Genomic DNA, 288,358 nt, shown 5'->3' with positions numbered 1-288,358 from the left:
CCTCATCGTGGTGGAGTGTTGGTCTAACAATCCATAAGGAATAGCTACTGATGTAACACAAGACATCAGCACAGGCGTACCTTTAAACAAATTAAGCACAACATGATTAACTTCTGGGAAACAGATTAGAATTGAAACATATCAACATCAGCGCTGTTTATCCCTCCTTATCACGTCCGACAACCGCAAATTGGAACGGTTTTAGGTTGAAACCCAAAGATTGCAGGTCCGTGGCAATGACGTTCTTTCCAAATACTACAAGCAGAAAGCCAGAAACCTGGGACTGATCCTGACTGATAGACGCAGTTGGATAGTCGGTAACATTAATTTAATTTAAGCTTCAGATTAGCGCCGGTGTTTACATTGGTGCGTGTGATGAAATGATGAGAGGTGCTTGTACTCGCTATATGCGCTTAAGAAAGAACATTTTAAAGCGTTTTGGATGGTTTCCATGAGAAACACAGAAGAGCGGGCTGTACAAATCTGAAGGTCACGTCAGGATCTTCGACAAGAAATATATTTTTGTAGCAAAATTAAATTAAACATTACAACAGCGGATTTTGGCTGGAGAGGTACTGGCGGGGAGACAAGACTGTTCCCGTCTCTCAAAAAACTCATGTAAAACCGCTCAGAGTTATAACATTATTGATCTACTAAGAGACAACAAACATAAGGATGGGATTCCAAGATCCCGCAGCGTACTGCTGTAACTGAGAACGATTGCGAGAGCGGTTATCACACTTAGCTCAACGCTGGCTAACACAATGCAGCTAGGTTACGACCCTGGAAGGGGCATATGGTCCAGCATGTCTTAAAGGAGTTTTTAGAGTTAATTTTATATAGTTGTGGCCCCCCTCCCCATACCAAAAACTACATAAAATATACTCACTGTGGTGTCAGATCGCTGCGGCGCCCAGAAGATTCAGTGACGTTTCGTTAACCTGGCAGGTTCATGTACCACGTTTCCCTGAAAATAAGCTCTACCCTGATTTTTCATGGTGAGGCTTAAAACATAAGCCCTACCCCCAAAATAAGGCCTAGTCTAATTACATTTAAAAAAATTACAACTGGCAGCTGGGGTTTGTGTCCTCCCACCGGTCTCCGGCGTGCTTGCTTGCAGTCCTCAGCGGCCAACAGACTATTGCTTTCGGGTTCTGGGAGTCATAAATCCTGCCTCCAGGATACTATGGCGCCAATTGCTTGATCGAGCACTGCACAGATTGGCTGGCAGCACTCGAGAACCAATGCGATGGCTGGGATTAGTTTTTCAGGCGCTGCTCAGCCAATCAATGAAGCACTCGATGAACCAATCACAGCCCTCACGTTGTGGAGGCGGGATTTATGAATTGGCTGAGCGGCGTTCGTCCCTGCATCTCTGGTGGCGATAGTAAGGTCTGCTACGGAGTGAGGAAAAGCCGCTGCCAGAGCTGCAGAGATTGCCGAGACGAACGTCACTCAGCTAATTCAAAAATCTCACCTCCACAACACGATGGCTGTTGATTGGCTGAGCAACACCTTAAGAACCAATCAACAGCCATCATATTGTTTCAATCAGAGCCATCGCTTCCAGAAGGTGGGATTTATGAACCCAGAAGCAGGAAGCGATCTTCTGTTGGTGGTTGAGGACTGCAAGCAAGCATGCCAAAGTTCCGGAGACCTGTGGGAGTACATAGACCGTGGCTGCCAAGTATAAGACAACCCCCAAAAAGAAGACCTAGTGCCTCTTTCGGGGGCAAAAAATTAATAAGACATGGTCTTATTTTCAGGGGAAACCGTAGAAGCCCGAGTCAGCTTTAAGGGACATCAGTCACGTCCCTATTGGGTCTGCCAACAGCTACAGCAGTCACATGGGTAGATAACAAACGTGACCGCTGCAACACTTGTTAGACAGAAGACGGGAGAAGCGGGAGCACATAGTCGTAGCAGGTGAGTATTGGGTTTGCCTTTTCTGTATTCTGCACCCCACAGTTACCTTTGAAAATCCCTTTATGCGTACTTTTCCACACAACAGAAAACAGTGTGGATTATCCACAACCAAAAATGACAAAATCCGCGCCATTGGTGCTTTTTTGATGTGGATCCGCAGCAGATTTTCCCTTAAGCCTCTCTGCATATGGCGTAAAGGCTGCAGAATTTCCAACCCAAATATCACAGCATCTACTATGTGGAACGGAAATCAGCCCCTCTCTGAAAGTCTACGAGGGCAGTTGATGGGGGGAGAAAAACCAGCAACCTTATCAAAAACTTGTGTAGTTCAACTGCCCCTTGTATATACAGCCTTCTAGACACCGATATACAGGAAAACCCCCATACCAAAAACTACATAAAATATACTCACTGTGGTGTCAGATCGCTGCGGCGCCCAGAAGATTCAGTGACGTTTCGTTAACCTGGCAGGTTCATGTACCATGTTTCCCTGAAAATAAGCTCTACCCTGATTTTTCATGGTGAGGCTTAAAACATAAGCCCTACCCCCAAAATAAGGCCTAGTCTAATTACATTTTAAAAAATTACAACTGGCAGCTGGGGTTTGTGTCCTCCCACCGGTCTCCGGCGTGCTTGCTTGCAGTCCTCAGCGGCCAACAGACTATTGCTTTCGGGTTCTGGGAGTCATAAATCCTGCCTCCAGGATACTATGGCGCCAATTGCTTGATCGAGCACTGCACAGATTGGCTGGCAGCACTCGAGAACCAATGCGATGGCTGGGATTAGTTTTTCAGGCGCTGCTCAGCCAATCAATGAAGCACTCGATGAACCAATCACAGCCCTCACGTTGTGGAGGCGGGATTTATGAATTGGCTGAGCGGCGTTCGTTCCTGCATCTCTGGTGGCGATAGTAAGGTCTGCTACGGAGTGAGGAAAAGCCGCTGCCAGAGCTGCAGAGATTGCCGAGACGAACGTCACTCAGCTAATTCAAAAATCTCACCTCCACAACACGATGGCTGTTGATTGGTTCTTAAGGTGTTGCTCAGCCAATCAACAGCCATCATATTGTTTCAATCAGAGCCATCGCTTCCAGAAGGTGGGATTTATGAACCCAGAAGCAGGAAGCGATCTTCTGTTGGTGGTTGAGGACTGCAAGCAAGCATGCCAAAGTTCCGGAGACCTGTGGGAGTACATAGACCGTGGCTGCCAAGTATAAGACAACCCCCAAAAAGAAGACCTAGTGCCTCTTTCGGGGGCAAAAAATTAATAAGACATGGTCTTATTTTCAGGGGAAACCGTAGAAGCCCGAGTCAGCTTTAAGGGACATCAGTCACGTCCCTATTGGGTCTGCCAACAGCTACAGCAGTCACATGGGTAGATAACAAACGTGACCGCTGCAACACTTGTTAGACAGAAGACGGGAGAAGCGGGAGCACATAGTCGTAGCAGGTGAGTATTGGGTTTGCCTTTTCTGTATTCTGCACCCCACAGTTACCTTTGAAAATCCCTTTATGCGTACTTTTCCACACAACAGAAAACAGTGTGGATTATCCACAACCAAAAATGACAAAATCCGCGCCATTGGTGCTTTTTTGATGTGGATCCGCAGCAGATTTTCCCTTAAGCCTCTCTGCATATGGCGTAAAGGCTGCAGAATTTCCAACCCAAATATCACAGCATCTACTATGTGGAACGGAAATCAGCCCCTCTCTGAAAGTCTACGAGGGCAGTTGATGGGGGGAGAAAAACCAGCAACCTTATCAAAAACTTGTGTAGTTCAACTGCCCCTTGTATATACAGCCTTCTAGACACCGATATACAGGAAAACCTAAGAGCATGTTACTTGCTGTAACATAACACACATCTGCAGCTGCAACTTATTACAGTAATGACTTCAGAACAATTTGCATACTCCTGGAAAAAACTCCTGCTCGCAACATTGAAGACTCTGGAAAACGTTCACTTCAATAGAATTTCCAGTAAGAAGAGATTCAGCAATCTGATGCTCAACAGCAGAAGCCAACGGGTCACTTGAGGCAAAAAATAAAAAAATGTGGTGGTTTGACATTTTCCAATAAAATTATAAGGGTACTTTCGGAAACACATTTGCATAACTCAGTTGTGGGTTTTTTAAACATCATCCCAACATATAAAACTCTGAACCTTGTAAATGGTGACAAAAAGTCCAAAAACAGCAGAGTCCTAAGTGCTAAAATGACCAAACTAAAACCACAAAGTAGCGAAAGTAGCATCTGCAAACGGGAAAAGTCAAAAAGTTATTTAGAATATAAGACCCCGTTCAAACTAGTGCAATGACTGCAGTGCTGCAGCGAGCGGCTCCCGGTTGCTCCCACATTCTCCCTTTGTACAAGTGTTTAGAGATCTCCCCACCGTCTCAGATTCCCAAGCGGTGTGTTAGTTCAGCGTTATGTTGTAAGGTCTGTTAAAAGAGTTAGACATTGAGTTATAGCGTCACTTTCCAATAGGTGGCACTAGGAAGCAAGTTTTCTTTCCCCTAGATAACTCATTTGCATACCATTTTTCCCACAGAGCACTTCATGGAATATAAGACTCCCGACAACAACTTGGCAGTCTCCACAAGGAGAAACATCACCCCCCTAGTTTATGTCAAATATGCTCCACAATTTAAAGTAGGTGTTATCATAAAAGTGAAGAGGGCCATGCTGGTAAAAAAAACTATTTTCCATCCCTGCACTGGCTTGACGGTCACATTTTGGCTGTCTTCTGTGTATACTGCAATCACTTACATGCAGTGGTGCCTCATTTCTGATACTTACAAGGCGTCATCTTGATGCCGAGATTCCTCCCCCACCTTCTCTTCCTCTGTCATGGTAATCTTATTATGCATCAGCACATTATTACATGTACAGCTAGAGATAGTACCATCTCTGCATGCAGGGAGGACAGATCACTACTCGGTATACTCACCTAAATAAGCTGCAGCGCATAAGTATACAGTATGGGCATGGACACACAATACTCACCTGTATTCAGGCCTCGGGAAACAGCTCAGTGGCTCAGCTAGAGCTTCTGGGATCATGGTGCCCCACAATGTAAGTGCTGATGGCAGGAGTTCAGAAGGCAACGCTGCAGCCTTTAATTGGCACCCGACTTTAGCCGGATGTACACACTGCAAGCCGGAGCAGCTCAGCAGTTTCCTAGGGGGGCTGAACACAAGTGGATATTGTCTCTGCCTAGCCGTTTAAAAAATAAAATGGTTTTCAAGATCTCTGCTGGCTGTCAACTAGTAGGAACACCTTATTTGTGTACTCTTAGGGTGCGTTCACACAGTTTTTGTTCGTCACCTATTTTCTTGCAGATCTGCAGCAGATTTTACCCTTTAAATTGAATTAAAAAATCTGCAGCAAAACCACCATGTGTGAACGTACCCCGGGAGATAAAAATCTGTCTTGGTCACATGATGAACACCCAGATGCTCAGCTTGTTATTACATGTCCTAACATTTCTGTACCCAAGTGTCCATCACAGGATCACAATGGCTTCCTGGAAGTAAACAATGAGGGTATCTACTGATTGACAGCAAGCAGAGATCTTGGAAACGCTCAATGGAAGATTTCATTGTACATAGAATACATTTTATTTTGACGGCCCTAACAGTAACATATCAAGATCAGAGAGCAGGTTGCAGCAGTAAACCCATCATGTTATTGTGGGGTCTTCCCTACTGTTCAAAGCATGACTACTGGACTATTTGCTCATGTTTTGCGGCCATATAGTTTCTGCTGTGCTACCACCGAAGTGCATCTCAAGAAATAGCTTTGAATCGCTATATGGGCCGGTGATGCACATAAACCAACAGTAGCCTTTATTGTATACACAAGTCCATGTAAGCAACGCATTTCATACCCATATTTGGACTTGTGTATACAATAAAACGTAGGGTTTATATACAGGGTTATTCAAAAAGGGAGCAGATTTGGGGATTTAACTACAAAAGACAGGTACACCATCCACACATCACTAAAAAGAGGAAGGTTTAATGATAAACCAGCAAGTACCATTATCCGCCACGCAGCGCTGCTTCTTGAGGTTTACAACTTCGAGGAAAATGGCGACATGACAGGAGAGAGAGAGTGTGAATCCATTGATCAAGTACAACATGAATTCTTGTGTCCCAAAAATACAGCCGCCTCGTCACAAGCTCATTTGTCGTACGATCCATTGTACCTATGTTGTATGCGTAATACCCCACGCACTTCAGGGACCATAAAACTGTAAATGAGACGCCAAGCGCTGCGATGTGGCAGAAAATGAAACTAAAATAAAATTAAACAAAACAAAACAAAACAAAACAAAAAAAAAGAACCTTCCTCCTTTCAGCGATGTGTGGATTGTGTGCCTGTCTTTTGTAGCTTGTTTGTAATTAAACCCCCAACGCTGCACCTTATTCTATAAAACCCTGTATATCGCATGCCCGCTTCTTGTGTCCAGCGCCCGGATGGCCAAGCTATTAAGTATTCACTCCATGGAAGACCCGGCCCCAGATTGGTGTTGACCGACAAGACTGGATCTTGAATGTCCTGCTGCCAACCGTGTGATGCACACAGATACGCGATTCGCGGTGTGCCACCCACTAGAAGCACGTAAATATGTAATGACACTGCGTTTGCCGTACATGGCTGTAGTATGCGCATGCAATACATGACAAGATCTAGCACGCTGAGATTTTTCTTGTGCGTGTACTTCGCACACAAGTGGCAACATGGCCACCTATGGCAGTTTCACTCGCGTGGAATATGCTGTAAGGTCGCGTGAGCCCGGCATTAATTGCACAACACAGCATTAACATACCAATTCCATTGCTTTTATAACATTAAACATGGACTGCCAGGTTACAATGAACTTTTATAGTTTTGACCCCTTTGGTTGTAATGTTAACAACAAGCAGGTACTTTCCTTCCTCTACCCCAGCGATCCAGCGCAGCAATTCCCTCAGATAGCAGCGGCAGTCAGGTGTCCACTGCTTACCAATCAGACGTTGCAGGGTCACAATCCATTCTTCTGGCATTAGCACTCACACCCGGGCGCCATAATGCCAGGAGTTTGGAACGGTGACGCCAAGGCCTCTGATTCGCTGACAGTAAATTGCCTGATTTCCACCATCATAGTCCAGGACTATCGTGGTGCTGCAGTGCTGGATCACTGGACTGGAGGCAGCAAGTACCTGCCATTGGGTTAAATTAACAATTGGCTGCGGGCTTCGGCTTGTAAAGAAACACTACATTAATGAAAACGGATATATTTTTTATTTGAAGTGATAGACAAAAACAGTGCATTTCACGCACACTATTGAAGATATATTTTTTCTTTTTTTTTTTTTATATAAATTAGACCCCGCTACCCACATGTATTATAAGAAAATTACAAGAACTTTGGGATTTGTCATATCTGAGTCACAGATGGAAGCACATGGTTACAGCAGACTTGTTAGTATCAGCAGTTCACAAAACTACAGTCTTACACCACATGAGATTCAACACAAGGAATCAGCAGGCACTTGACAAGGAGACAAAAAAAAAAAAAAAACAGTGCAGGAAGAAAAAAAAAATGGTCTCCAGGAAACTTCACGAAATAAGCCATTATATCTTCTTGACTACAGGCACAGTGAGAGTAAAGTTCACAAAAAAACTTAAAAAAAAATAAAAAAAAGTAATAAATGGGGTAAAATCCATTCCAAATGCCATCGCAAGAGCACTTCTTCCCCCTAAGAGTGGCACTGAAAGTAAATGTGCAATACATGATGGGGACAAGGAATGGTGGCAGGAGGTCAGGATCGAGTTAACTCACAGTGGTCCAGCTTTCTTTGCTTGCAGACAGGCGTTTATTGCATTGCAGCAAAGGTTTAGACATGAAAATACCTTTTTGCAGATTCTTAAAAAAAAAAAAAAATCCGTTAAAACACCAAATCTTATATCTCGCACTAAGGTGCCTGTGCCGGCTATGGCACAAGAGCTAATATTACTTTGCAAGTAAAACCGCTATAAGGGCAAAAGAAAGGCACTCCATGCCCAATGTGGCATGCTCTCATTTAGTGACCGGTGTCACACAGCTCCAGAGAACGGGCAACAGTCAATCCTCTCTCGCTTTGGCTGCAGTAGAAGAAAGTTCCTGATTTTTGGGAATGTGCTGCAACATCTTACTTCGCTGGTGGAACAAAACCTAAAATCATTCCTTACCACTGGTTGGAAAGTAAACGGTAGGTCAGGACGACGAGGAGGTTGTGCATTAGAAGACGTGAAAACTAGAAAAACGGTGAAGCTGTACGTTTTCCGGATGTCATTTCGGACATCTTTGTACTGGCCTCAGACATCGGTGACTGGTAAGCTGGCATCATCTAGGTCCACCATCCCCGGTTCGAACAGATTGGTGGACGTGGGCACCGAAGGAGTCATTTTGCTAGCCTGGTTTCCTGCAGAGACAGCCGGGATCTTGGGGCGTCCTGACTGGTTCTTGGTAATGGTGTTAGAGTCATCCCTGTTCCGATAAGGAGGCCCGGGGTCAGAGTGCTGAACTCGGGCGGCCGCGTGAGGGAGACTGAAGGAGCGAAGAGAGGAGTTGAGCTCGGAGTATGAGGAGGGAGTCTCCTGTAAATGAAATGGAGTAGGCGATGAGATAGTAACAGTGAGATTGCGTACATTTTTGTAACCATCTTCAGCAAAACAGCCAAGAGTGAGTGAAAGTGAGTCGGAAACTGCAAAAAGCATGGTAGGCGAGGACACGAGCCAGAGTATTCTCTCCTGTGTTTAGGATAAGAGATGGCACCACTTAAAAGAAGTATTTTCTGCAAAGCTGTCTGAACCCACCATTTTTGGCAGAACTGGACAATCTTCGCATATTTATGATGGCCTCCCGACTCACCCTGGACAGATGATGGCAGGGAAAGAAGGATCCGACATGTGAATTTCAATGCCTGATGCGTTTGTCGTCCCCCCCCTCCCCCAGCAAGCTGGGTACTCATTTTACCGACCTTGAAAGGATGGAAGGCTGAGTCGACCTTAAGCCGGCTACCTGAACCACGTGGTGGCTGAACTCGCAACCTTCAGGTTGTGAGCGAGAGCTTAGCACTGCATTTTTGCTGCCTTAGCACTCTGCGCCACACGAGGCTGAAGATAAGCCATCGGTCACAGCACCTTTCTCCACTGTCCCCATGTAAGACACACAAATGCTTAGCTGAACCAAGTGTTTATGCATATGGTAGATTCATTAACCCTTTCCAATCCACTGTCTGACGTCTTCCTATATTCTGATTGAAGCTTGCACAGCTCCAATGTCAGAAGACATCTGACAGGGTATTCTTACCGTCTATTGCCAGCCACTCCGTTGTTGGAGCCTCTCTGGTGCACACACACTGGCTTTAGCCAGCAGATGGAAGCCTTTTAGGAAACCCTGAATCCAAAATTGGATTGGAAAGGGTTAAACCAACAGCTATTGAAAGTGTGTGGACATCTTAAGACGCCTAATTGTTCCGCAAACCCTTACTTACCACTTCAAGGCAGGTGGAAGCAAAACTGCAATAGGCATTAAGGTTATGAGTAACACAAAGCAGACAGTTCAAAATGAGACTTTCACTCGGTATTGTCACAGAATGAGGCATGCTAGGTCGCCGTCTCCACATGTAGCATGCAAGTAGAATACAATACAGTGCGGTATGGTACAAGGCACACTGTGGGGGCTGATGCGTTTAGTGGATGGCAGTTATGCGGATGTGAGGTGGGTTACATGGTAAGAGGCAGCAATTAGTATTGTGGGCATGCACTGCTGCCCATGTACCTCGGAATACAGGGATTTGAAAGACGTCTGACCTGTCGCATCTGCGGGGAGACAGGGCAGGGTGGGAATTAAAAACACCTTAAAGAGAGTAGAAGGAGGAAGATAAGAGGAAGAGGAGACGAAAGAGAAACTGAAAGATACAAATTAGAGATAGTTGTGAAAAGGTAAGAAAGGTAACTACAAAAAGAATTAACTTACTAGACGCAATTATTGCATTTCTGAAAATGAAAACAGGGTTTACAGAGGTGGGATTATCCTGTGCAAACGGCTATAGTTTTTAAGCTAGTCAACTTAAAGTCCTCACCAACATAAGTGACAATTTTCTGAGTAGTCTTAAAGGGTAGGTGTAACATTGCAACCAATTTTTTTGTTCCAATACACGAATGAGAAAACTGAACAATTTTGCAGTAGGTTTTGGTTAAAATGTCTTTGGATTCTACAGCTCGGAGCTACGCATCACCATGGTAACAGACTACAAATGAATCCTGTGTAGTCTGATCCTACAGTCACATTTCTTTGCATTGGTCAGACTTTTTTTTTTTAATAGAACCTACTAAATATACAATAGAAAAACATAGGGAACAAATGGCAGGTAGTATTGACTGCAGGATCAGACTACACAGCAGTCATACGTTTTAATAGACGGAGAACAAAAAAAAATGCTTTTATAACCTTCCTTCATTTCAGAAGGCTACCCTTGTCCGTAGGTCATCATTTGGGATTTCCCTCTATGTGTGGGCAACTGCTGAAAAGAACTGCTCCCGCACTGGCAGGATAACCATGACTTGCATAAATGCCTCTTTATTTAAAGGGGTTTTCTAGACTCCACTACTCATGCTAGTTGATTGGTAGGGATTAGAGATGAGCGAGTATACTCGTTTCGAGTAATTACTCGATCGAGCACCGCGATTTTCGAGTACTTCTGTACTCGGGTAAAAAGATTCGGGGGGGGGGGGGGGGGGGGCGCCAGGGGGCGGGGAGAGGCGTGGCGGAGCAGCGGGGAACAGGGGGGAGCCCTCTCTCCCCCCCAACTCCCCGCTGCAACCCCCCACTCACCCACGGCGCCCCCCGAGTCTTTTCAAACGAGTACGGAAGTACTCGAAAATCGCGGCGCTCGGGCGAAAAAGGGGCGTGGCCGAGTAGGCTCGCTTATCTCTAGTAGGGATACATCACTTAAAAAAAAAAAAAGGACAATCAGGGGTGCTGTAGTAAATAAGGAAAGGGTAAAGGTTGTTGTTAGTCGTTCACAACCCTCGGCAACCCTAAAGTTGAGCTCCCTCCATGTTTTTCGGTTTTGCACTGCTTCTTTCAGTTGTGGGATATCCATGCCAGTATCCGCTCTTACAGTATCAGCCATTGTGTTCTTTGGCACCAGGTCTGCCACTGATCTGTTTAAGCATTATAGACATTTCTAGCGACTCTGCTCGCATTACATGGCCAAAATCCGTGAGTCTGGCCATCTTCCCCTCCAGTAATAGATCGGGTCTTATACGATTCAGCACTTCTGTTTGTTACTCTCGCCGTCCAGGGCATACACAGCAGCTTTCACCCGCACCACAGCTCCAATGCATCAATTCTATCAGCTTTTTTCGCAGTCCAGCCTTCACATTCATACATGGCTATAGGGAAACCGGTGGTTTGCACCATTCTGCGTTTAGTTGCGATGCAGGTATAACTACTTTTCCAGATGTAGTCTTCATCCCAATGCTATCCTACGATTTATCTCTCTGGCAGAGATTCTCCAGCCTGGTCAATTTTTGAGCCAAGGAAGAGGACGTCTCACATATTCTATGACCTCATTGTCAGTTTAGATTTGAATTTGGCCATTTTTTGCAGTTGTCATAATTCTAGTCTTCTTTAGATTCAGGTGAAGGCCCATTTTTTCACTTTCCGTTTTAATCTTCCAGATCAGCTGCTTCAGACCTGCTTCTGTTTCTGCAAACAGAGTTGCCTCATCTGCATAACGGAGATTGTTGATGTTTCTTCCACCTATTTCCACCACGATTTCCAATTCGTCTAGGTCCATTTTCCGCATGATCAATTCTGCATACAGTATAAACAAGGCTGAGAGGGTTAATGCCACCACACAACTCACATAAGAGGAGGCATTACGTCCTTCTAAAATGCCCCTCATCCAGGTTTACAATAATGTAGTTAATATTAGATAGGACAATCATTTATCGGATCCACAAGGTATACCAAATGTATCATATCAAGTGCTCCTGATTGTTGTGTGCGAATTACTGCTCTTGATGGATACTCCTGTATTGTGGACCTGCATAGGGGCAGTTGGGAGGACCTACAGCCCCCTTACATGCGAGTTATATCTGGTGGCATTAACCCTTTATTTATCCTTACTTATCACAATACCTTTGAGCGCCGGTACATGAGTTTTCTTTTTGCATTTCTTGCACTGGTTCACAGGGTTGTAGCAGAAGTTGAATGATGTCCAACTATGACAAGGGTTTACTAGGACTTGTTTTTTATACTGGCCAGGATTCTGGTAGTAAATGTGATCCCTATTTGTGGTACCACTGGTCACACCAGGTGAGTGCTACTCACTTTTGGCGTTTAACATTTTTCTACTGGTAATGTGTCGTTCACTTGGCTTGCTCCTGTCATTACTGAGATATTTTAGAAAGGGCTTCCCTTAATCAGTGCTTCCTTCACATCCAACATCGCTACAGACTGCAACCAAAAAAAAAAAAAAAAAAGATGCAATCTTGATAGATTGGAAGCCATTCTGTTTTTAAAACCCCATTGAAATAATGGTGACAAGGGTGGGGTGGGGGGGGGGGGGGGGGGATTTTTTTTTAAAGTTTTTTTTTTCAGTTTCTCTCCTCCAAACATGGAACAAAGAGACGGAAACCCAGAACTGACCCAAACACAGGTGTGAAAGCAGTCTAACACCATGTTCCATGCTATAAAGTAGCTACTAAAACTACTAAACCCAAAAGCTCATGACTTCTTATGCCAAAAATGAAGACAACTGTTGGTTTCTAAATACATAGCATTGTTCCACAAGACGACCGCACAAACCACTGTGCCAGGAATTCTTGGAAACTAATGAATAACTTTGCCCTCGGCTGCTCAACTCCACCTACTGAACTTTCGTTCCCAGAAGGCAAAAAAAAACCCTCTTACAACTACAGCATCTGACACAGCATTGTGGGCATCTGTAGGTTACCATCTGGCCAACCACAAGATAACCACCGGATTAGACCTCACACCCATGGGCACATCATATGCTTGAGAAGATCAGCCATGGGATTTTATCAGGATAGTGAGAACCATACTGAGTGACCTGCAATAAGCTGCAAAGGACAATTCAGTACACAGAACAGAAATATATAAGAAAGGAAGGTGGGAACTGAGCCAGAAGTAATGGTGTGCTCTGCAGCCCTATCTGTGCATTATTGCAAGAGGATGGAACCTACGGAGGCTGCGGATCTGGCTGGACCACGTTGTGCTACAATGGCACCAGATATGGCTCGGATCCAGCTGTGCATCTCTTCAGGACTGTCTGCCTGTGGGAAATAAGAGAAAAGACAATAAAAGTTAAAATCTATGCAATGATAAATACGCACGTGTATTCAAAGAGTTCATAGAGGGAGCGGACTCCCTCTGTGTCTCCGGCCAGCTCTCGCGATAACATCGCGAGAGCCCGGCCTGTCACCATGGTAACAGGATGCCAGACACTGGCGTCCTGTATTGCCTATGCCTGAGATCGCTGTATAAGAGATAAGGCATGGCAGAGCAGTAGCTCTGCCATGCCTTATGACAGCGATCATCAGGGCAGTGGTTAAAGTCCCTCAGAGGGACTAAAATAGTGTAAAAAAAACAAAGATTAAAAAAATGAATTAAAAAAATGTAGAGTAAAAAAACCATTTCTTATGTTTTCTCAGATTAGCATAAAAAAAAAGGTAAAAAAAATAAATAAAACCCCACATATTTGGTATTGTCGCGTCCGTAACGACGCGTACAATAAGCTGCACATGCTTTTGACTATGCACGGAAAAAAAACGCTAAAAAACTGAGGCAAAATGCTAGTTTTTAGGATTTTGCCTCACTAAAAACGCAATAAAAGTGATCAAAAAAGCCATATGTACCCCAAAATGGTACCAGTAAAAACTACAGCTCGTCTCGCAAAAAAAAAGCCCTCATAGAGCGCCATACATCGAAAAATAAAAAAGTTACAGGACTTTGAATGCAGCGATTTAGAATAGAAAAAAAGATTTCCAAAAAAAAGGGTTTTTATTGCAGAAAAGTGGGAAAACCTAAAAAAAAATGCAAGAATTTTGGTATCGTTGTAACCGTACCGGTCCGCAGAAAAAATTGAATGTCTCAATTATGCTGCATGATTAACGCTGTAAAAAAGAAATAAAAAAATCTATGGCAGAATTGATGCGTTTTCTCTCCCTGCTATCATAAAAAAAAAAAATAAAAGTTTTACAATATAGTCTATATACCCAAAAGTGGCACCGATAAAAACTACAGTTCGCCACGCAAAAAACAAGCCCTTATACGGCCGCGTCGACGGAAAAATAAAAAGGTTATGACTTTTGATAAACGGAAAAGAAAATCCGCCAAAAATTTTTGCGTCCTTAAGCCCAAAATAGGCCACGTCATGAAGGGGTTAATTTTCTGCTCCTAGCATCAAAGGGGAACGGACCATCCACTACTCAAAAGATTGAGACACAGACTAGTCTTGAGTGAGCTTGCTTCTACTACACAATCTCTGAAAAAGGAGGGCGAGTTGTGCTCATTTGTGAGAGAGCAGCTGATCAGTGCTGGGATCACCCCTCCCGCAGACAGAAATCTGGATGTAGAAGAGTCTGCAGACCAAGTATGGGGTTTTCTAGTTCCTACAAGTTATTGCCTATCCATGGGGATAACTAGCTGTTCGGTGGGGGTCCGATCATTGGGCCCCCCACTGATCATGAGAAGGGGGTCCTGGTCAGCCCCCAAATGAAGCATAGGTCGGGCTGGTGCACTGCGCTCCATTCACTAAGAGTGCTAAAGATTCTCAGGACGGAACAGAAAAATTGAACACTTATGCGAACATACAATACCCTTTAATTCTACGCCACAAAGCTAAACACTTGCAGTCACCACTAGAGGGGGCATAGGAGCTTAAAAAGAAAAATGGGTCTCATCCATGGCAATCACTTTGAACACTCCTAGGTTTACATCAGAATACATTGAATAAAATCTTGTATGACCGATATTGACCATGGTTCTTGTCACAAAAGGCACATAAAATCTGGAACTAGAATCACTTTCTTTAATCAGAAACCTCTTCAAAATAGGTGTAGTTTTTGACATGTTATCAACAGAAACCATTTACCTGCACGTAGAACGTCCGGGAAGTCGTTACTATTTCAAATAAATTGTCCCTCATCATTATGTCACTGCGGAGAAAGAAAAAAAACTTTGTTATCCCACATGTTGTCACTGAGTGTGGTGTAGCTGGTCAGACTCATAGATACTGTACTGGCTTATGAAGAAATTCCAAACTAGTGGTGGAAGAGTAGAGCGGATTTCTTCATACAGGAAGTGATGTACAACAGCCAGAATGACTTGAAAGGATAGAAGAACTCTTCACGTTTTTAATGATGCAAGATGTGGGCGTCGTTTGTGACGCATGTCAAGTCAGTAGTTTAGTTCTGCCCAAACATGGCCCGGCATATCCTCCGTTATCAATTTCACTGCAGAGGAGATGCGTTATTTTAGGTAGTAGTCAAGTATCACAACGGCGCCCACAAACGGCAGCGTTTTTCCCGCACGCGGATCCGTGCCCCATAGGGATGCATTGGACACCCGCAGGTAGTTAAATACCTGCGGGTGTCATTTTTCCCTTCAGGCGCGGATCCGTGTGCGGGAAAAAAAACGCAACATGCTCCATTTTAGTGCGGGTCTCCCGCAGGCTTCTATTGAAGCCCGTCGAAGCCGTCCGGATCCGTGGACACCCGTACCAGAATTAAAACTAACCTGTCCAGACGCTGCGAATCTTCCCTCCGTCGTGGCCGGATCTTCTTTCTTCGGCCCGGTGGATGTGCCCGGCGCATGCGCGCAGCACGCTGCCGGCATGCTGAGCACATCCGCCGAGCCGAAGAAAGAAGATCCAGCCGCGCCGGAGGGAAGATACGCAGCGTCCGGGCAGGTGAGTTTATTCTTATTTTTAGCCTCATGTCCCCGGGAAAGGAGGGACCCGCTGCGGGATTCTGCATGGAGAATCCGCGCCGGCCCTGATTTTCCCCGTGGGCACGAGGCCTTAAAACTTGGGCTTTTCTAACTTTTTGTGTCATTCTGGCTGTATATCAATTAATGTATAAAGACATCAGCTTTACTTTTGCGCCATTCTTTTGAAATCACCCTATGGGTACTATAGCTAATATATGGAGTGGGCGTGCATCATTCCTGAAAGCTGTGACTTGGGGCTCATGTGGCCCACCTCCATGACTTGAGTCAATTAGCATAAAAAAAAAAAAAGTTTCTGCTGAAATGAATATGTCCAGGTTCTGCTATATGTGGTAGGCAGCACTAGAATGGCAGCCTATTAATGCAAGTCGTGACGACAAAATAAAAAAAACATGAAGTTTAATACCGGTTTTGCATACAGGGTTCCATAACCCAGTCTACTATACGGCTCTCTTGTCGTCATTGCGGCCCTCATCCTCTTCTGGCCGCACTCACAGGGATAAATGATGTCCATTCTTACCTTTGTTTGCACTCCTGCACCTTCTGCACCTCTCTCAGCTGTATCATACGAAGTGGATCTCTATCCTACAGGAAAACACATGGAATAAGTTATGAACACCTAACTTAGATGAAAGTTCAACAAATGGAAAAATACTTCTGCCCAGTGCAAATGAAAGCCAAACGATGGTATTATTCCTACCATATCAGACTTAAAATATCCTATTGTGTTCTCATCTAGAATAAAGAATCTTCTCTTCCAGGTCTTCATCTGCAAGAGAGAAGGAAGGTAATGGAAGCTATTTTATATCTTCTGCTTCAAGCACATTGGTATTTTCCCATCATAGACATTACAGGGATTGCCAAAGATCAAACTGGTTCATGTGGAAAGAATCAAATGGCTTATACTTGCCTCTTCCCACTAGTCTCCCACCTGCAGCACTGGGCTTTCTTGTTGACTTACTTACAGGCTGCAGCAGCCTGTTCCTGGGATGCCACAGGCTGCTGCAGCCTGTAAACACCACATCAGTGAGTAGACTGGGCTGCAGGTGGAAGACGAGCGGGGAGAGGCAAGTATAAGCCATTCCTTTCACACAGGGGACTCATTTTCACAAAGAAGTTTTTTTCTTAGCCAACCCCTTTTTATTGCATATCATAGGGACCCCAATAGTCTTGAGAACTTGGGTGTCCTTATATCAGCATAATTCCCAAAGTCTCTGATCTATATCTGTATAATCTTAAAAGGATATTCTAACAAAAATTTTCAGTTATCTGACCCCCACTGAGTACAAATGTAGTCTCCTAATATCAGTGGTACTTCGCTTCAGTGTAACGGTACAGTTCAACGAGCCATGATCCTGTAGTGTGGGGGTACTAGTCCTACTACTGTAGTAGATCAAGTAGATCCCTAATGTTCTTTGCCTCTTACCACAGCTCCTTGCTTGACGCAGTATCCGGCTTTTATAACACCACTTTCTGAGGGCCGGAAAGGGGACGAGAGGTGACTCTGGGTGCGTTTCAAGTTCCCCTTATCGCCAGTGTTGGCACTTTCACTTATATCTTGCTACATATGGAGAATAAAAACAAAGTTGCAATGACTTTACAAAAACATATCAATACAGATGATATCTGGAGGGAGAAAAGCATTAAAAAAAGGACCAAGGCAAGGTTGATAGTTTAGGATTAAATGGAGTAGAAGTGGCGTTCAGCTTCAGGTCTCTAGTAGGCAATATCCAAGGCAAAGTTACACTTCAGGATTAAAGGTTTTGGCATTTACTGCTCAGCCCCATTATTCGTAAAAGGGATGAGCTGAAATATCAGTCAAAGTACAGACAAGAGTCATGTCATTTCTAGAGGGGGTTGGGGGGGGCATAGACTTTTTTTTAGAAAATTGTGGACAGCCCCTTTAAATGGGTATCATTTTTCTAAATATACAAGGTGGGCCAAAAATGTATACACACTTCAATTTGTATTTTAAAAAAGGCCATAGCTACCCACTATTGAACTATTGTGACAATATGTAGTATTATGTTGCCTCTAAAGACGTCAGTAGTCATACGATTAATTGCTAACGCCACTAGGTGTCAGTCAGGAAAGTCAAATTAAATAGCAAAGACTATGCTTCACAATTCTTGTGAACAATGTGAAATGTAACCAGAAGTGCATGGTTGTTAACCCTTTCTAATCCAATTTGTATCCTGGTTTTCCTAGGGGGCTTACTCTTTTTCTGCCATTATACAACAGCGCTATATGCTGGCTAAAGCCAGTACTGCATGAAGTGACACATTGAACAGGCTCAGACAGCAGAGAGGCTGGCAATATACAGTAAGAGAACCCCGACGGACGCCTTCCAACATCAGAGCTGTACAGCCTTAAATCATAATGTCTTTAGATGTCACAGTGGATTGGAAAGCGTTAATAGTGACTACTTTTAGCACCTAAGGTGATTGCGGAAAATAAAAATAAAATATATATAATTTTTTCCCCCCTTTTTGGAGTGTGTATGCAGTTTTGGACCACCAGACCACCCCGTTACCCCATGTGAAACTTTACACATGAGACTGGTCAGGGTCAAAAAGCAGTAAAGGGAGACTATGGCCGTGTTCATACATGGAGGATTTGCAGCACAGATTTCTATGGGTAAAATCGAAGTTACTAAATCCACGCCTTCTGTCGCATTGCATTTTGCTGCAGATTATTTGCAAATTTTTCACATGGAAAGTCAGCGGCAGAAATCTGCTCTTCAAATCTGCAACTACTGTTATGGATTTCCTGCCGATTGTGGTACAGATTTCGGCCTCTACGTTGGAATCTATGGTGGAAATCCACAGGTTTTCTACATCATTAGCATCACTGCTAGAATAGACATGCTGTGCATTTAATTTCTGCACTGCGGGTCAATGTCTACACTTAGAGATGAGCGAGTATACTCGCTAAAGGCAATTGCCCGAGCAAGCATTGCCTTTATCGAGTACCTGCCCGCTCGAGACGAAAGGTTCGGGTGCCGGCGCGGGGGAGCGGTGAGTAGCGGCAGTCAGCAGGAGGGAGCGGGGGGCAGAGAGGGAGAGAGAGACCTCCCCTCCGTTCCGCCCCGCTCTCCCCCGCAGCTCCCTGCCTGCCGCTGGCACCCAAACTTTTTGTCTCGAGCGGGCAGGTACTCGCTAAGGGCAATGCTGGCTCGAGCAATTGCCTTTAGCGAGTATACTCGCTCATCTCTATCTACACTGATTTGGCGCAAACTTTTTTTTTTTTTTTTTGCAGCAAGTGGACAAGATTTTGCATCTCTCATCCACATTGATACTCTTGTAAATTCTGCAGATTTTCTGTGCAAAAAAATCCGTCAATCCTGCCCGGTGTGAACATGGCCTTAAGTTGCCAATACAGCTTTAACAGCTGTCAGCTGAATACTCGATTGCCAACGGCTATTTTCTCTATTATCTCCAACTTCCCAACCGAGTCTTTTACATGGGGATAATGGACATAGCCATAGCCAGACATCTATAACGGCAGCTTAATTCTAGGGGAAACTAAAGGATCAGGTCTTGAAATTCTATGTGACTGATCCTTTTACCCTCCGACATAATCCATCAGCGAAAGTCTAGAAGCCCCCATACACAGCCGACACTTCTCTGGTTCCACTGAAATCGGTGGCTTCAGACAATTTTTGTCTAATATGCATGGGGGCATTTAAACCCATCTAAGAGAAAAATGACGGCACCCCCTGAAGAACAGATCTACCATCTGCAATAATACGTTCTACCGCTGTAGTAAATATTTAACAGATAGGTACCTGTGTTGGGGTGATAATGGGGACACCACCGACTATTTCAGTCTTGTACGAGATCTGCTTCCTGCTGCCTGAATATTCCAGCTGGTGGTGCACGCTGTCAGCGGGACACGGGTGGTCACTAGGTTTTGGTACCTACGGAGGAGTCCGAAAGGTTACCATTTGTCAGCATTACTACACAGAGAGAACAAGCTGACAAGAGTGTCTTTGGAGCAACCAGTCTCTTTGACCCACATAAAACCTCACAGTATTTAGTACATTATATGGTGTTTAAGTAACGGACATGTCAAAAGTTTTCAAAGTGCAGAGGGGTCTCAAAAGTTTTGATTAGTGGGGGCCTCACTGCCAGGATCCCCACTGATTGCTGAAACAAGGGGGCAGCAGCACTGACCCGAGAAGAACTCTTCACGTCTTTGCTGCTTGTTGGGTCCTCTTGGCAACTGAAGACGAATGTCTAGAGGTCTACAGAAGGTATCTATAGAGCTCTATGGATCTGTTTTCAGCTGACGAAAGGAGCCAGCAAACAACGAAGACAGCCAAAAAGGGTACAGTGCTTGGGTGAGCGCTGCAGCCCCCTCGTTTCAGCGCTCAGCAGTGGTCTCAGTAACGGGACCGCCAATAATCAAAATTTGACATATCGTTCCAACAAGTAAAAAGGTTTTAAAAGTGAAGTTCCTCTTCGTTATATGCATTTAGACATCATAACACTAAAACGATGCCCCGTATAAAGCTCAGCTACTACTATAGCACCGAGCTGTTATAGTATAAGAATGACAAGATCCTGCAAGGTATCTGACTTTAATTAATAGCAAGGACTAGGCTAAGACGAGTCTCTACAACTCAGCCAAGTTCTCACAAGAAAAAGTTTACTTTGCAGCCAATCACATTGGTTTGGGAGGAAAGATGGTTTCTGGCAGGAAACCGAACCTCCCACGTCTTTGTGCTTTTAATAGGCACCGCTACATGTCTTGAGATAGCACTTAAAATACAAAAACCCTTCTCAACATTGAAAAGGAAGCCACCCACAGCAGAATACTGCAGAAACCCTGCCATAGGTCGTTTCTAGTGTAAAGTCAGGCAGTTTTTTTTTTTTCTCATTTTTTTAATACCCACATAATCAGTCAAGGATATAGATTGTAGAGTGGAAAATTCTGCATATAATATGACCGTGGCATCTTGAAACATACAATATTCTAGGCTTATTAATTACATAATGATCTTGTTGATCATTTATTGTACACTATCCCGTCCATTAGATTTTATTACGTCCCTGCAAACGCCTTTATATATTGATCAATGAAGTCCACTTGCTGACTGAATTGTGCAGTTTGATTAAAGCGACCCTCCTGGCCTGGAGAAACAAAGATGGCCACACCAGCTTCTGGCTATCTGATGCACAATGTACATTTCTATGTAACGCTAGTAAAGGCCCTTTTACACACAATGATTAATCGCTCAAAAGCCATCTTTTAAATGATAATAGTATGTAAATGTGTGCCCATCATGCACTTTTCGTCAATCGCTTAGCTTAAAATCCTTTGAGAGTGATAAGACGGAACGCACGTTGAGTTCTCTACAGGCAGCGCTGATAACATTCTTTCAGCAGCTGTCCCGCTGGAGAACAGTGGTGTATTTAGAGAACAGAGCACCCGCTGTTCTCCAAATACATGCAAATAGAGCTATTGGATACTAATGGGCCGATTAGCCCATTAGCAGCTAATGCAAAATGATGGCTCAAAACTGTCAGTCTCTGATGACTTTTGAGCGATCATTTGTGCGTGTAAATGCACCTTATGACACTGCACCTTCTTTGAATAATCAGTGCTGCCCACATGAGCGGTTCTGCCAGTCACAGCAGCATGTAGGGTCTTAACTAGAGAGCAGCGAGCATACTCGATAAGGCAAACTACTCGAGCGAGTAGTGCCTTATTCGAGTACCTGCCCGCTCATCTCTACAGATTCGGGTGCCAGCGCGGGTGAGAGGTGAGTTGCGGCAGTGAGCAGGGGGGAGCGAGTAGAGAGAGCTAGATCTCCCCTTTATTCCTCCCCGCTCTCCCCTGCCCCCTCCCGGCACCCGAATCTTTAGAGATGAGCGGGCAGGTACTCGAATAAGGCACTACTCAATCGAGTAGTTTGCCTTATCAAGTATGCTCGCTCATCTCTAGTCTTAACTACTAATGCACACTAGTACACAGTGTGCATCAGGTAGTCAGAATCATTCGGCTGCAGAGACTCTCCATTAACAGAGCAGGTAAGTGGAATCCCCAGCACAAGTGTGAAAGCACCTCCAGTGATCATGTACCCCAGCGGATCTGCTGTGGATGACCTATCCCAGGCATAGGCACAAATGGACAACCACTTTAATAAAATTCAAGCTTCATCAGTTGAGAGAATGTGCCACAATATAAAAAGGATGCTCACTGTTATTTTGGTAGCTTTGTTGAGGACGTTCACCCATTCCACCAGGTCTTGCTGATCGTTGGCTTGGAGGAAATATTTTCTCATGCCGGCATTTATTACTGCAAAATAAATACAAAACAGACAAGTTTTCACACGGGGACAAGACATACGTATAAGAGGCACCATCAGCAAATTACAGGTGCTGTTGAAGACTGGCTATATCCTCTGAAAGAGGCCCCTCCGGTACCATTTCAAGATTCTACAGATGGCATTAGGTGATCAGGTGAACTTGAAAAGCAACAATCTTTTTCCCATAGAGGAAACTACTGATTACCTGTCCTTAGGATAGGTCATCAATAGTTGATTTGCTTGGGACCCCAACTGATCAGCGCCACAAATACACAGAGGTCGAAGCTGAAGCAGCAGAACTCTCGGCGCCAACCTCTGTGTAGTGATTGGCGCTTCTAACTGCAGGCACAGCTAGCATTGATTTCAATGAGAGCTCTACAGAACAGAAAGAAAATTGTGGATTGAAAGTGGATGCAAGCTATTTCTACAGGTTTCGCAACTTTTGTAGATTACTTTCAAACCGTATGATTCTATGTAGCCAGTGCTACAACAGATTGCATTACAACACCCTCCAGGGAAGGATTTAGAACAGCTGTGCTCTTCAGGACTGGGCACATTGCTATCATAATTGTCTCCTCTTGTTAATTACTTTTTTCTTGCAGACAGACGATTACAAACCCAAGAAGTGTAGGTCTGACCTACACAGAAATGGCCACGAAAGCCAAGGTGGTTGTCTTATACCATCAAGAAGTACTTGGAAACTGTAGAAAACTGACAAGAAGAGGTCTGGCAGACCACAGGCCATTACAAAATCAGATGACAAGTTTTTGAGAGTCAACAGTTTGTGTGATCAGTGTCTCACGGCGCAAGATTGTTAAGCACAGCTTAATGCAGCAAAACTGCTGAAGAGTGGAAGCTTGACATCTTTGGTACATCACAAAGAGTTGTTGTACATTATCAAGTATATGAAAGGATGGTTCCTGAGTGTGTGTGATATCAACTGTCAAACATGGAGGAGGAAGCGTGATGGCCTGGGGCTTTTATTACCGGATCCAGAGTTGGTGCTACCGTAGCATTTCGACAATACCCTCAGGTGTACGCCTAGTTGGTCATGGGTTCACATTACAGCAAGACAAATGATCCAAAAAAATACTTCTAGGTTACTCAAGAAGCAGCCAGTAGGCTTCAGAGAACAGAATGGCCTGCACAGTCTCCAGACTTAAACCCCCATTGAGCTTGTTTGCGATGAACTGGACAGAGGAGTAAAAGCAAAGGAACCCACAAGTGCAGCACATTTGTGGGAATTTCTGCAACAATGTACACACACACGCTTACATTGCAACTTTCTAACAGCTTGAAGGTGACCTTTAATAAATATTAAAATACTGATGTCTGCAGGTAATGGGCAGAATATGAACAAAGAAAGTGGTTCAGGTCATTAAAGAAAAAAAAAAAAAAAAAAAAAAGATACTTCCATTGGCTCGGAGATTATATTCTGTATTATAGACAGGTGTATTTTTTACATAATTTAAATTGCAGAAGCCGAGAGTGTCAAACCTTTGCTGGACTGCAGCACACAGACGGCCAAGATTTACCCAAGATATATGTCAGAGGCAAGAAGCAGCTTTAATCGGGATCTTAAACGGAGGGCCTTAACTAACTGATCATACAGGAGAAAGCGTGGAACAAAATCATTATCCATAAGACACAAGACAAACAAATGCTAAACATCATGCAAGAGAACCTACAGAAGTGAGAAGTCATCTACTTATGGGGCACACAGTGACAAGTTATCCTACATATATCTTACTGATCGATATTTAGCAAGAAGGAATGGAGGCAGAGAAAACTTTGGGATCGGTCTATGGGACTATTTTGCCAGCTGACAGATTCCATAATACCACTATTATGGATTTATTGGTCATATATTCTAAAAGTTAGACAAAAGTTAACTAGTATTGTTACATTTGAAGGGGGAACAACAGAGAGACATTACAATGCTGAGTCACACAAAAAAAAAAAATACAAAAAAAAAAAAAGGCATCCTTATTTTGTGCCTTTACTAAAAACAGACATGTCAGCAGAATTGCCAAGTTGTCTTTAACCCAGCAACCCATTCTTCACACACAAGGAAGTGAGAAGCACTTGAAGAATGAAGATGAGAAACAGCGGATTAGAAATGAGCCGACCAGGCGTGGGAGGATAGAATGTGTTTCTGACTAAATTAACCAGCAATTACAGCAAAGCAGCAAAAAGTCTATGAGTCAGATTTCATTTGCCGCTTTCAAAAGGCCGCTTTTAAATGAGAACCATTGCTAAATATAAAAGCCTCCCGACGTCCTCCTCTGCCCTCTGTTGTACAAGACCGTTCAGAAATGTAAAGCAGTTTCCTGCACACATTACTCAATGCTTACTTCTACTAGAGAGCCATTATAAGAAAACATGAACAAGGCTTCCATGCCCAAAGGGTTCATCAAGGCAGGGCTGCCGGCAGCATCCTCATATGAAGGACAGAGGTGCCCAAAACACACATTGAACTAAAGTTGATGAAAACAGGGAGGTTTCAAACCCAACAGTAGTTCTTTGGGTGAAATTTACCAATACTATTAGCAGACCGTCATCTGGGAAGAAGTCGGAAAAGTTGGAAATTTGTGTCCGATAGTTGAATGAACTTTCATCATTTGTCCAGTTTTAGGGCCTCCATACAAATTAGTTTAGTCATCCAAACCCACCAATGATGGCGGGACTGGATGACTGTATGGGGACAGCTCAACCTATCCCTCAAAAAGGATAAGCGATGTTGAATTTCAGTGCTTTTTGGCGATTTTGTTCTCCAGGAATGAAGGCACCACCAAACTTGTCTGGCTGCGGCTTATATCCCAAAACACAAGTTTTCAGAAGAGCATTCATGTATATGGGGGAGCCAATGGAAACAGATGAACAATAGTTTGCCAGACAGTTGTTAAAGGTGTATGGTGGCCTTTATAGAACATGTATGACCAGTTTAGACAACTATAACTGGCCAATAAGAACTAAAATATGTATGGTTATGTTGGCAAAATGATCATTCACCAGTCTATTATGCAATCATCAACCAACTTCTATCTAAAGTGTATGGTTACCTTTAGGGGCCACCGATCTGTTCAGCAAGGCAAACATGGCTAATGATGATATGTCCCTGTTCTATTCACTCCTGTCTGGAGGAAGGGATGAGGTAACCCCTCATTGTGGAACAAAATGTCTACCAAAGAACAACTTCTATAGACCTTTACAGAATGCCACTACTTGTGTGCTGCGATATCATATCCCGGCACAGGACTGTGGCATGACCAGGTCCCAGAGTAGAGCTGGAATCCAAGTGGTCAAACCCTCCCACCGATCAATCAGTTTTCAACCAGTAAATGGCTGAGAACTGACGGGGGTACCCCACCTGGTAACTGAAATACCCCTTAAAGTAAGGCAGAGTTCTATAGATGATTTATGTGGCATGATCTCAGTCAATTGGTAGTAGGTGCAAGAATCATGAACACAGATGTACCTAGACCTTCTAGACAATAATGAAACTCTGGAAAGGGTCAGCAATACTTTCAACAAGACAACGCTGTTTTACACTGGTTTGAGGATATACATGTTCTAAGACTGGTCAGGCCTGCAGAGAGTCTCGACCTATTGAATATCTTTGGGACGCTATGTAACGTTGGGTCAAGAAGTATTAAAAAGAACTCGCCAGATGTTTGCAGGATGAATGGAGGGAAACACCAGCTGAAGTATATGAGACATTAGTAGAGAGAGTATGCCCCAGGGAGTATCCAATGTCATTAGGACCAAAAAGGAGGCTCCACTAGGTATTAATATACAGAAATAAATACTCATTTTAATTTTTGCCTAGGTGTTTAATTACTTTTGGCAGGACGGTGTATCTGGTATGCATGGACAGTATATGGAATGGTAAGAGACCGTTCCATATACTGTACATGCATGGAGGACCCACTAATGCAAAACCGCTGCAGTATTACATATACAAGGTTTCAAAAAGGTAGCAGACACAAAGTAACGCTCACCAGAGCAACGGCATCCGGTTCACACATTTAATAAGGGCTACACTTGACTTTGTCACAATTTCATTAACAGACGGTAAAGTTTCAGCAGTGAAGAGAAGGAGCGAGATAGCAAGGAAGCGGCTCAGGAAGAGGGGAGAATGAGGCGCATCTACACAGGAAGCTACAACCTAAAATAGCCCATCTCAGGAGGGTCTGCATCTACAAACTACAAGCAGCAGTCAGGATGCGGCTCGTCCAACGGCCGATCAATGTACATTATGCGTCTAAGAAAATAAAGCTTTCTGCTGAGTGACTTGTTTTAAAGGGCACCGCAGCTCCAAAAATAGGCCATTTCACCAAGACCGGCCAGCTCAGGTTTTCCAACCATCGTCCTTCATTCTGCTAAGCAATTCCGAATATAAGCGGAATCAGATGCACTCTTCTTATTAAGCAGAAGGAAAGACTTTCCTACTATATTCCAAGTATATACTCCATTAAGAAGTTATTTCCTTACTATAAGGACTTTTGAAAGTATAAAATAACACAACCAGAATACAAGTTACCCCATCACAGAAATGCGGGCCTCTGTGTACAAAGCTGTCATGTGCCATATATAAGGATGCGCCTCTAGAAGCAATTATTTGGCGTGTTCTTTAGGCCTCCTTCACACGGGGGTCACCATCACTGCAAGAAAATCGTAGCCCTAGCTGCAGAAAAAAAAAAAGAAGCACTATCATCTCCAGCGCGGGTCTCCTTTTCACCTCTGCACTTTTCAGTCTTCTGCCAGCCCTTCCCGGATTGGAGGATCACAATCCCCACCTCCAGGAAGGTCTGGCTGTGATTGGTTAACGAGCCCTGGCTCAGCCAATTATTGCCGACGCTCGATGAACCAATCACAGCCATTCATTCATTGAATGGCTGCAATTGGTTCAACGAGCACTGGTTCTGAATGGCAGAGCCAAAGAGCTCGTCAACCAATCACTGCCAGCCCTTCCTGGAGGTGGGGATTGTGATCCTCCAACCCAGGAAGTATTGGCAGAAGACTTCAAGCAAGTGTCGGGGAGCTTCAGGGAAAACTGGCCCCAGAGCTGACAGCGCCTCTTAGGTGATGTATTTTTTCTGCCGCTAGGGCTTAGTTTAGGGCTTTGACAGTAGGATTTTCTACTGTCAAAGTAGCATCGCTTGCACGAAAATCGCGTTTTCAAGTGGTGCAACACAGAGGAAGACTCCACAGGGAGACACGGGCTACAAAACCTTGCAAGTCACGTGCATATTGCGAAACCCGCAAGGTTTATGACTCGTAATGTTGCATGCTACAAAACCTTTCAAATGTGAAGAAACCCATAGCCTTCACACACATGCGATTTGCGGCGTTGTTGCAACTTTGTCGCCTGTGTGAAGGAGGCCTTAAAGCATACGGATGCTGAATACAGCCAATGCAGAGCAGGCGAGGTCCACACAATCCCAGTTTTAGGGCTTATATACATAAAGTCAAGATTTATAACCCTAACTATTCCGCAAAAGATATGTTTAAAGGAGTCCATAAACCTGATAACCGCCATTTCTCCTGACCCCCCCCCCCATACACATGCAAGCCTGGTTCAGTGAGAACGTGCTTTCAATAGCTAGAGGGGAGTAAGTCACTGCCAGATATCTCAGTGACTTAGCTTCCATGAGATCCAACATGCCTGATGTGTTCCCCCAAATCTGCGTTGGAGACCTGGGCGACCCCTCTATGCATTACACAGTCAGACAGTCTTGGCAGGCTCATCTGACGTTATTCTACCTGTGCATGGCCACATTAACAGACATGACCAACTTGTATGCCTTTGAGATGCATGGGCAGGAAAGCCAAAATAAACGAGCCATCTCGGCCCTGTTAGGACACAGTACAGTATATTAACAATAGTCTATGAAATATATAGAAAGGTCCCCCTTTAGCCCAACATCAAATAATACATCACGTAATACACTGTAGTGGAAGTTTATTAGGACCGGCATTTCAAATACCAGTCTAACTTCTGTAGGCGTACATTTCCGGTATAATTTACACCTGTTTCTGGTGTAAATTATACAGAAATTTCTCAATCCGGGTTGGCTCCAGCCCTCCTGACACATGCCCCCCAGCACAGATTGGCACGCAGATCCTTTTACATAGGTCAATTATTGATCCCTAATATTCATTGGCTGATCGGCTTGTTTATTCAAGCATTAAAATGCTAATTGATTGGCGCACATCTCTGCGTGTAAAAGCAGAGACATGCAGCCGATTAGTGACAGCTGTATAGGGGACGATCAATCATGTTAATTATAGGTTGTCCCCATAGAGAATAAAATCTGCCTGTGTACACGGAGGGAACGAGCGCTGACCGACATGTTCGTTGTCAGTCAGTGGTCGTTAGCAAGGCATTACATATTATATCTGCCCGTGTAAAAGGACCAGAACTTGTTAGGGCATCATTTATCTGCTCTATCATCATGGTTCTTCCAATCTAATCACAGATACCATTTAAATGGTCTTGCAATCAGTAACTCCGTAAGACAAGCCCCTCTCCTTAAATCCAGCCCCTCTCACGATGGAGGATTACATGAATGAAGACTGATAACTTACCAAAGCAAAACTCCGCCTTTGGCCGAAGTTTGGTGGCATCGCTCACCTATGTATAAGAAAAGTGGATAAGAGACTATTAGAAATTAACGGGATCGAGGATTTATGTTCCTCTTGAGAAAAAACACTTACCTTGGAAATGTAGGTGAGCTTAAGCAATCCCACAGAAGGGGAACCCGCCGGGAGGTTCTGAAAATATAAAAACGAAGCATATTACACAGAAAAGTCATAAAAAGCTTCAGAAAAATGGGAAATTATACACAGAAAACCACAACGGTCTTAACATATAGTTGATGCTGACGAGTAGTTAATGAGTAATGAGCTCTAATGTGGTGAGGATGTGACTGGGGCGGACATGTCAAGGCTAATGTAAAGCTGCCATGTAATAAATCACATAGTCTGCCCTATAAACAGAGCTCACCGAGTACACAGCTCACCTGCGGATTGTCCATGTACCATAGCAGACTGTTCTGGCTGGTGTCCAAGATGAAATATCTCCGAAGAAACTTGCCGCTGTTTTCATGTTCCTCAATATCCAGGAAGCCACAGATGCGATTCTGGCGATCCACGTAAGGCATGTCTGGATTGGAACATTACCCTGTGGAAGAGGGGGCACAGCAATGGTTAAGTCATTTATATTGTAACACGTGGGCATAATAAAATACATCGGCCACACTGATTAATACAATGGAGAACCAATGGATAAAAAGTTATTCGACTCCCTGGGAAGACCGACTACAAGTTATACCTTAAAGAAGCTGAAAGCAACTCTAACTGGATGAGTTTTCTGTTTGTCGCCCGCCAAGCAACTATTAGCACCATGAAGTCTGTATGGAACCCCTATGGTCAAAGTGACAGCTGTGCTTTTCAGGGACCCCATACCCAGCTTCATAGAACCCCTGGTTGGAAGAGACAGGCAGAGGTTCCATGACGCTACAAAGTATCACAGGTGGATACATGTCATGTCCATAGACAGCTTGAAGAGTTGCAACCATGTCTTCTTTTAAATTGTGTAGTCAGAAAGTTTCCCAAGTTTGATGTGAAGGGTATAATGGAGTAGTCGTCCGCTCAGACCGAATTCCAGGCAGGAAGTACCGTGACTGAGCAAACAGACCGATCGTAGTTACAACCGGCGCAAATATTTACAGAGCCGATAAGCTTTGAAGACTTTTCTATATAAGCCTTGTGATGTGAAATAGGCTTTTATACAAGAGAACAAGAAGTATTATAGAGGTGATACCTTTATTGGCTAATGAGAGAACGGAGATCTGCAAGCCTTTACAAGACATTGGACATTTTTCTTCACTTGCATGCTTTTGGGGCTCACAATCATTTTTGTGTTCCGCAGCTTCTACTTATGGCTGTATGGACACCGCAGTCTATAAGGCCTCATGTCCACGGCTAAAATAACATTTAAAATCCGGAGCGTTTCTCCTGCACGCGTGATCCGCTCCCTATAGGGATGCATTGGACACCCGCAGGTAATTAAATACCTGCGAATGTCATTTTCCCTTGAGGATTGCGTGTGCGGGAAAACACCTGCACAATGCTCCATTTTAGTGCGGGTCTCCCGCAGGCTGCTATTGAAGCCTATGGAAGCCGTCCGGATCCGCGGCACACCTGCAGTTGAATTTCTGCTCTCCGGCACGGGAGCGCATGAGACCAGGAGTTAAAAAAAAGAAAATTGGAGTGAACGCTGCCGGCGTGCCGAGCACATCCGCCTGGCCGAAGAAAGAAGATCCGGCCGCGACGGAGGGAAGATCCGCAGCGTCCGGACAGGTGAGTAATTCTTCTTTTTAGGCCTCATGTCCGGGGGAAAGGAGGGACCCGCTGCGGGATTCTGCATGAAGAATCCGCGGCGGGCCTGATTTTCCCCGTGGATATGAGGCCTAAGTCCTATTACATGGGCTGATAGATCGTTCAGATTCTCACGACCCAGGGAGAAGCTGAGTGATTATCGTTGGGAATGCATGCAGAGACCGACTGGATGAGAGCTGTTCCGCTTCTGCATGCTGAAAACTGAACGACTAACCGATCAGTGTAAACGGCAGTCGTTCAGCACAGAAGGGCTGCCTGCTTACAGCAAATGGAGGCGGGTAGAGGGAGAGCACTGGCCAGCCACCCTGCCTCCATGCCGGCCGCACTCCGAGTGATGCTAGCGATACTCGCCCCCATGTACCAGCACAGCAGCGAGCATCACTGGGACAAGTGTCTGCATTGTTTGCCCGACAGTTCATCCCGTGTGAAAGGGTTCTTAAGACTCACTTACACACAACGATTAGATCACTCAAAATTTGTTCAAACGGGCGAAAGGGAGCGATAATTTTTACATGTAAACACATGGCCATCGTGCACTATTCGTTAGCTTGTCGTTTATCGCCAAGTTTCAGCCTGCATAAAAATGGTACCTAGTTTGTTTGCTCCTGCTTGGTTTAACCCCTTCCCGCTCCAAGGCGTAAGTTTACGTCCTGGGAGCGGGGTCCTTCCTGCAACAGGGTGTAAACTTATGTCCTGGGGATAGCGCGGGATCGTGTCCTGGGGATAGCGCGGGATCGTGTCCTGGGGATAGCGCGGGATCGTGTCCTGGGGATAGCGCGGGATCGTGTCCTGGGGATAGCGCGGGATCGTGTCCTGGGGATAGCGCGCAGCGGGAGTTGGCTGTCAGTCACAAAATGCAAATTTTTAAGCATTTTGCCTCACTAAAAACGCAATAAAAGTGATCAAAAAAGCCGTATGTACCCCAAAATGGTACTAATAAAAACTACAGCTTGTCTCACAAAAAAATAAGCCCTCAGAGCTCTGTACATCAAAAAATAAAAGAGCTACAGGACTTTGAATGCAGCAATTTAGAAAAAAAAAAAAAAATTTATTAATTTTGGTATCGTTGTAATCGTATCGACCCGCAGAAAAAAATGGATTGTCTTATTTATGCTGCATGAGCAACACTGTAAAAAAAATTTAAAAAAAAATCTATAGCAGAATTGATGTTTTCTCTGTTATAAAAAAAAAAAAGTTTTAGAATATAGTCTATGTACCCAAAAGTGGCACCGATAAAAACTACAGTTCGCCACGCAAAAATCAAGCTCTTATTTGGCCGCGTCAACGGAAAAATAAAAATCATGACTTTTGATAAATGAAGAAAATCCACCAAAAATCCTTGCGTCCTTAAGCGCAAAATAGACCATGTCATTAAGGGGTTAAATGTCATTTGTTCAGTCTTTTGAAAAGACTGAACAACTTGAGGGGAGGGGCGATTGTTTGCCTTGCAAAACACAGCAAGTACTTGTTTACTCATGCTGGGAGAATAAAATGGCTCATCTTCACACCAATTAAAAACCTGCCAGCAAGACTTTCCCCTCACAAACACACATGCGCCTGAGCAGACTACATATACAGGGTTTACTTAGCTAACCAAAATGACAGAAAGAGGTTTTTAAAGGCTCAGAATTTCTATGCAAATAAGTTAATTGATTCAGTCGTTCACACTATTATCATCGTACATAAATGGGGCTTTAGTTTTTTCTTGCACATGCTTAGCAGCTAAATCATGAGCACAAAGAAACTTTGCTGAGTTTGTAAATTACATTCTAAGGCCGGCTGCACAGGGGCATATTTGCACTGCAGCATCTGGAGCAGGCGACTGCCTCTGGACTTCGCAGCAAATACCACCCACAGCATGCCATTCCGTGCAGACGGCTTCCATTAAAGTTAATGGAAGTCGTCCAAACTGCGGCCCTTCCGCAATTGACATTGCAGAAAGGTCACAGATTCCGCGTCACCACTAGGCAACGACATTTTTGTAATTAAAGTCTATTGTAAAAATGTCATTCCAAAATACATGCACTTAAAGGGGTTGTCTCACGCCGAAACGTTTTTTTTTTTTTATTCAATAGGCCCCCCGTTCGGCGCGAGACAAACCCAAGGGATGGGTTAAAAAAAAAAAAAAAAAAAAAGGTTCTTACCCGAATCCCCGCGCTGCGGCGACTTCTTTCTTCCTTTACCAAGATGGCCGCTGGGATCTTCACCCACGATGTACCGCGGGTCTTCTTCCATGGTGCACCGTGGGCTCTGTGCGGTCCATTGCCGATTCCAGCCTCCTGATTGGCTGGAATCGGCACACGTGACGGGGCGGAGCTACGAGGACCAGCTCTCCGGCACGAGCGGCCCCATTCACCAGGGAGAAGACCGGACTGCGCAAGCGTGTCTAAAAACGCCAGTAGACAGCGAATTTAGACGGATCCATGGCGACAGGGACGCTAGCAACAGAGCAGGTAAGTGAATAACTTCTATATGGCTCATAATTAATGCACGATGTATATTACAAAGTGCATTAATATGGCCATACAGAAGTGCTGAACCCCACTTGATTTCACGAGACAACCCCTTTAAGTGAACAACAGAAAAAAAGAAAAGTCCACCAAAAAGGAGTCTCTAGCCTTTAAGAAGGACTGAGAAAAAAAAAATTGCTGGGAATTGAGAAGAGCTTCCCAGTACTTACCACAAACACTGAATGTAACCCCTTGGATTTATGGCTAATTACACGGACACGTCACATCCATCAGCCTGAGACCAGACGTAAAAGTCACCCGATAGCTGTCCCACCAACTATCACTCCTGCGCTCTGAGGGGGCTTTTACACGACCATGAAAAATGTGCGAATATGAACCCTCTTCTTGCCCCATGTGGGGAAAAAAAAAAAAATCGCGCCATGTCCTATCTTTGGGCGTTCCCTCGGAATGCATTGGCCGTTGTTTTCAATGGGACAGGAAAGCACAGTGTGTGATGTGCACGTGTGGCTGAAAGCCGTACCAGGGGATCACAAGAAACCCCACATCCACCAATGCGTCGCACGAGTACAACGTCGGGCTGAGTTTCACGGCCCGATATCACGCTCACCCGTGTGTAGGAAGCCTAATACAGGAGTGATAGTCGCTCAGAGAATGGAGGCAGACCCACGGGACTCCAACAAGTGAGCGATTATCGCTCAGCGTGAAGTCGTCAGCTGCTTGTACCCAGGATGACCGTCACCCGAATTCACTGCTCCAACTATTTGATCAATAGTCCGCTCCATGTAAAAAGTACCTTCAGTCCCCACCTTTCCCACTACCATCCTTCACACACAGCTTTATATCAATGAAGTATAGGAATTGTCTTGATGTAACATCGGTTAAAGGTCGTGCATTTCTCTTGATTTATCATCCGCCATCATCACCTGATGAAGGGGTCTTTGCTCTCCAAAAGCGTGCAAGTATTTTTCTGGTTAGCCAATAAGAAGGTACCCACTCTAGAATACATAGATTTTTCTGGCTAATATGGCACCACTCACTCTTTGCTGAACATAAAGACTTAGCATCGGTAAAACGTGGTGTTAAAGGAGTTTCAAGAGACTATCATATGGATTATCAGATTGGTAGGTTATCAGCTCCACTGATTAGCGGATTCAAGAAGCTGTAAGCACCAAGTCCTTTTGTTTGTCAGGCATGCGTCATTAAAGGCCCATTTACATGCAAACGATTGAAAGATTGAGAGTTTTAGCAATCATTTTGCATAAAGTGTTAATGGACACTAATGTCCATTAACACTTTATCAAATTCATTTGTGTGTAAGAGGGCCTCTGGGATCGGTTTGCAGAGTCGAGCATTTGGTCTGAGCTCTGCACACAGCTCCTTTATTCTCGGACGGACTGTCGGCAGAATACACTGTAATCTCCGACTGCCGTGGAGAACACAGCGTGCGATCCCTGTTATCTTCTCTCTGGCTGAACGATGGATTTAAACAAGTAACTAGTAGCATTCACACACAACGATGATCGCTCAGATGCCATCGTTTGAATGAATTTTGAGCGATCATCGTTGCATGTAAACGGGCCTTAAGTTTACACAATCACTCATTTTTATGACAAGCTCTAAACAAAATTATGGAAGACGAGGCGAATCTGACACATGGCCAACAGTTCATAGAAGTCAGCTGAAGGAAAGTCCAATTAAAAAACAAGAAGAAAATTCAGTCATTTGGGAGTATCATCACATGACCTAAGAGGCCAAATGCTCTGCTGCAGAACTATAGTCAATGGAGACCATGAAAAAGAGCAAAAGTTGAAATGTATTTATATCACAAACTGTGTAAAACCACACGGCGCGGCTGACATAAGCCCGGGTTATATCCTCCCTTCCTGAGCCACAACCCTCAACACCTGCTGGACAGCATGATGGATAGTAATTCAGTATTCTGAAGAGAACAATCGCCCATTTTCCAAGTCTTCCCGCTGCCACTTCCTGCACTAGACAGATTCTCCCTCCTCGGACCACTAACACGTCCCGAGTACGGGATGTTTGGCTAGGCCTACACAGCAAAGTACGGAGTAGTGTCATAGGAGGAGGCGTACTAACAAGGAGCCAATAACCAAGTGTGAACCTTCTGGCACCAGAACGGGGCGAGTGCCGCCCCCATTTGTGCGCTCCGTCAGGATCTACAAAGCAGAAGTCTCCGTAATTCTGCTCCACTGATGTAATATTTCTACCTTTCATTATATAGCACATACATATTCCATAGCGCTGTACACAGATAGCCATCACTTACATTGGGTTCTGTCCCCATGGGGGCTTACAGTCTACATTCATCTAATAGTATGTTTTTGGTGCATGGGGGAAAACCAGAGTACCCGGAGGAAACCCATGCAAATATGGGAAGAACATACAAGCTCTATACTATGTTGTCTATACTATTGAAAATTTGTCCATTCTCTGGTGCGAATTGTTCAAGAAAGTGGTATTGTGCGATTTGAACCGTATTTATGATGTTTGACAGTTTTTTCATTGTGCCCCCCCCCAAAAAAAGAAGGCATAGCCTGACACTGTACGCAAAGAAAAAAGAAACTAAAGAAAATTGTACCAAATTTTGGTGCAAAATCTGAAACTAAGGCAACTACAGTGTTTCCCCGAAGATAAGACACTGTCTTATATTTATTTTTGCCACAAAAGAGGCACAGTGGCCGGCGGCATCCGAGTCCCTCGCGCTGGTCTCCGGCACTGCGGCAGTCTGCCGTGTCCTCAGCATTGACGCAGCACTCTTTGTTGATGGGGCTTTGAATACCCCACCTCCAGCGAGCAAGTGCTGTGATTGGATCACGAGCGCCGCTGGCCCAGCCAGTCAGAGCGGGCACTCGATGAACCAATCACAGCCATTCGGTGATGTCATTCACTGAATGGCTGTGAGTGATCGAATGCCGACTCTGTTTGGCTGATCCAGCGGCACTTGTGATCCAATCATAGCATTTGCTTGTTGGAGGCGGAGCACTCAAAGCACAGTCTCCAAAAAGAGCGCTGTGTCAACGCAGAGGACACGGCAGTCTGCTGCAGCTCCGGGGTCCAGCGCGAGGGACTTGGACACCGCCGGCTAGGTAAGGATTGCTGGGTATTTTCTCATGTAGGTTTAGCTAGGGCTTATTTTCGGGGAAACGCGGTAGTAGGAATCTATAATGCTCAGAGTTTGGCTCAGGAGACCTGTGGTCAGGCTTGGATGTTTGTCTGTCATCGGTCTAATCTGGGTGAGTATTCTGCTTTTGGGAAGCCGCGCCTCGTCCTAGACTAACCCTATAACAAAGATGGTCGCCTATAAACATTAAAAATCGCTCCCCCATCAGTGACACGTCCAGGTGGATACAACAGCTCGCAGTGACTCGGACTCTATGCTTAGTCTGTAGGCAGGGCCCAGGATAAAATTTTGTTAACGCTACATTTGATTATACCAAGCAAAGAAATTACGCAATAACACACAATTAAGCAATAAAATTCCTGCCATGCTTATAAACCATCCTAGGCAAACACAAACCCGGACACGGCCCGCTGTCTAATGCCTAGTAAATAGTCTTCTATTCCATGGCCTTAAGGTACCTTTACACGGAGCAACTCCTTCAGAAAAGTTGTTGGAGCGTATGAGCGACAGTCATTGGTTTGCCTTCACGCAGAGCGATGATTGGTCGTTAGCACTTGGCTCAGATATTGTTCATAGAGGGATCTCCATGCAAGTTTGTTCCCAAATCCGTGAAATATGAACAATTGTGACTTTACATCAGACGACTTTTAATCAATGAGAAATCACAAAGCAAACCGACACCTCGAAATACTGATCTACTTAGTTAGAATATTATACGGGATTTCATGCTGACATCCTTGATTCGGATATATAAATGTAAGATGGAAGGAGGAGGAGATCTGTGGTATTAGTGTATCTTGACGCCACCAGGAAGTCCTGGTAGAGACAAGAATGAGTTTCCGGAGACGCCCCCTGCACCTCGTTGGCTTAAAAAAAAAATTAAAGTGGGTTGGCTTCAGGTCCTGGCAGGCCATTATCACACTGCTGCCACGGCTCCCAGGCCCTTAACTGAGCTGCAAGCTGCTGTACTTTCCCTCCCCGCTGCTGTGCTCCCCTCTACTTCCAATATCTTGTAATTAAACATTGTGCTGCTGCTAAGGCGCTTTTACACGCAAAGATAATCTTTTAAATGACTGAAAGAATTAGCGATCTTTTTGCATAAAGTGGTAAAAGCCTTTAACAGTTTATCATCTTCATTTGCGTGTAAAAGAGCCTCCAGAAGCTGTTTGCAGAGCCCAGCGTGTGATTATTCATGCCGAAATCCAAGAGGTCCAGATAAGTAGCAGCAACCCGCACTTTTATCTGTCACTCTGGATTCTCATCGTCTAATGCACCAACCTGCCGCCGCGTTTACATGCATCACTTCAGCAGTACTGACTGTTCCCTACAACTTCCAGCAGGCATAGAGCTTGTCTACAGGCCAGCATCATAGCTCTGCCCCCAGCCGACAGGTCCTACAACAAGTTGGAAGCTATGGACGGGAGGAAATGACAAGTGCGGACAAGATGTCAGAGGAAGTAGAGATTTCTTTTTTTTTTTATTTCAGGCAGAGGGCTACCTGACAAAAATGAAAGTATCTAGACCGGGTACTGTGCTGCTATTACAGAAAGACTTATTGTGATGATGCGCCAGCAATGAGATGGGACAGGAGCCGAGTCAGCAGTATTACTGGTGTATGGTACCAGAAGAAGACAAAGATGTTTTGGTAGCATTTTACCAATAGTAAAATAAGATATTAGGGACTGCAAGTCCCTACTGGGGGGGGACAAAAAAAAAAAAGAGCGGACCTCGTGATGCTATATCAATAATCAGATCAGATAAATCCCCAAAAAGGCAGCCTGCATTGAGGGGTACCGGGACAAACAAGTATAACAACTTGTGAAGAAGGGTCATCTTATTGCTGCTGTACGGACAAAAAGGGGAAGCTATGACAAAAAAGAAGAACGCTTAAAAAAGGGGATTTCAAAAAGTTGCGCGTTGTAGTTCTTCTTCCCGCCCCGCGGTGTTACCCGAGTCCACATGGGAGCGTAGGGATGACTACACTGAACATTTACCATTCCTTAGCAATCAGAGTGGCCAAGTAGTATTGTGCAGGAGTCGGGATGAAGTCACAGCGCTCCCACACCCTGGTGTGTCATGGGAAGATGCTAATTAGTCCCTTCAGATGGAATGAGGAAAAACGGCTTAGAATTAAAAACTGTGGTTTATTATAGAGGACGACAGCTGGGAAGAGCTTTTAGTTTAACCACAATTAATGTATGCTTTAACACAACACATGTGGATGGCTTGGGAACTTTTGGATGGGTATTGGTATGGAAAACCCACCAGATGTCCTCAGCGCAGTGTGAATGTACCCACGGCCAGGCTGGGGAGGTATTACTATGGCTTTACATGCAGATTACATAACTGAAGGTCAGACCCACAGCCCTCCAGCAGGAGACGAACAGCCCGAAGGGGAAGATGTCCATTTTTGCATCATGGCCCAACATCTGAGAAGATTTTTTTTCTCACTACACTGCCTGTACGGGGTTAAAGATGTCATGTAAAAAGTCTGGATGGATTTACACTAGCATTTAGTCTTAATTTTGGCTTTTAGTCTCTCGGTTCCATTTTTGGAGCAGAAAGACGGAATTAAAGAAAAGAAAGAAAAAGGGGAACCGTTTTGACCCTCATTGATTTCAATGGGGTTTTTAAAAACAGAAAGCTTTCAATTTTTACAAACCTCATTGAAATCAATGGTGGCAGGAACGGATCTGTTTAAAGCCCTCTCTCCGCTCCAAAAAGTGAAGAAAGACGAAGTGGAGATTAAACTAATTCCACCCTTACAAAAACCTCTGCATTTATGAAGACCCCGTTTAACAACCTGTACAAAGGATAGGTAATACGTCTAGCACCAATCCTGTGGATAAGTGAAAAGCGTTATGGGAAAACCCCTTTAAAAAAGGGGATGTCCCAAGATGTAAACTTATCCCCAGGACCCCCAGCAATCCCATGAACAGAGGTTCGGAGCACCCGGTAATGAAGGCAGCGGCACGGGCACACTGCTGCTCCATGCACTTGGACTTGGCTATCTCTGATGGTCCTACTGAAATGAATGGAGTAGCAGTACACTTCATTGTAGGATGCTCTGGACCCCGTTTCTCAGGATCATTGAGAGAACCGACACCCCCACTAACCCGCAGGTTATTCCCTATCCTATAGACAGGGGATAACTTATTATCATGGGACAACCCCTTTAAAGAGAATATACCAAGATAGATTTACCTATCCACATGATGGGTGACAGAAGTATGATCAGCAGAGGGGTTCTCACCACTGAACCCCAACTTATCCCAAGACTGGGGGTCTCATGTCTATTTCATCTCCTCACTGTATCCCTGCTGGGGCCAGGTAGCCGGCTCAAGGTTGACTCAGCGGGTACTGTTGTACCTTGTTGACACCGAAAGTGGTGGACCTACCCCAGGGTTAGGCTTCTTGACAGCCAGGTCACACCCCACTTCCTGATTGGCTGTTAGCAGCGGGACCGGGGAGACTGACAGCAAGGGATGAAGAGCATCAGAGCAGCAGGGGAGAAGGCACAGCAGCAACTCCGGACAGTGACATGGGGAGTGAATGGAGTGGTGGTGGTGCATGTACGATGCTGCTCCATTTCAGTAGGGCTAATGAACACGACCATTCCATCTACTCTTCCCTGATCTGGTGCAGCAAGTCTACAATTGGGAAGGGAACCCTATTCTAAGGATTGGTAGGGTCTCAGTGGTATCACCTATCCTATGGATAAAGTGACAACTAACTTAGGATAACCGCTTTACAGATTTCTGGAGAGGTGTGTGCACCAAAAATTCAGTTCAATACAGTGTGTGAATACACCAATACCCAAGTAATGTGGATCAGGAACGCCATCTTTTCTCCTTAGGGAGAGCACATAGAAGGTGAGTGAGGAGACTTATAAGGCCATCCATGCTCCTCTGGGTAATATACAAATAAGGGAAATGGAACAATACCTCTGCAGAGCCACCTATCGGAAGGCAGCTTTCCTGCAAGTCAATGTTAGACTCTTTATACAAGCCTTGTAACAGTGACTGGGAATTGAAAGCCAAGCCAGAATCCTAGACAGACAGCTGTTTCGGGGTGTTTGCCCCTCATCAGTGTGCAGTAGGGTTCTGGCGAGAGGCTGTGATGTACGTCAGAAACATTACACATGCAGGAAATAAATGATAAAAGCTGAAAAAAACCCTCAATTTCCCCAACACTACTTCTTATAAAACTATAGTTTTGTTCACTCTCAACTTCCCCTTATTATATTGATATACATCTTCTAGAGACCGAACATTCACGCCTGCAGGATAAAGGCCCAATATACTGGGGGCCGAGCGAGCAGATGTAAAAGGGCCACAGTACCAAGAAAAGAACCAAAATCAATTAGTCTCTTTCTGCAGCTAAATGTGCAACAAACATTAGGGTCATTGTTCGGAGCGCAGGAAACAATGGCAGGACGCACAGAGTTCTCCCCTCATTCTCAGTCTTTCCTCCAGCACGGCTACATGTAATTACCCCTTGGAGACCAGGGCTTAAGACCGGCAGTCCACGCTGGAGGAACTGTGGGCGCAGCGAGGAACTGGATGGCTTTATGGAAAACAGGCACATACTCACTTCCCCTCATTCTCCAGCCATTCCATTGGGAACAAAGCCGGTCTTGACGAGCCCTATGAATATTCATAACATATAAAATCTAAGCTGAAAGAGATTGTAAAGCTTAAATCTTGATCCCGAGTACAGTACTGGAGAAAGGAGACAATGGTTCATTCATTACAGTCAGCGCCGGACGGCCGACATCTAAACTTTCCATTTTATACCATCATTTGGTTTCATTCAATTCCAAAAGTTCTGCTAGATTTTCATACAAGAGTCATTACTGGAATAAGATGTTAAAGGGGGCTTGACATTTCTCAGAACGCCTTACTGGAAGCAATTGGAAGTTATAACAGACCGTAATGGTTCTACCATGTGGGCATAGATGCTGCGGATTTTGTACTCTGGAATGGTGAGGGTCTCCAAGGGCAGACTGACTTCCCAGTATGTTTGACTTCCCCAATGTGTTGCCCGAATACATATACAGGAGCTGGAGTTAGGGGATGACTACAGCATATACTAAATCCTTTTTGGAACTGCAAATATTTGCTAGAAATTGGAATATAAAAAGTTTGCTGCCAATTCTGAAATTGTTGTACTGTCACTTTAAGACGTGGCAAACTACAATGGCACGGGCAGCTGTATATGTGGCTGATGCATGTATGAGAGTGCCTTAAAGGGGCTGCATGCGGCATTTATTAATATAGTCCCTTGTACCCTGCCCAAAACTATGTGAAAAATCAACACAAAGTGGCGCTGGAGCACCACTCTGGTACCATCGCATCCCCTGGTCTTCTGGCTTCCTCGTAAACCTGTCACAAGGGCTTCTAAGTCCTCGGTAGGTTTAATTGACGTCACTAATGGCATCCCTGTCAGGCCTCCGATTGGCTATAGCAGTCATTTTACCGACCTTGGAAAGATGGAAGGCTGAGTCAACCTTGAGCCGGCTACCTGAACCAAGCAGGGATTGAACCTGCAACCTTCAGGTCGTGAGCGAGAGCTTAGGAGTGTATTTTTGCTGTGTTAAGGCAGCAGGAGTCAGTTATGACTCGGTGCCTGCACCAGGGGACTTTACCTTTACCCAACGCTCCAAAAAGTGACATTGCTGTGGGCCATGTGTGTGCTGATCCAGTTGGCATTGGGGTTTGACCACTAAAGGGTGCCGAGCAATGGACCTGTGAGACAGACCAAGTTCTACCAGAAGAATTTGCTTGGGGACTATGGGAGAGCCAAGCCACCAAACTGATTTGTATACACCGCTGCCGCCAACCAGAGAACGCCAGTACTGCGGCGCCGCCAAGAAAAAACTTTTGCAGTAGTGATGTTAAAGTTACTTCAGTAACTAACTGTTCAAGCATCACTGTGGGCCTAGATGTCCGCACTAGATGTCACCCCTCTCTGCGAGGCATCACGGACGACTAATAGGATTTCATGAAGCTAAGAACGCTGACAGATGCTGTGAGAAGGCAAACGCTGCCGGTCTCTGAACCATTTGACCAGTCCGCCTCAGAATCTGACATACCGCGACGATCGCTGCGGTTCCTTCATTCTGCCGATTGGCGACGATCCTGGAGATCGAATCCCCAACGATACCATAAAGTAAAAACCCAATAAAAGTCATTTGTTCTTTTATTCTCCCCGAATTTGTAACAAGTGTCCCCAGTATGAGCTGCAGATAGGAGAACAGGGACAATATACAGAGAAGTGATGGCTTACACACCGACCATCGGGATGAAATAGGAGCCGAACCTCGATGGAGAAACAAGCGCTACAAAGCAGCGGCCACCTGTCTCTTCACGATGTAACACGTACGGTCACGCCCGACCCCGCCGCCACATACTGTACTCTGCATTTCCCCTATAGAAAGGTCTGCAATCATTGCCCTATACCTTGTGCCCACCTACAACCCTCCTTATGATCCACATAGAAGTTTCAGTTCCACTTTCCTCTACCTTCTGCTTTGTCAATAACTATTTTATAAGACACTCCATTTAAAGGGATTGTCCTACTACCGGACAACATTCCCCCTATACCAACTGTGCTAAAATAAAATCAGCTGTACTCTCCCGTCCTCCGCTGTGGTGATCCGGTATTGCAGCCCCACCATCTTTCCGGTGTTTGTTGATGAAAATAGTGGAACTGGATATCACATGACCACTGCAGCCAATCAGAGACTGCTGTATTACTGCTAACCTATCAACTACTAACCTATCCTGAAGGTAACCTCTTTAAAGGGGTATTCCAAAAATTGTCGAGAACTGGGCAAAAAAAAATAAGTTTGCTTTACCGGTTCAAGCACGGAGATCTTATCGGAGAGCTGAATGTACATCCCTCTATGTATATGGGCAACCTAAGAAAGTCAGCGGCCCCTACTTTAAATTGCTTTCCAGTCAACTAATTGCCGTCTACAATTATCTTTTATTTTGCACTCCCATTCTATTTATGACCTAAGATTCATCTGGTGATGTGACTTTACCAGTCACCTATGTCGCATATAAACCAACAAGTCAACTGGAGAAGATAAAGTAAGTTCTGAAGACCAAAAACAAACCTGATCACAAATGAGAAGGACAAGAAGACCATTAAAGGACTCTAAAGGTCCACTTAGACAATGATTATCGCTCAAAATCCGTATTTTCATCGATAATCGTTGTTTATAACTGCACTTACATCGTGCAGTTTTCGTTATCCCGTCGCTCATCGTCATCTTTCAGCATACTGAGATACAATGATGAGCCTCATCAGGGATTCACAGCGGGATACAGCTAATACTATTGTCTGAGCTGTATCCCATCCCTGATAACAGGCTGAGTATGAAGAACTGAGCGGTCCAGATGTGTTCTCCATACCCCACTCAGAGCGCACCGGCTGTATAACAGCCGAGCGCTCCATGCAGAGAACAGCTAGATGCACAAGACAAGTGGGGACACCCCGCTTGTCTTCTGCACCCTCCGCTCGGAGCGCTCTGCTGTATATCAGACGGGCACTCGCAGCGGGAAACAGCTGGATGCAGAAGACAAGCAGGGACACCCCACTTGTCTTCTGCATCATCCGCTCGCAGCGCAAGGTGATCACTCAACGTTTGAGCGATCATCTTGCGCTGTAAACGACACAACGATTATCGCTAAAAGACATCTTTTGAGAGATAATCGTTGTGTCTAAATGGGCCTATAATACCCTGGCTGGCTGCAGTCCCGGCTCGCTGTATCACTCCTCCTGTAGGTGCTGCTAACAAGTGGGTGTAAACCAGTTCTACGACATGAAAGCCGTCTATAAGCGAGCGCACTAGCTCACTGATCTTTGTGCATGCCCATTCATGACTTTTCTGCCTCCGCTAGCAAGGACTTCACAAAATAGCAAGCACAACTTCCACCATGGTAATGCCTAGGTGGTGAGCGGCCCATCTGTGTACAATACACTTGGCAGGTGACCCGAGTGTTCACGTCTTTTTGGTCTACCTGCCGGAAAATCTTAGCACTTGGATCCGTCTTTTATCGTCTGAAGGGTCACACTTATGTGTTTTTTTCCTCACGGTGAAATCTTGTTAAAAAGTTTTCAGAAGTTTCCCGGAGTGTCATCTTTACTGCCTTTGTGAAGATCCGCGCGAGTCACCACCACTGAAATTAAAAAGGCGTGATCTAGGACTCTGGGTATACTTGCATGAGTGTCTGTTCGTACGCATTTCATACGTATTTTTCACATGTGTAAAACACACAGTACACGGCAAACACGCATTTACATGCCTATTTGCTGCATATACTCCATCCCCATAGCTTATACTGCTGCGTAATACACGCCCATATAGGACAGCCCGCATTTTTTTGTTGTTTTTTCTTTAATTGCTCGTCTAAGGGCAGGCTCACACCAGCGTAATTTCATTGCGTATTGCACGCGCACATAATACGTGGCGAATTGAGTCAATGAAAATACATTCATTTTGAAAAAAGTGACACAATGAAAGTCTCGAAGATATTAGTATTACCTGCAGAAAAAAATACACCTGTGTGTGAGCTGTAAAAAAAGCAAGAGACCTTCAAAAAAAATTTTTTCAGCTTCATTTCAGTGATCAGTTGGGGTCTCGGCACCAGAATGCCCGCAAGACAAAAACACAGCTACTATTCTTAGGATAGGTCATCAATGCTCACCGTCTGTGCGGACAGAAACAGAAGATGGCAAAGGGTTGCCAGTAGGAGCTTGGCTAGCATTACCAACCCAGCTTGCAGCTCTGTCCGCACGGCCAGTGGGTGCGATGACAGCCAATCAGCAGAGGTCCCAAGAGGTGGACCCCTGGCAATAAACTACTATCTATCGTGAGGTTAGATCATCAGTATCTAAAGGGGTTGTACCACATTTGCAAGTGATCTCCTATCCGTAAAATAGTGAGGGTCTCACCATGAGACCACCACCAATCTCATGAATGGGACTCCTGTACCCCTCTTTCCCATCATTGCAGGGGCCCCGCAGTGACATCACTGTGAATAGAGCTGGCCAAGCATATGTGGTCAGCGCTCCTTTCATTTCAATGGGGCTGACGGAAATAGCTGAGCGGCACCGGCTCGGGTATCACTGCAGTTCCATTTATTATTTTTTAAGGAAGGCCCTAAAGGGGTCGTCCAGTTGTATCATCACCTATCCAAGAAATAAGCTATCAATAGTAGATCAGCAGGATTCTGCCACCCGAATCAACTGTTTGCCAGGTCTACAGAGCTGATTTATGCAGGAAGCAGACAGCTCCGTTCTCTCTGCAGTGGCCAAGCTTGGTATTACAAGCCATTCACTTAAATAGGAACTTTGCCTGTAATACCGAGCCTGGCCACTGCAGAGTAAAGAACTGTCTGCTTCCTGCAAAATCAGCTTAGTACATCAGTACACTGGCCCAGGAAACAGATTAACAGCAGGGGTCCATGGTGATAAGACTCCCGCTGATCTGCTATTGTTGACCCGTCATGAAGAGTGGCCATCAATAGTTTACAACTGGACAAACCAAGACAGTCGCACTGCTTCTCTGACTACCTCATGTACACTCTGTATTAGTATGTATCATGAGTCCAAGACTATGGTGGCACATCTGTGGCACACGTACCAGAGGGGGAACTTAGAGCCCTCTATTTGGGCATGCAGGCCATTGTCTGGTCACCATTAAAGCGATTACCAGCTGGGGTGCCGCGGCTCCCCGGCTGATAATCACTCAGCGGCACAGCTACAGGTGCACAAACTGATGTCAGTGTGGGCACCTGGGATCCTCCTTCACTGACCCGACCGCACCGCCTTGGTTCCGCAGGAGGAAAGGAGAAGTCCGGGTGCACACACTTCCACTTGCAGCAGCGCTTCGAAATCCAGGAGGCAGCAATAATATGGGTTTGAGGGGAGCGCTATTAGTACTGGGGCTGATTTAGGGGACACATACTGAGGCCAGTGTGTGTGTGTGTGTGTGTGGGGGGGGGGGGGGGGGGGGGGGGGGGGCACTATTGCTACTGAAACTACTCTGCACATGGCAGCATACTTCAATGAGCAATTAAAGGAAAAGGTTAAAAAGGAAAGGGTTAATAAGGCTTAAAATTGAATACTCACCTATCCCAGCGCTCCCTGTCCAGTGATGCAACTCCAATGCCCATTGCACAGAACTCAGAAGCAGCGGTGGGCGGTCAAATGCCATACACTGTGCATGTGCCCGCTCAGCCATCCACAGGCTTCAGCGGCCATAGAAGAAAAAACGCTGAAGGCTGAGAGAGGTTACATTAACAATGAATGACAGGTAACTGCCTGCCGCTGCTTCGGGGTTCCATACGGCAGCACTGGGCAGGGAGCCGCCGGGATAGGAGAGTATTCAATTTTAGTTCATTTTAGGCAGTTTAATTAAAAAAAATAAAAGGAATTTCTGGGACATAAAAAAAAAAAAAAAAAGAGAAAAAGTGATAAAGAGACGGCCATCATTCTATTGGATGCACGGATTCTTCTACACGGGGATGCTCTTCCTCATGGAGCTCAGCATCATCCCACAAGGGATATTACAGTCCCGGTACTGAGGGGTTTTCAGGTTTAGGCCAATAAAGTGCGATTACTGAATTATAAAAAGTTTTGCAACTTTCCATTAAACTTTATGCTTCAGTTCCTCACTGTAAGAGCTCTGCTTGCTTCTGTGAACACATATATCCCGTTTACATCCAGACGCTGAAAACCCGTAGAGAGTCCGCTACAAGTGTCCGACCAGGGGAATCCGCTACGAAGCGAACCCACGGGGCACCGGAGGATACATTCTGCATCACTGACGCATCAGGAGAGACTTGTGCTGCCGGGTTCATCTGACACTCTGGTCACAATAGTTTTCCTGCTGCCAGAACGAAACAGAACGAAGCGCCGGACACGGCCCATGACAGAATAAAGGTTCCCGCCGGACCCCGTTGACTATAATGGGATCCATCTGGCTTACATCCTGCCCTCCGGTATTTTCTCGGACATAATAGTGCGCCTCTGACACCCGTGACTGAGACCTTACAAGTGAGAAGTAAAGGATTTGCGCACATGTAGCAGAGGGGCGCAACATTGACTTCAACAGAAGCCGTCCGTGCGGGAACCGCAGTAAAATGGAGCATCCTGCGACTTTTCATCCGCGAGCGGTAAACCGCAATTGGTCTCCACCCACGTGCATAAAAGATCATTTTTCCATAGTGTGCTATGGAGGGTTATTGCTGCGGAACCTGGAGCGGAGCGCCTGCTCGGGATTCCACAGCCAGAATCCGCCCGTGGGAATTCCCTGCGCCGTCACTTAGTGATGACACAGTATCCGAAGTCCCGCGGTAAAATATAGCATGCTGCGATTTTACTTCCACTTGTGGAATCCACAATTCGTACCAATGTCAAGGAAAATCCGAAACGGCATACCTTTCAATCCCTGCATACTACCACGGATCATCTGCGCGGATGGCGATCACGGAATCCATAATTACTATTCGGTCACAAAAGACCGGTCTAAGATAATGGCACACAATACACGCCTTGTCCATTCACTGACAGCAAGCAGTGACCTTTAAAACTGCAAATGGGTTCAGAAAAAAACAGCACCGAACTCCCATTAACTTCGAGGGCAGTTACAGAAATGGCGTACGGCTGCCATTGATTTCACTTGTTTTTCTCTCAGTCTCCTGGCAGTACATAAACACGTTCCGTTTTTGTTTTTTTTTTAACACGCTCCCATACTTTCATGTACAAACCAGAACGGGGCATACTGCGATTTTTTTTTTTTGCAGACCCGCTGCGTAAAAAAAAAAAAAAAAAAAGACAAAACGCACGCCAAAGTCTTATTATGTAGTTGCGGGGCTTTTCGTTATACAATTAGTTACGGTAAACTGCAAAACCGGCAGCAGCGCAAAAGTGTTAACACAGATACAGCAAGGTGGTCATTGCAGCCCCACAGACACAGGTAGTCAGGAGTTCTGCGCTGCCTCTATACCACTCTAGCTCGCTCTTCTGCACTGTGTCTCACCTGCAGCGGACTACAACTCCCAGCATTCCTGCGAGTTGTAGTCACGTGACAGGTTGCAGAGCGCCCGGCTGTACCCCCTCCGCTCCCGGCTTCTCACCTGTACAGAGCCGTCTCATAGCTGTGCGGCCGGAGGTTCCCGGGCGGCGGCGGCACTCGGACTGCTTGCACTACTAGTGAACTCCGGACATCACTCTCAGCCGCTCCCTCCTTGCGCCTTCCAAGCCTCGCACTGACACTTTAAAGATGGCCGCTGCTGACAAGCCGCCGACCAATCAGAAGCTAAAGAATGCGTGACGTCGACGGCGTCTCCACGCCCCCTCGCCTCTCCCGTACAGAGCTGGGCATGACGTCACCAGCAGACGTCACACCTCTCCTGATAGGGTCCATTTATAGGAAGTGACGTGATAATTGTGTCCAGCCATCTAGGGCTGCAGCTGATGATATAATACAGAGGCTTTATCGTTACATTTTACCTCAGGGTTCCTTCACACTAGTTGTTTTACTACTTTTTTCGGTATTTTTAAACATGTATTCAAAAAAAGTAATAATTTTTCATAGGCTTTTACATAATTATCATTTTTTTCCCCCATTTTGTGCCATTTTTAACATGCATTTTATAGCGATGTGGCTTTCTGAGGCCCTACTTATAGCACCGAGGCCGTATGTGCACAAGCAGGTTTCACACGCCAAGTTCTGTCCGATAGCGATGTGGGCGGAACTAGCACGTAAAAATAGCGCATTTATTTCAATGCGTTTATTTACATGGAAGAAGGTTCTCTGACCAATACTCCTAGATAGAGACGCCGCTGCAGCGCCTATTTTTGGCCAATTCTGTCCAAGAATCGCCCATTGGCTCCTATGGGAAGAAAAAAAAAAGTCGCCTCACATTCAAATGTAAATGCGAGTTTCTTGCGATTTTTCTACTTACTATTTAAACAACAAGCGATTTTGATGCGCATAAAAATCAAATCTGCCGCAGTACCGTGCTTTTTTTTCTTCCAAACACGCAATGCAATCGCGCAAAAGGGTACAAGCACCATACGGATATCACAATCACCTATGATAGGCCTCATGTCCACGGCACGCATGGGAATCCCGCACAGAATCCGCCTGAGGCCGGCAACCCTGCGTACCTGTCCGTGTCTTCTTTCTTCTGTACCGCGGATGTGTGCGGACGTACGAGCCGCCATGATGGCGCACATGCGCTGTACAGATTTTTTTTTTTTAACCCGTGGAATCTGCGTCCGTCCGCAATGTCAATCGCGGATGGGTTGCGGGTCAGATGGCTTCTGTTGACTGCGATTTTTCACCTGCGAGAAACCACAATTGTTTTCCGCTCGTGTGCATGAAGAATCGTTTTTCCATACCATGGAGGGTTATTGCTGCGGAATCCGCAGGCGGGGGTTGTACCAGAATTTCAAGAACAGGTTTGCCCTGTCCTCCTTATTGCACTGAGACTGAGCGAAGCGCGCCTTTCATTTTTAGTGGGGCTACTGAGATACCCAAGAGGCACCCACTCGGGTAGTCATGTCAGCTCCATTGAAATGAATAGAGCGCTGACTGCGCAGCAAGCGACTTCATTCAGAGTGACGTGACTGCGGGGGGAAGAAGCGACCCCAGAAGTGACAGAGTAGCAGAACACTGGAGTCCCGTTCTTGAGATTAGTAGGGGTCTTGGCCATGAAACCTTCATTGATGAGCAGATCAGCAAGTTATACCCTATCCTGTGGACCCCTTTAATGGTGTGAGAGTGTACATGCGGGACCGCCGCTCTAATCATTCAGGGAGTTTCAAGAGCCTGAATCTTAATAGTGGTGGGTGTCTGGCATCAGTCAGATGGCTATCCCCTATCCTGTAGACACGGTATAACCTCATTTCGTCAGATAACCCTTTTAGAAAAAAGTTAATGTATGCTACTCTCTACTGATAGTCTGAGTCTTCCATCGGAGATACTGTAGGTATACATAGAGGTACAGTGGCATACAGCACCCATGGGACCCCATGCCTTTACATGGAAAAGTATAGTGTACCATGCCATTCCATCCAGTAAAAATCTGTTAAATCACATCTGCAATCCATGAATAGCTAAGCACTATCTGTAATTGGCTGAGCGCTCAGCCAATAGCTAAGCACTAGCTGCTATAGGCTCAGCCCTCAGTCAATCAGCACAGCCCTCTCAGGCAGAGAGGTGAGTAAATTTTCTTTTAATTTTTTTTACCACTTATTGATGATTTTCAGGGAAGGGCTTATATTTCAAGCCCTTCCCCGATAATCATACTGCGGGGCTTGCAAGAAAGCACTGCTTTCAATGGGATCGGCAGCAGTGCCGATCCCATTGAAAGCAATGGGATATCATCCTGCACTTCTGCCACAGCTGTGAAACTGTTGGGATGAAGGGATGAAGGAAACTCCTGCCACGGCTGTCACGGCTGTCACAGCTGTGGCAGAAGTCCACGGCATTCTCCATATCTTTTCAATGGGGCTAGCGCTGCTGCCGCTGGCCCCATTGAAAAGACTGGCGATATCCCAGCGTGATGCCAGTTTTTTTCTTGCACTGTGCTGCGAGACTTTTCATTTACTCTCGCAGCGCAGTGGAGAAAAAAACGCAAGTAGTCTGGTCTTGCAGATTTGTGAGTGCAGCTCTGGAATATTATTAAAGTAACCCAGCGCAAAATTTCTCCAGGGAACGATGTGTGAGAGATTTATTACCTGGTGTCATCCTTTCACCTGGTGTAGCTGCCGATCTGGTTGTTCATAGAGCCTCTCTTCATTTTTCCAAGATGGCCACATGGTCATGACAATTCTTAGACTACCTAACGCACACTGTACATTGGCACTCCATTCGTAGTCTAATGGCTCATTTAGATATGATGATTGCTCAAAATTCGCTCAAAGGCCGTCTTTTGAGCGATAATTATTATGTGTAACTGCAACTCACATTGTGCAGTTTTCGTTAAGCTGTCGTCAATCGCTAATCTTTCAGCATGCTGAAAGACAACAATGAGCCTTATCAGGGATTCACAGCGGGATACAGCTGATACTATTGTTTCAGCTGTATCCTGCTCCCTGATGACAGGCTGGGTATGAAGTACAGAGTGGTCCAGCTGTGTTCTTCATACTCTACACGGAGCGCACAGCTGTATACCAGCTGAGCGCTCCGTGAACAGCCAGGGTATGAAGAACACAGCGGTCCAGCTCTGTCCTCCATACCCCACTTGGAGCGCTCAGCTGTATAACAGCCGGGCACTCTAAGCAGAGAACAGCTGAATGCAGAAGACAAGCGGCCTCGCTTTTATTCTGCATCCCCACTCGGAGCGCCCGGCTGTATAACAGCCGGGCGCTCTGAGCACAGAACAGCTGGATGCAGAAGACAAGCGGCCCTGCTTGTCTTCTGCATACCCCGCTTGGAGCGCAAGGTGATCGCTCAACATTTGAGCGATCACCTCGCGCTATAAAGGCACACAACGATTATCGCTCAAAGGTCGCTGAGACATCTTTTGAGCGATAATCGTTGGGTGTAAATTAGCCTTTAGACATTACATTCTACTCTGATTGACCAGTTTTGCTCATGTGACCAGACCTGACAAATCTGAAAGAAGCATGCACTGACTACCAATGCACAGTACGCATCATGCACTGACAGTAGTGCTGTGGCCATGTTGAAAGAATGAAGAGGGACTCCAGGAACAAGCAGAATGACAGCAGAACTGGGGAAAAGGCTGACTTTAAGGACTCGTTCACACTACACCTGTTTGTGCTTTAAAGGTGAACAAACACATTAAATGTGCAGGAAATAGCAGAGGGAACTCTAGATCTCTGCTTGCTGTCATTCAATAGGATACTTGATTACTTACTTCCAAAGGATTCAAATCTGTCCTAGTAGTTATGTGATGAACTCAGGGTAAACAAATTGTTACCGTACGGTTGCCAGAGTTATGTCTTCTCACAAGTTGTGTACCTGTGTGTCTATCACATTATCCACTGAAGGGTTAGCAATAAAGTATCGTATGGAATGACAGCAAGCAGAGATTTTGAAAAATGTCAGGCACTGATTCAGAAAGGATCCTGTGCCGGGTGAAAAATTTGTAACATGACCCAACCTGCCATATGCCGTGGGCTTCATGAGTGGGAGGACTGCACTTAATTTAGCTATGCCCCAGTACTAAACCCTCCTACAAACTGGAAACATTTTGTGAAGCCGTAATGTAACACATTTATTTGTATAAATGTAACGTAATAACAATACTTTTTTTTTTTTTTTTAAACTAGAGATGAGCAAGCACCAAAATGCTCGGGTGCTCGTTACTTGGGACGAACTTTTCGCGATGCTCGAGGGTTTGTTTCGAGTAACGAACCCCATTGAAGTCAATGGGCGACCCGAGCATTTTTGTATATCGCCGATGCTCGCTAAGGTTTTCATTTGTGAAAATCTGGGCAATTCAACAAAGTGATGGGAACGACACAGCAACGGATAGGGCAGACGAGGGGCTACATGTTGGGCTGCATCTCAAGTTCCCAGGTCCCACTATTAAGCCACAATAACGGCAAGAGTGCCCCCCCCCCCACTGTCAGCATAAAGATCGTTCTCCTCTGCCATAGCTGTAACAGCTGTGGCAGAGAAGAACGATGTTTGCCCATTGAATTCAATGGAGCCGGCAATACAGCAGGTTCCACTGAAAGCAATGGGCTGCCGGCGATCGCGGGATGAATTGTCGGGAAGGGCTTAAATATATAAGCCCTTCCCTGCAATTCATCCAGAAATGTGTTACAATAAAAATATATACCGGCGTATAAGGCGACGGGGCGTATAAGACGATCCCCCAACTGTTACCTTATACGCCGGGAATACAGCGGAGCAAAGAATAAAAATCATTACTCACTTCACCGGGCGTTCTGCGGTGCTGCTGCAGGCTGTCGCTCCCTCCTGGTCCCCGGCAGAGCATTGCTTTCTGGACGCAGTGGTTGAAATCCCCGCCTCCAGAAACACACGTGCCTTCAGCCAATCACAGCCATTCAATGACATCATTGTCATTGGCTGTGATTGGCTGAAGGCACGTGTGTTTCTGGAGGCGGGGATTTAAAGCCCTTCGTAGAGAAAGCAATGCTCTGCCGGGGACCAGGAGGGAGCGACAGCCTGCAGCAGCACCGCAGAATGCCCGGTGAAGTGAGTAATGATTTTTATTCTTTGCTCCGCTGTATTCCCGGCATATAAGATGACAGTTGGGGGGTCGTCTTATACGCCGGTATATATTTTTATTGTAACACATTTCTGGATGAATTGCAGGGAAGGGCTTATATATTTAAGCCCTTCCCGACAATTCATCCCGCGATCGCCGGCAGCCCATTGCTTTCAGTGGAACCTGCTGTATTGCTGGCTCCATTGAATTCAATGGGGAAACATCGTTCTTCTCTGCCACAGCTGTTACAGCTGTGGCAGAGAAGAATGATTTGTCTTCTATATGTTCTCAATGGGGTCGGCGCTGCTGCCGCCGGCCCCATTGAGCGCATATAGAGAAGAGAACAGAAATCGCAGATCGCACATAGGTGCGATCTGCGATTTCTATGGCCTAAGAAGGACCGTTGGGGTTCTTGAAGCCTAAAATCACTCCTAACACTCTCCCTATAGCAGCTCCGGCATCAACAACACTTTCCATGAACTATGTCAGAATGCATCTGAGGCGAGCCGCGGGAGGGGCAGATTTTAATACTCGGGTGACACCTAATCTCGCCAGCCACTCACTGCAGGGGGGTGGTATAGGGCTGGAACGTCGCAGGGGGAAGTTGTAATGCCTTCCCTGTCTTTCTATTGGCCAGAAAAGCGCGCAAATTTCTCAGGGAAGAAAATGAAAGTAACCCGAACATCACGTGGTGCTCGTTACGAGTAACGAGCATCTCGAACACCCTAATACTCGAATGAGTATCAAGCTCGGACGAGTATGCTCGCTCATCTCTATTTAAAACATATCACTTTTAGAAAAGTTCTAGTTTTGAATATAATTACACATCAAGCCCATCAACAATACCCAGTATACAAATACTGGGACCAAGATCGACAATATATATATTTTTTAACTATCTCTAGTAGCCCATTCCAAAACTCACACCATTTTACCCAATCCCAGACTGTATGCATTAAATCTGCACCATCCATGTAACATTTTGGACAGTCTGAGTTTAATCTAATACCCATATTAAACAACTTTAATGGAGTGCGATAAACTCTATGCACTAAATACAATTGTGATACTCGTTGACTTTCAGATAGACATATCATACGTAACACTGCGGCCCATTTAATATGGCCTAAATCTTTTCCCCATTTTTCTTTCACCTTTAGTGGGAATTGCTGTAAATAGTAATAAAGATCACAGTTCAAGCCCTCCATAGGGAACCATGGGCGTGAATTTCGACATGCGGAATTGTTTTCCAGATTCTGCATGGGAATAACAAATCGCAGCATGCTCCATTTTAGTGCAGCTCCCACACGGACGGCTTCCATTAAAGTCAATGGAAGCTGTCCGATCAGCGGCCCGTCCGTAATTGACATTGCAAACAGGCTATGGATTCCACGGGAAAGCAGGAGTTAAAAAATAAATACTGCGCATTTGCGTCAGCACGCCGGCCGGCGCTTCTGCACACATCCGGAGTGCAAACCCAGACAGGTACGCAGGGTGGACAGCTGCAGGCAGGGTTGGATTCCGCTGCGGGCTCCCGCATGCAGAATCCGCCCCTCCCGTGGACATGAGCTCTAAAACATACACATATAAAGATTAGGAAGACACTGGATGTATTCACATACGGACAATAAAAACCTGTTGTGTAAACAGTGATGAAACCTGTCAGATATAAATGTTATCTGTCAAAAGTCAACCGCATTCTGTGTGTAAAGTATCCACAAACCTGCTGGATTGCTTCCATGTAAATAGTCACAAAGAATTGCTACGACTATCTGCTGGTAAAAACACCGGACATCTATAGATAAGATTCTGATTCCCTCCCCGCTATTACGTTTTCTACAAATGTTATATCCTGGCAGTTACTGAAATAACATTGAAACGTACCTAAGTTTTTAGGTAATTTCAGAATAAGCTTGTGTGTGTCTACCTGAGTAGTTTCATCCTACCAGCTCAGAGAAAACTGAGAATTGGAGATAAGGCCTGCAGAGGGGGAAAACTAGTGATAAATGCAGAACACAAGTCATGGCCATCTATCACTAGTTTTCCCCTCTGCAGGCCTCATCTCCAATTCTCAGTTTTCTCTGAGCTGGTAGGAAGAAACTACTATGGCTGCTATAATTTTCCCATACATTGGACATACAGAAAACCGCTCACCTACCCAGTTTCCCCGAAAATAATACCTACCCCTATCCTGAGTTTTCAGGATTTTCGGGGAGGCTTGAAACATAAGCCATATCCCAAAAACAAGCCCTAGTTATATTAACATACATAGTAACATAGTTCGTAAGGCCGAATGAAGACAATGCCCATCTAGTCCAGCCTGTTTATCCTCCTGTGTTGTTGTTGATCCAGAGGAAGGCAAAAAACCCCAAGAGCAGAAGCCAATTAGCCCTTTTGGGGAAAAAATTCCTTCCCGACTCCCTAATGGCAATCAGACTAATCCCTGGATCAACCTCTAATAGTTCCTACCTGCCTGTATACCCGGATTAACAATTAACCTAAGATTTATAACCTATAATATCCTTCCTCTCCAGAAAGACATCAAGTCCCCTTTTGAACTCTTCTATGGATTTTGCCATCACCACTTCCTCAGGCAGAGAGTTCCACAGTCTAACTGCTCTTACAGTAAAGAACCCTTTTCTATGTTGGTGATTTCAGTAGCTGGACACAATAAACACTATTAGCTACATATCTCAAAATGACAAATCTGTTTTTGCACTGGTCCTTTTCTCCTGTATCTCTGCATACAGATGTAGCAAAATTTAACCCAATGCTGATGACTGGCTGCAACAAATTATTTTATCTTAAATACAACAAAAGCCATTGAAAAGCTATTGAAAGGGCAAGAAAAAGTTCTGTGCCACAGTTTATTTAACACAGGTGTCAAATTACACTTTGCTACAGCTGTAGCTACACAGATTTGCTACTATTTGCTGAGTGACAATATACATAAGTGCTGTTATGACGACCATTTAAAAGAGGGGTGAGCAGTGCACGCTCCCCTCTTGTTTCATCTGCTAAGCCACACCGGCGAACAGCTCAACAACCTTGTTAAGTTTAACTCCCCTCTGATTTGTGAGGCAGCCAAGAAGGAGAGAGAAACTGTGATGCGCTGCTAGCCTTATGCAAAGACTCCACCTATGGCCAGTGACACCACCGGGGTGGGAAGGGATGAGACAGGCTCCCTGAGCGGGGTGAGGCTCTGCCCCCTTATTGTCATAGGCAGTGACACAGCTGGAGGAAAGATAGTATCCAAGAGATGGTTTTGAGATGGTAGGAGGAGGCGAAGGCGTATATGTGCAGTTTGAAGGAAGGGGCAAAGTCAAATGTAACACTGACACAGAGGACTTATGGAACTAGTGACAGTATGGAGCCATTGATAGTGATTGATAGATCTGGTGGGAGTGTAGAGTGAGGTGAGGGAAAGATATTATAGCTCCGTACAGCTAGGAACTGTGGTAATACGGTCGTGTGCATGAGGCCTAATGGGGGGAAGGCTCAGGGTTTTTTTGCGAAAAATTCTGCGCTTAGGGGCAGAATGTGGGGGCTGTAGTGAAGTAAAGTGGCATGAAGAAAAGTGAGATGCGGAGAGAGGAAGAGATAGGGGCTCACATGGAGAAAAAGGAGTGAGTAATTCCACGGCCATGGTGTCTATGCAGACCGTCACTGTTCGATTCAGGGAGTAACAGCTGAAAAAGGAATTGCCTAAACAGAGGCAGAGCGAGACAGGCCGATATGAAAAAAATACTGATTTGTTCGCAACGCCCACCCCGTTATACTTTACTCTCCCCACTAAGAAGGGGAGACTTGCTGATATGCAACCACCTGTAAGAAACGCTGCTGTAAGAAAATATGCTGCTGTCCTGAACACAGTGCTGCCAACTCCTCTAAGGGTCCTGTGAAATGTAGAACCTGTTCAGCCATCGCCCGGTGCCATTTCGTGATCTTGGGTACAAAAATACATGAATCTTGCAGTCACTGTAATGGGTCCTGTTCAAGCCCCTTACACTATTTAGACAATATCTAACGTTAGCATTACACTGGTGTCCTTTTGTGTATTGCAGTGGGAACCCTATTCAGCAGACATGAATGCAATTAGGAGTAAATCTAAACCAAATGCATACTAAGCGTAATCCTGTCTCAGGAAGAAAAGATGACTAGGAGCAAATTTACTAACAGCGGGCATATAGTGTGACTTTCAGATCGGTGACAGTGATAGAAGGAATGTCAAATTGGGAAGCGCATTAACCAGGTTCCAGTTCAGAAAATCCACTTTATTAGGGAATTCTGAGCTGATAATGAATATCTTTCTCTCTGGATGCCCTGTCCTGTCTTGTATTGCACAAACAACCCATTAAAGCGACCCAACAGTTACACTAGAACATTGTGTCCCGAGACTCTGGAGAAGTTGGGGGTATATTACCTGCAGTTATTCTCTACTTCTCCTCCAATCCACCAGTTTCGGGCCCTGTTTTTGGCCATCCAATATGGCTGCGGCAATCATCGAACTAAGTAATACACACTATGCTCTACTCTGACTGGCCAGTGCTGATCACATGAGCAGCTCTGGCCAATCAGAGAACAAGTATAGTCTATTAGTAGCCTAACTCTACCAATGCACCGTATGGAGTAGACAGTCTGAATACTAAATTTGCCATCCTGGATGATGTGGACAGAATCAATGGCGGGTGTGGAAATATGCAGTTTATCGTACAATTTAGTTAGTGACAGACATGAATCAAAATATTGTCATTAAGACCGGACTCACATGAGCATATCTCGTAGCATGCTGCCCCTGAGAGACACGTGCATGGCACGAGCAAATTTGAGGAACTTTATAATCAGGAGTGCATTGCCCTCTGACACATAAAAAGGAACTTATTCCTGCATGATCTGCTCACATGTATGGACCACAGACAAGATACAAATCCCCAACACACAGCAAGACTATAACATCCCGACGACATTCACATGTTCCACGTCCAATATTGTGTACCTGATCCTATGCAGGGAATGTCCTGTTGGGGGGCTTTGTGTTGGGAAAACAGGACAAAAACTGAAAGCCAGGATGAGATCTCATCGCCACATGATTAAAGAACAAAAGACTGAATTACCTGTGGCCAAGAGCTTTTCTAGTTACGGACACAACATAGAACATATGAAAGTTATCATACTGAAAGGCAACTTGAAGTCGCAGCATCACAGAAGGATTTGGGAATACAAACTTGTGATCATTTCCGATACGCTCAAGAATGGAATGAATCTCGGAGGTAGCTTTTTGCATTGGTGGAGAATATGAGAAATCTGGAGCAGAGATAACACGCTGGCCTGGTGACCCCCTAACACCAATTTACAGACCATAAAACTGTCACATCCTTATCAGTGATGAAGAGGTTTAAGAAGCAGCACAACTTCAAAGTGATATTTCTTCAAAGCTTTAAAAAAAGCATGCTTTATTGGGTATTCCACATGTTAAAAAGCGTGACGTTTCAACCATCGTAGCGGTCTCTGTCAAGCTAAAAATAGACAGAGAATATGTGCTAAACGGTACACCAATCACAATCAATATCTATAACACACCTCCACCACTGTCCACAACGATTGGCTTCATTAAAGAGACATCAGGTGCAGCATCTTCTTACAATCATGCCATCATCCATCGTCATCAGCGGTGTCCCTGCGGCACAGATGACGCGGGTCCGTCACTCTCATGGTGTTTCCGGCATTCCCGCGCATGTGAGCTGTACCTGCCTCGGACCTGGATCATTACCAGACGACCAGGCCTGCCGATAAAGGCGGTGCCGTGGTCATCATGGACACTGGGAAATACAATACAGAGATCGTCTCAGAACTCAATGATGTTGCTATGTACAAACGACTGGCCAGTGATCCAACTCCGGGATACCATAGCGACCTTACATCTTTTTTGGATAAGGCATGCCTCTCTGGCCTTATAGATCTAAAATTGAAGACCTTTTTGAACCCTAAATTTCCTATAATCCTGATTTTGTATTCCCTCCACAAGATACATAAGGGCCCCATTAATTTAGGTTATTTAAACGACTCCTGATAACGTGTCACTACATCGAAACAGAAACGCGTTCAGTCCTTACTTTGAGGGCGCCCACCCACTGGCGTTTTTTTTTCCTGCGAAATTCGCTGCATTTTTTTCTCTGCAGGGGTCTATGGGACTTGTAATGTTAAAATCGCGATCGCGCAAAATCGCAATTTACCGCAAAATCGCGATTTTGCGCGATCGCGATTTTAACATTACAAGTCCCATAGACCCCTGCAGAGAAAAAAAATGCTGCGAATTTCGCAGGGAAAAAAAACGCCAGTGGGTGGGCGCCCTCATACTCGAGTCTTTTTCAGAATATCTGAGTTCAAGAAAACAAAATCCTTTCTTTTTTCTTTGTGTCTAGAACTGAAAGTGGAGTATCTGTCATAATAGCTGGCCTACATGTGAGTGCACGGCTGTATAGCCTCACATTGCAACTATATATTGATTATTTTGTTTCGATTGCCTTGGTTTTAATAATATTAATAAAAGTTACATTTTAGGAAATTTATTCTTTCTTTTTATTTTGGTCCAATTCTGAGATTCTATTAGTTCTTACTGCTTTAAAATAATGGGTGTATTACCAAGTGGGTTTACGCCATGAATAAGAGCTGCGTAGTTTGAAACGCGTTGGTAGGGCACATGAACCTATGGTCTGTTGGCCAACTTGATGGTTTTATCAAAATTCTTCTATAGACATGGATTTTATTTCTTGACCTGGAATTTCTTTTCTTGCATTGCAACACCCCACAGTGGTACGCTGGACACTTGACTAAAGTGTAGAGCTGGGAGGGTTAAGTGTTGGCTTGTCACAGCGGCACTTAACAGGCTCTGGTCCCAGAGGGATGACATGTAGCCAAGGCCAGGGCAGGACTGCAGGCCACCTTTGACACCCCTAGGAGAGGGCATACCAATAAACGGGATGATGGGGGTAGTAGTTGTCACAGTGACACCACTGATCCCCCACACTGACATGCTGCACAGCGGAGAATAAACACCGAGACTTGTGTATCATACCTCGGGTCCCCAGGAACGGTCAGGGTCCGGTATAACTTTTCTTAGAAATAACTTCGGCAAACAATTATTCACAGACAATGCAGGTACAATTCTATTGAGTGAAAGTAGACTAGAGCTCAGAGGTCAGGGAGGATACTCAGGATGAAACCAGTTCTACAGTCCACGTTATCTGTATCGCACTGCTCCTGGACTGCGAGCACTCGGGAGGAGGAAGAGGTGTAGGAGTCACTCCGCAGATTCTCTGGCAGGCAATTATTGACTTAAAGGATTAACAATAACATTTGAGTAGCGTACCTCTATGCGGTGATCCTGACTCTGGACGGCCACATAGGCCAAACTTGAAATGGGAATTAGTACCTGTACGATGAGTCTCTATATACAGAATTACTTGTGAATGCTCTCTCATAGACTTGGGACTCACTCCACTCACATCTAGACTCCAATCGCTACGGGATATCTCTCCTTCTCCTCCATTTTCACCTACATGGAAGCTGAAGGTGCTTCCATGTGGCTCTGTGTTAGCACTCTCTCAGAAGACAAGATGGAACTTCCTGAAGATGGACCCTTTCCCGCACTCAAACATTCCTATTTATACCCTCACTCATACCACATGACATGACAGACTGATACATGTACATGCAGACAATGATTTTATTACTTTTAACCTCTCAAGCGCCGTAGCTATGCAACACACACACTGGATATGACAGGACAAGCTTTGCAAAGCACATCTACACAGGACAAAACATGTATGACATTTATGGAGGGGACGAGGATGGTGTTCTGAGCCACTACACCATCGCTATTGTTGAATCTAGTTACTATAGTAAGTATGTGTTTTGCTTTAGCGCTGGCATACACACAACATCCACCAACATTTTTATAGCCGGTAGGCTGTAACCAGGAACAATAGTCAATGAACTGTTATTAGTGCAGGTGTCATGAAGAAGTGACTCATGTGTTCTCGCCTGGGGATTTGTACTGTCTCTGAAAGAAGGAAGTGATCAGGTATATTACCGAACTTATCATTCTTCAGCTCCATGGAGTAGAGGTAAATATGGCCCTGAGGTATAATGCTGCTGACAACCTGAGCTTATACAGAAAGCACAGTTGAAAAACATTACATTCACATAGTAATTATACAATGACGGAATAGTTTTTGTATGCTCTAAACTAAGCACAACTCAAATGAACCAGGATAGATGCTGCAAAACACTCAAGGTGCTTTTAGACAGAACGACTATAGGTCAAACGAGCGAAAGTGAGCAATAATTGTTCACTTTTCATTTGTTGTTCACTCGTTCAAGTAATAATCGGCTTATGTAAAAGGACCCTAACCCAAGTGACAGTGTTGACTATCTATACTCCTGTACATATCTGCTCTGCAACCTATTTTAGTGCAGAAGGGCTGGTAACATCAATGGACGATGAGGCCACAAGCCCTTCTGTGACTAGTGCCTGAGCAAGGGAGTTTAGTAAGGGCGGTCAAGACTGGAGTCCGGAGGTTCTCACCCTACTAAAGGGGTTGTGTCATCTTGCACCACTCCTCCACCACAGCGTTATGTAATACTATGCGTGACTTCACTTGGGGGTTCCATGACAGCTGCAGAAAACAACGCTGTGAGGGAATCCCCAAACTGAGTCATTCACTCACACCTTGTTGGTGTCCGTTTTATTTGGAGTACAGAATAGTGTAGTCACCTATAGGCATATGAGCAAAGCTTGAGCTCTTGGTACAACTTTTCATGGAATTTGTCTGCGTGGATATTTCTGTGTCACAAAGTTATTCCTGTGTCTTGAATTCCACATCTGTTAAAATCTGCACGTCTTTACTTCAAAACTACAAGATTCGATTCCGCAATAGAAAAGCTTTCTGCTGCGGAATTAAGGATGCCTAGCGGAATTGTTCTTTGTGATGGTACAGCATATGGTCAACTGCGACAAGATCCAGGGAATATATAAGAGGTACGTTGCACATGCTTCAAGGAGAGAGTAGGAAGTGGTGACATGTAAGGAGAAGCTCCTGTCCAATTTTGTAGATCGTAGGCCAGGGGCGTAACTATAGAGGATGCAGGGGATGCGGTTGCACCCGGGCCCAGGAGCCTTGGGGGGCCCATTAGGCCTCTCTTCTCCATATAGGGAGCCCACTATTATGAATAAAGCATTATAGTTGAGGGCCCCGTTCCAGATTTTGCGTTGGGGCCCAGGAGCTTCAAATTACGCCCCTGTCGTAGGCTATTCCTGCTACTCAAGTTTGGACTGATTGGAAGGATTTATCGCAATGGATCCTGTCCTACTGGGTTTTGCCTGCACACAGAAGACCAACAACAGAAGTGTCCCACAGAACCTGTGCTGCGTCACCTGTCTGCTTGGCATTGAAAGACAGCTGTGTGAATAAAAGTTCTGTTTGTATCTACATCTTGGTTGGTATTACACCGCACCATCCTGCAAGGAAAACATATCATGCAACATTTTAATTACATTTTTGTCAGTGCACTCTCCGGCCACGTCTCTCCTAAACACCAGTTCACACTGTGCGGTTCCCACCACACCAACCTGCAAAACATTTACAATATTACATTTATCAGTCTCTTTAATTCCATACTGCATTCTTTCAGGAGTCCCTGGAACGATCTCAACATTCCACGGACGTAACTTGCAGCATTGCAGTTTCTCTGGACAAACTGACAAACTCCTTTGAACACTGTTCACATTCTCAGTTCCTGTGACTCCAGCCATACTCCAGTGGGGTTTGACTGGCCACTTTGCCTCTGGACATTCGTACTTACAGTAGTCCATTTGTAGACAACCCCAACATGGCTCCTTCTATTCGTCGCCTTCCATAGCAAAAAAGCTCACTGACTTGGGTTGGGCAGCTGTCCTCCGGTGCACAATCCAATCTGTTGCCTTCGGCAATCACAGTTTCTGGCCTCCTGGCTCTTTATCAACCACAGACTTTGTTCACCATTCCCTGCCCGCATGCTCCACCAATTGTGGTAACCTGGGGGTTACTTACTCCTGGGGATCACCAGCTTCTCCTGTAAGATGGTTCGCACCACTCTCAGACAGACTCAGGACTATTGGATTACTTCAACACTCTGGCTTTGCCAGCTTTATTGCACACATAGGAAAGGATTGCAGGCATCAGCATACGGGAACATAACCAATCTGTCTGGGTTTCCAACCCATAGTTTTTTGACGCTATATCCTACTAGTGCGTCTAGGGGGCATCCTCCACTATCAGAGTAGCTATTGACATGCCGGGTCAGCCTCTTCCCCTGGCTTTTCAGCTGTATGGGCGCCTGTTCTCAGTGCAAAAGCAGACCATGCCGGCTCCTATGACTAGTGCTGAAAATTTCTGGTGTAGCTTTCATTAAAATTAGTGGCAGCTGCCTGTGCAATTACCAGTGCATGCCACTACACAGGGGTTGGAGCTATATGCTTCTGCTTTGTGCACTACGTTTTGCATGCCACTACACAGAGGTTGGCGCTATCTGCTTCTGCTTTGTACACTATGTTTTTGCGCTGTCAGTGGGTGTCTGAACAACTGATCGTCCGGGGTCTTGAGTGGTGGACCCCACTGATCAACTATTGATCTATCCTGAGGATTGGTCATCAATAGAAATAGCTCTGAAAAGCGCTATTTTCTGCACCTGTGAAGGAACCCTCTGACTTAATCACACAGCGTACTAAAAAACGCTATGTGAGCATTCCCTAAGACACTATCATTTGAACAATGGGAGACAGGGCTCTGATCGCAAGAGCTTACAATCTATGAGGAAATGGGATGACACAAGAGGTAAAAGTATTTGTTCTGTACAACGGTCCAGCCATCTTTTACTAAACAGGCCAGTATACATACATCTGTATGACCGTTCACCAGCCGCTATCTGTGTATGTACAGCTATGAAGCGCCTGGAGTGAAGGAAGGGTCAGGTTCTCAGCTAGAATGTAGAAGAAGGTAAAAGGAGAAGAGTTAGAACTGGGAGATCTCTGCCACCTTCCTGGCCCTCCTGTACTTTATAAACCCAATACTCTTAGCTGGTAACTGTCAACTATCCCAAAATCCCACTTCTGTAATACCAATGACCACACTGCTCTGCACAAGACCACAGTGATCTAACATGGTTACTGTATGTTGGGCAGTATGGCCGGTCACTGAACTAATTAGGATGTTGCCAGCAAGCTTGGTGTTTGCAGACAGTCACTGTTCATTACAGACTGGAATACTGCAGTCATTAATCCAATCCAGGTAAAGCTGTATTGTGTATGTGCTCAGGGTGCACTTATTTTTGTCATATATTAATTGCACTATGAAGCAATTCAAGCACAATATTCTCAGAAAACAATAATTAACTTTGCTGGATCATACGGAAAATATGTATTCTAGGTACTTGCAACCAATAGGGGTGGTAGTTTTCTACTCTATGGAGAGGAAAAAGTTACTTTTCTTTTAATTGACTCTACAGCTGCTCACAGAGTACTGGATTTTCACAGTATAAAGTCAGAAGCTCAATTGTGATATTTCTCGCGGAGCATAAGGAATCTTCTTGTTTTATACCTTTAACCCCCAGAAGGAGGTGTGCACATTTCCAGTTGGATTCCCAGGCTGCGGAGTAGACACTGATTAGCAGCGAGTACGCTGCTAGGAACGCCTGGACCAGAAGCAGGCAAGAAAGAAGTTAGGGGTCATCATCAGGAAGCGAGCAGGGTGCAAGAAGACAAAGGATGATGTACAGCATTCAGAACATGAGGCATAGGTCAAAACCAGGAGGTCCACTGGCATAACTATAGAGGATGCAGGGGATGTGGTTGCACCCGGGCCCAGGAGCCTTAGGGGGCTATAAGACCTCTCTTCTCCATGTAGGGAGCCCAGTACTATGAATGAAGAATTATAGTTGGGGGCCTTTTTACCGGTTTTGCATTGGAGCCCAGGAGCTTCAAGTTACGCCTCTGAGGAGGTCGGACTACAAGTAACAGGTGAAAAATCCAAGATGGCAAAGGCCAAAGGCAAGACTAAAATCAGAGTCAGGATTAAATACAATTTTATATACAAAATACAACATAAGGTATTTTAAGGGGTATTTTAAGCTTTTTTAACTGATGACCTATCTCTTGGATAAATAATGCAATATTTTGGTAGGTTGGATTTTTATTTTGATACCAGTTATGTTTTAGTATTTTTTAGTTTTGATTTTCTTATTATACATGCAGGAAAAGTTGTTTTTTTTAGCTTTTAGTATCCTTTATTTTTTACAATAAAGAAAAAACTCTTTTTCCACACATTTTGACTTCTTTTTCAGTCCCCACAGGGGACTTGAATTTGCAAGTGTTTGATCACTTATGCCATATACTGTAATACTCCAGTATTGCAGCATATGGCATTTCTGCCAGCATTCTATAGGCAGAAATACAAGGCAGCCTTGGGGGCTCTCAGAAGGTCCTGGGCTGCCATGACAATCGAATGGCACCTTGCAATCTCATCATGAGGAAGCCGTTTGGCACCCCCAAATATTAATCAGAGCATTTAAATGCCACTTTCAGAATTATCAGCAGCATTTGCAAGGTTAACAGCTGCAATCAGTGTGAGCGTTGATCGTGGCTGTTGCAGATGGGTGTCAGCTGTCAATGACAGCTAGTATATGCCTTGTGGAGAGTGGGATCAATCCCGCTCTATTCCAAATCCACACCCAGAGGACGCACATGTACATCCTTTAGGGTGAAAGAGTTACATTTGATGAAAGTGAAGTACCTTAATTAGAGAAGAGTGAGCATACTCGATAAGGAAAACTACTCGAGCAAGTAGTGCCTTATTCGAGTACCTGCCCGCTCATCTCTAAACATTCGGCTGCGGCGGTGAGCAGGGGGGAGGGGGGAAGAGCGGGAGAGAGAGATCTCCCCTCCGTTCCTCCCCGCTGCTCCCTGTCCCCTGCCGGCACCCGAATCTTTAGAGACGAGCGGGCAGGTACTCGAATAAGGCACTACTTGCTCAAGTAGTTTGCCTTATCGAGTATGCTCACTCATCTCTAACCTTAATGTACAAGCAGTGGTGTCAGGCCAGAATCCTCCTTGAAGTATGTGGAAACCTTTGAGGCATTTTTTCCCACTAAAATGCATGTATTTTGGGCTTATATTCTTTTTTACACCAGAGTTTAATTAAAATTTTGCACCCCTTGTCTTCTGCAGCTTCTACATATTACTGTATATAGACAATGCAGTCTGAAGCCCCATTTAGATGGGACGAATGTCGGGCAAACAATGCCGATACTAGTCCCCGCCCATAGTAGCTCCGGTGCTACTGCACAGGAGCTAGTATAGCTGGCTCACAGCGGGGAGGCAGGAGGAGATTTCGCGTCTCGTGCTCCCCTGCCTCTCTTCATTGACTTAAAGGGGTTGTCTCGCGGCAGCAAGTGGGGTTATACACTTCTGTATGGCCATATTAATGCACTTTGTAATATACATCGTGCATTAAATATGAGCCATACAGAAGTTATTCACTTACCTGCTCCGTTGCTAGCGTCCCCGTTGCCATGGTTCCGTCTAACTTCGGTGTCTTCTTGCTTTTTTAGACGCGCTTGCGCAGATGCATCTTCTCCCTTCGGCTGGTCTTGGAAGCATCGGCGTTTTGGCTCCGCCCCCTTGTACGCATCATCGCGTAGCTCCGCCCCATGACGTGTGCCGGTTCCAGCCTCCCGATTGGCTGGAATCGGCACGTGATGGGGGCGGAGCTACGCGATGATTATGCGTACAAGGGGGCGGAGCCAAAACGCTGATGCTTCCAAGACCAGCCGAAGGGAGAAGATGCATCTGCGCAAGCGCGTCTAAAAAAGCAAGAAGACACCGAAGTTAGACGGAACCATGGCAACGGGGACGCTAGCAACGGAGCAGGTAAGTGAATAACTTCTGTATGGCTCATATTTAATGCACGATGTATATTACAAAGTGCATTAATATGGCCATACAGAAGTGTATAGACCCACTTGCTTTCGCGAGACAACCCCTTTAACATAGCGGACGTTCAATACTGAAAGGCTGCTATTTACACTAAGCGATCAGCAACCTGCTCATCGTCCAGCGCCATATGCTTCATAGACGATAAATGCTCGTTCAGTGTAAATAGCACCCAGTCAGTACTGAACAGCCGCTGTGTTAGGTGAATGGAGAGGGGTGGGGCAGCGCGAGGAGAGAAATCTCCTGCAGCCTCCCCACCTCCCTGCTGGCCTCTCTGTGAGCGAGCCAGCGATACTAGCTCTCGTGCAACAGCATGGGAGCGAGGACACACAGGGATGAGTGTTGGGCATCGTTTGCCCGACATTTGTCCCGTCTAAATGGACCCTAAGTCTCAATAGAAGATCTGTTAGTGAGGTTGGACTAACAGTTTAGTTTCCCTTTGCTCTCTCCTTTATGTTCATATCAGCTAATTTATGACCACAACAAACTTTTTTTCTTATTAAGAGGGCCAACAGAGGGGACAGTATGAATAAGAGTGGTCTCAGGGGGTCAGTATAACTAAGAAGGACTACAGAGGGGACAGTATGACTAAGAGGGACTACAGCGGGGACAGTATGACTAAGAGGGACTACAGAGGGGACAGTATGAATAAGAGTGGTCTCAGGGGGTCAGTATAACTAAGAAGGGCTACAGAGGGGACAGTCTGACTAAGAAGGACTACAGAGGGGACAGTATAACTAAGAAGGACTACAGAGGGGACAGTATGACTAAGAGGGACTACAGAGGGGACAGTATGAATAAGAGTGGTCTCAGGGGGTCAGTATAACTAAGAAGGGCTACAGAGGGGACAGTCTGACTAAGAGGGACTACAGAGGGGACAGTATGAATAAGAGTGGTCTCAGGGGGTCAGTATAACTAAGAAGGACTACAGAGGGGACAGTATGACTAAGAGGGACTACAGAGGGGACAGTATGAATAAGAGTGGTCTCAGGGGGTCAGTATAACTAAGAAGGACTACAGAGGGGACAGTCTGACTAAGAGGGACTACAGAGGGGTCAGTATAACTAAGAAGGACTACAGAGGGGACAGTATGAATAAAAGTGGTCTCAGGGGGTCAGTATAACTAAGAAGGACTACAGAGGGGACAGTATGACTAAGAGGGACTACAGAGGGGACAGTATAACTAAGAGTGGTCTTAGAGGGGGCAGTATAGCCAAGAGGGGCCACAGAGGGAGCATTAGTACTTTGTGGGACCATTGAAGTGTAACAATTTACTATGGAAGTTAACTGACAGGAGCATTAGAGATAGTGACAAAATGGAAGAACAGTCTTCAAGGCGTTCTCAGCCCAGAGAGAGGAAAAACAAAAACAGACATCACCAATCAGAGAAGATGTCACCTGTGATCACTGGAGGTACCTCCTTCATTAGCCACGTAAAAACGCCCGGACGGTGAAAAAAGGGCATAAGCGGCCAAATATGCTGACCAATATTTTCACACGGATGGAAAATATTCGTCTTGCCTTATCTTTCAGCTCTGATTAGCCGGCAGCTCCCATAGGCTTCTATGGGATCTGCCGGCAAAGGGAGAGGGAGTTTAGCAGTGGCTAAAATATGTCAGCTAAGTCTATTGAGCCAGTTGAAAGATTTCTCCTGGCTGAAGGCATTCTGGGCTGCGGTGTATACATGCCGCACCCGGACATGTGAACGGACAAGAAAACACGAGATTTAGCTGTGACTTTGTCACGGCCTTCTTTCATTCATGCAATGTTTGTCCACAATGCGAGTGGACGAAAATCGCAACGCTCGTGTAAAAGAGGCTGTGAGGGGACAGAAAGGCAAGGCTTAATGTAAAAAGGAACATGGCCTAATGTTAAAAGACTGCTCAGAGTTGACCCTCTTTTCCTTGTTCGAGATTTGGGAGGTCTGATACTGCATAGTCTACTATTATTGGTACTTCCAGATGATACAAATCTACTTTTGACACTTTTTGTCATCACCACTCAAAAGATAAAGCCCATTCCCATGTAAGATACAGTAACAGTGCAGTACTGCCCTCTAGTGCCATGCAACTGCAATGACAGGTAATGCACTTTATTATAACATCTATATTCTCCTTTTATTTTGAACTCTTTAATAGACAAGAGGCAATGTCTTCTATGGCTTCTTTTTGCTTCTGCAGATTACATGTATTATAAGAATTGGAACAATTTCATTAAAATCAAACCAGGAAAATTTTTTTGTGTTTAACTGCAAAAGTGAAATAATTTAGAAAACCCATTTTGTAAAGTTAATTGCGGGGATGTCCTACGTTTAGAATCCTCATTTCTTGGGTAATGTGGAAAGCAGTCACAAAAGAGCATCTCTCGTTCTGGAGGACCCGTCCTCTTCTGCATTACTTTCCCTTGTGGTGGCGCTGCAGAGAAATTGAAACACTGCCGGGTATCAAAGACTGCAGATGATAACTAGGGTCCCAGCAAGGGGACAGTTTGACATCATCTCATTGTCAAGGGATCTTTCTAAAAAGTAGGGAATTGGCATGGTTATGGCTATACAGTCTATTCCTATGGACTTTTGGAGATGAATCACAAACCGTAATTGTTTACCCCCTGTCTTACTAGAAAGACCAAATCTCAGTTCTCTACATACATAAAACTGATCATAGTGAAATACATCATTGATCAACCACTGTCAATTCAATATATGCCTGGTCTCTCCAACTAAGTACAAAATCCCACTTAAGCAATGGAGTTAGGTGAAGACCTGGCTGAGAAATCCATCTTCAACTAGCTTATGTAACTGCACAACCGAAGAGTGAGCTCCAGCTGTGCCTGCACTGTGTTCTCTAGTGCAGGCACAGCTGTTCCGTAGAACAGTTTATTAATAAATATGTGCTTTAGATTTTAATTATTTCAAGACTAATTGGTCCTCCTGTGCCCCAAGACATGTTGCTCAATGCTGGTGTTATTACTCTCCTGTCTCAGCGGCTCTGTTTCGGACGCTGTGAAGAAGAAGCTGTTTTGTGATGCAGGCAGCTTCTCCTCTTCACAGTGTCCATTCCCTGCCAGACCCAATGAACTGTGAGGATATCAGTGCATCAGGCTGTGACATACTGTACTGTACACCTAAGACCCTGACAGTGCATCTGGTCCAGCAGGGCATGGTCACTGTGAAGAAGAGAAGTCGTCTGCAGCAGAGAATGGCTTCTCCTTACACAGCGCCTGTGGTCAAAGCAGCAGGAGCAGGACACTAATAAAACCAGTGGTGGGGAAACATCTTGGGGCACAAGAGAACCAAGTAGACATTTATTAACACATTGTTATATTGTCCAGAATAGGCTAATAAAACCTATTGCAAAAATGCTTATAATCGCCTTTTCTATACATTAAAAAAAAAGTGCAGCTACTTTTTAAATGTTGCTATTTGTTTAGTCATTAGAGTGGCATTTCCCAACCTTTTCAGGCTCGAAGCATCTCTGGTAAAGAAATTTTTTGCATGGGGCACCCTTTCAAAAAAATTTAAAAACATACAAAAAAACCCCCCCCTCTAAAAACATCTCTCTCACAGCACACCAGGATGCTGCAGCACCGAGGTTGGGAATCACTTGCCTCAGAGTGATGAGAAAGGACAGTGTGGGGAAAATAGACATATGCTTACACTTACAGTACATCTGGGATGACGCACGACCCTCCCACAGTGTACAGATGTGACTCATTTACTCCATTGAAGATGCAGAATCAGGAGGAAACCGCTTGCCTCTTCAGTGTTTCACATTTGATGGCCAATATAAACTTAGAGAATGATTTAATGCATTTTAAAAAAAAATCAAGAGTGCAGGAAAAACTTATTGTGAGTTTGGAGTATGTGAAGCTGGAAATAACGATGGACTCATCTAAACCCGGTTCTCAGAGTCACTTCCCATTGATATTTCCTGTAAACTATCATGGACATAACTTCAGTTCTGGCTGTAATATGCTTTTTACATGGAAGTTGTCAATGCATTTTTACTATAGTCCTATATATTTCATTACTAGAGATGAGCGAGCACCAAAATGCTCGGGTGCTCGTTACTCGAGACGAATTTTTCGCGATGCTCGAGGGTTCGTTTCGAGTAACGAACCCCATTGAAGTCAATGGGCGACTGGAGCATTTTTGTATATCGCCGATGCTCGCTAAGGTTTTCATTTGTGAAAATCGGGGCAATTCAAGAAAGTGATGGGAACGACACAGAAACGGATAGGGCAGGCGAGGGGCTACATGTTGGGCTGCATATGAAGTTCACAGGTCCCACTATTAAGCCACAATAGCAGCAAGAGTGGGCCCCCCCCCTCCCCCAACAACTTTAACATCTGAAAAGCCCTCATTAGCAATGGATACCTTAGCTAAGCACCACATTACCTCCAACAAAGCACAATCACTGCCTGCATGACACTCCGCTGCCACTTCTCCTGGGTTACATGCTGCCAAATCCCCCCCCCCCCACGACCCAGTGTCCACAGCGCACACCAAACTATCCCTGCCCAGCCTTCAGCTGCCCTGATGCCACGCCACCCTCATGTCTATTTATAAGTGCGTCTGCCACAGGAAAAGCAGGCACATACTGCAAAGGGTTGGCACGGCTAGGCAGCGACACTGCAGAGGGATGGCACGGCTAGGCAGCGACGCTCTTTAAAAGGGGCGGGGCGATAGCCCACAATGCTGTACAGAAGCAATGAGAAATCCAATCCTGTGCCACCTCCATCTGGAGCTGCACACGTGGGCATAGCAATGGGGAACCTATGTGCCACACACGATTCATTCTGTCAAGGTGTCTGCATGCGCCAGTCAGACCGCGGTTTTTTATATATAGTCACAGGCAGGTACAACTCCGCAATGGGAATTCCGTGTGCACCCACAGCATGGGTGGCTCCCTGGAACCCACCGGCGGTACATAAAAATATCCCATTGCATTGCCCATCACAGCTGAGGTAGTAATGTCATGTTTAATGCAGGTGGGCTTCGGCCCACACTGCATGCCCCAGTCAGACTGGGGTTCTTTAGAAGTGGAAGCAGATGCATTTACAACTCCCTGTGGACCCACAGCATGGGTGGGTGCCAGGAAGCCACCGGCGGTACATAAATATATCCCATTGCATTGCCCAACACGGCTGAGGTAGTAATGTCATGTTTAATGCAGGTGGGCTTCGGCCCACACTGCATGCCCCAGTCAGACTGGGGTTCTTTAGAAGTGGAAACAGATGCATTTACAACTCCCTGTGGACCCACAGCATGGGTGGCTCCCTGGAACCCACCGGCGGTACATAAATATATCCCATTGCATTGCCCAACACGGCTGAGGTAGTAATGTCATGTTTAATGCAGGTGGGCTTCGGCCCACACTGCATGCCCCAGTCAGACTGGGGTTCTTTAGAAGTGGAAACAGATGCATTTACAACTCCCTGTGGACCCACAGCATGGGTGGCTCCCTGGAACCCACCGGCGGTACATAAAAATATCCCATTGCATTGCCCAACACAGCGGATGTAACGTCAGCTGTAATGCAGGTGGGCTAAAAATTTATTTGATTACACTGTAGGCGAGGGCCCACAAAAATTGCTGTATCAACAGTACTAATGTACATCCGAAAAATTGGCCATGGCCAACCAAGAGGGCAGGTGAAACCCATTAATCGCTTTGGTTAATGTGGCTTAATTGGTAACTAGGCCAGGAGGCAGCCCAGTTAAAATAAAAATTGGTGGAGGTGAAAGTTTCAACGCTTTAATGAGCATTGAAACGTATAAAAATTGTTTAGAAAAATTATATGACTGAGCCTTGTGGGCCTAAGAAAAATTGCCCGTTCAGCGTGATTATGTGAGGTTTCAGGAGGAGGAGCAGGAGGAGGAGGAGGAATATTATACACAGATTGATGAAGCGAAAAGGTCCCCGTTTTTGATGGGGATACAGAACGATGCTTCCATCCACGGGTGCAGCCTACCTATTGCTTAGGTATCGCTGCTGTCCGCTGGTGGAGAAGAGAAGTCTGGGGAAATCCAGGCTTTGTTCATCTTGATGAGTGTTAGCCTGTCGGCACTGTCGGTTGGCAGGCGGGTACGCTTATCTGTGATGATTCCCCCAGCCGCACTAAACACCCTCTCTGACAAGACGCTAGCCGCAGGACAAGCAAGCACCTCCAGGGCATACAGCGCGAGTTCAGGCCACGTGTCCAGCTTCGACACCCAGTAGTTGTAGGGGGCAGAGGCGTCACGGAGGACGGTCGTACGATCGGCTACGTACTCCCTCACCATCCTTTTACAGTGCTCCCGCCGACTCAGCCGTGACTGGGGAGCGGTGACACAGTCTTGCTGGGGAGCCATAAAGCTGTCAAGGGCCTTAAAGAGTGTTGGCCTGCCTGAGCTGTACATGCTGCCTGATCTCCGCACCTCCCCTGCTACCGGGCCCTCGGAACTGCGCCTTCGGCCACTAGTGCTGTCGTATGGGAATTTTACCATCAGTTTGTCCGCCAGGGTCCTGTGGTATAGCAACACTCTCGAACCCCTTTCCTCTTCGGGTATGAGAGTGGAAAGGTTCTCCTTATACCGTGGGTCGAGCAGTGTGTACACCCAGTAATCCGTAGTGGCCAGAATGCGTGTAACGCGAGGGTCACGAGAAAGGCATCCTAACATGAAGTCAGCCATGTGTGCCAGGGTACCTGTACGCAACACATGGCTGTCCTCACTAGGAAGATCACTTTCAGGATCCTCCTCCTCCTCCTCCTCAGGCCATACACGCTGAAAGGATGACAGGCCAGCAGCATGTGTACCCTCACCAGTGGGCCAAGCTGTGTCTTCCCCCTCCTCCTCATCTTCCTCCTCCTCCTCACCGCGCTGAGATATAGACAGGAGGGTGCTCTGACTATCCAGCGACATACTGTCTTCTCCCGGCTCTGTTTCCGAGTGCAAAGCGTCTGCCTTTATGGTTTGCAGGAAACTTCTCAAGAGGCATAAAAGAGGAATGGTAACACTAATGATTGCAGCATCGCCGCTCACCACCTGGGTAGACTCCTCAAAGTTTCGAAGGACCTGGCAGATTTCTGCCAACCAGGCCCACTCTTCTGAAAATAATTGAGTAGGCTGACTCCCACTGCGCCGCCCATGTTGGAGTTGGTATTCCACTATAGCTCTACGCTGCTCATAGAGCCTGGCCAACATGTGGAGCGTAGAGTTCCACCGTGTGGGCACGTCGCACAGCAGTCGGTGCACTGGCAGATTAAACCGATGTTCCAGGGTGCGCAGGGTGGCAGCGTCCGTGTGGGACTTGCGGAAATGTGCGCAGAGCCGGCGCACCTTTCCGAGCAGGTCTGACAAACGTGGGTAGCTTTTCAGAAAGCGCTGAACCACCAAATTAAAGACGTGGGCCAGGCATGGCACATGCGTGAGGCTGCCGAGCTGCAGAGCCGCCACCAGGTTACGGCCGTTGTCACACACGACCATGCCCGGTTGGAGGCTCAGCGGTGCAAGCCAGTCTGTTCTGTCAGACCCTGCAGCAGTTCGTGGGCCGTGTGCCTCCTATCTCCTAAGCTGAGTAGTTTCAGCACGGCCTGCTGACGCTTGCCCACGGCTGTGCTGCCACGACGCGCGACACCGACTGCTGGCGTCGTGCTGCTGCTGACACATCTTGATTGCGAGACAGAGGTTGCGTTGGAGGAGGAGGAGGAGGAGGAGGAGGGTGCTTTAGTGGAGGAAGCATATACCGCCGCAGATACCACCACTGAGCTGGGGCCCGCTATTCTGGGGGTGGGAAGGACGTGAGCGGTCCCAGGCTCTGACTCTGTCCCAGTCTCCACTAAATTCACCCAATGTGCCGTCAGGGAGATATAGTGGCCCTGCCCGCCTGTGCTTGTCCACGTGTCCGTTGTTAAGTGGACCTTGGCAGTAACCGCATTGGTGAGGGCACGTACAATGTTGCGGGAGACGTGGTCGTGCAGGGCTGGGACGGCACATCGGGAAAAATAGTGGCGACTTGGAACTGAGTATCTCGGGGCCGCCGCCGCCATCATACTTTTGAAGGACTCAGTTTCCACAACCCTATACGGCAGCATCTCCAGGCTAATAAATTTGGCTACGTGCACGTTTAACGCTTGAGCGTGCGGGTGCGTGGCGGCGTACTTGCGCTTGCGCTCAAACACTTGCGCTAGCGACGGCTGGACGTTGCGCTGAGAGACATTGGTGGATGGGGCCGAGGACAGCGGAGGTGAGGGTGTGGGTGCAGGCCAGGAGACGGTAGTGCCTGTGTCCTCAGAGCGGGGTTGGATCTCAGTGGCAGGTTGGGGCACAGGGGGAGAGGCAGCGGTGCAAACCGGAGGCGGTGAACGGCCTTCGTCCCACCTTGTGGGGTGCTTGGCCATCATATGTCTGCGCATGCTGGTGGTGGTGAGGCTGGTGGTGGTGGCTCCCCGGCTGATCTTGGCGCGACACTGTTCGTCGGTCGTCTGCACTCTCAGTGAAAAACTGCCAGACCCTTGAGCACCTCGGCCTCTGCAGGGTGGCATGGCGCGAGGGGGCGCTTTGGGAAACAGTTGGTGGATTATTCGGTCTGGCCCTGCCTCTACCCCTGGACACCGCACTGCCTCTTGCAACCTGCCCTGCTGCTGCCCTTGCCTCCCCCTCTGAAGACCTGTCCTCAGTAGGCGTAGCAAACCAGGTGGGGTCAGTCACCTCATCATCCTGCTGCTCTTCCTCAGAATCCTCGGTGCGCTCCTCCCTCGGACTTAATGCTCTTACTACTACCTCACTGATAGACAACTGTGTCTCATCGTCATCGGCCTCCTCACCCACTGAAAGGTCTTGAGACAGTTGCCGGAAGTCCCCAGCCTCATCCCCCGGACCCCGGGAACTTTTCAATGGTTGGGCATCAGTGACGATAAACTCCTCTGGTGGGAGAGGAACCACTGCTGCCCAATCTGAGCGTGGGCCCGAGAACAGTTCCTGGGAGTCTGCCCGCTCCTCAGAATGTCTCATTTTCATGGAGTGAGGAGGCTGGGAGGGAGGAGGAGCAGCAGCCAGAGGATTCTGAGTTGCAGCAGTGGACGGCGCAGAACTCTGGGTGGACGATAGGTTGCTGGAAGCACTTTCTGCCATCCACGACAGGACCTGCTCACACTGCTCATTTTCTAATAAAGGTCTACCGCGTGGACCCATTAAATGTGCTATGAATGTGGGGACGCCAGAAACGTGCCTCTCTCCTAATCCCGCAGCAGTCGGCTGCGATACACCTGGATCAGGAGCTCGGCCTGTGCCCACACCCGGACTAGGGCCTCCGCGTCCTCGGCCGCGCCCATGTCCTCTAGGCCTACCCCTCAGCATGCTGTATTACCAGGAATGCAGAAACACAACACTGTAATTAAATGTGCCGCTTATTGACCTGTGGTTGGAGGCTGAGTTCGCTTACGGAACGACCGGAAATAATTTGGTGCAAGCCTGCTGTAACACTTAGCTGCCTGCGTATTTATTTTGAGAAATAGTACCCCCAGCAGACACGGACCCAGAACACTGAGCAGAGTGACAGGCAGGCCAAATAGATTTTTTTTAAATCTTTTTTTCAAAAGGACCACTGCGTATATTCAATCTAATATGTCTTCTGGCCCTGCCTACACAATTCTGTCCCTGGAGTATTACTGCAGGGCGCAATGCTCTGCACGGCCGATATACCAAAAAAAAAAAAAAGTGCAACACTGCTAAAAGCAGCCTCCACACAACTGCACACGGTTAGATGTGGCCCTAAGAAGGACCGTTGGGGTTCTTGAAGCCTACACTAACTCCTAACACTCTCCCTGCCTAACCACCACTTCTGTCCCTGTAGTATTACTGCAGGGCGCAATGCTCTGCACGGCCGATATAGCAAAAAAAAAAAAATGTGCAACACTGCTAACAGCAGCCTTCACACTACTGCACACGGTTAGATGTGGCCCTAAGAAGGACCGTTGGGGTTCTTGAAGCCTACACTAACTCCTAACGCTCTCCCTACAGCAGCTCCAGCACGATAGCACTTTCCCTCAGCTAAGTCACAACGCATCTGAGGCGAGCCGCGGGAGGGGCCGATTTTTATACTCCGGTGACACCTGATCTCCCCAGCCACTCACTGCAGGGGGGTGGTACAGGGCTTGAACGTCGCAGGGGGAAGTTGTAATGCCTTCCCTGTCTTTCAAGTGGCCAGAAAAGCGCGCTAACGTCTCAGAGAGGAAAGTGAAAGTAACTCAAACATCCCGTGGTACTCGTTACGAGTAACGAGCATCTCGAACACGCTAATACTGAATGAGTATCAAGCTCGGACAAGTACGTTCGCTCATCTCTATTCATTACGTATCACAAAGAACAGTCTATGTTTACTGTACTGTTATTGTGTGTGTTAATGATGTCTCTTTAAGGGGTGATGAACAGAGTATGTGCAGGTAGTTCGCGACCAGAAGAAGCGGACAGAAGGAAAGGAGAGCCATCTTTTGGCACAGTAATTGAGGCGCTAGTTGGTCAGGAGAACAGGCATGTACTGAGTTGCTCAGGACAGAAGGAGGCCACAGCTCGAATGTTGTCTCTGTGGACTACCAGTCCATGTTGACTATGATTCCATTAGAGACTGATGAAGCGCAAGAGAGGTGTGAATAAAGTTGCCGCCAAACTTCTGCTTTCGAGCCACTTGCTGGCTCCAGCGCCAGAACATGTGCCTGTTGTGCTACCAGTTGGAATAAAAATTACAGTTATTCAGCATACAAAGAAAGGGTGCGACTACTACCTTAAACTGGACTGCTACTTACCATCCGTGTTGATGGGCTCAGTTCCAGATGGGTGGCTTGACACAAAGTCTGGGCACCCGTTCAATATCCCAGGTCCACAAAGCCACCATCGAGAGGTGCTTGTGAGGAGTCAGTACCACATGCAGGTACAGGGAGGGTCAAGGCAATGCAACCCCTAACAGCATCAATACTATACGTAATTCAGGTGAGGGATTTGCTTGTCCTTGGCCCTACTAAGTGATAGGGAAATATACAGAGTATAGAGCTCTAAATACAGCAGATTTGCACTGTGGTCTTATTCTGGCCTTTTTTTTTTACTATGAACTGATCACAGGGAGAAGAAGTAACAGGATAATTTAGCCTTCCGATACACTTAAGTAATGGGCTATATATGTGTCATATTGTGGTCAGCAACCTCTTCAATATTCTAGAATTGAAAATAGTTACAATCGCTCCTTTCAAGAGACAGGAAGGGAAGATGTGGAAAATTTTGAAGAACTGTTTTTATTAGCTCCAACGTTTTCGAGAGTGGGCCATAAAGTTTCTTTTAACTGTGTGTGCCCCTCAGATGCCATTGGTACCTGCCACAAATGTGCTTCAGAGTGGCTGCTACCAATATCAACCCAAAATCACAATTATGAAGATGTCATCATAAGTGGTTGCCAAAGATTCCCCCAAAGTGCTTCAGATGCCCGAGCAGTGTGTGCAATGGATGATCACCAACAAAGTCTGTAAGCAGGAGTGGGAATTTCCCCTGTGTGCCTAAAGCAAGGGTTTTATAATGCACAGATAGGTTCCCGCAGTCCCTGATGCCATCTCTATCCCAAGACAGCAACACGCACGCACCTGACCATCCATATGATGTAAAAAGAAAGGGATTATTCAGACCAGGCCACCTCCTTCCATTGCTCCATGGTCCAGTTCTGATATTCATGTGCCCATTGTAGTTGCATTCAGCAATGGACAGAGGTTAGCATGTCCACTCTGACCGGTCGGCGGCTAAACAGCTTATATGAAACATGCTTTGATGCTCATTGTGCTGCGTCATCTTTCTATCATACCCAACATTAATTCTTTCAGTTATTTGTGCTAGAGTAGCTCTTCTGTGGGATAAGAACAGATGGGCAAGCCTTCGCTCCTCATGAACATCAATGAGCCTTGGGCACCTATGACCTTGTTGTCACTTCATCAGTGTCCTTTATTGGACCATTTTTGATAGGTACTAACTACTGCTTGAGATGAGCGAGCATACTCGCTAAGGACAAATACTTGCGCGAGTATCGTCCTTTTCGAGTACCTGCCCACTCGTGAGAAAAGATTCAGGTGCCGGCTGGGGTGAGCGGTGTGTTGCAGGAGTGAGCAGGAGGGAGCGGGGGGGAGAGAGAGAGAGATCTCCCCCCTGTTCTTTTCTCACGAGCGGGTAGGTACTCGAAAAGGACAATACTCGCTCGATTATTTGTCCTTAGCGAGTATGCTCGCTCATCTCTAACTACTACGTATCCACAGCATGCCACAAGATCTACCATTTTGGAGATTTACTGACCCAATCGTCTAGCCATTGCAATTTCTTCCTTGTCAAAGTTGGTCAAACCTTTTACTTTCCATTTTTTTCAACACATTGACTTCAAGAGCTGGTTGCTTGCTACATTGCCACTAGAGATGAGAGAGCATGCTCGGATAAGTCAGTTACTCGAGCGAGCCTCGCTCTTCTCAAGTAACTGCATTCTTGCTCGAGCATGCTTGGGGGGGGGGGGCGGCGGGGGGTAGCGGGGGAGAGAGTGAAATCTCACTCCGCCGCCCCCCCCCCCCCCCCGGAGGATGCTTGGACAAGAATGCAGTTACTCGAGAAGAGTGAGGCTCGCTCAAATAACTGACTTATCCGAGCGTGCTCGCTCATCCCTAATTGCCACCCTTGAGAAATATCCAATGTTAGTTACTTCATCTGCCAGTAGTTTAATATTATAGCTGACCTGTGTAGATTGGATTGCAACGGATGCTATCACAAGACCTCCAGGGAACACTCTGACAGCTAGAAAAAGTGGCAGCCACTATGCATTTTTGTGGCGCCAGAGTAGAAAGGAGTCATCCATACCAGGTAAACCGCCCATAGTCCTATAATTATATGATGATGTTTATTGCAATACTTACAACACTTTATAATAGTATACATCATGTTTTCAGAAGGCAAGGCTTTGCTTGTATGCAGAATTCCTAAAAATGCAACTCAAATGACATATTAGAATCAATGTGGCAATCAGTCTAAGCAAGGGAGATAGTTGGACTAACTCGCACTATTTTGATTACTTTGATACAATTTGCGCCATTTTTATTTTGCCGCATATAATGATGCATTTTATGAGATTTATTAACAAATCCCCCCAAATGTCTTGGTTCCATCTATTTTGATACATATACTACTGCCTACTGTTCTACTGCCACATTAATTCCACCAATGAGTTGTAAAGTCAGTGCTTGGGTTCTTTCCAAAAGACTCGAGTTATGGAAGAATATAGATATTCATGGTATATGCTGGAGAAACAAATGGATATTTACACAGTTGTGTCACATTATTATGACCACCTCCTACTTTCGACGTTGGCAGTGCGTTGTCCATGAAGGAAGTGACATGTCGTGGGCTGGGTGGGTATATAAGGTGTGCGATAGGCTGTCTGCTCACATATCATTCATTGTTGTCATGGGTAAAAGGGCTGATTTATCAGAATTGGGCCAGTTTCACACAGCCGAGAGAACTCCCGTGAGATTTGTGTGTTGCGAGACTCCCATATCTTGCCTAAATATGAACCCCATTCTTTTGAATGGAGTCATATACTTAAGCGCTGCGGAATAAGTTGGCGCTATACAAATAAAGATTATTATTATATACTTGAGTCATATACATGAAGTCATATACAATCGTTGCTTGTCCTATCTTTTCACGTTCCTTGGAACACATCTCCCATTGTTTGCAATGGGACAGTAAAACACATTACACACTGTGCAAGGATGGACCAATACTCTACAGTGGAGCAGATCACCATGAAAATGAACCAGGGGGCTACCATTACTAGAAGAACACAAACTGGTGGTGGCAGCGTTATAGTCTGAGGAATTTTTTTGTGGCACTCTCTGGGCTATTCATCCATGTGGAAGGCACTCTGAACCAATTTGGTTATGAGTCCATCTTGGCAGATCCCATCCACCCATACATACTGTTTGTCTTCCCAGGGGCAGACAGAATCTTACAGTAAGAAAATGTGACATATCACAAAAGGCCAACAGTGATTGGAAGAGCGTGACCAAGACCTCCAAGTACTTTCCTGACCCCCTAATTCCCCAGACTTGAACGCAATTGAGCATCTGTAGGATCACCTTGGTCATCGTGTTTGCTCTATGGATCCTCCCCCACGCACCCTCCAACAACTTCTGGATGCACTGCAGTCAGCATGGCTCCAGATACCTGAGACAACCTATCGGCACCTTACTGAGTCACTCCTAGCGGCTGTCTAGCACATGGCGGTTACTCCGGATATTAGCTGGTGGTCATAATAATCTGACTTCAGTCTTCTCTATATAAATGAGTGTCAATATTGAAGATTACCATTCACCATGTCTCACTTAGATGTCCGACGGTCAGTTTCAGCACTTGGCAAATTGAGTAGATGCAGAGCCCACTGTGCTAGAATTCCTCTTTTACCTCCACGAGGTAAGGTGCAAGTACAGACTAGGTATAATGAAGAGCTAATGAGAGGCTGTCAGGAAACTGTTACGTGTAATGTGCTATATTACAGCATTGTGTAGCATTAGAAAGTGAGTTAAAGGGGTATTCCAGAGACTGGACATTTTTTTAAGTTGTCACCCATCCACTTGATAGATAAAAACTGATAGATTGGTGGCATCCCACTGCTGGGCCACTATCCATCCCAAGAACTAGGGTTTTGCTTCCCTGCAGTGAGGTGGAGATTGAATGGAGTGGCATTCGTGCATGTGCAGTGCTGCCCTATTCATTTTCAATGGAACTGCTGGAGATAGCCAAGTACAAAGCAGTCAGCTATGTCTGTCAGTCCCATTGAAATGAATAGAGCGGCAACTGTGCATTCAATGATGTCCCTGCAGGTGGGAGAAGCTACCTGAAACTAAGGAGGAATGGGACCCCCTATTCTTGAGATCAGTGTGGGTTCCATAAGTTGGACCCCCACTAATCTATCTGCTTTCACCCGCCCACTGAATGGGTTCAAACATAAAAAAATGTCCTAGCCCTGGAATACTCCTTTAAGAGATGTTGCTTGGTACTGTATGTTTTAATTATGCATCTATATTTGAGTTAAACAGGCCATGCAAATTTTAGTTATCATGAGTGATCCAAATAATCATTAAGGCCTCATGTCCACGGGGAAAATCAGGCCCGCTACGGATTGTCCATGGAGAATCCGTAGCGGGTCCCTCCTGCCCTGCGGACATGAGGGCTGAAAATAAGAATTAACTTACCCGCAGCGGACCGGGCAGATCTTCTCTTCTTCACGGCCGGATCTTCTTTCTTCGGCCGGCGGATGTGCTCGCCACGCCGGTGGCGTGCCGCGCGCATGCGCCGGGCACATCCGCCGGGTCGAAGAAAGAAGATCCGGCCGGGAAGAAGAGAAGATCTGCACAGTCCGCTGCGGGTAAATTAATTCTTATTTTAGGTCTCCCGCGGATCCGGACGGCTGGCATAGGCTTCAATAGAAGCCTGCGGGAGCTGTCCCCGTGGGAGACCCACACCTAAATGTCCATTTTTTTTCATGCTCCTTATTTTTTTTTATTCACTTTTATTGACCATCCGCGGGTATTTATCTACCCGCGGGTGGTCAATGCATCCCTATGGGGTGCGGATACGCGTGCGGGAGAAGAGTAAAAATCCGCTGCGGATTTTAATTCTTCTTTTCCCCGTGGACATGAGGCCTTAGAGTATGGGTGATAGATTTAGAAACATATGGCTGCGTACCTCCAGAAACAGTGCTACACCTGTCCACAGGTTGTGTGCAGTAATGCAGCTCAACAGTGTTCACTTCAATGGCGCTAAACTGCAATACTAGACCCAACCCATGGACAGATAATCCTGTACAACCTCTTTAAACACTTACTTATCACCCAACATGGGCACAGGTGGCCCTAATGCAAAATCTGTATTACGGCCCCACTAACTATCACTCATCATTTGTAGTATTAGTTATATCATATAGGGCAAATGGATCTTTTGAGTCCTTTCAAGCTCCATGACCCAAGTATGACTGCCCCTTATAGTTATGGCCCGGTTGAAATGATCATTGATCTATAGTTAGCTATGTTAAAAATGGACTTATCTACCACTTAACTATGTTGGCAGGGAGAAACGTTTGTTGGTATCCTCCCAAAATTGATTTCCTATAAAGTGTTGAGCGAACCGAATCAGTAGAACCCTGTTTTGGGTCGAACTTTGCTAAAAGTTCAGTTCGACATGACCCTGAATCAAGCTTTTAGCAATGTTTGATCTGAAACAGGGTTGTTCTGGTTCAGTACATTCAACACTAGCCCTTCTGGTTCGTCTCAAACTAATTGGAAATTAATCGAACTTTTTTCAAAGGTTCGGTGAACTGGCTGAACCGAACTTTACAAAAGTTCGCTCATGACTAAAGGCCCATTTAGACGCAACGATTAATGCTCAAAATTTGCTCAAAAGCCATCTTTTGAGCGATAATTGTTCTGCTTAAGTGAGCTGCCATCGTGCACTGTTCGTACACTATTCGTTCATTGCTCATTTCTAGCAAGCTAGAAATGAGCGATGAGCCTCATCAGTGCTGCACACTGATTTATTCAGCAGATGGCACGAATAGCATTCTTTCAGCTGGTATCCTGCTGGGACTTCCCAGCGGGATAACAGCTGAAAGCTCAGAGAACAAAGGAGCTGTATACAGAAAACAGCGCTCCAGCTGTCTTCTGCATACCTTGCTCGGAGCGCTGAGCTGTATAGCAGCTGAGTGCTCTGAGAACATAGCAGCTGTATACAGAAGACAGAGCTCAAGCTGTCTTCGGTATACCCCACTCGGAGCGCTCAGCTGTATACCAGCTGAACGCTCAGAGAACGCAGCAGCTGTATACAGAAGACAGCGCTCCGTCTTCTGCATACACCGCTCGGAGCGCTCAGCTGTATACCAGCTGAGCGCTCCGAGAACACAGCAGCTGTATACAGAAGACAGCACTCCAGCTGTCTTCTGTATACAGCGGAAGCCTTCATTTACACAGCAATAAGCTCTTAAGTAGCTAATTAGCTACTTAAGAGTTTATGCAAAGTGAACACTCAAAACTGTCACTCAAACTGCCGTTTGAGCAAATTTTGAGCGATCATCTTGCCGTGTAAATGCACGCAACTATTATCGCTCAAAAGATTGCTTTTTAACTAATTTTGAGCGAAAATCGTTGTGTCTAAATGGGCCTTAATCTTGTACAATGTAATAGTGAAATATGGTTTACTGATTTACTAAGAATTATAGAATATAATGTGAGGCGAAGGCATGGCCATAGTCCTAATGGATATTCGTCTTTGATCTACAGCAAGTTTCCTCAGCTTTGCTCCTCAGATATTTGTTCTTCAGTATAAATGTATCCTCCATACCTTATAACTGAGCCATTTGTAAAGAAATGAGTGATTCAAAATGTTTACAATCAGCTAATGATCAGGATGCAGAAGCCAAATGTAAGAGCCACCAGAATACGAAAGTAGCTGGCACTCATATGGAAGCTTGATCCCTGACTGACGCTGTTGCAATTGTTGGAGAAGCAGCAGCGGACGCTAACACCAGAGGCTTTTGCTCCATCACGTAAAGCCCGATCACAGAATGACTTGAATGAGCAGGACTTCATTACTCCATCTGGATATAAACAAAAGACAGGATAAAAGTTATCGACTATAATAAGATTAAGACTTTAGGGATTAGCAGTTGCCAAATAAAGACTAGTGGTTAAGCTGGCCATAGACATTGGATGAATGTTGGCCAAAAGTGTGGATTTCGGCAGGACTGGCTGACCATCTAATGTGTATGAAAGCGTCCCAACTCTTTCCCAGTGGAGGATGGAAGGGAATAGAAGGGTTGGACATGATGAATTTCGACATGATCAATCTTTTTGTTCTTAGGGACAGGGGCGTAACTATAGAGGGTGCAGGGGATGCGGTTGCACCCGGGCCCAGGAGCCTTAGGGGGCCCATAAGGCCTCTCTCCTCCATATAGGGAGCCCAGTACTGGGGCCCTTTAACAGGTTTTGCATTGGGGCCCAGAAGCTTCAAATTATATCTCTGTGCAGCATGGTTTAGGTATGGATACGGGTACAGATACAGATAGAGGGGAGGCCCCAGCTCACCTCTTGCATTAGGGCCCCTGGGTCTTTACTTACGCCCCTGCTTAGGGACATACTGTAAACTGGTGTCAGGGGATTGGGAAGAGCACCTGTTGGCTGAATGAGAGCTATCTAAAGTATATGGCCAGCTTTAAGCTCCATAGAAACTGTATTTCAGATAGATAGATAGATAGATAGATAGATAGATAGATAGATAGATAGATAGATAGATAGATAGATAGATAGATAGATAGATAGATAGATATCTCCACACATTGGTTGTATACTTACTTGACTGTCCACGGATTATGGCACAAGCATCAGAGTCTCGTGGGCACTGCTGAGAACCTTGCTTATTGCAGTCCTCATCATTGGATCCAACACAGGAAAGACATTGTAAAGCATTACCTAAAAGAAAAACATTCATTTATATGTAAAAGAATTAAATAAATTGAGCAATCAACACTATTGTAATTCTCGAGGTCCACAGCCATCAAAGGACATTGCGTACCAACACACTCCTGAGCAATGTCTGGAGTACAGGGGCAATGTCTTAAATAGGGGCTGAAGGGAAGGACACTTGTTCAGACACAATATTATCTCACCTGATCTCCGCTTGCAGTATATACTTGACTACTTTGGTGTAGCAGCAAAGTCCCTGGTAGTTTACTAGGTAGCTTGGACAATCCCCAGAATTTAAGTGCTCACATAAAGATAAGCAGTGGACCCCCATAAAGCTATACAGTAGTGCTCACAAGGTGCCAAACATTGCCCCATAAAGTACCATACAGTGTCCCTCATAGTTTCAAATCAGGTTAAGCAGTAATCATGTTTTTTTGCCAACATAGCACCCAAATTAGTGCCATAGAGTGCCAAACGTTATCCAGAGAGTATTATAATGTGCCAACATGTTCCCATATAGTGCCCACATACTGTCAAACAGAATTTGCCACTTTGACAACATAGAGCCAGTTTCCAAGTAGTATCAAGCTATGACCAAAGAGAGAAAGTAACCAGCTGTTGAAAACCATCCTTGCAAGTGGACCTTCCGATCAAATTCAGATTGATAGGTATAGAAAGGCAGTCAGGGCCACAGCTAAAGGCTCATGGGCCTGGATGAAAAAGTTTATCTTGGGGCCTCCCAGCTTCTCTTTACCCCTTAATGTGTAACTTGAAGCTTCTGGACTCCAATGCAAAACCTGTAACAGGGCCCCCAACTGTAATGCTTTATTCATAGTACTGGGCTCCCTATATGGAGAGGAGAGGACTTATGGGCCCCCCAAGGCTCCTGGGCCCGGGTGCAACCGTATCCCCTGCACCCTCTATAGTTACGCCAGTGGAAGGGCTTATTTGTTTGCAATCAATAGGAGAGAAGACAACAGGACATGTTTTAGACTAGTATGTGATCCTTCCTCAGGTAGGTCGTCCCATATAATCATTACCCCACAAGACATCACCTTTTCTTCTTTAAAGGGGTTGTCCCGCGAAACAAAGTGGGGGTATACACTTCTGTATGGCCATATTAATGCACTTTGTAATGTACATTGTGCATTAATTATGAGCCATACAGAAGTTATTCACTTACCTGTTCCGTTGCTGGCGTCCTCGTCTCCATGGTGCCGTCTAATTTTCAGCGTCTAATCGCCGGATTAGACGCGCTTGCGCAGTCCGGTCTTCTTCTTTTCTGAATGGGGCCGCTCGTGCCGGAGAGCGGCTCCTCGTAGCTCCGCCCCGTCACGTGCCGATTCCAGCCAATCAGGAGGCTGGAATCGGCAATGGACCGCACAGAAGACCTGCGGTCCACCGAGAGTGAAGATCCCGGCGGCCATCTTCACAAGGTAAGTCAGAAGTCGCCGGAGCGCGGGGATTCGAGAAAGTACTGGACGGTTTGTTTTTTTTATGCCTGCATCGGGTTTGTCTCGCGCCGAACGGGGAGGCTATTGAAAAAAAAAAAAACCCGTTTCGGCGCGGGACAACCCCTTTAAGTATTGAGGTCCTATAGGATCTTTCATTGCTTCCAGGGTCTGACAGAATAGTGAGGCACAGACACAACCTAATTCTTGATATCTAGTACCAAGCAACCCATGTAAAAATGAGAAGTGAAAAGGAGAACTTGAGGGAAGAGTATAACTTGTCTTCAGAACTTTTTGGATTATTTTACAAATAGCTTTAGTTCTTTTTTTATAACACACCCTATTTGTACTATGATATAATAGTGGACATGAACTGTGTAGTTGGAGGGTTATTCTACAAATTGCCCTTTTCGTGAGTCCAAGGTTTTTATTTTATATATCAAATGGTTAAGTATTTACCATGGGGTTAGGTAACCATATATAACTTCTATAACTACACAAAGGCCTAGTAGGTAAGATGTACGCTGCTACCCTAAAAGCAACAAACACTTCTTTATGTAGTGATCTGATCTTCCATCCAATAACCAAATCGTCGTTATTGGCAGCACATCTGTTGTACAAACGAGGCATGTACTGCCAACTGCGATTGAACAATACCTCTGCAGTGTCACCTATTGGAAGGCAGCATTCCTGCAAGTCAATGTTAGGCTCTTTAAGACAAGTCTTGTAACAATGACTGAGAATTGTAAGCCAAAGCCAGATTAACCATACACATTGGCTTTGGCTTACAATTCCAAGTCATTGTTACAAGGCTTGTATAAAGAGTCTAACATTGATTTGCAGGAATGCTGCCTTCCAATAGGCGGCGCTGCATGAGTATTCTTCCATCTTCCCATGTGCATATTTCACAGAGGAGCATGGCTTGCCTTGTAAGTCTTCTCACATACCTTTTGGGTGCCTCCTTAAGGAGAAACGATATCCTTCCTGACCAACAGCGAAGAAACTGTATGGGATACCAATGATTGTATAATGATCATTCACTGCTCATACTGTCTCAATTGGCCTGTGTGAAAGCCAGTTAAACAAGCGCCAATTCGGTTAATCAGCCTTACGTCATTAGAATAATTAACGTGATGAGGTTTCCAATACAGTTAGGGCTCATGCCCATTGCCGTATATGTACAACACTACGTGTACGGCACTGCGCATGCCCACGAATCACACACACTCCCCCTCTTTGTTCAGGTCCGGTATATGTATGGAAGCACTGCCCATATATGCAATGTATAGTGTAAGGACAGTGTATCATGTGCAGCCCATACAAGTGTATAGGGTTAACGCTACGTACGTACGCAGAGAAATAGCGCATGCTACGATTTATTTCTCTTGCGTATCAATACGCACTGTCCACACACCGATGTGCATGGAACAAAGAAAGTCTATTGACTTTCATTAACTTCATTCACCACGCATCACGGTCGTGTAAATGAGCCCTTACTGGTGGATTTTCTTGAAACATCAGCAGGCGCTCTATGGTGACTTAGAGACCAAGGGGCCCATATATTATTCTTGAATGGAGGCCGTCTGTCTCTGCCTGCATCTCATTTACCACCTCTTGAGTATATGCTAGCATTTAATATTGCCATATATGCCTGTACAATTCTATCTCCATTACACATAGCAGTGCATGTACCTTGCAGCTGTAGAGGCAGAACCACAAACTTTTGGAGTCTCTAATTGAAGACTGTAAACTGTTTATGTTCCACTTGAAAAAGTTTCTAATGGAGACGACGGTACCCTGACAAGTACGTACAAACGTATTTCGTAAAGCCCTTTAGAAAATTTAATATAGTAAGGGAAGTCAGAGGTAAGTCTTAGGGCAGGGAGCTTTGTTAGCAGGACAACAACATGGCAGAGGACTCTTGTCTGTGAATGAGCAGATGGACCGATAGTACTGGAAGCAACCACTTGAAATCAATGGGTTCTGTTCCACGCTCAAAAATGTGCTACAATACGCTCATCTGAAGGAGCCATAAGTTAAATTGCCCATGGGAAGCAGTTTGCAGCATCAGGATCAGCTGGTCAGATAAAGTACTATGATTGTCCATGTTTGACAGTTCAGGAGCGTATTAGGCCAGGCTCACACAAGCATAATTTAATTGCGTATATACAAGTGCATAATACGCAGTGAACGGAGTCAATAAAAGTACATTGTTTTTCATTGATCCATTCACACCTGCGTATATATATTGCGTATAATATGCGCGTAAAAAAAAGAACGCAGCATATTCTATTTACCATGTGTTACGTGGGATGGAGCCCTATTATTATCTACAGGTGCGTACTAAAACGTTGTACCTACACAATTACATTGCACATGTACAGCGCTTTTTACACATGTTGCAAAGAAACATGACTTAAAAGTTGAAAAAAACCCAAAAACAGGAAGCTAGTGCAGGACGGCGAGCGTGATACTCTATGTCATGCGCAGGCATAGCGATCACAAACATGGTGATACGCAGCTCCACGCTCTGGTAAAACGTTGCGTTTTATACATAGTGCTTAACCATACAGTCGTGTCAGCCTGGCTTTATACTGTGCTTATAGCTGGTTGAGATCCCTATACAATCGCCTCTCCTTAATCTATGAATACTTTTGTTTTTTTTTGTTTTTTTTTACCTATATGCATGGATTTTTGTCCGAAAAGCATTTACACAATGGGATTTTATTTAAAAAATTGTACCACTCGGCTTCTGCAGCTTCTACATATCACAGCATATGGTGAGCTGCAGAACGCTGTTCGCTAGCAAATCTGTCAGTGAGGCCATCTGACAGCTCAGCCTCAAGCCCCTCTGTCTGCTCTCCTTCCCAGGAGTGTTTGCCCTCAAAATGCTTGCCGTAGCGCAACTTATTTGCACGTGAATGAGGTTGAATGATGTTAAAAATTCGGGGCAAAATAACTCAAAATAAGCCCTCTTTTTTTTCCATCAGATAAACGGAAACCAGGTGGAACTGACGCAAAATGAGTCTCACTGAAATCAAAGGGGGTCTTACTGGATCTATTTTTTCTGCTCTGAGGACTTAACAGGAAAACACATAACTTTGATATGAGCCCAACCTACGCTGATTTATGACCAACAATGGCGTAAATACCAGAGCCACAAGGTGTGGGTAGTTTGGTTACACCTTCCATCCTTCACGGAGAAGACAGATACTTGGAACTACTATGGATGGTGGATTTATTAGCATTGGTCTAAGTAGTATCACTTCAAAAAAATAACTCCTTTAAAACCATAAAAGGCACAATTGACCAAATTCACAAGGAATGATCATCATATAAATTACCCCTCTATAGATCGTCATTTATTCACAGGATACTAAAACCCATCATTTTACCTAAATTTTGGTGCATCAGATACCCGTTACATAATTTCACTCTTCCTATCCAATGAAAGTGATTGAAAACTCCTATTTATCCGCTGTGTTCAGCAGCTAGTTGTACAAATCCTGCAATGTGCAGCAGTGGACACAAGCTGTCCCTACACTGTCCACTAATATACCCTACCTAGCTGTGGGGACGACCGTCCTGAAAAGGACGTCACCACTCTAAGGTGGCTGTCGCCTACAATGTGCCTCTATCGCCCCATGAATACAGCATAAATCCCAACTCATTACTAACATTTTACTAATCATGGGGTAATCAGGGAACTTAAGAAAAGAGAGGCATCTAAACGATACTAGCCTCATTACGGGCTTCCACATAAGGACAATTCGAACCCCAACTCTATAGAAGTAGAGTATCTTCATGATAGGGCTTGTAACTACTGTATAGGAGCGACTGCTAATCCTCTACAGTACGTATCATGTAATGGGATTATACTGTGGACTAGGAGGACAGCAAGGCACATTTGATTTCTTCTTGGGAAAAAAAGTGGTTAAGATCTAAAAAGTAAGCTGAGTGTAGGCGGCCGACAAAGCATTTAGCATTTTTCAGTAAGTTGAACTACAACTTCAAAGCCACCACTTACCTTCCTGTATCCTGAGAAGAGACAGGAGCAGTAGGGTGTGCACCAGCCGCATGGTAGCTGTCCCCGTGCCTGCCCTTCCTACAGACTGCTGAAGAAGGCCTCTGCGAGGATTATCGTCTTCTGTAAATCTCTTGATGAAAAGGGTCGTACACATCGGCAGAAACATCTCATTTCAATTAAAAGCTCCTGTCATCCACATTATCTCTCCTGCAGACTGCCATCTTACCATCCTAAGCCTCCTATCCCTGGTTTATTCCGGCCTCCAGACTTCTGAAGATAATTAACCCCTTTAGGCCCATATCACACAGCACAGTGTTTTAGGAGACGTTTTAAGGAAAGCTCTACACAGTAGGCTTCTTGGACACATGGCAGGAGTGGCATGGCACCAACATGAGGCAACCATCATTCCCTGCAGAAGTTAACGGACTTTGGGTGTTTTTTTCTCTAGATGACCTCATGCTCATCAATAGATGATTGTCAGGGTCCAACGCTTGGGATCACTACTGATCAGCTGACTTCTGGGGATGCTGTCAATATGGTCAGCGCTGAAAGCAGATGGAGCTGTCAACATTACAGCAGCCCGGTTTGGTACTGAAGGCACAGCTACCATTGAATTCAATGCCTGCAATACCAACCCAGGCTACTGCAGTATGGACAGCACCGTCTGCTCCCTGTGCTGTCCGTGCTGACAGCAGCAGCGGGAATCAGCTGATTGGCATGGATCCCAAGCAGCTGAACCTCGAAAATCATCTATTGATGATCTATCATGAGGATAGGTTGAAAGCTACTTCTACTTACCGTAAAGGTTCTGCGCATTGCTGCTAACGGGGCCTTCTCTGAATATGATAGTCACATGACTTTCATTCACTGAAGGTCCTTTAGTAAGGGACTGGCTGCATAGTTATGTCACGCTAGCTGCCCTATACTTTACCGCTAGCAGTTGGTCACAGTCTATAGTCATGTCACAGTCAAGAAATCCTCTACTGAGCTGCATGTGGCCCGTATGTTGTGCAGAGAGTAAGAACAGCTTGTAGTGTCTCAGACTACCAATGTATGGTACTACCAATGCCCAGTATGCATCAGGCATTAAACTCAAATAAGAAGAAGATCCGCAGCAGACCAGGAGATGATGTTAAAACACGATCCTTTATTCCAGTTGCATAAAAGCAGGAGTTACAAGCAGCTAGTGTCCCTGAACTAAAGAGAGGTGGTGATAGATCAATGCTATTGAAACGAAAAGAGTTAATGTGGATTTACACGCTTGATACCATGCAGCCGAAAGGGTTAAACCATGAGTACTGTTATTTACCGTACATTTGAGCTTTTTTTTAACACGTTTTTTATTGCGGCTGCTTGTAACTCCTGCTTTTATGCAACTGGAATAAAGGATCGTGTTTTAACATCATCTCCTGGTCTGCTGCGGATCTTCCTATTTGAGTTTGGTGCTTTATAAAGGTTGGTCCACCTTTACCTGATCGGCTGTGCAGAAATCTCTTCCCCAGTGTTTGGGTGGTGAAAACGGTGCTGCGGGACTCCTTTCTTTCTTGTATGCATCAGGCATTGAGAGAATCAGTATGGCCATCAGGATGTGTCTGAGACCAGAGGGTTGCTTTAACCCAGGATATAAATGAACATTCTGGCTGGGAAGGGATTCCCAAGAATGGATGTAAACCTATGTCCTATGAATGGTGTGGGCTCAGAAGCAGACACAGCTCCCATTGATTTCAATGGGGACTGTGCCTACAATACCATCCTGTGCTTCTGCAATATTGGCAATGCTATCTACTTTAAGTGTTATTTGCGTTGACAATGGGCCTGGCGAGCAGCTGATCGGTGGGGATCCAAACAGCTAAATCCCACCAATCAACTATTGATGACCTATCCTGAGGCTAGATCATCTATAGTATAAAGTCCCAGAAAACCCCTATAAGGAAGGGCACATCTGTACTTCACATCAAGAATAATTAAAGTCTCCAAATATCACTAAAGAGTGCTTAGATAATGACGTCCTACCGCACTGGACCCAGATTGAGCATGAGATAAGGACATTACTTTGTGACGCCCCTTGAGGAGCAAGACTGATGCAAAATCTCTATACAGTCCTAGTAGTAATACCCACTTCCATGGCACTGCAGCTAAAGTGAGTAATAACATGTGACAACTTGCATCATATATCATTTGGATAAACCATTTAATTGCCAGCAGCACGCAACGTCTGCACCTTTGGCAAATACCGAAGCTGTCAGCATCAGCCCAACTGTTAAATAGACAAATCATTCTCCTGTGATATAACCAAAAACAGAACAACAAGGACATTGTAGCACGTAGGAAGGATAAGATTGCTTCTCCAGTGTTTGCATAATACAGATTTATTTACAGCGCTCTGTCCATGCGATTAGGAGTCTCAGGACTGTTTGCTCGTTATTTTCTTACAACCATCTTAAATAAAGTCCAGCAAGGAAGGTACCCCCCAAAAATTGTGTATGAAACGTCTTCAACATGCTGTAGTCTTGCCCGGCAGGACCTGAATACGAGCTTGCAGCTCTTGTTTTCGAATTGGAAGAAAATCCATATAAAACGTGACAAAACGCATGAAGATTCTTGGCCAGTGTTCTGCCTCCCTGATACAGGAAGGCCGTGCGGGAGGGAAGCATGCGGCATCCGCTTCCTGCGCCTCGGCTGCCTCCTCTCCACATCTCAGGTACAAACGAAAAGACTGGATCTCCCTTTTTCATATCATTCCACTTGCGCTCTGCAAGGAAACTAAGCATCCCATCGTAGGAAAAGAAGCAGATTAACTCTTCCCCATCTTAGCAATCAGTTCGTCGCAGATCTTGGTGAGCTCTTCTATTTCTTTATTCTGCAAAGGAAGAGAGAAGTGAATGAGAAGCAAGCAGAGGAGACAAAGAAAGGAGGGGTGTAAGAGGTGCGCACAAACCTTTTGTTCCAAAGTTCTCTCCAAGGCATCTATTCGGAGTTGTTCCTTCCTCAGACTGGCTTGGTAGGCTACTTGTTCCTGCTGAGACTTGCTGCGTACCTGGGCGATATCTGAATTGGCCCTGTAAGACGAAACAAAAAGGCTATTCCATATCAAAAAGACATTTCTTAATCTAGTTTAGTCTGATGCCTTTACTGCTCCCAAATAAGGGAGATGGAACAATACCTCTTCAGCGCCACCTATTGGAAGACAGCATTCCCGCAAGTCAATGTTAGACTCTTTATACAAGCCTTGTAGCAATGACTGGGAATTGACAGCCAAGCCAGAATCCATACACAGACAGCTGTTTCAGGCTATTTGTTCCTCATCTGTATGCAATAGGTTTCTGGCTTGGCTAGCGGGAGGCCTGTGATTGCTCCCTTCACTCTCAAAGGGCAATGTCGGACTTGATTGACAGTCTGATGTCATCTATTGACATTGGGGACGCCTCACTTGGCATATTGACAGCACTGGAAGCCAGATCTAAAAAGAGCTCGTCTGGTTGAAGGGAGTGTTAACAAAATATGGGGATAGAGTCAGCGCTGCTGCTTCAGAGCCATGCAGCCAGCCCGCTGATTCTATCCTATGACAGGTTCCCTTTTAGGCTAGGGTCACACAGGGCGGATTTGCAGCGGTTTTGCCGCAGCAGATCCGCCCGCGGCAAAACCGCCCACGGCCGCTAATCCCGGGATTAGCCAGCCATGTGGATGAGATTTCTCAGAAATCTCGTCCACACGGGACGGCTAATCCGCTGCGGTAAATCCGGTTGAAACTGCGGCTGCGGGGGCCGCAGCCGCGGTTTCAAAAGAAGCAGCATGTCCATTCTTTTTTCCATTCCGCTGCGGCCGCGCTCTCCTCTATGGGAGCGCCGGCCGCAGCGAAAGAGCGAGCGGCCGGGCCGCTTCAAAGCCGCCGCGGCTTAAACCGCGGCGGTTCTCCCGGCGGAAATCTCGCGGTTTTTGCTGCGGCCAAACGGCGAGATTTCCGACGAAAATCCGCCCCGTGTGACCCTAGCCTAAGGGTGCGTTCACACGTTACTGATTTGCTGCAGATCTTTTAATGGATTTAGGGGAAGATCTGTATCTGCGCCAATAAGGGCCCTAAATTGTGGGAAACCACAAATAAAAAATTGCATGGGCTGTTTGGGATCTAAACATTTTTGTTTGCAAATGTAGGAAAGGTTTTAAAATGTCAAAATACGTTATACACACTAGTTTGATTCCCCACTGCTCGAGTCCAGCCAGCAAGACCAGAGCAGCGGGGGATGGAACGGATGAGTATGGCTTCCATTGTTGTTTTAGAACATTTCCATTCCTTTTTTTCTATATAAAATAATAGTATATTGTATAGTGCCAACTTATTCCGCAACGCTTTCGAGTAATTTATTTATTACCCCCCACCAAGCTGATTTTACCAATCACGGAAGGATGAGTCAACCTTGAGCCGGCTACCTGAACCATGCAGGGATTGAACTTGCAACCTTCCGGTCTTGAGCAAGAGTTTAGGACTGCATTTCTGCTGCCTTAGCACTCTGCAGAACAACCCCTTTTAACTGCCCTACAAATAACTTCTGATGTCTGACGGACTTAGTATTACCTATCCAGCTTCTCCTCTGCATGAATCTTCAGAGCATGGTACCGCTGTTCTTCCTTCTTGACTCGGGCCAAATATTCTTGAGCGCATTTCTTAAGCACGTCTTCATTCTGTAAAAGGTTACTCATACATCACCATATCCTTCCTTGTAAAGCTGTAGCAAATCCAGGAGCGAGGATCTCTGTGGCCGGAAAGCTTTTTAAAGTCCACTCACCTTTCTGAAACCTTCCAACACATCCTTCATCTTCTCGTATCTTCGGAAGAGATCAGCCAGGGATTTCTCTACTGAATTGAGGTCGGAAAGAGCCTGTTCCTTCTCTAAGATCAGCTGCTGCACCGTGTGATTGGAAACGGACTTCTCTCTCTGCTCATCCTCTGTCCCAAAAAAAGAAATGATGATGGTCAGTGTCTGGTATTAAATTCACTTTAAAGGGAACCTGCCATGACTTTTGAGCCCCATAAACTACATTAGGAGGCTCAAAAGGTCAGGAAACGGAGGGGGGGGGGGGGGTATGGGTAATGATTTGATCCTCATCAGGGTCCGGTCCTGCGCTTTGTCCCCACAAAGTTTACATGCACGCAAAACTTGGCTCTTTGCTCGCTCTGTGTGCATGCTCTCCTATAGAAGTCTATGGGACAGTGTGCACACAGAGCAGGCTGAGAAGAGTCTCACTATGGCCGCAGATGAACTTTGCGGGGACAAAACGCAGGAATGGGGTCTCCAGTAAGGATCAAACGTCGCTACCTGGACTCCTGCTCCCTGACAGCTTCCCTTTAATTCTTTCTTATATATCGGTAGCAAAACAGACACAACTTTACACAAAGTCCACTAATCATACAACTAATACCACTAGTGTCACATGACTCATTATCGCATATTCTGACCCGCTGCAGGCATTTTACCCAATAACTTATAAGGGTCTACAAGTGTAAGAGCCTTCTAGGCGAGTGCGATATTGGTCCAAGAAACTCGGACCGATACTGCGCTTGTATAATTGCAATTCTAGATGGCAGCACGATGTTTCTGTCTCCCCCGCGGGGAATCCCTTCAGACGCGAATGGGGTGAAAGGATTCTCCACAGGGATGAAGGTATTCCCTGCCGCTGCTGTCACAGAGGATCGTGGGGAAATACTCATTAAGGAATATTTCAAAAGCTAATGATATCCCAGGATTAGAACTGAAAAACACTCATCTATATTAGGGGGAGCATTTACATGTAGAGTCAAATTTCGCCGTGGTAAGTGATGGCGTATCGCAGTTGGGACCCCACCAATAATCAGGAAGCATCCGTCAGGGTGGATTGCCAACTACCATTATGTTATGCTATAGCCTAGTGATCAGCTATAGCATTATATGATGGGGTACACCCTTGGAGGGGGTCTACAACGGGGCCGATTTGCAGCGGAATTTTCATGCAGACCCTCTGCATGGAAATTCTGCTGCATTTACAATAGCAGCCAAGCGGATGAGATTTTGAAAATCTCGTCCACAAGCTGCGGAAATAATCCGCCCAAAACCCGTGCGAAAATGGACATGCGACGCGGAATTCAATTCTACCGCATGTCAATTTTATCGCCGTCTCCGCTTTTTCTATGTTATTGTCCAGGAACATATTGCAGGACGGACATCATCCATTACTGACTGACACAACAGGACATACAGCGCACATTCATCTCTTACCTGGACTGCCTTATGTTTGCAAGCAAAAAACAAAATAAAAGCAGAAAGCAGGAGGTAAAAAATAAAATAATGCAAAGCAAATTAGATCACTTAGAAGGGGTATTAGGGCCAGAGCGGAGGGGAAAGGGAAATATGAGGGGGGGGGGGGGTAGAACTAAATATAGGGAATGATAAACCAGAATCAAGGACATAACTATAGGGGTATCAGCGGAATATTGGCCCTAGTGTCTGGCCCAACCAATCACAGCGTCGCTTTCATCTTACCTCAGCAGGATAAGAAATGAAAGCTGTGCTGTGATTGGTTGCCATTTCTTATACTGCTGAGGTAAGATGAAAGCTGCAATGTGATTAGTTGCTATGGGCGATAGGGACAGATTTTCTACAGCTGTCATTAGAGTGTGGTGACGGCCTACGTTTCCATGGCCACCCTGTAGTATGGCACACTGAGCCCCTATGGGATGACATACCAAGAACAATAGGGCCGCTTTCAGACACGTGCAGTTTTAGCCCATATTGAGCTAATGTAAATGTATCTATCTAATCACATGGTGTTTTAAAAAACACAGCATGACCTATTTTTGTGTTTTTGCCCACATGAAGGGGCTTGGACCGGAATTTAAAAATTATTCCCTATCCACAGGAATAACAAGCTGATCGGTGGGGGTCTTACCACTGAGACCCCGGCCTATCTCAAGAACGTGGGGTTCCGTGATCCCCTGTCCTCCTCACTGCAGGGTTACTGCACCCCCCATAGTGAGAATGAAGACTGAATGAAATGCTGGTTGGGTAAATGCACCATTCACTTTCAATGGGACTGCTGAGATACCCGAGGGGCACCCGCACAGCTATTTCCGTCAGCCCCATTGAAATGAATTTAGAGCTGACCGCACATGTGTGGCCAATGCTCCATTCAGATTAATGTAACTGCAGGGGCAGAAGTGACCCCCGCAGTGATAGGACAGCAGCGGGTCCTGTTCTCAAGATCGGCGGCGGTCTTTGCAGTGAGACCCCCACGATCAGCAAATTTTTCATTATCCTGTGGATAGGGAATAACTTCAAATTCTGGTACAACCCCTTTAAGGATCGTATTACGGACGTGTTACAATATGCTCATGGCCTAAGAGCAATGGACTTCATGGGACATTATCAGCACCGAAGTGAAGTCCTGATAATACAGCAATTAATCCTTACTGCCTCCTATCGATTATACCATACAAAGGGTACGGGAGCGATGTACGGTATGATACGTATAATTTATAAAGGGGTGTCTGGTTTACAAACACTCCTCAAATACCCTACTAGGCCAAGAGAAGAGGGGACCTCCATCTATTAACCAGCCGAGGACACTTATATAAAGTATTTCTTGCTCTGGAGGACCTCAAACAGTTATTGATTTAAATGGGGACTGTGTAATGCCTCATTTCTCCTGCGGAGGCGCTGCAGGGAAATGCAATACTTGCTTTCAATTCCCTCGCAGATTACAGTTGATCATTGGAGCAGCAAGAAACCCTGTGAGGGTCCCACAACCGAACCAACAAAAATGTTTGCAGACAAGCCCATCAATCTCTTTGCTATATTTCTAGCTATCGGTGCACGGAGATATCTAGAACACCTACAAGGCCCCATTCACATCTGTGAGGAAGACTCCATTCCAGAACAAAAAACCCCAGGTAAAATACTGCAGCATCTCGTCCGGGAAAATGCTGGTCAGAATACCGTAAGCCGGACGGATCCTATAACAGGGGGTCCATTTAGCACCACTTGGGTCTGGTATTCTTGTTGTTTGGCTCAGAGGACAGGGCAGAATAATGGAAACAGACCAGCACAGATGTGAATGGAGCTTTATATTGCTGAAGGTTAAAATGCGCCAAAGTTATAATAGATAAATGAGTAATTCCATGGAATCTCTAGTTCATGGCACAACAGTTATCACATAGGGTACATACCGATCATCTGTGCGATTGTCTTCTCATATTCTGCTACGATTTTCCTACAAAAAGCAAGTAAAATGTTAATGGACATAGAAGCAGCACATATTATAAGTCAATAAGGGCGTGTTCACACGGCGGGCTTGTGGCAGCAATGTTATGCAATTGAAAATCAGTTCCATTCGCCTCAATGGGCTTTTATTGGTGGCAAGCACGTGGAATACTGCAAGCTCCAGGGCAACGAATTGGATAATAACAGAAATGTCGGCACTAAATCCATAACATTTGTGTAAAGTCTAAATGGGATTTCAATTAATACACAGGTTGGCATCATACGAGCCTCAGCCTCAGTATATCTGTACGGTATATGTGCACGCGTGTATATTGTGCCTGTGTGTATTACATACACCATATGTATGTGATTATAATTACTGGGATAATGGTAAGATGCTTAAGCATGCAACGATTATCTTATCTAAAAGGACCCTTAGGGCTCTTTCCCACGAGTGTAGGCGTTTTTATGTGCGCCTGCCGGCGCCATGAATGTGTGTGTACAGGCGCACAAATTTAACGTTTGTGCGCCCGTTCAGACGGCACGGGCCCGGCACATATACGCTAAGGCCGCAATGCCGTTGCCAACCGCTTACCGGCTCACCTCCTCTCTCCTTCCTTCCGGCTGTTTGCGATGGAAGTGGGCGGGGTGGGGCGGAGCTAAGCACTCACCCAATGTCCTCAGCCAGCAATGTGAGGGGGTGGAGCAGGGAGGGGCTTAGCTCCACCCCACCCCTTCCCATTGCAAACAGCCAAAGGGGAGGAGAGAAGGTGGAGGGAGTTTAGCAGTCACACTGCTAAACTCCCTCCCACCTACCTTCTCCGGCCGCTGTCATTCACTCCCATAGGAGCCCATGCAGCGGCCGACATATTCCGGGCACAAAGATAGTTCCAGGACTATCTTTGCTGCCCAGCGCTATATTCACCGGCTGGGCACTTTTACGCCGTGGGAACACACCTGTGTGATCTGATGCATTGGAATCCAATGCATCAAATGGTAGCGTATATTGGCCAGCCGTAAAAACAGCATCCGATATACGCTTGTGTGAATAAGCCCTTAGTCTGCAATGTCTTTATACAATGATATGCAGAAGCTGCAGAAGGCAAACAATGCAAATTTTTTATTAAACCCTATTGCAAGGGAGAATATCGATCCACATGAAAAAAGTCAATGTGCAAGTCCTCCCAGATCCATAATGGCACCATGTGATGTCCATAGATTAGCATGAACAGCAGATGGCCCAAAACACACTACTGTGCGGGAGGCCTTAAGAAATATATAGAAATGGGTTTCTAATTAAATATTTTTTAAATTGCATCTTAAATTTTAGTAAACTCCGTCTCTTCTGTTTAACGTGAAAGCAGAAAATAAAATCTATCTAACGAAACTGACTATTCTCCGTGTTTCATCATGGAGACACCTGTCTGCAGTGCAGGTAAGTTGGCGGCTGTAATGATCCCACTACCATATGGAGCCGGTTTAGGGCTTAGGATTTGTAAGGCCATCTGAGGTATAAAAAACAGGATTATTGAATTCACCAAGACGATGGGCTGCTCTGCTCATGTCAGCTCAGGCTCACAGACCCAATAATACTAAAACCTACATCCCAGACTTATGTGACAGTTGTCTACCTGAGCCGAGGAGCAAGCATTGTTATAAACAAGCCCATCAGCATGTGCATTTGTTTGTTCGTCGGCTGATTGCTGGTCCCATAAGGGACCTTTGATACAGAATGGAGTATTACGCAACAGCATGGTGGTGAAAATAACTGAATCCTACTGGCAATTCAGCATCAAAGTCTGCAGTTAGCAGTGCAAATTTTGCTGCAGATTTCAGGGATGGTATATTCTGTCCCGTGTGAATGGTCCCTGACATGGCCTGACTGTTGAACTTTGGAATATACAGGGGGTGGACAAAAATATGGAAACACCACACAAAATGCATGTGATTTTAAATATTAGCACTGAGCTGCCCCTTTCACTCCTGCTTGGCTGAGAGCTTTCTCAACAAATTTGTGTTTACTTCACCTCTTGCCCTGCTCTGGGTGGTTTTGGGAGCCGGCTCGTAACTCCAGACTGACGCTGCAATGTACGCCCGTGGTCTATATAAAAGAAGCCAAAAAAAGCAGCTTGTATCTCCAAACTGCAGATAGTTTTACCTCATCTCCACCACTTCACAGCGGCTCTCTTCATACTTCTTCTTCCACTCCAGGGTCTCCCGTTCTTTGGCAGCAATCTAATTGATAAAAAGAACACTTTAATAGTAGAAGTAGAACTTGGTAGTAAATACCGAAGTAGGTACCAAATAAAATTAATTTAGGCATGAAGGAGGCTTCAGGGCTGTGGAAATTTACAGAGTCCACATTTGGGATGAAAATTAGCTGTCTGAGGGCTCACACCCACTGGCGATACGATATCCTTGCGGTGTGAGAGTGAGTGAAAACGCATGATAATGAAACCAATGATTTCATTCTCATTAGCAATGTTTTCACTGTAACCTCGCATCGCAAAGAAGAATCTGCGATATCTCATTGGCTGAGCACTCAGCTGTCATTCAATGATGGGCACTGCCTTTGATTGGTCACAGCGCTCAGCCAATCAGAGGCATTGCTTTCTGGAGGCGGGGATTTTTCAATCCCCCAGGCAGGTATGGGGGAAAAATGTTACAAAAGTAACAAGTAATCTTTTTTTTTTTACTTATATTTACAGCTAGCCATGATTTTTAGGAAAGGGCTTATATTTCAAGCCCTTCCGAGAATCATTGTCACGGTGGTAGCCTTCATTTCATTGCCTTAAATGGGGCTGCAGCAGCGCCAGCACCATTGAAAGCAATGGGATAGCATCGTGGACCTCTGCCACAGCTGTGACAGGGCATTCCTTCATCCCCGCGGTCCCTGCGGGGATGAAGGAGTCCCCTGCCATAGCTGTCACAGCTGTGTCAGGGGAGAGCAATGTACTCCCTATGTTTTCAATGGGCCTAGCGTTGCTGCCGCCAGCCCCCTTGAAAGCAATGGGCAATATTGCAGATTCTTCTTTGCGATGTAAGGTTCCAGTGAAAACATTGCTATCATGCCTTTTTACTCACTTTCGCATCGCAAGGATATTGTATCGCCAGTGGGTGTTCATCATAATAGGGATAAATAAATAGATAGATAGATAGATAGATAGATAGATATAAGATAGATAGATAGATAGATAGATAGATAGATAGATACATAGATGATAGAGAGAAAGAGATACGAGATAGATAGATAGATAGATAGATAGATAGATACATAGATAGATGATAGAGAGAAAGAGATACGAGATAGATATATAGATAGATATGAGATAATGATAGATAGAGAGAGAGAGATAGATATTAGATAGATAGATATTAGATAGATAGATATGAGATAGATAGATATGAGATAGATAGATAGGATTCATTCTGATGAACAGGCAGTTCACAGTCCAGCAAATTCATATCTACATGACACTCTCCTTTGACCTCTTCTGTTGGTCAGTTGTATATCCACAGTATCCCCTCTCACTAGATAATTTTACTTGATTACACCATTCACCGCATACACTCAACATTGCTGCATGAGAAAACGTCACAGGTTGGTAGTGTATGTAAATCCTGGCCCTGGCTAGTTTAGCACCGATGACCAGACCTCATGTAAAGTCGCTTAGATCAGCACTTTCATGGGCCTAATTTTCATACAGGGAAGCACTAGTCGAGAAAGGGCTGGCGTCTGTAATAATGTGGCCATTCAGTATGTGTATGTATAGGAACATATATATATATATATATACACACACACATACACACACACACACACTATATATATATATATATATATATATATATATATAGGCTGTCTAAACATTTAAGCACATTACAGTTAGAAATTAATTAAAGCAGATTATCACTAATATTGCAATCATAGTAGGCCCCCTTTAAATGCCTATCGGTCTATAGCCATACATGAAGTGCTGCAGTATGAGAAAATCCAGTGATGCAGCTCTGACACCTAGTGGCTCAAGGCTGCAGTTACAATTTAAACTTAAAATGCAATCTGCATTTATACTACTGTGTAAACGTTTTAGGCAGGTATGGGGGAAAAATGTTACAAAAGTAAGAATTTTTTTCAAAAATAGAAGGCATCTGATTGGCTCCAAATGTATTCTGCCGCAGGACAACAACCCCGAACACACAACAAATGTCATTAAGAACTATCTTCAGCATAAAGAAGAACAGGGAGTCCTGGAAGTGATGCTATTGCCCCACAGAGCCCTGATCTCAACATCATCCAGTCTGTCTGGGATTACATGAAGAGACAGAAGGATTTAAGCAAGCTACATCCAAAAAGAGATCTGATGAGAAATACAACGCTAATTACCTCTTCCCTTGCAAGCTGAAGTGCGGCGTCAAAGTCAGGTTGCTTGTAGGTATGCAAGAGGCTACTTCCAGCTGTCTCCATAGCCACCGAGCGGGAGTATAATGATTTATGTGAAAGGCCAAGGTCAGCCGAATCCAAAACGTCAGACTGTAGATAGGAAGAACAGGTCGTTACAATCCATTCGCAACGCTATTTCTTCGTACTCCCCATCATTACGTGCAAGAGAACGCAAGAAGATGACAAACTGGTTAGATAGCGGCACAGGCACAGCAGAAAACAAAAACCTATCTCCCTTTACTATTACCGGAGATTCCTGAAAACTAGTCTAAGGTAAAGGACAAACTTGTATGTCCCCCAGGTAGATAACTGTATTTCTGCAAGTAGTGGATTACCCAGAAGTCCCTCTGCCAGCAGCGTTTAGTTAATGAACAACCTGGAGCAGTTTCTGGACAGTGCAAACAATCATACTTTAACTACTCGCTACCTCCCGATCTCTCATATATTAAAAAGTTCACAGCAAACACGGCATGCTGGGAGTTGTAGTTTGTAGTTTCACAACAGCTGCAGAGCCACAGGCTAAAGATTAAAGGGCTTTTCCATGGAGAATACTATTAATGACTTACCCTCGGAATAGGTCATCAATAGTTGATCGGCTGGGGTCTAATTAGCTGATTGTGCGTGGCTCTCATTGATATCAATGCAAGTTGTGCCTGCAGTTACAAGCGCCGGCCACTTTGCGGAGGTCGGAGGAGAGACTTCCACTCCAACCACGTGTAATTGCGGTGCTGTCAGCGGGCGCCCGCTCAGCTGATCGGTTGGGGTTCCACGCGACGGACCCGGTCTGCAGCCAAACAACTATTGATGACCTATTCTAAGAGTAGGTCATCATTGTCGGAATGATCCCCTCTTATTTCATATCCATGTGAGGCCCAATGCATTAGTGAGTGCTAGCAGAGGCGAACGACATCAGGGAATACTGCCCTGCAGGAGGTTACAGATCTCTTTAGATGAAAAGGCACTCAGGGTGACTTGCTTGTACTGCAAGGGACTCACACCTAAGGGGTTAATGCTGCTGCAGGTGTGGCAATGCCTATGTGTACTGGGCTGCACAATGATGGCCGAGCCAAACTGAACTGAGCATGCCCACTGGACACTTGCTAATTGGCTGATACTCTGACTATAAAGATGACTATTTTTGCTGTAGTGAACAGAGCAAGACTGAGAAGAACTGAGTTGAAGTGTACTGATGCAGGAAGGGCAGCTGAGGAGGCTAGGGTCAAGAAAAGCAGTCACTCCACATGCCTGAGTGAGTAAAGTGCAGTAGCTGCAATAAGCACCGTATGGAGAGAGCTGAGGGGCACTCCCAATGTTACGGAAGGTATTGGGTCAGCCAAAGCTGCGACTCTTGTGCATCAAACTGTAAGTGAGGCCGACCTCAGCAAAGGTGTGCACAGCAATAGGGTCAAAATAGGTAGCTAGCGACCTGCTGCAGGGAGAGACGGAGACTACACTGGGAAATTGGACTGTTGTACAATTTTTGTAGCTTGAACCCTGTTCATGGGCTGAGACATTTGTTTAGAAGGAAGATAGTAAAACGGCACCTGGGGTAGTGAATGAGCCTTACACAAAGAGATATCACATGTCTTTTCTGTAACCTGCATTTCTTAGAAACTGTATTGATAGTAGTGGAGTGTTAACCCCTAAAGAGAAACTGTGCATGATTTTCTGTGATCTGTATCTATGTGAAACGGTACTGATGTTACATAAGTGTTATTGAAATTCTTTACCAGGTATTACTGTTACTTCAGACTGCACTTTTAATGACAACTGTAGTCTCAGAATTAGTCAACCCCTTAATGACAAGCATCTTAGGCGAGCACCTTTTGTTGTTATGGCCTTCTACATAGCCAGACACCAGCTTCTACCAAATTTAAGCCCATTCCTCATGGGCAATGGCCTCCAGTTCGTAACTGGTGCTTTCAACTCTATCTCTAGAAACATTCAGTCCCTTTGCTATCTTTTGTATCATTTTCCTTGTTTGGGTAAGGCAATGATCTATTCTCTTAGCTTTTTGCATCATTTCCTTGATGTAGCCATATTTCTTAAGGCCCGTTTACATGCAAAGATAATTCAAACAACTGAAAGATTGAAAGATTTAGCAATCTATTTGCAAAAAGTGCTAATGGCCATTAACACTTGATGTTCTTCATTTGCATGTAAAAGGACCTACAGGAGTTGTTTGCAGAGCCCAGCCTGTGTTTAAACACACGCCCAGCTGTGTAGACAGCTGCTGCCACATCCCATTGTTCTCCTTTCAGCTAGTGTAAACATGCTGTGAGGAGAACATGCTTCAGTCTATTGAAAGAGGAGTGAAATACATTCAAATTGAATGTATTTGCTTAGTTTTTCAGCAGCTGAACGATGGATTTTAAGTAAACCAAAATCCATTGTTCAAACGAAAAGAGCACGATGCCCACTTTTACATGTAACAATTGTCGCTCTTTTTCGGCCGCTTGGACAAATTTTGAGCGATAATTGTTGCGTGTAAAAAAGCCTTAACATGCAATCAACCTTCACAGTCAACAAAGCCCTTGTTAAACCAGGCATTGGATGTGTTTTATCTCAAAAACACCCGAGGCAACTAATGAAGCCCTTGATTAGTTGTATCAGGTATGTTTGAGACAAGACCTGATTTGCATATATGTGCTCTTATGAGGGATTCTGTTCAGAGAGTTGAATAATTCTGTAACTGCAGTAGTCATTAAAAGTGGCATTATGGGTTGAATTTGGAAAACCACTTGTTATACTAGTTGTGTTGAGTTATTTAAAATTGTTCTTGTTTTTTTTTTGTAAACAGCTGAACGTTTTCTAATTTGGCAAATAAACCTAATTTACTATGGGGGATGAATAATTTTGACTGTAGCCACACAATACTGTGTGATTTGTGTAATTACAATAAAACTACGCGTGTTCATAGCAATTTTTAACTTTTGAGTTCTAATTCTCCAGCCAATACAAAGTAGTAGAGTAGAGAACATATAGGTTCAATTTGGAGACCTCTATATGTAACTTCCTGCCTTATGTATGTGGAGAAATAAATTGAACTCATCCCAACATCAATATGTCTCTGAATTATACTGTAAGACTGCAGGAGGCGCCCTGTTCAGAATCTTCATTTATTAGAGCGGGGAAGGACTACAAAGATTTCTCTAAGGGTGGATTCAGACGACCGTATATCAGCTCGGTTTTCACGCCGAGCCGATATATGGTGTCCTCATCTGCAGGGGGCGGGGGGAGGATGGAAAAGCCAGAAGCAGGAACTGAGCTCCCGCTCCCTCTCTGCCTCATCTCCACCCCCTCTCTGCCCCTCTGCACTATTTGCAATGAAAGGAGGCGGGTGGGGGCGGGGCTAAGTGCAGATAATTAGCCCCGCCTCTCCCCATTGCAAATAGTGCAGAGGGGCAGAGAGGAGGCAGAGAGGGGGCAGGAGCTCAGAGCACTGCTCCTGGCTCCCCCCTGCAGAGAGAGGCAACGTAAATCAGCTGGACGTGAAAACCCAGCCGATATACGTTCGTCTGAATCCAGCCTTAATCTGGAGGACTCGGCATGTATAAAGTATGGGCAAAAGTGTGGACATCAGTTGGAGCCATGTAATTCTTTATTCCTATTGTGGCTCTGCAGGAAAATTTAACTAGTGACTACCTGCAGAGATATGATTTCTTTGCTGGGGGTCCTAGCTAGTGTTGCTTGTCATGATTGGCCAGGCAATAAAATCAGCCCAATTATTTCTAAATCGGATCAGATCATCATGATCCAATTTCTAGCAAAAATCACCAAAATATTGGCTCTCTGCTTGGAGCAGAAAGAACAGATGAGTTGGCTTAGCGTTGCTGTCCTACAGTGCTGGAATTTAGGTTTAAATCTGTCCTTCATAGGAATTTTAGCCCGAGACCCCACCACTGCAAGGCAGCAGTGCTGACCAGTGGGCTGCCACCACCACCATCGCCTCCACTGTTGTTCAAGAAGGCCAAATCAGAAAACACCATTTTTTACTTCTATTGATTTTAGTGGAAGTCGTAATCGGAAGTCCCTATTCACAATTATTTTTTAAATTGGGTCGGTCACTGCCAACCCGATTATTTTAATTATGGCACCACACTAGTTCTAGCAACCGGATAACCTTACAGGTTCGGGGACTTTTTTATTTGACGTGCCATCGTCAGGATACGTTATCAATATCAACACACCCATCAATCAGCTGATTCGCTGTGAAGCTGAGGAAGCCTCGGTGCAATGGAATTAGTACAGTTCTATACACCGTGCAGCGGCTCGGAAGGGTATGGCAAGTTAAGTCCCAATGGATGGAGCTGTGCTATCTCCAGCACACAGAGGTTCCAGGAGTTGTACAGAGGCTACGCAAACAGCTGATCAGCAGGAATAGCTGTTGCTGGATCCCACCGATCTGATATTAATAACCAATCCCAAAGATAGGATGTCAATACGCTTGTATTTGGGGGATAGTAGACAACCCCTTAAAAAAAAAATGAGATAAATGAGTCAGACCACAGTAATTTGTTGTGCGTTGTCTTGAAGGAACTTTTTAGCTTTCTGTAAATAAAAGTTATGAAAAGTTCTGCAACCTTCTAATAATATTATGTATTTGATTCCTCCCCATTCTTAAGATCTCTGTTTGCTGTGAACATATTGGACCATTCTTTCTTTTACATTCAGAGGCTTAAAAACCCCAATCAGATATGATAACAAATGCTTTTCCTCTAGACAATCCTAAACACATCTGCAGCACATATCTGTAACAAGATCGGTGCTCTCTCTTTGCTCCCTCCACTCAACAGAACAGCCAATCAGCTCCGACAACGGTCACACTAAGCCCTGCCCCTTCTACTTGTTATCTGTATAGCTCATTCTGCAGCGCTGTAAGGTAATTTATTTATTACTCCCCACCAAGCTGGGTACTCATTTTACCGACCTCGTAAGGATGGAAGGCTGAGTCAACCTTGAGCCAGCTACCTGAACCAAGCAGGGATTGAACCTGCAACTTGCAGGTCATGAGCAAGAGCTTAGGACTGCATACTGTTGCCTTAACACTCTGCGGCACATGAGGCCCCTAAATGCTAGATCTTGCCCATGCTAGACCCGAATGTCACTGAACAGAACCCATTGACTATTATGGGTTCAAATCAGCTGCCGTTATGGATATAAAAATAACAGAGATCTTAGAATTTGAAAGACAAAGTTAGAAAGTTCCAATCCTGAAGTTTCTTCCTCTAGTAAGAGAGGTTGCCATTGGTCTGATGGTTAATAGTGAGCTGGCCTGTGGAGATGTGGTTGGGCGGCGAGTGAAGTGTAGATGAGTGGACACACACTAGCAGATGGATGCAGAGTCGGATTCACTGCACACGCACCCCAGATACCTCTGCACCCTGGGAGGACTGGCAAATATGCCTGGCTAACGTCAAAGCCTCAATTCGCATGGCTGCAAACTCTAACTCCTCCTACTCCGGGAAAAGGACAATGCATTAAATGATCATCTAGATATTAACAAGAACAATAAGGATACAGGGGTGCAAACTACACGTGAACAGCCGAGGGCAACAGGACGGACACACGAGGGAGAAGAGCTCAGACAGAATAGGGCAGCAGACGAGGAAGAGGAAGGGTTATGCAAAACAATATTACGAAGATGAGTACTGTACTACATATCCCATGATGCTCTCTTAGCCACTACAGTGCTGAGCATCATGGGAACTTTAGGGTAGACACAACTGGAAAAAGTACCATGGATTAAGATTTGAGCAACCAAACCTGTAGTTTCTGTGCAAAGGCTTGTGGGTTCTTCTCCGCTAAATCTGGTTCGAGGTAACTAAGTTGGTCACAGAGGGCAGTGTGGTGGGAAATCCGGGATAATAAGGCCTCAGATGCCACATAGTCATCCTCAGGGGAGCCCTGCCGTAAAATAATAAGAAAATGTAAGAACAGTATTCTACAGTATGGGAGTATAATCATAGGGGGTGCAAAGGCAGCAGTTGTACCCGGTCCATGGGGCCAGAGGGGGGCAGATTGTAAAGTACCAGTATAATAAATGGTACATGCTGTATAGAGGACCCCGTAACAGATTTTGCATTAGGGCCCTAGTGGCCAGCCTTAGCTATGGTTATATTGTCATCTTCTCACTCTTGGCACCCCCTAGAGGCAAACAGATATAAACCAGATATGACTTCTCCATTGTCCACTATAGACATAAAACTGAGTCTGTTTTGCATCACCACCGTCATCTAATTGGTTGAATATGTATGTAGACGATGAGATTCTCTCATGACTGGCTTAGCTACGTGCAACTCATGAAGTCATACACGGCATCAGCCACAAGCTTGTAAGAGGAGGTACCAAGCAGATGTAGGTTGGAGGTAAATGCCCGTTCAAGTCCAAGTTTAGTTCCTGTGTTGTATCTAGGTATTAAGGTTGGATTGTGCTGTATTTACCTTAAGAGCTTGGTTTTGTGAGTGTTACTTGTGTTACAAACTTGGTTCTGGTGTTGTATCTATGCACTGTGGTTGGTTTGTGCTCTATTTGTTATGAATTTGGTTCTGGTGCTATACTTATGTACTGAGCTTGGTTCTGGTGCTGTATTTATGTACTGAGCTTGGTTCTGATGCTGTATTTTCTTATAATCTTTTTTCTAGTACAGTGTTTAATCACTGAGCTGTTTTGGTTTATGGCTGGCACTGGCACCCTAGGAGTTTCATGTTACAGAATAAGGGTTAATGACAAATGCAGATCCTAAGGTCCATATTGAGGAGCCGTAAGCACTGCCATCTGGTGCCTTCATGAGTCACTGTATTTTCCTATGGAAGCCATGCTTCTAAAAGAAAACACTTGTGTCTTTCATACAGAATCAATTAAGAAAAATACTTGATGTATAAGATCATTTACATACAATTAACATGTGATCATTTAGATGTTTATCTTCAGTCATTAATTACTACATACAAGATGGAATAATACCTCCACAGTGCCACCTATTGGAAGGCAGCATTCCTTCAAGCCAAAGTCAGACTCTCTATAAAAGCCTTGTAACAATGACTGGGAATTAAAAGCAAAGCCAGACTCCATGCACAGACAGCTGTTTCAGGGTATTTGCCCTGCATCAGTGTCCAGCAGGGATCTAGGTTTGCTAGTGAGAGGCCTGGAATGGGGGGTCAGAAACGCTATCTTTTCTCCTTAGGGAGAGCACCTAGACGGTGAGTGAGGAGACTCAAATGGCCATGCTCGCTCCTCTGGGTAATATGCAAATAAGGGAGATGGAATAAAACCTACACAGTGCCACCTATTGGAAGGCAGCATTCCTTTGGCTTTAAGCCACTGTGGAGGTTTTATTCCATGTCCCTTATTTGCATATTACCCAGAGGAGCAAGCATAGCAATTTTAGTCTCCTCATTCACCGTCTAGGTGCTCTCCCTAAGGAGAAAATATAGCGTTTCTGACCTACATACACTTCGGCATGTTTCTGCTTCTTGCAGTTGTACAACAGGAGAGAGGCCCATAGACTGACTTCTCTCCGTAATTACAGAGTTATAAATGATCTGTTAGCCCAAGTTGCTAATATAATTTATTTCTCTTGTTTTCGTGATGAAACATGGTTACTTTTAGATGCTTATAAATTGAATACAAAGCCAAAAAAACAATTAGTGAACTCTCTCTTTATCTTTACGGTGTTAACTTCCTGTAACCACAAGCCCTAGAGAAAACTTATCATGCACACATCAAAGGCTAGTGAAGTGTTCATGAAATGCGCTGGACGTTCCGCTCTCTGTAAGGCTTAATTGATACACTTTCAAGAAAGAGAAACTAGAAAGTGGAAAGCGAATGTCATTATTTCACCAACCGGATCAAGCGAGCAGTAAATACCCTCCATAATATCTACCAGGCTGTAAGTGGAAGTGAACATTAAAAGCCTGGTTCATACCCCTACACCCTCAATACCACCCTAGTACAGAGAGCAAAGAACAGGATTACCACCCTCTTTCTTATGGGGTAGATGGGTTGTAGGAACTTGATGCCTAATACACAAAATCCTAGGGTACTTGTGGACAATAGTCTAAATCTGCAGGGCTCTTTTTTCTATAGGCCACCCATGTCCGGCACAAGGCGGTTTGGTGCCCTAGGTAGCTGAAGCCAATAGCATCCCCACCATAAAAAATAATCTGAAACAACCATCATAAAAGAGATTTTAGATGCAAGTTTAATCAAAACATTTGCCCCCTGTGCCATGCACCACTTGGCATCCTCTTTGTCCTCTCTCTTCAGATATTAGGGAAAGCCAAAGCGCTCATTGGCCAGGACACTATAGCAATAGTCCATTCTACTTCCAATGGTCCACAGTCCACTGTTCCTCCCGATGCTTACTGATGCCTGTGCACTACACCCCAGCAACATCTTCACTACAAGGTAATTCTTGATGGACAGATCATAGGGGTGGCTGATGACAAGTGTTGGGGGCAGTGCTGGCAAGTGTGGAGATAAGCAGTAGGCAGTGACACAATGCCAAAAAAGTTATTGCAACTTAATATTTTTTATATATTAAACATGCCTCGCCCCCCCCCCCCCAGGCCTGAGAAGAAATAGCACCCTAGACTGTTGCCTATCGCTGTCTACTCATTGTCCTAGGACCACCATTTCCATAGAGCTACCTCTTAGTTCCTCGACAAGCTTCCAATATTATCGTTTGATAGCATCATACATTGTGTTCTTACCAGCTCCATTTTTCCACTCCCAAGCACTTCTGCTTCTTCTTCTCTCTGCCGTGACCTTTCCACAGGTTGGCATACATTATCTTGCATAATAGGTGGAGATCTTGAGAGGGGCAACTTCACTGAGCACACGCTGGGATCAATTTCGTCAAAGTTGGAGCTGACAAAAAAACCATAGAGCGTATGTAAATGAACAGTACAATGGTTGGACTGATTCTACGTTTAGCTAAACCCTCCCTCCATAGCAGAACATTTGGTCACGTATTTGCAAAACAAAATATCAGCCGCCTTAAGCAGCTATTCTTGCCGTACTTACTCGGTTCCTGCAGAGCAAGAGTCTGAAAACTTGACTGTTTTTCCTTGGTTATCCTGGGTTTCCTCAAACATGAGGTACATGGACTGTGGTTGAGGCATGTCACGGATCTAGGGTGATATTACAATAACGCCGTGAGACTGAGCATAGTTTCGTTAAATGCAGATGACTGACCCCACCCAGAATATAATCCTTATTCAAAAGCAATCAGGTTGACTCACATGAGTCAATGTAGAGTAAGGTCAACAATATAGAAGAACTTCAAAACAGTCGTGCAGGAGGGATATTATTTATAAAGCGAGATGACAGGTTTATAGTGTAGACAAGTCGGTTAGCTGCTTCCTGTTTTTGTCTAATCTGTTTATATAAGTCAAGCTTAATCCTCATTTAATGATTTTGAAGTATTCAGGGAATTAAAATACTTCTGAGCAACTTATATGAATGGCTTTTTCCTCTATACAGTATATGGCAGATGAACGTGTCGAAATCTCGACCATCCTTGGTGGCCAGTTGGCTGTAAGATTTTCTTGGTAACACTGCCTTTTACCAGGTTTCGGCCATATGTTGCCACAGCATAGAAAACCCAGCCTGATACTGGTGGCTCAGCTTACACACGTATAGAAGAGTTACAGCCATTGACTTTAATCATGGGGCTTGCCAGTATTCACAAAGCTGATCTCTGGTCATTGTTTTCAAGTTACCTGTAAGGGTGCATTCACAATATGTCATAGGTACAGTATGTGTCATGAAGATTTTCCGATGTATAACTCCAATGGATGCTACAGTACAGCCACAAAGTGGCTACAACACATTGCCTATAGGATGTGATGTTTAAAAATATATATATATACTGCACCGTAAATGTTTTTACTGGATATCTCTGGATTGAATAGCAAAGTAGACTACATTATTTTATTTTAAAAAGTATTGCAACTTATACTAGCTTGATGGTGGCCAAAAGTCCATTCTTTGGACTCTACTGGGTAAATGGCGGCCTACTGGCCTAATGGCGGCCAAAATGGCACTCTTTGGACTCTAAATAAATAAATCAATAAATCTTGTTATTTGTATAGCGCGCACCTATTTCAGGTAATTTATTTATTACCCCCCGCCAAGCTGGGTACTCATTTTACCAACCTCGGAAGGATGGAAGGCTGAGTCAACCTTGAGCCGGCTACCTGAACCAAGTGGGGATTGAACTTGCAACCTTCAGGTCGTGAGCGAGAGCTTAGGACTGCATTTCTGCTGCCTAAACACTCTGCGTCGCACGAGGGTTCACTCTGCACCACACGAGGCTCTACCAGGTGAATGGCGGCCTACTGGCCTGATGGCGGCCAAAAGTACATTCTTTGGCTCTACTGGGTGAATGGCAGCCTACTGGCCTGATGGTGGCCAAAAGTACATTCTTTGGCTCTACTGGGTGAATGGCAGCCTACTGGCCTGATGGCGGCTAAAAGTACATTCTTTGGCCTCTACTGGGTGAATGGCAGCCTACAGATACATTTGACATATACACTGGCAGCTTTCACACCGAGCGTAGACTGCAAACGAAGTGTTAACGCACCCTTTCCATAACTCCAGTTTATTTTAATGTAGTGCAAATGGGGCTATGAATTAACCATACTTCACAGAAGTTGAGATATCTGATGTACCATCTGAATAGGGCTTACCGGAGAGCATTTTCCAGTCTTCTCCATGTATTCTATGCTGTATGAGCTTCCAAAATCTATATCTAAAAAGGTATGAAATAAAGAATAGCTGAACATCTCCTGTAATCTATAGAATGTGCTTTTCCGCGTACTATAGAAGCAGAGGACTTCACCAGGGGCGTAACTATAGAGGATGCAGGGGATGCGGTTGCACCCGGGCCCAGAAGCCCTAGGGGGCCCAAAGGCCTCTCTTCTCCATATAGGGAACCCAATACTATGAGTAAAGCATTATAGTTGGGGACCCTGTTACAGGTTTTGCATCGGGGCCCGGGAGCTTCAAGTTACGCCTCTGGACTTTACCACTCATTGTATGGCAGCCTTCACATATAGTGTAAATGCTGTGAAATGTCTGTGAAGCGGAATTCGCTGCAGATATTCTGCAGCAGTTCAAGGCATGTGGAGGAGATTTCAAAAAAATTTCCTTCATGGGGAGCGGAAAATTTCTGCACCGAATCCGCAGTGTTTTTGAAAATCAATATGGATTCTAAATATGCAGCAAGCCTATTTATGCTGTGGATTTATGTTGTGGATTTCAACCATTGGTCCGCAACAAAAACCGCCGCAAAATCTGCACCATCTAGGTCTTGCGGCATATTTGTTGCAAAATTTCCGCCCATAGCCAAATACACCATGTGTGAAGGCGGCCTAAAATTTCTTGACCTTCATAGTTCATAAAATCAAGCTTTCACAATTTGAGACAGTATTGACGGGTGACAAAAGGACACATCGCTCAGTACGGCTTGTGCTGATTTGTTCTGAAGATCATTGGATTCTCATCACCGGGACCTCCACCATTCTAAACTTCTGACACGTCTCTATGACTTCATGTCTTACATAGACTAGTATCAATGAGGCGAGGGAAGGGTCACCAATGCAAGATTTGGTGGCATTACGGAAAAGAACTTCTGTGTATGTTATAAGAAGGGTTCCTATTGACCCCCCATTTATTCGTATATAGGATGGCATAACACGTAAGTCTTACAAAATAATAACACAATACAAAGAGACCGATCTGCATTCAGTGTATAGAATATTAGGGTCATTGCCTTCGAAGCTTATATATATTACTAAAGGACATGGTCAAGGGCAAAAAAATCTATTAAAAAAAGCCATTACGGGGCAGGTTTTTAGTGATGCGTTGGGTCTAGTGAAAGAGGTAACATTAAGAGGAATCTGCTGAGACTTACCATCTGAGGAACTGTGGAACTGGCTCTCAGCGACAAAGCTGGTCAGGTCCGACGGCTGGGGGTAGTCCTGCTTCTCGTGTTCTAGGTCCACGGCCATGCAGGTCCACTTCTGGCTACTGACTGAAGAGGCAAGCTTTTCCTCATCAGTAGCATGCTCTTCTGAAGCTATTACCGGAGGGATGTCTGACTTGCAAAGTATTGTGAGCTCCTGAAAAGAAAAAAGTCATTAAATATGTATTATATCATATGCAAGTATTTACATGCTCTAAAATGTAGCAAACTCCCATCATTTGTGAAATGAAGTTCTATGTAGTACTAACTAAATGGCAGCCATACAGTACTATCACAAATACAATTGTCTACATACGTATGTATATGATGTTATATTAGTAACATTTGTGACAACGTGGCAGGTCACTTTCGCCACAGTGAATAATTTGTTCCATTCGAGAGCACAATCTAGCCAGAGGTCTATATATAAAAAATATATATTTTTCTTGTAAAGTGAATGGCTGCCGCCCATGAATATTGGCTGTATATGAACGTACCTCAGATCCATTTTCTGTGACTGGAGAACGCTTTGGTGATTTCTTCACCCTAAATGTGTCACTGAAACACAAAAAATAGGCAAGTCAACGTCAACCCAAAACACAAAGGATATTAACGACAACGAGCAAACCGCTCCAAGGAATATACAATTAAGGGCTTAAACCGATGGGTGAGTTTTAGCCCCGTTATGCGGCTGTGAAAATCATGGGTGCATAACGCAACAAAACCATTCATTTCAATGGTTTCGTTTCCACCATCGTGGTTTCTACAAGTTATTACTACACACAAGAAAAGATCGGGCAGCTCCAATCTTCCCACTTTATTTTTTTCTCAAACTCACATGTACAAGCATGGAGTTTGAACAGTCTGGAAAAAAAAAGTGGTTCATGCACGAATGCGCTAGTGGCGAGCGTATTAACCCATCCCCCATGTGTTTTTACCATAGGACAGTAAAAAATGAGCAGTTATTCTTTTATACAGTCAAAAAGGTGTTTCTAAGCTGCTCAGTCTGCTGTAAAAAGTTAAAAGAAGCCATGTACACCCCACCTGTTCCCGTTCTACAAATGACTATATGCCTGCTGACCTTCACTTTCGGCTGGAGGAGTGATGACGTCTTGACAATGCAACATTGTGAGGGGGTAGATTGCTTTCAATGTCTGGAGTTTAATACGTACTTTTGTTTCTTGTGAAAGGTCTCTTTAAAAAGGGTGAGGGACGAGCAGTGGGTAGCTGCAGGCGGGTAACAACCGACCGGAATCCGGAAGGTGGGCAGAGCTTGGCAGACAGGATTAATATGAAGATTTGCACAGAGGTGCTCCTGGTTAATAAAGTGCTGCAGAGAAGAAAAGCCCTGCAGGCAGAACTTGAGGAATTCACCAAGCAAAAAACCTGCAGCACACTGATGAGGGGCAATCACCCTGAAACAGCTGTCTGTGTATGGTTATTCTGGCTTTGGCTCACAATTTCTAGTCAATGTTACAAAGCTGCCTTCCAATAGGTGGCGCTGCAGAGGTATTGTTCCATCTTGCCATTTACATATTTCCCAAAGGAGCATGCATGGCCTTAAAGGTTTTCTCACACAACTTCTAGGTGCTCTCCTTAAGGAGAAACAATACCCTTCCTGACCCATTGAGGAATTGATACACAGCTTCAGCACAGTTTGCCGAATGCCAGTCGCTCCTTCGTTGACTCCTGACTTTTGGAACCAGATCCAGGCCCCAGGTAAGCACACAAGACTGAAATCAACACATCTAGGCCAGTATCCGGACTAGATTTCGACTGTGTGGTCTTAGAACTGAACTGTTGATACCCAGAAACAGGACTATTCTACTAGACCCTGACTTGTCCTTCATTATATTACAGCCTGACAATAGACATTTATTCTAGTTCCTGTCCAATAAACAGTTCTGCAGTATCATGGAGTCTGGTAAATACTGTTATTTCCCTTGCCATTTCTAGGCCCCTGGAACCCTGTGGGCCTACTTCAACACCAGCCCAGAACCGGTTTGGCCGAAACTAGAATTGCCACCTTTCTCACCAAAAAATACCGTCCAGAGTAAGAAAAAAAAGGTATGGTTAAACAAAGAGAGTGACTATATCCTCTAAAGAAGCACATATTCCCCCTGTACAACTATCCTATATGTATTTCTCAGGAGATAAGCTCTACAGTATCTGCTCTCAGTGCACTGTTTTACTGACACCATTCTTCAAAAGTTACAACCTTGACAGCAACCATAGCCGGAACTTAGCCATGAGTCCTTGCTTAAGCCTAAGCCAACCTTCATGGACCAGGGAACGATGACCATGCAAGAGCTCAGCCTCTCGGCTCCTAGATGGGTACCCCAACCTGCATCCCTCAACCAATTTACAACATGACCACTGCAGCCAAAGTGAGCCAGGGACTGCCATATGCCCCTACTATTGGTGGCGTCATTCCTGGTTTACTGCTGCTGGAAATGAAAACCAGTAGGGGACTGGGCATGGGCAGTACGGGCGCAGGTGAGGGAGTATGGATTCTTTTCTCATTTTACAGCAGGCTGAGTAGCTCTGAAAACATTTTTGGTCCCCTGATAACCTTTAGGCTGTGACCTGTATGTCACTGATGGACTATATAATAGATGCCTTTGTAAGGCACTATATTCTAGGGGTGGATGCCTTCCTCCATAATACAGCATGCGTTATAACAAAAAACCCTCCACATACCGGATTGGAAGAGCGAGGAGGTATATAGTAAGTCACATAGAATTCTATGGGATACCCGTGTGCCGAATACCGCCATGTGCATGAGCGTAAGACCGTCAGTTATTAAAATTTCTATTCAGCTGTTTCCTAATATCTGTTTTCCGGAAAACTGGTGACCATTAGGGTGGAATACGATAAGCGGATTTTGCAGTGGATCTGTCTGTGGTAGATTTTCCGCCATGCCTGAAAGCACCCTTACAGCAACCACACCTTTTCCAGAATACTCACTAGCAAGCAGTGACATATGCCCCATGCTCTCAGGGCACATAGGTATTATAGAAGGGGGATCCCCTGTTTGGAACTCCCCTTTTATGATACAGCAAAGTGACTCTGGTGGATTCGATCCAACCCTGTATTATATATATAGACAAGATCTCTTTCAGACGAGCGTATTTGTAAACATCCGTAAGGGATCTTTCACGCGAGCGGAATGTTTCCGTAACCAACAACGGAATTTGGCGTGCTGAAAATTCTGCACCAAAACCGAGATGCAAAATGTGGACTTTGATGCGGAATTGCTGGCAGAATTCTATTTTGAACTAAGCATCAAAATCCCCGAATCATGCTTCCATGGCAAATTCCGCTGCGGTGTTTTGGACATAATCCGGCTAAGGGACATTTCATTCACGTGGACAGAGTTATTTGCCACGACGCACCCAAGACGCAACTTAAGTATCCACTGTGGAATACTGCAAGAAAGTCAGAGCAATCTCAGATGGGCATAAGCGGAAAAACGCTAGGTCCTACGCAACGCATTTGTGCAGTGAAGGAGTGTTTTGTGCCTGCACTAATACGGTCTGCATTTGCGCAGATACCACTACTTCACATGGTTGGAGGAATCACACCCGCCTGATTTAACCCTTTCCAATCCAATTTCTATCCTGGTTTTCCTAGGGGGCTTACTCTTTTTCTGCTGTTATACAACGGCGCTATATGCTGGCTAAAGCCAGTACTGCATGATGTGACATGTTGGATAGGCTCCGACAGCAGAGAGGCTGGTAATATACAGTAAGAGAACCCCGACGGATGTCTTCCAACATCGGAGCTGTACAGCCTTAAATCATAATGTCTTCAGAGGTCAGACAGTGGATTGGAAAGGGTTAAGCCAAATGATGTTCCAGTGTTTATGGGCATATGCAGTGGTTTGCGCACAACTGTGCATACATATGTGCACATTTACGCACCCCCATAGACTTCTATGGTGTGCAAAAAAAAAATAGGGCATGTTGATTTTTTTTTTCACACACGCAAAAAAAGAAAGTGAGCATGTACCCATAGAAAACAATGGGTTCTATTCTCCGCACAATGCACAAGGATTTTTGATATTGCATTGCAGGAAAATTTAGGGTACGTTCACACGTAGCGGTAATGCTGCTGATTTACATCTTGCATGCTAATGATGCCCATGTGAAAAGTTACTAATACAGATCCGTAATCTTATGAAATGTCACCAGTATTCATCAGTGTTATAAAAATGTATCCGGACAAAAAAATTGCAAATACTGATAAAACATGGATGCATCTAAAGTCTAATCAATCTCCATAGAGTGAATTTGGGATATTACTAAGAAACAACTGAAAAGTACTTTTAATAATGGGAGGTGGCACATGTTACCATTGTGCCCCTTCCAAGACAAACCTCTTAAGTTTTGAATGTCTCGCAGAGAAGTCTAAAAAATGAATGTGCCCTATGCCAATGTTCCCTTTGCATCAAACGAATCAGATAACGTATATGAAGAAGCATAGAAGCAAGAATTTTTTTCCAGTCCACCCTACAAAGTCACGTCTTCCCTTTCATCCCCCGTAACGCCAGTGCCCTGCACATAGACTGCACACACCACATTCACAAGCATGACTTCACATACAGCAAAGTGGTAGCCAAGAAGCAACTTGACAAGCCAGAATGGGCAGAAGAGACAATAAGAACAAGACAAGCCAAGAATGCGAATGATGAATCCATGCCGAGCAAAGGAGACATTGACCATTAAGATATATATATAGAAATGGCTGGAGTTACTTACAAGAGAGAACAGACAGACACGACATCTTCAACCATCCTAGGGACACAGAGACAAAGAGACAGACAGACAGGAGGCTGTGTACGTACTGAAATATGCCCTCTGCGGCGCCACAAGAGTTATATACACACACGCAAACACTAAAATATACCGGGAGAGAAGACCCTAACACCGCTAGACCTAAACTATAAGATTTACTGTAACTCACTAGAATATTGTAATATTCTGTACATCTTCATGAGGGGATAAACAATGCAGCTGCTAGAAACTATTTTCTGGTTTGTGTCACTTGCAAAGTCAAAGAGTTACAGGGATTGGTGTTACAGGCAAAGTTCCCATTCGCTCCAATGCCTGTAATACCAAGCCTGGCCACTGCAGTGAGAATGGAGCAATCTGCTTCCTGCAGAAATCCTCTTAGTTTTCAAAAATAAGAAGACAGCTGATTGTGGGGGTCACAGGTGGCAGACACCCACTGCTCTACTATTGATGACCTATCCTGTGGTAATGACTTCAGTAGTTTACAACTGGACAACCCTTTTCACTTTTTAAAAGCAATGACCAAAGATTTTTGTAGAGCCTTTAGATGATCCAACATCTATAGCTTGGGATACTGGTAGATCAATCAAAAGTTAGAGCAAAAACGTGGCACACCATGGCAGGGTTTGTAGGAGGCTGGGACAGGGGTTACATTTTACTTAGAAGGTGTTAGGCAGCATAGAGTAGGAGTTTGGTTTAATTTAATTGGTAGAAAGGGTGATAAGGAGGTGGGCTTAGTAGAGGTACCTTTCTAGATGCCAAGTAACCAGCTTGCCATTCCTGTTGGACACACAAGTAGCCTGCCCCCATGTTAATGAAGAGTCCCAGTTGGTGGTGTGGGGGCTTTTGTATGACTAGGTCTCAGTATCTGTGGGAAGGAGGTCACCGATGGCACTCGGTGAAGTTGTTGGGGGGGCCACCGGATGTATTGTCACCCCTCTTTAATAAGAATCTCTGACCAATGGATGGTGTTATACCCCCTAGGGCAGTCTCAGGGTACAGATTCCAAATGAATCAGGCAGTACCTAAGACAGATTTGTTATCCCCCGAGTTGGCATTGCTGTAATTGGGGGCCCATTATTTGGGTAGTGTGGGATAGAAGGCCATCCTAGATTTCCAACAGTTCTTGTCATCTGCAATTACCAATACCAACCACTACACAGAGGTCAGAGCAATCTGCTTCCACTCCGTACCCTGTGTTTTGCCGGAGCAGCCGAGCGACAGACCCTCAACCGATCAACTACTGAGGATCTATCCTGAGGATAAGTCCTCAATGAGAAAAAAACAGAAAACTCCCTTAATATGAAAATGTTTTGTAATTTTCTCTTTGTTTAATTAAGAGCGCTATGATATTACAGGATATAGACATTAAATAACCAGCGGGTTGTTGATCAGGGTCTTACAGTCAGGTAGGAACTATCAAAACGTCGATCCAGGGATTATTCTGACTGCCATTATGAAACTGGGAAGGAATTTTTTCCTCCAAATAATTAGTTTCTGCCTCATTGGGGTTTTTTGCCTTCCTCTGGATTAACAAGGGGAGGAGGAAACAGGCTGAACTAGATGGACGTTGTCTTCCTTCAGCCTAACATACTAAGTATGCTACTATGTTAAGAGGCTGTGTGACCGCTCTATTGCCACTAAGCGTCATGAGTCTTTATTTAATGGAGTTGGATTGAGGTGACGTGGAAGGGGTATGTTTTAGTAAAGCACATCTGCAATACCCTGGTCATGACTGATCCTGGTGCTAGATCATACTGTCCATGAGCAGGCAAGGCTGCCAATGTAGGCCAAGCCTTAAGAAGACGTAAAGGGAATGTATCACATATTTATTTCATATTAATTAAATCCAAATACTGAAACATATTCTCTTTTTCTAAACTTTTTTGATTATTTTATTTTTCGAACTGACTACGGTGGAGGCCATCTTGCCTGACCTACAGTAAAACTCATTTAGAGGTATGCTTTACAGCAATCACATGGACCATGTAGGGGACTCATTGACATTTATAGAAGAATGTTATAGGCATCCTCTGTAGGTCATTGTGCAGGGATGGAGAGGAGGTGAGCTGTAATCATCACCTATCTTAAATTGTGGATCTGGATTCTGTGTTATCTACATACAGCTACCACCAGGGGTGTAACTATAGGGGATGCAGAGGATGTGGTTGCACCCGGGCCCATGAACCTTAGGGGGCCCATAAGGCTTCTATTTTCTATATATGGAACCCAGTACTATGACTAAAGCATTATAGTTGGGAGCCCCATTACAGATTTTGCATTTGGGCCCAGAAGCTTAAAATTACGCCTCTGGGTACCAGCTTGCATTGTAATCCTGCCTGTGATGATAATGAAAAGTAATTTCTACAGAACAGGAAGTGTCAGCCTATTCTGAAGCTCGGTGGCCAATGTGTGATATTTCAGAATTCTTTTAATATACATAATGACATTAAAAAAAATATAAAAATCCATATAATTTTTTTTTCTACAAATGGTTAACAAAAGTCTAATTTAAACAATAGGTCAAGAACTCGGTGGTTAGCACTGTTGCCTTGCAAAACTGGAATGCTGGATTTGAGTACAATCCTGGAAGACTATTCCACGGGGTTTGTATATTCGCATGGTGTGTATGCAAATGTCTTTCTACAGTCTATGAAACATACAGGCTATTCAGAACTCTATGAAATTGACCCTAATGGAGAGAGAGAAGTAAGATTAGGCTGTGAGCTCATTAGGAGCAGGGTGTGATATCAGTGAAGCATTGCAAAATATGGTAGTGCTATACAAGCACCATAAATGAATAGGAGGTCTGAGACCCTGGTTGTCCCCCTTCACTCATGCATGTTAGGCCCCATGTCACAATCCTACAAAATGAAAATGGCAAGAGAACATTTCGAGGCCCAGCACCGCTCTTTGTCATGGCCTAATAACAGAAACAATAGAATCAAGAGTGCATCAATATTGACCTGGAAGCCTAGAAAAAAGCGGAGGCTGTAAAGGACAATGCATAATCCTTATTGAACTGATGCCCCAGTTTTCTGTCATAGAAGCACAAGCCCGCAGGACATACAGTATGCCGTTATATAGGTCACAGTATCCCTACTGGATTAATACTGATATATGCTTATACTGCATCAACATTGTTTGTAGGCATCACTGCTTTCACCATTTATAAAAGGGGCAAAAGTTCACCTATAGGCATGTTGTAAAAAAGTTTTCTTTTGTTTTTGAACCTCTTCAATTTTGCCATTTATTGCCAAAATTCCGAACATGATCTGAAAGGGGATGTCCAGTTGTACACTACTGATAGCATATCCACAAAATAGGTCATCAATAGTAGACCTCACACTGGCCCAGTCAGCTCTTCGCTGGGCCAGTGTGCTTAGCACTGAGCTGATTTCTACAGCTCCCTTCCCACTGCAGTGGCTCGGCTTGGTATTACAGGCAAAGTTTCCCATTCAAGTGATTAGAAATTTTGCTAGTAATACCAAGCCTGGCCACTGCAGTGAAAATGGAGCTGTCTGTTTCCTGCAGAAATCAGCTTAATGCTGAGCACATCATAAGTAGCTGATCAATAGGGATCGTAGGCAGCGAGGGTAGGTCATCAATAGTTTACAACTGGACAACCCCTTTAAGAGGCGGACTTGCAGTTGCTTGCTAAATATTCACATTGGACGGGCTGTCTGCTCCCGATAGCATTAGAAGCATTTTGTCACTTACGTTTTAAGTGGTGTCTTCTTCTTCTTGGCTGGCTTATTGCTTTCTCCATTCTGCTCAGCACTTATTTCAAAAGAAGCCGGTGCTTTAGCAGGGGACTCAGATCTTTGAACAACGGGTTTAGGTGGTTCGGGAAGAGATTCTTGCGTAGACTGGGGTAAGTCTTGCGATTTTGTGCTAGAAGAAAAAGGGTTAAAATTCGGATCATCCCAGTTATCCAAATTATAGGTATAAGATCCTTTGGAAATGGGAATATCATCCACATCATTTGGAATAGGACTTGGGGATCCAGGAGGGGCATCAGGCTTTTCAACAGTCTTTTTGGGCTTGGGTTTCCGCAACGGCATTTTGCCTGCGGGTTTCTTGCCTTTTCTTGAGGGAGGCTGACCCTCACGTGACTCCTCAGAATAATCGAACTCCAGCCTCACTGACTGCCCGATCACTGCAGGGTTTTCTGGTACTTCAGGGCCACTGGGGGCCACTTCAAGTTTCTGGTGAGTAGGTATAGGTGGGGACAACCTTCCCGTTGGTTGTGTTTGATAGACCTCAACAGGAGGAGAACTCGAAACTTCACTAAGTTGAGAATCTGTCTGGGACAACTCTGAAGGGGCTGAACTTTCTTCTTTTACAACTACTGGCAAGACAGCATCTGCTTCAAAAGGAGGAGGAGGGGAGAGAGCGAGCTGCTCCTGCAAATTTCTATCCACTTCTACTTCCTGTGACTCTCCTGAGAATGGCTGAGTGGTGTCTTTAGAGTCATTAGCTTCTACTTGTTTCTTAGTACTTGCAGCCTTCTTTTTCAGTGATGCTGGCCGTGCCTTCTTTGTCCTACGTAAACTGCTACAAGCGCTATCAGATCCTCCTAGACTGTTGGGTAAGTCGTCAAGTTGGAAGTCCGCAGCTTGCAAGCTAAGAGACCTAGATAGAGTATTGCGACTCAAAGGAACTGAGTCGGTGGATTTTCTTCGAGTTTTGGAAGGGGCTTCTGAGGAAGTAGAAATGACTTCTGGAAACTCACTAACAGCTGAATCTAAGTTGTACGCTCCACTGCTTGCTATGGGTTTGTCTTCATCAAATACCACAGAGAATGATCTAGATGGCTGGCGGAAAGGAGAATCTGAAACATTTTCAGGAGCAGTTACAGCAGGGTCATCTGTGCTTTCCAAATTGGGAACCAAATCTGAAAAAGTAGAAGGTACAAAATTCTTCACTTTAACCTCATGATCTGAGCTGTAGACATGAAATAAGATTGTATCTGGAGTCTTCTACAGTAGACATCACAGTAATGAAGCACTTTATATTTAACCCACTTATATTCAGAGTGTGCACTAACCCCTTTGCGTCCTCCATCTGTATGTATAAGTCCTAATTGTTGATGCACTATACAACTAGGACATATATATAAGGCCGGTTTCACATATGCGTTGGAACCTCCATTTGGAGGTTGCATCACAGGTCCAGCTCCAAATACTGGAAGAAAAAGTGCTGCTGTGTCCAAAAGCCGGGCAGCTGAGCAGAAACCAAACTGACCCCATTATAGTCAATGGGGTCCGTTCAGCACTCTTCGGTTCCATCCTCAGACGGAGCTGCTCGGCAGCATGGATTCCCCTTTCCTGTTCCTCGAACACAGCAGGAAAGCGGAACCATGGGCGCATATGTGAAAACACCTCCACTTTAGGGGCAAATCTTACTGTATAGCGCTCTGCCAAAGAAAGAGATTGGGCTGGCACTTTGTCAGTTCTACGCCAATGAAGTGACGGAGTTGTAATGATCAGCTCTCAGCAATGAAAAGCGATAAACATAGAAGTCAAAGCGAGATGAATTACCAGATAATGACCGGAGATACCAAAGAATAAATATGGGGTCCATTGGTCCCAAGTAGAGTTGAGCGAACGCACTCTGTCGAGCTTGATGCTCGTTCGAGTATTAGCGTACTCGATGGTGCTCGTTACTCGAATAAGCATCATGCCGTGTTCGACCCCGCCTCAGTTTTTGGCCCCTCCCCGCTGTGACGTGCCTGTTTTGTCCCCTCCCCGCCGCGACGCAGCGTGCGCGTCAATGGCAAATTTTTTGGCTGGCATTGCAGAGGTGGGGGGAGAGAGAGAGCGAGAGAGAGAGAGAGAGAGAGAGAGAGAGAGAGAGAGAGAGAGAGAGAGAGAGAGAGAGGGAAAGGGAAAGGGAGAGAACACACGAACCAAGAAAAAAAAAAAAAAAAAGCTCGGGACCCGGCGTCCCACATACAAAAATGCTCGAGTCTCCCATTGTAGTCAATGGGGTTTGCTAGTAGAGTAGAGCTCTCGATTTTATGAAAAGCTCGACTCGAATAACGCGGACCCGAGCATTTGGGTGCTCACTCATCTGTAGTCCCAAGCATTCCAGTGAGTACACATACTTGGTATCGTTATACACAGGAGTGTGAGATTTTTTTTAGAAATGTGTTTTTTTTTTCAAATGTATTACACTAAATTAGATAAAAAGAAACACATTTTTTAAATTTCATACTATTTCTGCCTATTTTCCATTCTATAAAACATAAAATTAAAAGATACTTGCCCTGTCCTGGTACCATAAGAAAGCCCAATCCATGCCACAAAAAAAGAAAGAAAAAATTAGACATCAGATAAAAAATATTAACCCTTAGAATGTATGGTTCTGAAAATATGAAATGTTGACGTGGACATTTAGGCATCAAAGGCCTTGGTCACGAAGGGGTTAATGAACAGTGTTTACTGTTCACACCTCATTTTTCACTACATCCTAAGGCTCCATCTGAATCCCCGAAAAACGGAATTATAGGCTTCCCTTGCTCAAATGGAGAAGAATGAGGTCTCTGTTTGAGCAGCTTTCCTTTTATCCCCAGCATTTGTGACTGACAGAATAGTGTGCGCGACCATTCTTTTCTGTGGAAGCCTATTGTTCTGTCCCGGGGTTCCATCTGAATCCTGCAGTAACAAATAAGGTGTCAATGACCCCCTATTTTGAAGGAATAGTGCTCTTCTGGTCTCTGCTTTACCTGGTTCTTCAGGCTTGGGTGGAAGGTAAGGAGTCTCTTCTTCTTGACGTTGCTGTGGTTGTTGCTCCTGAACCTCTTGAAGGGCAGGAATAAGGACTGGGGGTACGGACTTTACTGGAGTTGTTGATTCTGGGGTCTCAAAAGCTTCTTCAGAATCCGAGCTCCTAGACATAATAAAAGAGAATATTATTATATAAAATGTGAAGAGCACTGTGTCATTTTTTTTAATGGACTACACCGAACTGGGAAGAAAATACAGAAAAAATGGAGAAGGAACTTTGAAGGCAAGGCTAGCAGAAAATGGTCAAATGCAATATTCAATTCTCCGGAACATGAAGTGATTATATCAGTCAACAAAACACATAGCTTTAACCCTTTCCAATCCACAGTCTGACGTTTGAAGACATTATGATTTAAGGCTGTACAGCTCCGATGTTGGAAGACATCCGTCGGGGTTCTCTTACTGTATATTACTAGCTTCTCTGCTGTCGGAGCCTATCCAATGTGTCACCTCATGCAGTACTGGCTTTAGCCAGCAGATAGCGCCGTTGTATAACGGCAGAAATAGAGTAAGTCCCCTAGGAAAATCAGGATACAAATTGGATTGGAAAGGGTTAAGTGATTCTGCAGACTATTAGGGTGTCCATACACACAGTGGCCGATCTGCAGTAACCACATGCTGCTAAAGGGATTGCAGAGGATTTTGCCTACTCCTCAGAATAGGTCATCAATAGTTGATCGGCAGGGGTACATTGCTCGGGGTCTTTATCTCAATGGTAGCTGTGCCTGTACTACCAAATTGGGCTGTTGCAATACTAGATGGACATTGTCTTTATTCAACCTAACATACTATGTTACTGAATTGAGATCCGCCGTGTCGCCAACAGCACCCACTTTGAACATCTGTAAGGTGCATGAAGAAATTGGAAAAGTTCTTCTATCTTTCCATGTCATTCTGAAGGGTGCCTACTAGAGATGAGCGAGCATACTCGCTAAGGACAATTACTCGATCGAGCATTGGCCTTAGCGAGTACCCGCCCGCTCGGAAGGAAAGGTTCGGCTGCCGGCGCGGGTGAGAGGTGAGTTGCGGCAGTAAGCAGGTGGGAGCAGGGGAAAGAGAGGGAGATCTCCCCTCCGTTCCTCCCCGCTCTCTCCCGCCGCTCTCCGCCCGCCGCTGGCACCTTTTCTTCTGAGCGGGCAGGTACTCGCTAAGGGCAATGCTCGCTCATCTCTAGTGCCTACCCACTAGCGTTTGTTTTACCATGCGATATCGCAAAGCACAAACTTGTGATTTTTGTGTGATGCGTTTTTAACATTAGAAAGTCTCACTGACATTCGCGTTATAAAAACGCAGCGATATCTTAGCGTTAAAAAAACGCTAGTGGGCAGGCATCCTAACTGTAGACTTGCCACCCGTCCACTAGGTACCCGGCCCGGCTGATAATTAATTCCAAAGACTAATGCTGCTATATTTTTTTTCCGGACATATTAAACAATAGTTGTCAGCTGTGAGCACCTCCGGCTGGGCAGCAAGCCCACACCATCATGCATTTAACGCACATCATAGCTTCGGTCCTGCAGCCGCTGCTGCAAATTGCCTCTCCTCCCAGCATCTGCACTGAGTATCCAGATCCAGTGATACAAAGTGATGTAGCGATGCGACAGTGTTACAAATCTAATGTATATAGAGCCCATTCTTTCCTCTGGGCTCTTCCACATTAGCGATGTTTTATAGCCTGCGACATTGCGAGACTACAGAATTGTGGCATGCTCTATACAGCTGCGACTTGCTATGTTTTGTAGCCCATGTTTCCCTATGGAGCCTCCTTATGTGTCGCATCGCACGTCCCATTGACATTCGCATTAAAAAAACGCAGCGATATCTCAGCGTTAAATAAACGCTAGTGGGTAGGAGCCCTTAAATGGTTGATATTACTAGGATACCAGCAAATTAATTCCAGAACTTCAAGAATAACATCAAGGGAACAACACGAGATAACACACATATAGAAAGACGATAAAGCGGGTGTCAAGGTTTTCAGATTTTATGACAAGACGTCAGCATGTAATACACTAAATGTAATCCAGAGTGGTTTCAGATGTTACTATCCATCATGGGAACTGCAGCCCAACAACACCTGAGCTTACAAGGGCATTACACAGCCAAGAATGAGTCTGTTAGCGAATGAACACTTTCTAAAACTCTTTTCACACAGGTATCACTGATACCATGATGGACATGAATGGATCCAGTATGTATTAGAGCCTAATGGATCCCGCTGACTCAATATACCAGGTCTTGTTTTTTCTTTTATTCACTACTAGCACATCAAAGGAAATTTCACAGTATTTATATTGAAAGCCAGGTGGACGGGATTTCAGAAATCTACTTCACAAGGTATGGAAAGTTTTCTTCAAAGTAGCTGCAGAGTTTTTCAAAAACGCTGCGGATTCTAAAGCTGCAGAATGGCTATTTATGCTACGGATTTCAACCCCTGAAATACAAGGATTAAAACCTGCAGCATTTCCACAAGTAAAGCTGGGTTCCCACACGGTGTATTCCTGCTCAAAACTCGCGTTTTGGCTGCAGCGAAAAAACGCAAGATTTCCGCTGGGAAAGTGCTGCTTCAAAACGCACGGCGCTCACCTGTGGGTTTTGGAGCACCTTGGCCTCACCCTTTTCTGCTGCAGCCGGCGCTCCCACAGTTGAGAGCGCAGCCGCAATGGAAAAAAAATAGAATGGACATGCTGCGGCCGGCAAATCCGGACCGCAGCGCCGGCTTCTGCATGTCTATTATTTTCTCGTCCACATGGCTGGCCAATCCCGGGAGTCGTGGCCACAGGCGGATTTGCCACGGCGAAATTCCGGACGGAATTTCCGCAGCAAATCCGCCCTGTGTGAACCCAGCCTAGGAGTGGTGGAAGGTGGACTCTTTCATCACTTTAAGCAATGGGATGATGCGTTCCGACTGGGAGCTTACGCCACCCACACATTAATATATATTCTTCCCACTTTGTTTGGTAATAGAGAGCCAGATGGGCCCAACCGGTTAGCAGTCTTATGTAACCCATCAGCAATGTGAAACGTGCATTACCAAGTTTGTTTTGATTGGTTATTACTCTTGCATGAACTAACATTGTTTAGGCTGGGTTCACACAGGGCGGATTTGCCGCGGTTTTGCCGCAGCAGATCCGCCCGCGGGCCGCTAATCTCGGGATTAGCCAGCCATGTGGACGAGGTTTCTCAGAAACCTCGTCCACACGGGACGGCTAATCCGCTGCGGTAAATACGGGTGAAACCGCGGCTGCGACCGCCGCAGCCGCGGTTTCAAAAGAAGCAGCATGTCTGTTTATCTTTTCTTTTTTGTTTTATTTATGTCACGGCCGCGCTCTCCTCTATGGGAGCGCCGGCCGCAACGGAAAAGCAAGTGGCCGGGCCGCTTCAAAGCTGCCGCGGCTTAAACCGTGGCGGTTCTCCCAGCGGAAATCTTGCGGTTTTTGCTGCGGCCAAACCGCGAGATTTCTGACGGGAATATGCCTCGTGTGAACCCAGCCTTAAACTTGATGTTTTGGAAAAAAGGAAAAATCGTATATAAATGAAGAATTTATACAAAAAATGAAAACAAACAAAGAAAACTAGCAGAAATTTGACATAATAGGACCCTAAGGGCTCATTCAGACTGTCGTTGGCGCAACTACGTTCGCCGGCATACGCAGCGTAGTTATGCCTAAACAGGGGGAATCCCTTCCCCTTCGCCAGCAGTTCAAACTCTGCGCCAGAGTGCACTAGTTTGAAAATTACCGCGGAAGGATAGGTGCCGCCTAATCTTTCACGTGGGAAGTTTAACTGTGCAGGAAAGATATGGCAGGTCCTATCTTTTCCCGGCCGTACAAATCATGGCCAGGAGAAGCGGTGGTGAAAACAAAACCACTGAAAGCCCATAGAGATCAATGGTTTAGTTTTGTCCCATTATATGGCTGTGATTATCACATCAGTATAAGGGGAGAAAACCACGCTCGCCTGAATCCGCCCTAAGGCCAGATTCACACGTGGCGTAATCACTGCATGCTTCCCGCAGCGGAAAAGGTAAGGTCAATGACTGACGTCACATCGTGATATTTTCTTGGTAGATTAAAGAGGTTTGCTATTGCCTTCCCCAGTCATCTTTACCCCCCCAGCAAGCTGGGCACTCATTTTATCAACCTCGGAAGGCTGTGTCCACCTTGAGCCAACTACCTGACCCAATCAGGGATTAAACACACAACCTTCAGGTCATGAGCGAGAGCTTAGCACTGCATTTCTACTGCCCTAACACTCTACACCACATGAGGCTCATTCCTGCAGTGAAAACTCTGTGGCAACTAAATCCATACCTAGATAGGGCAGATTTGGCTACGGTGATCGATGCGGATCAGTGGTGGATTTTAACCCTTCAAGGTTTGATATCTGCAGCATAAATCTGCTTTGGAAATTCCGTATACGGCCTAACACTAGTGTGAACACAGCCCACGACGTACCTTAAAGTGGAACTTCGGGTATGGAGATTGTAGTCAACAATGGGAAATGGCTTCAGAAAGGTTTGCTGCAGAGCTGAGGTTCAAGCCATGGACGCGGCTAGTATGGACTGAATACATTACTACCACTGTGAATCAGGGCGGTGATTTGCACTACCTCTCCCATCATGCCAGTAATATTCCTAGGGCACATGGCTCCTTTTCTCTCCGGCATTAGCTGGCAACGCTGACTTCACATTACAGCATGCTCATTATATACCTAGACTGCATGCAGACTATATAGTGTCAGGTGACATCATTAAGCCGCGAAGCACCGCTGTGGACTTTACGATGATCATGTGCTTGTAACATACAGGAACTTGATGAGATCAGCACTGAATAAACACTTTACAGGTTCAGACAACATGAATCCATGCGGGGAGCTCCACAATTTGCAAGGAATAGAATGTGTCTACTACAATCCTGGTTTGCGCGGCTTTAACGTGAGTTTAAGTGGATGTTCATGCGTTAAGGAACATTAATCTCCAGCAGGTAAGAAGCTAAGAAGAGACTAACTAAAAACCTTCAGCAATCAAGAGATGGCTTGGAAGGCCAATTAAAAGACTATGCCGATGGCGAAGGGGAGGTGACTCAAGCGAACCGTCGGGACAACAGTCAGTAGACATAGTACTAATAGAACAGGAATTACCCTCAGGTATATAAACACGAGTCTGCAAGTGAGTAGGTGCATGACTACAAACTCAATACCAGACATGTGCCAAGGAGAGGATGGTGTGGCAGTCTTCCTCTACTACACAACAATTACGTGGGTCTGCTGCATAAATAAGCTTTTTTGTTTTTTAAGCACCACAGTTTTTGCGGCAGTTTTTTGAGCCAGAAGTGTTTTCAGGAATGGGAATTAAAATTAAAGATATAGCTAAGCTTCGTGCCAGCTGGGGTGAAGAATCAGTTTGGCGCCCCCCTATGTTCCCACATAAACTTCAATCTTCACTTCCAGGTGCAGTTAGCCCCAGCCCCGATCTGCACCAGACATAACAGCTGTAAAGTCAGTATTACCGATCCCACTTCAAACAGCTGTAGCTCCGATTCTATAAGTACTATGGACATACTTTTGGTATCATTTTCTGGCTTTAAAACCAGAAGCACTGATACAACCAGAGCTACAGCCATTTAGAATGAGCTCAGTTTGTCCAAAACTGTAATGATCTTTTTCTAGGGAACCAGCTTTGTTCAGGTAAACTGCGTGTATGTGGGAGGGGAAGGGGGTTACACTGCTAGGCTGGTTCCCCTTCTCAGTCTTAACTGCACTAGGGGCACATGCCCCACCTGCCCCTCCCAGTTATGTCCCTGGTAAAGACTTCTACTTCTTCTGTCTAGATACACATCTCGCTTTAGCTCAAACAGCATAAAAAACTACATCAGTGAAACTAGCCTTAGAAAGTGCTATCATAATAAAAAAAAACACATCCCTGCCAACCTCTGGTTGCAGTGTTCTCCTGCAGTCCACTATTCGTGAAGGCTGCAATTAATGCAGTGCCCTACTTTTGTTTATAGCTAGAGGTCCTGAATTGCATGCCTACGGCTGGCCATAAAATATAATTGTCAGCTGCATATGAGCCCTGCAGGCAAGAGGGTAATGGCAGGTCTTCCTCCCATCAACTAGATGGCATGTAAGGATGATGTTAATGATTCCTCTGACTCACAGTTACCAATGGATGGCTATTCACTAGAAAAACTGGCACATCCCTGAGGAATTTCCTTTATGAACAGCAGTTTGATATCTGATGAAGAGCAAAGGACCAACATGATCTTCATGCATAGGGGTCCTGTGCTTTGTGTAAACCTACATTCTAAGAACACATGGAAGAAGTTTGTCAAAATAATAATTTAGCACTCTACCTGTCTCTTAATGGTAATCAATGCCTTCATAATACAAACATATTTTGCCTAATATTCTCAAATTTTCAGTCTAATGTAGGGCTGGGCAATTAATGAAATTAATTTCCTTAATTTGCCATTTTGCTGAGGGATGATTCTAACTTTCATCACAAATGTAACTTCAAGATTAGCTCTGCTCCTGGTGGGAAGGGCAAATATTGGGTTGTGGGAAGGGAACAGGGCTGTGATGACTGGGGACAGGAAAATACAAGGTGGGCTGGGATGACTGGGAGAGTGTGCATAATACATCTGGGCTGGGATGACTGCAGGGTATGTGCACTTAGAACATGGCAGGCTGGCATGACTGAGCGGAGTGGAAACCCATTCTTTATGTATACCTAACTAAAGTTCATAGCCCATCCTTTTGCATAAGGGAATCTTATACACAGTAATTCCTTGATAAGTGCTGATTAGCAGAACTATCCCATTCAATTCTGATAATCAGTGTATATTAACCCCTTAAGGACCAAGAGCGGTAAATATACGGCGCTTGGTCCTGGGCTTTAATCCTGTCTGATAGCAATAGTACTGCACGGGATTAAATCCCCTGTTGAGGACCCGCAGGAGAAGGGAGAAGCGTTTTTTAACAGATTTTGCCTTCTCCTTTCCAGGCTACATAGCACTCAATGAGTGCTATGTACTAAAGAGTGAAAGTGACTACAGGGCAATGTTTTCCCCTGTAACTTGGGCTTTTATGGATGCCCCAGCTATAGTGGAAAAGTGTGAAATTAAAAAAAAAAGAAATACAATTTGAATGACCCCCAGAGGACTTATATGACATCATGGGGGGCATAGATAGTAACTAAATAGTTACAAAAATAAGTTTAAAACAATTACAGAAAAAAAATATATATACATAAAAAACAAATGACCCACTGCCAACGCCAAACAAAACCGCCACCATATGAGCCCTTTAAACCAAAACTATACAAATGAGATTTTCTTACGTAAAAAAGGCATCTTTGTATTTTTACAAAGTGCTTAATGGCTCCCGTACACAATCGCATTTGCGTGCATATTTACAGCCACAAAATATGCGGGTGGTATACGCGGCGAATAGAACCCATTGATTTTTTTCTGCATGCATTTCGTGTGAATAAAAAAGAAGTAACATGCTCTAGTCTGGTGCGCAATTGCGCACTAAAGATCCCCGTCTTTATGGGGATCACAGAGTTTCTCCCATTGCTTTCAATGGGGAAACCTCGCTTTGCATCGCACGCCGTGCGCCTAGCACATGATGCGATGCTACTGCCGGCCCTATTGAAAGCAATGGGTGATGCGATGCAAATGCATCTTCATTCATGCAATTATCCGGTGCGTACGGGCGAACATATAAACGCATACAGTCATGTGAAGGAGGTCTTAAACTGATTATCTTCGGTTAGTTTGGCGCTGCAAGTGCTGGATAGACCTCTCGTGCCCCTGACAGGGATTTCTGGGGACCCCCTATATATAAACTTCACCATGTTAGTGACTGTTACATTCGCTGTAAATGTAACCCTCCGCAGCGGCGCGCCGTCATCACTTGCAGAATATGCATCCTATAGATAAGACCCAGCGACAGCCGTCTTTACTATGTGGTTAGCAAGCAGAGAAGGCGATAAGACTATATAGAATTTGTATGGAAAGAGTCAGGAGAAGAATATTTTACGGAAGGCTGGATTCGCACTTACTGTTTTTGTTGCAGGTTTTTAAGGTAAAGCCACAAGTGGATCCAGCTGGGAGATGTAGAAGTCCTTCCTTTAGATTTCCTATTCCTTCCTGTACTCTTGGCTCAAAACATTGCATCAAAGACCGCACGCGTGATTTCAGATTAGGGCTCCATCAGACGACCGTATTTGCGCATGTAAAATAGATGTGCGTAGAGAATAGACCCATTGATATCAATTGCTTCGTCCTCAGGAATATGTTTTGCACGCAGATGTGCTCCATTTTCCTGCATATTTGCGCACTAAGGGCCCCATAGAAGTCTATGGGAGGCACGCAAATGCACACTCAATATACGCACAAATGCGCAATTCTATGAAAGCAAGAGCACATCTAGACCTCATTAAGCTAAGGGCAGCTTCACATGAGCCTATGGGCAAAAACACTCGCCACAGCACAGCGAATTTGCACATGAACAGTGTTTGAAGAGGTGCATTTGCATGCGTGCCTGCGCGCAGTACTGTAATTTTTGCGCACGTGCTACACCCTTTCTGCGGATTTAATGGCTATTTAAGCACAATGAGCTCCAGATGTGTTATTTTTCCTTGTTTTGCGCAGTGCCACACACTTCCCCTTGCATATTTTCGCACCTCCCGTAGACTTCTATGGGACTTTTACTGTGCAAAACGCAGGAAAATAGAGCAGGCCCTACTTTTTTCTGCGCGGGCGAAATGCGCTTGTGAGAACAAACTCGTGGAAATCAATGGGTTCTATTCTCTGAATTTAGCGGGTGCAGATTTTGCGTGCACAAAGACGGTCGTGTGAAGAAGCTGTAAATAGCCTTTTATATCACGGAGCGGGGGTGTAGCGGCGCATGAACGCAAAAAGTTCTGAACTATGTGCCGATAGGCACGCAAGTGTACCTCATCAGACATTGATCACTGCACAAATACATTGCAGTGAAATGTGCGCAGTTGCGCCTACAGACGTCTGAAGGAGCCCTGCGGGTACATGCACATGGACTGAAAAAAAGTCGCACCTGAGATTCTCAGACACAGTTGGATCAGACAGCACACGGATGGGATGTCCAACCATGTGCAGTCGTATGTGCGTCAGACTGAACTTTGACATGTACTATTCTCATCTGAAGATCGGACAAGAATAGATCATGCTGCAATTTTTTTTTTTTCTTACTTGGCTCCGAAAAACGCATGGAAAAAAACGGCCATGTGTATGTACCTTTAACCCCTTGAGTGGCACGCCCGGAAAAGTTCCGTGACGAGCTCCACTGCTCATAGCAACATAGCCCGGAAGATTTCCGGGCTATGTATCACTATGGGAGCTGCAGAGCACAATGCCACAAGCTGTGACAGTGTGCTCTGCCTGCACAGACCCACAGAGAACAAAGCAAGGGCTTTGAAAGACCAGCAGAAGATATTGCCGACATGTCGGCAATGTCCTGCTTTGTTTACAGGTTGCCATAGAGACCATCGGCTTGTCAGAAGCAAGCCCATGGTCTGTGTGGCAGGGAGAGCTGGTTGTTAGCTGTCAGAGGACAGATAGGTACTAGCTCTTACAGCAGAGATCAGAGAAAACCTCCGATCTCTGCTGTGTTAACCCTTTACATGCTGCAGTCTATGTGACTGCAGCATGTAAAGGGCTGTCACTGCAGCATGTAAAGGGCTGTCACCATCGGACCCCTGGAATGTGATCAGGGGTCCTGATGGGTCCCTGTGGAAGTCCCCTAAAGGGACAAAAAAAAATAAAAAAATTTTAAAAAATTAAAAAAAAAAAAAGTAAAAAAATTATTAAAAAAATAAAAAAAAACTTGTCTCCCTTTACTTTGTAAAAAATCAAAAATACAATCACACATGTGGTATCCATGCGTCGTAATGACCCAGAGAAGGAAGTTAATACATTATTTAACCCCTTAATGACATGGCCCCTTTTTTCTTTTTTCCCCATTTCTTTTTTTCCTCCCCCCTGTTTAAAAAATCACAACTTGTCCCGCAAAAAACAAGCCCTTATATGGCCATGTCAATGGAAAAATGAAAAAGTTATGGCTCTTGAAACGCAACTGCAAAACTAGTTGAAATTCAATGATTAGACCATTTTAAAAAACCTGCCCTGGTGGGCACGACAGGGTGGTAGGAAACCTGCCACTCAAGGGGTTAAGGAAGTAGTCGTCATGGAATATGCCTACTTTTGGTCTCCCTTTGCATGTAGAAATAAATGTAATCAGCATTCATTAAGGTGCTACCAAAAGCATGGCAGTATGATATATTGTACCAGACTGGGAAAGCGGCTGTGTATTTCCTCCTCCTCGCCGCTGTGTCAGTGAAGAGAAGTGACAGTCATCTGAAGGAGATGTCAGCCTCATAGCTGCAGCTGTCATATAGCGCAAGTCCTTGTCTGCCAACATGCTCTTATCGCACATCACATACTATAATACTTATGGCAGGATATTAGGGATTTCCACTCAATATCATCAGAAAGCATATGGAAGGAAATTAAAAGCTGCCACCACCTACGAGCAACATAAACTAAGTTCTGCGGCTCATGGGACAGGTGCGCTCTGCATATTTACCTGTCTCCCCACACTGTCCCCCATCAAATCTCTGATCTCCCCCGGCTGTGCGTGCGCAAATACATTGTCCCCTAGGGCAGTGTTCCCCAACTCCAGTGATGTAATTATTGTCGGTGCCTCAGACATTGCCACAGGTGTTCTTACCATAGCATATCCTGAAAGCATGACCTGTTGGTGGTCCCTGAGGACTGGAGTTGGGGACCCCTGCCCTAGGGGAGTGCATGTGCACCGCCTGCAGGCAAGACCTGCTGCGCTGTCCGCACCCCAACAGGTAATAGCATGGGAACGGGGAGTTGGGTAAGTTTGCAAAGTACGTCCCATTCCTGGGCAGCTTGGGACCTCTGCTGTGAACACCATCATTAGTTTATAGTGCTTATAGGTTTAACAAGGGGATGTCCATATTTGACTATCCCTTTTAGTTAAAAGGGGTCCCCAAACACAAGCTGATCAGAGGGTGAGCTACTCTGGGACTCCAGTAATGTAAAGGGGGAAATATATACCAGGGGTTTCCAACCTTTTGGTGTCTCTGGGCCACATTGGAAGAAGAAGAGTTGCCTTGGGCCACTCATTAAATACAAAAACACTAATGAAATTAGTTGAAATTCTGCACGTGGATTTTGCCCATTGACAGGGTTAAATCTACGTGCGGGTCCATGGCACAAGTGTGGTAGGAAGCCACGGATTTTGCCACAGATTTTAGAGGCGGAATTTGTGCATGCGAAAATTTCACCATGTGAACCTACCCTTAGGGTTCAAATAGTCAATTCATACCCACCTGAGACACAGGGGCAGGCAGCACTGAGCTGATGACTTGTAAATGAATGTGGCTGGGGTGGCTGACCTGACTAATCTACTAACTGTCTGCACTGAGCCGCCCGCTCATAAACTCACATTGACTCCCAGTACTGTTGGCGGGTGCTGCCCTAGCTGCCACCCAAAAGAAAATTAGAGAGGGGCAGGAAGAGGCGGAGCCAACAGCAGCACTGGGCAGCTCGCCACTGCTCTGCTTAGTAAGTCCCAATGCCTCTAGGCCAGCAGCATGTCATGTGATCAGCATGGCCTGGAAGTGGGACTACTAAGTGCTGGACCAAAGAGGCAACTCATTGGCTTAAACTCAGCCAGCACGGCTCCCTATTGGCCCTGCTTTCCTACAACTGTAAGTGCCCCTCCCTTCACAGTCACGAACCGTAGTAGTTGGGCAGGCGGGTCTTATACACGGGGCCGGCCGTATGCAGTTGTTACCCCGATAGATGTTGCAATGATGGCCCCGATGGTTGCCATCCCGCTATTCTAATACGATATAAGACTTTATTACTCTTTCTTTTTTATGCCTCTTAGAATCTGGGTGTTTTACTTTCTTATATGTTAACCCTTTCCAATCCACTGTCTGACGTCTAAAGACATTCCGATTAAAGGCTATACAGCTTTGATGTCGGAAGTCGTCCGGCAGGGTATTCTTACTGTAGATTACTGGCCGCTCTGTGTCGGGGATCTCTTCAACATGTCCTATACTGCAGTACTGGCTTTAGCCAGCAGTTGGCGCCATTGTATAATGGCAGAAAGAGAAAGCCCCCTAGGAAACCTTGAATCCAAAATTGGATTGCAAAGGGTTAATGCCGTATGTTCAGGAAAGCATACCGATTCATGTCTTATGCCTGTTCACACCATTGTCTTTTACATCTGGTTGTATAAATTACTGTTTTGCATTTAGTGAAAGTAAAAAATACAATTATATTTCCATCTGTTTGTAGTTAAACCGCATTTCATTTACCAAAGAAGAGTTCACATTCCTGCACAAATGCAAGAAGCCATGAGGAGGTTTGGAAAAACGTATTCTAATTCAATGGTCTCAAGTTGTCCGGAAGCATTACATTGATGCCAGTGGTTTCTGTTGTCTTTAGATTGCTCCAGAGAGGCGCTGAGGTGCATGGGACTGTCAGAACCCATTTGGATATACAGTTTTGGCAAGTGATGAGATAGACCTCCAGAGGCATCTGGCAGCTATAAAAATGAAGTGTTCAACCAAGCTGACAGTTCAGGGAGATGGGGACGTATGACTGCTTTAAATGGGTTGTATAGTGTTATACAGATATAGTTTACAATGTATCAAGTTTAGGTAACCCTCTATTACCTACAGGAAATCTATCTGTATCAGTGTAGTGGGAATTCAGCTGCCTAGATCACAGATGTTTGACCACCAAAGTCTCAGCTGTGATAATTATTAGGTCTATAGGGGCTGATATGCTATGTGTGCAAACTGTGCAGCTGCACAGGGGCCCTGCCAATAGGGGGCCGCAGGTAATAGTGGTTCCTACTCTCTGTTACATATAATGTAACTGACTATACCCTTGGTTCTATCCCGGTCTCATAATTATTGGTGGACTGGAACAGCAATGAGGGATCTTCTGGAAAACCACAAATAATATGGTTTATGGTTAGAGTGCCTCTTAAATGCATGTATTTTGGGCTGACAATCATTTTTGCAATAGGGTTTAATTAAAAATGATGCACCATTTGTCTTCTGCAGCTTCTACATACCACTGTATGTAGACACTGCAGTCTCAATAGTAGATCCATGATTGAGACTGCAGTGATTTAGTTTTCAGCCCTTATCTCTCCTCTTGTACACATTCTTATCAGCTAAAAAATGACCATGACAGATTTTGTTCTGGTTATACATAATCTAATAAGAGGGTGCAGGAGAGGAAAGAGCAGAGGGAGACTAAGCCAACAGTCCAGCCTCACTTACGGATTTCTTATTGAGACTTACGGTTCTTATATAAAGTACAATTGTCAGGCGCTTAAGTGCCAGGTAGTCATCCCCACGATTATTGCTCCTGTATTTCATCATTTAGTGAATGCAGGCATAGCATGTCGGAGATCGCTTCTGGCCCCCCGGCTCCATTCAAAGTGAACAGGCAGTCATTCATGGATGAACGACTACCTGTTTACGTTGCTATGACATCACTAGACTGTTTCTGTCAGCCGGGCTGTTGACAGAGATGGGACTTGTAGCTGCTGGCCCCTAATGCCTCTGCACCTGCTATTGTTCCACCCCTGTGAAGTCGAAGTGGGTTTTAATAAGGTAAGATGCTGAACATCACAACTGGGAGTCAATGAGGTAAGATATTATGACATCACAAGTGAATTTCAGCCAAGTAAAATACCGTCAGCTTCTGTGACATCACAAGAGAGTTTCAGCTTCAGTGACATCACAAATGTGTTAGAGTAAGGTAAACCCCAGTGACATAATTGGTGACATGCTGTAATATCAGAAATACTTATTACTCCTGTAAGGCGCTGTGACATCACAAGTGGCTTTAATCAGTTAAGCTCCGAGGTGATAATACCATATATATTATCATTTTAGTTGGAAATCAAGGGGCCCATATACCGCTTTTGCACAGGGTTGGAGTCTGTCCCTGCTCTGTGTGTATATAAGCTATTACTACACAGCAAGCAGAGATCTTAAAAATTAGATGAGGATTTGAAAATCAAATTATATTGGATAACTGCATGACCTGTTCTCTTGTATTGTTAAAGGGAACCTATCACCGCCTATAAGCATCATAAATTAAGTTATGGTGCTTACATAGCAGGTCCTGGGGAGGCTGGGGATGTATTTTTTATACTTATTTGTCTCCCCATTCCCACGCTGTGACCTGTGGTAGTTGGACAGTGCAGCAGGCTGTAGGTTCACACTTCCATTGTTCTCTATGGGAATGAACAAACACAGCCTGCAAAGATGAGTCCACCTCAGTGGCCCGATTTGACATTACAGGGATAGTTCCCATTGAAGTAAAAGGGAACTTTGTATGTAATACTAAACTTGGCCACTGCAGTAGGATCGGAGCTGTCTGCTGCTACAGAAATCATCCCAATGCATGAGCGCTCCAGACCAGTGAACAGCTGATCAGCAGGGATCCCGGAGGCAGATCATTGCTGTTCTACTATTGATGGCCTATCCAGGGATAGGCCACCAGTAGTTTACAACTGGACAGCACTTGTAAGATACCCCTAGTGACAGCTGTAGGCAGCCAGTATGCTATGTTTTTAAGCCCAAGCAGGTCTGTTCATCCAAAACTGCAATGTCCTTTTCCTGCAGAATGAATAGAACTGGGGGGGGGGGGGGTTAAGCAATGAACCGGCACAGAATTTTGGACCAAACAGCAACATTAAAAGCTAAACTTTAAGGGTGGCTTTAACAAGCGTAATTTGCTGCATGACACCTACATGACACAGTCACGTGGCGAACAGCAAGTACACAATTTCAATACGATGCGACATCTGATGCATACCCAGGGACGTAGGAAATGAACAAAGATTTCACACAATGACATTGCGTACTTACTGTGCACCACCAAAGACCATGCACTATCTTGATGTGTATGCGCCAAAATAGAACATGCTGCAGTCTTTATTGTGCAATATGTCTGAGCGGCAACATGGGAGCCTATGGCCAAATGCACATGGGCGGAAATTCTGCGGTGGGATTTCCCTGCAGAATTTCTGCCCGTGCCTCATGTCATAGGATTGCATTAGATAATGCAATCCTATGCAGACAGCCGTGCTTTGACCACGTGAAAACTCGCGCGATAAACAAACCGCGGCATGTCCTATTTCTGGTGACGCGCCAGGTCTGTTGTGCGCATGCGCGGCTGTGTAACAGCCGGCACAGAGCAGAGCGAGGCGCTGGGAGGAGGTGGGCGCCGGGTCACTGCAGGGGCACGGCTTGCATCCCGCTGCGAAAACTCTCACAGCAGGATATGACCCGGCCATCTGCAGAGGGCCTATGACAGATTGGGACAGCGTATTACCCGCGCACGTAATAGTCTGTGACCACATACTGTACATTCATGTGAAGGAGCCCTAAGACGACGCTTTGGGCTTTTTTTTCTGTTTGGGGGGAAGATTATTTAGTAAAATAAAGCAAGAACCCCAAATATGGATAGAATATAAAGAAGTTTGCACATACACACAGCTGTAGCAGCAGGAGACAGGAATAAGACACCTGTTAGATAGGAACACAGACACCTGTTAGATAAGAAAACGTGATGTCATCTTGGATAATAGCACAAATATTCTACCATTGTTAAAAAGCATTTGGGAAAAATCAAGCAGAGTCCATTTACACCCCCTCGAGGAATAAACCTGACTTGTCTGGAATGAAAATAATAAACTGCATGGCTGAATTAGCAGCTGCAATATCAAAGCAACAAAAAATGGCCAGGAAGTAGGCGAAAGGTTCAAGAGGGAGTGCAAAAGAAAAAGACAGGCTGTAAGCAATGGACTGCCAACACGTCATGGATATTGATGGAGTAGCCAAAGAGTTATTGAAGCCTTGTGCATTATAACATATCGTAAAAAACAGCTCGCCATTTGGATAAGAAACAAGCAGGCGGTTTTACATGAACGTATGTACAAAAACACTTGCTGCAGGGCAAAGTATTTGCAAATGAATGAAGTATATTTTCGTCTGCACATAGTATGGTACTTTTTGCGCATGCAGGACCAGTTTACACATGACACACCCTTTCCGTGGATTAAAAGGCTATTAGCTTAATGAGGTCTAGATGTGTTTTTTCACAGTTTTGCGCAGTGTTTCACAGATTCCCTTGTATATTTGCATACCTCCCATAGACCTCTATGGGGCCCTTGGTGCGAAATACACAGAAAGATAGAGCAGGCCCTATTTTATGCAGTACTGCCTACACTAGCCGCTATCTCCCATCAGGTGCACAGAGCAGTGCAAGACCACCAGTTTGCCAGAAGGAGGATATGGAAAAGGTATGATTAAGGCCAATGCACACGGCCGGATTTGCATTCCGGAATCGGGAGCGAGCGTCCGCCTCGGGATTCCGCAGCAAATACCTGCCATAAGCATGCAATATAAAAGCATGTTTTCATGCCCGCTCACGGGTAGAAAATTGCAGCATGCTCTATTTTGAGCCGGATTCCATGCGGACAACTTTCATTGAAGTCAATGCATGGCGTCCGACCTGCAGCCCTTCTGCAATCATCATTGCAGAAAGGCTACGGCATCCGCGTCATCCCCTAGCGACGGCACAGCATTATCTCTACTGTGCATGTGCTCCGATGTGCCAGCCGGCACATCCACAGCACAGATAATAAGAATCCGGATAGGTACGCACGGGTCCCTGGCTGGGCACAGGATTGGATTCTGCTGCGGGATCCCGCATGCGGAATCCGACCCGGCCGTGTGCAGCTGGCCTAATGTAGTGGACCAAAATCACTGGGGCCCCTCCAGAATGAATGCTATATGGAGAGTGTATCATCTTGTACTTTGCCTTGTATAGCGTCTTTAGGTCCCCTGTCCATGGCCGTGATTTCGCTCAAAAGACGGCTTTTTAGCGTTGTGTCTAAGGCCCCGTATCCACGTGCAGAGAATCATTGCGATTCTCCGCTTGCGGCCAACAATTCGCAGCATGCTGTGATTCTCTGCTGTCAGCCTATTTATCATATTAGGCTGACAGCGGAGATTCACAACGCCCGCGGACAGAGGGCCTTAATGTGGAATGAATCAGCTGAGTGTACAAATGTTTGCTGGAATGAAAGGGTTAACGTCTGCAAATGTGTTGTCTGTGTCTGCAAAATGTATCATTCTATGTTGTGAGATTGGAAGTCATGTGACCATGCTTCACTTTTATGTTTGCAAGAAGAGGAGTCCAAGAGAGAGCGGCTAGTTTAGAAAAGGCTTGGCAAGAGGTGCAGGATTTTTTGGACACCCGCAGACATTGTACAGTCTGTGTGTGGATGATGGAAGAGGCCGAGCGATTTCCTAAGAGTTGCCCTGGGACTACTACCCCCAGGAGTTCTTCTACCTAAACAGAGGAGAGGTGATTGCCATGCAGCGCTGAGGGTCGGCTGGAAGTGTGAGTGTGGACGGGTTGAGAGTTCGGCGCAGTAAGTAGCATGTTTCCAGGATCGGAGCTGCACAGATAACTGGGACTGTGGGCCCAAGAGTCTTCCTGAGTTTTGCCTCCCTGTCACACCATCAACTTTGCCTGCACCGATGCTTTGCTCTGGCCTGTTGAACTGTTTAGTGTTAATGTTTCAAATAAAGTAACATTGCCGACTGTTCTGGCTTTGTTTTCAACTATACTCTGTGTGTGTGGACTATCATTACATCATCCAGCTTCACCGCAGGGGAAGGAACGGTGGCATCATGTGACATCGAACCGCAACTTGGATCATTGTGCCCCTGAGGTCTCCCCCTAAGCACTGGCCTGGACGGGTCTCGTTCATCCCTTACAGGGGAGGAGATGGTAGAGCCACTGTGACATCTCTACCCTCGCCATCTCCTCGGCCGTGGACCTGCTCCTCGCCCGCTGCACTAAGACTATAGGTCAAAATGCGTAAGCAATTTCTATTTAAAGACGTTTTCATCATTCGTGGTAAAAAAAACTAAAACAAATTGATTTTATTTGCACATCCTGCAGATTGTTGGAGTTTTTCCATATCCTGCTACATCCAAGCCAGAGGTACAGCTCAAGGGTGAAGGGACACTGAAGAGCTTTTTAACAAGTGGCGAGCACCGATATAGCATGTCATCCGCCGCCAGTTACTACTATTTACATGTATGTGTGGCAGAGGATAGTTGATTGTGGGAAGATCAATCATTAGTAAAATTGTTTGTCCCCCGACAGATTGCATTTATTGGGAACTCCACACCCCCACACCATTTAAACAGGGATATGTGCTGTAAATTAACGAGCATTTTTATGCCCACATAAATGATCTGATTATCTGACGAACAAGAATTTGCTCGTTTGTCAGCTGATTGCAATTAGATTTTCATGGGCTGATCAGGCAAATGAACGTTCGTACAACTCTTCGTTCCCCCGTCACCGGCCCATGTAAAAGGGCCTTAGGACATGTGGATTGAAAACCTGACACACAAGTCTCAGGGTACATAGTTTGACAACTTATCTCTTTAGTAGGATTGACCCTACAAAGACATCCCAGTCAAAGTGTAGCCAATCGCAACTTGCCTAACCCCTATATTGCATATTGGGCTGTAAAAGTTGAAGTTGATTACATGAAAGCTTTTGCCATGAACAAGGAATGACTGGAACAGCCATGTGCTATAGTCTGGGCCCATACTTAAATGTACCATACACCTTCAATAACTGTCAACTACATGCTTGCTTGGCCGACAGCTATCTCTCTCAACTTCGCCAAACATATTGAACTTTAATTCAGCGGAGTGTTCATGTATTGTACTTGTGGAGGGTGAAGGATGCTGCGGGCAGACATCTCTGATGGTGACATGTCGAGGAGGACTCGAGGAAGGACAAAAGGATTGGGCTTTGAAATTCAACTTACCTGATCCTTCTTTTTTCCGATATCATCTGTCCCCTCCCCACATTCAAGAGTAGTCTGGTCTCAGCAAAATTGGTGGGTGTGGAACACTCTTGTCTAATGTGCTCGGATAACTATCTACATGCCTATCTGAATTTGATGTTTCCTGGAAGCAGCCATTGGAGGCTGGGGAGACGCTTATTATTGTGATCTTCAATCTGATTACTGCCAGGAAGTCCAATAAAAAGTCTTCCCCCTTAAAAAAAAATGATCTTAGCAACTCTTTTATAGACTTTACGGTTACCTACTTTAAGGCCCATTTAGACACAATGCTAAAAAGCCGTCTTTTGAGCGATAGCCGTGGGGTCTAAATGCATGGACATCGTGCAGTTTTCATGCACGAGTCGTTCATCGTTTAATTCTACTTTTCTTGAATTGAGCAATGAACTTTTATCAGCAGTGCAGGCTGTTATCACAGTCTGCAGCGCTGGTAAGATTTTTTCAGCTCATGTCCCACTGGTAGTTCTCCGTAATTACAGCTCGCTCCCCGCTGTGAATAAAGCTGTTTGCTTATGCAAAACAACTGTATTGTGCGCTGAGCAATAGCGGCGGTGTCCCGCTCCGTCTGCATAGCTATTAAGTAGCTACTATACAAAGGTGATCACTCAAAACGGTCACTCAAACTATCGTTTGAGTGACCTTTGAGCGAGCATCTGTCAGTCTGAATGGGGTCTTAGTTTTATAAGGTTGGGTTCATTGAAGTGCTTTTCACATATATGACAAACTTTTTCAAGGCTGAAGTTTTTGCTGAATTTAGTATAAAGTTTGATATTTTCTAACTAAACATAAAAACGTTATTCTTGTTTTGTACACTTTTTTCCTTTATATACATGACCAACATACAACACGTGTATCTAGTGCACTTACAAGCTACACATACACGTGCACCTTCACTTATATAACTTGTAATTACTGACTTACATATCTACAGCATGAACCAGAAAACTAGAGCGCTCATCCCTGGAAACCTCTCCTGCCCGAGGGAACAAGTGTCTGACAATGTGTTCTCTATACCTTAATGACTTTTTAATTAAATTTCCCATTTAGTGATAGGGACTTATTGATATCATGATGTATCAAAAAATACAATCCCAAAAGTTTCAGACAGAACTTCTGCAAGTCTCCCCCTAGCTCCACTGGGCCAATGTATACATTAGAACTGGGAGTCGGGTGGGAAACCTTCTAAATATCAAAGAGCGAGAGAGGGTCAAGCATATAAGATAATTACATCCACTACTCACATGACACTGATGTAATGACCCACTTAATGAACTCTTTCCGTATTTGGGAGGGCACAGCCAATAACTGGTTGCAGCTAGTGAATTGATGCCATGGTCACATGTCATGTATGGGTCATCATCATCAACATGTTTGGATGGACTGGTGAGCATGGACTATCAGTTATTGTTATCCACATGCAGCTTATACGTAAGGCCCTCATACACATTCGGGAAAGTCATCCAAATCAGCCAGGACCAGGCAGGGGTCATGGGGGCTTCTTCCCCCAACATCATCTGTTGAATTCCATACCCAATCCTTTTGTTCTCTGGGGGGATAAGAAGAGGGGTCTGCCAGCGGCTAAGGCGCCTTTTACATGGAGCGTGTGAAAATGAACGATAATCATGACTTGGGAATGATTACCGCTGTGACCCATCCCACCATATCACTGTACCCCCACCAATAAATACACTGAGACCATATTAATTTAGGATATTTTGGCCACAGCAGGCATTTTATTTAAACAAATAACCACATATCAAACATTTTTATATACGGATAGGTGGTCCTTGGACCCACAAAGATCTGGTGCTCAATAAACACATAAAACCAAACCTTGCCTCTGACAGTACAACCAGTTTGGAGATACCACTAGATCCCCCCCCCCCCCAATGGGAGGCTAGAATATCAAAAAATTATCCAGGCCACCCGGGATCCCTTCCCTGACCTAACCGAAAGCACCAGACCCAACCACACTGAAAAAAGTACGGAAGTCTTAAAGGTGAGGCCGTACCCACCAAACTCCCTCCACCCAATATAAAAATCCACCTCCAAGGACCCCCCATCTGCCACCAGCTGCTACAACAGGAAAAAACACATATTCCCATAACAACCCTACCTACTGTATTCCCTAATCTTCCTATAATGAATTCACTAGCTCTCAATCCTCTGTAAAAGGGAGGGTGGACGGGACTCTCTTTTACTTTTCTTCTCCCTAAAATGGCGCTCCCTTTTTGGTGGGAGGACAGTGGGTCATTTCTGACATCTAAAACTTTCACCTAACTCTGCCTTAACCCTTTCCTCTCCCCCTGATCCCTAGCCACCCTGTCATGTAGGGCTTCCCCTTAGGCCCCCTGATCTGGCCCTGTACTTTCAGCGTAAACTGTGCAAGCGACTGAACAATTTAACGATAATTCGTTCACTTTTTGTTCGTTGTATTTCATGCAGACATAAAAAACGAACGATAATCAAGAGTCATTCATCAATAAATATCCGTCCGCTTACTCTGCATGGCAGTCGGAAGAAATCTGCGGCGCACTTCGCCTCCATTCAGTGAGCGATTAATGCTCCTACCTGAGAGCACAGGAGCATTAATTGATGTCCTTGGGACAACGGTCATCACTGAGGTGCCCAACATTCTTCTTGTGTATCCCCACCCTTAGGCCTTATTCACACAAGCGCTTTAGCCGCGTTTATACGTCGGACGACCGTCTGAAGCGTTGGTTTCTAGTGTCTTCGTTCAGATGAACGATTTTTAGCTGCGTAAAAACATTATTCCAGAAAAAATGGCACATACGCAACCGAAATCAGTGAACGAATTTATACGCTGCCAGAAAAAATAGGTCTGCCCCCTCTCTATCGACTCCAATATACGCTGGAGGTTCCCATAGACTCCTATGGGAGCTGCAAAAAGGGAGGAAGTTTAGATCCTAGTGCACGGAAAAGCATACATGCCTCTATTTGGGCATTAGAAGTCATTCTGAGCATTTAAGGCGCCTGTGGGATTTCCAGGCTGTGACGTATTCTTTCGCTAATACGCTGCAATCGACCGTGTGAATGGACGTGAAAACGCTAATAGAGATGAGCGAGCATACTCGCTAAGGGCAATTACTCGAGCGAGCATTGTCCTTAGCGAGTACCTGTCCGCTCGGAAGAAAAGGTTCGGGTGCCGGCGGGGAGCAGCGGGGGAAAGCGCTCACCAGTGCCGTCACCCGAATCTTTTCTTCCGAGCAGGGAGATACTCGCTAAGGACAATACTCGCTCGAGTAATTGCCCTTAGCGAGTATGCTCGCTCATCTCTAAACACTAATTTAGCATGGGACTTGATTGTGGCTTATCTTCATGCGATTTTCAGAGGTTCTGCAACAGATCTGGCTGAAAATACTGGAAGAAAAAGCGCTGCATGCAGTCTGGGCAGCTGGGCAGAAATTGGGTGGATCCCATTATAGTCAATGGGGTCCGTCTGGAGCTGTTCAGAACCATCCGGCCAAGGGGATTTCCTGAAACGGAACAGGAAAGTAGAATCCCCAATGCAGATGTAAAACCACCCTTACACCCACAAAAACCTCATAAACCAAGACCTTCCATGTTATAGTCTCCGGAGTGAATAATCTTACACAAAATTTAAGTGTCTATATAGATAAAATCTTGAGGCCGTTCGTCACTTCACTAAGGTCCCATGTACAAGATACTACAGATGTTCTCAAAATGCTGGAGGGAATCACTGTTGATCCAGATACTCTTCTCGTGACTCTCGACGTGGAATCTCTTTATAGTTCCATCCCTCATACAGGAGGTATCCAAGCGACTCAATTTTTCCTTGAACAAAGGGGTCTCCAATTCTCGCAACATAGTCATCACGTCCTGGAATTTTTGTCCTTTGTGTTAACCCACAATTATTTTCTTTTCGATACGAAGTACTTCCACCAGTCCAGGGGGACGGCGATGGGGACCTCATGTGCCCCATCGTATGCCAATCTCTACCTGGGCTGGTGGGAGGAAAAGTTCGTCTATACCAACAATGAGTGGTCGGACAAAATCATATTATGGCTACGCTTTATAGACGATATCCTGATTCTATGGGCAGGCACCGAAACATCTCTTCAAAGTTTCATAAATACACTTAACATCAATGACTTAAATCTGAAACTGACAGCAGAGATTAACCTGGAATCGGTAGCCTTTTTAGACCTATGGTTATCCAAAAGAGAGGATGGTACTATCTCCTCCACACTTTATCGAAAGACAACAGCGACGAATAGCCTTTTAAAATGGGATAGTCACCACCCATTTGCCCTTAAACGTGGTATCCCAAAAGGACAGTTCTTGAGGGTTAGGCGTAACTGTTCTGATGACCATGAGTTTGAACAGAAAAGCATGGGCCTAAGACAAAGATTTCTGGACAGAGACTACCCATGTAATATCATTGAGAGTGCATATGAACATGCAAAACAACAATCAAGACGGGATCTGCTCGTTCATAAAACAAGAGATGAGACTCCGATATCAAGGATAATTGGAACCTTTGATACTGACACATATAAAGTGCGACAAATACTCCAACATTATTGGAGTATAATTAAAAACGATCCGGACCTCACAGAAACTTTGCCATCTGATCTGATGATCACATTCCGGAGAGGACACAACATCAGGGATCATTTAGTGAAGAGTCATCTGACAACAGAGCCTAAGGAGAACTGGCTCACTAGTCAGAAACCATCCGGGACCTTTCCCTGTCATAACTGTGTAGCTTGCAAATTTATTCTCAAGAGTAATACATTCACGAGTGCAAGCACAGGCAAGATTTATCAAAACCGTGGCTTTATAAATTGTAAAACACGTAACATCATCTATATGGCATCCTGCCCGTGCCCCAGGAACTACGTCGGAAAGACCATCCAAGAATTCCGGCGGCGTATCCTGGGGCACGTGGGCAACATTTGCCGCGGCGAATCGACCCCGCTTGCAGATCACTTTCGCGATGTCCATAATGGGGAAGTAAAAGATTTAAAATTTCAAGGCATTGAACTTTTACGAACCAATGCAAGACGCGGGAATATTGATAAAAAACTCCTGCAAAAGGAAGCCAGTTGGATCTTTAGATTAAACACAGTTAAACCGGACGGCCTCAACGCAATTCTGAATTTCAACTGTTTTCTATAAGCTTTGACTACCTAATTCCTCAAAATATGACTACTTACTGGACCTTTAAATTGATATAGTAAGGTATTACCCTACGGCATTGTCCATATATATTCAAATATTAGGCACCTATATCTATGACTTCTGACATACCAAATAGGCATCAATGTAATCTGATTGGATTTACATCTGACTAAGCTAGTGCTGAAACTATTATATTATATTATGATGCAAAAAAGGGTTTATATTTGGAGACTTAGTAACAATACTATAGGAATCCCGTACTCATAGCCCAAATTGCCTGATTAGGATCAACATCAGAAACTCCGCCTCTATATATATACTCTCTACAACTTACTATGAGCTATAACGTATGCTGGCGTTATTCCACCGATGGGTCCGCTTCTATACATCACCTGGACCAGCCTGCCCCGCCCACTGTATGAGGCTGTTCGTCACCAATAGCGCTCTCCAAGTGTTTGAGGTCAGCGATGGTGACGGAGCCGGCACAACACGTGATGCGTTCCGGCCTGGAACGCATTGGTAACGTAGCTGCGGCGCTGCCGATCTGGTATCCATTCAACGTGGTGACGTTACTGTATTACGTGCAATGCGTTCCAGCTTGGAGCTCTGTCGCCTCACACGTCCCGCTTCGACCACGCCCACGGTTGACGCGGCACGTTATCGACGTCACCGCGCTACACCAAGGGGCGTTCCATTAGCGTGATGACGTAATTTACGCATCATGCTGAGCGTTCCAGAGTGGAACGCGGAAGCGACAACACCGCTAGCGAGGATAGCGATCGGGTGGCAGTAGCGGCGATCGACTGCAGCAATTCTGCGGTTTCGGTCGCCGGTAACCCTGCCCTAAAATACAGTGTTGGAAAATCAATAAGTAAGAACATCTGACAGATATATATATTGAGAAGTATACAAGCGCGGTTAGGACCGCCCACCTAAGGCTCTGATAGGCTACTCAGTCCTTCCTCCTCCCCTCTAGAGGAGGAGTGATCCCCTTAAAACCCCTGACATTAGCTTCACCACCTTATAGCCGGCCGCTCACCACCAGAGCCGCAGGCATTATCTCTTGCTCTCCCTATTTGGACCACTTACCCAGGTCCCATCTGACTGTGGATGGGGCTAATCTCTAGGGGTGGTGCTGTCCTTCTGTCTAGGCTTTTTCTGCAATTACTCTGCTGAGCTTGTAATTACAACTGCAACTGCTCTGCCGAGCGTTAACCCTGTAACTGCCAATTGGGTTTTTCTCTGCTATCTGCCCTCTGAACATTGCAGTATTATTATCGAGTGATATTCTGGCTATGTAGAAACTGAGAGATAGCCATATCACCGATAAAACAGGTGCCATTCACTAACCTGTGGGGGCCCTGCTTATGCAACCTCTCAATAGCTTAAAGGAGATGTCCCGCGCCGAAACGGGTTTTTTTTTTTTTAAACCCCCCCCCCGTTCGGCGCGAGACAACCCCGATGCAGGGGTTAAAAAAACCACCCGCACAGCGCTTACCTGAATCCCGGCGGTCCGGCGTCTTCATACTCACCTGCTGAAGATGGCCGCCGGGATCCTCTGTCTTCATGGACCGCAGGGCTTCTGTGCGGTCCATTGCCGATTCCAGCCTCCTGATTGGCTGGAATCGGCACGTGACGGGGCGGAGCTACACGGAGCTACACGGAGCCCCATAGAGAAGAGGAGAAGACCCGGACTGCGCAAGCGCGGCTAATTTGGCCATCGGAGGGCGAAAATTAGTCGGCACCATGGAGACGAGGACGCCAGCAACGGAGCAGGTAAGTATAAAACTTTTTATAACTTCTGTATGGCTCATAATTAATGCACAATGTACATTACAAAGTGCATTATTATGGCCATGCAGAAGTGTATAGACCCACTTGCTGCCTCGGGACAACCCCTTTAATTAAAAGACTGAGCATTCAGATATATAGAAAACCAAGGTCATATCGGTGTTAATTCAGACTAGGACAATTTCCTGCTGAACCACTGATATATACCAAGGGTTACTTGGCTCTAGTCTATTTTCACTTAATGACTGATTGGACCGACGGTTATATCCAAAAACCGATCGGCTGAACAGCCAATGTGAATATTTGAGGGGTACACCTAGCCAGAAGAGAAAGAGTTGGAATGCATACTATATATATTTTTTGGCATTCTTTTAACAAGAAATCGGTGACATAATTCATCGAAAAATCAATTTACTTTTGAGAAATTCTCCCTTTTACCAACCCTGGTCTTGAATGGTCCACAGTAAAAGGACTAAAGATGTATTGATGGTATACGTACCTTTTGCTCCTGAGGAACTATCCAAAAAATTGGATAGGGAAACGCGTCGAGCCTATCTCCGAGCATAAGTCTACTTTTTAGACGCCACTACATTACCTTTTGGCGAACGGTTAATCGGTAAATTTCCACCTACCGTACGCCAGAGCCAATCTTGGTATTTAAAGAGTGTGTTTTTGTGGGATCTGGTTAATAATACTATCTAAGTGCACCATAACCAGACCCCGGGTAAAACAACCTTTAAACTAATGTGGCACCACTGGGGATCCAGTATACAAATAGAGGTCTAGATTGATATTTCTTTCTCAATCATTTAAGGACATATACATACTTGGTTTGAGGATATTCCAACACGAATGGTGTATCTAGATCTGACGTACTGGATATCATCCACTCCTCAACAAGCTATGTCCACACTAATCCCGCAAGGTTATTCAATCATACACCAAAAGGGATAAATATACTTACCTCTTTATCATCAAAGAGCTGAATCTCCCAGTTTACTATAAACCAGGGTCCTATTCTTTGGTTTCTCCTTGTTCTTGTTTTTCATTTGTGTGTGTGTTCTTGTTAGTGTAAACCCATGTCCTTTTAAATAACTTAATAAACGTCATTAATTTTTATCTATATCTGTGAAGGAAGACCTTCCATGTTATAACCAACAATGGAGTAGATGGCTACCAATTAAACAGAAAGGATGATGCAATTCAGACTGTAGATTCCTGTTCAATGATCTACTATGGTATATATATATATATATATATATATGTGTGTGTGTGTGTATGTATATGATGCTGGCGCCGTGCATGAATGAATAATCAGTGTAAATGCTAGTCATTCTCATTAATGAATACGGTGAATGTGAACATCTGAACGATTTAGCGAACAAACAATTTATCTGCCTGTATAAACAGCGTAGTCTGATATTACGTGTAAAAGCACCCGAAGCAATTCTGCGCACCCCGACTCATGGCGGTCATCCGCTAAGATACAACGGCTTGGCACCTTAGTGGATGAAGAGCCAGAGTGAACATGTGTGTTATATGATATAGTGAATTGGGGAATTGTATGCATGTGTTCCCAGTATGGAAGCCGCGGGTGTAATGTAGATGGATGGCTTAGTATAAGCTATAGTGTGCATGATAATTATTATTCCTGCCCCACAGCAGTATTGTATATATCGGTATATTAGATCATTGGGCAGGAATGTCCTGCCGTCTGTTGTGGTTTGTGTGATTTTTAGGACTGGCGCACTCTATACTTCATTAGTATTTATGTATAGGTTGTGATTTTTCCCTCTGGTGCCGGCGCAGCTTCCTGTCTGCTGCTTGTTTTTCTCCTTAAGGCCATTGTAACCCATCCGCAATACAGATTCATAATACAGACATGTCACGGATGACGTTAGTATTTCATCAGTATTTGCCTCCATATATTTTTAAAATTTCTTCTGGGAAATTCTGTATTTGCGCAGTAGAATATCACAGCAATATGGAGGCAAAAACACAAAAAAAAACAGGGAGGCAAAAATGGGCATCAAAAATATGGCCATGTGAATAGATACAGTCCGCAAAACATGGACCAAATCTGAAACCGGCCTTCTCAGCAGTGCATACGTTTTTGTCCACACTACAGCGCAACATATTCATGCGTTATGAACGAGGCTCTTTTGTGCGCGTATCGGCACACTTTACAGTACTTTTTGCGCATGCAGAGCATCTTTATTTGCAGGCGGCAGACAAACTCACGGAATTGTGCAGCATGTTGCGCATCCCGTTGCACATTGCACGCACATTTCCGCAACTCCTATAGACTTCTACAAGGGCCTCTAGTGTGTAAATACACAGAAAAATAGAGCATGTTCTAAGTTTTTGCATGTGAGCGAAATCGAAAAATGTGTACGAACCTATTGACATTAACGGGTTCTCTTCTCGGCGTATTGGGAGCATAAATCTTATGCGCACAATATACGCCCGTGCGAAGGAGCCCTACTTCTGAAGAATAGAATTGGATTATCCTTTCTATTTAATTGGTAGCCATCTATTCCTTCTTATTTGTCGGTTTGTTTTATCTTAGAAGGTTTTGCCCATTTAGGGCTTCTTGACCCAACTGTACTTGAGCATGTTTTTACACGTGAAATGCGCAAAGAATAGAACCCATTGTTTTCGATGGGTTCATTCCCATGAGTGTGTTTCGCGGGCACATTTTGTGCGCATGCAAATCAATAGGTCCTGCTCTAATTTTCTGTAGGTCCTGCTTGTTTGAACACCATAGAAGTCTACTGGAGGGGCGTAAATACGCAAAGAAATGCGTGAAACATTGCGCAAGACAGCAGGGAAAAGTACACACATGGACCTTACTAGAGTAAAGAACGAAATGCGCGGATGAACTGGCCCTGTATGCGCAAAAATCACAGTACTATGACAGACATGCACGCAATTCAACCTCATCAACCTCGCTAAAGAGAGCGTATTTGCGCATACACTCGTGTGAAGCCGTCCTTAGGACAAACACTCGTTTGGCTGACAACTATCATGCCTGACACCCAAATAACCATGTATGCTGAGCTTGGACAAGCATGGATGTCTTCTGACTGTAGAGCGCAGAGAAAGCTGCTGGACAACACTGGCAGCGGCTTATCTCCCAAGAAGAAAAAGATTGGGTTAGTTGAAATCCAACCGCTAAATCCTAATCTCCCCCCAAATCTGAGGTTGGGCACATACACATTAGATGATCGGCCGGACCCATTAATATGTATGGCCACCCTTAATCTACTCTGCCCATGAAAAACACATGACGCCTCCGCCGAACAGAGCTTTCACCTTCATCGTCTGGCAAACATCTACTGAAGGTGTAGGAACACCTGAGGGTTTATAAATGGTTGGCGTATGCTCTTAAACCTCATTAGACTAAATACGCTGCTCTTCTGGAAGCTGTACTAAAAAATACGGCTTCAGATTACAAAAGATCCCAAAATACCAAAGATATCTAAAGAGTCATGTTATATATAAGCCTACAAACAGGTAATACACCTTACTGGTAAAACACCTTTCCAGACATGTCCATTGTAAGGAAGACGGTAAGAAGATCCCTAAATTCAGACCATTCCAGAAGATGGCACACTTAAAAAAACATTTCAAAATGATTATTTTCTTCATAGGTGGCACTGCCAACATCACACTCAACATTTCGACCTGTAGATATTTTATTCCAGCCCGGCATACATTGTGTTCACCCAGTATTTGGGGTGGGTGACCATTTTAATATCTCTAGGGGACAAGCCCTGAGTTACGTCTGCTGCCGTTCCTTGCCGTTCCCAGTCGGCCATGACACACATTCCTGAACATGACAGGAGCGCTGCGTGATGTCTCTCAAAAGGCTAATTTTGGTTGAAAGGACTGCGAGGTAGAATAGCAGGGAGTGTTGTTGAGCGGCAATGAGATGTACTGGCACATAAGGGAAACAAATGAGGACACGGCAAAGCTCTCCTGGCACCGTGCCACCTCGGGCAGCTGCTTGATGCTTATTAGAGACATTTTCCACGCAGTCTTGCGCAAAAACAGAATAGGTGTTTTCCGGAGACGAGAAATCATTACGACAATGGACGTAAACAGTAGCTAAGCTAAAATGCACTGCGCGAAAGATGGTGGCGGTCGCCAGTGGGCATTAGATGTAACAGCTATGCATTTTTTGTTTTCGCGGGGGAGTGGGGGGGGGGGGGTGATTCTATAAAAGGAAGGGTTTATAGTGAATCGGAGGAAGTAATCCAGGGAAATTTGGCAAGCGGCGAGCACCTTACAACAAATCGTTAGCCTTGGACAGGAAAGCACACAGGTATTTAGAGCTGACCACACAGCTTATAATATAAGACACCGATGAAGGGAAGATCAAAGATTGAGTTCTCTTGCGGTGGAAATGGTTGTTATATGGTCTTCCGAGAAATTCATATATATATAACCCCATATATATATATATATATATATATATATATATATATATATATATATATATATATATATATATATATATATATATATATATATATATATATATATATATATACGGGGTTATCGTAACAACATCCGGCTCCCACATTGAGGAAATTGCCCCGTATGGCGGTCTACCAGCAGATTTTGATCATCCTATTATATTGATGTTTATGGCCAGTTTCAACTTTTTGATAGAATTTGGAGTCCATCAAAGACTCCATCGCTGTGTGTCTCAAGTCCAAGAGGATTAACATGACTCCAGACCAAAAGATGTCAAAGCTTACGGATGCAAAGCAAAAAAAAAACAAAAACGGATTTATGAATGAATGATAACGCAATTATGGGTGAAAGGTTATCGTCACCATACTAGAGTAATGTCCCAGTTAGGAGGGAGGTACAGGGCAGGATGGCATGCCACAAAGTGCAGAATGCCCATGTAGAATGAGTCGGGTCATACGAATCAAGAGGGGATATTCCTATTGAAGGAAATGAAAGGCTACTCACATATTTTCGGAGGGTTCACTTGCCAGGCTTGTGGCCTGTCCCTGCTGCAGTGCTGACTCAGTCCCTCCCATCCTCAGCGGGCTGCAGGTCGGCTCCCAGCCTCCTGCACTGCCCAAATAGCAGTGCCTGGCCCAGAGCAAGACGGGGTCCCTGCAGTGAGGAGCAAAGCAGAGACCCGCTGCCAATCCTTCTATCCAGCCCCGGTGAGGACAGCGGAGATCAACGTCACTCAGTCCTTCGCCATCCACGATCTAGTGTCATGCAATGTTGATGTCACGAAGAATAAAAATATTCAAGAATGTCACCGTTAGCTCAAACAATGCACATGGCCGTAGTCATTGTCTTCCGTAGAGCAGAATCCATTCGTGTTCTCCTATGTCACCGTGATTAGTCCAAGTCAATCTCTCAAGCTCTCCGCACATTCACTGGCTGAATGCAAATGGCTGTGGCACACCGGGTGATGATGCTTGTCTGCTCAGACAGCACAATGAAAAAGCAAGCAAGAATAGGGGGAGGGGAGGCAGCAGGATTGTTACGCTCCTCGGGAAAAAAAAAGGAATATTGTCAATCCTCATCCTCTAGAGACGTATGATTTTTTTTTTTTAATGGAAAATATCCCCTTTACGGGGAGCGGGATGAGCGGTCAATCTACGTGTGAAAAACAGGATCAGAGATGGGGAAAGCCAAAGCAGCATCAGCAACGCAAGCAAAAGAAGAGGAGGGGGGAGTAATGGCTTCTGTTTAACTCTTCCGTGGCTGAACTTTATAGAATTTGCTTTCGAATTGGCCAAGAGATAGGATGCCCACAAATAGACTCTAAGATACGAATCACATGTTCTCCCTTAGTACCAATGAAAGCTCTATAACCCTGCAACCTGACAGTCATCATATACCTGACACAAGGCAACCCAATACCGCTCATATCAACATCAACCCTGCCGACCAAATCGGTGCACACCAACTTTTTGGCACTCATGATTTGGGGCCGATTACTTTTTGCTACATCAATGACTAAAGGGTTTGCTCAAAAAAAAAGTATATAGTATTGCAGAATTCAAATAGATGGGTGGTCTGTGAGTTGTGACCCCACAAGCCAGAGTACAAGACAGTTTCAATGTAGTGATAACCACAAAAGGTTTTTTTCAGACAGCCCCCTTTAAACCATCATGCTTTTACTAGGTCCGTAGAGTCATGAGATGACCATTCATGGGGTTCTGTCAGGACTCACCAGTATTATGCAACAGAACTGTGTTATAAACTGATTTGGACCGATTCTTTACATGTTGGACATCAAAGTTGAGAATATTTTTTTTTTTTGTATCAAAATGTTCCCAAACCTGAGGTTTTAGACAACTGCCTATTAAAGCGGTTGTACCAAGAGTGCACGTTAGTCCCTATCCATAGGATAATGGATAACTTGCTGATCAGTGGGAGTCTCACTCGAGATTGGTAGTCCCCTTGTCTCCCATCCCCCTCGCTTTGGGGTTACTGCACCCCCACAGTGAGGAAGAGACTGAATGGAGTACTGGTTGTGGAAGGGTACTAGCGCTCCATTCACATTCAATGGGGCTCTGGAGATACTCGAATAACACCCACTTGGGTATTCCCATCAGCCCCATTGAAATGAATGGACATGCTCAGCCAGTGCTCCCTTCAATAGTGACATCACTGAGGGAGGAGAAGATACCCTTGCAGTGACAAGCAGAACGGGGCAAGGGAGTCCCCTTCTACCAATCTGCGGAGGGCTCAGCAGTTAGACACCCAATGATAAGCAAATTATCCCTGTCCTATGGATAGGGGATGACTTGCAATCTTGGTACAAGCCATTTAAAGTCTATGGACCCCTTAGGCGCTGCTCACGCTGAGCATTTTCTTGTGGATTTCGGTGCAAAAATCTGCGTGAAATTCATATCCCATTGTCTTTAGTAAGACATTCACACGTCCAAAATCCACGTCAGAAAGTCCGACACGGGCTTCAAGGGAAGGTTTAACTATGGAATTTTAGGCAGATTTCCTATTTGTAATCACTGCGAATTGCCACCCTTCCACATGGATTTACAAATTAATGTGCAATCCACAGGGAATCAATGTCAACTAAGTGAAATGTCATTTTTTGATGCAAAATCCACGGTGGAAAGATCTAAGGCATATGATCTATGGCGCAAATTAACATGGAAAACAATAGAATGGAGATTTCAGGCGGATTTCAGCAAGAATACATGTCAATTTTGATGTGGAATTTTCAGTGATAGTTGTCCCATGCAAACATGGAATGCAACAGGGCAGTGAGCGAGAAATCACTCAGTAGTCGCTAGTTGTTTTTTTTAAGCTCACTGCAACAAAGTGACTAGTGACTGAGTTCTCGTTAAGCGTAAACAGGGAGTCGCTCAACTTTGAATGAGGCGGGCGGAAGGGGTCGGAAGGGGTCCCTCCTATGTGAAAGCACAGGAGCGATAAGTCTTGGGATGGCTTTTAGGTGCCTATGCGTCCGACAATCGTCTCATGTAAAGCCATCATCAAAGGAATCTGTCAGCTAGAACACTCTGTCCAAACTGCAGGCATGATGTTATAGAGCAGGAGGAGCTGAGCAGATTGATATATAGTTTTATGGGGGTAGATTCAATATAACTTGTATTCTTTAAAGTTTATTCATTTAAACCTTTCTGAGTTGACTAGTCCAGTGGGCGGAGCTATCAGATAGCTGCCAATCACTGATAGCACCGCCCACTGGACTGTTCAGCTCAGAATGAGGAGAGGTTTAAATGAATAAAATACAAGTTCTACTGAGTTTTTCCCCATAAAACTATATATCAACAGTGTTCTAGCTGATACATTCCCTTTAAATATTGGAAATCTGACTCAAAATGTTCAGGCAAAGATTTCCCTTGAACTCCACATCCAATTCTTCCAAGACAGCTCACCTCTCTGTAGATTATGACGACCTGCATAGCTACAGTAGTATTAGAGTCTCCCAGATACATAACCCATTAGTGAATCTGCTCAGAATTACATACTATCTCCAGGCCGAAAAAGGAGATGGCTACAATGAATTGAAAAATGATCTTGACTAATGAAACTGTTAACAGCACAAGCAAAACTGAGAACAAATACGGAGGCTTCTTCTCTTTCTTAGTAAAAAGGGCTCCATATCACTTTCTCCCTCCTGCGGAGTTATTAGCATCTCTAATTCCCCAATCGCTAACAACAGGACCAGATGTCTCTCGACACCAGACACATAGTAGGTCACCGTGACTCCTGGCTTTACTCTACAGAAGAAGAAATCTCAACATAAACCAGACGAGCCGCGATAATTCCAGGAAAAAGGAATTTCGCAATAAGTTTATATATTCTACTTTTCATTTTATTTGAAATTAGATGAACCATAAAAATATCGCTATGTTTTTAGAACAGAAATGAAAGCCCCTGATACACTGATACATGTAATACTCAAGATGTATGCAGGTACTGGATAGGGGATAACTTGCTGATCGGTGGGGGTCTCACTGCTGACCATGTCCTCCGTCCTCGTCACTGTGGGCTTACTGTACCCCCACAGTAAGGAGGAGAGTGAACAGAAATGAATGGAGGCTGATCAGTGCTCCATTCACTGTGATGTCACTGCGGGGTGGAGAAAGTGGAGGACACTGGATCCTGTTCTCAGGATCGGTGGGGGTCCCCACTGATCTGCAAGTTATCCCATTTCCTGTAATTCTGGTACAACGCCCTTAAAAAGAGGAAAGCTTGCTTCAATAACTCACACACAAACAAGCAGCAGGGAGGACGTTACACAGCAGTACTGAGCAGTGTAGCTATAAATCCAGCACTGAGTTGAGATAGAAAACTTACTAGAGCCTTCAGCAGCATCTCTGTGTTGACTAGTGTTACGTTGGTTAGTGATTTCTTTCTGTCTGCACTTCCTAGACTCTTTTTTTTCCCCAAATGGCCATATGATCTCAGTTCTGACCAGCTAAGATCTACTTGGGGTTGTCTATACATTTTCTAATCAAATTCTCAGTGTATATGAAGCTATTGCATGCACAGAAACTGTCTAGAGGGGGACACAGACACTCCTATCACAGGTAATAATGATGATCACACAGCTCCTGTCACACAGTTACAATAGAGGAGATCACAGCTCATCCTCTTGTCTGCATAATTATGGTCTGTAGATTATTTAGGAAAAAAAATAGAAGTTAATGATAATTAAACAGTCCCACTAGCAGGCAGAATGGTATAGCCTTAGCTAATGCTCTACTAATGCATCATGGGATAAAAGTAAAAAATCTCAGCCTCAAGATGGTGCCTGATAAGCATCAGACAGGGGGCTGCAGTGTAAGGAAGTGACTGCAATACATAGAGACTTCCAGAGTGTGAGGGGGCAGGGATGGAAAAATGTGTTTTCGCCGGAGTGGCCCTTTAAGCACTTTTATAATATTCCTATAGTTACAATTCACTAGCTAATAGTAATACAACACATGGACTAGAGAGCCGACCAGTCACTATTTAGCGGTTGTTTTCTGGCACGTGGCGATGTGTTTAGGCCCCGTTAGTATAATGTGTGAATAATTATGCAGTAATATTTGGTATCATTGTACTGGCTCCCTGAGGAAGAGGAATCCGTTCCCTTCCAGCTATGATGCTTCCAGATGCCTGAATACAATCCAGCTGTCAACATCTATTTTATCCGCTTGCATTGCACCCTCCTGCAACCTGCCGCTGTAATGCCCGGAGCAATAAAAGCGAGGGCCTCAAGCTCGGACTGGTGGTCAGGAGGAGGAGGGGTGACACAGGAGCGTGGGATGGCACAGATGGGACATCATATCATCCTCCTATTACACAACCATCTGTCTGGGTAATGAGAATGACTAGGGCACTATAACAGGGTCATGTCATGCGCCTAACCATGTTAAAAGGTGGCGCATGGTTGGATGATAATTGTGTTTCTAAATGGGGGGTGTATGAGATATAGATTTAATGAGTGCAGCGCTGCAACACATGGGAGCAAGGCAGGGAGAAATGCAATCCATCCCTCGTGTATCCTGCGGCCTGTACAACCACAATAGCGACTATACATTACATTTATTAATGTAACATTACATTGAGATTTCAGGGCAGCCGCTACAGTAGCTTTTTGCAGACCCAGAATGGTATATAAATTACTTTTCCCATCGTCGGCTTTCTGCTACAACTTTAGTGTCAGTCTTTACCGGAATTCTGGAATTCTATTCATTCACCAGAATGATTGGGAGGAACAGGTTTATATGTTTGAAAATGTTCTGCAGTATGAAAGCAAATGAATCGGAGTGATAGAAGACTGTAATACATGACAATCAGTAACTGCATAACAGTGATGTCACTCTAGGAGGTTCAGAGTTTGCAGATGTACTCAGACTTTGGTGGCTGATGGGGCCAGAGACCCCCTACTAAGCAGGATATGCATGTGATAGGGGGCCCTTGTACAGAGTTACATGCTCGCTGACTACAACTGGATACAATCTTATAATCAGTGTATTTAATAGTCGATAATGAAGTTTTCCGTTTCTTTCCTGCTGTTTTTTCTGTTTTTTCCTAAATTCTCATATTGACTCATGGCTGTTCCCAAGCTCCGTGACCCGTAACCCAGCGAGTTCCCAGTGCAGATAGCAGATGCTCAGTGCAGGGAAAGAGATAAATTGCACCAAAACTAAAGTATCCACACATGTTAAAGTTAATTTGGCCAATGACTGCTCTCCCTGACTAACCCACAGACATGCCTGCTTGGCTGACTCACAACTAATGTGCATGGGCACCATATGCAAGCGTGGGAATGTGGAGAAATTCAGGGGAAACACTTTTGCATTAAAACAACTAAAATGTGTATATGGGACTTAGAGGAACATATCGTGTTTTAAAGTCTCATACATCAGAAGAGAATCCAGTGCTGGCCTAAAATCTGCAAGATAGCCGCAAACGCAGAGGAGAACAGCTTAGTGAGTTAAAATACTGCACCAGAACCAAGCTCATAAAATAAATTCAGCAACTGAACCAAGGTTAGTACATTAATACAGCATTAGAACCAAGATCATAACATAAATACAGCACCAGAACCAAGCTATAAAATAAATTCAGCAACTGAACCAAGCTCCGTACATTAAGGGCGCCCACCCACTGGCGATTTTTTTCCCTGCGAAATTCGCAGCATTTTTTTCTCTGCAGGGGTCTATGGGACTTGTAATGTTAAAATCGCGATCGCGCAAAATCGCAATTTACCGCGAAATCGCGCTTTTACGCGATCGCGATTTTAACATTACAAGTCCCATAGACCCCTGCAGAGAAAAAAATGCTGCGAATTTCGCAGGGAAAAAAATCGCCAGTGGGTGGGCGCCCTAATACAGCATCAGAACCAAACTTCTAACATATAAACAGCATCAGAACCAAGATCATAACATTAATACAGCACCGAAACCAAGATCATAACTTAAATACAGCATCAGAAACAAGCTCAGTAGATAAATACAGAAGCGGAACCAAGCTGATAATAAAAACACAGCACAAACTAACCTCAGTACATAGATACAACAGCCAAGCTCATAACATAAATACAGCACCAGAGCAAGGCTCAGTAGATAAATACAGAACTAGAACCAAGATCATAATAAAAACACAACACAAACCAACCTCCATACATCGATACAATACCACAGCCAACCTCATAACATAAATACAGCACCAGAACCAAGCTCAGTACATAAATACAGAACCGGAACCAAGCTCATAATAAAAACACAACACAAACCAACCTCCGTACATAGATACAATACCAGAGCCAAGCTCTTAAAATGAATGCAGCCTTAGAACCAAGTTCATAATGTACATGCAGTAGCAGAACTAAGCGACTGTGTTGGGTGGGGGTGGGGGGGCAAGGATGTGCTAACAATGGTGCCTTGCAACATAAGAGGGAAGCAGACAGAGGTTGGAGAAGGATGATTAATGTAGGTCCACAAGACGTAGCTGCACGGAGGCAGATAATCTGCCCGGGCAGACCTAAGGACGGCAATTGCCTCTATCCTACAACTGCCTAGTGCCCCTCCCCTTCAAGCTGGCGGGTGGCATGCAACTACACAGGTTGCATGTAGCGAACGCCAGCCATGAGAGAATCCCCCACATATATATTCATGCAATTGGATGACTATGGCAATGCAAAAACAGACATGGTTTCATGTCTACGGTGGGCAAAGCAGAAGTCATACCTGCCTTGCCTCTAGAGGGAGCCAAAAGTGAGCAGATGAAAATATAAACACCTTTAGGAAGGTCCCGTCACCTCTACACAATACAGCCAGGAGACAAATTGTGTGACCCTGATGAAATGCGGTCTGGGAGGTTACCACTTTGGAATTTGGTCACCAATAGAACTGCACGAAGCAAGAAGGTGGTATTAATAAGTGTTAATGAACTTTGCCGGGGAAGTAAGTAAAGTTCAGGGACCTTATTCCTTAACGTACCTTTGTAGGTTTACAGTCCTTGAGATACTTTGAAGGTTGCATTGTGACTCTTCTCATTCCTCGGTGACCTTTATAACAGAGCAGGCAGTGTTCAGTGACATAAAGCAGGCAGCGCCACCGCTCTTCTGTGTGCGGACACTGTAGTGTTATTGTGTGGTGATGATGATGATGATGACACATCCAAGTTGGAAGCCCTACACTCAACATACAGGATGTGGACCCCACAGCTCTACAATCCATTAACTATTAATGGGACAATTGCCTCATTGACCGATTGTAAGATTAAAAGAGGGGCATGGGTTAACGCTATCTGGGTACGCTGCAGCACTTTAGTAGTATGTGGGCACTGTATGACTGTATTATTTGTACACTATATTGGCACATATGTTTTTTTGCATTCTTTGAGGAGGAAGCACACAGTATTTTGCTCAGGGGGATGCACAGATTTTTGATCTGGCATTAGAACGACTGATGGGAAACAAAGAAGAATGTCTAACCTCATGACCATGACTTTAGATCATGTAGACCAAGTTCTGAGACCCATGTGGCTGCTTGGGCTTCCCTGGCGGGTGTCAGACTTGTCTCGAGGAAGCAGTGAATTTTTTTTTTTTGCCCAGTCCCCCCCATTAAGTACACATTACTAAGCCCCCCTGTAAATGACTTTTCTAGCTGGTTCGTACTTACCGTTCCAGCGTTTCAGCAACTTATAAAAGTTTCCCCAAGATGGCCGCCGGCTCTTTTCCCTTCGCTTGCTGCAGCCCGACGTGCGCGCTCCCGAGACGCTGCCAGCTGTGTCTCCATGGCAACCAGACGCCCCGCAGCCGCCGACCGGACCCACCGCAGCCGCCGACCAGTCACCCACCGCCAGGCAGCAGGTAACCGGCGCTAGCCCCCGGCTCCCCAGCGCTACGCTCCCGGCTCCCCAGCGCTAGACTCTGACAACAGACGAAGGCCCCGGAGCCCAGCGCTAGGCCCCGGAGCCCAGGTGAAGGCCCCGGAGCCCAGCGCTAGGTTCCGGAGCCCAGGTGAAGGCCCCGGAGCCCAGCGCTAGGCCCCGGAGCCCAGCGCTAGGTTCCGGAGCCCAGGTGAAGGCCCCGGAGCCCAGCGCTAGGTTCCGGAGCCCAGCGCTGGGCTCCGGGACCTACCGCTGTGGCCCGGGACCTTCACCTGTTAGTCAAGATCACCCCCCGACCCATCACTTACCTGGGCGGCTTCTCGGGGCTGCTGGGCTGGGCTGGGCTTCTCCGCTGGGCAGCTCCAGTTTCTGCACCTTCCTCTAACAGAGGAAGGTACAGAATGGCCGCTCCAGCGCGCTCCCGAGCAGTGACAGCTCGTCTGCGCATGCGCAGAAGAGCTGTAGCGGGGAGCACACTGAAGCGGCTCGTGCTGGAAGGAGAAGACCGGACTGCGCAAGCGCGTCTAAGCAAAGGGAATGGGGGACGAGCAGGGTCCAAGCAAAGGGAATGGGGGACGAGCAGGGGGTGGGGTTAGTACAGTTAGAACTGATAGATCAGCCATAAGTACGAATAGCAACAAAACAAATTTAAAAAACAAAAAAAATGAAATAAATTGTATGATCACGAATGCACGAAGTCTGATCGGTAAAGTGGGCGAGCTTGAAGCAAGAATGACTGATGAAAGTTATGATATGGTCGGAATTACTGAAACATGGCTTGATGATAAGTGCGATTGGGCGGTGAATTTGCAGGGGTACAATCTCTTCAGAAGAGACCGAAGGAACCAGAAAGGGGGAGGGGTATGTCTGTACGTCAAATCGAACTTGAAGCCGAGGCTACGGGAGGATATAGGGGTAGGAGACGAACAGGTGGAATCTCTGTGGGTAGAAATACAGGGAGGAAAAAATAACAAAATCCTGATAGGGGTCTTCTATCGACCACCAAAAGCAACAGAAGAAACTGAAGACTTACTACTAAGGCAGATAGAAGAGGTGTCAAAACGAAACGAAGTAATTATCATGGGGGACTTTAATTACCCAGATATAACATGGGAGAACGAAACCTGCAAATCTCACAGGGGTGATAAGTTCTTGAGAGTAATTAAAGACAATTACCTGAACCAACTTGTGCAGGAACCAACAAGAGGGAGGGCCACTCTGGACCTAGTGCTAACTAACAAACCGGAACGTATAAAGGGGGTGCAGGTTGAGGGGCACCTGGGGAACAGTGACCACAATATAATCAACTTCCAGCTGTCAATCAATAGGAAGCCTTATCAGGGAGTGACAAAGAAACTAAACTTTAGTAAAGCAAAATTTGATGAGCTTAGAACTACTATCGGTAACATTAATTGGGACAACATCCTCAAAAATATCAGTATGGAGGAAAAATGGGAAAAGTTCAAAAGGATCCTAATCGCCTCATGTGAGCAGTTCATTCCCTTTAAAAATAAAAGAAACTCAGCTAAAAGGAAACCAATGTGGCTCGACAAGACGGTACGAGGGGCAATAAACGAAAAGAAGAAAGCGTTCAAACTACTAAAGCAACAAGGCAGCGAAGAAGCGCTAAAATCATACAGGGAAAAAAACAAAATATGCAAAGATACGATTAAAACTGCCAAGGAGGAAGCAGAAAGACGGATCGCAAAAGAGAGCAGAAACAACCCGAAGCTATTTTTCAACTACATAAACAGCAAAAGGATTTGCAGGGAGAGCGCTGGCCCTTTAAAAAACAATGCAGGAGAAATCATTGATGATGACGAAGGGAAAGCAAATCTAATAAACAGTTTCTTCTCAAGTGTGTTCACCAAAGAAAAGGAAATGCCACACGAGATGCAGGGGAATAAAACGAACCCCTCACAAAATATCTCATACCTAACGCAGGAGGAGGTGCGGAAGCGTCTAAAGAAAACTAAAATTGATAAATCACCGGGCCCAGATGGATTACACCCAAGGATACTAAAGGAACTAAGTGACGAGATAGCTAGGCCGCTATACCTAATATTTCTAGACACTATCAAGACCGGAGTAGTACCATTGGACTGGCGCATTGCCAACGTGGTTCCAATTTACAAAAAAGGGAGCAAAAGTGAGCCTGGTAACTACAGGCCAGTAAGTCTCACTTCAGTAACGGGAAAAATTTTCGAGGGGATTCTGAGAGACGCCATCGATGAGTACCTCAAGGAGATTAAGGGAATAACTCCTCACCAGCATGGATTCATGAAGGGTCGCTCATGTCAGACAAATCTGATCAGTTTCTACGATGAAGTAAGCTCTAAGCTGGACCAGGGAGAATCTATTGATCTTGTATATCTGGACTTCTCTAAAGCCTTTGACACCGTGCCACATAATAGGCTAATATACAAAATGAGGCAGCTCGGACTGGGCGAAAACGTGTGTAAGTGGGTAAAAAATTGGCTCAACGATAGAAAGCAGAGGGTGGTAATAAATGGTTCGTACTCTGATTGGACCACAGTCGCTAGCGGGGTGCCACACGGTTCAGTATTAGGCCCCACTCTGTTCAACATATTTATCAATGACCTGATAGAGGGGCTGTACAGCAAAATATCAATATTTGCAGATGACACAAAATTATACAATATAATTAATGCAACGGAGGACAATGTGCGGCTACAAACGGACCTGGATAAGCTGGGGGCTTGGGCAGAAAAATGGCAAATGAAGTTCAATGTTGAAAAATGTAAGACTATGCACATGGGCAGGAGAAACGGATGTCACCAATATTCACTTAATGGGGTACCACTAGGGAAAAGTGATATGGAAAAGGATCTGGGGGTATTAGTGGATAATAGACTAAACTGGAGTAACCAATGCCAGTCAGCCGCTGCAAAGGCAAATAAAGTCTTAGGGGGCATCAAAAGAGGTATAGGGGCGAAGGACGAGAACATTATCCTTCCATTATATAAGGCACTAGTCAGGCCTCACATGGAATACTGCGTACAATTCTGGACACCGGTGCTCAGGAAAGATGTCACAGTGCTTGAGGGGATTCAAAGAAGGGCAACTAAACTAATACATGGAATGATGGGACTGGAATACCCAGAGAGGCTATCCAAATTGGGACTATTTACTCTAGAAAAAAGAAGGTTAAGAGGCGACCAAATAACCATGTATAAGTACATGAGGGGACAACACAAGGATCTCTCCCGTGATCTGTTTACACCCAGGACCACAAAGGTAACAAGAGGACATCCGCTACGATTAGAGGAAAGTAGGTTTCATCACCAACACAGAAAGGGGTTCTTTACTGTAAGAGCAGTTAGACTGTGGAACTCTCTACCGGAGGAAGTGGTGATGGCAAAATCCATAGAGTAGTTTAAAAGGGGACTTGATGTCTTTCTGGAGAAGGATATTACAGGATATAAATTTTAGGTTAAGTGTCAATCCTGGTATATAGGCAGGTAGGAACTATTAGGGGTTGATCCAGGGAACAGTCTGATTGCCATTAGGGAGTCGGGAAGGAATTTTTTCCCCAAAAGGGCTAATTGACTTCTGGCCTTGGGGTTTTTTGCCTTCCTCTGGATCAACACAGTAGGATAGACAGGCTGGACTAGATGGACATGGTCTTCATTCGGCCTTACATACTATGTTACTATGTTACTATGTCTAAAAAAGCAAGCTGCCAGCGAATTTAGACGGAACCATGGAGACGAGGACGCTAGCAACGGAGCAGGTAAGTGGAATAACTTCTGTATGGCTCATATTTAATGCACGATGTACATTACAAAGTGCATTAATATGGCCATACGGAAGTGTATAACCCCACTTGGTTTCACGAGACCACCCCTTTAAGGATTTATGGCCCGGTTCCGGCTTGGGAGAGGGCTGGGTCTTAAAGTAGCCCTGCTGACAACTACTGCCCGGAGGCTTCAATTTCAAGCTGGGTCCCAGTCCCCAAGAAGACTCAGTTTCCTAAGTACAACCACTTGGACAATCCAGAAAATTCATCATTCGCGGTGTTATAATGTGGTCAAGAGGGCTGTCGTCTCTCCTTAAGGAGAGCACCCAAAAAGTGTGTAAAGACACCTACGGGGTGAGTGGGTTGGGGGATGGCATTGTCTCTCCCCAAGAAGAGAATCCAGAAGGGGTGCGAGAAGACACCTGAGAGGCGAGTGAGGAGACTTATACAGCCAAGCACGCTCCTCTGGGTAATTTATGCAAATAAGGAAGATGGAAAAATACCTCTGCAGCGCCACCTATTGGATGGCAGCATTCCTTCAAATCAATGTATGACTTGGGAATAGGAAACCAAGCCAGAAAACCATACACGTTATACACACGGTGTTATAATAAAACGTCCGTATTCGGCAACCGGTGTTAACTGTGAAGGTAACACGCTGACACTGCCGGAAAGGCAGCAGCTGCAAAACCATTGACTCTAAGTCCACTATATGGTTTTCTCCTTTTCACGTCCACCCAATAGGGCAAGTACTGCAATGTAGGGATGAGCGATTAGTGGAACAATCAGTTTGTGTCAATTTCATGTAAATCATTGTGAATCGGAACAGCTGATTCCAGCTTCCATTAAGGTCAAAGTCAGGTTCAGTGCTGCAGCCATAGTCGCCAAATTGCATGGGAATACAGCCACACTCCCGAGGAACACTATGCGCCTCCCAAAAATTGTTACAATAGTGTGCAATGAAGTAGGGGTCAATCGTAGCACAGGTGACAGAAGTCACATTGGGACTGACACTTCTGAGGAGTCTAGGTATTCTCCCATAGAGGGCAATGTATGTGCACACAGCCTGCAGAGGTCAGTCCGCGACGGTCTGCACTACGACTCCCACGGGTGACAATGTGGGAATCGGGAACCATGCAAGTATAAAAAATACAACCCTGGACTCCTAAGGACCTGCTATGCGGGTCCCATAACTTGCCCCATAACTTACTCACAGGTTCCCTTTAATGGGGTATAGTAAATAAAACATGCCACTCCGCTATCACAGCTAAATACACTACACAAGTATATGCCGCTGAGAAATATCACCCTACTACAGTGATAGGGTTAAAAACAGCAAATATTGCACAATGCTTGGAAATCAGAAAGCAACGTTATAATTTCAATAATTGCAGATTATTCATGGGGACAAACCTTAATGTTACAACAAGCAGCCTGCTGCCTGGATCCACACTCCCAGACTCCTCTATGATTAGGTACTGAGTGGATATAATAACCACTTGCTATACACAGAACTGACTGCACCGCCAACATGCCTTCCCATGTGCTGAGGTGTGTTATGCTTCCTCCAACAGGGTCAGGAGATAAGCGGCTACCAAAAACCACCGGTGCTGCTTATCTCCTGGGCAAACAACGTATCAGGAAGGGTTAAATCCAACTAGTTCAATCCTTATGGGTACATCATTGCGGAGACTGGCCAGGCGATACTTGGTAACAACTCAAGGGGCGCTATAACAATGCCTGTGAGGATTGTCACACAGCTGATATCACTTATTGCACCATCTCTAGTAATTCTCTGTATGTATAAGTATTCGTGTTCACTGTAGCTTTAGTAATATATCCATGAACCAGGGGGATCAGGATCATAGTCAGCCTTAACTATATGCCACCTGCGTGGTCGCATAGGGTGCCAGCCACCAGCTTGTAGGAAGGGGCACTAGACGGACGTAGGCTGGGGGAGAATTTCCCCCTTTGGCTCACCTGGCCAGACTATCTTCTTCCTCTATGTAGCAGATGTGCAGCTATATCCATCATCTTCCTCTGGCTCTGTCTTCTCCCCTCTGCTGTTCTGAGGCACCACTATCAGCCCATTGGTGCCCCTGCCACACAATCTAATAGTTCTGCTATTGTATGTATGTTATGCACTTGCTACAGTGTACATATTTGTGTTATGGTATGAGCTTGCTTCTGGGGTTGTATTTATGTTATGAGCTTGGTTCTGGTATTATATCTATGATTGTGCTGGATTTATGTTATGACATTATTTCTGGTGCTATATTTATGTACTGAGCTTGGTTCCGATGTTACATTTATGTACGAAGCTTGATCCTAGTGCTGTACTTATGTACTGACCTTAGTTGTAGTGCTGTATTTATGTACTGAGCTTGGTTCTGGTGCTGTATTTATGTACTGAGCTTCATTCTGCTGCTAGAATTATATTATGAGCTTGGTTCTGGTGCTGCATTTGCTACAAGCTTGGTCCTGGTGTTGTATTAATGTACTGTGCTTGGTTGCTTGGTCCTGGTGTTGTATTAATGTACTGAGCTTGGTTGCTTGGTTCTGGTGTTGTATTAATGTACTGAGCTTGGTTGCTTGGTTCTGGTGTTAGTTGCTTGGTTCTGGTATTGTGTTAATGTACTGAGCTTGGTTGCTTGGTTCTGGTGCTGTATTTATGTACTGAGCTTCGTTCTGGTGCTATATTTGTTATGAGCTTGGTTCTGGTGTTGCATTTATGTACTGAGCTTAGTTCTAGTGCTGTGTTTGTGCACTGAGCTTTGTTCTAGTGCTGTAATTATGTACCGTGCTTCTGGTGCTGTATTTATATACTTGGTTCTGGTGCTGTATGTATGTTACGAGCTGGGTTCTGGTGCAGTATTTATTCACAGCGTTGTTCTAGTATGGGTATGCTACTATCTTGCTGCTTTCTGCACAAGCAGAATAAAGGCAGACTGACCTTTACCTCAATATAGCGTATATAATCTTTTCTTATGATGGGTGGCACCCCATAAAATATCAGCACAGGGTGCCCTCCATTCCTAGCCTAGTACTAATCAGTATATATGGTAGATCCTGCCAGAGGAAGTTTGAAACTGTAAAGTATCGACTTGAGAGACGGGATAAGAAGCAGGAGGAATCCTTGGCAGCAATCTGTAGGACCCTCCTGGATACAGCGGCCAGATGAGGAGGATATGTAGGTGTTCGGCATGAGCATGTGCCACTACAATTGTTATTAATGGAACTGGATACAGAAAGGATCAAGAAACATCATTTCTTTGCAAGCGGTTTGGAAGAGCCTTTCGTTTTTACAAATAAGTGTTGAAAATGTAATAAAACACAAATTCCCAATCCGGCTTCTACAATGTAATGTGTGGGACGTGCGGAGATTCCCCGTGTCGGTGCGTAGAGTAATACCGGCACCATTTATTATGAGCAGCGCTCACACCACGATCAATAGTATTAGTAGAGCTGCCACCACACATAAGGCCGTATTCACATGGCCGATAGCAAGTTGCAGCCGAGATTCTTGGGCACAACTCGCACAATGCCGTCAATGGGCTGCGCGATGTGTGAGATATCCGCACGTTGCGAGTCCTATTCTCGCGCAAAAATAGGACCTGCTTCAGTTTTTCAGTGTGAGAGGAAAAGCGCCCATGTAAATTAACCCATTGGAAACAATGAGTTAATAGATTGCATGAGTTATATGCGACTTGCAAACGCACAGAACTTGCGCAATTTTTTCCATTAAATAAAAGGCTAATTAGCCTAATGAGGTGCAGATGTGTTCTTTTTCCCGCACACCTCCCATAGACTTCTATGAGACCTTTACTGTGCAAAACGCAGGAAAATGTCAAATGTTGAAATCAATGCATTCTATTCTCTGCATATTGTGCGCGCGAATACGCCCGTGTGATGGGCGCCTAAATATGTCTATAGAGCTTTGGATAATTGCAAGCACATCTCTGCAGCGCGGTACATTTTCAGGGCAGTGTTTCTTTAATTTTCCTACCTATGCTCGCATAATCAGGGTTGGATTAAATGTTATGGCAACGCTATTGTTCTATCCCGCACTATTTATTATACACACATCTGTGTTTCTGGCAACACATAATAACAAATAGAATTTCACTTCCTCGCGTTTATGATCTGCTCTGCAAAAATCGTTACCCAGAACCCAACAGGAAAAATAAACTAGTTTTTCTTATGAGTGAAATGAGACACATATAGAGGTAGAGCTGAGGGCTCAGCGACTTCTACGGCAGCCCTACTACAGCTCTAAGATACGCTCCGGAATACGGCCAAGCGGGGGACACATATAGAGGTAGAGCAGGGGGCTCAGCGACTTCTACGGCAGCCCTACTACAGCTCTAAGATACGCTCCGGAATACGGCCAAGCGGGGGACACATATAGAGGTAGAGCAGGGGGCTCAGCGACTTCTACGGCAGTCCTACTGCAGCTCTAATATACGCTACGGGATTTAAGCTGAGCAGGAGACACATATAGAGGTAGAGCGGGGGCTCAGGGACCTCTACGGCAGTCCGACTACAGCTCCAAGATGCGCTCTGGAATACGGACCAGTGGGGGACACATATAGAGGTAGAGCTGGGGATTCAGGGACCTCTACGGCAGTCCTGCTACAGCTCCAAGATACACTCCCGAATACAGCCGAGCGGGAGACACATATGGAGGTAGAGCGGGGGCCCGGTGACTTCTACTGCAGTCCTACTACAGCTCCAAGATACACTCCGGAATACGGACGAGCGAGGGACACATATAGAGGTAGAGCAGAGGCTCAGGGACCTCTACGGCAGTCCGACTACAGCTCCAAGATATACTCTGGAATACGGCCGAGTGGGGGACATATATAGAGGTAGAGCAGAGGGCTCAGGGTCCTCTGTGGCAGTCCGATTACCGCTCCAAAATGTGCTCCGGAAAATGGCTGAGTGGGGGACACATATAGAGCTAGAGCAAGGGGCTCAGGGACCTCTATGGCCGTCCTACTACAGCTCCAAGATACGCTCCGGAATACCACCGAGCAGGGGCACATATAGAGATACAGCAGGGGGCTCAGGGGCCTCTGCCACAGTCCGACTACAGCTCCAAGATATGCTCCAGAATACCACTGAGCGGGGGACATGCATAGAGGTACAGCAGTGTCTCGGGGACCTCTGCGGCAGTCCTACTACAGCTCCAATATACACGTGAGCTTGGGACACATATACAGGTACAGCAGGGGCCCAGGGACCTCTGCCACAGTTCTACTACAGCTCCAAGATACACTTGAGCGGGGGACACATATACAGAAAGAGCGGGGGCTCAAGGACCTCTGCGGCACTCCAATTACAGCTCTAATATACACTTGAGCGGGGGACACATATAGAGGTAGAGCAGAGGCTCAAGGAACTCTATGGCACTCCGACTACAACTCCAAGATACACTCCTGAATACCGCCGAGCGGGTGACTCATTTTCTGCCTCATTGGGGTTTTTTGCCTTCCTCTGGATCAACAAGGGGGAGGTGGAAACAGGCTGAACTAGATGGACATTGTCTCCCTTCAGCTGGGCATACTATGTTACTATGTCCTAAGCCCTTTTTTCTCTTACGACTGGCTACTGTGAAGTAGGCCGGTCTGACATCCCCATCGGGACCTTCAGCTGGAGGTTCCGTCGCAGATCCGACTGCAAATACCGTAAGAAAAAAAGAGCACGTAGCTCTCTTTCTTCCATCCAAAAAACGGTCAGAAAGCGGGTGGAACCCATTATAGTCAATGGGGTCCATCCGGTGCAGTTTCGTCCAGAGATAGAGCCATTCGGCCGTGGGGATTCCCCTTTCTTGGTCCCCGAATGAAGCAGGAAAGCAGAATCCCTGCCGCACATGTGAAAGCCCCGTAGATGAGGACAATGACAGCGGTATTTGTACTAGTTACAGTAACACTTCGCTACATATAACTGTCTAGAGTACAAATTACGACCCAACTAAACTAAATCCTTGCAGTCACCCGCGCTCTTTTCTGTAAAGTTTCACGGATAACTGTTCATGGAAGCTTCTATTACACTAACAAATGCTGACTGACAATGAGCAGGTCGATCGGCGCCCGTTAATGATAATTACACGGGGAGGTAATCTGTAGATCTGTAGTATGGGGATGAAGATCATTACTATGATTGTTCATCCACATACAGAATGCATTTGTCAGCAACACCCCCCCCCCCCAATCAGATCATCTGCTCGTGTAATCATTATTAGACCTCTTTCACATGAGCGTTGCGTTTTCACACAGGCTGCATCGTGGCCCAAAATACATGAGAGAAGGAAAAAGCTGTGATCGAGTTGCGGCTAAAATTAGCATTTTCTCGTCCATTCACACAGCCGGGTGCAACGTACTAACGAAAATCGGTCTACATAAATCCTCAGAATGACTTCTGATGCCTAAATAGAGGCGCCTGTAAGCTTTTCCCTGCGTTGGATGCTGCTAAACTCCCTCCCCCTCACTTTTTTGCAGCTCCCATAGGAGTCTATGGGAGCCGTCATAGGAGTCTATGGGAGCCATCAGAAAGATAGGGCAAGACCTATCTTTTCCAGCAGCGTATAAATCGGTCATCTGAACGAATGCATTGGAAAACAACGCTTCAGATGGTCGTGATTTTCAGTTGACGTATTCACGTGGCTTAATAGCCGCGTAAAAACGTTCATGTGAATAAGGCCTCCACATGATTATTGTTGGTCGAGGCTTGTTCCTACCAGTATAGTAGATGATCTGATTGTATAAACCCCACCCTATGGGTCCCTTTATGCCCACAGCCATTTGTACTGGTAGAGGAGTGCCAATCAATAAGATTGGTAGTTATTCACCAAGCCTTTACATAGGCCAATTCCGATTCTGATTGTAAATACAACCGTTCGTCCCCATAGAGCCATCATTGGTTGGCTGCACGTGTCAGCTGACCAGTGAGCACTTTTATGCACACATGAATGAGCGGATCATCAGACAAATGAGTGTTTTACCTTTTATCAGCTGACCGCTTTCACTTTAAAGGGTTTGAGAGGTTTAAAATGGTGTAAAATAAAGAAAAAATATATATTCTCACCTGCCCCAGCAGCTCCCCATCCAGCGCTGGAGCTCCGGTGCCCAACTCTCGGAACCCAGAAGAGATGGCGGGCTGACACGTGGCGTTCATCGTGCACATGACCACTCAGCCAATCACAGGCTTCAGTATGGGTTCTTCCATAGCCGCTGAAGCTTCGCTCAAAAGCCATGTGCACAATATACAGCATATGACCACCCACAGGCTTCTTCCAGGTTCTGAGTGGTGGGCAGCAGAACTCCAACGCTGGTGGAAGAGCCACTGGAGTAGGGGAGTATGCAATTTATTTTTCTTTTTTTGTAATAATCATTTTTTTTACATTTCGGAGAACCCCTTTAACATGGCTGGATGATCTGTCAAAAGAACATTCGGAGAAATGTTATAGTCCAATTATTGAGCTGTGTAAAAGGCCCTTAAAGGGGTTGTCCAGGGTTAGAAAAGCATGATTTTTTTCCAAACACAGCGCTATCCTTGTCTGTGGGTTGTCAGCTCAGCTACTTTGCATTTAAATGGAGCTGCAATACCACACACAACCCTATGGACAAGGGTGGCACTGTATTTAGTAGAAAGCAGGCATGTTTTTCTAACCCTGGACAACCCCTTTAAGGGTCCTTTTACCTAGGCAGATCATCTTTCCAAGGTAACAAGTGCCAACCGACAATAAGCATGTCAGTCAACGCTCATTAATTATATGTACACATGCAGATGATCTGCAGTTTGGGGATGAACAATAGTTAATACAGTCAATCAGGAAGATGTGCAGCCAACCAGTGAGCACTTTTATGCTGGCATAAACGGGAAAAGTTTGCACGTTTGTTGGTTGATCGTTGGCATGATCGGGCAGACGAACTTTCAGAGAAACTTGTGTGCCTGGTAAAATCAGGCTGTATAAAATGCCCTTTCGCCTGTTCTAACTTGACCATGTAGCTCCTATAGATTTGTCTCCTACCATTTTCGATCCACATGAGAACCACAGACGGGTATGTTGGGTAATTAAGATAATTGTTGTTACCTCTGAGCTGGACACAAAAACGCCTTGTCCAAATGGGAAGTAATTTAGTGTCCTAAAAGTATGGATATTTAATTATACACACACTATGCCAGCGAGGAAAACAAAATATATATAACAAAATCAAAAGGTGGGGGAACCTCCTACTGCGATGAAACCCCACCTAAAAGTGGAGCACTCGCCCTGATGAGGACAACCCCATGTCAGTTACCTGGGACAATCGTAACTCTCCCTAGTTGGAAAGAGTGATAATGTTTGCTACAATGAATATCAATACATGTGTTATAAAAGTTAAACAACACATAATGAACCAGATAAAATACTAATGCAGATATAGCAATAACTCAGGAGAAAGATATTACAACACCTCAAATATCATTCACACCAGACATACTTACCTGACGGTGAAATAGAAAAGAAGTGGCCAACTAGACAGAAACACCTTCAGACAAGTAGTATAACCAGCGTCCTCCAAAAAGGAGGAGCCAGAATAAATGTATGCAGACACATGCTGATTGGCCGGCTAGGGCACACGCCTCCCAGCCAACTAATCCATCAGAGACGTGCTTGAGTCAGCGTCCAACACCTAAATGACACTGAGCATGTGCCGGCATGTGGATCGAGTGGGATGGGGTTGACACTGACATCACCCCAGCCCCAGATCAATATGTCTGGTGAGTCGTGACAATTGTCCTGTGTATTTTGTAACATTGGTCAGTGCACACATGACCGATGAATGAGGTCCGTAAGGCAGTATAATGGCATCACTCCCTGTGAGATACTCAGCAAACACCACCAGGAGGCGTGCGCTAGTAATAGATGGCGGGGGCCACCCTTATCTTCTGAAGCCGTGGCCAGTTGTCTTCGAGATGCAACAGTGGGAATTGCTGGCCCTCAGCTGTCAGGCACCGCAGCAACTGCTGTGGTTGCTACCCTGGTCGTTCCCCTCCAGATGACAATGCAATGTCATGACCACAAAAAAAGTTAAAATTCACTGCCTTTGGAACAAATCCAGTATGTCTTTCTGCAGAAAAGCTAATGCAGTCCAGAAGGGAAAGTCTTCTGAGATGAAGTGTTCTGGTGGTTACATGTGCCACTGGGTTGTTGCCGATGATATATGTTCTGGGATTAATGGGCATAACGTCCTCTGCAGATGACAACGCATCCGAAGACTGAGATACATTGAGGTGTAGATGTCATGGTTGAGTGAGGTAGCAGCTGTTGAGTCTAGCCATCCCATGTATAAAGCAGGCGCAATGGGATTACCGTGATGTCATTATTAGGGAATTCAAACCGTTGCTTCCCCCTGGAGTATCCAGCATAGCTGCTAATTGTACTGAAGCACTTTATGCCATTGTTGGTTAGTCATCCCTGCCAACATCAATGGCTGTCAGCAATGTTCTTCTAAAAACGCCTCTCCTAGGACCACACACACTATCATTAATGTTCTGCAAGACTGAGAAGAACTGTAAAGGTCAATGGAAAAGAACCGAACTTCAATGGCATTGTATGTGGCACATACATGATTGCACATACCTACAGTCAGTTTTTTGGGGGTTCTCTATATGCAGTTTTGGTGGCTCTCATATTGGTACAACATAATTACTTTATTTGGGACACCTATTATAACGTAGCTTCTTTGCCTAAAATGGGCCTTCTCACACATTCATGTGTTTTTATTATAATTTTGCTTTTGATATAGGGGGAGGGGGTAAGGAAATAGTTTTTTGTATAGCGCCAACTTATTCCGCAGTGCTTTCAGGTAATTTATTACCCCCCAGCAAGCTGGGTACTCATTTTACCGACCTCAGAAGGATAGGAGGCTGAGTCAACCTTGAGCTGCCTACCTAAATTTCGTAGAGATTGAACTCGCAACCTTCAGGTCGTGAGTGAGAGCTTAGGACTGCTTTTCTGCTGCCTTAACACGGTTATTAGTGTTATTTAGTTTTGTAAAAACGATTGGGAAACCGAATTATTATGTGAACTACTGTATACTACATACGGAGACATTGGCAGACTGCGGTGCCTAGGGTCCACCAGTAAAAGTCGTTCTGGGACCCCGGAGTACAGTTGCGTATGAATATTACCGGATCCTTGTTCATAAATTCCTGTCTTCAGTATTCTCCATACAATTTCCAATCCTATCCATTAAGTCGTGTCCGACTCTGTAAGCGAGTCCTCTCCATGCTGCTCTATTCTCTATGGCAGCTTTCAATAGCCTCATGTCTATTCCCGTGTTCTTCTTGAAGGCCACCAGCCAACATGTCTTTTCTCTTCCCTGTTTCCTTTTGGCACTGACCGTTACAAGTAGTATCTCTTTTTCCAGAGAATTCGTCCTCATCACGTGTCCAAAGTAAGTTGGTCTCTGTTTCGTGATCTTGCCTTCCAGGGACACCTCTGGGTGGATACAGTCCAGGACAGATTTGTTGGTGACCCTAGTTGTCCAGGGGATTCGTAGAGGTTTTCTCCAACACCACAGCTCAAAAGCGTCAATTCTTCTGCTGTCTGGTATCCTCAATGTCCGCGTCCCAGACATATGTTGCAATCGGGAAGACAATGGCTATGATTAACCTTCGTTTGATGGTGACTGACACATCCTTTTACTTCTATATTGGGTTCATGCTTCACATGGCCGTACACCTAAATGCTAATAGACGCTTTATCTCACCTGTCGATTTTGCATACACTTAATTGGAAAGGTGGCTGGGATTGTGTGCAGCCCCATCTACACTGAAGTATATATCCAGACTATAAAAACTGAGGAAAAATGTTTCCTACATTACGACTGGTAGGGATTCCTTACTGTAACAGGAGTAAGATTTTGCAACTCTCCACAGCAAAGTTGATTCCTTCAAAGACTTTTAAACGAATTTGAATATCAACCTACGAAGCCATAATATTACAATTTACCTGTACTAGATTGCTGGAGAAGGGTCATTAATCCAATGAGTCAGAAAGGAATTTTTCTACTACCCCGTTTCCCTGAAAATAAGACATACCCTGAAAATAAGACATAGCATGATTTTCCAGAATTTTTGAGGATGCAAAATGATTCAGGCTTTTTGAGGATGTTTGAAATATAAGCCCTACTCCAAAATTAAGCCCTACTAACAGTTAATTAAAAAAGTCAATTTAAATAGTGTCCAGGCAGCTATACATGTAAAAACGTTAAACCTTTTTGAACAAAAATTAATATAAGACACGGTCTTATTTTCAGGGAAACACAGTAATATAAGCGTGCTAGCCTCGTAGGGGTTGTTTTGATTTTTTCTCGATCAACACTGTAGGGAATTCTAGTAAGTAGGATGAGCTTAAATTAATAGTAGGGCCATTTTAACACTTTCTTTAAAAGGAGTTGTCCAGTTATAAACTATTGATGAGCATAAACCATTCAAAGTAGATCAGTGAATGTCCGCCGTTTGGGATGCCCAGCAAACAACTGCTCTCTGTTGAGGAGAGGTTGTGCACTGAGCCAATTTCTGCAGGAAGCATACAGCTCTGTTCCCACTACAGTGGCAAGGCATGGTATTACAAGCCAAGCTCCCGTTGAAGTTATTAAGGACTTGGCCTGCAATACTAAGTCTGACCACTGCAGCGGGAATAGAGCTATGTGCTTCTTGCAGAAATCAGCTCAGTGTACCAACAGCTGATTGACAGGGGTCCTGGGCAGCAGACCCCGCCAATTTGCTACTGATGGCCCATCCTGCGGGTGGGCCATCAATATATGCATTAAAAGGGTTGTAAACTAAGACCTCTTTTACACACTGCAATAGAATGGTGTTTTTTACATGCAACTATGCAATATGTGAATGGCATTATATCATGTCTAGCGGATCTTTCTCGCCGCTACAACTGCTTTGTGATGTCAATTCCATTTCATTCCTATCCGCATTACTGCCAGCTGTATGATTCAGTCCTTTGTAAATCATATTAGGCACAAGATAAGTACGTTAAGAGTTAACAGCTCCCATATAAGGAGCGGGAATCTGCAGGGTGACAGTAGTCGAAGTTGGCAGCATCCCGCCAGTACACAGCAAGTCCCGTTTAACAATGACTTTGGCTTCTCCGGCAGCACAGTGACTGCAGTCGTTGAGAAAGTTGGGACATTCTGTACCTCCAGATTTACTGTCTGCAGGCTCATTTATCCGGCAAGCAGGAAGCAGCGATCACATGCTCAACAATGCAAACCAGCAGAGCGAAGGAAGATTTAAAGAGCATGTATGATAAAATAAGACTGGGAATACAAGTCCTGGAGGCATTCTTTTATGGGAAGACTTTTAATATTCTACTCTGCCATCTATGGCAGCCATAACAATGCCCATTATGGTGCCCAGCATGCCACAAACCATTGGTGTAACTAAAGGGGCTGCAGGGGATGCGGTTGCACATTGTCCCAGGAGCCTTAGGGGCCCATAAAGCCTCTCTTCTCCATATAGGGCGCCCAGTACTATGAATAAAGCATTATAGTTGGGGGCCCTGGTACAGGTTTTGCATTAGGGCCCAGGAGCTTCAAGTTACGCCTCTGCGTAAAAGAAGTTGTCGGGCCCCAAGATAAACTTTTGCACCCGGGCCCATGAGCCTTTAGCTACGCTCCTGCCACAGACTATATATAATACTAATCCTTGTAATAAAAATCCTTAACTATGAAGATTTTTAAGCTATTTGGGGACTATTCACATGTTCTGCAGTGACAGTGGTTTGTGGTCGTCACTTTTGTAAATGTAGCTTCTGTTCGACCAAGGTGACTCGGAACAAAAGATTGAAAGTTTTCATGTAAGAGGATAATGCCGAGCAGCAGAATGGAAACCCAACAGAGCCCATTATAGTCAATGGAGTTTGTTGGGCATTTGCGACCATCATGTGCCGTAATTATTGCATTTGGTGCAATGGAGCCGAACAATGGGAATACAAGAGCCGAATAATGGGAATCCAAGAGCATACTGTATGTAAATGACGCCTTACACCATCTACAAGTCAGACTGTTGTCACTACTAAGTGACAAACTAGGTTTAGACTTTGCCTTGACTATTCAGCCGTGTATAAATGCTGTGATATTTCCTTCTCATGTCTCCTAGCAACATGCGTAAAAAACGCGGCATATTCGCAATGTAATTACGTATGTACTGCGTTTTGAACGCACCCATAGAGAACTGAAGGCTTTTACGGGCGTAATAGAACATCCTGCGTTTTTTTTTTAACGTGCGTAACATACGCTATAAATTTACACAAGTGCAAGTGGAACAATGAAAATCAATGTACTTTCATGGACGCCATTTACCGCGTATTATGCGCGCGGAATACCCAATGCAAATACGTTCGTGTGAGCCCGACCTTACACAGAGCAGTTTGCTCCAGTAAACCCGCACTGATCAACGAGATCAGCGCTTGCCTACTGAGCTTCTAAACAAGCTGATTCCATTAGGAGACGAACGATCATTAGGATACAATCGTTCAGCTTTATCATTGCTGGCAGTCCATCCACTTCATACAGGGGGATGTGCTGCTGACAAAAATCTATTTTCTTGTGCCAGATCACCCACCGAACATGCTGATTCGTCAGAAGATTGGTGGCACTTTAACCCGGCGTGACGATCAGGTAAACGATCGTTCCTAGGAACAGTCTGGCCCAATCATCAGGTCACGCATGGGTCCAATAGTAGCGGCAGATTTCCTGTCTAAACGCATACTGATCCGTAATGTTTGATTCTTTTATAATGTCTTATAAATGTTCAGTATGTACAATTAGTGTGTTATCGCTGGAGGCGGACCATCAGTGGCGGCATGTTGTGTGGTGCAGTGAGAATGAGTTGCAGAGTAGTTGTGTTGGAGAGTTGCTCCCAACTTGTTGCAGACAAGAGGCTGAGAACTGCTGGCTCGTGGCCTACGGAGCAACTGTACAGTCATGGACGTGTGGCACAGAGTCTTAAGGCAGCAGCAATGCAGTCCTAAGCTCCCGTTCACAACCTGAAGGTTGTGAGTTCAATCCCTACTTGGCTCAGGTAGCCGACTCAAGGTTGACTTATCCTTCCGAGGTGGGGGGTAATAAATAAATTACCTGAAAGCGCTGCTAAGTTGGTGCTATACAAATAACAACAAGACTACAAGTGCACTGGAAAATCTGACAAGAAGCTGCTGAAGCTTCTTGTACTTCAGGACTTCACTCCTAAAACCAAGCCTACCCCTGTACACCATAAGGGGATAAGGCGATGAGTGCTAGGCCAGTCAAAAAAATGTACCCGTAAGAAACTTTTGTTTTTTGATTCAAATAAAGCCGGCATGAATTTCTTACTGCATCTGCCCAGGTCAACATATTGATGCCTATCCAACGGACATGGGCCTGAATGGAGCAACCTGGCCTTTAAATGGAAGATAAGACCCAAAAGCGTAAACGCCAGCAGCTTATGCCCCAGTACGGAAGAAGATCCCGGACCTGCCACAGATCAGCAATGTAACAAGTCAATCTCTGCTACTCTAAAGGGCCTTCTACATGGCTCTGTACAACCATTCTGGCCCCATACAGGTTGCATATTGTCGGCAGCTCATTCGCTGTTTACACAGGAAGATTATTTTTCATTCATTTGTTACTTGATTGCTGTCTTATTTACACGGATCAATAATTGGCAATGAATGCTCTTACAAACTATTATTGGCCTCTGCAGAAGGTCCTTTAATGTGTCTCCCCTCACCAGCTCTGCTGAACTCAATCCATAGTTCCCTGTTGTCAGCCATTTCAGACTTATCTGACCCCATGATCACTATTGTATGCCTCCACTTGTCACAACACGAATGTACATCACATATACAGTTTTGTTGCGTCAATGATAATTAATCATTGGTGACCATTGATGAGGAACCAGCAAAATGCATCCTGTAACTCAGCTTCCTTCACCCTTGTTAGGGCTTGTTCACACTCGCCTGAAATAGGCTTTACCAATACACATTACTGCTCCATGCCAAATTATTCACATCTTTTCCATATCCATAAACAGGTGGATCATGGCATTTGTCCCCAAGGCTGGCTTCACATAAGTGTATGTCCAATTGTGGTTGCCTTTGGGTGACCTTTTTGTGCTATGAACGATGCTTTTTTGTGCGCATGCGTTCTACGCATTTTACTGTACTTTTTCTGCCCTCGGAATTACACAGTGTTTCACGCATCTCGTTGCATTTGCGCACCCCCCCCCCATTGACGTCTATGGGGACCTTTTGGTGTGCAAATATGCGGAAAAATAGAGCATGTTCTATCATTTCTTTGCGTGGTCAAAATACACACTCAAGATACGTGCATGTGAACAAAGCAATTAAAATCAAAAGGTTCTATTCATTGCGTATTGCACACGCAAATACGCGTGCATCTATGTCCATGTGAAGCCGGGTTAAAACTAAACAATCCCTTATATATTTGCTACCTTGACCCCCTATATAATTACATCATTGCATCTTATAAAGTCCTATCTCATTATTTCCGTATTATCTTCCAACGAGCCGTATGACATCAGTGTAGCAATAATATCCAACACACTCCCGGCAGCGACTCATTACATCATCAAATGTTGTAATATAACAAATATCACCATTCCCAAACTTTTCCTGCATGTCATATCTAGGAGCCAACGACTTGCAGCCTCCTCTTCTTGCCCCATCTCCAACGATATATTTCAATTTCCAAGATAAGAAGATAGATAGATATGAGATAGATAGATATTAGATAGATAGATAGATAGATATGAGATAGATATGAGATAGATAGATATTAGATAGATAGATATGAGATAGATAGATATTAGATAGATAGATAGATATGAGATAGATAGATAGATAGATAGATATGAGATAGATAGATAGATGATAGATATGAGATAGATAGATATGAGATAGATAGATATATAGATAGATAGATATGAGATAGATAGATAGATAGATAGATATGAGATAGATAGATAGATATGAGATGATAGATATGAGATAGATATTAGATGATAGATATGAGATAGATAGATAGATATAGATAGATAGATATGAGAGAGAACGATATGAGAGAGATGAGCTAGCTAGATAGATAGATAGATAGATATGAGATAGATATTAGATGATTGATAGATATGAGATAGATAGAATGTAGAACTAGGATTAGCGGAGCAGGTAGCACCACCGGCTATTGTGTAAGGTTAGGGCGAGTAGGTGTAACAGTGCATAGCTTGTACCATGATCCTCTTAGCCAGCTTATATGCATAATACACCGGTATTCCTGGCACAGTTCTCCAAATATATCCCTACTCACCGAGATTCCGTGCCCAGAAACCTTCGACTTCACGGATCCAAGACGTTCGCTGCCACGATTTAAATCCCAAGGAGCAAGCAGCTGAGGAATTACCCCGGATATACCATGCCTGTGTCTGTCAGTCCCAAGGAATGGAATGAAAGGAGGCAGCAAACTTTGCTTCTGCTTAGTGAAAGTTGAGACACAACAAAAGGCCAGGGAATGGAATGATGTAGTGTCTGGGAGGGGCGCTACCTCCTTCTTCCCTCCTTTGGGAAGGGCACTATGAAAGCACCCAGACAGACATGGGGTCCTGCACAGGGCCGGAGGAATCTGTGACACACACTGAAGCAGCATGCCCGGGCACTGCTCAAACATTCCCACCCCTAAAGGCAGGAATACACAAGCTTCCAATCAGTTAGAGGGAAGATGAAGTAAGCAGGGAGGAGGGAGCAGTATATGCGAAAAGTCTGCGTGTCACAGGCAGTGGAACGAATTGGTAGATCATGGGACTCAGAGTCATAGCCAAAACCTGTCAAGTTCAAGAGGTGTCCCTGATACGTCCTACTTTTAGGACATACTCAAGAGCAGGAATAAAGAATAAACATATATGGCAACGTTTCCCCATACTTTAGGATTGTAAGACGCGTTTCGCATCCTCTCTTTCGATATTGGAAAATAATGTATATTTTCCAACAGAGATCTGCTACAATACTTGTGATCCTTCTCCCGCCTGCTCCAGCTGCTGCCTAGAAGTGTACAAACTCTCCACCTCCCCAGTGCAATCCGATACAGTAGACTCTAGAAAGTAATGACTTGTCAACAAAGTAAAGTTGCCAAGGAAGCTGAAGTATGCCGGGACTCACAGCAACGTCTTATGAGATGACGCCTGACAACCGTATTGTTACATAGAACAGAGGACTTCGGCCAGTAATTCAGAGGTCACAAAGTAAACCTTCGTACTTTATCCGACACCACAGTCACAATGTATATCATGTTCTTGCCCCAAGCAATGTGAGACGGTCCAACCATTACCATAGGGATATTGATCAGTTAGTCGTCTGATTAAACTGAGGGATTGCGTCACTATAGCAATGACTGTCAACTGCACAAATGTTTCCGCAGGCGCTACTGCATTACTACAACTATACAGGGTGCCTCAAAAGTGCGGAAACACCTGTTTAGAATGAAAACAGTATGGCAGATGCTGATCCAATTTTGCATACAAGTTGTGGGGGAAAGGGGGGACTATTTCACCAAAATGACGGCCATTTTGAATACTGCCTTCTTGGGTTCAAGTGTAATTTTTCCAATGGGAAGGTAGAAGTGTGATATATCAAACTGGTAGAAAATGTCACCAGAAAAACAATGGTGTGCTTCATTGTAATGTAACTCTATTGGATCTCATTAACACAGCGATTATTCTTCATTAAAGGCAATGTGAAAGATGGCATTATGGCTAGCAGAACATGCTGAGATCGTCCTTATGTTATGTGTTCCATTTGCGGCATGTTGGTAGCGTTACTTAGCATTTCAAATATCCCCATGTTGCCCCTGCCTTAATGGCGTTCCTATTGTAACCTAGCCATACCCTCCTAGCATACATGCAGAAGCACCCTACACAATGCTGTCCTTAGGTTTGATGACTCCTTGTACAGTCTGCCTGGAAGCTGCTTGTGCAGAAGGCAGTAAGGGTGCCTGCACACGAGCGGAAATTCCGCGGCGGGATTTCCGCCGCTGGAAGCTGCCATAGGATTGCGTTAACAAACGCAATCCTATGCAGACGGCCGCAATTTGGCCGTGCGGCAACCAAATCGCGGCATGCACAGAAGTGTCACCCACTGGCTGCCACGTGAAAGAGCCGGGGCCGCGGGAGAGGTGAGTGCCCGCGCTGCTCTCTGCAGACGCTCGGGTCGGGTCCCGCCGCGAGAATTCTCGCAGCCGGATCCGATCCGGCCATCTGCAGGCGCCCTAAGACAGCAGCAGATCCACACCAGAATATCTTGGAGAATAAATATTATACCACAACCAAGCTCATAACATAAATACAGCACTAGAATCAAGGTAATAACAAAAAGACAGCTACAGAAACAAGCTCATAATGTAAACCGAGCAGGTACTAATCTTAATAGATGCAATACCCTAACCAAGCTCATTACATAAATACAGTCACAGAACTAAGCTCATAAATATAGTAGCAGAAATAAGCAAGTGTGATTGGCTGACAGAGGCACCTCAAAATATCAGTAGGGACAAAAGAGAACCAGGGGGCAGGATGATTCATGGATATTCTTACAGTCCTGAAAAAGTGGCAGTATGAAAAGGAAGGATGCATCAATGCATAATTAGACAGATTTCTCATTCAGGACTAAGGGCCCATTTAGACACAATCGCTCAAAATTTGCCCAAAAGACATATTTTGAACGATAATCGTTGTGTGCATTTACACGGCAAGACGATCGCTCAAAATTCGCTCAAACAGCAGTTTGAGTGACAGTTTTGAGCGTTCACTTTGCATAAGTGTGTAAATTAAGGCTTACACTGTATGCAGAAGACAAGCAGAACCGCTATCTTCTGCATACAGCTGTTGTCTTGGAGCGCTCAGCTTTTATACATCTGAGCGCTCCGAGCGGGGTATGCAGAAGACAAGCGGGCCAGCTTGTCATCTGAATACAACTATTGTCTTCTCGGAGCGGGGTACGCAGAAGACAGCTGGAGCGCTTGTCTTCTGCATACTCCTGCTGTGTTCACGGAGCGCTCAGCTGGTATACAGCCAAGTGCTCCGAGCGGAGTATGCAGAACACAGTTGGAGCGTTGTCTTCTTTATACTCCTGCTGTGTTCTCTGAGCAGGATACCAGCTGAAACAATAGTATCAGGGGTATCCCACTAAGAACTCAGCACGCGACACTGATAAGGCTCATCATTCTCTTTCAGCTGGCTGAAAGACAACAATGAAAATCATTAACGAAATCTGCACGATGGGCGCTCGTTAGACACAACGATTCTCGTTCAAAACACTGCTTTTGAGCGAATTTTGAGCGATACTCGTGTCTAAATGGGCCTTAAGAAAGCTGGATAGGTGATACAAGCCTGATCAGTGGGAAATCCTGAGAATAGGCTCGCTGCAACCCCCACCTTATAAGGAGGAGACTGAATTGAGTGGTGGTCGCACATGTGCCCTGCCACTCCTATCATTTTCAGTGAGACTGCTTGAGATGAAGTACAAGCACATGACTATTTCCACCAGCTCCGCTGATATGAATGGAGTGGTGCCGCAAGTGCGTTCAATTAATCCCCATGTCATTGTGTCACAGGGCATCTGTGGGGTGTCGGTGCTGCTTATCAAGGCAGTTCTAGTGCAGCGCCACTAAATCCACTCAAGAACCACGTATCAAGTAAGGAAAGACACTGGAATCTACAGAATGCTGACTGACTTGTATAATTCATAGGGCTCCTTAGTGGACGTTGAAGAGCTTGGCAACCGAGAAGAGGAGTCGCTCATGTCAGGGCGGTCGCTCTACTTGCAGGAAGCAAGTGGTAGGATGGAAATAGCCGTAGTTTTATTGAAAAATAATCCCCTGCTTCTCTGAATATGATGTGGCTTCTTGCTTAAGGCACTCTCGATTTGGTGCTCTCTTCTAATCGTGAGTAAGGACCCCCGAAATGCGCTTACGTCCGTGTATTTTGCTCGCTCTGCCATGTATTTGTATAGGTGCCGCAAATACTCAGGTTTATCTCACACGCATTTACGCAAGCCCATTGATTTCACTGGACTGCGGTGTGCAAGTGCGCACAATATAGGACATGCTCCGTGTTTTTCATGAAAAAATACACTTATGTGAATGAACCCATTGAAATCAATGGGTTCTATTCACTGCGTATTACATGCGCACATTTTGACCGCTTAGGCCGGGCTCACACGAACATATGGTATAACGCTGTGTAAAAATTGCAGTGGTTTACCAGCGTAGGAAACTGCGTAATGTCATATTTTAGCACTGGCTTCCTTGTTTTTTTTACTTTCTTCTGAGGTTCCTAGCAACATGCGTAAAATCACCGTACATACTCAATGTAATTGCATACGCATTGCGTTCCAAACACACGTAGGAAACAATAGGACTTTACGTGCATAAAACAAGGTAAAATAGAACATGCTGCCTTCTTTTTTACACGAGTGGTATAAGCAATATATTTGGAGATATGTATCTCAGCTATCTGTAAAAGGGATCCCTACATATACCTCCAATGAATGCCTCCTATGCATGCTGTAATATATATATATATATATATATATATATATATATATAAAACATATAGTGCCCGTAGGCTTTCGTGTTAAAAACATATAATGCCTGGTATGCATTTTTACGGACTGCTGCTGTATAGGAAAGCACATTTGACTTTGCTATTCTGTTCCTCCAAAAATGTGCCCAAATTGAGCTACTACAAAATATAATGACATATACTTGACTGTCAAAGCCAAGAGGATATTCATTTGGCCTCCATTGAGTGAATGAGGGCTTATAGATACAAATGATGTATACAGCAGCTTTCCCGGTGCATACATAAGAAATACACTGCAGAGGCACTGAACTCACTCCGGTGTATCATGCTTATTAAAGCACATTGATTTTAGTGAGAAGCTATCTAGGTACAAAATCTTGTAAACTAAAGTATCATTGATTTTAACGAGAGCTGCACCTGCAGTTACAAGTGCCGGCCACTACACTGGGGTCGGAGCAGCAGCTTACGCTCTGTACTCCTCTGCATAGCGGCACTGACAGCAGTGTTTGATTGGCCGGAGGCCCAAGCGGTTGACCTCAGACGATCAAGTATTGATGAGCTATCATGAGGACCTGACAGTTCTTTCTAGTATTTTTTTGCCTTTGTAGAAAGGTTACTCCAGATAGGAATGATCGTCAAATCATCTGCAATAACGTTTCAAACCACCGATCATTCTTCAGTGATTTGCAAAGTCATTCCATATAAAGGGCACCATGGTAAAATTACAGCAGCAATGTGATCTCTATTAGGGCTCATGTCCATTGAATCGTGGACCTTTAAGGTACGGAAATTAAATCGCAGCAAGCTCCATTTCAGTGCGGCTCCTGCATGGACGGCTTATATTGAAGTCAATGGAAGCCGTCCCATTCGTGGCCCATTTGCAGTTGACGGGAAAGCAGGAGTTTGAAAAAATGTCTACTGCGCATGTGTGCCGGCCGACACTTCTGCACACATCTGCAATACAGAATAAAGAAGACCCGGACGGGTAAGCAGGGTTTTCGGCCGCGGGCAGGGTTGGATTCCGCTGCGGGCTCCTGCATGTGGAATCCGACCCGCCCGTGGACAAGAGCCCCTTCAATATTGCCACAGCCAGAGCTGTTGAGTTGGAGTCAGAGAGTCAAGAGTCCAATTTTAGTGGAGTCGGAGTTGGTAAAAAAATGTACTGACCCCGGCTTATAAAAAAAACTATATATTATAAATATGGTCTAATTAATTCAAGGATTTGTTGCATATTTTATTTCAAAGGGATTTAGGAAAGTTTTTTCAATGTCCTATAAATCTATGTTCTATTCATCCAAGCCCCTATTTATCAAAAACATTGATAACGAAGATGCGGCATGTAGGTTGTAGCTTGATTATTGTATCATAAGGCAGGCTTCACACGGACGTCGAAACCGCATGAGATTTGTGGGTTGCGAGACGTACAAGTCTCACACAAATATAAATCCTATTCTTTAAATGGGGTCATACACATGAGCGATGTTTTCCTGCATGGGGAAATTCACATGGTGAGGAGCGCAATATTGGGGCGGGATTGTGTGGGGAGGGGCCAGTGTGAAGTAAGTCTAAGGCCGGCTTCATACGGGCGATAGAATCGCGCAAGATTTGTGCGTTGCAAGAATGGGGTCATACACGAGCGATGTTTTCTCACATAGCACCACGATGCCATGCGGAAAACAGATCATGGCATATTCTATCTTGTGCGTGTTTTCGCATCACACCACCCATTATTTTCAATGGGGCCGACATCAGCATCGCACAATATGTTAAGTGCACTCCACCATCCTCTGCCGCAGCCGTCAGCCACAGCGGAGGATTCCCTTCATCCCTGCAGTGATGACATGAAAACGTCCTGCATCCTCAGGGAAATTCACATGGTGGGAAGTGCAATATAGGGCCGCGGGATTCATGGCCCCATATCACTCTCGCCATGGGTAGTTAGGCTAAGGCTGCCTGCAGATGGCCGGGTCAGATCCCGCTGCGAGAAGTGTCGCAGCAGGATGCGGTCCCATGACCATGCGAAGGCTTGCAGCTCACCCGCTTCCGGCGTCTTCACATTCTCTGCTATGTGCCATGTGCAGAGAGGAGCCGGCCCGCACAGAAATAGAACATGCCGCGATTTGTGATTTCACTCAGACAAATTGCGGCCGTCTGCCTAGGATTGCGTTTTCTAATGCAATCCTATGGCAGCGGCCACGGGTGGAAATTCTGCAGGAAATCCCGCCACAGAATTTCCGCCCGTGTGCAGGGAGCCATAGGGTGATAAAAAGCCTGATGTTAGCAATTTAATGCAGAAAATGTATCACTTAAAAAACATGAATAATATACAATAATATATGAAGAAGTCGGGAATCAGAGTCAGAATATGGGAAAATTGAGAAGTCGGAGGTTTTGCTTACCGATTCCATAGCCCTGGCCACAGCCTAATAAGTGGCACGGTCCACTTGCACATTATTACCACAAGTATATTTATTTAAGGTACCAGAAAACTTATGTAACTAACTAAATTCCTAAAATACCTTTCGCCGGTCACTCCTCCTGGGGGTATCTTTGGACTTGAGGGGAGAACCAATGGCTCCGGTGGTGTAGGTTTTGCAGTCTTTTTTGTGATTGGCCGATCAGAGTGGAGGACACTGCGCAGTTTCTGGGTGAAGCTATAAGAGTCTGATGCTGGAAAAGTTGGGCTTCTAATGACTGGCGAAGTAGGTCCTGGGTCACTTGGAGAAGAAAGTGACTTTTCTTGAGCAACACTAGAAGAACCATGATCAAAACATGGCAGATCAGTTCCAATAGTCGGAGTAGTAGGAGAATGCTTCTTGTCTTCAGTAAGGTCAATTCCTGGTGGCCCAGAGACTGTGTATGCTTTTTCTCGGTTTGTAGACAATAGCATTTGGTCAAGTTGTTCCATTTTCTGTAAATTGACTGATTCCAGGGGGCAAGGAAGACATTTTTCATTGGCCATGTCTTTGTGTACTGTATTTTGTGCCTTCATAGAACTTGCAGGCTGCACTAAAGTTGCCAAGTCATGAGAAGGAAGGTTTCTATGTGTAGATACATTATTTGCCTGCTCTGAAGGCAAATGTGGTTCATCAGATAGGATTGCTGTCTCCTTAAGTGTGAAACCTGACATATCAGAAAGAATATTTGTCTTTGTAGTTAGTGGATCCAAAACTGCTGATGTCATTTCAGGAACAACATCAGACTTTTCCATTATAGCTTTAGATGCTTTACTTTCTTCTACTTCGGATACAAGACTTAGATGGTCAGAAATTAATTTTGTGTTGTCCACTTGAGGTTTCATTGTTGCATCTTCAGAGTTTTCTTCGTTCCCTTTTGGAAATAGTTTTAAGGATGCAGGAGTCATTCCAGGTCCCTCCCATGCCCCAGAAGTGATGACATTGGGTTCTCCTGTTTCTTCACCAAGGTTGACTATTTGTTGATGAGATGTGGTCATTCCTAAATTTACTTGACTTGGTTCTGTTGATGGAAATTCCGTCTCATCTCTGGAGGGGATGTGTGGCTCAGGAGAAAGTCCTGAATTCTGTATGCCACCAATTATGGAATCTGTATTGATAATATCAGCTACATTCTGCTCTGTTACAATTGCAGTGCCTACTGTTGCTTTGACGGCATTGCTTGTGTGTTCCTGAGAACTATGGGTCAGTATTTCTCCCCCCTCGGGACTGAGGTTAAGCATTCCTTCAAAAGCCATTTCAGGATGTTTCTCTTGAGGGTGTACTTCCTCGATTTTATTATGATGCACTATATTAAATGCTTCCTCAGATTTTCCCATGCTAACACTATGTGCATTGCTACATTCAATGGGATTGAGATTGGAGATACAAGGTTCTGCATGTAACTGATCTTTCTCACCTAAAACTCCTGATCCATTTTCAGCATTTTTCTCTTTTGCTTCCACGATTACACTTTGTGATTTTGCTGTAGATTCAGCTTCAGACAGAGGGTAGGACTTGGAATCCTTCTCTCCTACCATTACACTAGAAAGATAAAATTGTTCTGGAGGTTGTGGTCCCTCTAGTAATGTAGAGGAGCATTCATTCACATGTGTGGTCCTCTCAAGTTCTTTGGGATAATTCCTATGGTCAGTGAAAGTTTTGGCTGTTTCCATATTACACTTGTTATAAGCGGACTCCTCTATGGTGTCAGTAAGGGGTTCAATGTCACTACTTTGAAAAGATAAAACCTGAAGTTCCTCATTAATTTTTTCAGAAGTCTGTGGAGATAAATCTTTAATACTTTCTTTCATATCAAACTTTTCAGGCTTGACTGTAAGATTATCACATACCTGGGTTTCAGCTTCTGGACATATGGCTAGTAATGGGCTCCCATCTTCTCTATCGATGGGGCTAAGAGGAAGACCCAAAATGTCATGTTCAGATGGAAAGTTCTTATCTGGTGCTGAAAATGTGGATCTTTGCAACTGTTCAGACTGAAGGCTGCCACTGGAGAAATTAGTTGCATTTTCCGTCTTCGGTAGATCTTCAGAACAAGTGTCTACTGTAACTTTAGCTATACTGCCAACATCTATTTCAATATTCGGTTTCTTGGTAAGGCAATCCTTTGGTGTTTCTATAGAGCTGCAGTTGTCACCAGCTGCTAGAAGTTGGGTTGATTTATCATCTAGTACGTGAAGTTGTGCTGTAGTGTCTGCAGAAAGCTCAAGTTGAACTTGGGTAGTAGGGATTCCTTCGTTAGCATTCTCAACTTTATCTGAAGAAAGTTTTAAACACTGACCTTCTGTTGTCAATCTCAAAGACTGCGTGTCCCTTGGAATTAAGTTTTCACCCGGTTGACTGTATAGCAAAATGTTGTCCTCCTGGAGCCCGAAAGCACTTGTAGCATCCTTGGTTCCAGTGTCTTCACAAGTTGTCAAGATGCACGTGTCTGCTTCATCATTCATGATTGGAGAATCTGATCTGTATGCTAAAGGATCTGATTTGGATGCTAAAACTTCATCTTGCACTTTCTCCTCCAGGGGTTTGCTAGTGCAGAGAGCATTTTCAAGGTCGGGTGTGTTCTCTGAAGACGCGGCTTCTTGCTGACTCAATGTGATCAAGGGAACCTCCTTCTGCTCTGTAGACCAGCTTTGCAGGTTTGGGTTGCTGTCTACTATTTTAAACTCTTCTGGAGTTATGGCAGACACATTTTGCTTTAGCTGAACCTTGGATGACTCCCCCATGGTGCAATCTGGCCTGTGGTTCAGGTTTTCCACACCAGACGGGATGGATGATTGTAGCTTTTCATTAATATCAAGACTTTGCCTTTGATGTGTAGCATTTAAACACATGTCATTTTCACTTTGGTTTTGGCTAGTCTTCATTTTGGTTTCAACTAGAAAGGTCTCAGTCTTTTCAGTCGGGGAACTTTCTTCCTTTGGACGTGATAAATACTTGTAGTCCCCCTCATTCTCATGGCCATGGCAAGATAACAAAGACTCCATCAGTGGAGGGAGAATATTGACCTCTTCTCCTTTTGAAAAAGCTTCAGAAATTGCTTTCATAGATTCTGCTGGTGTATCTAGTAAAACCTGCGTGGTCAGGGCGTCTCCTGTAATAACAGGGCAGGCTGAAATAGATAAATAACTGTTTTCTGTATCAGTCTTTAAAGCCTTGTCTTTATGGGTGTTTGAAGTTACTCCTTCAGTTGCAACTTTCTCCTGAGTGCTACTCTGGAAATCATTGGCTCCATACTTAGTATCACACTTTTCCTCTTTGATCTCTTCTGGAATTATGGCAGACACATTTTCGTTTTGCTGAACCTTAAATGACTCCCCCACGGTGCAATCTGGCCAGTGGCCCAAGTTTTCCACACCAGACAGGATGGGCGATTGTAACTTTTCCTTAATATCAGGACTTTGACTTTGATGCACAATATTTAAGGACATGTCATTTTCACTTTGATTTTGGCTGGTCTTCATCTTGGTTTCAACTGAAACTGAATTTTCAGTTGGGCAACTTTCTTCCTTTGGACATGATAAATACTTGTAGTCCTCCTCATTCTCATGACCATGCAAGGATAACAAAGGCTCCATCTGTGGAGGGAGAATTTTGACCTCAACTCCTTTTGAAAAAGTGTCACAAATTGTTTTCATAGATTCTGCTGGTGAATCTGGTAAAACCTGTGAGCCCAGGGCATCTCCTATAATAACCGGACAGGCCGAACTAGCTAAATAACTATTTTCTCTATCAATCTTTAAAGCCTTGTCTTTATGGGTGTTTGATGTTACTCCTTCAGTTGCAACTTTCTCCTGAGTGCTACTGTCCCAATCATTGTCCCCATACTCAGTATCAGGTTTTTCTCCTGTGATCTCTTTCTTCATGTCCATATTAATTGTAAACCCCGTAAGATCCAATGGACTAAATTTGATGTTTTGCTGGGGTATTACTTCAATGTGACTCATAGGAGTTTGTCCAATGGATGTTGAAGTGAGTGATTGGTCTGTGCTAGATATGGGTAAACCTTTTGCAGTGTCTTCCTTTACATCAGGACTTGGTGCCGCGAGATGTAGTTCTGCAGTATTTAGGCAAAAGTTTGACACATCTTCTAAAAGTAAATTGTTTACAGAGCTTTGACTTCTAATGTCTTTATTTCTTTCTGTACTTGTTTGGTTGACTACTTGAACTAGATCACTTGATGTAGTCACGTGTAAGGAGTCCATAGATGTATCTACAAGGCCAGCTGTGGTTTTCAGATTAACCTGATTTATGCCTTCATTTAGACTCTCCGTCAAAGGTGTACATAAGGTATTTTCTGTATCAGGAGCTACTAGAACACCCATGGGGATCAATACATTGGAAGAAATTCCACTTTCATCTTCCAGTGCTTTTGTCTCTACTTCATGGTTTTTCATGTCTTTAGTAGGAAAATTTCCAGAATCTATTGTGGATTTTTCTGGCAAGCCACAGACCTCATTAATTTCATGGTTTGCAATGTTTTCTGCTAAAGTTGTTTTGTTGACATGTCCTGCAGCATCAAGGCTTTTCTTAGTTTCTGATTCTTCTGGTCGATTGACAGGAGAACCATGGTAGGTTGTGATCTTACCCATCTGCTCCTGAAGACTTGTTGGTTCTGTCACCTCAACTAGAGACTGTTGATTAAGCAATGATGTAACAAGATTATCACAAAAAGTATTGAGCTCCGACACCACCAGATTGGGCTCAAAGCTCTCGGCTATTAGGGATTCGCCGCTCTGGAGACAGCTTTGTATGGGGAGTTTATCTTTATCATTGTCTGAGCTCCCATCTGTTGTGAAAGGCAAGATTAAATGGCTCTGCCCCCATGTCTGGCTATTTATACCATCTGTAGTTAAAGTTATACTATCCCATGATCCTTTCTGTTCACCGTGGTCAGTATAACTATCCTTGCAATCGTTCTTTGCCTGGTTACAGGTGTCGTCTGGTTCTTGGAGTAGTCCAACTGGCTGAGATAGTGCTGCATTCCTTGAGGATATCTCGGCGGATGTTGGAATCAATTGTGGCGTTGGACTGCCAAGATTGTAGTTACTCTGAATTACAGCATCGTTGTTCTTAAAGTGAGTTATGGATGATATGTCAATGTCTGCTTCCACATCTTGCATTTCCAATGAGTCTTCACTTGCCGACAACTTTTCTTGTGCTTGTAAATGAAATCCACTGCTAGTCACTGATGTTTTTCCAGAAGACAGGTCCGCTTGAGGCATCTCCGGTAGGATAGTTTTCTCGTCTTCTGCTGTCTTGGAGATTTTCTCTGGCAATACTTGCTCTCCCCATTCTCTGAGTATGCCTATTAGTCCTGTATCTTCTGCTGCAGAAAATTCTTCATCCGTTGAACAATCTTCACTGGTGAAGTGGCTGCAGTAACAAGTTAAATGATTGAAAACATTCAGTTTTCCAATAAATATAGATAATCAGATTGCAGGAAAAGAGGCGGATGCAGGAAGAGGTCTAAAACCAAACACCAAGCAGATAAATAGCCAGATCAAGATGCAGATTCATGCAACGCATGCATAAGACATAGCCAAGACATAGGAAAACTGGCACACAAGTAACTGTGCAAAAAAGTTGTGGTAACAAGTAACAGCCTAACACTGTAAAACTATCAACTAGGAGAACAATACTATTAATAATTGAATTAACGCTTTCCAATCCAATTTGTATCCTGGTTTTCCTAGGGGAATTACTCTTTTTCTGCCGTTATTAAAGCACGCTATCTTTTGGCTAAAGCCAGTCCTGCATGAGGTGACACTTTGGATAGGCTCCGACAGCAGAAAGGCTGGCAATATACAGTAAGAGAACCCAGACGGATGTCTTTCAACATGAGAGCTGCCCTGCTTTAAATCATAATGTCTTTAGACGCCTGACAGTGGATTGGAAAGGGTTAAATAATGGGAAAAGGGAAATCTCACTCTATCATACTAGTACAGAAAAACCCTGCCTATAAGCGGGGCATTGGTCCTGATAAGGGTATCCCCATGTCCGGAAACTGGGGACTTCCTCAACTGTCCTTAGATGGTAAAACGGGTGACAATTGACAGATGTAAGTAACAATAGTCCCAATAGCACAAGGAAGCAGATGTACAATACCAGATAACAATGGCCCATTTACACTAAAAGACAATCTTTCAAACGATTTTGAAGATTGACAGTTTAAGTGATCATTTTGCATAAAGTCTTAATGGACACTAATGTCCATTAACACTTTATTAGCTTTATTTGCGTGTAAAAGGGCCTCTGGGAGCTGTTTGCAGAGCACATCATGCGGTCTGAGCTCTGCACACGGCTTCTTTATTCACACACGGGCTGTCGGCAGAATACAATGTAATCTCCGACTCACGTGCAGAACACAGTGTGGTCCCTGTTATCTGTCTCCGGGTGAACAATGGATTTTAAGGTCTTCTTAAAATCATCGCGCAGCTGAAAAGTAGACAATGGCAGCATTTACATGCAATGATTATTGCTCAGCTGTGGTGGTTGACCGAATTTTGAGCGATCATCGTTGCATGTAAATGGGCCTTAAGTATCAACATTGAGGACTTATCTAACTGTGAGGTGGCACTAGAGAGACGTGGACTGGACCAGAACTCCACCATGCAGAGGAATAACTGGTGCTCTCTGAAAGGAGGGTTCAGAATATATACACTACAAACATGGTTGATTGGTCGGCTGGGGAAACACCTCCCTACTGATCAATCAAACCCAATACCAGCAGACAGTTGTATACTTATTGGCGCCCAGCACCGAATAACAGGGCAGATGCACCGAAGCCTTGGTCACATGGGTCGGGCTGACATTGTAACATCAGTCTGGACCCACTTCCGTGTTGCAATTTCTGTGCCATGATGCTAACATTCAAGTTCACATCCTCTTACTAGGACATAACCTGGCCGGTTACTAGGTGAGCGGTATCTTTATTGCATAGGTACTCATGCATGGGTTTCATAGACGATCGCCAAGGATTAGGCCACAACCAATTAATGCAGCATATGAAGAGCTCAAGACTGAAAATGCCACAAACCATTCTCTAATATGCATCAGCAATATCTTGCATAGTGCTAGCATGTGTCTGATATGCTCTCCAGCTACCAGTAAGATATGAATGAGCTCTGTGTGTCCAGATAGAAGACTGCCAGATAGGAAAATGCCCAACAGTGATGGACTAAAGCCAAACAGATGGAATCAAGGCAGATGCAACTGCAGCAATAGATATTCCCAAGAATACCACAAGTTGATTACACTTAGAGGAGTCCGGCATGCAAAGAATGAAGAATGAATGAGGAATGCTCATCAAGCTCAACAAGGTTAAGACAACATTTGTTGCAATGAAACTTAGCAGTTGCTAACACAATGAGCCGTATTAATGCTACATGTTCTTAGAGAAAGCATAGCCGTAGGATTAATGAAGACCAAAAAATGCCCCCTTCTCGCATTGTGTAAATCTTGGCTACATAGTAAAGACAATGATAAATCAAGTGATCCAACCAGGAAGGTGATGATGGAATGGTGACAAAACATCAGAACTGCCCAATGCTAATAGAGGGGTGCCTCAGTCAGGTGATCTATACTACACCCCTCATACCCAAGGGGTTGAGCACTAGACTATTGCTATTCAGACCAAAGTTTTCTAACCTAACTTGGTAAATTTCTTTGGCTTGTTCTTTAAAGATGGTTTTCCTTGGAGACTACATTTATGATCTATAGATCATGAGTTTTTGACTTGTCTCATCACCCGAGTCGCATCCCCTCCAAAAAGCAGAACGAAGAGGCAGCTGTAGCTCCTTCATTGCCATACCTGGCACAGCAACTTCCATATAAGTGAGCCTGTCTCTGGTACTGCAGCCCAGTCATGCTCAGCCCCATTCACTTAAAGGGGTTTTACGGACATTTAGTGTTGATTAATGACCTATCCTCAGCATAGGTTATTAATAGTTGATAAGCAGGAATCTACTGTTCGGGATCCCCATTGATCAGCTGATCCACCAGCCCACAGTCAGTGAAATTGAAATCAATGGAAGCAATGCCTTCTATTATACTTCCGGCACTCACCCTGATGACGAGTCCAAACCCGCTGCACTGACAGTGGGCTGGAGGTTTAACTGATCAACGGAGATCATTAGTGGCAGATCCGCGACAATCTAATGACCTATGCTGAGGATAGTTCATCAATAGTAAATACCTTGACACCCCCTTCAAAGGCACCTTTGGGAGTCAATTTTTTTCACATAAATGCATGCATTTTGGGCTGATAGTCATTTCCGCAAGCTTCTATAACCCCAATTCCAAAAATGTTGGCCCTGCTTGTCTTCTGCATCCATCTGTGCACTGCTTGGAGCGCCCGGCTGTTATACAGACGAGCGCTCCAAGCGGGGTATGGAGAACACAGCTGGACCGCAATATTCTTCATACATAGCTTGTCATCAGGGAGCGGGATACAGCTGAAGCAATAGTATCAGCTGTAAATCCCTGATAAGGCTCATCGTTCTCTTTCAGCATGCTGAAAGATGACGATGAGCGACGGCTTAACGAAAACTGCACTATGTTAGTACAGTTACACACAACGATTATCACTCAAAAGACGGCATTTGAGTGAATTTTGAGTGATCATCGCTGTGTCTAGATGGGCCTTTAGCTTCAGCAGGAGATCTGTCAGTGAAGCTGGACTGTCAGATTGTTTTTCAGCCCTTATCTTTCCACATCTGCACTTTTTATCAGCTAATTTAGGACCACAGCAAAGATAGCCTTTATGGGTGGTCATAAATTAACCAACAAGAACATTCAGGATAGGAGAGAGCAGAGGAAGACTAAGCCATCAGTCCAGCCTCACTGATGGATCTCCTTTGGAGACTTAGAAGCTGCTGAATACAAACGGTGCAAAATTTTAAATGAAACCCTTTTGCAAAAATGATAGTCAGCCCAAAATACTTGCATTTAAATGAAAAAAAAATTGCCCCCAAACATGTCCATAGCCTTTAAAGTGAACCTATCATTTCAAATGACTTTTCTGCTTAAGCTGCCATATGTGTGTACAAGAGGAATAACACTATTTCTGGACATTATATGACTTGTATCTCACATTTTCTTAGCAGTTTTCTCCTCTACAGGCTCCATCTCTAAGTCTCAGTTTTCCCTGAGTTGGTGTGTGTAGATTGCTGCTATAAAGTCTCCTATACACTGTATACACAGAGAAGAAGAGATCCCGTTCTCTATCACAATCTCTCATATACAGAGAAGCAGCAGCAAGGAGGACATTATAGAGAAGTACTATCTAGTAGTTGTAGAGATAGTTGCTGCAACATCTCTGTTGGTTTCTCTGCTTCTCTCTCCCTCGACTCCTGTTCCCTTCTTCCCCCACTCCTCTCCATGGAATTCTGTGGGAAGCATGTAATCTGGTCCATCAGTGAGCCATTAGTCTGTTTTGTCTACATAGACGATATATTATCTGTCATCCCATCCGTCTTCAGCAGCATTGTCTCTCAGATCCACTGCAATCCACCACAATCTTAGGACTATTTGATGCAAACTGTGCAATGGTAGTGTGTTAGACTAATGATGCACTGTGCCTACTCTCTAATTAGCCAGTGCTGATCACTATTGGCCAATCAGAAAGCAGCATGTGATACCTCAGTCTACCGATGCACAATGTGCTGAGGATTCTGTCGGCCATCTCAGAAGACCAAAAACACATCCAAAGGCAATGATGGTGCAGAGGATGGATGTCAAATAATATAACTACTTCCCTCTAGTCTCTGTAAAACTTTGTTCTGAGTTACATTAAATGTGCTAGGCTGCAGTACCAGGAAAAGTCCCATTTGCATGGCTGTCACTGTATGTCATGTACTACAATTGAAGGGCTCAGTGTCCCAGGAAACAACCCTGCCAAGGGAGTTCTGGCAGTGGGTCCACCACCTCCTACATTGATGGTCAATCCGGAGGATCAATGTCATATCCCATAAAAGACTTTTAACCCCTAAACACCGGTGTCGTAGATTTACTGTAGAGGCCAATCTAGCGAGAGAATGTTTACGAACTGTAAACAATTATCATGTTCTTTTCCAAAGTAGGTTAAATACTAAAGCAAAAAATTAATCCCATCAATCAGAAGGTTTATTCAGCTCCGCTCTGTTTATACTGCGGATTAATTACGACATCTTTGTTGTACAAAATACGTTACTTGTTAAATGTTAAGTCCTGGATTAATGGCACCAAGAATGTAGCAGGTTCGTACAAGAACATTTCTTGGCTTGCAACAGCAACATGTTTAAGACTCGGTAGAAGAGTCAGCATGCAACAGGCAAGATGACAAGCTCAGGCCATCTTCCAGCAATGAATAATTGCATTTTTCTCCCTTTAAATAGTCCAAACTCACAGCTGTTAAGTCGAAAACACGAGTCTCTTCAGAGTTATGCATATAATAATGATACCTGATGGTGCCAGGCTGCGAGCTCTGCCCAGATTCCTTATATTCCAATCCCTCTATATAAAGATCAGTCTGCGGAAGGGGAGGAAGCAGCTGTCCTTCCTCCCAAACTCTACGCTGCGATGGACCGTCGTCGCTCCTGGGAAAATAAAAGGATCACTAAACAGGGGGAAATAGGTATCCATGCTGAAATAACAGTGGGAGCGAATCAGCACTTCTTTCCAATCTACTAAGTATTATTGTCCCCCTGGAACTTTCCGTGTCCTCAACAAGTTGACAAACTAGTCGTGACCTCTGCAGCTTTGAACTTGTAAGAACATCAGCTCATGTGGAAAGAATGAGTGAGCTGATCCAAGCATTAAACTTTCCACAGTTTTCAAGGAAATGTAATGTTTGTTGAAGGTATACTGTCCAAGTTCATCTCATGAAGGCTCGTTTTTACTGCCTAGTTATCAGGACGATTTCATGATGATCTTCATTGATGTGTTAAAAAATGGTCATCAAGGCATCATCTGCAAATGTCAATGTGTAGCATGGGGTTCTCAAGGGAGTTTAGGCTCTTTAATCTGGCAAGGAGGATTTTCCTTCTCGCAGCCTGCCATTATCATTCTCATGGAAAAAGCCTGTCGAAAAAACCCTAAGGAACAAACACTTAGGGTGGCCATACACATTACATGCAGATTGGCTGAACTTGCAGATTCTTGTAGAACCGGATGGTCATCTAATGTGGATGGTGGCCTTCTAACTTTCCAGAGACAGTAGATGTCAGGGTGAGATAAGGATGGGGCAGTTGGATTTTAACTGCCCGTTCCTTTTGTTCTCAGGAGACGTGCTGTCTGGCAGTGGCTTTCTCGCCTCACGACATAGACAACACATGCATGCTTGGCGGAGGTAAGCGAGCATGTCTTAGATTGGGTGGCTGGGAGAGATAGCTATTAGCCGAACAAGTCTTTGGCCGACAGCTATGTATGGGCAGGCTTAGGGTTCATCATACATATTACAGAGCCTTGTGCATGAAACCTATTCAACCTCCTAACACAGGACTTGTCAGACTCCATCTATGGAGATGTTTTCTTCTAAAGGAGAATATGTCCATAAATATGGAGTGTTACAGCACGCCGACCACAACAGAAGAACTGGACCGGGATGACGCCCCAACCCATGTGGTCCTCAAGCTGGCGCATACTCACTGTCATTTTGGCGCTGGATTTCAAAATGAGCACCTCTCTGCTAGTATATGGGCATATTGCTTGGTTGGGAGGTGGGACAGCCCAGCCAGCCATTCAGCTTGTTTCAGTACACTTATTCCAGCAATTCCTCATGAAGGACACCAGTTATACTCTTAGTTTGAAGGTGTTTCTAGTCTCGTCGTCAGCTTCATGTTCTGACCTGCGTCTCTGTTTAAGGCCGCCTGCACACGACCGGGTCAAATTCCACATGCGGGATCCCGCAGTGGAATCCAACCTTGTGCCCGGCCTGTGATCCCCGAGTACCTGTCCGGGTTCTTCTATCCTGTACTGTGGATGTGCCAGCCAGCGCACCGTTGGACATGCGCAGTACAGATAATGATAATAATTGCGGAAGGGCCACTTCAATGGAAGCTGTCCACATGGAATCCGCCTCCAAATAGAGCATGCTGCGATTTTTTTCCCCCGCGAAATTTGCAATTGATTTGCGCTCCTGGGCAGGAAAAACACATTCTTCCATAGCATGCTATGGAAGGTATTTGCTGCGGAATCCAGAGGCGGACGACCGCTCTGAATCCCACAATGTAAATCCGGCCGTGTGCCGGCGGCCTAAAGCTAAGTCTGCAGTTTTCTTTGTTTTTCTTAAAAGCCACCCGTTTAGCATTTACCTTGAATTTGTTGCAGAGACACTCAGGTCTTCAGAAAGTAATGATGGAAAATATTCTTCCTCTTCCTGCTCTTCTCCCACCTCTTGTCCTTCTTGATAACTGTTGGGGTCCCACTGAGGATAAAGCGCATGAATGGCTTCTAGCGATGGATGAACTTCCTGTAAGAGTACAAGATGAATGGGGTGAAAAAAGTCCATTCTATGTCATGTACCTGTCATTTACTCAAAGTGTTGAACCTGGACGACAGAGGCGTAACTTGAAGCTCCTGGGCCCCAATGCAAAACCTGTAACAGGGTCCCCAACTATAATGCTTTATTCATAGTACTGGGCTCCCTATATTGAGAAGAAAGACCTTATTGGCCCCCTAAGGCTCCTGGGCCCGGGTGCAACCACATCCCCTATAGTTCCACAGAGGATGCCGTTGCACCCGGGCCTGGGAGCCTTAGGCGGCCCATAAGTCTTCTCTTCTCCATATAGGGAGCCTAGTACTATGAATAAAGCATTATAGTTGCCCTGTTACAGGCTTTGCATTGGGGCCCAGGAGCTTCATGTTCGCCTCTAGCATAAATATTTCTTTCCTAATATAGTTTTATTTTTGGCCCCTTATTAGTGGGAGATTCCCAGTAATACAGCAGGGCAGCAAAGGGTATTTAACTAAACATCTTCATAAATAGTTCTGTCCAAATCAGGGTTGCTACAAGATATCTGAGCAGTGGAAGGGACAGCGGGATCTTTGTGCGTTCCAACTGATATACTGGGTTATCCTAATAAGGCAGACAAGATTCATGTCAACAGGCAGAACGTGAAACAGAGAGGAGTAGAAGAATGAGAGTTACTGGAAGCGGAGAGATTTACAAGGCAGAGCTCCTCATGTATGGAGTGGATACCGGGGATAAAGGCCGCATTGTGGGATTGTTTATCCTTCCCACGCTCTTGTATCCCACAAGACGTCTCTATGTAACAATCTGTAACCATATGCAAAAACTTCACTGTCTCTTTATCTTGCCTAAATAGTGAATATTGTTATTTCCATGGTAAACCTCTATACCCTTAAGCTGTGAAGGTCTGGGAAATGTAGTAAGTTTACTATGTTTTGGCAAATGCATATATATATATATATATATACACACACACATTATGCTACCAAAAGTAATTGTACACCTGAGCAAGAATGAAAAGTAGTATTTATGTACATATGTTAATACTTAGTCGGGCTATGTCTGAAACACTTCAGCTGGTATTCCCCTCCATTCATCCCGCAAATGTCTAGCAAGTTCTCTCAAAGAAGATGGATGCTATTTATATTTCCTGACCCAATGTTCCAGTTTATCCTAAAGATATTCAATAGGGTTCAGGTCATGGCTCTGTATAGGTCAGTTCAATCATTGCACATCCATATCTCCAAACCAATGTAACACAGTGTTGGATTTGTGAGAAGACTCGTTGTTTTGTTGGAAGTATGGCGGACCGTTTCCAGAGTATTCATGATTCCGTTTCTGTGTTCATGGTTCTTGCCACTACACACCAAGACCATGCCATGTAAAACATCCCTAGACCATAACGGAACGTCCACCGTACTTAGCTGTTGGCACAACACACTCAGGCAAAAGGCGTTCACCATCATCCTCCACACCCAGGTATCTGATTTAAAGGTGGAGTAGTGTGATTAGTGATTTCATAGAACATTCTTCCATTGCTCAATTGTCCAATGATGACACTTCTTGCATCATTGTAGATGGGCCAAAGCATTGCGCTTCATGATGGACAGCTTGTGTGCAGCAGCATAACCATTGGTGTGCAGTTCCCATCAAAAACAATGGCTGACACCTCCAAGTGTCTCTATTGTATGTAGCATGGTGTAGGATACCTGACATGCTAATAAGACACAATCTATTCTACTGATAGGGGTGTCCACATGCTTTTGGTAGGATAGTGTTTATCACAATACCACTAGATTTTAAAGGGGTCGTCTGAGACCAATATGTGCTATTAATGCTATTAATTGAACTAACTCTGTGACCGCTAACATATTTGTAGTAGACTGGGCATCCTCATACCTTGTTCCGTTGATCCACTGGAGGGTCTTGTGCTCAAGCTGTCAAAAATCCAAAACTTCTGCTGAAGTCTCATACACAACCCAGGAGCCTTTGCGGCTCAGTATTCATATGCACACAAGCAGATGAACCACTGGCCACTGTAATAGTTCAAGTAATCGCACATATAGGTCTTAAATACCCCCTTTATGGTAATGCAATATCCACTACTACAGTATGTTTTAAAGGGTATGTACAGTGGACATTTGCAACGTATTTTTATAAATACTAGTCTGTGTGGTGTCCGATATATATGGACACTGCACATTGACATGCATTGGTATGTCTTATTTGCCATCCATGAAATGAACAGGAATAGGGCATGCCATGAGTTTTTTTAAATCAGAAAAACATCCATGTGTATAATAGCTCTATAGTCTATATTGGAGCTATGCCGATTTTGGAATTACACGGACAGCACATGGCCCCAAAATATGCTTGTGTGCCAGAGGCCTTACTAACATACATTATATTCAACCTCACTGACCTCTCACATCTTTCCCTCTTCTTTCAAACAAGCCATCATATCCCCACTGCTAAAGAAGCCGACTCTGGACGCGAGTAATACTGCCAACTACGGACCCATCTAAAATCTCCCCTTCATCTCCAAACTACTAGAACGCCTGGTTTACTCCCGCCTTGTAAGCTATCTATCAGAGCTCTCTCTCCTAGACCCCCTACAGTCTGGCTTCCGACCTTAACACTCGACAGAAACTGCCCTTACAAGGGTATCCAATGACCTACTGACAGCCAAATCGAGGGGCAATTACTTCTTACTGATCCTCCTCGACCTCTCCGCAGCATTTGACACTGTTGACCTCCTCTGTATGCTTCGCTTCATCGGCCTAAAGGACACTGCTCTCTCCTGGTTCTCCTCCTACCTATCTGACCGCTCTTTCAGTGTCTCCTTTGCTGGCTCTACCTCCCCTCCTCTTCCCCTTGCTGTTGGGGTCCCCCAGGGCTCGGTCCTCGGCTCCCTCCTCTTCTCTATCTACACAGCCCCTATTGGACAAACCATCAGGAGATTTGGCCTCCAATACCACCTCTATGCTGATGACACCCAGCTATACACCTTTTCCCACGACATCTCTGCACCTTTCCTCCAAAACTTCACCGACTGTCTGTCTGCTGTCTCCAACACCATGTCCTCTCTATACCTAAAACTAAACCTCTCTAAAACTGACCTACTGCTATTTCCACCCTCCACTAACCAACCTCATCCTGACATCTCCATCTCAGTGTGTGGCGCCACCATAACTCCTAGACAACATGCCAGGCTGTCTTGGGGTCATATTCGACTCTGAGCTATCATTTAACCCCTACATCCAATCTCTCGCCTGAACATGTCAGCTGCACCTCAAGAACAAGATCAAGAATGCGGCAGCCAGGCTCATCTTCCTGTCCAGTCGCTACACAGACGCCTCTGCCCTGTGCCAGTCACTGCACTGGCTGCCTGTCAAATACAGAATTCAATTTAAACTCGCCACCTTCATCCACAAAGCCCTCCACAGTGCAGCGCCCCCCTATATCGCCTCCCTCATCTCAATCTATCATCCAGCCCGGGCTCTCCGCTCTGCTAACGAAACTAGACTGAGCGCCCCTTTAATTCGATCTTCTCATTCCTGTCCCCAAGACTTCTCCAGAGCAGCACCGCTCCTCTGGAACGCACTACTAAAGGCTACCCGAGCAATCCAGGACTAGCAGAACTTCAGGCGTGCTCTAAAAACGCACCTCTTCAGGGAGGCATACCGCATTCCCTAAACAAACCTACTGACTGCAATCCCTGCTAGCCATCATAAACTGCTCCTGCAGTCATACCGATTCTGCCGTCACACGGCTGAACGTCTGACCATTGTCTATGTGCATAACATCGCTCACTCTCCACCTCGCCATACCGTGCATATCTCCAGCCCCTTTACCTTCTGTAGCCCCCCATTATCTGTAGTATGTAAGCTCATTGGAGCAGGACCCTCATCCCTACTGTCTCCATCAACTGATTACTATGTAACCGTGGTTCTGTATTTTTTGTCTTTCTGTATCCCCCCTGTCTTTGTAAGCGCTGCGGAATATGTTGGCGCTATACAAATAAAGTTTATTATTATTTAGCAGATTAGTAAGAAGCAAAGGAGGATCAGACTACACAAGATTTGTTTGTAGTCAGTAACCACGGAGACACAGAGGTCTGCATAGGGACTATAGATACAAAATAGTATATTTTTAATCAAGACTATTTGCACAGTTACTTCACTTCTTATTTTGGATGCATTGGCGCAACAAAAGAAAAAAACAGTTTTAAGGAGTAAATAGCCTTAGGACGGTTTTATAATAGCAGTAGTGTGCCAATTACCGTGTAGCAGAACCGTGGCCATTCACGGTACGGCTCACATGGTTTTGCTGACCATTGGTATGTATTAACGCAGCCTTTCAGGTTGCCTCTACAGCTCCAATAACTAAACAGACTACGCCATTCAAAAAGCAAAACACTTGACTATCTGTTGCAAACGCTCAAGGCGAAGTGGAGCAGCTGTGAGACCCAACTCAACGACCTTAGCTTGAATAGCGCTATGTAATCCTTCCTCCCATCGCACTAATGCTATTGCGTGCTTAATTGCTGTTCTCCAACACCAAAATACACTTTCATCTCCCTGTATAATAGGCATACATGTCAGCTGTGACACAGCCTCCCGCTTGTATTACTTCTGTCCTGATCATGTGATAATCACACCGGGCTTTAGAACATGAAAGTATTCATCAAAAATGACTCATGTAACAAGTCATGCACCCGTGAGCATCTCAACTGCACTTAGTTTTCAAACTCTAAGATCTCTGTTTGCTGCCTACTGAAAATAAGGGAGATGGAATAATAACTCCACCTATCGGAAGGCAGCTTTCCTTCAAGCCAAAGTTAGACTGTTTATACAAGCCTTGTAACAATGACTGGGATAGATGGTACTGTGGAGGTATTATTCATCTCCCTTATTTGCCCAGATATTACCCAGAGGAGCATGAATGGCCTTTTAAGTCTCCTCACTCACAGTCTAGGTGGTCTCCCTAAGAAGAAAAGATAGCATTTCTGACACCGTCACAGGCCTCTCACCAGCAAAACCAGACTCCTACTGTACACTGATGAAGGGCAAATACCCTTAAACAGCCGTCTGTACATGGAGTCTGGATTTGCTTTTAATTCCCAGTCATTGTTACAAGACTTGTATAAAGAGTGTAACGTTAGCTTGAAAGAATGCTGCCTTCCAATAGGTGGCACTGTGGAAATATTATTCCATCTCCCTTATTTGCATATTACCCATAGGAGCATGAATGGCCCTTTGATTCTCCTCACTCACCGTCTAGGTGTTCTCCCTAAGGAGAAGAGATAGCGTTTCTAACTGCCTATTGAATGCACACTTAGGGCTCAGTCAGACGAGCGGATATACACGCGGTTTTCCGCATGTGCGGGCGAAAATCTGCACCTACTAAAGATAGAACATATGGGTGGCAATGGACTTGGTCATGTGGATTTTTTCCCGCACACACAATGGATTTTTGTCTGCGCGAAAAAACATGCGACTCTCTGCTCGTCTGACCGAGCCCTTAAAGAGGTTGTTCCCTATTCCCGAGTCAGTTCAAGTGCTACGCTATTTCCGTCAATACAATTGGAATAAATGGAGTGGCGATGCACATGCGTGACCACTGCTCCATTCATTCAGGGATAGTTGGGACTAGTGGCGTTCCAGTATTCAGACACCCACCGATCTGCTAGCTATCCCCTACCCTGTGGATAGAGGATATCTTTATTATATGTTGGACAACCCCTTTAATTGATGAAACTCAGTCCTGGCTATGTAATGATCATACAAACATGCAATGTGTAACTGTGCAGTCATCAGAGCTCACTTATGTAACAAGCCATGCACATGTGTAAACAGGATGTCTCCAGCAAAGTTAAGATCTGTGTCATTCTCTTTTGTAAAAACTGTCATGTCCGATCAGACCTAATTGTAACCACCACGACAAAGAATGGAGAAGGACTGGGAGTCATGAGCCACACAAAAAGCAGTAATCACAAAGTGAGATGTACTAAGTCAACAGTAGTGGATGGGCAAGGGTCTATTCTTGGTCTACCTTGGCTGACACTGCCTAGAGGCAGAGCACCCGCCCTGAAATAGGTGACCCCACGACAGGAACCTCGGGGACTTCCTTGCATGTCCCTTTGTGAAACGTAAAAAAAGGGACAAGCTCCCATCGTGGATTGAACAGGACAGACCCAACAGAACCCCAAATATACTTTATGACATGCGCAAGGAGAATGGGAGAGTACTATGAGCAGGAAGGATAAACTGACATCAATGAGAGACTACAACAGTACATTTGACAAATGCAAAAAAGGCAAATGCTATAGTGGACAGTACAGGGCCAGTTATACAGCAATATACCCGGTGCCCCCTCACAGTAGAAGTCAGAGTAAAAGCCCTTCATAGATGTTAATTGGCTGGCTGGGTTGTCATTTGCCTCAGCCACCCTATTGAAGGGGGATGTGACCTCTTTGGTGTCCAGCACCAAATGCCAATGCACACGGACAGACATCACATAGTCCAGTGCTGATGTTGCATGTCACGCCAGACCCACGTCTGTGCCCAGAGAGCCCAAGCACCAAGACAAAAACTTTGTGATGTGTTGTGACCACAGACACTTCTCATGTATGCTTGATCTCAGTCCTAATGGTCCAGTTGTGTGGCTCTCCTAACATATTAACGTATACTGCTGTTTGAACAAGGAGGATTTGTGGTTTCTAAAACCCCAGTCTAATGAGACATACAGATATCCTGTTTAACGTTAGAATCAGTGACTTCTGGTTAATGTGGTTGGACATTTCTCACAGCCCACAATAAAGACCATGGAAAATTGCTGTCTTTTTCTGATTATTAAAGATACCACAAGATTTTCCGGCGGGTCAAAGCGGTATATGCTGGGGAAAATATCCTTAGTATAAGCCAGAAATTCCACAAGAATGTCTGTATATCACTTGACCAAGTTGTTGTGCTATAATAAATTATGATAACTTAGGGCTCCTACCCACCAGCGTTTTTTTTCACTGCGAAATTCGCAGGTTTTTTTTTTCTACAGGAGGTCTATGGGACTGGTAATGTTAAAATCGCGATCGCACAAAATCGCGATTTAGCTTTACAACTCCCATAGCCCAAAGACCCCTGCAGAAAAAAAAAACGCTGCGAATTTCGCAGTAAAAAACGCTAGTGGGTAGGAGCCCTAATAGAGAATTAAATCACTATTCCTTATTTATGTAGCATCAACATATTCTGCATCATCGTCTACAGAAGGGATATTGTTCTCACTGTTCCACGGGGCAGTTTACAGTTTTATTCCCAGTATCTCTGGTAAGGACACGTACAATAGGACTATTTCTCAGGAAGATCATACAAAGTGAGTACTTGGAGAAAACCCACAAAAATAAAGGGAGAACAAACCAGTAGGACATCTTGGTTGGACTTGAACTTACAACCCAAGGACTAGAGAGACATAAAGCTAATCAATGAGCTTCTATCTTGGTGATCTTGGGGGATCTCCTTGCCTACCTTCTCCGACTCATGACTAGAGAGAGTATCAGAAAGAGTAACCCAAAACAAGAAAAAGCGTTTAACCTTCTCCGTAGCCATAACGTCAACACAAGGTTCTCCACAAGTGATGTATGCTACCAGCAGATACCGAAGAAGAGGCTTGGTAGCCTCGAAACGTGTATATATGCTGGTTATACAATAAACAGTGAAGTTAAGCGAATACACTGTTGTGTACTTTTATATGTTCCAAGGTTGTGCCTAATACTCAACCTTTTTGCCTAGTCTAAGATCTATTCTCACGAACTTTAGGCTTTGCCTGTCTGTTTCTTTCTCTGGAACTATCTTTAGTCGCACTCATATTGTCTTTTCATCTGTTTTATCCCGTTCTACTTTGTCCCTATGTGTAATATGCAGGAAAGGGAATACTTAGGGAATCAATTTAGGTTCCAGTTGCGGGGTTGCCCTTTTCAGGGCAGGTGCTCCGCTTTGCTTTATTGGCATGTTCACTCAGGGCTGATATAGGGAAAGATGCTAGGCCTGAGCCCTGTTCCTACCATCAGCAGCAATATTGGTTTGAAATTTTAATAACCCAGAAACCCCCTGTGTTTTAAGAGGCATGCACCTTTTAATACATTTGTCAAATCTATCCCCCAGTGGGCTTCAGATTAAGACTGCCATATGAAATGTTCGTTTTAGTGAATTTTGGCCAATGAATTCTTGCATCAAAACTAAAAACTAAAAGTTTAAGTCTAAAGCTGGTCTCAAACGACCGACTTTGAATTGCAGATTCTGCGAGCCTTTGATCCGCGGTAATATGCGGTTCAATCAAATACATTGAATTACACAGTTCCGCTCACATGAGCATGTCGGAGTTGCATAATTCGCTTACGGAAAAAAAAAACGCAGCATGTTCTATTTTACCGTGGATATCCGCAACATAGAATCCATTGTTCTCTATAGTCGCGGATATACCCACAGCCCATACGTGACGACACAGGAAATATGAGCAAAAAAAAGGTGTACTGTCCATGACTGCCTGCATAAGTATTACCATACTTAGTCAAAACAGTATTGCACAAATAGCTTAGTTCAGTACCTCTGCCTTTTTCCTCAATGAATGGGTTTCTGCTTAGGCCACACACCCCACACTACAATTGCACATGTATAAGGATATCAGTAGTGCAGAGCAGCTATTTTATGGCAACTACACCCTAACAATTCCTGTTCATTGTCATACATGCTGGCTACATACAACCTCCAGTCCTGCTACAACCTCTTCTTATTAGTCCCACTTTTGCACATCATCCCTTATAACTATATGGAAACTCTACGCACAACAACACTGCTTTCCATTGTGCTGACTGGAAGCCCCTATGAGGTTTGGACATAGCTGGTGCCTTGAGCTCCTACAACACCAATGATAATCTGGCCTTGAGTATTAGTAAATGTGCCCAAATGACTGCAGAAGTATTCAAGCGTGCAACTTGCCCTGCGCCCCAATGGAAAATGTGCAATAGGGCATCCAACTATTAAGCGCCACTTATAATGCTGGTATCTCCCTATATAGCAGAGGGACTTTTCGGCCTCCTTAGACATGAGAGCCACTATAACTACAACCCAGGAGGTATTGTATTTCTCTGCTCTACTGGTATTATCAATCTTTCCATCACAGCTGTATGATTTCCTTGATAGATTGTAATTGATATAGAGGTTAATTAAAAAGTTGACATCAGGTTATACTCTGCAGTTCCCAAATGTGTGGTGCCCGCACTTACCCTCCACACATCATGGCTTCAGTGAGCATTTCACTAAGTCATTGCAGACTGCTTTGCATCAATTAGACATCTACAGGGAATATACAGTAACAGCTCATTTGTCTTTGCCAGTTAATGCCACATTTCTGTGGGCAACCTCAAGTGGAAAAGGTCTACTTATGGTTCTCAAGGGAGAAATTAACCAGCTGTACCCGCTGAAGGATGCCCATTAGTGCTTCCAAAAAGCTTCTCATGGCATACAAAACATATTGAGTGAGTGAATCAGAATAAAATGACAAGAACTACGCCTGTCTAGAGTTTAGATACTGTATGTTTATGCAGTACAGCATATTTCACGGAGCTAGCCATAGAATAAGCTCACAATCTATAGCTGACCATATCGGTTGTGTTCACATTATGTTGGTGGGACTTTTTGATACGTTCCGTTGAACGTTTGCCCTAGCCTATGCTGTTGCACACATGTGCCATAGATTCTCAATGATAAAAGGCCTGCAGTTCACATTTTTACACTATACATTTTTCTTGCATACAGTTGACTATGCTTTACAATGCAGCCGTTGCAAAGATATAATACTGTAAAGTTCACTCTTTTGAGATATGTTTGGCTTATAATAGCCTATGGGCACATCAGATGCGAATCTCCATCTGTACAAGTATGGGATATTTTCACTGACTGAACTAAATAAAATAGAACTTTTAATACTTCAATAAATATCTATCATAAAGAAACCAACCTACCAAACATCTAGTAACAATGTGTTCCTACAGGAATCAAGTACGCATCTGTTAAGTGTGCTGCTGGGATCTGTAGTTCTAAGCTTCCTAGCAGCACAGACCTCACAGGGTTAATTGATAGAGCTGGCTGGGTGTGGTACTTCCTGCTAGCCAATCTCCTGGGTCTGTGCTCACATATAAACCCAGCTTCTGGTCAGTCTGTCTGGTGTTCAAGGTGAGCAATTATGAATCCTTGTCTGTTGCAAGCTTGCTGTGTGATCTGTGTCTTGCTGGTTCATGTCTGTTTGTTTATATTCTGTCAGTTTTGTGTCAGCTTGCTGTGTGACCTGTGTCCTGTCCTGTTGTAGCTTGCTGTGTGAACTGTGTCTGGTGCTGCTGGACTCCTGGCTAGTGTAGGGACTAGCGGTATAGCCAGGAGCCGTGAAGTGGCCCGCTAGCTTTCATGTTTGCACAAAATGCCAACTAATACTTGGTATTTATATTCAGCTTCCTATCTGTTACTAGTGGTTGCATTTTGGCTGCTGTATGCTGTGTATTCTGGCTCTGTGTGTCCTGTTGTTCAGTCCCTGTCATGTGGCATGTGAATGCATCCTATTCTGGTGTGTGGCTCCTAGGATCAGCTAGGGCTCAGATCCGAAGACAGTTGGGCTGCCCTTATTGGGGCAATGTCCCCACTTAGGTAGGGCCTTGCCATTCCTCCCATGTAGCACAGGGACAGTTTTCTAGAAACCCGTGTGCGTACCGAGTCCTCCTTGGGTACGATCGTGTGGGCCCCCGTGCTTAGTTTGCCCACACGATCGTAACCGCATCGAGGTGGACACACTGCTATTTCACATTGGTTACATCTCCCTTTCTAATCTATGAAATGAGAGATTGTTATGTGGCATAAAAAACTATTGATGAACTAAACTTTGTTAAGGTTAGGCATTGTGTCCCCAATGGTTTCTGGGAAACGTTAACCCAATGTGAGTGTTATCAATGTCTCCTCACACTTTTTGTAAAGGAGGCAGACAGCACATCCCCCTACGCGTTTCACTCAAGGTTCACTCAAGGTAAGTTCCTCAGGGGCTAGGATAACCTCAGATGATATAATGCACAGAAGTGCAGTTATGTTATATGACAACCGGTCTTGCCAAATTAAGCGTCAACCTCTCATATGGGCCAAAAGGAAGTAAGAGACCCAACCTGGTCTCCTAAAATATACATAGGGAGGAGTTGGTCAGTTATCTGGTGCTATCTCCACCTGGTAACTGTATCCCCCACATCTCCTATCTGATTAATTCAATCCTTAGAACAGTTTTTCTTCCTAGTTTTTTTATTCTTCCTAGTTTTCTTATTCTTTTTCCTCTTAGCCCTTTCTAGTTTCTCTCTCCACTTCTGCAAATTCTACCTATCTCTTTCTGGATCAGGAGCGATTGCTAATCTCATTCACTAATTGTCACAAGTAAGAGAGTGACAAACAACATCCCAAATCAAAGAAAAAAAATGATGAAAAGATGAAACCAACAGCCCAGATGGTAGGCTGTCAGTGTAAATGAGCTACCTCCACTTCAGACCGTTTATAGGGATCAGTTAGACAAACCCATTTGGGTGTGTACAAAGTAATGTCCAATCGGTACTCTGGCAATTTGCATAAAATACGCCTTCACTTCCAGGCAAATTACCGGATCTGTCTCCCAACGTCAAGGTGACAGGAGAAGCTCTCTACTAAAGAAAAAGAGATCTTCTACCTTGCTAACGCCAACAATATATAAATCACTGTTACTCTTAATACATTCTAGCGATCGTTATTACCAAGGTTAGAGGTTAATATATCCATATAATAATTGAAATGGCCCCATTTGTGACACGACCAGTAACGTGCCTAACATGTCAGTGCCCAAAAGATCACCCTCTCCATCCTTTCATTGTCATTACCATGACAGAGACTAGACCCTAGAGAAAGGATCCTGAAGCTTCTGGGGGCATATTTAAGGAAAGATAGAAACTGTACCATTAGAGAAAGCGCAGGAAGCAGCAGCAGTCAGGATTGTGCCTCAGTGAGCAGCAAGCTGAGTGGGTCATGATCTGCTGGGGGTACAAAGACTTTTGGACTAGGAGAAACTGCCACTGAAAAGAAAAGCATTGCTGAGAAGCAGCGGATTGCGGAACAGCTTGCACTATTTGCCTCATCATTTGAAAGAATTTCCAGGAGAACTGAGCTGCAGAGCAACTGGGTTGGAACCAAGCAAAGCCATTGAGGAGTACTTCTGAATCAGTACGTAAGTGAGGGCGGCCTCATTAAAAGCAGAATGATGTGCAAAGCAGTAGTGACATTTCAGTGATTAAGCAGGCCTGGTGTTAGGATAGCGAGACTTACACCATTCTTTGGGGGCACTAGAATTGACAGAAGGCTCTAACAATAGTAGCGAATTGTGATTAAGACTTTAATCGGTATTGAGCCTTAGAGCTTATGGACACTAGTATTAAAGATCCTGCAAATTGCTTCAGGATTCAGCAGGGTGTGGAGAGTATTGTGTTATCTACTACCTGTGTGCATTAGGCCTTCCACACAGAATCCAGCCCTGCCTGTGACCGGTGAACCCTGCATACCTGCATTATTCTGCCGGCGGCATCTGTGCAGACCTCTTCTCTTCCGGGTTGTGAAGTACAGTTTTTGTTTTTTAAATCTCCTGCTTTCCTGTGGGATCTGCGGCCCATCTGCAGTGTCAGCTGTGGATGTGCCACAATTCGGACGGCTTCCACTGACTTTAATGGAAGCTGTCGGTGCGGTAACCGCACAAAAGTGGGGCATGCTGCGATTTGTTTTCTGGACCAAAAGGTCTGCAAAACAAGTCTGCATGATTTAATCCATTTGCAGGCGCCCATTCTTCTCTATGGGCGGCTTGATTTGCGGATGTCCGGTGCGGGTCCCCTGTGTGAATTCCGCAGATCAAATTTGGGCTTAAGCTGTGACAGCCTGTTCTATTAGATTGTGTTGAAGTTCGATCTGCGATATCATGTGTGCAGGAGCCCTTAGTTAGTATTACACTCCAAGGTGATGCATGAGGGTTGTCGGCAATGCATTGCATACCGCTGCGTGCTCCTGTCTGGGTGATATGCACGCGGTGTGCTGGCACGTAACGTTACCATGAAATGTTGTTTTCTGAACTATTTCCTAACATTGTTCCTACCCAGTTGTTTAGTTGAAATAAAAGTTTTCTATTTTTGTAACTCCGTTGTCTGCATCGTATCCTGAAACCTGTATTGGATCCCGTCACCCGCGACATACACACCAAATGCAGAGTTCAGACATGGTGCTAGACTAGTATGTACAGGGAAAGTTGGACAGGGAGACAAGGATTGGGCTTCTTGGATTTCATGGAAGACTGGCCCCGGACTTAGTGGCACAGGGGCACAAGGGAAGGGGGGACAGCCACGACATTGCAGGAGCCATAGGAGAAAGGGGTACAGGCAGGACATTGCAGGAGGCACAGGAGAAGGGGGGGGGGGCACAGGAAAGCTATTGGCAGTCAATCAGCAGCTAGGGGTGTGACAGGGCTGTCACTCTATTGAAGGGTTGTCACACCCCTACCTTCCGGTGGCTTCAAGAAACACTAATACCGGTTGACATTAGGTTTCATTCATACATGGCAGTTTTGCTGCTGTTTTTTTTCTTGTCAAAACTAGAACTGGATCCCCAAATGAGAAGAACTAGAAGTATTTCCTTAGTAGATCTCTTCCCTTTCGGATCCATTCATGGTTCTATGTACAGAAATCAAGATAAAAAAGCCACCAAAACTGCACTGTGTGAACAAGTGGTAAATGGCATACAAGCTGCGCTCCTCCTGTATCAAACACGTAAACTACAAGTGAAACAAGAGATCTACAAAGACTTGGTAATACTACAACACACATCTCCATTGCTACTGAAATCTGTCACATCCGAGAGTTGCTGCAGTTTTTAGAACCCCCCCCCCCCCCCCCAACCCCCCAAGCGAAAAAAGAAAACACTTCATTCTGCTGCTGACTGAGGGGATCAAATAACTTCTACTGTGTACTAATATTTTCCAGTAGCCGTGCCAATGCTAATCCCTTCCAGACAGTTCAGCATGTGCAGGCAGCCATGTCTCTGCTCCACCCTGGCACAGACAACATAAGACACCAAAACAATCAACATGGAAATCCCATCAGCAGGCTTTATGGATGGAAGTGCACATGTTGCAAAATGTAGCAATTCTACCACAATGTAGCGCTGAATACATCCCTGTCCCGCTTTATAGGAAACACTTTGCTTAAGGTTTGTATGTAGAGGACAGAACTGCAAATACCCCGTTTCCCTAAAAATAAGACATACCCTGAAAATAAGACATAGCATGATTTTCCAGAATTTTTGAGGATGCAAAATGATTTTTCAGGCTTTTTGAGGATGCTTGAAATATAAGCCCTACTCCAAAATTAAGCCCTGCTAACAGTTAATTTAAAAAGTCAATTTAAATAGTGTCCAGGCAGCTATACATGTAAAAAAGTTAAACCTTTTTGAGCAAAGATTAATATAAGACACTGTCTTATTTTCGGGGAAACACGGTACTTTACCAAACATCTTTTAATGCCACTGGTTTCTGGTAGGAGTTACACCTGATTCTGTGATAATGCAATTCGGACGGAACCCCTGGACGGGACCATACATTTCTGCTGCTGAAATGAAGACCTACTGCTTTCCATTGATTTACGGGATTTTGCATCAGAAAGAATAATGTGGGGGATTTAAAACAATCCAATCCATTTTCATATGTCCTGCTGGGGACTATAGACCTCATAGAAGGAGGTCATCTAATTGGGACCCCCATCTACTATGGTATTAACCAAAGCAGAAGGTGTTAACTAAGATTGCCCTACAGTCAGGGGAACAGCTATAGGGAGTGCAGAGGAAGCCCAAAGGCCCCTCTATTATATAAGAAAATCTCAGTTATACACGGCACATGGATGGTTGGGGGGGCATGTTACAGATTTTGCATTGGGGCCCCCTACAGTTAGACTCTGTCTATTCTTTTATATGTCCCTGGATGCTAGTATTGCATTGCTGGGTTTCTTAAGGGACCCCAAGATGCAGAACAAAGTTGAGGGACGGCCCTCAAGCTGCACTTTTGCATCCGGGTCCACAAGCCGAGAAGATTGCAGCGATATCACAGCTTTGTTCACACGATTTCTGAGCGACAGCGGTGCTTTTTCTTGCACCACATTGCTGCCGCCCGCAATAAAGATTTGCCAATAGGACTTTCCAATGTTAAAAACGCATCGCAACGCATGAAAAATCGCAAGTTTCGTGTGTTGGGGTGCAATAAAACGGAGGCTCCATAGGGTAACATGGGGTGTAACAAAAATCGCATATCGCAGAAAGATAGGGTATGCCGCAATTTTTTTTCTCGCAACATCGTATCAGTGAAGGACATCGTAATGTGAAGGAAACCACTGAAAATCATTGGTTTCTTAATTCTGCTTTTTTAATCACTCTCGCGTTGCGCGATTTTATCGCCCGTGTGAAGGCAGCCTTAGTTACGCCTCTGCCGGCAGTGTTACACGAAGGCCATATTTACACCAACAATATTCTCTCGTGACTTCTGTCCGTGTCCAGTGTGGACAAAACTTGCATGGAAAATGAACCCATTCATTTGAATGGGTTAATTCACAAGAGCGATTCTCACTCGGACCGATAGGATATGCAAGATTTCTCAAATTTAGACTATTTTAGATTCTCACACTAAAATAAAACGTGTAATGTGTGGCGTCCTACACATCGCACAGTACAGGAATGGGATGTCCCTGTGCTGTGCAATGCGAGTTGCGCCCAAGAATCTGAGGCGTAACTCCCTCTTCGCTGTGTGAATATGGCCTTACACTTAAAGGGGTCGTCCAAAATCTCAAGTTAATCCCCGTCCACAAGATAGAGGATAACTTTATGATCGGTGGTGATCACTGAGGCCCCACCAATTTCGAGAATGGGGTCTCTTGTTCCCCTTTTGTCATCACTGCAGGTCTGCTTCTCCCATCTGCAGTAACAGATATATGTCTCCCCTCTGTAGTGACATCACATTGAACGGAGCAGCACTGGCCACGCATGCACAGCTGCTGCTCCATTCATTTCAGTGGGGCTGATCGAAATTGGCAAGCACTTGTACTCGGCTTTGTCCGGCAGTCCCATTAAAAGTGAATGAAACAGCGCAGCGCATGTATGACCATTGCTCCATTCGATCTCCTCTTCACTGCTCGGGCTGCTGTAAGTCTACAGTAAAGAAGAGGGGAGACACAGGACTCCTATTGTGGGTATTGGTGGAGCTTTCAGCAGTGTGACCCCCACTAATCATAAAGTTATCTTCTATCCCATTAATAGGAAATAAGTTTAGATTTTTGGATCACCCCTTAAAGGACTTGTCTGACTTCTTGTTTTATTGTCCTATTGATCTTTCTCTTCTGAAGACATCAACTTTGTAAATAATTTACAGTTCTGACAATGCGCCCTTTTTTTTGAGTTGACGGCCCGTTATGTAACCCGTGACATCAGCACTTCATCCTGCCACAGTGATGCCACCTATACAGATCACATGGGTTAGGATCGGGTAGTCAATGCTTTGTATATGGGACGTCACTGATGATGTTCCATTTCAGGGCGAGGCTGCAGTGTCCAATGGGAATGTAGTGGCCCAGTACATGCTTTCCTGGCCCCCTCCATAAATGTTATACATGTCTGTCTTATGTAGATGCTCTGTACAAAACTGTATTGTCATTATGTTAGGTGTATTGCACAGCTGCAGCATGTGATGGGTTAATGTCTGCAAAGTGTGAGCTGACTATCCTGTCATGTGGTATGAGTGAGGCTATAAATGTGAGTGCTTGAGAGCGGGAAAGGAGTTCCATGTCTTCTGGAGTCAGAGTCAGGAGGTTCAGCTACATGGGGGAACCTTCAGCCCTCAGGTAGTGAAGCATAGAGGAGGAGGAGCGATTTCCTGAGCGAGTGGATCTATGAAGAGGGAGTGAGCCCACAAAAGGACAGAGATTGAGTGAACAACGAGCGAGCGTGTAATTCCAGGGCCTAGTGCAGAGGTACTCAATCCTAATTGTTTCACACCCGCACATCCTAAAGTCTGGGACCACCAAGTGGAGGTACTCTACTTTCATTTTTCACACTCCAGTGTCCTGCAGTCTGGGTCCTGCTGAGTGGAGGTACGTTGCTTTATCTAATTTCTGCACTCTCCAAACTTGTCATTTGTGCCTTGTGTATTGCTGATTGATTGTTATCAAGTAAAGTTAATTACCAGGCCCTGACTGTTCCCGGGGACCTGAGGTACTATACTACTGTCTGTACCTCAGTTATTTCCCCACCGATGTTCATGCCGCTGGGTGCCTGAATGGTGGCATCACCCGTGACAACCCCTTTACCTGTCCTAATGTTTATTGGGCATCCCCATGCCAGGGGTGTCTGGAAGAGGCCCAGCGCTGCCTTGGCCTCGTCTGTGTGCATCCCTCTGGGAGGGAGCGTGCTAAGTGCTGCCATAAGTCCGGGGTCACCCTACGTGATGCTGCAGGAACCTACTCCTTTTTGGCATCACTAGGAACAGGATTGAATCTTTTGTGCCACACCGTCATGCCTGCAATGATGCAGAGGTACTACCCAAATTTGATGATGCAGAGGTACTAACTAATTTACAAATATTTGAACTGCACATTCCACCCAGGACTGCTCAAAATGGCGCCCAAACTTTAATGCACTCCTCGCTCCAGCTCACTCTCGCCAAAACTTTACCGCCAGATCGTTGGCGCCAAAAAGACTGTGCCCTGGCCAAGCGCAAAGTTGGGGGGAGGACTACCCCCACCAGGACTTTCAACAACCCCCAAGGTAAGGAATTACCTGCGGCTGCAGACTCCTTGTGTCAGACTTTCAAAAACCTCCACTGAACAGGATAGATCCAGTGCGCAGGCATCTAAGGTTATGCCCTACACCTGAGGCTGCAGCCAAACCATCTCTCAGGAGGCAACCGTTCTACTGGGAGGAGGATCCCCAACTAATTTGGTTGCCCACTGCTTCCAGATCTTCTGCTGCAATCGCTCAGCGACCGGATGTGTCCACCAGTGATGCTGCAGGGCCCCGCATCCTCTACACATTCAGGAAGGACAATGTGACCGCCCAAGCAGAATCCCCGCCGTGGATATTAATCCACCACCGGAACTCTGTTGTGAGAGACTATATTCCAGAACTCCGCGTCCGGGGGGGCACCCTACGGGACGCTGCAGGAATACAGATACAATATAACTGTAGCCACATAAATAAGGAAGGTACGGAAAAGGGGCACTGAAGCAGCATGCAATTACCAAAAAGGTACTTGGGGCGGAGGATGCTCAACAATAATAAAATACCAATTCGCCACCTGGGACAAGCGCCAGTTCACATCTCCCTTATGGATCCTGTTGCATCATAGGAGCAGAAATTAGACTCCCTGGCTAAAACAGATCTAAATAGCGCTGAACAGACCTCATTGATTTTAATGGAGGCTCCCGTTATGCCTCCCAGCATTTTCCAAGATACCATTTAATCTACAACGAGAGACTCCAATCGGAACCTGCAATGCAGATGCCAATGAAGTCTAACCCCTCTAAGGGAATGTTTGCCCGGCAGCAACTTCCCCCAGCAATATTAGCTGTTCGCTAGGAGTGTCAGAAGTCAGACATGTAAGATCAGGTAAGCACAGAGCCATTGTACATACACTGTATGGTGCATATAACAGCAATGGGTCACGAAGGGTATTGTTTCTCCTTAAGGAGAGCACCTAGAAGGTGTGAGGAGACTTATAAGTCCATGCATGCTCCTCTGGGAAATATGCAAATGGAGGATGGAACAATACCTCTGCAGCGCCGCCTATTGGAAGGCAGCATTCCTACATGTCAATGCCAGACTTTTTAAACAAGCCTTGTAACAATGACTCCTCACGAATTTTATAGGTGCCCTCAAGGAGAAACGATACCCTTCCTGACCCACATCTATTGGGCTCTCACTAGCCAAGCCAGAAACCTGCTGCACACTGATGAGGGGCAATCGCCCTGAAACAGCTGTCTGTGTATGGTCATCCTGGCTTTGACTTACTATTCCCAGTCATTGTTACAAGACTTGTTTAAACAGTTTGACATTGACTTGCAGAAATGCTGCTTTCTAATAGGTAGCACTGCAAAGGTATTGTTCCATCCTCCCATTTGTATAACAGCAATGCAACCCATCAAAGTAGACGTTAAAATGAATAAAAGATTCTCATCAGCAGATGCTGAATATAGAACAGTTTCTACAGAATGAGTCTGAAGCCAACCAATATCACAGAAGTCCTTGATGTCACCAGCTCCTCTGCAGTTCTGGCACATGTCCCTCACAGCATGTTCTTCTGATCCCCATCATAACAAGTGTTCACAATCTGTCTTTAAACAGGGGGGAAGGGGTCGGACAGGGAGTTCAAGTCAGAACTGTGAGTCTAGTCTTGCCAAGAACAAGAACGCACAGAAGTTCTAAGAATGCACAACTCTTGACCCATGCACAACAGTGAAGCCTGATGAGAAGGGCCAAAAAAGCCCAATTTCACAAACAACGCTCAATGGATTTCACTTATTTGCAATATAAAATGTATTAAAAAAATGCAATGCACTAAAATGATGTAAATGCTGGAGAGCCATAAAATATACTGTACCTTAATATGGCATAGAAGAGAGGGGCAGGCACGACCCTATATAGTATCTACTTTCAGGTAAGGTCCCCGACAGGGAGTCACACAATAATGCATGTGAATTCTGTGCATTGGGCGAAAGTCATTCCCAGGGATGTAGGAGTCAAATTGCGAAAAACAACTGTGCTTCTGCCAAATATGGGCAGTGACGGGTCAGCAGAGGGCATCCAGAGAAGACCCTGGCATTTACAGCAGGCAGAGGTCAGGGACTTTCCAGAAGCCATCAATTGTGCAGCATAGAACAGTATTGGTAAGAGAAAGTCCAACAGACCCAAAATGAGGAAGAGTCCTGCTACTGATGTCCCACACATCTGAGTCATATAGTCTATTTTATATATTACGCCCGCTTGGTCCATACGGCATTCCAACAAGACAGGACACTATCACTGAATCATCGTTTCTCACTGCAAGTCCGGTTGGGAGAGAGCTTTAGATTTCTATCATGTCTGATCAGATGTGGTATGTACATGCATACACCTACCTACCAACAATCAGTAAGATGTAAGGCACATGGATAGAAGCCCTTTCATACAGGCTGAAGGTAAAAAAAAAATCTTGTTATTTGTAAAGGCCAACCTATTCCACAGCGCTTTCAAGTAATAAGCTTTTCAAACTTATTACCCCCCACCAAGCTGGGTACTCATTGTACCGACCTCGAAAGGATGGAAGGCTGAGTCAACCTTAACTCCTTAATGGCATGGCCTATTTTGGGCTTAAGGACGCAAGGATTTTTGGCGGATTTTCTTCTCCATTTATCAAAAGCCCTAATTTTTTTATTTTTCTGTCGACGCAGCCGTGTAAGGGCTTGTTTTTTTGCGCGGCGAACTGTAGTTTTTATCGGGGTCATTTGTGGGTACATTTGACTATATTGTAAAACTTTTTTTTTTAATGATAGCAGGGAGAGAAAATGCATCAATTCTGCCATAGATCTTTCTTTTTTAATTATGCAGCATAAATGACACAATCCATTTTTTCTGCGGGTTGGTACGGTTACAACGATACCAAAATTCTTACTTTTTTTTAGGTTTTTCCACTTTTCTGCAATAAAACCCCTTTTTTTGGAAATCTTTTTTTTTTCTAAATAGCTGCATTTAAAGTCCTGTAACTTTTTTATTTTTCTATGTACGGAGCTCTGTGAGGGCTTATTTTTTGTACCATTTTGGGGTACATACAGCTTTTTTGATCACTTTTATTGCGTTTTTAGGGAGGCAAAATGCTAAAAATTAGCATTTTGTCACAGTTTTTAAGCGTTTTTTTACGCTTTTTACCGTGCACAGTCAAAAGCATGTGCAACGTATTGTACGCGTCGTTACGAATGCGACAATACCAAATATGTGTGGGTTTTAATTTTTTTACCTTTTTTATGCTAATCTGAGAAAAAGCATAAAAAATGGGTTTTTTAAACTTTTTTTACATTTTTTTTAATTCATTTTTTTAATCTTTTTTTTTTACAACATTTGTGTCCCCCTGGGGGACTTTGACAACAGTACTGCCCATCGCTGTGATAAGGCATAGCAGGGCTACTGCCCTGCCATGCCTTATCGCTTATACAGCGATCTCAGGCACTGGTGACAGGACGCCAGTGTCTGGCATCTTGTTGCCATGGCGACAGGCCGGGCTCTCGCGATAACGCTCTCGCGCTCCCTCTGTGAACTCTTTCCCTGGTCCCATTGAAAACACTGGCAGCGCAAGACAAATGCTGTGATCTTGCCAGTGTTTTCAATGGGACCAGTGGCAGCAGCGCTAGCCCCATTGAAAGCATAAGGAGAATATTGCAGACTTCTGCCAAAGCTGTGGCAGGAGTATCCTTCATCCCCGCGTGGACCGCGGGCATGAAGGAATCCTCTGCCACAAGCGCTGTTTGTAATTGGCTGAGCGCTGAGCCAATCAGCACAGCCCTTTCAGGAGGCAGGGATTTTTAAATCCCTGCCTGCTGAAAGTGCTGGACAGCAGTGCAGGGGAGTCAGCCGGAGGACGCGTTTGAGCGGCGGAGAGGTGAGTAAAGATTTTTTTTTTTTTTTTAACCGACTAGGGATGATTTTCAGGGAAGGGCTTATATTTCAAGTCCTTCCCCGAAAATCATGCTGCAGGGGTTGCCACAAAACCACTGAAAGCAATGGGACAGCATGCTGGATTTCTGCCACAGCTGTGACAGCTGTGGCAGAGGATTCCTTTATCCCTGCGGTCCCCGCCAGTGGGTATGAGCCCTAAGCCATATTCACCCCTCAGTCTAGAGTAGGCGCCCCGGTTCTTGCTACTCCTGTCCTGAAAGCAGTCTGTGCCTAAGACTGTTCTGCCAATCACAGGCTTCAGCGGTTACGTCCCATTCATGGCATTTTTGCCATTAAAACCCAATGGCACTACGAGTAGTATGTGACCGCTGCAGCTTCTTCTGGCAGGGATTGGGGCTCCTATGCTGCACCATGGTGACCGGTATGTACGTCTTATTTTTTAGTTTAGACCATTACCTGTCCATAGAATATTTTGTACTTTTTTGCGCACGCAGGCCATGTTCATATGCAAGCGTGACACCCCCCGCCATGATTTAAAGAGGCTATTTAGCTTAATTAGGTCCAGATGTTCTTTTCCTCGCGGTTTTGTGTAGCATTTTGCGCATGTTCTTACGTGTTGCGTGCACATTTGCACACCTCCCATAGACTTCTATGGGACCCTTTGGTGTGCAAATATGCAGGAAAATAGCCTTATTTTTTAGTGGATGCAAATAAAGGAAATGAGAACAAACCTATTGAAATTAATGGGTTCCATTCTCTGCGTTTTGCACAGGCAATTTTTATGTGCGTGCAAATACGTCCATCTGAAGAAGTACTTTGCACATAAAAAATACTCATTTAACCCTTTCCAATCCACTGTCTGATGTCTGAAGACATTCTGATTGAAGGCTGTACAGCTCCGATGTCAGAAGACGTCCGGCAGGGTATTCTTGCTGTAGATTACTGTCCGCTCTGTATTCGGGGGCCTCTTCAGCATGTTCCATATCGCAGTGCTGGCTCTAGCCAGCAGATGGTGCCATTGTATAATGGCAGAAAGAGAAAGCCCCCTAGGAAACCCTGAATCCAAAATTGCAAAGGGTTAATGCACAGCCAAAATACACCCGTGTGAGTGAGCCATACAGTACTACATGCTGCTTTGACTCGCTAGCACAGGTTGGTCAGTGTCTTAGGGCTGCGACAGATAAACGTAGGCACAGATACGCTTGCTGTAACGAAGAGTATTTGCGCATGAATAATGGCTGTACTCCGACTCACACCCTTGCCATTGTTCTTATTAACTTGCGGTGTAAAATGCAGAAAGATAGGGCAAGTGCAGGAATGGTGCGTGAGAAACACACTCATGGGGCAAACCCATTGAAATCAATGGTTTTGACTCATCACGTTTTGTGGGCTTGAGTTTCGCATGTGCAAAAAGCCTAGTAAAGTCCAGATGTGTTCTTTTTTTTCGCAGTTTTGTGCAGTGTTTCCAGCATCCCCTTGGGTATTCGCCCACCTCCCATAGCCTTCATTGTGGCCTTTGCTGCGCAGAAAACAGTAAAATAGATCCGATCCTACTTTTTTCTGCGCATGCAAAACAAGCTCATAAGAATGAACCCACTGAAATTTTCGCTGCGAGGCTTTTCTGCTTAAATTTTGCATCACTGCGCCTGAAAAATCGCAAGCGCTTCCCATTTACTTAAGTGGAAAAAATTGCATTGCGCTCGCATGGCATGTGAATTCCATGCTATGCCATGGGTTCGAATCCAACCAAGGCAACCTCTGCATAGAGTTTCTATGTGCGCCTGGCGGTTACATGGGTTTCCTCCACTGTAGTATATGGTGAGGATTAAGTAATGAAGAAGTACTTAAAGGGTTTGTCTGGGACTGTTTGCATTCTACTACGAAAGCCTGTCGCTAGAGAACTCTGCCAATCACCTGATTCCCGACCGGGGTTGGTATTGCAGGTACAATACCCAAAGAATTCAATGTAAGCTGTGCCTGCAGAACCAACTGGGGCTGTGGGCAGCGCCATCTGAGGACAGGTCATCAATAGAAAAAAATAGACAAGGTCCCGGACATCCACTTTAAGTGTAGAGCCCCTTGGGGCAGATTTAGTGCAGAAGTGTCATACATCTGAATTGGGTTTGCTTTGGCGACAAGCAGATGGCGAGCGCATTCAGACGAAGGGGGCACTCACAGAAATTCCTGCAACCAATCTGCCATTATTTGGGGTATGACACTTACCTCCTGGATGTCCTCAGGGGGCGGCTGTGTGTTGGTACTGCTAGGGCTAGGTTTGGGTTCCTCCTGTAATGAGATATTGTAGAAGTTATATACATGCACATATATGTAATACCCCTTCCAGCGACATAACACCCATGTGCTTCTGTACTATCTGGGATAACTTCCATCCAGTCGTCTGCGACCTGAACTTTAGCTCTATGAAACAAGTTAGCGTAATTCATCTGTCTGCCACCAGAGGGAGCTAGACTACAGTCATTATTACTACTGAGCAGTCAGCCGCAGTTTTCCCACTATTTCCTGTAGAACTTTAAAAAGTGTGTTATAAATGTAAAATTGTGTTATAAATAAATGCGGAAAATTGGCAGCATTTCTGCTACGTGTAAACACACCCTCAGCATTCTACATTGTGCTATTCCTCTGTTATCGCTCTCGGAAATGTATGACTAAATTGACAACTGGGTGTTACCATTTGGAGGTGTCCCTCCCCACAGTTTGCACTGATTGGAAAGTGTCAATGTGTTGTACGGGTAAATACTCTCAAATGGTAACACTCAGTTGTTAATTTATACATAATTTCCAGGAGGAATAACAGAGGAACAACATAAGGTTCAAAGAAAAGATGCTCCAGAATTGGACAGAATTTAGCAAGGGGGCTGGTAAAGCCTGATTGTCGCTGTATCCATAGAGGATAAGAGATCATGTATTCTCTCAGGGTGTGTGTGAATGTTGCTCCAATGGTAAGGCCCTTTTACATGCAATGATTATCGTTTAGTTTATCGCCGGATTGAACGAAGCGATAAAAGTTCAGTGTAAACACTGCCAGCGACTGAGCGATAAACAATAATTCATTTGCTTATCATTTGGCGTTCAGTTACTGCGGCATAAAAATGACGTGGCGATCGGTCCGAGTACAAGGACCTTTAAATGACAATTCTTGGTGACCCATAATGCAGTTTCCTTTGCAGGAATTGATGCGCTGGGCCTGAAGAAGTGAAGCGGCCGCAGTTCGGTTTTGTAGCGCGCGGTTGGTACTCCGAAGTGTTGGATGCATTCGCATTACTTGCTTCATTTGCCCTGATTGATATTCCGTACTGGTTTTATTTGCTACTTTAGGAGTCGTCGCCCTGTTTTAATTACCTTATAAATGTAGGTGTGTTGTCGTTGGCACGATTAGGGATCTGTCACACAGGACAGAATAGGCCGCACGGCGCACCACGAGCCACGCTAAATTCTAACCCAAATCCACAGGCGACCTGCAGATGGTGATGTAAAAGGGAAAAAGGCTTAACCCTTTCAATCCAATTTGTATCCTGGTTTTCCTAGGGGGCTTACTCTTTTTCTGCCGTTATACAACGGCGCTATCTGCTGGCTAAAACCAGTACTGCATGAGGTGACACATTGAATAGGCTCTGACAGCAGAGAGGCTGGCAATATACAGTAAGAGAACCCAGATGGACGTCTTCCAACATCAGAGCTGTACAGCCTTAAATCATAATATCTTCAGAGATCAGACAGTGGATTGGAAAGGGTTAAAACCTGCCTGCAATCCAGGTATCAAAATCCTCTGTTAGACCTGTGGATTTCAGACCGGCTTTTCGTGCGTATTTGTATGCGCAAAACTTGCGTGCAAAATACTCAGGGAGAAGAACCTATTGATTTCAATGGGTTCACTCTCACTTTCACGCATGCACAAAAAAAAGCGCGACATGCTCTATCATGGTTCGCATTTGCGCACCAAAGGCATCAAAGGAGTCTATGGGGCTGCACAAAATGACCTGCGCAATTCTGCAGAGAAATTGATAACACGCCTGAAGGAGCCCTTAGTGTGGAATTTTGCACCTGTGGATTTGGCTGCGTCCGGCAGCGTAATTCTGTCCCGTGTAAAAGATCCCTTAGGACTACGAAGAAGCGAACCTTACTATTACTAAAGGATTGCTGTTAGCGCTTCTTCGCATGCGCGTATTTGAGTGCACAATACGTTGAGAATAGAACCTATTGATTTCCTTTTTTTGAGCGTGCATTTCTCACACGCGCAAAAACATGCTATATTTTGTGCACATTTACGCACCAGAGCACCCCATGGAAGTCTATGGGGAGTATCGCAAATATGCACGCGATACACAACAGGATGCCCAAAATACAGCGCAAACCCACGGGGAAAAGAACAGGTCTCATTAGGCTAAATAGCCCTTTAAATCAGGGTTGAGGGGTGTTGCATGCACATATGAACAGGAGTGCGCAAAAAAGTCCAGTACAATGCGCAGACGCACACGCAAAAGTGCCTTGTTCATAGCGCAAATACGCGTAAAGGAGCCCTTATAGAATGCTACCGCTGCGACTTTAGTCTTCCTACTGCGATTTATGCTCACATTTCTGCTTTCGCCCTACAGTTGGCATAGGTGCTGGGAACGCCGCTGGCACACATGCCGAACGTATCCATAGGGCCCCATTCATCTGACGGAAGTGAGAAAAGTAGACTTTTGGCACCTGTCCAGCTCTTACAAGTTGGCATTGCACAAAAACCCCCTGAAGGTTCCTTGTGATGTGAATAAAGCCTAAAAAGGTCATTTCTTAAGCGAAGCGCTGCGGCGCACTCACCTGGGGGTCCTTATTGCGGCTGCTGTCATTCCCCATCCTGTAATGTTACCGGCCACAATCTGCAAGGGAAACAGGAGAAATGTGAATTCTATGATCAGTATTATCACAGACGGAAAGTATGACAAATACTAGAGGCGATGCCCTCTCGGGGTGTCCATCCCCTATCGTACCCTGGCCACCAGGTACCATCAGAGGGGCATTTAGACGCTGCACCCCATATGTCATCATGCCCCTCCCAGTGCTCAATACACTCACTGGAGTTTTCACAAAGTCCAGGAGATAAAAGATTTCTAACTTCTCACCTACTGAAGAGTTCCCATGCAGTGCTGAGTCTGCAGCGCTGGGTATTGCGGTGTACACGTCTTGGCTGGACGTGCAGAATTAATGCTGTTCTTCCTTCCTGCTGCACTAATCGGTAAAATACAATTATCATGTGGGATCCGCCCGTCATAACACCAAACCTGCTAAGCACATAGTGCCGCACCCGCCCCTAGCCAGGATCATCTGTCATCTGCCACCCATACAGCTGTAAAGCTACGATTCTGGGCTCAGATTTCACTTAGAAAACTTATAAAGTGCTTTTATGTGCAATAAATAAAACTTAAATAAGCACTGCACTTTGAACATACCCATGCTTATGTGAAAGCCAAGGCAGTAATTGACAAAAGTGCAAATTGCTTTATTTACCCAAAATGCTGTTTTTGTGCTGAAAAATCACTCTAAATGCTGGCCACTAGGGGTCTCCCTTCATTCTAATTTGCTGTCCACTGCCTGTTGTCATGTGAAATCTGTCTACAGCAATAGAAAAAAAATTACATAAATGGCCATATACTTACCAATGTACTAATACAAGAGGGCATGTAAATGCACCACATCCTTCAGCATGCAGAGAGCCAAACTGCGATATGGAGGAACATCTGTACAGGTGCACGGTACTGATGAATAACCACTCATACACCCTCCTTATATTGAGGGAACGACTTCTAAGAGTAGAGATACTGAGATTGGTTACAGGAAGTATGTGGGGAGGGGGTCTTTGCTTGCTACTGTCTCATGCTGCCCATAGAAGTATATGGAGAGAACAGACTGAGGAGTAGGAGGAGAGAAGCAGAAAGACTCACGCAGATGTGCTGCTGCAGCTAATTGTGTTTATTGTCTACTAAAATCACATGTACACTGCTCAGTACAGCTGTATAATGTCCTCTATGCAGCTGTTACTTATGAGGAAGTGCTACAGAGAGATATAAAATACATACTGCTCTCCTATGTGTTCAGTGTTTGGGAAACACCATAGCCGCTAGTCTACACCAGCTCAGTAAAGACTTAGTATAAAAGATAGAGCCTGCAGAGGGGAAAAGTGGTGATAAATGCCATACAATGGCCAAATATAGGGGGAACTTTTATTAAAAGCAGCATTTCAAATGCTGGTCTTCTTATTAACTTCTCTGGCGCACAATGTGCCTAATACATGAAGAAGCACGCGCCTCCTCATACATTAGGCACATCTCGATACGGCTGTGTGCCTACACAGAAATGTATGCCAGGTCCGACTTGGCATAGAATTGTGGTATGAGTTATGCTAGTCTCTGGTGGAAATGATACTTCAATGTGTCAGTCCAGAGTGGCTATGTAGCAGAATGCAGTGCAGACCGCCAAAAGTTCAAACATTTTTGCACAAAAAAGCCTTGCGCAAAATTTGGCAGCTTTATTAAGCTAGAAACTGGCATAAAGAGTTTCATGAATGTCCCTAAAAGTGTCACCCCTCACGTAATGTGTGATTGTTCTCAGTGAGAGAAACCAAGTATTCTTGTAGATATGATACCTTTTAATGGCTAACAAAAATACATGATGTTACAGCAAGCTTTCAGGGATATCGCCCCCTTCGTCAGGCTATTAAGTGAGACTAGTTTGGATGGCCGTGGACAGGCGGCCTAAAGGGAATCTTCAATAACGCAACAAAAATCAGAGGATGGATGTGTTGCCTTTCTGCTATTGATAAATTACGGGTGGGCCGTGAGTGCTGACGTGTTGTGGGCTGTGACATGCGTATTTGTTGCATGCTGCTAATCCCCATGCACTATCTTGGCATGCATGCACATAATGTACGCCAGGATAGTGCATGCTACGAGCATGAGTGGCCCAATAGAAATCAAGGGGCTACTATTGCATTTCGCCCGTGGGAGGATTGCACGCGCACGTGATGTGCAATGATAATACACCCACTTGAGAGCTGCCTAAGTTATGGTGCTCATGGGATGCATTTTTTATGCTTACCTGGGTCTACATTTGCGCGTGCCCACCTGTGGAATTCAACACGTGGACAGTGCAGCAAGCTCATCTCCGTAGGCGCTAGAGATGAGCGAGTATACTCGCTAAGGCACATTACTCTCCCTCTCTCCCCCCCCCCCCCCCCCCCGCTCCCTGCCGCAACTCACCTGTCACCCGCGCCGGCCCCCAAATCTTTAGAGACGAGCGGGGAGATACTCGGCTAAGGCACTACTCGCTCGAGTAATGTGCCTTAGCGAGTATACTCACTCATCTCCGTAGGCGCGCATCCCATTATTCTCTATGTATACAACATATATACCATTATTGTCTCTGATAGGAAAACCTCTTTAAGAATCTGTTTTTGCCACAACTGGCAGGCTCAGCATGTTCTAAGTAATGCACCTATTATAGCCTCCTACCTCTGGTTTTTCAATTTCGCCTAATAGAAGCCTTCAACATAGTGAGTAATTCCATGTCCCAATCTCGGTGTTAGGGCTAACCGCGCTTTCTCAAGACATTTGTCCTAAAATTGATTTATGTGTCAGGAAATGACAGAGAAAGTGTTTGATAGATCCCAATAATAATGAAAGCCCCTGTAGACCAGGTCCACACAGTGCAGTTGTTGCAGTTTTCATATACAGTAAAGCCTCTACTAGCATTGGTAAGCCGTCCGAAAGCAATCAGCATTACCTGAAACCGTTGCTTATCGGGGTAATTATTTCCATAGGAATCAATGTTAATCCAATTGATTTGTTCTAGACAGTCCTAAAAACACTCAAAAACCATATTTATTTTCCATTAAATGTAGTTTGAATACCAAAAATAATAACAAATGAATATAAAAAGACTACTGTAAAGAATAAATGAACATTTAACATGTTGTTGAGCATGTTACTGTGTGTTTTCTGTGGTGTTACATAGAACTGCAGGTCACATCTACTACATCATCTGTTCTCAGCGTTATCACTGTGTTCTCTATGCTGTTAAATAGGACTGCAGGTAACATCTCCTGTACTATAGTACATTATCTGTCCTCAGCGTTATCACTGTATTCTCTGTGGTGTTACAAAGGACTGCCGGTGACATCATTATCTGTCCTCAGCGTTATCACTGTGTTCTCTGTGCTGTTACATAGGACTGCAGGTGACATCTGCTGTACTACAGTACATCATTTGTCTTCAGCATTATCTCTGTGGCGTTACATAGGACTGCAGGTGACATCATTATCTGTCCTCAGCGTTATCACTGTGTTCTCTATGCTGTTACATTGGAGTGAACTGTACTAGTGTATTATCCGTCACCAATGATGGAGAAGGGTGGGTAGCATTAGGAGGAGGGGGAGACGCCAAGCAGGAGATCACGTGGGTTCAGCAACAAGGTCACGTGGGCCGGCACATGCCGGTGTTATTAGAGGCCACCAATGTTGCTAGAGATAAAATTTTGGCTAAAAACACAGTCTTACTCGAAATCGGCCTTAGTACTTATCAATGCTGGTACAGTTTTTTTGTATTTCCTTTCCTTTCCTTGCTTTCTAAGACAACAAAAAATACTGCAAAACTGCAGAAGTATAAACCTGGCCAAAGGGAAAGTCAAAAACCACCTATACATATGAGACTGAGACGAGAGACACTGCCATTATCACCAGATGTGTATGGTGACTTCCAGATTCCTCTGCCTTTACTCCTGGGCCCTTTTACGGACTAGGCTATATTAGAGTTGTATGTCTCTAATCCATATTGGATGATATCGCACTCGTTTGTTTTATTTACAGAGTCATAGAGTCACATCCCATCCAGCATGAGTCAGTGTATAACTCTGTATCCTCCAGCCAAGTTCCAGCAAGTGAGATTCCATCCAAGTCAGAAATGTCACATGGAGAAGAAGAAATAGTTTGACAACATGTAGCTAGTAGGACAAAATGTGATTGCTCTCATTAAGAGAAACCAAGTGCTCTTGTTGTTATGATACCTTTTAATGGCTAACAAAGAGAAATGATGTTTCAGCAAGCTTTCGAAGCTACATGGGTTTCTTCATCAGGATTGTCAAGCCAGATGAAGAAACCAAAGTAGTTTCAAAAGCTTGCTGTAACATCATTTCTTTTTGAAAGCCATTAAAAGGTATCATAACAACAAGATTACTTTGTTTCTCTTAGTGAGAACAATCACATGAAGAAGAGTCTCATGTGCTTAGAAAGTTAGTAGAATTGTGAGGTTATTCTAAAGTGGCCTATAATAGCATATCAGAAAAAGAAGGGCAAAATCAAGAAAAAAAGGGAAGATCCACATCTCGAGGCTTCTCACTAGCCAAGCCAGAAACCTGCTGCACACTGATGAGGTGCAATCACCTCGAAACAGCTGTCTGTGTATGGTTATTTTGGCTTTGGCTCACAATTCCCAGTCTTTGTTGTAAGGCTTGCCGCTGCAGAGATATTGCTCCACCTTGCTCTAATGTGACACTATAAGTATACTTAGGTGATAAATTCAGTAATTTGCTCATTTGGTAGCGTCCAGTTTAATTTACATTTACCCTAATCAAAATCTAATGAGAACCCGGAAAATGCCTATGCACTTTCAATACATGTTGAGCACCAGCTATTTTTCCTGATTCCCCTATAGACATATATGTTTGGACAAGAGCACATGTGTTTTCAATGGGGAAAGTAAAATAAGCTGCCGCCAGATCACCTTCTTCACTGCTGATTTTGCCATTGAATGGCACATTCCCTCTGAAGCCGTTGATTGACTGAGCAGTATGCACAATGAACAGTATGTGACCTCCGCAGTACCAGATCAGCGGAGATCAGGACTCATGCGTTGGGCAGGGTGCCACTTAAGGAGGTGAGTATAGCTTAATTTTTTTTTTCTGCTCCATTCCCTGCTCCTATTTTTTTTTTATTCCCAAACATCCCTTTAACTCCTGTTGGAACAAAAGATCTATCCCGCTGACATCCAACATAACTAATACTTTTTTCCGTTGACATCAGATAACAGTTGGGACATCACATACGCATGAGATAGTTGACCGATCCTGTCAAAATCAGCAAGTTTGGCTAACATTTCTTAGTGTGTCTGGGCACTCTTAAACTACTGTACTACTATAAATTTTGCACCATTTTTATAGAGTGTTTTGGGGTCGGAGTATAAAAGCAGGTCCTCAGTCTTCATCTTCCAGTTATGTGCAGTATCTCCATTGTATCAAAAGCAAGCCATCTAATTTGTGGATTATTTTGGCTGCCCATACATTGTGGATAGCTGTGGCCAAAGTTTAATAGCAGTGCTTTATCTTCCAAGAACAAAAGGATTGGGCAAATGAAATCCAGTTGTCCCATTCTTATCTCCCCCAATATCTGCCATTAGGGAAGATTCGGGAGACCCAGCAAAACTGGTGGCTTCAGGCAATCTACATCTAACATATATGGCCACCCTTAAAGTGAATGTCCACCATTGAGCACTATTTACTTCTTTTACCTATATGGGTTCTAAGTTCTGCATAGATACATTTCTCCAGAATTCCCTGGCATAGATACAGAATTAAAGCGTAATATTGGCTGTCTGCAGCCTCCACTAGAGGGAGCTCAGGAGTTAATTGTATACATTGAAAACACAGTATGCAGTAAGCTCCCTCTAGTGGCTTCTGCAGTCACCCTGCATGTTATTTTTCAAATCTACCTGTATTGCGGGGGATTGGAGCTCTCTAGCGGAAAACTGGAGCTCTGACTGCTGTAGATATATTAAGAAATTAGCCAACGCAGAATTTTCACTTTTTATGGTGGCTACCCTGAAAAAAAATATTGTAAATGCAGGTGTATTAGAAGATGATCAAGGAAATTGCTTCTGTGGAAAACCACTTTATGTAAGAGCTCCTTGAAATGGGAGTATTTGCACAAGTAGTAGGCAGAGAATAGAACTCATTGAGGTGAATGAGTTTGTTCTCACTTCTGCTCTATTGTGTGGATTTGCGCATCAAAAGACCCCATAGAAGCCTATGGAAATTGCACAAATGCGCACAAAATGCGAACAGAAATGTGTAATATACTGCGCAATACACCGTAAAAAAAAAAAAAGAACACATCTGGATCTCATTAGGCTAAATAGCCATTTACATCAGGGTGCTGTGAAGCCTCCCCTCCTGCCCCTATGCCTGGACAGGATATATATCTGACTTCCATCTCATGGACTGTAATATGGCTGGTAAATAATACCGCTCATATGCAGCATGGACAGTCACAAGACGTTACTGGATCGACTTGTCACTTGTGTAATGTCTGACTCAGAAATAGCTGAGAAGGCCTATTAGTGTTAAGAGTACAATTTAGTGTGGATTATTTTAAGGAGTGTCTCAAGTTGAAGGCTGTCAGTGTTGTAGAACAACATCTATGGGCACTTTGCTGCTGAACCGACGTCTAACCGCAAGTGTTCGGTGTGCTCATATTTCCAGGAAAATGAAGGTTCACACGTGGCTTACCTTAAATTGCTGATTATTTGTGCTGCTCATGATAACTTTGGACCAGGGACATAGCCAAAGTGTCACGGTCCCGGGTGTAAAAGTTGATCTTGGGACCCCCAGCTACTCTGCATGACTACGGACTGTGGTCACTCCCCAAAATACACACATGCTGTGTATATATATATATATATATATATATATATATATATATATATATATATATATATATATATATATATATATATGGATGGAAGTCGACTCTATGGGAGCTGGAAAGTGCTCCTGTAAGTTACAGGCTGTAACCCTTTCACTGCTGCTCCTCCCACAGAGGTGAAGTGGTGAGGACAATTAGTTGGGAGTTAATGTAAACCTTCCACTAAGCCCTGTAGCAGGTATAGCACATATAGGAGGGTTGTGGAGAAGGACGTATCTCACACTGCACCCACTGAGGGATTTCTGATAGACAACATCTTAGGGCCCTTCTGCAGTGACAGAAAGAAGGCAGCATAAATGTCTCCTTTGTAAGTTCATATGAGCAAAGTCCTGCAATGTTACTGGTACTAGAGCCTCCATGCCCACCCATACTACATCTTGTATCCAAGCTAGAGGCGGTACAACAGGGTAATAGAGCCTCCATGCCCACCCTATCACATCTTGTATCCAAGCTAGAGGCGGTACAACAGGGTACTAGAGCCGCCCTGCCTGCTCATATCACATCTTGTATCCAAGCTAGAGGCGGTACAACAGGGTACTAGAGCCTCCATGCCCGCCCATACTACATCTTGTATCCAAGCTAGAGGTGGTACAACAGGGTACTAGACCCTCCCTTCAATCATATACTTATATTATATTATGAAACCGACTCTGGACGCGACCGATGCTGCCAACTACCGACCCATCTCAAACCTCCCCTTCATCTCCAAACTACTAGAACGCCTGGTTTACTCCCGCCTTGTAAGTTATTTATCAGAGAACTCTCTCCTAGACCCCCTACAGTCTGGCTTCCGACCTCAACACTCGACAGAAACTGCCCTTACTAGGGTATCCAATGACCTACTGACAGCCAAATCGAGGGGCGATTACTCCCTACTGATCCTCCTCGACCTCTCTGCAGCGTTTGACACTGTTGACCACAAACTCCTCCTCAGTATGCTACGCTCCATTGGCCTAAAGGACACTGCCCTCTCCTGGTTCTCCTCTTACCTATCTGACCGCTCTTTCAGTGTCTCCTTTGCTGGCTCTACCTCCCCTCCTCTTCCCCTTGCTGTTGGGGTCCCCCAGGGCTCGGTCCTTGGCCCCCTTCTCTTCTCTATCTACACAGCCCCTATTGGACAAACCATCAGGAGCTTTGGCCTCCAATACCACCTGTACGCTGATGACACCCAGCTATACACCTCTGCCCGTGACATCTCTGCACCCTTCCTCCAAAACATCACCGACTGTCTGTCTGCTGTCTCTAACACTATGTCCTCTCTCTACCTAAAACTAAACCTCTCTAAAACTGACTTACTGGTATTTCCGCCCTCCACTAACCGACCTTCTCCTGACATCTCCATCTCAGTGTGTGGCACCACCATAACTCCTAGACAACACGCCCGCTGCCTTGGGGTCATATTTGACTCTGATCTCTCTTTTGCCCCCTACATCCAATCTCTGGCCCGAACATGTCAGCTGCACCTCAAGAACATCGCAAGAATCCGCTCTTTTCTCACTGTGGAGACGTTAAAAACGCTTATTGTCGCCCTCATCCACTCCCGGCTCGATTACTGCAACTCGTTGCTGATCGGCCTCCCCTGCACCAGACTCTACCCTCTCCAGTCCATCCTGAATGCGGCAGCCAGCTCATCTTCCTGTCCAGCCGCTACTCGGACACCTCTGCCATGTGCCAGTCACTGCACTGGCTGCCCGTTAAATACAGAATTCAATTCAAACTCACTACCTTCATCCACAAAGCCCTCCACAGCGCAGCACCCCCCTATATCGCCTCCCTTATCTCAATCCATCAACCAGCCCGGGCTCTCCGCTCTGCTAATGAAACCAGACTGAGTGCCCCTTTCATTCGAACTTCTCATTCCCGCCTCCAAGACTTCTCCAGAGCAGCACCGGTCCTCTGGAACGCACTACCAAAGGCTACCCGAGCAATCCAGGAATCGCAGAACTTCAGGCGTGCTCTAAAAACGCACCTCTTCAGGGAGGCATACCGCATTCCCTAAGAAAAAAACCTCTCTGTACTCCGCCTGATAACATGCTCCCTGACCTACTGTCTGCAATCCCTGCTAGCCATCATAAACCGCTCCTGCAGTCACACCGTTTCTGCCGTCACATGGCTAAATGTCTGACCATTGTCTATGTGTATAACATCGCTCACACTTCGCCATACCGTGCACATCTCCAGCCCCTTTACCCTCTGTATCACCCCATTACTTGTAGTATGTAAGCTCGTTGGAGCAGGACCCTCACCCCTATTGTTTCCATCAACTGATTACTATATGTAACCGTGGTTCTGTAATGTTTGTATTTTGTCTTTCTGTATTCCACCTGTCTATGTAAGCGCTGCGGAATATGTTGGCGCTATACGAATAAAGATTATTTATTATTATTATTATTACAACAGGGTACTAGACCCTCCCTTCAATCATGTACTTATATTAATGTTACAATAAGCCATGGAAAGTTTATTTGTACTCCAATAACATGGGTATAACAGGATATAACATGGTACTAGAGCCTCAATGCCTGCTGTATCATGTCTTGTATCCAAGCTTAGAGGCGATACAACAGGGTACTAGACCCTCCATGCCCCCCCCCCCCCGTTTCACATCTTGTATCCAAGCTAGAGGCGGTACGACAGGGTACTAGACCCTCCCTTCAAGTGGTCAGTTCTCTGCAGTAAATTCTCCTTTTGCTCTGATACTGTAATCACTTACTTCTATCAACGCTACAATAAGTCATTGAAAGTTTCATTGCACTCCAATAACTTCTACGGGAGGGATTGGTTTTATGGGTTTGTATGATGTATTCTATGCATCCTGGGTTTTGTATATATGTAGTTTGGTAACACAAGGCCTCTGGGATGAGAGCTGAGGTCCTCCATTCTCATGAAGTTGACTGATAAAAGGAGTCCTGTAGCATCTGTCCAGAAGTGGGATCCATGCTGTGGCGGCCCCGCCATGTCCTGCCATAGGTATATTTATGTAGTTGGTAATCACACATGTATAAATACTATTGCCATGGGACTGCTGCTTGGGTCTATAGTAGAAATCAGGGCAGCTGCCATCCACTAAATTTGCCATAGGTTGAACTCAGAAATAATGTGAGTAGCGCCCGCTGCGGAGCGGATAGTGGAGCGGCTTCCAAGTGATTGTTTAAGGTTCAGCTAATCACAATATATGACTCTTTCTAAGCTAAATTTATCAGCGTCCCGTCAAGCGACAGAGGAGTAACATGATCACAACAGCTAATCCTTCGGAAATCCTACTGTAAAAGCCCTGAAATAAACCCTATCTGCATCAAAAAAAAAAAAATCAGCTATCAGGCGCTGTCAGCTCCCGCGTGCGTCTCCTCTGCAGCTCTGGCACACTTTTCTGTAGTCCCTGGGTAGCCTTTTCTGGATTGGAGGTTTAAAATCCCTGCCTCCAGGAAGCGCTGGCCGTGAGTGGTTTTCGAGCGCCGCGGCTCAGCCAATCAGAGCCAGTGCTCAATTAACCAATCACAGCCATTCATTGATTGACTGTGATTGGTTCATTGAGCGCTGGCTGAATGCCCCTGGTTGGTCCTGAGCTAGGAGTGAGCCCCCAAGCTCCCATATAAATGGTGCATGAAGCTGTACACCCACTGCAGTACATACTAATAGGGAGAGTATAGTGTCTTAGGCAGGTAATATTTGCATGTTACTGTTCAGTGGGTCCCCTGAAAAAATGTCACTTATGGGCACTAGGCATCCCAGGCTGTCACTGAACTTGGCTCTTCAGGACCTAATATGGGAGCATAAGGAAATGAGATGATTTAAAGGGAGAATAGCAAAGACGTTCCGAGAAGAGCGCAATGGGGGGGGGGGGGGGGGGGCAGTCGAAAAAGCAGGAAAATACAGAAGGAAAAGATTTTTTAAAAAGGGTAGGAGAGGGCAGTTTGTCTAAAGCTGGCCACACACTTTGGATAGCTGTCTATAGCTGTAGAAGAGCCATTCCTCCCGACCCACCATACAGCGGGGATGAGAGAGGAGAGGAAAACTGCCCATAAATATGAGAGACAAGTGAAATGGAGCAGAGACCAAATCTTGAAAAATTCTTGCTTCCAAATCTTTTCCCTGGCCTCGGAGGTGAGTGCCCAGCAGAGCTACTGCCCCATGTACTGCCCCAACGCATATATCTCACGCGAGATTCTCGGCCGTGTGGAACCGGCCTGAGCGAACGAACAAAGGAGGTCACAGTTTACTTGTTCACTTGGGCAGCAAGTTAAACCGCAAAGCTAATTAGTTTATTAGCGAATGAGAACAAGTGAACGATTGGTGAACGAACCAACAATGATATTCATGCTTGCAAGAAGTGAACGATGAGCGATACGTTCACTGCCCCCTTCTGGTGTGATGATCTGTGGGTATAACTGGGTACTAGAGCCTCCATGCCCACCTGTATCACATCTTGCATCCAAGCAAGAGGCGGTACAACAGGGTACTACAGCCTCCATGCCTGCTTGTATCACATCTTGTATCTAAGCTATAGGCGGTACAACAGGGTACTAGAGCCTCCATGCCCGCCCATATCACATCTTGTATCCAAGCTAGAGGCAGTACAACAGGGTACTAGAGCCCCCATGCCCTTCCGTATCGCAACTTGTATAAAAAGCTAGAGGTGGTACAACAGGGTCCTGGAGCCTCCATGCCCACCCATATCACATCTTGTATCCAAGATAGAGGCGGTACAACAGGGTCCTGGAGCCTCCATGCCCACCCATATCACATCTTGTATCCAAGATAGAGGCGGTACAACAGGGTACTAGAGCCCCCATGCCCTTCCGTATCGCAACTTGTATAAAAAGCTAGAGGTGGTACAACAGGGTCCTGGAGCCTCCATGCCCACCCATATCACATCTTGTATCCAAGATAGAGGCGGTACAACAGGGTCCTGGAGCCTCCATGCCCACCCATATCACATCTTGTATCCAAGATAGAGGCGGTACAACAGGGTCCTGGAGCCTCCATGCCCACCCATATCACATCTTGTATCCAAGATAGAGGCGGTACAACAGGGTCCTGGAGCCTCCATGCCCACCCATATCACATCTTGTATCCAAGATAGAGGCGGTACAACAGGGTACTAGAGCCTACCTTCAGGGGGTCAGTTTTCTGCAGTAAATTCTCCTTTTGCTCTGATATTGTAATCACGTACTTATATTAATGTTGCAATAAGCCATGGAAAGTTTCTTTTCACTCCGATAACTTCTAGGGGGGATTGGTTTTGACAATCAGTGTATAGGGGTTTGTATTATGTATTTCATGCATCCTGGGTTTTGTATAAATGTAGTTTGGTAACGCAATGCCTCTGGGATGAGAGGCGAGGTCCTCCATTCTCATGATGTTGACCAATAAAAGGAGTCTTGTAGCATCTCTCCAGAAGTGGGATCAATGCTGTGGCGGCCCCGCCATGTCCTGCCATAGGTAATGCTATATTTATGTAGTTGGTAATCGCACATGTATAAATACTATTGGCATGGGACAGCTGCTTGGGTCTATAGTAGAAATCAGGGCAGCTGCCATCCTTGTGTTTGTGAGTAGCGCCCGCTGCGGAGCGGATAGTGGAGCGGCTTCCAGGTAATTGTTTAAGGTTCAGCTAATCACAATATATGACTCTTTCTAAGCTATATTTATTAGCGGCCTGTTAAGCGACAGAGGAGTAACATGATCACAACAGCTAATCCTTATCCGACCACATGGACTGAAAGCCAAACGTCAACTGCCAAAAACAAGAAACAAAAGGCGCTTAAGACACAAAATCCAGACCGCTACGATGATGTTGTGCGCGTACCGCTGCCGACGGCTGTAAAACATTACTGTATACAAATACACGAAACCTATAGATCTGATATGTATGACCAACCATGATACATTATCATTGTGCTTGAAGGGGTACAAAGACGGGCAGCTAAACTAATAAACGGAATGGGAGGGATGGAATACCCAGAGAGGCTAAGAAAATTGGGATTATTCACCCTGAAGGGGCGATCAAATAATTGTGTATAAGCACATTAGCGGATAATACAAGGATCCCATGATCTGTTTATATCAGGACTGCAACGGTAACAAGAGGGCATCCTCTACATCTAGAAGAAAGCAGGTTTCATCACCAACACAGAAAGGGGTTCTCTACTGTAAGAGCAGTGAGACTGTGGAACTCTCTGCCTGAGGACGTGGTGATGGCAAAATCCATAGAGAAGTTTAAGAGAAGACTATATGTCATTCTAGAGCGGAAGGATATTATAGGATATGGACATTAGGTGACCAGTAGGGTTGTTGATCCGGGGGTTGGAGTCAGGTAGGAACTATCAAAAGTTGATCCAGGGATTATTCGGACCGCCATTATGGAGTGAGGAAGGAATTTTTCCCTTAAAATGTGATAAATTGGCTTCTGCTTCATTGGGTTTTTTTGCCTTCCTCTGGATCAACAAGGGGTGGTGGAAACAGGCTGAACTGGATGGACATTTGCCTTTTTTCAGCTTTGCATACTATGCTACTAGGTAACCAATAATAAGCCTGTAAATTGTGAAGAATCAGAATTACTTAGGTCGCATTCTCGGGTGCAACTTGCTTCCGTGTGTTGTCTGAGCGGCGGTGCAGTGGACATTGCATGTCCTACTCTCATCCATGAATTGGACCAGAAAAGGACATTCTGCGATTTCTATACATACCAGCAATCCGTGAAATAAATAGCCCGTCTGCATTGCCCCATTGATTTTAATGGGTCCAAGTTCTGTCAGGGTTTAGTCAGTTACAAACTTGGGCAGAACTCAGATGAAAAAAAAATCAGTTGTAAGAATGGGCCCTAATGTGGGATATCAGCATTGTTACCGCCATATTTATGGCATTAGGGCGGCTTCACATGGGTGTGTTTTTACACATGGGAACATCCTGCTTACAGTATGCAGAGAGTAAAGCCCATTGATTTCAATGGGTTTATTCTCATTCCATTTTTTGTGCGCACGATTCTCATAGGACCTGCTCTATTTTGTGCGCATTTGCACACCAAAGAGCGCCACAGAGGTCTAGGGGAGGTTTACAAATGCGCACATATATATACTGAGCAAACCTGCGTAAACTGGCACCTCCTTTGTCTTAATAGCCACTTAAATCAGTGCTGGGGTGACGCCCCCGCCCATGTGAACTAGCGGTGCCTGTGCAAATATGCACAGTATTGCGTGCAAAGTACCCTCTTCACTGCGCAAAAAAGTTGCACAGGAGCGAGTGTGAACCCAGCCGAAGCCATAGGAAAGAATACAAAAAAGGCAAGATGTCTCCACCACAAATTGTACAATTGCATAGTATTGGACGTTTGCATGGATTCAATATCTGAACCTAACCTAAGGTCTTGTTCACACAGCGGACTTTGATATGGATTTTGGCATCCATCCAGTCAAATCTGCATCCCTTTCATTTGATCTATACAATTAGTGATGGGAGTGCTCATTGTCACAGGGAGCGGTACACGGTTTGCATTGCTCACTGTTCCTCACTCCCAGCAGGTTCTCCTCTACTCCGGGTGCCAGCACTGCACTGCATTCCAATACCACCCATGTCAGGACATAGTGTACGTTGGCATCACGACATGGCGCAGTGCCTAGCAGAGGAAGACACAGATGACTCTAGCGGTGTCAGTGAAGTCACGCAAAGCATGCCCAGAGAGGTGGGAGCTGCACCCAGATAGAAGGAGTGAGGAGAAGTGAGTAATTTTTTTTTTTTATGCTCTGGTCTTTGGTCTGAAAGGGGACAGGTGCTATATACATTATGGGGTGTGATCTGGGATCCCTTTTAATTATGGGATCTGATCTGACTTGGGGTGTCTACTTATTCTGCACCCACCATAGCTATGCTCCTGGCAATAGATTCTTCAGCAGCAAAGGCCTCATACCCACAGCCGTGGCCCCCCAAGAACCCCCATACTCACCTCCTGCATCCACCGCGCTATTTCGTCCCTCGAGCCAGTGTGCATGTGCATGTGCAGTACAGCACGCGATACTTTCACTGTGCTACAATGAATGCCGGCCGCATGTATTCCCATGGCAATTAGAGCATGCCACGGATTCTTTCACGCTGTGGAATTCCTCGGTGGTATTCCACAGCGTGAACATCAAGCTAGGTTCAACCTAATAGCTGCAGCATAACGTAAGAAGTGGCAGAAATCCGGCTGTGGGCATTAGCCCAAACTCTGTATTCTTTGGAAGAAATCGCCAGGACGGTCTGGGCCGAATAGAGAAGAAAAGTAAAGTGAGTCACCAGATTAAATACCTTCTCAGGGTTTATTCCCATGAGCGTATATTGGCCGGCGTTTTCATGGCTGGTGAATATACGCTTCCATCTCAGCAGTCTTCCCTTCCCTCCCACTCACCGGCTCTCTGACTCTCTCCTCCACTCCTGCATTTGCAATAGGAGGGGGCAGAACAGGGGCGGAGCTAATCTTTGTTCTGCCCCCCACTCCCATTGCTGGCTATGGAGAAGGAGTGTGTGGGGGGAGGGCTTAGCTCCACCCCCATCCTGCCCACTCCCATTGCAAACCGCTCAGAGGGGGAGGAGTGAAGCAGAGAGTCGGTGAGTGGGAGGGACAGCGTATATCGGCCGAGCGTGAAAACCCAGCCGATATACACACGCCTGAATAAGCCCTAAGCATGTATCTGTTTCCTTTAAAATATCTTTAAATATCTATCATTAGGGAGTAAGGTGAGTTTTAATTAACTATGAGGGTTGTGTGTGTGTATGTGTGGGGGGGTGCGGCTCAAATTGCCTAGGGCGCCAAATTACCTTGTATCTGCTCTGCCCATACTAGCTAATCCTATGTTGTATCAAACAACCAACACACACGGATGTCCTGCAGCCAATAGAGTACCAGGCCTCTAAACGAAGTGCTCTTAATTAGGGGATAGATCCTGTCTCTGCACACCTCTGCAATAAGGATTCTTCAGAATCTCCCTTTTCACTGCCAAATTAACTAGAATATGTAATTGTTTTTATAACTTACGCATTCTATTGAGGAATGTCGTTTCCTTATGCAATAAACCCTGATAATAAAGCACATATTGTTAATTAGCCAATGCTCCAGATGCTTATTTACTCTTCGTCTGCAGAGTCTACTTGGAGCGCCCAGCCTGTAGGGCATCTGATGGTCTATTACCCGACACGCAGGTGTATTTCCTGATCTTCACTTGCCTTTGCCTGCAACACATAGTCTGCTGTTCAATGGAGTCAATTGTCAGTGGAACATGAGCGGGTCCCGTGCTTACATAATGGACTACAAAGGCAATTGTTGGTTGTCTTACGTGAGGAACCCGAAATAGATCTCCATGGTGCAAGTATCTATTTACAGGCTGCAGATCACCAACATATTATAAGTGGGGTAAGCGGATTATAAAGTCCTGCAAATATACATACACTGAATGACCATTTTATTACAGACCCCCATCTAGTAGCTCCTTGCAACTCATTTGCACTTTCTATGCATTAATTCATGGCATAGACTCCGCTAGATTTTGATATTCTTCTGCAGAAATATTGGCCCTTGCGGACAGGAAGTTCCTTAATTAAATAGAATTACTGACATGCTCTAACCAGCTGACAGGAAGGGGTCATCAATTCGTGCTGCTTGTGCAAAATTCTGACCTGCCATCAGCAGGGGGCAACAGAAATTTGAATTCATCTGACCAGGCGATTTTTTTTTCCCCCCACTGTGCAGTGATCTAACTTTTGAGCTCTTTTGCCCACTAGAGTCTTGTCTTTCTGTTTCTTAGACAATTGCAATAGCATTTGAATTGGTTGCCTGCTGTTATAGCCCATCCATGCTAAGGAACGAAGAGTTGTGCACTTGTACAATTTAGTTGGAGAACCAACTGTGATATTTGCTGCAATTTGCTTGACTGTGCACCGCCTGCGATTCTTGACATCCATCTCTGACCCCTTTCATGAAGGATTTATTTACATCCACAGGATTCCCTTTTGCTGAATGTGTTTCTTCAATCACACCAGTCTCAGTATACGTTTGACATCATTGCATCAAAAACCTTTATATAGGGGTTAAGAATATGAAAAAAGCACGCCTACGCTTGTGGGAAAGAGCCCTCAAATAGAGTTGTGTGCTTATGGACCTGTGGGACTCATTACTGTGTTGGAGCCTGGGCCCACCAGTGGATCCTCTGGTACTCTGTTGGTGGGGCAGTTTGATCCTATGTGCAAGATTTTCAAATCCTTGAATATCTGTTTAAAGGGGCGCTACCCCGAAAATAAGCCATAGCTGCATTACATAAAAAAAAGGAATACTTACCTAGCAGGCTGGGTCCGGGTCCTCCCGCTCTGTCCGGACCTTCGCTGTGTGTCCTGCAGTTCTCGTTCACCCACAAAAGATCACTTCCTGGTTACAGGATTCATAAATCCCACCTCCAAGAAGCAATGGCTCTGATTGGCTGAGCAGCGCTTAAAAGCCATTCAGTGCAGTGCTTGATAAACCAATGCATTGACTATGATTGGTTCATCAAGCGCTGCATTGATTAGCTGAGCATCGGTCAAAGAACCAATCCCAGCCATCGCATTGTGGAGGCGGGATTTATGACTTGGCCAATCAATGCCGCGGCTCAGCACGTCGGAGCTCCGGAAAGCAGTGGGAGAGACCTGGACCGAGCCTGCTAGGTAAGTATAATAAGATATCCCTCGAAATTAAGACCTGCGTGTGCCTCATCAATTTTGTTATATATTTTAAATTAAAACTTTTGTTGTCTTACCACTGTACATCGAGTTTGAAGTTGCTGCCACTAGGGGTCTCCTTTTCAGCCCCTCTGCAATCCACTGCCTGTTCTTAGGTAATGAGCTTCTATAGTTACTGGCACATTTCTTTAGCTGTGGTGGAGGGACTACCATAACAGATTGCTCCCTGCAATTATAGGCTGACAGATCTGCAGGCACTGTGTATGCAATCTTCACAATCCCTGCCTCTCCCGCTGTTACAGCAGGTGTGTGCACATTATATTGCGTTTGCTAACCATTTGATAAAAATCTCTCTGAATGCCCAACTCCTTCAATTGCCCTGGGACAGTGGAGAGGAAAGCATTCAGATAATACTTCACTGCTGAATGGACCAAAGTGCAATCAATGCAGCATTGGAAGTGAGGGGAAGGAAGTACAGGACAGTAAACTACTGCTTGAAAGTGGATTGCAAGCAGCAAGACGGCAGAAAAATGGGAAAGACCACCTGAAAACCAGAACATAAAAACATGAAACTAGGTGCAAAACAGCAGCAAATAAGAGGGCAAGGAGAACCTGGTGTCTTTTTAGAAAACTTGTTGAAATCTTAGGCACGCTTTAAAATTGCTGCATCATTTAAGCATGGCAAAGTTGATATTTACCAATCCACGCGAGAGCGTCTGTTTGTACATAATTGGAAATGGAAAGAAAACTTCATGTGAAAATACTGTAATTACATATGCTGTAATTCCATAACACACTCCTATTAACCAAATCACTACCTTGCTAAGCAGCAGGGGAAAGAACCACAAGGAAAACAAATATGTTATGTGCTGTCAGCATGCGGTGCCAGGGAGAGCAGCCAGAGGGAATTTGTTTTTTCCATGACTTCTTTTCTATTCTTGAATTCTGCAATCCCCAAATATGCAACTTTCCATCACATCTGAAAAACCTGATAAGTTGACCATTCCAGACCTGGTTATTACTAGAATCAGGCAGGTCACTGGGTAGTGCTAAGATTCTGCAAACAAGTTTTCCCTATGATCAGAAGTACTTGATATTTACAACATGCTGTTACTCTAGGATGATGTAAAGACACTGACTTTAGAAAAGTTAGAAATGACTTTTACTAAACATGAAAAAGTATGGAAATGTTCTAATACCACCAATATAATGTGTCGCCCTACGTCATCCCGCATTTCAGGCCTAGAAAGTTTCTCTGCAGTCTACAGGTTTCCACGGAGTAACAGGACTACAATTATAAAGCCAAAATATAACAACTGACATTACATATGTAGGTTAGTGCGCCTTTAAAAGAGTTGGATCCAGAGAGATTAGATGTACAAGTCATCGTCTCTTACCCTTCTCACATATCCCGGAGGATCCGAGCAGTCTTCTGAGCACTCTAAATCACCTGATAATCTCCGTCCTTGTCCCAAAGTCTGTCCAGACTGTATCAGAGAAGTGCCCGGGTGCCTCTCATCTGCCCCTATTGTAATGCCAGCAGCTATCTACTTGCTTGAGCTCCTCTGTAGCTTTTCTCTGCCTCTCCTGTCCCTGCTGGCACTGAATGTTGATCCTCTCTCCTGAGCAGGTCACATGTAGCAAGCTTCTATAAATGGGATTTGAAACTCTGGTGAAGTGTGAGGAATCTGATCCTGGAGCTATATACCAGGCCTGCAACGCTGACACAGAGCAGAACTAAGGTTGGGGGGACAGAGCCAAAGGTAACGTCCCTTATAACCTGGTGTGGACGAAAGAGGAAATGTAAGTAGGAAATAGGAAATTCAGGTGAGATGATGAAATAAATGTTCCATTAATGGTCCTTTTACATGGACTGATTCAGACCCGAGCTTTCCTCCGAGTCATGTATGTTAATGCAAGCATAATAATAATGCTCAGCGGCTGGCAGTACATCTTCCCATGTGAACAGGGAGATGTACAGCCGGCCTGTGGAGACGAGTGATCGTTTGTCCCCATATGTCAATTCTTAGCCCGTTCTCACTGCAATGGGCAGGCTTGGTATTGTAAGCATTCACTTCAATGTAATACCAAGTCTGGCCACTGCAGTGAGAATGGAGCTGTCTGCTTCCTGCAGAAATAAGCTCAGTGCATGTAAGCAGCGGCACAGAGAACTGCTGATTGGCAGGGATCCCAGGCAACGGCTTCCCTTGCCGATCTATAATTAATTACCTGTCCTGAGGATAGTGCCGATCGATGCGTGTGTCGATCAGCACTTGTTACATCGGCCTGAGAACATGAGCCATGTGAAAGGGCTATAACTAGCAGGGTAGTAGCTGTTGTGGGCCAAACTAAACTTGGCTAGTTAAAGGGGTTTTATGGACAAATACAAGTGTTGACCATTTCTCAGGATAGGCTATCAATAGTCGATCAGCTGAGGCTTGTTGCACGGGACCTTGACCAACCAGCTGATTTGGTGCCCACTGTCAGCGCCACAACATACAGGCATTCGGAAAGGAATTTGCTGCCCCGACCTCTATCTAATGGCCAGTGCTTGAAACTGCAGACAAAGCATCCATTGATTTTAGTAAGACCCAAGCCTGCAATTACAAGCGTTGGCCACTACACAGGGGTCGGAGCAGCAACTTCTGTTCTGTACACCTATGTATTGCGATGCTGACAGTGAGCGCCTCATCAGCCAAGTGGTGGACCCCGGCTGCTCAAGTATTGACTACCTCTGCTGATGATATATAGGTCATTACTAGTACTTCCCGGGAAAACCCCTTTAATGATCAGAGCGAATGAGGAAAGGCAATAAATAGTCATCCATCATGTTTTCTGGTCCTTTCCATGCTAATGGTGGTGTAGGTCCTATTCCTAATTTTTCTCCAAGATCCCCTGCTCATTTAAAGGGAATGCATCACCTATATTTTTTTACCAATTAAAACCAGATGGTGAAACAATTTCCATTTTTCTAATACCTTTTTTTTTTTCTGATTGCAGGTTTTTAAAAATTCTTTTGTCTGTACATGACTATGGGGGTGGCCATCTTGCCTTTGCTGCAGAGATATGCTTTAGAGCAGCCTCGTGGGCCATTCACACAATGGGCAGGAGCTGACCCATTAACTTCTACAGGAAATTGTTCGATGCATGCAGGGAGGGAGAGGAGGTGAGCTGTGACCATCACCTATTGTGATTAGTGGATACTCTGTTATCTATATATAGGTGCTACCTTTCATTGTCATCCTGCCAGTGATGATGAGATAACTGTTGAAAAGATTTCTCCACAGATCACGTTGGTTTCATTGAGTCTTTAGTGTTCAGTGATGAAGCCGCCTTCCAACTGTTGGGCAACAAACGTACTGTCAGAATTCGGAGGAGGGAAACCCACGTATCTATGTCTACATGCCACCTTCACCTAGGCATCCCAAATCTAGTGGGACAATACAAGTTCTGAACTAGTCTCCTGCCGTCCCGGGTGGTCTCCTGTTTGTCCCAGCCACTCTTTCTTCCAGTGCCCAGTGTGTTCCTTTCATTACACTGTGGACTGCAGGCGCCTCCACCGTCCAGCTCCTTCTATGTAACGTAGGTGGCACGATGATGTCATCATGTCGCCTGTGACATTCCGCAGGATGTTGGCCGGTGGAGGCCAAAAAACGCAGTGTGACCGTGGGAGAGGTCAGTAAGTTTATTATTTTACCATAGGGGACATTATGGCTATCTGTTCCTACAGGAGGGCAGTATGGCAATATATCACTAAAGGGGGACAGTATGATTATATATTACTACAAGGGGACATTATGGCTATATGTTCCTACAGGAGGGCAGTATGGCAATATATTACTAAAGGGGGACAGTATGATTATATATTACTACAGGGGGACATTAATGGCTATTTATTACTAAATTGAGACAGTATGGCTTCTTATTTACTACAGGGGGATTTGTATGGCTTGTTGTTTATTACACCGGGTGCAGTGAGTTGCACCATGTGTGGTACTATTAAAGGTTTATCTTAATATAGAGACATGAAGCAGCAAAGAGCCAAAGACATCTATGTGACCCCCCCCCTGAAGAGACAAGCTGTGTGTGAGAGAAGCGGTCATGTTGACTTGGACTGGATGGAAAAGAAAACCACAACGTTAATTAGAGATGACGTCATAATGTTAATGTTCATTCTACATCTGGTCAGTCCTGTAGTCAATGTATGGTCGGTTAAGTGGTGATGGGTAATAGCGTTCTTATTTGTGATCTGACAACTCCAATCATACAGGTTGTGCTAGGAAATACAAGCTTAGATAGCAGGGCTTGACTTGACTTTACATTTTATCCCTTTATTGATCTTGGCTGTGGTGCTACATTTATGTACTGAGCTTGGTTCTGGTACTGTATTTACTATATGTAATGAACTGTCCTACTATTAAAGGGGTTTGTCATTAGAACAAAACCCCATCCCACAGCTGGGCCCTGCGTAAAATAAAAAACAAAGCTATACTCTCCTCTTCTGGAGACCCAGGATGCCGCTTACAATTGTCACGGGAATTAGTGGAGACTTGACCAGAGAAAACGTTGGGAGTCAGTGAAAGTACGTGACTGCCACAGCCAATCAGAGGCTACAGCGTCACATCCCCAAACTCCTTGCATCATGGCTCCCAGGATATGAGCGCTGATGCTAAGAGTGCAGATGGTGACGCTGCAGCAGTTGCAAAGAAGTCTCTGCCAATAGCAGAGAATATACCCTCATTTTTCATTTTACCCAGGGCCCAGCTTCGGGGACAAAGGTTTTGTTCCAATGACAAAACCCCTTTAAGGATTACAATAATACATATTGTTTTACTGGACTATTAGTTTAGGGATAATTCTCTGTGGCGTGCTACATGGCTATCAGTTCAAAGGCATAATTTAATCACCCTCATAGGGAACTTGTCAAAATTTTGAGTCCCGCCCCTAAAAGCGCATCCTCCTGTTATATTTGGTGTGGTCAAGAATGGGGTCTGGGTGTGACCAGGAGCGGGGCATAGGAAAAGTGCTGCAAACCTTTACCTATCCCTCTTTCCCTCTCTGTAAGGTTGGGAGGTATGCCTTTCCCACCCACCATACATGATCTGCAGTATCACAGAATCCATTGCATCAGTCAATCGTAACACCCTACATGTATGGCAGGAACTTGACTACAGGCTCCGTGTGAGTTGAGTGACAAAGTCACATTGACCACCTCCTTTTTGATGTTGTACAATAAAACTTCTTGAGTTTCTGTTTCCATTGATATCAAGTTTACGTGTCCGAATATTATTAAATGTGACTTATGAGCATTTCAAATCAGGAAGATCATTTGTAATAACCCTGTACAGATTTCGCTGTCCAATCTGCGACAGAACTTCGGTCCCATATGGCTGTATACTAACACAAGGATGATCTTTCTTTTCTGTTATGCTGCAGTGATTCTTCAGGCTTCCTTCTTCATCTTAGTAAATATTTGCCATCCCGGTTTGGATGAACACAATGCGTCTCGTTGAAAGCTAAACTATGACGAGTTCTTCCAGTTATACTGACATGATGAGGGAATGCTAGAAGGCTTATGAGATGGTGATGATGGGACAGAACACTCCTTATGTCTCAAGCCGCTACGAAATGTTCCATTAGGAAGAACCGGAGAAGATCTCGGAGCATGGGTCATGGAACATGGAGCACTTGAAATGGTTTGTCTAGGAATGGCATAGAACAGTTGCTGTCGGGGCAGCCAGTGGAAACCCATCCTATCTCTTCCAGGCATGCGTGGCTGAATGTGGACATAATAAAGAACACGGCTGTTTACATGTGAGTAATTTACTGCTTTGCATCCTGCTCTACCTTTGAAGTTGATATACTGCGTAAAAGCGTCAGTCCGGCATGCACCCCATATGAGCTTATCTTTCCTGGACTGCCTATTTTACGCACCGCTAAATTACCCATGTGAACAAATACATTAGGATCCAATGCTTCCGATGGGAGAACTTATGTGCAGACTGGAGAAGAAAGCAGGCAGACCCCAATACTACCTGGAACAGTTCAGCATTATGCCATGGCCCCAACTCCAGGCTATCCATGAATTTGCTCAGTGTAATGTAGGGCCTTTTTAATCGGGCCGATAAAACATTTAGATTACTACATCCAGCGCAGACTGAACGGCGAACAAGAATTAGTTCGCTTCTCGTTCGTCATTCAGTTTCTGCATGCAAGAAACTGAATGCATCGGAAGTGTAAACAGGCAGTTGTTCATCCATCAATGACTGCCTGTTTACAGTGAATAGAAGCGGGTGGCCGGAACGATCCTTGGGCTGCTTCCCCCTCATTTAGTCAGCGATCGTTTCTGTGTAAAAGCACAGAAATGATCATCGCTGGGACTACCTATTGGGCATCTGCGTCCGACAAGCTGTCCTGGGTAATAGGGCCCTAATGAATTCTCCTGTCCTAGGATGCATTTCCTTAGGAACAAAAGCTATCCCCGAGTCACTGCTCCAAATCTCCATCATAGTCAAAAAGGGACGCCTTCACCAGGTTCATGCTGCCCAAACCAGGTATGTACATTGCGATTATGTCTTTTGAGGCAAATAAGGAAGATGGAACAATACCTCTGCAGCGCCACCTACTGGATGGCAGCATTCCTGCAACTCAGTGTCCGACCCTTTATACAAGAGTTTCAAAATAAGACAGGCGCACTCTTATACATATCTGTCCTGGGTTCAAGGTACCTGTGGTTTGGGCAGTATGAACCTGGTGATTCCTTTTTAAGGGACATTTTGACTCCAGGCACCACTAGAGGGAACTTACAGCATACTTTTTAACGGAGTTAGTAGAATGAACTCTTAACAGCCCCTAGAAGCCGGGTGAAGAAATTTCACATTTTATTCTAAGAGGATCTCCAGCACTGTATGAGCACAGAAGTTCCTATTTTAAAAAAGGGGAAAAAATAAAGTTACTGTATATACTGCAATGCCGTCTATATCTCACCAATTTGAGGCTATGGCAAGTGTTACAAAGACATTTGGCCTTATGAATATAATATATTCAGCTTTATTCTCAGAAACAATACTTAAAAAGAACCACTCCGGAAAAAACAATTATATTCCCCATGCCTGCCTCCTCTCCTGATCGCCTGTAACACTCTGGAGGTCTCCTCAGTGTATTGCAGTCACTTCTATGCAGTGCAGGCCCCTGCCTGAGGCTGCTCAGCCAACATCTCGAGGCTGAGATTTTTCTTTTCTTAACTTTCAAGCAATCACATGATGCATTAGCACTAGAGATGAGCGAGTATACTCGCTAAGGCACATTACTCGAGCGAGTAGTGCCTTAGCCGAGTATCTCCCCGCTCGTCTCTAAAGATTTGGGGGCCGGAGCGGGTGACAGGTGAGTTGCGGCGGGGAGCGGGGGGGAAAGAGGAGAGGGAGAGAGGGAGAGAGAGATCTCCCCTCCGTTCCTCCCCGCTCTCCCCGGCCCCCGAATCTTTAGAGACGAGCAGGGAGATACTCGGCTGAGGCACTACTCGCTCGAGTAATGTGCCTTAGCGAGTATACTCGCTTATCTCTAATCAGCACAGCATTAGCTGAAGTTATACCATTTATGCCTGCTGGGGGACAGTTTAGTTTTAATTACCTTCTAAATAAGCTACAGCCCATAAGTATACAGGCAGAAGGATGATCTCCTCTATTATAACTGTGTGACAGGAGCTGTGTGATCATCAGTAACTGTGATAGGACTGCATATGTCCCTCTCTAGACCATTTGTGGTAGAGCTCATGTAATATCACAAAGAATGAAATGGACTAAAAAATGAATTCATAACCCCAAATAAATCGGAGCTGGTCAGAACTGAGATCACATGACTATCTGAGGAAACAGCAAGTCAGGAGTCTCAGATAGAAACAACAACCAAGGTAACACTAACTGACATATACACCAAAAATGAATGAAAAAGTGGAGCGGAGTGGCCCTTTAACTGAATATGTGACTTTGTGTAATCTGACTGTCCATTTAGTGGCCTTTATAAAAAATTTTGTATGACATTTACCAAAACAATTTGTTGTTAACCACTTACCCCCCAAGCCAGTTTTAGCCTATGTGACCAAGCCCAATTTTTTAAATCAGACGTGGTTTTGCTTCATGTGGTACTACCCTGTTTCCCTGAAAAAAAGACATACCCTGAAAATAAAGACATACCATGACTTTCCAGAATTATTGAGGATGCAAAATGATTTTTCAGGCTTTTTGAGGATGCTTGAAATATAAGCCCTACTCCAAAATTAAGCCCTGCTAACAGTTAATTAAAAAAGTCAATTTAAATAGTGTCCAGGCAGCTATACATGTAAAAAAAAAAGTTAAACCTTTTTGAACAAAAATTAATATAAGACACTGTCTTATTTTTGGGAAAACACGGTAGCTTTGGAATGCTATTACTTAAGTGATTCTGTGATGATTTTTTCGTGGCACATTTTGCTTTCTATTCGTGGTAAATTTTGTTGGTATGTTTTGCATTTAAGAAAAAAAAACGTGGAAAAATTTGCAATTCTGCTCAAAATAGGTAATAAATATCTGTTACATGTGGTAAGACTAACATTTACCATATAGCCACGTTGTCAGTATCATTTTTTCAACTTTTTATGAGATGAGCTGCCTTACTTCTGAAATGGAGGGGAGGGCACAGCAGTGCTTTATAACAGTGATGGCAGTCACAGCCATCACATGTCTAGAGACAATGCTGATTGATGGGTCTTCAGGCAAAGCTCTGAGATCTGAGCTGTCTCGGATCATGGAGCTTCTGCAAAGCTGAGGTACTCTAGGGCAGTGTTCCCCAACTCCAGTCCTCAGGGACTGCCAACAGGTCATGTTTTCAGGATTTCCTCAGTATTGCACAGGTGATGTAATTATTGTCGGTGCCTCAGACATTGCCACAGGTGTTCTTACTATAGGATATCCTGAAAACATGACCTGTTGGTGGTCCCTGAGGACTGGAGTTGGGGACCCCTGCTCTAGGGGGAACTCTCTGCATGGAAGTTTAAAAAAATCCCTGTAGAGACAGATAAGGACTGCCTGGACATTTATAGTCTATGGGAGGTCATGAAATGGTTTAAAAAAGTGAACACCTCAAGGGCATCTTCACACTGGCAAGAAAATCATGTCCTATCTTTCTGCGATATCGCCTATTTAAAGTAATGGGAGAAGATCACGATCCCCTGCTGCAGATGTGACAGCTGCAGCAGGGGATTCCTTCATTCAAGGCTTTCACCTTGTTTTCAATGGGGCTGGCAGCAGAAGCAGCGCCGGCCCCATTGAAAACAGCGATTCCTTCATCCCCACGGGAAGTCCCCTCATCACTCAACACTGCAACAGCAGCGACAGGGTGTTCAATGATGAGGGGACTCCCCGTTAGGATGAAGGAATCATCGCAATGTTCTCACTATATTTTCAATGTGGCCAGCGCTGCTACTGCCAGCTGCATTGAAAACAAGGTGAAGCCCCTGGATGAAGCTACAGCAGGGAATCGTGATCTTCCCCCATTGCTTTCAATGGAGCCGGCACTGCTGCCACCCCATTGAAAGCAATGGAATGAAGGGATTCCCCGCAGTGATACGAGGCCGTTTTCACAGGAAAAACGCCTCACATTCAGGGGTTCATTAGAAGGTTTGAGAGTGATATTAGGCCGTGAATCACAGCCCGATGCCACTCTCGCCACTATGCAGGAACCCTCAGGGTACTTCACACATAGCGGAAAAGCAGTGACAAAAATGCATCCTAAATGCACGCCATTGCTGCAGGTACGCAGCAGATTTCACTCCCTTAAATTGAAAAGGGTCAGAAGTCAAGACAGGATCGCACACACTCCCTGAATTTACAAGAGTTGGCTGATGCTTCTATTACTGATATTCACAACGTTTTGGTCCCCTCTCACACTTCTCCAGTATCGCCCCGCCAGTCGCTCCACAATTGTATTTCTATTGTTTAACAGCGGACTCCAATATCTTCGCATTTTACTTAATAAAGGGCTACACTGCCCAAAACATAGCATGAATATACTGTGAACATATGATACATCTGTAATAGAAGCATTAAGCAACGTCTGCAAATTCAACAAGTGTGTACAATCGTGTCTTGACTTCCAAGGCCGTGTCAGTGCGTCCTTGGGATTTTGCACCACGCTAGTGTCAATTGGGATAGGGCTGCCGATCTATGAAAGGTTGAAGTCAGTTATGACTCCGCAACAAAAAGTGCGCTTTTGGACCGATTTTTGTCATGGTTTTGATACCTTTTATACGTAACGGAAAATTCTATCAATTTACATGTTTTTCCACCTATAGCATACAAGCCCTATGCCCTCGCCTTTCTGGCATCTACCCAGCAGTCCTCTGTTCTGAAGTTTGTGTTAGGCCTCATGTCCACAGGGAAAATCAGGCCCGCCGCGGATTCTTCATGTAGAATCCGTTGTGGGTCCCTCCTGCACCACGGACATGAGGCCTAAAAATCTGAATAAACTCACCTGCTCCGGACGATGCGGATCTTCCTTCCTTCGCGGCCGGATCTTCTTGCCTCGGCCCAGCTAATGTGCTCAGCACGCCGGCAGCGTGCCGCGCCGGGCACGTCTGCCGGGCCGAAGAAAGAAGATCGGGCCGCAAAGAAGGGAAGAACCGCATCGTCCGGAGCAGGCGAGTTTAATTCTGGTACGGGTCTCCCGTGGATCCGGACAGGCTCCATAGGCTTCAATAGAAGCCTGCGGGAGCCGTCCCTGCGGAAGACCCGCTCGAAAATAAAGCATGTCCATTTTTTTTCCCGCACGCGGATCCGCACTTGAAGGGAAAAATGACATTCGCAGGTATTTAACTACCCGCGGGTATCCAATGCATCCCTATGAGGCGCGGATCCGCGTGCGGGAAAAACGCTGCGGATTTTAAGCCCGTGGGCATGAGGCCTTAGGCCTCATGTCCACTAGCAAAATGGAATTGCAGATTCCGCAGCGGATTTTGCCCCTAGGGAATCATTGGCCATCAGCGGTCCATTAAATTGATTTTTGCACCCGCGGATGGCATTTTAATAGAATTGCGTTTTTCACGCGCGGGAGAAAAAAAAACGCGGCATGCTCCATTTTACCGCGGATTCCGCGCGGATCGGCCACATTGCTATCACATTGATAGCAATGTGTGCGGATATCTGCATGCAAAAAAATACCATTTAAAGCAAATATGCGCGGAATCTGTTGCGGAAATCCGCGGCAGATTCTGCGCGGGTTGTATTTTTCTAGTGGACATGAGGCCTTATACTTGGTTCCATAAAAGTTAGCGCTTTAAATAAAACTGCAGATTGAAGGTGTGTAAAAATCGAGATCCTTTATTATATAAGGCAATACAAGCAGTGATACATTGCTTCACAAGAATAGCATTGATTATGATAAGAGTGCCAACATGAAGCGATGGAGAACATGAGGAACATCCGGCTACTGGAATGAATACATTCTGACACCGATGGTATTTGGCAGAGAGTTACCCTCCCACCACAAATGACATGAGAAAATGCAACGGCGTGGCAGGGTTGGTGGATCCTGCAACGATCATATGGGTGCGATATGGCATAAATTTCAACATAACACACATTTAAGCCTCAGCACATATATGCTACATAGTCTCTTGGCCTGGTGGAAATGCCAGAAGCTGCATGCAAAATGCACGCCGGTAGACCAATTAGTATTGAAATGCATACCGATAGAGATCCAGCAGCAGAGTCCAACTTTACTCTTGCCCATCTCCTAATCTGACTTGCACCCCCTCTAGTGATGACCTAACAGGTAGGCTTGTTGATAATCTGCCATAGGATCTTATTTTGTACCAGATCATCAAGACTTCAATAACACTGGGTGTGGGATTACTAAATCTTTTTTCCTGTGTTCATTTATTTGAAACAAGCATTAGAATAAGGATCACTTGCGCCACCTATAGGTGATGAAGTTTGAAATGCATGAATGAAATGGATGTATTATGGGATCTAAAGCAATAAAAAGTGAAGTCGATACTGCAAAGGGTCTATGACCCAAGTGTTTGTCTTTAAATGGCAAGAAGTAGTAGTTCTATCAGAAGGTGCAAGTATGATAAATATTAGGACCATAGCGATTAATGACATAAGCTAGAGCAAGTCTTACATTATAGGCTTTGACAGCTAGCACATGAATAGTGGATTCTGCATAGAAGATAGTCTTCTCCTTAGACAATGATGTCATCATCAGGACTTGGTTTCAACAGAGGATCATCTATTTCCTCAGTTCTCTGCAAAAGATAGCACACAAACTCTTACCACAATAGTGCCAATACATGAAAAACCAGGACGGAGGTCTACATAATGACCTTCCCACACCTAGGCATCAGGACACCAACAGAACTAAGGCGGGGTTCACGCGTGATGGAACATCAGCTGCCTTTATAGTAGCATCAAAGCAGATGAGATTTTGAAAGTCTTGTCTACACACTTCGGGAAAGAGCTGTAGAAAAACTGACATGGGGCGGAGCGGAGGGGGGGGGGGGGGGGAATATAATCCGCAGCATGTCAATTGTATCGGCATTTATGCTGGCGAAGTTCAGCTCTTCTCAATGAGGGGGTGAATTCTGCATCAAATGGTGTGGATTTTGAGGCAGACTCTCCTATAAGGATCTGCAGCAGGATGGGCGCAGTAGATCCACCCCGTGTGAACCCAACCTAGAACGGTGACAGAAGGCACACAAGTTATTCTAACGGTTTGGTTAACAATCCTGGATTGCAGTCTGTATTCCTTCCTAAAAACGTGCCCCCAGGAGGGGCAGGATGGGCGCTGATGGAACACATTCGGAAAGAACTGCTATGGGCACCAGCACCCTGGGACCCTGAAGATCTGCATGCTAGGCAGCTGCATAACTATTCGGAAAGTCGCATCTTTTTTCACCAATCCCTAATACGTGCATGTTGGAGGTGCAGGGGTAGGTAAGAGGTGGGCTTGGAAGCCAGCTGACCACAGCTGGAGTCAACTGTCGTAGTTAACCATTTATATTCTGCTGTCAATTCTAAGAGCAGTATTTAAATGGCAGGGAGCTCCCCCTGTCTCTTGGCTGGCCAAGTCCTCATATGACTGGCGACGGAGTGAAAAAAAAAAAAGTTATAGCTCTTGATTTAAAAACTGGCAATAAGGTGGGAAAACTCCTGTAAACTTTAAACAAACCACACAAAAGACAGTTATCACCTACCCACAGGATAGACAATATATGGCTGATTACTGGAAACCCCACCGAACCTGGGAATGGCACAACCTGAATGCCCCATGTGAACGAAGTGGCACTGTGCCTGTCTGATCATCGCTCCTCTATGGGATGGAGGAAGACAGCCGAATGAAAAGGTCTCCCTCAGTCACATTGGGCATTAAGGGTGTTTAGTTCTCAGCTGGGGGTCCAGCCACTAGGACCTTGCTTAAGGCCTCAAGTCGGCAGGCAGATTGGATTCGACCCTGCCGCAACCGAGGACACTGTAGAGGTCTTCTATTTTCTTCCATGCAGAAATCCTGGCTGGCGCGTGGCCGCATATACGCAGTGGAGGTAGCATTGTATAAGTATGATCATGCTGCGGCAATTTGGAAGGTAACATGATGCAATATTCTGCTATTCCTATAGAAGGTCAGAAGGAATTGATGAATGTGTTGCCCACTGCAGGATCACCACCGTTAGGTAGTAATGTAATATTATAGTACTTACCTCCAGTTTACAGGAACAGCAAAATGACTTCACTCGAAGTCCCACACTGGGGATGGCGAGGCAGAGACCCCAGATCATCATCAGCAAGCTTATAATTATCAAGCCCTGTTTCAGTGCCTGGAAGTAAGAATACAGTCATTGACATACACAACCACTGGAGGTACACGGCTGCAGTACAGTGGGCACATTTGCTGGGAATTGTCACATGGCATCAAAACCCCGATAGCTGCTCATGGGTATCTGACAGCTTCACACTGCGAAAATGAAATCGGGTAAATCGCATTGAAGCGGATAGAATTTTTGCAAACTGCTGGATTATTATTTTGTGGCAAATAACGCCGTAACCAGATATGTGACTTTGTCGTCGCAGCTTGTGTATAGTGTGTGTGGGAAAATATGTACCAAACATACATGCAGATTGTGCAGGGATACTCAGAATGCAAAACGCAAAATCCGTACTATTATTACTGCGAAAGTAACTCTGTCACCTTTTCACGGCTAAACAGCTGCAGTGATATTGATGACATATGGCAGGTAGATAGCTGGCATATGAAGGACATGCGCTACGTTTTATCCCGAACATTTATACAGTTCTCCAGGGAGCGCGACAGGACAGATTTATTTGGTGATGTGCAGGTGCACCTCCGCTCCGCCGCCGTGCAGCAAGGTAGAGGTGAAGGCGGTGCACATCACAAGCTATGCCTACATCTCAGGCAGATATGCAAATTATTATATGAACGGTCTTGCCACTTGAGGCCCTAAAAGTGGTTCCACCCTTGGCCTATAAAAGGCTCTCGGAGGCTCATTGTGTGTAGTGGACATCATCTTCCGCTTGTATAGAGCTTGTTGAACACTAGACGCCTCTACGATGCAGAGAAGAGATTTCAGACAGTGAACAGAGTTTGAGAGGAAGGAGGGGGGGGGGAAATTATGGGAAAACAAGAAGCTTGGTGTTCGTACCGACGAATTGCCCACCCCTGGGCCATTCTGACCAGACTGTAAGGAGGTGTTGGGACCAGTGGATGTGTGTCACAGGAATGCCTCCACAACATTGTCACACTTCCGTGGCTGCCCGGTTGCCAGATGTATCACCAATAGAACATGTATGGGACCATCTAGGACAGCCTACTAGTTTGCACGATCTAGAGGCTGAGTAACAGCAAATGTGAACTGATGTGCTGCAGGCTACTAAACGCAACCTGTACCAAGATACTAGAGCCTCCATGCCCACTTGTATCACACCTTGTATCTAAGCTAGAGGCAGTACAACAGGGTACTAGAGCCTCCATGCCCACCCATATCACATCTTACATCCAAGTTAGAGGCGGTACAACAGGGTACTAGAGCCTCCATTGCATTTGATTCAAACAACTCCTAGGCACTTGATCTTTTTTCTGGCAGTGTGTGTAAATATTATATATATATCGCGAGTCAAACAAATGATAACCTCGTATCTTTGCAGTTGAGTGATACATCTCTGCAGGTCATAATCACGTCCGTTGTCATAACGTGGAAACCTTGTTGCTCTGTCGTAATAGCGATCTCCAAGAAGATCAGAGCAGATTTGTTCACTTGGAGCAGTCCATGGTGGATACTGAATATCATTAGCAGTTATGACCGTTCCCGCAATGGAGACACCAAAGTTGACCAACAGGGAAATGAAGGCAAGTGCCATCTAGGGAAGCAAACAACACCAAACAAAAATAGTAAGCATTACAGAGTGTACAGTAAGGCCGGTCTCACACAACTAGATTTTAATTGTGGAATCCGCGAGCATCACCGGTGTGGACAATCCGTGGCATTTCACACACGTTGAAAGAAAGAACATTTGCATATCTGCTCAGATGAGCGGATAGCGATTTCCGCGAATGGCTTTAAAAATTGGAACATGTTCTATTTTGTGCGGAATCTGCATGAATGACTTCTATTAAGACAGTCTGACCCGCAGCCCATCATCGCCTTGCGACGACACAGGAAAAATAAGTAAACTGTACCGCGCATGACTAACACGAGCGCCCATGGTCATCCGCAATACAGAAAAACAAAAGTATGCAGGGTCGCCAGCCAGGGTCAGAGCCGGATTCCGCTGTGGGCTCTCGCATGCGCAATCTGAATCATCGGTGTGAGACCGGCCTAAGTTATTGACATGCTATCTAATGCCTTGTAGAAGCCTCAACCGATTCCCCTAAACTATAAGACTCCGGCTAAAATCCCCTTAACTAACAGCGGAAAAATTCTGCTGGGGATTTGGGTCACGCCGTGAATTTTTCGAATCCGCAGCACGCTCTAATTTGTTGCAGACATTTCACTGCAGATACCATTCATAGCAGCGTAAGGAGTGCGGCTAAATCCAAACCAAAGTTCCATGCCCGTTCCACCGCCGATTTTGGTAGGCAGACAGCAGAAACGTGTGTAACAGTAACCCAAGGTGGCACGAACCCTTGCAGATCAGTAAAGAAGAGCCAATACTTACCCAACATGCATTCGGAAACTTGTACGCCACAAGGTTCAGTATTCCGGAAACAAGGAACTAACAACAAATAGACAAAAAGTTAAGAGTTTTTCAGACGAGGCAAGAAATGGACTTACAATTGGAGATGAAGCGTTATTACTAGAGATGAGCGAGTATACCGCTAAGGGCAATTGCTCGAGTGAGCATTGCCCTTAGCGAGTACCTGCCCGCTCGGGAGCAAAGATTCGGCTGCTGGCGGGGAGCAGCGGGGAGGAACGGAGGGGAGATCTCTCTCTCCCTCTTTCCCCCCCACTCCCCCATGCTGACTGCCGCAACTCACCTGCCGAACCTTCTCTGCCAAGCGGGGAGATACTCGCTAAGGACAATGCTCGATTGAGCAATTGTCCTTAGCGAGTATACTTGCTCATCTCTAGTTATTACACAGGGCAATATTCGTTCAGCATCCCGCAAGTATCGGAACTATTACAGTCCTGAGTAAACAGGCAGTCTTTCATCTATGATTGACTGCCTGTTTACTGTGAATGGAGGCAGGGCGGGCTGAAACGGTGCCCATCCCACTCCACCTCCAGTCACGAGCGGTGCTTGTTCCTGTGTAAAAGCACAAGAATGGACCATCGCCGGCTAGACCGGTCTGGCATCTGCACCAGATCGGTCATCCCATGTAAGGGTATATTTATAAAGGGTAGAAATGCTGCGGAATGTCCAAACCGCTAATTCAACGGCATTACTGCATCCAAAACAGAGTCTTGCATCACTGTTGCCCGCGATTTTATAGGACGATAGACAATAGGAGTTTCTAATGTTAAAAAGTTTATGCATTGCAATACGATAAATTGGAGGCTCCATAGAGAAACATGAAGGAGGGGGGAGGGAAATGAAAAAAATAAATATTCGCAAAATGCAGATAGGGCACGCTGCGATTGCATAAGTGAAAACATCACAAATGGGAATTTAACTACTGAAAAGCATGTTTTTCATAATTCTGCGCTTTCACTCACTCACACATTGCACGAAAATCCATCCATCCGAGCACGCACTCACGCATTGGCTTGACAACTAATTCTCTAACTTCCCGGTGTTTTACAAACTTGAAATTTGGCAGGAGCATTCTTTAGGTTGTAAATAGGAAAAGTAATGGGGACACAACTTCATTCTTCAATTCTAGGCATAAAAAACCATAAAGTCTAGGGAAATGATTTGCATACTGAGGAGAATCTACCTGACCTCCGTGTGCATACACTGAAAGGCTATATACTACATGAGGAAGCGGCCATGGACTGCCGGGATAGAGCATGCCTTTAAGGCTAAGAAAGGGCTGCAATCTCCTGTCTGGGGTTAAATTTGAATTAAAAAAGGGGTGAAATCTGACACAACCATTCTTTAGGTGCTAAATATGAAAAGTAAAGGGGTCACAACTTGATGATTCAATGCCAAGCGCAAAAGTAAGTGCACCCCTATATAATGTAACTTCTTGGTGTCATACAAACATGAAATTTGGCGCGAGCATTCTTTAGGTCCTAAATGAGGAGAGTAGTAGGGGTGGCACATTCTGCAGAGGGACATCGGTACCTGCAGCCTGAAAAGAATCTAACGCTCCTCTAGGTGTATACATATTTTATTCCTTGGTTACTCTAAAGTAACCACAACTTTATAGAAGTTTCTGTGCGAACAACAGGTGAACACCTGGACAAAACTAACTCAGGCGAAGCCGGGTATACCAGCTCGTGCAATATAAAGTACAGAGAGTTGGAAAGTGTTAAACAGAGTTCTATTTACTGCTCTGATCCCCGGCCAGTCTCTTGTCTCCACTCCAAACCTCACTGCCAGACTATGTTTACACTGACTGCATCAGTGACATTCTGTGTACAGACATGACCGCTAAAGTCAATTATTGGCTACAGCAGTGACAGGCGAGTACATAGAACATCACTGCTGCAACCAATGTAAACGCAGACCAGCGGCTAGGGAGGGAGCAGCAGCTCTGTAACGGGACAGAGTTGGACTTTGGCTCCTTTTATACAAAGTGAGTTATTGTTGGCTTATTCGACCTGTTTACACAGGCAGATAAATCGTTCACTTGCAAGTCATTCACATTCACTGTAGCCGTGAATGCGGACGACTAAACGGTGGCTGTTTACACGCAACGATGTCTAAAGAAGGAAATGATTTTTATGCCTGCATAAAGTGAATGAGAAGCAAACAAATTTTTGTTGGTCCTTCAAATTCGCACGATGCAACGATTTTTGGAATGATAGATGTTCTGTGTCATTTTTTTTCTTATTAACCCCTTCTTGCCCTCTGTACTTTTTAACACCTTGGAAAATCTTATGAAATGGATTGGTGGCTTGCAATGGCATATGTAATGCCCTGTAATGGCATATGGACATCTTAGAGGAGGGGGCCATAATAGAGCATTTGAAAGCCGTGAAAGACGACTTCCCCGGGCAAAGATGGCCATTTAATGGAGGTGGGGGGAGGGTCGTAGGGGACTTGAACTTGCAATACTTTACTTATGCAATAAACTTCCATTTAGGTCATTTACATGCTGCTGTCAGAATTGACAGCGGCATTAAAAAGGTAACAGCTACCATCTGAGTTCTCCAATCATAACTGCTGCAGCCAGGCGGCAGCTGTCAAAGTCTCCTAAAGTCTATGGAGTGAGGGTAGCTCCTAAGCCCGCTCTGTAAAAACCCTGCACACATGCACCGTACTTGGAAGGCAGATGTCGCCAAGGGGTTAAGAGAGGGGTTAAGAGTTTGTCGACAGAAGTTAGGGTGTAGTAGGCCTGTCTAAATGAGACCTTAGAGAAAAGGTAAGTTCATGTCTTGGAAACGCAGCCTACAGTTTTGATTATCTGACATAGGCAATATGTTTCTGCTTATTTAGGAATGTACCGCAATAATATTACTAAGTAAAGCTGATATATTCTAACAATAACCCTTTTTTCAAAAGTTAACTCTATGTACTACTAGTTATCAAGTCTTTCCTGCCCATCTAAAAAACAAGAGAGCAAACAGAGAACTTTCTACCTAGTTGTGACAGATTCAATTGCAATACTCTATGTAACCTGCAGGGGCAGTGTAGGGAAACGAGGGCATCAGCATTAATATTAGCAACCCACATTAGATTTCTGACCATTTCCTAACGAGACAAGGGTAGAAAGATTTAAAATATAGTGATACTTACAGGAAATCCTACCCAGAAGTGGACCCTGGAATAAAAGATGCCCAAATGTGGATGTACAACGGCTATAACAACAGCCAACATGACAGAGACCAAACCCAAGGAAATGTAGGCAACCTAAAATAAAAGGAACAGGCATGAGTATATACACTTACTAAGTTAATCACGCTCATCATATATAGCAACTGGGATGACTTGAACATAAACCATAGGACCGAGTAAAAAACTGGAATGGATATTACTTGCCTATGCTGCTGGAAGTTCAGCGCAGTAGAAACACTGAGGTCCTGCACTCACTGGGGTCATCTAAATTGGCTATGTATTGTGAGGTTTCTGGGAGCCTGTGCACCACTAATAGCTATGTGGCATCTGGACTAGACAAACTAAAGCGTACCAGAGTTTAAAAAGTTTTCTAAAACATAACAGGATCTCGTTACTCATTTGCTGCGGTTTGCACTCTGCTTTATGCTTGTAGGTTCTGGTTGTCAGGTAGTTTCCCCCATTTTTTTTTTGCTATTTGCACTCCTCTTTCAGACAGGGAGCGTGCTGCAACCTTTCCATTCTGCCAGTAGTTCACTGTTCTGCATTTCCTTTTCCTCACTTTCCATGCCTCATTGCTCTATCTGGTCCAATCCGCTGGGAGGCAGCATCCAAATACCCACCCTTCTGCTTTCCTAGGATAATTGTATATCTCTGAATGCCTGACTCATTCGGACCAAAAATGGTTAATAAATCCGATTAATGTACACGCAATCGGTACATGTAAACCGACCTTAACATTAAAAAGTCGTTAGAATGACCGAATGTGCACAATAATGGTTACATCTAAATGCAAGCCATCATGCACTTTTTGTTCGTAGTTCACCGGAATTGTTCGTAATTTCAGTCTGAATTATTTAAAAGACGAAAAAAAAAAGGTAGGGGGCGCTCTCACTCCTCATTACGGCTAAACACTCCCTGCTTAGTGTTTCACAAAGTAACGTGAAGAGCTGAGCAAGAAGAGAGTGATTCTCAGTGATGATCTATCTAAACAGGTTGCACGAGCGCAAACCATTGCGGATGAGTTAGCGGTGACGTCAGTGCCTTGTGCGCGGGATCAAATGAGAATCAGATCTCGTAAAAGTAGCATTACAGACGTTAACAGCAGGAGAGCCAGAGAATGAAGACTACGGGCACTGAAGACAGATCTGTCAGCTGGTGATTGCAGGGAGCATAAAGTGAAGATTGGAGCATCTGTAGCTACCGGAGGGGCTTACACAATAGGCAATGAACTGCAGAGGAGCTGGAAGGGAGACCCCTAGTGGCAGCCACTTTAAACTTGATTTACAGTAGTAAAACAAAGTTTTTAAAGTATGTTACAAGACTGATGAGACACACAGGCCATTACTTGATCACAAGTTGTCTGGAAAGTCAGTGCCTCTTTAAGCAACAAGTCCAGGTATCCTCTAGCCATCAGTGGTGATCTGCCCATGGTTACAGCAGCAGGTATGTGCCAATCTCAAGGTAAAGACAAGCAATGTAGTTTCAAGACCGAACGTGCACCCTACTCAAACGGATGCATGCACTATGACCATGCTTAAGTCCTTCTGCACACGGGCATATTTGCACTGCGGAGTCCGCGGCCGTCACCCGCCTCCGTACTCCGCAGCCAATACTGTCCATAGTATTTAATGACAAAATGCCATTTCATCTCCACGAGCGAAAAGCGACTGCGATTTTCCGCTCGCGGAGAAGAAATCGCAGCATGCTGTGATTTTGTGCGGCTTACGCACGGCCGGCTTCCAAGTCAATGGAAGCCGTCTGTCCCGCGGCACTTCCGCAGTGAGTACTGCAGAAGTATTGTGGGATGCGCGTCACCTCAGTGACTCAGCGGCTACTGAGCAGGCGTGATGGAGTGCCGGCAGGCATATCCGCAGCAGTCGCAGAAGACGCCGGACAGGTATGTAGGGGGGTCACTGGGTCGAACTCTCCTGCGGGAATCCCGCATGCGGGGTCTGACCCGCTCGTGTGCAGGAGGCCTATTGAAACAATTGAAGAGGACTGACATCTTTCTTAGGCTGGCTTCACATGAGCGCATGTGTAATTGTGCATGCCTTTTGCACTATAAATACAGCTTTTTTTGCGCACATTGTATTGTTCTTTTTCTGCTCTGCATTTTTTTTTGCACGCAGGACACAAACGCGCTGACTGAAATTGTCAATTCGTCTAATGAGTTCTTTCTCTGGCGGAATTATGCAGCGTTTCACGCATCTCCTTGAGTTTACATTTGCGTACTCCCATTGACTTCTTGGGGACCTTTGGTGCACAAGTTTACAGAAAGATAAAGAAAGTTCTTTTTTTGCACTGAAATGCGTGCGCCAAAATACAGAGATGTGAATGAACCTATTGACTTCCATGGGTTCTATTTTCTGCGTATTGCGTGTGTGGGTGAAGCTGGCCTTAAAGGGGTTTTCCGAACAGTACCTGCTGTCACAGCTGGGATACACCGGGGTGGGAGTGGAAGCCTCTGCTCCGACCCGTGTAGCAGTTCTCATTGAAATCAATGGAAGCCCAGCCTGCAATTACAAGCGCAGGTCCCATTGATTTAGGCAAGAACTGTGCCTGCAATTACGAGTGCTGGCCACTAAACCGGGGTTGGAGCAGCGGCCTCTGCTCCGTCCCTGGCTGTGACAACAGACAGTGCTTGGAAACCCCTTTAATATTTTTTTTTTGTGGACTACTTTGAATCTGTAGTTTCAAACTTTGTTCCCAACATTAAAAAGGGGGTTGTCCCACCAAATTGGGGATCGCTATCCTACTGGTAGGTGTCTAACTGCTGGGAGAAGCATAAGACAGCGGTCAAGCATGCAAACGAATACTGCATTCATGTCAATGGGACTACCAAAGATAGCTGAGCGCTTATACACGGCCATCTCTGATGGTCCCACTGAAGTGAATGGAGTGTTAGGGCGTATGCTTGGCCGCCGCGCCATTCATTCAGGACCGGTTCACTGGATTTTATGTATCCATTTTTAATCCTTTACAAAGCAGATGACCGGCTCACCTTACGCCGTACGCCATTATCACCGCTCATCACTTGATAGACCATGAACGCTAAAGAGGAGCCCATAGGTTCTGTAGACCGCGTGAGATGTACAGACCAGGAAGAAGTTACAAACACTTCATTAATAACTACTACAGCTGCTAATCCACTCATCAATGAGCAGGTTAGGGTTAAACAAGCAGAAGAGGCTTTACCCCAAAGCCCAGGTGCCCCACGGAAGCAGTCCTACGGGCGGGCGCGGCTTTTGGTTCACTTCTCTTCAAGTCCCGTAAGAAGCGAAGAGCATCCAACAAGCAGTCGAAGGCAGAGCGCTGGTTAATATTGATGTGGACCACGGTCCCCTCCGCCGTCTCGTAGGACACTTTGCCATCTTCGGTCTTTACGGCGCCGATCTGCATTGTTCCGACCTTGCGAGAAAAGAAAAAAAAATTATATATATATATATATATATATATATATATATATATATATATATATATATATGACGAAAGCACTGACTCACTGACTCGCCACCAATTCTCCAACTTCCCGATGTCGTAGAAACATGAAATTTGGTGCAAGCATAGATTATATCCAAAATAGGAAAAGTAAAGGGGTCCCAAGTCAATTATTCAATTCTAGCGCAAAAGAACTAGCGTCCAAATTTTACGTACGGAATCTAATTCTCTCACTTCCCGATGTCATAAAAAACGTGAAATTTGGCATGAGCATTGAATATGCCATAAATAGGAAAAGCTAATGGGTCCCAACTCAATTATTCAATTCTAGCGCAAAATAACTAGTGTCCAAATTTTATGTACGTAATCTAATTCTCTCACTTCCCGATGTCATTTTATATAAGGGGAATGTCGCATGGTTACCTCCCCGTGGTGTTTCCTGGGTAACGCAGAGAACCATGCAAAATGGTGAACATATGTTTTTCCGGGATCTCTAAAGTAACCACGACTTCATAAGATTTCTGTGTGAACAACAGATAAATACCAGTAGTGTAATATATATATATATATATATATACATATACACACACACACACACACATAGTATATCTCAATGCATCAAAGTTGCCTGAATTTAAAGGGATTGTATCAAAGACAACTTAACACGATTCCAAGAATGGGAGCCGCAGCGAAGGCAACTGTCACTCCAAGCTGACGTCACTACTGCGGGCGAGCGTAGCACGGAGAAGGGGATAAGGGAGCCTCCGACCTTGGGATCAGAAATTAAAGAGAAAAAAAAAGGGAAGAGGGGTTATGGAATTTTCTTTTCCTTCACACCTCCCCTACCCCCCCCCCCCCCCCAAAAAAAAATGATGCATTTAGAGGGGCTTCCAATACCCAAAACTACATTTAAAAAAATATTCTCACCACAGCGCCGGACCGACGATTCTGCAGTCCGGCATCTGACAGGTGACACCACCCAGGATGGTGACGGCCAGCAAGCTTGTCATGTGGGTTTCTAACACAGAAGCCCCAAAGCAGGTTTACAGGACATCACTTATAATGACCCGCCCTGCCGCACATTATAAAGAGGCCAGAAAACCCCCTAACAAAAAAAACACAACTTGTGCTGCAGAAAAGCAAGCAGGGCAGCAGAAAAGTTAAGAAATGATGGCCCTTAAAGAACTATTAAAAAAAGGTATGGCTCTGGAAAGACAACAAAAAAGAAAGATGGGCCTATCACTAAGGGGTTAACAGAGCGCATGCGCACATCAGAAGTAAGAAGGGCTAATCCTTCACATTCAGTCCGCTTGTATCTATTCACCTCCATTCCATACCTGCCTCACTGCGTACTGGAGGTCTGACGTCAGAGGTGACGTAGCTTATTCTTATCAGTGTAGGCGTGGTCACAGCTGCTCTGTAAGCGCTGGAGTGTATGGGCTCCTAAGTGGTGTGATGACGTAATGTCACGTGGTACAGGTCACATGCCGGCCGTTCTGGAAGGGATGGGGGCTTACCTTAGCCATCTCTAGGACAGCCGTCTATTTGTCAGCACTGGGAGGGACGTGTTTGCCCCCTAGTGGTCGGGTCCAGAACAATCCTAGTATTTAGCTGTTTCATAGGGACTGGGCTAAGTCCCTTTTTCTGTAAGAACCTGCTTATTATCTTAACCCCTTAGTGACTACCGGTACACCTTTTTACTGACCGCACTAATGGGCTTTTGACCCACATATACATCTTTTTAAGGCCGGCTGCACACAGTCGGATTGGCATTGCAGGATCTGGAGCGGGCGTCCGCCTCTGGATTCCGCAGCAAATACTGCCCATAGCATCCTATGGAAAAGCGGTTTTTCCTGCCCACGAGCGGAAATCAATTGCAATTTAACGCTCGCAGGGGAAAAAAATCGCAGCGTGCTCTATTTGAAGGCGGATTCCGAGCGGATGGGTTCCATTGAAGTCAATAGAAGCCGTCCGCCCTGCAACCCTTCACAATCATCACTGTGGAAAGTTAGCAGGATACACGTCATCACCTAGCGCGTAAAAATCTGTACGGCGCATGTGCGCTGGCCGGACCATCTGCAGTACAGAATAGAAGAATCCGGAGAGGTACGCGGGGTCACCGGCCGGGCACAGGGTCAGATTCCACTGCGGGATCCCGCATGCAACCCACCGTGTGCAGCCAGCCTAGGACGATGGCTTAACTGAGGACTGACAGCCAGGCTCCTGCTCTAACAGCCAGGAATGGGGAAGCCTCAGATCCTGCTAGGTTAACTCCTTATATGCCACAATCAATAGCAACTGCCTCATGTAAGCAGATGATAGTGGGCTCCAACACCCATCAGCACCCCATAGCACAACTTCAAGGTGTCAGCGGGTTCCCATGGCAGCTGGAAACCCAACAAGGCCTTCATGTCTTTCATGCAACTCAGCCTATTACACCCCTCCTCTGGCAGAATCTAATAGGCTGCTGTCATAGGTGGAGTAGAATGTACTGCATAAGTACTGCAGTGTACTATCCGGGTGATTGAACCAGCGCATCTTCTAGGCACCTTCAAGGATTTAAAAAAATATTGGCAACCCTTTAAAATTGATAAAATACCAAAGAAAATGTTAAAAAGCGCAGCAAATAATAGGTGTTACCGCGCCCATAACGACCCAGGCAATGACAACATCGTCATTTATCGCACAGGGTGAAAAATAATTTTAAAAACAAACACCGGAATTGCTATTTTCCTTTAGTTTACCTTTAAAAAAAACGCAATATAAAGCAATCCAGAAGTCACCTGTGCCTCAAACTGGTAGCAACAAAAACAACAACTCCTCCCACAAAAACAAGACCTCACAGCTCCGTCACCGGAAAAACGGGTATTCACGCTGGCCGACATATGGTGTCCCTCTCTGCAGGGGGAGGAGGCTGGAAGAGTCGGGGTAGTGGGTGGAGCAAACTCCAGGGACTTAGCTCCGCCTCCTCTCATTGCAAATAGTGCCGAGGGGCAGAGAGGGGGTGGGAGCTCAGAGCACTGCTCCCGTCTCTTGCAGCCTCCTCCCCCTGCAGAGAGGGACGCCGTATATCGGCCGGCGTGAATACCCAGCCAATATACAGTCGTCTGAATAAGCCCTTAGAATATGCAGATATAATGGATTTTTTAAAATGTTTTTATTGTGCAAAAGTAGTAAAAAGTCTCTGTTAACTTCTATCGCAGGAATCGTTCCGATCCTGACAAGAAAGTTATTCTGTTACTTTTACCAAATGGGTTTTGTTTCTAAGGCGTTCACCAAAAGTAATGGCGGAATTTCTGGCCATTCCCCCCCCACCAAAAAAAGTAATAAAAGTTCTACAACACATTCTATGTTTGATCAGCCATTGTGAGTACAGCAACACTCATCTCATGAAGGGAATGGGAAAGGCCTGCAGTACTCTGAACGGCCACTATGAATACGCCAATCTGAGTGCTCGGATGTAAAGACCAAGGCACCGGCGGGCCCTTCAACCAACTGATCAGCTGGGTCTCCTGCAGCCAATCCCAACCAATCAGATACCTATTCTCATGATAGGCTATCCATAAACTCTTTACTGAATAAGGAAGGGAGCCCCCTTGTGGCAGTGATAGACTAAGCAGCATATAGGCCAAGACCTGTCACCATACAAATAGCCTCGGACCCATCAAGGATTCCCAGGGCTGCTATGTGTATGCCTGTTACTTGTAGTACACCCCAAGGCCCAATGCCCACTTGCATGCACGGATTCCATCTGCTGAATCCCGCAGCAGAATCCAGCCGTGTCCGTGGGCATGGAGAGAACGACATTTTCTTACCTGTCCAGATCCAGCGCGGGTCTCCCCCGTGCCGGCCAGATCTTCTTTCTTCAGCATGACGGATGCAATTTTTTGGGAACATTGGGCCTAAGGGTTACTTATGCACGTAATATGCAGTGACTAGACCCTGTTGACTTCTATGGGTTCATTCATGTTTGATGGCTTTAAAACATATTGCATGTTACTAGTCTGTCCGACCGATTGGTTTTTTGTTTTTTTTTCCCGCCTTTATTTTATTTTTGTTACTTTTGATAAATAAAAAGTTCTGGTAATTCAGTAGTCCGGAGTGTGGAGGTATTCTCCCTGTACTGCTTTATATGCAGTTACTATATAGATATAGTCCAGAGTGCGGAGGTATTCTCCCTGTACTGCTTTATATGCAGTTACTATATACGTATAGTCCGGAGTGCGGAGGTATTCTCCCTGTACTGCTTTATATGCAGTTACTATATACTTATAGTCCAGAGTGCGGAGGTATTCTCCTTGTACTGCTTTATATGCAGTTACTATATACGTATAGTCAGGAGTGCGGAGGTATTCTCCCTGTACTGCTTTATATGCAGTTACTATATAGATATAGTCCAGAGTGCGGAGGTATTTTCCCTGTACTGCTTTATATGCAGTTACTATATACGTATAGTCCGGAGTGCGGAGGTATTCTCCTTGTACTGCTTTATATGCAGTTACTATATACGTATAGTCAGGAGTGCGGAGGTATTCTCCCTGTACTGCTTTATATGCAGTTACTATATACGTATAGTCCGGAGTGCGGAGGTATTCTCCCTGTACTGCTTAACATGCAGTTACTATATAGGTATAGTCCAGAGTGCGGAGGTATTCTCCCTCTACTGCTTTATATGCAGTTACTATATACGTATAGTCAGGAGTGCGGAGGTATTCTCCCTGTACTGCTTTTCATGCAGTTACTATATACGTATAGTCAGGAGTGCGGAGGTATTCTCCCTGTACTGCTTTATATGCAGTTACTATATACGTATAGTCCGGAGTGCGGAGGTATTCTCCCTGTACTGCTTAACATGCAGTTACTATATAGGTATAGTCCAGAGTGCGGAGGTATTCTCCCTCTACTGCTTTATATGCAGTTACTATATACGTATAGTCAGGAGTGCGGAGGTATTCTCCCTGTACTGCTTTACATGCAGTTACTATATAGGTATAGTCCAGAGTGCGGAGGTATTCTCCCTCTACTGCTTTATATGCAGTTACTATATACGTATAGTCAGCAGTGCGGAGGTATTCTCCCTCTACTGCTTTATATGCAGTTACTATATAGGTATAGTCCAGAGTGCGGAGGTATTCTCCTTGTACTGCTTTATATGCAGTTACTATATACTTATAGTCAGGAGTGCAGAGGTATTCTCCCTGTACTGCTTTATATGCAGTTACTATATAGGTATAGTCAGGAGTGCGGAGGTATTCTCCTTGTACTGCTTTATATGTAGTTACTATATACGTATAGTCAGGAGTGCGGACGTATTCTCCCTGTACTGCTTTATATGCAGTTACTATATACGTATAGTCAGGAGTGCGGAGGTATTCTCCCTGTACTGCTTTATATGCAGTTACTATACAGGTATAGTCAGGAGTGCGGAGGTATTTTCCCTGTACTGCTTTACATGCAGTTACTATATAGGTATAGTCCAGAGTGCGGAGGTATTCTCCCTGTACTGCTTTATATGCAGTTACTATATACGTATAGTCAGGAGTGCGGAGGTATTCTCCTTGTACTGCTTTATATGCAGTTACTATATACTTATAGTCCAGAGTGCGGAGGTATTCTCCCTGTACTGCTTTATATGCAGTTACTATATACTTATAGTCCAGAGTGCGGAGGTATTCTCCCTGTACTGCTTTATATGCAGTTACTATGTAGGTATAGTCAGGAGTGCGGAGGTATTCTCCCTGTACTGCTTTATATGCAGTTACTATATACTTATAGTCCGGAGTGCGGAGGTATTCTCCCTGTACTGCTTTATATGCAGTTACTATATAGGTATAGTCCAGAGTGCGGAGGTATTCTCCCTGTACTGCTTTATATGCAGTTACTATATACTTATAGTCCGGAGTACGGAGGTATTCTCCTTGTACTGCTTTATATGCAGTTACTATATACTTATAGTCCGGAGTGCGGACGTATTCTCCCTGTACTGCTTTATATGCAGTTACTATATACATATAGTCAGAAGTGCGGAAGTATTTTCCCTGTACTGCTTTATATGCAGTTACTATATAGGTATAGTCAGGAGTGAGGAGGTATTCTCCTTGTACTGCTTTATATGCAGTTACTATATACGTATAGTCAGGAGTGCGGAGGTATTCTCCCTGTACTGCTTTATATGCAGTTACTATATACGTATAGTCAGGAGTGCGGAGGTATTCTCCCTGTACTGCTTTACATGCAGTTACTATATACGTATAGTCAGGAGTGCGGACATATTCTCCCTGTACTGCTTTATATGCAGTTACTATACAGGTATAGTCAGGAGTGCGGAGGTATTTTCCCTGTACTGCTTTACATGCAGTTACTATATAGGTATAGTCCAGAGTGCGGAGGTATTCTCCCTGTACTGCTTTATATGCAGTTACTATATACGTATAGTCAGGAGTGCGGAGGTATTCTCCTTGTACTGCTTTATATGCAGTTACTATATACTTATAGTCCGGAGTGCGGACGTATTCTCCCTGTACTGCTTTATATGCAGTTACTATATACTTATAGTCCAGAGTGCGGAGGTATTCTCCCTGTACTGCTTTATATGCAGTTACTATATACTTATAGTCCAGAGTGCGGAGGTATTCTCCCTGTACTGCTTTATATGCAGTTACTATGTAGGTATAGTCAGGAGTGCGGAGGTATTCTCCCTGTACTGCTTTATATGCAGTTACTATATACTTATAGTCAGGAGTGCGGAGGTATTCTCCCTGTACTGCTTTTCATGCAGTTACTATATACGTATAGTCAGGAGTGCGGAGGTATTCTCCCTGTACTGCTTTATATGCAGTTACTATATACGTATAGTCCGGAGTGCGGAGGTATTCTCCCTGTACTGCTTAACATGCAGTTACTATATAGGTATAGTCCAGAGTGCGGAGGTATTCTCCCTCTACTGCTTTATATGCAGTTACTATATACGTATAGTCAGGAGTGCGGAGGTATTCTCCCTGTACTGCTTTATATGCAGTTACTATATACGTATAGTCAGGAGTGCGGAGGTATTCTCCCTGTACTGCTTTTCATGCAGTTACTATATACGTATAGTCAGGAGTGCGGAGGTATTCTCCCTGTACTGCTTTATATGCAGTTACTATATACGTATAGTCCGGAGTGCGGAGGTATTCTCCCTGTACTGCTTAACATGCAGTTACTATATAGGTATAGTCCAGAGTGCGGAGGTATTCTCCCTCTACTGCTTTATATGCAGTTACTATATACGTATAGTCAGGAGTGCGGAGGTATTCTCCCTGTACTGCTTTACATGCAGTTACTATATAGGTATAGTCCAGAGTGCGGAGGTATTCTCCCTCTACTGCTTTATATGCAGTTACTATATACGTATAGTCAGCAGTGCGGAGGTATTCTCCCTCTACTGCTTTATATGCAGTTACTATATAGGTATAGTCCAGAGTGCGGAGGTATTCTCCTTGTACTGCTTTATATGCAGTTACTATATACTTATAGTCAGGAGTGCAGAGGTATTCTCCCTGTACTGCTTTATATGCAGTTACTATATAGGTATAGTCAGGAGTGCGGAGGTATTCTCCTTGTACTGCTTTATATGTAGTTACTATATACGTATAGTCAGGAGTGCGGACGTATTCTCCCTGTACTGCTTTATATGCAGTTACTATATACGTATAGTCAGGAGTGCGGAGGTATTCTCCCTGTACTGCTTTATATGCAGTTACTATACAGGTATAGTCAGGAGTGCGGAGGTATTTTCCCTGTACTGCTTTACATGCAGTTACTATATAGGTATAGTCCAGAGTGCGGAGGTATTCTCCCTGTACTGCTTTATATGCAGTTACTATATACGTATAGTCAGGAGTGCGGAGGTATTCTCCTTGTACTGCTTTATATGCAGTTACTATATACTTATAGTCCAGAGTGCGGAGGTATTCTCCCTGTACTGCTTTATATGCAGTTACTATATACTTATAGTCCAGAGTGCGGAGGTATTCTCCCTGTACTGCTTTATATGCAGTTACTATGTAGGTATAGTCAGGAGTGCGGAGGTATTCTCCCTGTACTGCTTTATATGCAGTTACTATATACTTATAGTCCGGAGTGCGGAGGTATTCTCCCTGTACTGCTTTATATGCAGTTACTATATAGGTATAGTCCAGAGTGCGGAGGTATTCTCCCTGTACTGCTTTATATGCAGTTACTATATACTTATAGTCCGGAGTACGGAGGTATTCTCCTTGTACTGCTTTATATGCAGTTACTATATACTTATAGTCCGGAGTGCGGACGTATTCTCCCTGTACTGCTTTATATGCAGTTACTATATACATATAGTCAGAAGTGCGGAAGTATTTTCCCTGTACTGCTTTATATGCAGTTACTATATAGGTATAGTCAGGAGTGAGGAGGTATTCTCCTTGTACTGCTTTATATGCAGTTACTATATACGTATAGTCAGGAGTGCGGAGGTATTCTCCCTGTACTGCTTTATATGCAGTTACTATATACGTATAGTCAGGAGTGCGGAGGTATTCTCCCTGTACTGCTTTACATGCAGTTACTATATACGTATAGTCAGGAGTGCGGACATATTCTCCCTGTACTGCTTTATATGCAGTTACTATACAGGTATAGTCAGGAGTGCGGAGGTATTTTCCCTGTACTGCTTTACATGCAGTTACTATATAGGTATAGTCCAGAGTGCGGAGGTATTCTCCCTGTACTGCTTTATATGCAGTTACTATATACGTATAGTCAGGAGTGCGGAGGTATTCTCCTTGTACTGCTTTATATGCAGTTACTATATACTTATAGTCCGGAGTGCGGACGTATTCTCCCTGTACTGCTTTATATGCAGTTACTATATACTTATAGTCCAGAGTGCGGAGGTATTCTCCCTGTACTGCTTTATATGCAGTTACTATATACTTATAGTCCAGAGTGCGGAGGTATTCTCCCTGTACTGCTTTATATGCAGTTACTATGTAGGTATAGTCAGGAGTGCGGAGGTATTCTCCCTGTACTGCTTTATATGCAGTTACTATATACTTATAGTCCGGAGTGCGGACGTATTCTCCCTGTACTGCTTTATATGCAGTTACTATATAGGTATAGTCCAGAGTGCGGAGGTATTCTCCCTGTACTGCTTTATATGCAGTTACTATATACTTATAGTCCGGAGTACGGAGGTATTCTCCTTGTACTGCTTTATATGCAGTTACTATATACTTATAGTCCGGAGTGCGGACGTATTCTCCCTGTACTGCTTTATATGCAGTTACTATATACATATAGTCAGAAGTGCGGAAGTATTTTCCCTGTACTGCTTTATATGCAGTTACTATATAGGTATAGTCAGGAGTGAGGAGGTATTCCCCTTGTACTGCTTTATATGCAGTTACTATATACGTATAGTCAGGAGTGCGGAGGTATTCTCCCTGTACTGCTTTATATGCAGTTACTATATACGTATAGTCAGGAGTGCGGAGGTATTCTCCCTGTACTGCTTTACATGCAGTTACTATATACGTATAGTCAGGAGTGCGGACATATTCTCCCTGTACTGCTTTATATGCAGTTACTATATACGTATAGTCAGGAGTGCGGAGGTATTCTCCCTGTACTGCTTTACATGCAGTTACTATATACGTATAGTCAGGAGTGCGGAGGTATTCTCCCTCTACTGCTTTATATGCAGTTACTATATACTTATAGTCCGGAGTGCGGAGGTATTCTCCCTGTACTGCTTTATATGCAGTTACTATATACTTATAGTCCGGAGTGCGGAGGTATTCTTCCTGTACTGCTTTATATGCAGTTACTATATACGTATAGTCAGGAGTGCGGACGTATTCTCCCTGTACTGCTTTATATGCAGTTACTATATACGTATAGTCAGGAGTGCGGAGGTATTCTCCCTGTACTGCTTTACATGCAGTTACTATATACGTATAGTCAGGAGTGCGGAGGTATTCTCCCTCTACTGCTTTATATGCAGTTACTATATACGTATAGTCAGGAGTGCGGAGGTATTCTCCCTGTACTGCTTTATATGCAGTTACTATATAGGTATAGTCAGCAATGCGGAGGTATTCTCCCTGTACTGCTTTATATGCAGTTACTATATACGTATAGTCCGGAGTGCGGAGGTATTCTCCCTGTACTGCTTTACATGCAGTTACTATATAGGTATAGTCAGGAGTGCGGAGGTATTCTCCCTGTACTGCTTTATATGCAGTTACTATATAGGTATAGTCAGCAATGCGGAGGTATTCTCCCTGTACTGCTTTTCATGCAGTTACTATATACGTATAGTCAGGAGTGCGGAGGTATTCTCCCTGTACTGCTTTATATGCAGTTACTATATACGTATAGTCAGCAGTGCGGAGGTATTCTCCCTCTACTGCTTTATATGCAGTTACTATATAGGTATAGTCCAGAGTGCGGAGGTATTCTCCTTGTACTGCTTTATATGCAGTTACTATATACTTATAGTCAGGAGTGCGGAGGTATTCTCCCTGTACTGCTTTATATGCAGTTACTATATAGGTATAGTCAGGAGTGCGGAGGTATTCTCCTTGTACTGCTTTATATGTAGTTACTATATACGTATAGTCAGGAGTGCGGACGTATTCTCCCTGTACTGCTTTATATGCAGTTACTATATACGTATAGTCAGGAGTGCGGAGGTATTCTCCCTGTACAGCTTTATATGCAGTTACTATACAGGTATAGTCAGGAGTGCGGAGGTATTTTCCCTGTACTGCTTTATCTGCAGTTACTATATACGTATAGTCAGGAGTGCGGAGGTATTCTCCCTGTACTGCTTTATATGTAGTTACTATATACGTATAGTCAGGAGTGCGGAGGTATTCTCCCTGTACTGCTTTATATGTAGTTACTATATACGTATAGTCAGGAGTGCGGAGGTATTCTCCCTGTACTGCTTTATATGCAGTTACTATATACGTATAGTCAGGAGTGCGGAGGTATTCTCCTTGTACTGCTTTATATGCAGTTACTATATACGTATAGTCAGGAGTGCGGAGGTATTCTCCCTGTACTGCTTTATCTGCAGTTACTATATACGTATAGTCAGGAGTGCGGAGGTATTCTCCCTGTACTGCTTTATATGCAGTTACTATATACTTATAGTCCGGAGTGCGGAGGTATTCTCCCTGTACTGCTTTATATGCAGTTACTATATACGTATAGTCAGGAGTGCGGACGTATTCTCCCTGTACTGCTTTTCATGCAGTTACTATATACGTATAGTCAGGAGTGCGGAGGTATTCTCCCTGTACTGCTTTATATGCAGTTACTATATACGTATAGTCAAGAGTGCGGAGGTATTCTCCTTGTACTGCTTTATATGCAGTTATTATATACGTATAGACAGGAGTGCGGAGGTATTCTCTCTGTACTGCTTTATATGTAGTTACTATATAGGTATAGTCAGGAGTGCGGAGGTATTCTCCCTGTACTGCTTTATATGCAGTTACTATATAGGTATAGTCCAGAGTGCGGAGGTATTCTCTCTGTACTGCTTTATATGCAGTTACTATATACGTATAGTCAGGAGTGCGGAGGTATTCTCCCTCTACTGCTTTATATGCAGTTACTATATACTTATAGTCCGGAGTGCGGAGGTATTCTCCCTGTACTGCTTTATATGCAGTTACTATATACTTATAGTCCGGAGTGCGGAGGTATTCTTCCTGTACTGCTTTATATGCAGTTACTATATACGTATAGTCAGGAGTGCGGACGTATTCTCCCTGTACTGCTTTATATGCAGTTACTATATACGTATAGTCAGGAGTGCGGAGGTATTCTCCCTGTACTGCTTTACATGCAGTTACTATATACGTATAGTCAGGAGTGCGGAGGTATTCTCCCTCTACTGCTTTATATGCAGTTACTATATACGTATAGTCAGGAGTGCGGAGGTATTCTCCCTGTACTGCTTTATATGCAGTTACTATATAGGTATAGTCAGCAATGCGGAGGTATTCTCCCTGTACTGCTTTATATGCAGTTACTATATACGTATAGTCCGGAGTGCGGAGGTATTCTCCCTGTACTGCTTTACATGCAGTTACTATATAGGTATAGTCAGGAGTGCGGAGGTATTCTCCCTGTACTGCTTTATATGCAGTTACTATATAGGTATAGTCAGCAATGCGGAGGTATTCTCCTTGTACTGCTTTTCATGCAGTTACTATATACGTATAGTCAGGAGTGCGGAGGTATTCTCCCTGTACTGCTTTATATGCAGTTACTATATACGTATAGTCAGCAGTGCGGAGGTATTCTCCCTCTACTGCTTTATATGCAGTTACTATATAGGTATAGTCCAGAGTGCGGAGGTATTCTCCTTGTACTGCTTTATATGCAGTTACTATATACTTATAGTCAGGAGTGCGGAGGTATTCTCCCTGTACTGCTTTATATGCAGTTACTATATAGGTATAGTCAGGAGTGCGGAGGTATTCTCCTTGTACTGCTTTATATGTAGTTACTATATACGTATAGTCAGGAGTGCGGACGTATTCTCCCTGTACTGCTTTATATGCAGTTACTATATACGTATAGTCAGGAGTGCGGAGGTATTCTCCCTGTACTGCTTTATATGCAGTTACTATACAGGTATAGTCAGGAGTGCGGAGGTATTTTCCCTGTACTGCTTTATCTGCAGTTACTATATACGTATAGTCAGGAGTGCGGAGGTATTCTCCCTGTACTGCTTTATATGTAGTTACTATATACGTATAGTCAGGAGTGCGGAGGTATTCTCCCTGTACTGCTTTATATGTAGTTACTATATACGTATAGTCAGGAGTGCGGAGGTATTCTCCCTGTACTGCTTTATATGCAGTTACTATATACGTATAGTCAGGAGTGCGGAGGTATTCTCCTTGTACTGCTTTATATGCAGTTACTATATACGTATAGTCAGGAGTGCGGAGGTATTCTCCCTGTACTGCTTTATCTGCAGTTACTATATACGTATAGTCAGGAGTGCGGAGGTATTCTCCCTGTACTGCTTTATATGCAGTTACTATATACTTATAGTCCGGAGTGCGGAGGTATTCTCCCTGTACTGCTTTATATGCAGTTACTATATACGTATAGTCAGGAGTGCGGACGTATTCTCCCTGTACTGCTTTTCATGCAGTTACTATATACGTATAGTCAGGAGTGCGGAGGTATTCTCCCTGTACTGCTTTATATGCAGTTACTATATACGTATAGTCAGGAGTGCGGAGGTATTCTCCTTGTACTGCTTTATATGCAGTTATTATATACGTATAGACAGGAGTGCGGAGGTATTCTCTCTGTACTGCTTTATATGTAGTTACTATATAGGTATAGTCAGGAGTGCGGAGGTATTCTCCCTGTACTGCTTTATATGCAGTTACTATATAGGTATAGTCCAGAGTGCGGAGGTATTCTCTCTGTACTGCTTTATATGCAGTTACTATATACTTATAGTCCGGAGTGCGGAGGTATTCTCCCTGTACTGCTTTATATGCAGTTACTATATACGTATAGTCAGGAGTGCGGAGGTATTTTCCCTGTACTGCTTTATATGCAGTTACTATATACTTATAGTCCGGAGTGCGGAGGTATTCTTCCTGTACTGCTTTATATGCAGTTACTATATAGGTATAGTCAGGAGTGCGGAGGTATTCTCCCTGTACTGCTTTATATGCAGTTACTATATAGGTATAGTCAGGAGTGCGGACGTATTCTCCCTGTACTGCTTTACATGCAGTTACTATATACGTATAGTCAGGAGTGCGGACGTATTCTCCATGTACTGCTTTATATGCAGTTACTATATACGTATAGTCAGGAGTGCGGAGGTATTCTCCCTGTACTGCTTTATATGCAGTTACAATATACGTATAGTCAGGAGTGCGGAGGTATTCTCCCTGTACTGCTTTATATGCAGTTACTATATACGTATAGTCCGGAGTGCGGAGGTATTCTCCCTGTACTGCTTTATATGCAGTTACTATATACGTATAGTCCGGAGTGCGGAGGTATTCTCCTTGTACTGCTTTATATGCAGTTACTATATACGTATAGTCAGGAGTGCGGAGGTATTCTCCCTGTACTGCTTTATATGCAGTTACTATATACGTATAGTCAGGAGTGCGGAGGTATTCTCCTTGTACTGCTTTATATGCAGTTACTATATACTTATAGTCAGGAGTGCGGAGGTATTCTCCTTGTACTGCTTTATATGCAGTTACTATATACTTATAGTCAGGAGTGCGGAGGTATTCTCCCTGTACTGCTTTATATGCAGTTACTATATACGTATAGTCAGGAGTGCGGAGGTATTCTCCCTGTACTGCTTTATATACAGTTACTATATACTTATAGTCAGGAGTGCGGAGGTATTCTCTCTGTACTGCTTTATATGCAGTTACTATATACTTATAGTCCGGAGTGCGGAGGTATTCTTCCTGTACTGCTTTATATGCAGTTACTATATAGGTATAGTCCAGAGTGCGGAGGTATTCTCCCTGTACTGCTTTATATGCAGTTACTATATACGTATAGTCCGGAGTGCGGAGGTATTCTCCCTGTACTGCTTTATATGCAGTTACTATATACGTATAGTCCGGAGTGCGGAGGTATTCTCACTGTACTGCTTTATATGCAGTTACTATATACGTATAGTCCGGAGTGCGGAGGTATTCTTCCTGTACTGCTTTATATGCAGTTACTATATAGGTATAGTCCAGAGTGCGGAGGTATTCTCCCTGTACTGCTTTATATGCAGTTACTATATACGTATAGTCCGGAGTGCGGAGGTATTCTCACTGTACTGCTTTATATGCAGTTACTATATACGTATAGTCAGG

General features: G+C 44.8%; 3 protein-coding genes and 1 long non-coding RNA gene across 11 annotated transcripts; 1 reads left to right on the top strand and 3 right to left on the bottom strand.

Annotated features, from left to right (window-relative positions):
• Positions 1–7,195: 7,195 nt before the first annotated feature.
• On the bottom strand, positions 7,196–48,565 carry PLEKHA1 (pleckstrin homology domain containing A1). Of its 3 annotated transcripts, none has more exons than XM_066600880.1 (13): positions 48,427–48,565; positions 29,278–29,438; positions 28,973–29,029; positions 28,844–28,889; positions 22,145–22,242; positions 19,727–19,858; positions 17,366–17,500; positions 16,640–16,708; positions 16,460–16,524; positions 15,086–15,149; positions 13,176–13,265; positions 9,739–9,816; positions 7,196–8,552 (listed from the first exon to the last, which is right to left on the bottom strand). In XM_066600880.1, the coding sequence occupies exons 2-13, from the start codon at positions 29,416–29,418 to the stop codon at positions 8,271–8,273; spliced, it is 1,257 nt and encodes a 418-aa protein (XP_066456977.1). In that variant the 5' UTR covers positions 29,419–29,438; positions 48,427–48,565; the 3' UTR covers positions 7,196–8,270. The 3 variants fall into 3 exon arrangements, with proteins under 3 accessions (XP_066456977.1, XP_066456976.1, XP_066456975.1); XM_066600879.1 differs by having other exon boundaries at positions 9,739–9,779; XM_066600878.1 differs by lacking the exon at positions 9,739–9,816.
• A 45,120-nt stretch (positions 48,566–93,685) lies between these two features.
• Positions 93,686–252,174, bottom strand: TACC2 (transforming acidic coiled-coil containing protein 2). 4 transcript variants are annotated; one of them, XM_066600873.1, is made up of 21 exons: positions 251,991–252,174; positions 232,983–233,041; positions 230,385–230,447; positions 206,237–206,394; positions 204,386–204,520; positions 193,989–199,319; positions 127,685–127,848; positions 124,675–125,851; positions 116,659–116,719; positions 116,111–116,318; positions 114,885–114,946; positions 113,218–113,324; positions 112,905–113,061; positions 109,957–110,097; positions 104,134–104,280; positions 101,908–101,984; positions 99,716–99,759; positions 96,303–96,463; positions 96,092–96,198; positions 94,457–94,577; positions 93,686–94,378 (listed from the first exon to the last, which is right to left on the bottom strand). In XM_066600873.1, exons 2-21 carry the CDS (start codon positions 233,016–233,018, stop codon positions 94,313–94,315), a joined length of 8,523 nt encoding a protein of 2,840 aa, XP_066456970.1. In that variant the 5' UTR covers positions 233,019–233,041; positions 251,991–252,174; the 3' UTR covers positions 93,686–94,312. The 4 variants fall into 4 exon arrangements, with proteins under 4 accessions (XP_066456970.1, XP_066456971.1, XP_066456969.1 ...); XM_066600874.1 differs by lacking the exon at positions 251,991–252,174 and adding an exon at positions 233,285–233,398 and having other exon boundaries at positions 116,659–116,707; XM_066600872.1 differs by lacking the exon at positions 251,991–252,174 and adding an exon at positions 233,285–233,397.
• Positions 252,175–252,285: 111 nt separating this feature from the next.
• On the top strand, positions 252,286–253,975 carry LOC136626113 (uncharacterized). The gene is made up of 3 exons (XR_010792634.1): positions 252,286–252,396; positions 253,594–253,759; positions 253,881–253,975. It is a non-coding gene; the product is annotated as an uncharacterized lncRNA (long non-coding RNA).
• Positions 253,976–261,917: 7,942 nt separating this feature from the next.
• LOC136626108 (uncharacterized) lies at positions 261,918–274,910 on the bottom strand. Of its 3 annotated transcripts, none has more exons than XM_066600868.1 (7): positions 274,796–274,910; positions 273,216–273,428; positions 269,982–270,095; positions 266,796–266,852; positions 265,770–265,997; positions 264,323–264,439; positions 261,918–262,873 (listed from the first exon to the last, which is right to left on the bottom strand). In XM_066600868.1, the coding sequence occupies exons 2-7, from the start codon at positions 273,417–273,419 to the stop codon at positions 262,811–262,813; spliced, it is 783 nt and encodes a 260-aa protein (XP_066456965.1). In that variant the 5' UTR covers positions 273,420–273,428; positions 274,796–274,910; the 3' UTR covers positions 261,918–262,810. The 3 variants fall into 3 exon arrangements, with proteins under 3 accessions (XP_066456965.1, XP_066456966.1, XP_066456968.1); XM_066600869.1 differs by having other exon boundaries at positions 274,800–274,901; XM_066600871.1 differs by lacking the exon at positions 274,796–274,910 and adding an exon at positions 273,882–273,971.
• Positions 274,911–288,358: the final 13,448 nt, after the last annotated feature.

Source organism: Eleutherodactylus coqui, chromosome 4 (genome assembly GCF_035609145.1).
Source record: "Eleutherodactylus coqui strain aEleCoq1 chromosome 4, aEleCoq1.hap1, whole genome shotgun sequence".
Classification (NCBI taxonomy): domain Eukaryota; kingdom Metazoa; phylum Chordata; class Amphibia; order Anura; family Eleutherodactylidae; genus Eleutherodactylus; species Eleutherodactylus coqui.
This window is presented reverse-complemented; position numbering and strand designations above follow the sequence as displayed.

What these genes read in the sequence shown, in the direction of transcription:
- PLEKHA1 (XM_066600880.1), bottom strand. Translation starts at nt 29,418, where the DNA reads ATGCCTTACGTGGATCGCCAGAATCGCATCTGTGGCTTCCTGGATATT. An exon ending in GATATTTTAAGTCTGATATG is followed by an intron (nt 16,525 to 16,639) that starts GTAGGAATAATA and finishes GTTTTCCTGTAG; the next exon opens with GATAGAGATCCACTTCGTAT. An exon ending in TCAAATCCCTGTATTCCGAG is followed by an intron (nt 8,553 to 9,738) that starts GTACATGGGCAG and finishes TTTCATTTACAG; the next exon opens with GAGACTCCCTCCTCATACTC.
- TACC2 (XM_066600873.1), bottom strand. Translation starts at nt 233,018, where the DNA reads ATGGGGAATGACAGCAGCCGCAATAAGGACCCCCAG. An exon ending in TCGCAGCCTGGCACCATCAG is followed by an intron (nt 199,320 to 204,385) that starts GTATCATTATTA and finishes TTGTTACTGCAG; the next exon opens with CCACTTCACCAGTGAAGATT. An exon ending in TGTTGGAAGGTTTCAGAAAG is followed by an intron (nt 96,199 to 96,302) that starts GTGAGTGGACTT and finishes AACCTTTTACAG; the next exon opens with AATGAAGACGTGCTTAAGAA.
- LOC136626108 (XM_066600868.1), bottom strand. Translation starts at nt 273,419, where the DNA reads ATGCAGATCGGCGCCGTAAAGACCGAAGATGGCAAAGTGTCCTACGAG. An exon ending in TGGGGCACCTGGGCTTTGGG is followed by an intron (nt 270,096 to 273,215) that starts GTAAAGCCTCTT and finishes CTTTTATTTTAG; the next exon opens with GTTGCCTACATTTCCTTGGG. An exon ending in GCTGTTCCTGTAAACTGGAG is followed by an intron (nt 262,874 to 264,322) that starts GTAAGTACTATA and finishes TATCTTTTGCAG; the next exon opens with AGAACTGAGGAAATAGATGA.